The 268,643-nt window shown below is 49.5% G+C and overlaps 3 protein-coding genes and 1 long non-coding RNA gene across 6 annotated transcripts; 1 reads left to right on the forward strand and 3 right to left on the reverse strand.

Moving 5' to 3' along the window:
• Positions 1-9,726: 9,726 nt before the first annotated feature.
• LOC308489976 lies at positions 9,727-17,454 on the reverse strand. Of its 2 annotated transcripts, none has more exons than XR_013992144.1 (7): positions 17,205-17,454; positions 16,893-17,017; positions 16,670-16,752; positions 16,096-16,244; positions 15,782-15,861; positions 15,470-15,588; positions 9,727-11,618 (listed from the first exon to the last, which is right to left on the reverse strand). It is a non-coding gene; the product is annotated as an uncharacterized lncRNA (long non-coding RNA). The 2 variants fall into 2 exon arrangements; XR_013992145.1 differs by having other exon boundaries at positions 9,729-11,618; positions 16,893-17,003; positions 17,205-17,429.
• A 6,682-nt stretch (positions 17,455-24,136) lies between these two features.
• On the reverse strand, positions 24,137-27,245 carry CEBPA (CCAAT enhancer binding protein alpha). The gene has a single exon (XM_081031900.1). It carries the CDS (start codon positions 26,699-26,701, stop codon positions 25,637-25,639), a length of 1,065 nt encoding a protein of 354 aa, XP_080888026.1. The 5' UTR covers positions 26,702-27,245; the 3' UTR covers positions 24,137-25,636.
• A 47,328-nt stretch (positions 27,246-74,573) lies between these two features.
• CEBPG (CCAAT enhancer binding protein gamma) lies at positions 74,574-84,786 on the forward strand. 2 transcript variants are annotated; one of them, XM_081030401.1, is made up of 2 exons: positions 74,574-74,710; positions 80,824-84,786. In XM_081030401.1, the coding sequence occupies exon 2, from the start codon at positions 80,920-80,922 to the stop codon at positions 81,367-81,369; it is 450 nt and encodes a 149-aa protein (XP_080886527.1). In that variant the 5' UTR covers positions 74,574-74,710; positions 80,824-80,919; the 3' UTR covers positions 81,370-84,786. The 2 variants fall into 2 exon arrangements, with proteins under 2 accessions (XP_080886527.1, XP_080886528.1); XM_081030402.1 differs by lacking the exon at positions 74,574-74,710 and adding an exon at positions 75,308-75,423.
• Positions 84,787-87,931: 3,145 nt separating this feature from the next.
• On the reverse strand, positions 87,932-197,618 carry PEPD (peptidase D). Its single transcript, XM_081030403.1, has 15 exons — positions 197,571-197,618; positions 190,220-190,403; positions 188,152-188,279; positions 181,058-181,121; positions 174,514-174,561; positions 173,036-173,097; positions 163,057-163,101; positions 153,448-153,523; positions 152,222-152,268; positions 111,918-111,986; positions 110,554-110,631; positions 101,110-101,258; positions 92,415-92,599; positions 88,928-89,119; positions 87,932-88,463 (listed from the first exon to the last, which is right to left on the reverse strand). The coding sequence occupies exons 1-15, from the start codon at positions 197,585-197,587 to the stop codon at positions 88,326-88,328; spliced, it is 1,482 nt and encodes a 493-aa protein (XP_080886529.1). The 5' UTR covers positions 197,588-197,618; the 3' UTR covers positions 87,932-88,325.
• Positions 197,619-268,643: the final 71,025 nt, after the last annotated feature.

Raw genomic sequence — 268,643 nt, forward strand, 5'->3', positions numbered from 1 at the left:
ATTGCCATTCGACTGCATAAAACTGGCATGGCTGTGTTCCAATAAAATCTTATTTATGGATTTCATGTCATTCTCATGTGTCACGAAATATTTTTCTGCTTTTTTTCGAACCATTAAAAAACCCATAGAACTCATTTCTAGCTCACAGGCTGTACAAAAACCTGTGACAAACCTAACTCTTGGTGTGGGGCCCCCGGGTGGCTGATCCCTGGTCCAGGATGAGAACTAAATATGCTTTCCCCACCCTGACTGAGACTGGCCTGGTCAGTCCTCCCTTGGGGCCTCCAGCTTAAACATGGTTGTGCTCAACAAATGGACGGAGCAAACAAATGAGTGAGCTAACTAACTTGCTATCTAACCAACTAAACAGTTAACTAAGACCTTATCTCTTGGGTACAGAGTTAGCCCCTTCCCATTTCTGGGCTTCTTTAGACCCCTTATCTGCTGACTTATCTCATTGACCTCTTGCTCGGCCCCCATTGTTCTGACCTCTGCCCAGGCCTCTTGTCAACTCCTTAGGGTCCCGAGGTACTGCTAATAGGCATTCATTACTGCTGGGCTAAGGGTGCAGCCTGGCAATGTGTGGTGTGGCTGTGTGTGGTAGGGAGAGGGCTTCAGGGATGAGAAGAGGTGTCTGGCTGCACTCTATGGATGGGGAAGAATTGTCTGGGGGACACTTCCAGGCAGCAGAATGTCCAAGACAAAGGTTTAAAGGTATGACCTGGCAGAGTGTGGGACCACAGTAAATCCAGGCAAGTAGATATACAAGTTCCTCTCTGTACAGAGCTGGGAGCAGCCAGGGAAGAGCCTGATTCCATCAAGAGCAAAGGGTGTGGGTCCAAATACGGCCCCTAGCCCTGACCCACCCAGCGTGGCCTGCCAGTATGGTACGCGTGAACCCAGAGATTCCCAAGAGGCCCCAACATGCCCTGATAGGCCTACCCCACACCTGACACATGGCCATTCCTCTTTCAGACTCATGCGTTTGGGTTCGGCAGTGCTCTGTCTCAGTCATTTATTCACTCAACAAACACTGGTGGATCACCACCTACCTACGAGACAGGCCCCCTTCAGGTTGAGAATGATAAAGCCATGGTCCTTGCCTAATGGAACTGACAGTCCAGCAGAGAAGACGTATGATGGACAAGCAAGCAAGGCCAAGAACAGGGCCATTTCTAAGAGCGTGACGAACTGGGAGTGCAGCATTGCAGGGTAACATAACTGGAAGCTGCTTCAGGTGGGCCTCCTTGGGGAGGTGGCAGTAGAGCCCAAACCTGAATGAGGAAAAGGGCCAGTCAAGCAAAGACCCAGAGGGAACCACAGTGCAGGAGCAAGCTGTTTGAGGGACCGCTCCAAGAGGGGCAAAGGATGAGCATGGAGGCAGGGAGGGAGGCCATGTCTTGCACGACCTTGCAGGATGCTGTGGGGCAGGCAACAGATAGATTTTAGGGCCAGGGAGGCCCCTGCCACCACATTCCAGGGGCCTGGAATGTGATCAGACTGATGTTTGTAAAGATCCCTGGCTGCTTCTGCTGCTGTGTCCAAGGAGCTGTGGGTGGAAACTACAGGACAAGATGCCTGTCCCCAAATGTGCTGGGAGGGTTGTATGTGGACAGGAATCTGGGTCCTGCCAAGCAGTCAAGGCAGTCAAGGGTCGGGTCTCCCGCGAGAGCAGGCACAGAAGGCTGGGCAGGATGTGGGCGATGGGCAGGCCCCGAGACTACTGCTCTTGGACTGACTCTGGCGTTGGCTTGGCGTGCGGCCGCAGGGGAGCCATGTGTGGGCACGTCCCCGGGCAGCCAGCCTGCCTCTCCAGGGATAGGAGCCACAGGTAGGCTGGCTCGCCTGGGCCCGGCTCTCAGTGCTGTGGCGGTGAGGTGAATTGCAGGATGGCAGGGGCCTCCCTGGCCCTAAAGCAGGAGCAGGGGATAGAGAGCTCCTCCACCCCTGCTAAGCCTTCCTTTGCACATCCAACCACTCCGTACTGCAGGCCCACTGTGTGCCAGACCCAGCGTCCATCCCAGGGTCTGTCTAGCTAGGCATCTACATTTGGTCTGGGGCCACACCTGAGATGGCTGCCCCCGTCTGCAGCAGGGCTACGGGCCCCTGCAGCCCCAGCCAGTCCTGGCTGAGGGATGTCAGATGCTGCCTCCCTCAGTCCTCCCTCCAGTACCCATTTCCCAGTGGGGCCAGGACATCTGGCCCCAAAGACAGAAGCCTGTGTGAGGTTCCAGTACTCAGTCCTGGTCTCAAACTTCCTGGGGGGTGCCGGGAGTAGGTTCCAAGCACCATGTGGCTGGTGGCTGCAAGGGAGGGCAGCAGACAATGTGAAGGCCACTGGGCAAGCAGAGCAGGGGTCTGTGCCCGGTGGGTCTGTCTGTGTGCATGTGTGGGGCATGGCTCATGTAAGCCTGCACTTCGCAGTGGCTCCCAGGGGCAGGAAGGTGTGCACGTGTGACTATGAGTACATGCGTGTGCATGCGTGTACACTGTGACAATGCATGTGTGCTTATGCGTATGTGTGCATGTGTATATGCATACCTGGGTCTGAGTGGGTGCGTATGTGTGACTATGAGTGTGTGAGGAGTGTGTGTGCATGTACCTGTGTGCATATCTGTGTGTGTGTGTATGTGTGTGTGGCCTGTACTCCTGGGCCTGGGGTGGCCCACACCAACTCCCACTGACTCCTTTGGCCGGTTTTCCTGTTGCCCCGCCCTCTTTCTCACTGAGTGTTGACACAGGGAGGGACGGGCAGCCTTCGTTCAGGATTTCCTGGTTGGGCAAAAGTGGTGCCTTGAAAAGGGAACAATTGTATCCTGAAGTGGACACTGAAGGGTCTGGGCTGTGCAGTGCTCTGTGGTGCCCAAGGCCATGAGGCCACATATTGCACGCCTAGGCTGGGTTTCCAGAGGCAGCTTTGCCCCTGAGAGGGCCCATAGGACATGCCCTAAATGCTTTCCCAAAGGCTACCCCTACCAGGGCCACACGGGTTGGAGGCTCTGGGCCTGGATATCCCTTTACAGCCATGGAGGGGAGGCTGGCACAGTGTGTGGGCCCAGGTTCCCCACCAGGCTGGGCCAGGAATCTAGATATCACGTCCCCAACCAGCTTCCCTCAACAGGCCCCATCCCCTAAAGCCTTTTCACTCAATCCAAGAGTGAGTGAAAACACCCAGGCGCTCTGTCATGTGGGAGCCTGTCTGAAGTGCTACCTCTCTTTGGGGGTCCAGAAGCATTGGCCCCACCAGCTACTCCTGAGAAATGCAGAGTCCTGGGCTGTGTAGACCTGCTGAGTCAGCACTTGGGCTTCACCGAGGTCCCTTCCAGGAGCTGCTGTCACTTTCCGACAGGCACGGGGTGACCTTGCATCCTCCCTTATCACCCCCAGAGCCCTGGGGATGCCTGTGTCTTGGGTCAGTCTGAGGGCAAGGCTGCCCAGGGCCAGGAGGCTGAGGGGGTGGGGCTTGGGGAGGTGGGGCTGAATCCAGAGAGGAAGAGCAGCCAGCCTTGCCACCGCTGGGTGCTTCTTTCTCTAACCCGGTGGTGAGGGCGTAATCTGCAGGACAAAGTGGGGATTTGCACCCCAAAGGCTGCTAATAGGGCTACATCTCCTCTGTCAGCACCTGCTCCCCAGAGAGGAAAGAAGCTCTCCCCAGGGCACAGGGAGCCACCTGTCCTGGCTCGTTCAGGGAGGGGTGTGTGTGTGTGTGTGTGTGTGTGTGTGTGTGTGTGTTTAGAGGAGGGGGAAACACAGCCGGTAACATGGAACTCAGCTGTTTCTGAGGAGGATCAACATAGGCAATGGTCCTTGTACGGGTCCCCAGAAAGCCCCCAGTCGAAATCCCACGAGCTCAGGCTTAGGGTTCCTGTCCCTGACAGACACTGCCCCCATGCCTGCGTCCTGCCACCAAATCTGTCCCCTGCCAGAAAAATAGGCTTCACCCTGGTCCCTCGCACCCATTATGAGCCTTCTCCTTCTGAACAAGGACTCCTCTGCCCTCTTTCCATCCTGCCTCCTGTGATGCCACAGAAGCTGGACTGTGGGAGATGAGCAAGAGCCTCTGGCCTCACTTTTGCCCAACTGGGTGCTTTCAGGACCTGGCACAGGCCTGCACTGAGTTGGGGAGGAGGATGTCAGAGTCCTTGGGGGCTGCAGAGAGCTGATGTCTTCTGAGGTTGGGGGAGGGGAGCACTCCAGGGTCCCCCTTGTGCAGGGTGGCAGCAGGGGGTGGTGTCCAGGCTCTGGTCTCCAGCCCACACTACCCCGGACAGCCACAAGCCAGGTGGCCGTTAATAATTAACCCTGGGCCTGGGCCTTGACCTCGTGGGCCTCTGAGTAAACAGGCATTTCTGGTCAAGCGTCCTCAGCCTGCTGGAGCCCGCTGGGCCCCTCATGGCCTCTCCGCCCCTTGACCTCTTCTGGCCTCATGGTCCAGACCTCCCTCCCCCTCCTTAGCTGTGGAGCTGGAGCAGTAGCTAGTGGTCTGGATACCTGGGCCTCTCTGACCGCCACCCTGAGTCAGCCCACCGCCTCTTCCTGCACTGGCTCTTAGTTTCCCCCCACCCTGCTCTGCACTCTCCTAGCCTTTGAGGTGGGTACCTCGTCTTGAACTGGGGTTTGCTGATGGGGTGTCTCAGCCCCAGCCCCAGCATCGCTGGGGCTTGTTGACCCAGCAGCCCCCAGCATAACCTCAAGCCTCAATGCTGCATTTCTGTGTCTGGAGCGGGGGCTCGACGTGATTCTTGTGGACTGCTGTTTGGGACCTGAATCCCAGGTCTGACCGACTGGTCAGACTATTGGGGGCAGGCAACGTGCAGCTTGGGCTGCAGTGGGCGCCCCTGTGTACACAGTCAGGATTGGCTGTCAAAAGTCCTGTGTTCTAGCTCCAGCTCTGCCCTAACTGGCTGTGTGACCCTGGGCGAGTGCCCTGACGCTCTGGGTCTCAGTTTCCCCATCTGTACAATAACAAATGGCACAGAAATGCCAGGGCTTGCTAGCTCCAGGATTCTAGCCCCTCCTACCTGAGACCGAGGACAGGAACAGCACACGTCCCACCTGCCCCAGGTAATCACTCATGGATAAACTCATCTGGGTGGGCCCCTATGTTTCTGGCTGCCCAGCATCCACTTCCACCCTCTAGGGCCACCCTGGTGTCCCTTGGGGAACCAGCCCTGTCCCTTCTCAGACCACACGATTCAGGTAAGGCTGCCCTGGCCCAGGACTCTGGAAGCGGGTCATGTATCCTAGGCTTGGCCAAGGGGTGTCAGCCCTGAGACTTTTGCTGGAAATACTGGGAAAACTATTTACCTTTTCCCTCTGTGGCAAAGCAGGGGAATGTGAGCCTAGAGGCTGTCTTGCTGGGAGCCTGTGGAAGGGGTAAAAGCACAAAGGGAAGCAGAGCCCAGAGATGGACATGCATTTCCACAGCTGAGACCCAGCTGTGCCTGATGCTAACACCACCCTGGGCTTTTCCATTACAGGAGTTGACAAGTTCCTTTTCTGCTCAAATCAGTATGAGTTGGGTTTCTTCTCTGCTTCGCGCAGTCTCATACCTGACCTAGACCATGCAGAGAAAATGCCACAAATGAACAATACCCACAGGTATACACACCGCTAAGCGTCTACACAGAAAATGTGAAAGAACAACCAGGACAACAGAGGGAAGGCTGAGCCAGCCAGGTAGTGATGGGCAGAGAACTGGGTATCTGGGCCCTTGGGAGCTATTGAGTGTTCTGGATCGAGGGGATGATGGGTAAATGAGCGAGGCTGACAGTCTGGAGCTCACTGGCAAGGAAATGAAGGTGAATATCACGCACACACACACTCATGCACACACACTGAGGTCTGCCTGCAACAAACAGTCTGTGGCCCACTCTGTGAACCCTCCGAGTCCCTCTCCACTGCAGAGGCCTGGAGCTGGCTCTGCGTGGGAATGGGTCAGAGGCTTCTGGTTGGTCAGGCCCCCTTCCACCAGGGACTGTGTGGTTCCTGGGAGCCCAAGGACCACCTGGGTGAGTCTGCTGGCTCCGCTCCACCACGGGCTTCTGGAGGTGCAGAGACAGCCCCACTAGGGCTATCCAGGGCCCCCCAGGAGGGTGGCTTCATGGGGCTGGGCTCAGGGAGAGGCCTCGCTCTGGTGCCCAGGCTGCCTCTATGACTCTGGGCAGTCAGGAGTCCTAGAGGCGGAGGGCCTCAGACGCATGGTACACACCACGCATGCAGACATGGTAGACACAGTACACGGATGACACACCCACAGTCATCTTGTGTGAGTCCTGGGGTGAGGAAGGTGGGGGGGCCTCTGTGTAGGCAGGGAGCAGGGGCAATAAACAGGGAACCCCCCTCCAAGACTCCTAGGGTGGGGCCCAGGGCAAGCCTCTTTACCAGCAATGAGACTAGCTGGACGGGGGTCCTCCCCAAGCCACACTTCTGATGCTGTCTCCTCTGTTCCTCTTCCTTTACTTGCCTTGACCCGTTTTAGCCCTTTCCCCATTTCTGACTTCTGGCACCTTTCTCTCTGTATTGCTCTTATTTTCTGTCCCCTAGAGGGGGCACCCAGGAGAGGGACCAAGGCTAGAGCTCAGGCTCAGGCCCCTCAGTCACTCAGCCCAGTTGTCATCTTTATATTGCTCCCTGCCCTGCTTCCTCTCTCTGGCCAAAGCTGTCTTGCCCTTTGCCCTGGAACTGCCAGCACCCCAGAGGGGCCACTGGCCTCACCTCCTCCTCTATCCTCTGCAGCGCCTGCTCCTCCCCCGGAAGCTGGCCAGCAAGTTGGGCTGTGGGGAGGCCACAGAGCCAGGACACGTGTCCTGGCCCCAGGCAGAATCCTCGCCCTAGCCACAGAGCCACACTGGCCAGGCCCAACTCTGTCCCCTGAAATCCCTGGAGACCTGGGCAAGGCTCCTCCACTAGGCAGTTTCGACTTCCATTCACCTCCAGGTTGGGAAACTGACCCCAGCTGGGAGCAAGAGTTCGCTCTGAGGGGCCCCTATGGGGGATCCCAGCAGAACCGAGACCCAGCCAGCAATGAAGAGGGAAGAAGGATCCTGCATCCTGTCATTCCCCTCAGTGGGGCCTCAGGGAAGAGCCTGCCCTGGAAGGGGGTATAAGAAACAGAGACCATTTTACAGCTACGGACCTTGTGAGGGTGGGAGCAGACACAGAGGCTTCCATTGGGGACAAAGGAAGGAGCGCCTTCCAATCTGGGCTGTCACATCCTAGAGGCCCTTATTGTGTGCGTTGCTGCCATCCAGTCTATAGCCTGCTGGTGCCCACCTACAGGAAGCCTTCCTGGGCTGGATCGGAAGTTGGAGGAGCCCAATGCAGTGGCCTTCATCCTCATCAAGCACCTGGACTAAGACTTGTCCCATCACACTTGTTAGGCTGGAAGTTGCCGGGACAGGGCTGGCCCTTCACTCTTGGAAGGACCCCATCTGCTACCTGGCCTGCCTGGGCCTCAGGGCTGGGCTGGACAGTAGGAGCCAGGGGTACATTGGATATGCCCCAACTTTACATCTCAGAATCTAGAGCAAGGCACCAGCTTCTGATCACTGATGGGCTGGTGTTCAAGCAAGGTACCTGGAAAGAAGCCTTTGGCCCCTCACTGGGCCCAGTTGCGATAGCAGATAAGCCTGGGCAGTGTCAGGAGATGCCAGGAGCTGGAGAAAGGGCAGGTAGCAGTAGCGAACAGTGTCTACAGTCGTGTCAGGCTGCCTGGGTTTGCATGTGGTTGAGTGTCTGATGGATGCTTTTCCCTCTTGGTGTCTCAGCTGCTATCTGGAGTGGACCCCACCTAACAGGTTTGTAAGGTAATGTGGGTAAGTGCCCAGCCTACTACCTGGCACACACTTAGACCTCAATCAGTGTAGGTGTTAGTCCTGTTCAGGCCAATAGGCTCAGAGGGCTGGAGAATCCAGGTCATTTCTGCAGACCTGGGCAAGACTTTCCATTGGGCAAAGGGAAACCTCCTGACTAAATCTGTCCCTTCCTGGGCCTCGGCCTCCTCCAGGCACAAATGTGTACTTCTGCATATGGGCATAAATGCACACACACACACACACACACACACACACCTGGCTTTGCTCCCCGGGACCCATCCACCTGCTGGAAAACCAAGAGCTGCCTTTTCAAAATAATGATTAAGAATCAGCATTGATATTCAAATCGAAACTCCCCAAGCCCTCTGTGGGGTACCCAACCCTGCTGGAGCCTGTGGGTAAAAAGCTCTTACCATAGTGGAAAAAGCAGTCTGCCGGAACGGAAATCTTCCTCAATTTAGCTGAATCATTTTCTTGTGGTTAAGGAAGCCCAGGTCACTTCTGGCCTTTCCCCTGATGCCCATGGCCCAGCAGCCTACAGAAACCCCTAACCCACACTCCATCTCTGCCTGCCGCCCAGCTGACCCTCAGGTTTTTTCAGCAGAGACTTTGACAGTAAGATTCCTCCCACCCACCCTACTGCCCACAGCTGCTTCCTGTTCCCAGGTGGGAGTCCAGAGCCCTGAAGAACCAGGGGCACATCACGGAGCAGACCATGGGTTACAGCGGAAAAGTGGACAGACCCATGGCCTGGACAAGGCTAGGGCTGTTGTGGTCTGCATGCCCACAGGTTTATTGTCTTGGGCCCCTGTGGGACTCGCTGCCACCAGGGATGGAGGCTCTGTCTCATCCTTGATCTGAGGAGCCTGAGCCTATGGGCTGAGATGCCTGGCCCGAGCGTGGCAGGTTCCTGCTCAACTGGGGCTCCTAGTTCTATGGAGGCTGGTGCTGGCCACAGGCTGCTGCCCGCCTACCCCCACCCCCGCCCTGGGAAGACGAAAGATGATATGGGCCACCTGAGCACTGTGTGGAGAGCCTTGAATGTACCAAGCTGCAGCGTTGCCTGGCAGGGAGGAGAGGCCAGCTCTGTGGGTCCTCCAGGCATGTCTGTGCCTTGTGCCAGAAACCAGGGATCTCCTAGGATAGGCCTCCACCTGCGCCCGGGGCTTCTGACGCGGGCCTTCTTGGGCTGTCTGGGAGTCAGCAGGAGCCATGAGGCGGCCCACCTGTTTGCACTGGGCTTCCCTCAGTGACATGGTTCATATTCTGTCTGGTAATCTGTGTCCCACCTGAGAACTGGGAGGCTGATACCCACAGCTCAGGATTTGGGGGAAATTAAAGGAATGGCAGAGTCAGAGAAAACCAGGAGGCCAAGCCCTTGGGCATGTGTGGGGTCATTGAAAGCCCTGATGTATTTGGGAGGGTGGGGATCAGAGCCCAGATCAGACCCTTATACTTCAAGTGCAGGGTCCAAGGGCTGGGGGCACGTCCCAGCTGTGTGTCCAAGGTCACCCTGTGGAATTCGCCTTAGCAGAGTGTCAGGGTGGCAGAGCAACCAGCCAGCCATAACCTGCATCCTGAAAGCTATGGAGAGGGACCTGGGCCTGAGAGACTGAGAGGCTGAGTAACTGATGGTGCTGTTGGGGCCCATAGGGGACCCCGAACCAGAAGGATCAAGGCACTGCAGCAGAGGCCAGAGAGGCCCCCTCCCTGGAGGGCTGCTTGGCCCTTCTCAATGTCCAGCAGGCGCCCGCTGACCTGGCCCTGGGGGCTGTGTCACCCAGAGTCATCCCACACCCACTTGGCCTGGGTCTCCCTGAGGCTCTGGCAGCCAGTGTTTGGGAAATTAGGTGAGGGGGGCCTGGGACGAGGGTGAGGAAGGGAACTATTTATGTCTAAAAGTCATCTTGAAATTTTCAACATATTTTTTATTTTTCAAAACAAAAGCTCTACACGTTGGGGGGTGGGTGAACCTAGCTTTGTGGGAAATGAGTCAGACGGCCATAAAATGTGTTTTTCTGAGCTGAGGGGATTATTTTACATCTTGTGGCATGAAGACACTGAGAGGCGGCCTCCTCCTCGTCCCTGGCGGGGCTCCCTGCTCGCCAGCCTGGGCTGCAGGCGTCTCCCTCGTCCCTGCACTGGGACTCTCACCCTCCCAGAGGAGACGAGTGCCCGTGCTGCTTCCCTAGCCTTGCTTCTCACCTCCCAGGCCTCTCCCCTTTCCCTTCCTGACCTCACTCTGTTAGACAAGAGAGAGGCTGTGGAGGCTGGTGGCCTCATGGTGGTTCCTGGCTTCCCCATCTACAATCTGCAAATCTGGGTAAAGTCCAGTGGGCCTCAGGGAGCTTCCTGCTCCTTATTTGATGGACAGGCTGGTGGGGGGAACCACCCTCAGAGCAGCTGACAGGATGCAATGAGAAACTTAAGAAAGCAGCATTGCACGCCGTTGGTGCTCAGTGGAGGCGTTTCCTTCCCTACTGTCCAGCAGCATCTTTGAGTGAGGGGCACGAGGGGCAACCTGCTCCTTTGGAGGCCCTTCCCAAGGCCAAATGGCAAAAGTCTTCTCCAATTCGCACAGTCTCATACCTGCCTACACGGGACAGAACCTGGGGGCTCTGAGGCCTTAGGAGATGAGAGGTCCCTAATCCTTCGTCTCTCCCTATGCAGGTGTTAGGTGGGGACAATGGGGAGGGGCGTGGCCCAGAGCTTCTCTGAAGTCTCTTTCGGGGCTACTGTTCATTGCCATGTGTCTCCCCTGCCACCCTGCCTCCATGGGCTAGAGTCACAGACCCCCACAGGTAACCTCACACCTGTGGGGAGAGACTACTGGTAGCCTGAGGTGAGGTAGAAGTCAGGAATGAATGTGGGGCCCAAATCACATTAAGTGATTCCAGAAACCCATCACCTTCCTCTACTGCAGTCGTGAACTCAGCTTTTCTTTGGAAGCAAAGGATTCACCCTAAATCATCTCCCTCACCATGGGCTCCAATTATCTTGGACAAAGAGCAGGTACAAGGGACGCCAATTGTTTGTCCTACCTCACCATCATTTTCTCTCATTCGCGACATAACACCTGGATTTTCCTCTATTCCATGCAGTGTGGGTGGGGCTGACTCACCCCCCAGACCCACAAAGTATTTGTGTGTGTTTTGGGGGGCTGTTAAGGGCACGACTCAGGATTGGTCAGTTGGAATCCTCTGTGCTCCTGGAGACAGCGGCTGGTTCAGTGATAAGCCGATGGTCCAACAGAATCCAACTCCAGGACTTTTGATGGAACTCTCCAAAAACTGAAGCTTTATTCTGGGTTGCTGGGTATCTGTTTGGAGGCCTTGCATTATTGGGAACTCCTAACAGGAGACTGCAGCCAGCACAAAGGATGGCAAAACCAGGAGATGCAGTGGGAGAGGACACTTGGTAACATAGTCTGACCACTGGATCCAGTCATACCTGAAGACACATTCCATTGTGTTTCATTTTCCTCATTGCACTTGGCTCTACGCGAGAATCACCAGCTCAGAGGTAGAATTTTTGATAAGCTGTGCCAGTGTCATATGCTCTTTCCTGCTTAGGCCACTCACGTTATGTTTCTGCAAGAATTTGTAAGGACCAGCCTGAAGTGAGGGCTCAATCAGAGCAATAAGCACACAGGTTCTCCAGCCACGGAAGCCCGGGTGTGTGGGTGAGATGGGAGTCAGGGGCAACCCACACTGTACACAACTCCCCGCAGAGACCTCCCTCAGGGGTGAGTTTCACAGCAGACTTCATGGGAAGTAGCTCATGATTTTCCAGTTAACAAATCTAGAACAAGAACGAGCAAGATATTCTTTTACTTTCATCTTTCTTTCCGTCCAATGGGCCCCTTAACTGGACAAGGGCACTGAGAGTGGTGGAGAAATGGTTAATTTTGTTAGTTGTTTGTGGGCATTTCTACCACTTGAATGTAAACTCTATGAGGGAGAAGTTCTATGGAAGTGGCTCATTGCTGTGTCCAGGAGACAAAGGGAGCACATGGCACTCAGTAAACATTTGGTGAAGGAAGGAAATGGGCTCGGTTCTGTGACTCCACTGCTCAAAATCCATGCAGTTAAAATATATAAAATCTGCATCTCTTCCTCTGCCCTATAGGTAAGGTAACTGTGTCATATACTGAAGAAGCAGGGACACTTTTTGTGAGTCAAAGGGCATGCAATAAACAATTATACTGTGGGACAGTGGACGTAAACCAGGACTGGCCCAAGCAAACTGGGATGCATAATGACCCCACACCAAGTCCCCACGAAGCTGGTCTCTGCCCCTCCACCCATCTGGCCATGTTGGCCTTTCTTTGGAGCTTTGCTCTGTCTGTTTCTCTGCCTGAAGAAGTCCTTTGAGTGCCTGGATCTTTTTTGTCACCTCGGCTTCCACTGAACACTGCCTCCTCAGGGGCCTTCCCCAGGAAACCTCTGCCACCAGCTTGAATTTCCTTTTCCTCCTTGCACTCAGCTCTGTACCTGAGCCCCCAGCATGGAGGCAGGTGAGGAGTGAGTGGGAGTGAACCCACAAGGTGTGGAAATACAATTCTCAAGCATCTGTCAACCTCTGAGTAGATGTTTGTGTTCCCAGCTTGCATCTCCAAAGTGAAAGTGAAGGGAGGCAAACTTCAGCTCTGGAGGGAGGTGGGGAAGCAAAAGGCAAAGGAGAGGGAGGAAACAGGGCGGGCAGCAAGCAAGCCAAGTCAGGGTTCTTCCTGCCCCTGCATGACGCACAGTACTGGGTACAATGAGTCCACGAGTACCCCCTCCCCCAAGAAATTAGATACACTTTGACCTCAATCACTTGGACCCCTCTTATAGGAAGTGTTTGGAACCTGAGTGTGGATGGGGATTGGAAAACACTCCTCCAGAGAGGCAACCTCAGCAGACACATGCGTGGATTGCATGGCCAGACAGAAGACACCAGATATGTTTATAATTTTCATAATTACCTTTGTTCTCTCTGATACTGGGGCTCTATAAAATTGTCACAGCCGTGGTTGTCATTTGGCTCTGGCTCGCTGCATGCACGCGGGTGTTTGTTTATGGAACGCAGCCGGCTGCAGGCCTTCATGTGGGCTCCGACCCACCCCTTTGGCTGCCACCAGGCACTGGCCCCACTCCAGGATTCCCAGACAGATTTGCTTCTCCAGATTCTTTAGGGCAAAAAACCCTGAGTATTGGTGATCGCTCAGAGTCTTGGCAGAAAACCAGACTCGGCCCTGATGGTTCAGTAAAGGGACGTTAACAAAGGTATTGTCTGTGGGATGTGACCAGGGTTGAGGGAACCAAGAAGGGATCCTCCACAGCAGCAATCATCACCACTGTAGGGCTCTGAGGACGAGGCATGGCATTACTGTTGCCCGAGCCCAGTGAGAACTGTACCCATCGGTGGGCAGAGGACAGACCACCTGACAGGGTCTGTAGTCTTGGAGACATGCACATAGGGCACTAAAGCAGACAGAAAACAGAGAAAAAACACCCGGATCTCTATTTTCTTTACCCTTCCAATCTCCTGCTGGTACCTATGATTGGCCAAACCGAACAGAAAGCCAGAGGCACTGGAGGCCAGTCCCACACAGGCCAGGCTTCCAGGACAGAGAGTAGGAGTGGACTGGATCTGAGTGCAAATAAAGAATAACCAGTGTGGTCAGGTAAGGCATTCTAGGACATTTTGATGGTCAAGCTTGGTGGAAACCCTTCTTCTTATCCCCTAAAATTCTCTTGAATCCATCCATCTCTGGGCTACCAAGGTATTGCCCACTATGATTTATCCCCTACACTTCAGCAGAGTGACGTTAATAAGCAAGTCTGATTTCAGTCCTCTCCAGGCTCCTGTTGCTCTTGGTACATTGACCAAAGTCTAAACCCCTGCTTATGAGAGTGTGATAGTGTGACCTTGCTGACCTCTTGCCTTGCCTCTTGTCCTCCACCCCCACTCTGCTCCACACTCTGGCCACACTGGACACTTTTCAGTAACTAGAATGTCATGCTCCTTCCCACTGCTGAGTTTTATATAAGTAGTTCCCTCTGCCTGGATTCTCTCGATTCAACCCCCAATTACTTATAAATCCTACAGATCCTTCAGGTTTCAGCTTAAAAATCATCCTTAAAAACAACTTCCCTGAGCCCACAAAGCTGGCAAGAGCTCCCTCTCATCAGCCCTGAATTTCCTTCACAGTATGTGTCACAACTGTAATTAACTAATCAATTGAGTAACTCTCTGTTTATTGTCTGTCTCCCTAGAGAGATGGTGATCTCCATAAGAGCCTGTTCTGTCTGTCTGGTTTGTTGTTCTCCCCCAGCATAGTGCCTGGCACACAGTAGGCACTCTACAAACACTTGCTGAGTGACTGAAGGAAGAAATTCCAACTTCTAGTAATGGTAGGCTGGGCCCATCCTTGCACTGAAAACAACTTAAAATGCTAAATACATTTTAAAAACATATTAAAAGCACTAAAGAGTCGGCAGTATAAAAGGGAATTGCCAGGCCAAAATTGAAGGGGAAAAAAAATCCAGTCAGGTAAGCAAGAGCAGAAGCCACTTTTCCCCTGAGGCATTTTCTGATCCCAACAAATTTGAATTTTGTTTTGACAGCATCATGGAATTAAAGAGACAGAACTTAAATCCCAGGGCTAACACAGGTGGGGCCATATAATAAGACCTCATCTCACATTGATGTGGAACTCCAGAGGGTTACACCCTCAGGATAAGGGTAAACCAGAAGTAGATCAGGTCTCCAATGATCTTGCAATCTAAATTCTCATCTCTTGGGTAGGCTAGGGAACCTCAAGCCTTAAAGTTGATTAAGCTGGTCCTGGACTAGACTAGCAGTATTCTTCCATGTTTGGCAGGAGCAAATAAAAATGTTCTATAGTGAAAGGTGACTTTGTCCTAAATCTAAATTTTTTCTTTCAAAAAATTTTTCTAAAACAATGACCAGCACATAGTCAAAACTAAACAGACACACAAAAAAATAAAATACTATGTGTGAAAACTAGGAGAATCAACAAAAAACAGAAATGGACCCTGAAGAATTAAAATTATGGACTATAAAAGAACTGTGCTTATGAATGTTTAAAGAAAAAGGACATGCTTAAAGATGACTGTAGGGAATGGGAATCTATAAAAAGTGACAATGTAGATCTGAAAAAAAAAAAAAAAAGAATCAAGTTGAATCTCTAAAAATGAAAACTACAATAACCAAAATCAAGAACTCAGTGGACGGGTTTAACTGCAGAGTGAACACACCTGAGAAGAGAATTAGGTAATTAGAAAAGAAGTAAAAACAAATTATCACAAATGTAGCCCATAGAGGCAAAAAGAAAATATGGAAGAGATGATATGCTCTCTCCTCTCCCTGAAGAGGAGGAAACTGAAGTAGAGGAAATGTTTTCCGGATTGATGGGTAAGAATTTTCTGGAACCAATGAATGAATGCATGAAGGGCTGCACTGACCCATTTAATGGTTGGTTGTGCTTTGGTGATACAGCTCCACGTTTCAGACAACCCAGAGCTCAAAAAATACTAATGGGAGATTCTGGACCCAGCCTGCTCTTGGCCAAAGGCCATGATGTTGTATAATATCAAGTTCAATGTAGCAAAGGACAAAGAAAAAGGTGGAAAATCAACTCTTGCCTGTCTCTGGCCTCTGCAGTTCACCTTGACTTCTTAGAAACCATTTGGGCAGCCTTGAGACGACAACACCTGCATCCTCCTGTTCTTTCTTCCCTTCCGCAGGCCTTGCTGACCTGTTGCTGGAAGATAGCAGAACACCATTCTCCAGGGTCCCTCCACAGTCAACTGGGGTGTGGTGGGATGGGTGGGTGGGGTGTGAATGACCTCTGTCCCACCCTGATTCAGTACTGACAGGACATCCTCTTTCTACATACTGTGCCCCTTCTCTGCTCTGACCCTGGGACCCTGGTCTCCCTGTGGCTGGGCTCTCACCTGGGCTCTCAGGGGTGCTTGGTGGAGACTTATTGACCAGCTGGCTGATATGGTCCGGTTCAGGCTAGGGTGGGAGGAATCTGAAAGAGGAGGTGATGCTAGAGTATCCCTTTGCTATAGATGAAGAAGGCTTGATGATGCCTGTACTACCTTAGGGTCCTCCAACCTCAACATAGGCCAAGGAGCACAAATGTCTCTACTGTCTAGCCTACCAGCATCACCTACAAACTGGATGGCAAGGATCTAGAAGCTGGACTCCAGAGACAGGAGGGGAATCACCCAACTCTTGGTTCTGCAGCCCGCTGGATCCCAACCTTGAGCTCTCTTGGGCTGGAGAGTGACCTAGCTGGCAGGTGGGTAGTTTGTTTCTGATTCACATTCCCCTCTTGGCTGCCAGATGACCTGGTCCTGGTCCTCTTCAGTGTGACTGGTCCTGGGATCAGGTTCTTGTGGTTGCTGTGTTCTGGAGGGACACCCATTCATCATCTTGCCTCTGGGAATCCTGGCACACCTCTCAGACATGCTCAAACAGAGAGGCTGCCAAACCTGTGCCTGGTCACACAGCAGGTGTGTGGCGAGGCAAGGACACACGCGGTCTCACGCCCCCAGTGGGTGGGAATGCAGGCCCAACCCTGTGCAACCAGCATGGGGCCTGGGCACTGTGAGCAGCTCCTTAGAGAAGACTCATGGAGGCTCCGGTCCCACCCCTACCCTCAGGGATGTGCCAGATTCCCCCAGCCCCAGCAGCAGGCCTTCCCAACCACTGTGCTCTGGGGGTTCTCGTCCCAATGGCTTGTCTCAAGGGGAAAAGCAGAAAGGGATGGCTAACTGCACTTGATTTCTCAGCCTATGATGAGTGAAGATGGAAGGGCATGTGGGCCCCCAAACCTGGCTCTGCACTGTTTCTGACATGGCATTCCAATTTCTGAAATTCTCAGAGATGTTCCAAACAACATGCAGTTGATTTAATTCTAAAAATTAAAAAGCAAAGTAAATTAAGTTGTGGAATGTTGGGTGGAGGCGGGGGAGGGGGAGGGTGTCATGGAATAAAGCCAATAATGAGAGTCTTAGGAAAACGTGTTGATTTGGGGATGGAGAGGGTTCAACTCACCCACGGAATGCAGAGTGCCGGGGCTCAGGGGCTGATCCTGCCCCCACCCTGGTCTTGTCATTGGTCCTGGAAGCCCGGGCCCCATGGGTGGCAGCTGGGCCTCTGGTGAGACTGCATACAACACACTGAGGAGAGGACCCGGGTAGGCTGCTCTCCTTTCTAGTTTGGCTCACACACACCCTGGGCAGCGCTGCCCCACATAATTACATAAAGTGTACATCACTCAAGATGCTCATCTCGCCTCTGACACATTTCGGGCTGGCTGCCATTGTCCCCACCTACCCTGGCTCAGGGGCCAGGCCCATGACTCACATGCCTCCACCTCTCCCAGGCGAGATTGCTCCTCAAATAGAGGTGAACTTGGGAATTGCTCTTGGGAGGACCATTTGCCCCTCTTGGGTCTGAAAGCTCCGCCAGCCTCAGGCTCCGAGTCAGCTCCAAGTTTGTACACACACACACGCACACACACTCACACACACACAGAATGCTCCTGCACCTGTGCCCACACCCACACGGTGCCACTCTCCTCTAGGAGTCACCCACAGCCCACGCCTGCCCTCTCTCCTTTCTGCTGCCCTGCACCAGCCCAGCTGACCTGGCTGGGGAGGAGCCAATGATTTAAAGTCTCTTGGCCCCTCTCAGAACTTGCAGCCTTCCTTTGACAAGTGGCATCCAACTGTTTCCTGTGTTTGAGCAGTGAGGTGGGGGGTGCGCTGAGAGCTGCCTTCCTTCCTTGCCTGAGGGGTTTGCTCATTAACTTGAGTTAGTTACTCTTGAGGTGGCATTCCTGGCAGTGAAAGGAAAAGCAGGGTAGGTTTCCGGAGCAATTTCCCATTGGAGACCCCAGCTCTGGGGAAGCTTGGCCAAGGCCTCCTCCTGCCTGTCTCTGTGGTCCCCCCTTATCCGTGCAGAACCCCAGGAGCTTCCTTGGTTGTGGGAATCCAGTCAGGCGTCCCCACAGGGCATAGGGCAACCTCCTTCCTCACTTCCCAGGCTCATGCTAGGTTTGGCAAATGGGACCCAGCTATTTGGCCAATCACTGAGATGACCCAGTGGGGGACTTCCCCAGCGAGGGGGTGGCAGGGCTAATCTATGTGCTGAGGTTCCAGCTTCCCAAATAGAAAGGTGTTATCGGGGAGGCCGATGGAGTTGGGAAGTGGGGTGTCTCAGGACTTGGAGAAGCTGATACCTCAGTGAGAACGTTTGTCCTCACTGACCAAGAGTCGTCAACCTAGGATTCTGCACTTGTATCTAGGACCGTTTACTGCAATTAGCACTTAGAGCACTCTTGCTGTCTCTGCTGAGAGCAGTTTAGGAGGGTCTGACCTCGCACTCAGCCTTCAAGGTCACTGGCAAGAGGACTCTGCACCCAGGAGGAGCTCATTAAGTGCTTCCTAATCAAATAAAAGGCATCCTGAAAAAAATAATTCTAAGCAACATTAAAATGACTTCAGTAACTTGATTATTCTGGGTACAAGGATTTTTGCCCTGAATTATTCAGATGACTGTCTCCTTCCAGGGGAATTTTCAGGGACCGAGGTGTGGCCTCCTCCTCCCACTCTGCCTCCTGCCCTAACACACATTAGTGGCAATCTGGTTAGCTTGAGCCAAGTGTCTCACAAGCTTTGCCTGTTTACCTTTCACAACAACTCGATGACGATGACGTGTACTGGTTTTGCATACAATTTGCATAAACGGAAATGGAAGCTCCGAGAAATGAAGGGACTCGGTGAGGATCACACAATGAGTTAGAGGCACAGCTAGGAGTCAGCCAGGTGCTGGTGCTACACAGGCCACCTCCCATGGGCCACCCTAATCACAGGATTCGAGAAAGAGGAAACTTCTATTTATCACCTGTGAGCAAATTGTCTTTCCCCAGAACCCAACTCCGTGTACATCTCAAACACGTACCACACCAGGGCATGCGGGCTGGACTCCTCTGCTCAGTGACGACGGCCAGCCTACTACGTTCCCGGGCTCTGCAGAAGAGCAGCAGTAGAGTTCAGCCCACACTCACTGTTACTGGCCCCAGACAAGTGGCACTTGCCGTGCTGAATTAGACACATTCTGAAGCATGACAGACACCAGGGCCTTCAAATTGTTCTGGGTTAAGTCCTTTGTCCTGTGGACTCCTGGGTTAAGGCCAATTCAACTGCTGCCAGGTAGGGCTTATTCCCTATAAATCAGTGGGAATGTGGTCACATGAATTTTAAATATCAGATTAAAATCAAATTAGTGGGAAAATTTGGAACAAATTGCCTTCAAGTACAGTGAATGAGTCTATTTTTAAAATGTTGCCGCACAGGCAAAGTAGTGAAGCAAACCCATTTCCTAACAGCGCAGAGACACTGTGTTGGGAGTGATTTGTCATGCTTAGTCACTGTAATTGCTCCAGCAAAACTGAGGAATCACATAAAACGTGTTTGCAAATTGTAAATCATCAAGGTCACTCCAGACGGGTCCTAACCTGATGTTTAATGTCACAGCAGCTCCCTCTGGGGCAGGTACCCCCTCCCTGAAACTCCCTTGCCCCCTTTCACAGGCAGGGGCTGTGCTGCCACATCCAGCTGAGACCATTGCCCAATGTGTGAGGGAAAGGCCACCATAATCAGCCACATTTCCTCACCAGCGATAGTGACGCGGATTCCTGGGAGTTGCCAGGGAGAGTGCCTCGGTTGATTCAAGGGGGTGGAAGGGGGGCTTTCTGAGGCCTCCATTGCTGGGCAGGGAAGGGCCAGTGGCTGCTCAGGAAGGAGAGACGTTCTTGTGAAAGGCTGGCTGCCACTTGACAAGGAGCAGAAATACCTTCAGATCTACAGGGCTTGGAATAGGCCATGATGGTTCCCTTCAGGACCTGCCTGGGTCACCAGGTGACCCGTCCACCATGTTTCACCACTGACGTTCCCACTTGTGGGCCATAGAGCCTCAATGAAGACTTTGCCATTCATCTTGGAGAGACACAAGTGGGGAAGCACAAAGGCCTGAGAGACTTTTACAGCAGAAACGCCGTGACCCCAGCGGCTCTGTGCCTTGGAGCAGCTCTGGCAGACTCGGGGCATACAGCATGACCTCTCCCAGGCCCTCTCCCCTCTCCTGGAAATCCCATCTCCTCCCTTTATACTCTCTCTGAGAGCACGGCCATCACATTGGGGCCTGGCTAGACCCTGGTTCTGGTGGTAAACAAACCATACAGAGGTATTAAGGATTATCTAGAAGTGGAAAGGTAACGTTTTTTAGGATTCTTGCATTTTAAAATCAAATCCATAGAAGCCATGACTGCTGCAGAGTGAGCCTTACTTCTGGTAGCCTTATGTTCCCTCCCACAATGGTGACCCTGGTCCCGCAAACTCCTTCTTGGTGTACCTCAGGCCAACCCAACAGACCCTTGAATGGAAAGGTGAGGATGAGGATGTTTTTTAAAGAAGGAGAGAGATGAGCTGCAGAGAGATCCATGCATTCAGAAGACTTGCCTTGGGCCAGACACTTGACATCCATTGGAACCAAATTTTGTAGGAGGCCAAGAAAGGCAGGATCCTGGGTGAGTTCATCTAATTCAGCTCCAGGAGCTCATGGTAACTTTGGGAAGAACAATGTCCAGGGAGGGTGAAGGGTGGGGATAAGGGAAGATGAAGGTCAGAAAATGGCTCTCTGGGTACGTAAGAATCAGAAAAGATGTTTTTAAAACAAGCCACTTCTCATCCCAATTTGATGGATATAAGAAAACTATCTCTAAGTCCATCCCAGCTGGGCCTCCAGACCACGGTCTGAAAAATGGGACTACGAAAGACTCTGGCTTCTTGGCTCTGCCTAGAAAAGGCTTTAGAACGGCAGAAGACTCTTTTCCTGTGGCCCTCAACCAGCCCCTTCTGGGCCCCTCAAGGCAGCTAGGGAATGTGGACCCCTATGCTCTCGTTCCCTAGCAATCATGCCAGCTTCTGAGAGCTTGGCTGGACTTGCTGTAAGTGCCTGATACTCTGTAATCTAAGGGGAGCATGTAGGGTTCAGGCCCCACGGGGTCCCCAACACCATCTTCCGCTGTTCTCAGCTATGGGCAGTGGGCTTGGGCACAGCGAATGAAGAGAAAGGGCATCTGTGGAAGCTGTCACCCAGGGAGGCCTGTTCCTAGTGGGTGGGGCCAGAAGGCTAGAAAAATAATAAATAAAAACAAAAGTGAAGGGAAACAAAGCTCTTGGGTGCCAGAATGGGGCTGGCCGAGGCTGTGGCTGCCTGAGTAATGGGTTCCACATTTGTTTGGCTCTGTCCACAGTGACCAGGATCCAGGATACACAGAGGGCCTTGCTGGGGCTGGAGGGGACAGCCCAGCTGCAGCCAGACCTAGGCAAACCCTTGTGATGGCCCCATCCCCAGCTGGCCACAACGTGGCTGAGTCGTTGCTGCAAGCTCTTGCTCCAGCACCCCAGCCTCTTCCCGGCCCCCGCCCGCGGCTCCTGGGTCCCTGCCGGCCTGCACAGATTGTTCGCGTTATTAATGCCGATTTCCCAGAGATTCCATCTGGCTTTTTAATTGCTCTGGGATGGGGCTAGGATGCTTTGATAGTGAATTGGTATCTTTCCTATGTCTCTGCTTACGTCAAATGCTCCATCCACAGAGAGGGGTATGGAGGAGGGGGAGAAATGGGGGTGTTTCTTGTGTTTCACAGAGACAAGGGAGGATCTTTCAAAGGTGCTGGTGGTTTCGTTTTATTTAAATGAAAGACAATGAGAGAAAAGCCTACTCTTACTCACGAGCATAGGAAAGAAGCAGATGGGATATCGCATTGGTCCAGGCAAGGACCCTGCCCCATGTCCGCGGAAGGCCTGTGGGTACCTGGAAGGAGACACCTCATGGCTGAGCAAGGTCAGGGTTTCTGCCCTGGCCTTGGCCTGCACCAGGAGTGGCCTCCCTTTCCCTCTCCCCATTGTCCCCTCTCCTCCTGTGAGGAGGCCTGGCAGGTTCCTGCCTGGGAAGGAGGGGGCAGGAGACCTGGGAGGGGCAGACACTCCTCACCAGTCCCAATGGCTCATCACAGGTGTCAGAGCCCAACCCCATATTCGCAGATTCCCAGGAGATCCAAGAGATAAGATTCATGACAGCACTACACCATGAGGAGGTCTCTGGCAGCGAAGGAACACCTCCCTCTGTCCCGCCCTTGCTCTTTCTCTGGAGGCTGGCTCCCCGGACCAGCGCTCTCCGGGGAAACCAGGCTCTTGTGGCCCACCAAGGGGGCGAAGTCCCTGCCATTTCTTGTGGGAGAGTGCAAGACAGAGGCATCCAGGCACGTTGGCCTGGGTTTATAGCTGGATTGGGTCAAAGCTGCTGCCTCCAGGAAGACCTTCTAGTGGCCTCTGTTCACACTTTGAGCTCCCCCTTATCGCATGTATCACCTTTAAAGGATGTATGGGGGGTGGGGTGGGTCACAGGCTATGAGTTCCTTGAGAATAGGAGCCAAATCTGCTTGTTCCCAGCTAAGTACCCCATCCTAGGCACAGGTCCTGGCACACAGTAGGCATCCAATAAATATTTGGGGTGTGTTTGGTGCCAGGCTATTGGAGTGGTTCTTCATGAAGGCTCAAGTCAGGCGGGGAACCGTGGGGGGCCCTGCAGGAAGAGTGAGTGGCAAGGAGCGGCTCTCCCCAGGGGCCTCTTGGGCTGGGCACAGAGCACATGCTGGGCAGGTTCACCCCATGATGTCCCCTCCCCCTGACAGGCTGCTCTGTCTACCCCATTGAGGCCCCCACCCTCCCACCCCATCCCTTTCCTGGGACTGACTGTGGTTGGATCCATTTTGTCCCCAACAAGTCCTTCCCTGGACTTCAGGATCTGAAGTAGGAGGGTGCCCTTTCCTGAACTGACAACTGTGAAAGAGGAAATCCCTGGAGATGGGACAGTGGGAGGGGAGGAGGAAGAGTGAGGGCAGGAGGGGTGCCCCTCCCCCACTCATTCTGGGATCTGTTCTGGGGGCAAAGGGGGAAGCCAAGGCTTGGCCCCCTCAAACAAGAAAAACTGGAATTAGCACTGAACTCAGAGAGGGTTTGCTGGGGCCTAGCAAGCTGTGGCCTGCCCTAGGCCTCTAGGCGGGCGGTGGGGCTCTGCCTCCTTGGTTCCCAGGCAGCAGGGCAGGCTGCCGCCTCCTCACTGGGCTCATGGCCTTTCCTCTGCCAAGGGTGGCCACGGGTGAGGAGGCAGCAAGACATAAGACGGGGGTGGGGGCGGGGGCTAGTCATCCCCTTTAACCACTCAGTCAGATAAAGCTAAAGCTTTCAGAATTTAAGAAGAATGAAGAATGTGTAATTTCTCGAAACTATCCCAGCCCACATTGGCATATACTATGAGCTGCTCAAGTGAATACTCTCAGGGTGAAAACAGAAGGTGAAGAGTGTTTTGCCTTTTGCCCTCAGAAAGAAGAAACTCTGAAAATCCTGGGGTTACTTCCTCCCAGGCCCTGTTCTTACAGGCATCAGGGTGCAGCCTTCCTTGGTTGGCTATCACTGCTGTTGAAGGTGTACGGGGTTGCCTGTCCTCACAGGACAGTCGTCCAAGTAGGGGACTGGGTTCAGGGTGGGCACAGTCGGGAGGGTGGATATTGGTGCTGGCTTCTCGCTGGATGGTGTGGGGAAAGGCCAAACGTCCGCTGTAGACTTGCTGTGGGCCCCCTTCCTGGGTGGGCTGGGCCAGGGCAGGTGTGGAGGGCCGGTGGAGGGGTGCTGCACCTTGAGGCTGCCTTCCAGAGCCCCACTGGGGTAAGCTGCAGCGACATGGCCCAGAGCAAGTGGGGAGGGGTGGAGGGTCCTACAGTTAGAGGCCTCTCCCTGCCGACCCAGCATCCTGCTGGTGGGCTGGGGTAAAGGCAGGTGTGAGCGAGGTACTCCAGAGCTGGAGCTGTGAGTGATCTGGAAGCGAGTGTGGCCAAAGGCCCCCTGGAGCCTGGCGCTGCTGGACCAGGCCTGCCCAAAGAGCCTGCGGCAACTTCAGGCTGGGAGCTCCCTGAGTCCCTCTTCTCCCAAGGGGACGATGAGAGAGGCCACATCAAGGTCCCATGACCCCCTACCTCCTACCCCCCAACACACACACACACACACACACACACACACACACGTCAGGAGGCTCTCTTCAGGCTTTGGCATTCTCAGCTTGGAACCTCGTCCTCCTGCCATTTATTTGCCTTGTTTGGGAGAAGTCACCCCCTTAATGTAAAGAGGGGCTCAGGATGGGCGGAGAGTGAATGAAAGTCAGGATCTCAGCCAGAAAATATGCTGTGATTATTTACAAATGTGACCTGGCCCACAGAAAACCTTGGAAGTAGCTTTTCTAGTTTTAAAAAGACACCAAAATTTACTTTGATATGTTTATATTATAGATATAATACACAAAACATCTAGCATGAATCTCCATGTTCTCCCCAAAAGAAGAGAATCAAGCCCTCTTTCCCTGTTCCCAGGCCCAGTGATCTGTGTCTGCTGGCTGGAGGCTGCCTCCCTTCCAGACCTGGAGCCAGGGCCTCTGCAGGGACAAGCCTGTGGGCAGCCTGGGGCTGGAGGGGACTGAGGCCCACAGCCACCCCCAGGGAAAGCTGAGGGGAAAGGGGAAGCCCACCTCGCCTCTTTGGTTCCCCTGGGAGTAAAAGCAATCCCAAAACCAAAAGGAAAGAGAGCCACAGACCCTCCCTGCAGCTGCTGACGAAGAGTCTCATTTTGGCAAGTATCTGAGCAAAACCAAAACAAAACAAAAACCAAAGAAAATGGTGGTTTAGCATAGACGTGCACATCCATATTGCACAAGGCACCACTGGGACACAGAGAGGCCAGATACAAGTGTTGATATCGGCTGATAAAGCAAAATATTTGGAAAGCTGCTCATAGCTTGGGTCCCTCTGGGCTGGACTGACTGTGCTTCATGTTTGTATGGCAATGCTGGCGACATACAGTACAGACATGGCTGATGGTCCCAGTGTCCCTTCCCCCCTTCCCCAGTCCCCAGACCGCAGGACCTCTAGTTCCCCTCTTCCACCAGACCAACACTCCCATGAACATATGTCCTAATAGCTGACCCACACCTAGCTTTCTGGTCTGACTGGGGGTGGGAGCTCCCATGGGTCTCCTGGTGACCCCCATCTCAGGAAGCCCAACCTGTTGCAGGCTGGGAGGTGAGAGGCAAGGAACTAGAGACCCTCCACCTTCATGTGGAACTAGGAACTAGAGGAACAACCTTAGGTTCAAGGCCCCAGATCCCTGTATTTCCTCCCCTCCAAGGACAGGCACTGAGGAGCAGCTGGGGCTGGCATGTCGGATCTCTGCTCCTTTAAATTTCCTTCCGCTGGGGGCCTGCACTCCTCCTTCTCTCATGGGGGCCTGCTGCAGCCTTGCAGCCTCTGGATGAGGCAGGAACCCTCCAAATAAAATGACAAGGCACATAGTTGCTCCCCCTACTTGGTAGGAATCAGAGCGGTAAATTTCCAAGGCACAAGATTCTTCCTTAATACTAGAGTCGCCAGGCTCCCGGCTCGGCCCCACCGCGCTTCTCCTCTCTTGCAGGGAGAAACCACTGCCTGACCCCTCATCTTAGACGCACCGTGTCCCACGCAGAAGAAGGCCAGGGGCATGCGCGACAGGGCAGGCTTTCATATGGTATCGGAATCTCCTAGTCCTGGCTTTCGCGGCTCGGGCAGTCTTGAGATTCGGAGACCCGAAACCACTCTCTGGGTCCCAGCCAAGGGCCAGCCCAGGGCGGTCCCGCCGCGGCGCGCCTCACGCGCAGTTGCCCATGGCCTTGACCAGGGAGCTCTCGGGCAGCTGGCGGAAGATGCCCCGCAGTGTGTCCAGTTCGCGGCTCAGTTGTTCCACCCGCTTGCGCAGGCGGTCATTGTCACTGGTCAGCTCCAGCACCTTCTGCTGCGTCTCCACGTTGCGCTGCTTGGCCTTGTCCCGGCTCTTGCGCACCGCGATGTTGTTGCGCTCGCGCCGCACCCGGTACTCGTTGCTGTTCTTGTCCACAGACTTCTTGGCTTTGCCCGCGCCGCCGCCGCCGCCCGCGCGGAGGTCGGGGTGCGCAGCGGCCAGCCCCTTGAGCGCGCCGCCGGGGCCCGGCAGGCCAGAGGCGCCAAGCGCGGGGGCTGGGTGCGGGCTGGGCACTGGCGTGGGCGGTGGCGTGGGGTGGCCGGGCTGCAGGTGCATGGTGGTCTGGCCGCAGTGCGCGATCTGGAACTGCAGGTGCGGAGCAGCCAGGTGCGAGGGCGGCGGGTGCGGGTGGGGTGGCGGCGGCGGCGGCGGCTGGTAGGGGAAGAGGCCGGCCAGCGCCAGCTGCTTTGCCTCGTCCTCCTCGCGCGGTTCCTGCTTGATTACCAGCGGCCGCAGCGCCGGCGCCGCGACGCGCTCGTACAGGGGCTCCAGCCTGCCGTCCAGGTAGCCGGCCGCCGTGCAGCCGTAGCCGGGAGGGGGGCCGTGCGCCCCCCCGGGCATAACGGCGCCTCCGGGGCCCACTGGGACACCCGAGTAGTCAAAGTCGCCGCCGCCGCCTCCCGCGGGGGCCGCGGCCGCCTTGGCCTTCTCTTGCTGCCGGCTGTGCTGGAACAGGTCGGCCAGGAACTCGTCGTTGAAGGCGGCCGGGTCGATGTAGGCGCTGATGTCGATGGACGTCTCGTGTTCGCAGATGCCGCCCAGTGGCTCCGGGGCGGCAGGTGGGGCTGGGGGCTGCGCGGAGCCAGCGCCCCGCGGAAAGCCGAAGGCGGCGCTGCTGGGCGCGTGCTGGGGGCTCTGGAGGTGGCTGCTCATCGGGGGCCGCGGCTCCGTCTCGTAGAAGTCGGCCGACTCCATGGGGGAGCTAGAGTCCTCCCGGCATGGCGAGCCTCGGCGGCCTCCAGGCTGCGCGGGGCGCCGCTGCTGCCGCCGCCCACCAAGAGCCCCTACTAACTTGCGCCCGAGCAGCTCCGGGTCGCGAATGGCCAGGCCCGCGCGGGCCCCGCATTTATACTAGGGTGGGTCATCGCCCTCTAGTGTCTGACCACTGGCGACGGCGAGCGGCGCCTCCTGGGTCTTAGCGCCTGCCTTCAGGAGGGACCGGGAGTGGGGCAGGAGCGCAGCGCTGGCGGGAGAGGCCGCAACGCAATACCCCGTGCCCCCAGCGCCAGGAGCAGAGCTGTGAACCGCGAGCCGTGCCCCACTCTCGGCCGAGTTGTCGCCCCCACGCACACGTGGTCGGCGGCGGGCCCCCCTTTTCTAACCTCCTCAAGACACTCACTTCCAGCCAACTGCCAGGGAGCCCAACAGCTCCCAGCCGCCGCGTCGGGGCTTGGTGGAGGGCAACTCTTCATCTCTGAGCTACTGTGACGCGGACTTGCTTTAAAAGCTAGAATCCGTCTTGTCCGGGATCAGGGTCTTTGGAAAGCGGCGGCGTGGACAAGGGGCCCGGGACGGGGTGGGGGGCGGCAGGGAACAGTTTTGGAGGTCAGGCCTAGCGTACACCACCGCACCGGCAAGCCCCGAGCGAATTGACTTTGCGTCTTTATCTCTCATCTCCAGGAGACCCCACGGATTCCATGCAGAAGAACCGCTCCGCCTCTCGCAGCACTTCAGAGTCCCACGGGCTCAGTTGCGCCGGGCGCTAGGACCCCGCGAGGAGCGGAGGGAAGAGGAGGAGGCTGCGTCCAGAGAGCCGGGAGGACCTGTTTGGTCTGTTCGCTTGGGCTGGAAAACTTTCTTTTTAATTACTTCTCCTAGCCGGAGCTCTAGGGTTGCTAGGCGCGTGGGGCTGGTGCGGCTATTCCGCGCTGGGCCGCTAATTTTTTCCTGTGCAAGGGGCGGAGTTGGATTTTGGGGCTGGGGTACCGGGGTAAGAGGGAGCGCAAAGAAGGAGGCGAACATGCCTCCGGGCGGGGGATCCCGAAGCGGACCTGACTGTCAACGGGGTTGGAATCCACTGCTTTTCTCCCACTCCCCATTCAGGTGGGCTCCAAGGTGGGAGTGGGGATGTCGAGGGAGCCCCGGCCTCGGAGTCTCGGAGGACCAGGGTCGGAGCACCTACTGGGAGAAACCTGCCGGTGGTTCGCAGGGCGCTGAGTTCGCGCGATCCTGGGGAACAAGGCGGCCAAGCCTGGATGCCCCCTGGGCACTCGCCACCTCTGCACTCATTGGTGCCCTGGAAAGGGGTTTATGACAGCGCGTCTCCTCAGCCACGTGGCGCCTCGCGCGTTCTATATGGGGTTCGCATGGGGCCTCCTGGGCCCGCTCCAGCCTCTACCCCCATCCCCACCGCCCCTGCTACGTCCTACACTGAAACCCAAAGCTGCCTGGGTGCTGGATGGAGGTGTACCTTCCTGAGAACCACGAGCTGCGCTGGTCAAGACCCTCTCCCAAACACCGGCCTTCCAAGGCCTGGCAAGGCTTCATAACCTGCCCAGGAACGCTCAAGGTGGAAGCCTATCTCACAGTGCAAAAACATGGCCGTGGTCGCAGTAAAGAAGCAACTTTTACTGGAGAACTCTCACTGTGCCTTAATCAAGTTCCTGTTCAACATATTCCCAATGATTAATGGCCCACCTGCTTCATTTTCCCCTCAGACACAAGATATTTTTAGCTTGATGCTTTTGGACTGGAAGTAAAAGTAGACACATTAACTAAATAACCTATGTGAGCTTGAGGAGCTGCTTTCTTGGCCTGATGCAAGACCCATTTATACACCAGCACCTGTGGAGCCTGCAGGGAAACCTGGAAACAGACTGGTAGTTTCATTTTTTTCTGCATTGCTGAGAATAACGGCAGTCCCAATGTAGGAGCAAAGAGAAGGCTACAGGAAGTGTCCTTTTCCTAGCATATACACCTGGTCTCTTGCCCAGGGTTGGAGCAAGAGTGTCTCCTCTTAGGATAGGAGGAAACTGCAGAGGCTCTCAGGGCTGGGGGAACATTGGAATCAGGACTTGTCAATATGGTGTGTGGGGATGAGAGAGGCACCCAAGGGGCCCTACACCCAGGGCAGCAGGTCCTCCCACAGCAGAACCAGAATTCTCCCCAGGAGGCCTGCTTTGTGCAGTGTGCTCAGTGCCCAGAGATAAGTGAGAAATGGTCCCTGCCCTTTTGAAGCACCAGGCACAAGTGGGGGGACAGAGAAAGTCATCACCCATTCTATAGGGAGACCAGGGCCTCTTTACGTCTCCCTGTAGAGTAGGTGACATCGAAAGAGCAGGGGATGGGACTGGGCAGAGGGACTTTTTCCATTAATTCATCAAAGGTCTGTTCGGAGACCCAATGGGAACGAAGGATGAATGTGCTGTGTGAGGAAGAGATGTTCTGCCGTGTCGAATATGGAGCTCTGGAGGAGGTAGCAACCACCTTTGTTTGGGGAGGTGTCATGGCCTAAATTGTGTCCTCTAAATTCATATGTTGCAGCCGTAACCCCCAATATGACTGTATCTGGAGACTGTTTTTTTAAGGAAGTAATTAAAGTTAAATGAGGTCATAAGGGTGGGGTCCTAATCTGATAGGATTGATGGCATTGTAAGAAGAGAGGGAGATCTCTCTCTGTCCCCATTTTTCTAGCTAGAGCACACCCTGTGATGATACACGGAGAAGGCTGTATCTACAAGCCAGAGAAGAGAGCCCTCACGAAAACCCAACCACCCTGGCACCCTGATCTCGGATTTCCAGCCTCCAGCACTGTGAGAAAATTAATTTCTGTTATTTAAGCCACCCAGTTTGCAGTATTTTGTTATGGCAGCCTGAGCTGACTAAGACAGTTGGTCAGAGAGGGCTTCATGTAGGAGAAGACCTTTGAGCTGCACTTTAAAGGATGAGCAGAAATTTGCTAGAAGGATAGGTACAAAGGATAGGTACCTGCTAGAATGGCAGGTACAAAGGTGCATGGAGTATTCTGGTAACAAAGAACAAGATGTTTGACAGGCTGGAGTGCAGGGATTGCTAGGGAGGGGCCCAGATAAGGCTGAATCCGCAGATGGGGCTGGGTTCATGGCCAAGGCCGCTGCAGGTGAAGTTGGAAGCCTATCTCACAGGTTTTTGCCTACCAGTGTTCAGCAGAGGAGCACTGTGATCCCATTTGTGTTCCTGAAAGGCCACTCTGGTAGGGGCTGAAGAGAGGAGGGTTGGCCAGATGCAATACAATGGAGATCTGAGGCCACAGGGTGGGAACAGAGGGCAGGGACAGATCTGAACACAAGGTCAGGACTTGGAGTCTGGGAGGGTTTGCATGCCCTGGCTTCTGGCTGGGCTTCCCATCCCCCAGCATATGTAATACAGGGAAAATAGAGGGCCCCCTCCAAGGAGGACACATGACAGCCTGTTTTGCAGTTTTCGAGAAAAGGCCCAGGGTCCAGGAACAGTTGCCAAGATCCACCTGCCATGTTCTAGTTTTTCCTTGAGGTCTAAGAGAACACCTGGGGATGAGGAGGAAGTGGTTGAGAGGGAAAGTAGTGGGTCTGTGGGTGGACTGCCCAGAGGTGAGGGAGTGTCTAGGGGCCTGAGTCAGGAGAGTCCTGGAGCTGTCCAAGCCCTGAAGCAAGAATTGGCATCAGAACCTGGGTGAGACCCAGGCTTGGTAAAGCCACTTTCCACGGGAGGTGCCCACAGCTGGAAGGGGGTTGTGGCCAGATACGACATGTGGCAGTCAGCATTTGGCTGGAATCACTTGGAGGGAGACGGCTCTGTGGCTCACACTCAGTTGAGACAGAGCCAGTAATAAGAGAAGCTCGTAAACCCTCTCTCTGACCACCTTTATGATCTTTCTTTCTCTTAATTGATGACACTTGGCAATCCCTGAGGAGTGACTGAGGGAGAGCTCTTCAATATGCCCTGGCCTCAATGTACTCAGCAGGGAGTGGGGAGTGGGGGTGGGGGTGGGGGTGGGTGTTGACACCCACCAGGGAGTGGGGGGGGGGGTAGAACGGTGGGGAGGGGGCATATGAGGCAGAGAGCTCAGTTCCCATAGCCTGCCAGCTCACCTGCAGGGGCCAGGTGAGATTAGAAGCATGTTGACTCTGAATCTACATTTCTCCCTTTTACAAAGGAGAAAATCAGCTATGGAAGTGAAAATACGCTGAGCACAACCTGTGCTCAGGACAGTCAGAAGAGGAGGCTGCTGAGCTGGGGGAGGACAGGCTGGGTGGGGAGAAGGTGAGCAGGAGCCTTCCCCTCCATGAAATGTGGTGCTGAGTTTTAGGTGCTCCAGGATGGAGCCTGGTCCCAGAGTCATTCCTAATACTAACCATTTTGAGAAGAGAGAGCCCTAGGAAGTTTTAATTTTACTTTGAGTCAACCTTCCTAATGCAATGCACACAAAAAAATTAGTACACAAGTTTGAAAATCAATCACCTTCTGAAGAGCAAAGCTGGAAGAACCCTTCCGATTTAGTTTTCTAACTTTATCTAAGGCGAAATGGATGTAAGATTACCCATGGCCACTCCAAAACAGGATTAGTTAAGATGACTAGTTAAGCTAAGATAAAAGATAAGGACTACAACTTTTACGCTTGATTTGTGCTCTGTCTAGGGGGCATGAGTATCTAATAGGGTATATCTAATACAGTGATTCAATAAAATACTCCCCAAACCTTCTTAAGACTATACCAACAAAACAAAACACGAGTTACTTTTTATGACAAATGCACTGGATAATGAGTTTTATACTAATTCCTTTTATGCTTCAGATTGACGAGTCAAAACATATGAACCCAATGGACAGTCAACGAAGAGTCCAGTGTTTCTTACCAACAGACTCTGGGTACTTGGAAAAGCTATTCTTATCACCCATCAGATTACACATCTTATCTGACAAGGAGGCCCAATGGGGTGGTGTGGGGGATTCCTCAGAACCGTTTATACCCCTACTTCATCATTCACCAGCTGAGTGACCTTGGTCAAGTTACTGAATTTCTCTGGGCCTCTGATTTCTTTTCTGTAAATTCGGATAGTAATTCATTGCAGTGCATTCTCAGCTTGTTCTAGGGCAAAGCACCTAGAAGTCACCCAGAAATTATAAGGCATAATTAATTCTGTCATCATGAGCTAGAAATGATTTAACTGTTAGGAAATATAACTATATTGTATGTGTACCATATAAAATCACAACCATGAGTACTAGGTACATAAAAAAGTCCACATTGTCAGATTCATGAGAATCAGCTGTTTCCAGTTCTTTCTTAATTTTCCATCTACTATAATGTGTGGCTTCTTTTATGGTTTTTCTTATTTGTTTATTTTATTTGCTTGCAGTTGCTCTCAGATAAGCAGTAGCAGGCACCATAGATTTTAGAAAAAGAAAATTGAGTCAAAATTTAAAATTCAGAAAATTCTATTACCTTAATTTTGTTTTGCCAATTGGGAAAAGTCCTTTATTCCATTTTGATAAAAAACTGCTTTGCTAGGTGATGAACCCCAGAACTCCCCGTCCAGCATTTGGGGAACACTGCAGAAACCAAGCAGTGGATGTGGGCAGGCCCGCACCACATTTTTGTGGAATCTAGGACAAGAATACAAACGGCAGCCCCCATACCATCTGTTTAAATATTAAAAGTTATCAATCAAACGAAGAAACTTTTACATAAAATATGTTCTACCTCCCTACCGTGACGAATAAATCTTCAAAATGTACTAGAAGGCCGGATTTAAATTTAGAATTTGACTCTGGAACATGGTGGTGCTAAGAGAGCCAGCCACCCCCTTATATCCCCACTCCTTGGGCCATCCCCCACCAGAAGGCTCCTTAGTCAGGTGGGTGTAGATTTCTAACACAGGACACCAACACTGCCCATACCCGGTGAAAATTGTCCCCTCTTGTCACCCTTTGGACTACAAGTGTGCACACTGCCAGGTGCATGGTGAGGTGGCCCATGTGGGCCCAGGCAGCTGCATCTGGACTGTTTGAGCAGGAAGTTCCTTGGCCTGGTAGGCTGCTCACCCCCACGGGAAGGGGGTAGCCAGAGGAGGCCATAAGTGGAGCCCTCTAATGTGGGGGTCCAACTCAGGGGCCCTAATACCTGAGTCCTAATACCACCTAATACCTAATACCTAATACCTGCCTAATACCACCAGGCAGGTTCTCAGTGCCCAGGTAGGACCAGGACTCAGTGCAAGCAGGAGAACAGTGACACCACTGCTTCCAGCTTTGACTGGAGACCCCTGGTCCTGCTTTTGTTGGAGGGCATGTCAGTTAGCAATAATTCCAAGCCTATATCCCCAATGCATCCCTTCTCTCCATCTCACAACAGATATCCTGGTTCCAGCCACCAGAAATGATTCACCTGAACCTTCACAGCTGCCTCTAATTAGTCTCCCCGCTGCCCTCCTTGCCCCCTAGCTTTCCCCCAAAGCAGCCTGAGTTACCCTTTAAACATGTACTGGGATCATGTCATTCATCTACTTAATCTCCCGTGACGTCCCATGGCGTGTGGAAGAAGACATGTGATGTCTCAACCTGGCCACAAGGCCCTGCATAATTTGGTCCTCACCTCTTCTTACTCCTCAGACTCTTCTTAGCTCCCTACTATGCTCTCTGCCAAGCAGAGTGTCTTCCAGCCTCAGGGCGCTTCACTTTGCTCTGCTGGCTCCCTGGAATGTTATTCCTAGAGGTTATGACTCCTTCTTCCTGCCATTTGAGTCTCACCTTTTCCAGGAGGTTCCTCTCAGGTATGAATTGCACACTATCACCCCTCCCCAATTACTCCTTAGGTCACGTGTGCTTCATTTTCCTCATAGCATTCTCTGGAAAATGGTCTTGTTTACTTATTTCACTTGTTCCCTGTCTGGCTTCTCCCAAGAGAATGCTAGCTCCACAAAGACACGACCTTGTCTGTCCTGTTCTGCCTATTTCCAGAGCTAGAAAAGGCCTTGGCATATGGCAGAGCCGCAAATATTTGTTGAATGAACACAGAATGGATTCTATTCAAGAAAACTTCTACCCAGCCACCCTCGCAGAATTCAGCTTGTTCCCAAGCTTAGGAGGGCTGCTCAAGGGTACCCCCAAAGGATGCTGGGGAAGACCCAACCCTCGGTGTCCGGGCTCCTCAGGGCAGACCCATCTAGAGCCTCCCGAAGCTGTGCCAGGTGAGACTGCCAGGGCCTGGAGAGTCTGTACAGTTCCTTTGGACTAACTCGAAAGAAGCCCTCCTCAGGCAGACACAGGCCCCAGGGGCTTGGCTGAGCAGAAAGTGACTTTGTTGGGAGGAAAAAGGGCCCCTTTCTCTGGAGAGTTGCAGCCAAGCCAGGACACAAGGCTTGGTGAGTGGAATCCTCCTGAATTCGGTTTGTTTGTATAGCGCAAATTTCTCAGCCCTCCAAGACAGCCCTGAAGCACCCAGCCTCTCCACCTTGGCTCCTGAGCACCCCCTATCTGTCGGGCACTGCTGGGAGGGTGTCCAGGAAAACAAGACATATTCCTGGAAGTGAGGACATCAGATCCAGCTGGGAGAGCAGGCCTGCTTCCTGCAGGCTCACGGGGGAAGCAAGGGCTACTCCAGCATGTAGACATGACGGAACCCCAGTGCTCAAGAGATGGAGCGAGGGTCCTTGGAGCCTACTTCTGTGTGCTCACCATTTTGATCCCTTTCCTTCTCTTTGCTGATTCCAAGGATGTATGCCTCCATTATTTTTTTTATGTCTACAAACAAACAAACAAACAAATAAACAAAACAAATAAGGTGAGAAACCAAATCTTTTGAAAATCAGAACAAGAGTCTTTAGGTGCTGGCTCACAACGGTCTCAATTCTGGCCATCTTTCCTTGCCACTGTACTCAGCTCCCCCACATCTAAGCCCCACCACACTATGTGTAAAATGTCTCCCCCGGGCAGACATAGAAGAAACAGGAGAAACGAGTAGCATACAGTGGGCTGCTTCATGTTTCTGAAGGCCTTATCCATTTTAGCCCGTTAGATTACTCCCAAAGGAAGCCATTTATGAAGTCCCATTCTGGTCTGTGGTAATAGACTGTCAGCTCACAGAGCTAAAAAACGAAATTGCAAAGGTTACCATTCTTGACATTCAGGATTAATCCTTAATTGAATTGAATAGTAAGTTGCAGAATAGCATGTAGCGCCCACTTTTAAGGGAAACAATTATTCCAATATATTGCAGGTGTAGATAAAGAAGTTAGGAAGAATACACACCAAACTGTGAACAGTGGTGCTGCCTTGGTGGGAAGGGAGAAAACTTGTACTTTTAAATGTATACACTTATGTCTATTGGACTTTTTAAACAGATGAGTATGTATTACTTTTATAGTTTTATAAGCTATAAAAATATAGTCACCTTAACTTTGTAGTTCTATAATTTTTATAGTTTTATAAACTATAAAATGTTTTAAAGTCACATTAATGTACTCTATAAATATGTAATAATGCCATGATGGATTGCATAGTTTTGTAAATAACTTCAAAATGCTTTTTGATGACCATATTTTCTTAATAAAAGAATCTGGAAACATGGTCGAAGAGTGAATTGTTTTCTGATTTGTGAATTTGCTTATATGGAAACCATATTGAGTTATAGACACTAACTCACATTTAGTTTTACATATAACAAGTCATCTTTATCTTAAATGAGAAAAGCTCATTTACTTATATATAAAGAACTTCTGCAAATCAATATGAAAAAGAATCCTAACCCAAAAGAAAATGGGCATACACAGAAGGTTTATTTAAAAAACAAAGAAACAAAAACCAGTAAAAACAAATGGATTTTAAACATGTTTAAAGTCCTAATACTCTGAATAAAAAATATACAAATTAAAACTATACCAGTTGGACAGGTCAAGATTAAAATGTTTGATAATGTGCTGTCCTGATAAATGGGTAGGGCAAACAGGTTGGATTATATATTGATACAACCTCTTTGGAGGACAATTTAGCAATCCCTATCTAATTTGAAAGTGTCATTTGCCTTTCATCAGAAATTCCACTTATAGAAATTTAATCCCATAACCTCTCATATACGTACATGAAGGAGCATATACATGGGTATTGACCAAAACGTTTTTTATAATTGCAAAGGAGTAGAAACAACTGAATGTCTGCCTATTAATGGAAGACTGGTTAAATAAGGGAGGGTCTACATATATACTTCTCTCTGCCAATAACATCTCAGGGAGGACACATAAGCAGGGAAACTAGAGAAGGACTTGTAAATGGGTGAGAAATTTTTATTATACATTAAAATATATAAAAGAATTAAACAATAATTAAATAAGGAATTGGGATGGCTCCAAAAATTCCAAAATGTATAATTGCTGATATACCTTGAAAACACTAGCCTTGGAACAATGAGAAGGGAGTTTAGTTTAGTTTTTTTTGTATAATTGAACAGAACTAAGTTACCATGTAAGCCTAAAGAGTACTTTATTTTCATTGTTGTCCCCAAGAAAATCTACAAACCAGTCAGTTACAGTAAAACTCTTATACAGCATGAGCTTATTCCCCCCAAACATGGAATTGAGTTTGCTGTCCATATTGATTTAGCAGTTCAGGGACTTTGGGCAGGGCAGGGTTATCCCCCTTTCCATCCCTTCAACTGGTTCCGTCTCTACGATTTTCAGTCCAAATTCCAAAGGTCACTTGGAAAGTACATAACCCACTAAGCTGTCAGACACTCCCTTTTGGCTAGACAACCCCCCACGGCCCAGATCCCAATGCAGAGTCCTGGGAACCAAGGGAGCACTGTTATAAACCCTTGTCTACTTGGCCAACAATTGGAGGTGACACTGAACAAATTGAGACTTTCAACAAGTATATCTTTAGAATCCAGTTTTTATTATAATTGATTAGAAAATCTAGCTCACATTCCAAATGCAGTTATTTAATCATTGTCAAGGTGCAATAACAGTTAAACGAAAACCAGCATGAGTCATGCTCCTATAAAACTGTCTGCTTACAGAGTTTGGCTATTCTGAACGAGGGAAACTTGAAGTCAGGCAGCATAGAAAGGGGTTGTTCTGGCCTCTTACTGGGAGAAGTTATTATGAGAAAAGCAGGTCACATGGGATCTGCCCAATGGCTCACTGACGTGGAATGTGCACATCGATTGAAGTCTGGTGGCCCAGCACCTTTTGAATACCCTTCTAACGTCCAGGGATATCCTATCAGAAACACTTTCTCACAGCCTCCCCTACAGCTGGGATAAGTATGTGAAAAAGAATCTAACAACACACACACTGGTGAGAGCCACCAGGGCATGTGTGAGACAGGTGAAGGAGCTGGTGTTCCTGGACGTTGTTCTGGGCTCGGCACCAAGAGACTGCCAGTGTCTGGGGTGCTGTGGGCATTGTAAGTGGCCACACAGCCTCTGTATGGATCCTCTGGCCCTCCTAGAAATGTTTCCAACTTCCTAACATCCTCTTGAACTCTTCTTGAACGTAATTCTTATTAGCTACTTCGAGTGCATTCTGTTGGTTATGCCTAGCTGGCATAAGCCTCTGACTTGGATGATTAATGAGGACTAGGTCAAAATCAAAGTCACAGATGAATCCTTCCGCCTTCTCTCTGCAGCTGTGGCCTTGGTTCTGATACCTTGCTCTCTTTGTAAACTGTGTCTGATAGTCAGATTAAGAAAGAAAACAGGCTGTAGAGTAAGTGACCTATTTGAATGCTGTTCTTGCACAGTGACTTCGATAAGTGGCTTAACCTCTCTTGCTCAGTTTTTTCATCTGTAAAATGGGCATAATAAAGCCATCTTCCTCATAGAGGAGTTGTGAAGATTAAATAAAATAACGCTTTTTAAAAAATAACCCTTTGAAGCTTAATACATGTTGAAGATTAGCTCTCCCAGGAAGGAAACGAAATAAGACTAATGTGGGGAGTTAGAAAATTCCTTATTATAGGGGATAAAAATAAAAATTCCCTTAACAACAAGAACAGAGATTCTTAGCCATTTTTTTTTTCTGGCTATAGACTTCATTAGAATCAATCCACAAAAATCCAATGATATATGCTGCTATAAACTCTAGACAAAATCTAAAAATCAGCTTCCTAAAGATACTGGAGAATGAAAAAAAAAAGCAAGCAGATGCTGGAAGGAAGTTGACACTTGGAAGAAAAGAACATCACAGAATTTCTTTTTAAGTAGCATTTAGCCTGAAGGCAGGCCTCAGTCTACGCATGTGGGCAGCTAAAATTCTGACAGAAAAATATGCAATATTATTGGCTTGATGAACCAGAGAACACAGTGCAGGGCAACCACAATCACTGGAAAGTGTGAGAGGGATCCAAGAAAGGAGAGGGGGAGCCCAAATTCCGTACATAAACTCTGCCCAAATCTCTGGTTGACTCCTAAACCTGCACATGCATGGGACAGACACGAAGCAACCAGCTAAGGCTAAAAGAATTAAACTTAAATTTCAGTTGCCACTCACCACAGGGCAGAAAAAATTTAGTGTGCGTTCAAATTAACAGCACGCTAAAACCTAAATCAATTTTCTTCAAAGGAACCTAACAGAATCCAGAGACTCTATAATGCATCATTCATAATGTCCAGTATACATCAAAATTCCCTGGCTTACCAAAAACCAAGAAAACATCAGCCATTTTAAGAAAAAAGACAGCCAGTGGAGATCAACTCCAAGATGATTCAGATATTGGAATAGCTGAAAAGGATTTTAAAGTGGTTCTTATAACTATCCCCAAGGATATAAAGAAAAGATATTTGCCATAAAAAAATAATAGATAATCTCAGCAGAATCAAAATTACAAAAAAGAACCAAATAGAAATTCTAGAAATAGAAAAGTCAATATTATAAATGGAAAATCAATAACAGAACATTTAAACATTCACTGGAGGACCTAACTGTAGAAGAGAGATGAGAGAAGAAATATTTAATGAAATCAAAGATGGATCAATAGAAATTATCCATTCTGAAGAACACATACATTGAAAAAAAAAAACAGACTGAAAAAAGGAGCAGTGCCTCAAGGACCTGTGAGACAATATCAAAAGATTTAACATACATGTAATTGGAGTCCTAGAAGGAGAGGAGAGAAAAAAAAAATGGGACAGAAAATGTTTGAAAATATAATTGGAAGAAATGATTAAATTTGGTAAAGACATAAATTTACAAATTCAGAAAGCTCAGGAAACTCCCAAGCAGGATTTTAAAAATAACAACAACAACATACTCCTGGATATTATAGTCAACTTGCTGAAAATCAGATAAAAATAAAATCTTGAAAGTAGTCAGAAAAAATAACACATAGCATATAGGAGAACAAAAATTCAAATGACCTGGGATTTCTATCAGAAACAAAGGAGGTCAGAAGATGGAAAATCTGGGAGAAAAAAAAGACTGTCAACCCAGAACTCTGTATATCATGAAGCTATCCTTTAAGAATAAAGGTGAAAGAAAGATATTTTTAGATTAAAGAAAAGCTAAGAGAATTTGTCAACAGTAGACCTACACTATAAAAAATGTGCTAAAGGAAGTTCTTCAGATGGAAGGAAAATGAATCCAGGTGGAAACTCAGATCTACAGGATGGAATGATGATCACTGGACACGATAAATATCTGGATTATTGTAAAAATTATTTTTGTCCATTTACTTTCTTAAAAATATAAATAATTATTTAAAGCAGAAATTTATAACATGGTATTATGGGGTTTATAATATGGATGTAATAATTATAACAACTCTGGCATAAAGGACAAGGAATATAAATGAACCTATATGGTTACAAGTTTTCTATGCTTTACATGAAGTGGTACAATATAAACTCTTAGAAGTATGAAAAATTAAGGATGCATATTGTAATCTTGGGGCAATAAGCAAAAAATAAGGCAAAGAGATATAGATATAAAACCAATAGACAAATTAAAATGGAATTCTATAACATTCAGTTAATCAAAAGGAAGGAGAAGGAACAGAAGAAAAATGGGGGGACAAACAAGAAACAAATAGTAAAATTATAGGCTTAAACCTAACTATATAAATAATTATATTAAATGAAAAAGACTAGCATTCTAATTAAAAGGCAGAGGTGTCAGAATGGATAAAAATGCAAGGCCTGATTATATATCCTCTATAAGCAATTTATTTTAAATATAAAGACTCAGGGTTAAAATCAATGGATGGGAAAGATATACCATGTAAATCTTAAATGTAAGAAGTTTAGAATGGCTATAAAAATATCAATAAAATGGTATTCAAGGCAAAACGTATTACCAGAAAAGGGGATGTTTCATAATGATAAAAAGGATAATAATACATTATGAAGATATGATCATCATAAATGTTTATGTACCTAATAACAGAACCTCAAAATACATAAAGTAAAAATGATGAAACAAATGGGAGAATTTCTTTTCTACTTCAATTTTTTTTCTCTCTTTTTTCCCCCAGCAAAAGGGGTTTATTTGGGAACAATAAAGAATTGCATTTCAGGACATGTAGTCTAATGATGAACCACATGCAAGTCCAGACAAAGAAACTTTACTTCAATTTTATATACTTCCTATGGTTTAAATTTTAATACAACACCTGTTCTATCACCACCACCACCACCACCATCATCAGTATCATGAGCAGCAGCAGCATCAACAACAAAAGAATGGAAATGATGTTTGAGACAAGTCTTAAAAGATGAATCTGAGTTTTCCAGAGAGGTGAGAAGGGAAGACATTCCAGACAAGAGTCACATGTGCGCCAGTGCTGGGTGGGCATAAAAGTGCCTGGTGTGTTCTGGGACTGTAGATTTTTGGCATGCTTGAAATATAAGGTTGGATTGATACTACTGGAGAAGGATGGGAGATAAGCAGCGGTGAATAGAAGCCAGACTTAGAAGAGGCTTATAAATATCCTAAGAAATGTGAACTTTATTGTGATGGCCATGGAGTGTAATTCAAAAGAGGAGATCGGATCACGTTTGGGCTTTAGAGAGATGATTCTGACTTCAAGTTGGAGGAGTGGTTAGAGGAGACCAGAGTAAAGGCAGAGTGACTTCTGGAAGATACTTCAGTAATGCAGATTAGAAATACTGGAGGCCTGAACTGGAAAAGTAGACCAGAGATGGAGAAGGAAGCATGGTTTTGTGAGAATTTGGCAAGTCTGGATCCAGATGATGACATAACTAACATCTATTAACTCCCAAAGTTGAGTTATGAAACAACTTGGTGAATGCTATTTTATTACCTTTTCCCATGAAATAATAACAACATAATAATAGCTACCATTTTTTAAAGTCTGTTTTATTCAATGCAATCCCTATCAGAATTTCAGCTAGCTTCTTTGTAGAAATTAACATGCGGACCCTAAAACTCACATGAAACTTAGAGAATCCAGAATAGCCAAAAACAATATTACAAAGAACAACATTTGGAGGACTTACACTTTCTGACTTCGAGTTACTACAAAGCAAAAGTAATCGAGACAGTGTGATATTGGTATAGGATAGGTATACAGATCAATAGAATAAAATCGAGAGCCCAGAAATAAACCCATATATCTATGGTAAACTGATTTTTGATAAGGGTGCCAAGACTATTCAGCGGGGGAAAGACCAGTCTGTTCAACAAATGATACTGTGACAACTGGATAACTAGATACATACAAACGAATAAAGTTGGACCCTTATCTCATACCACATGCAAATGTTAACTCAAAATAGATCAAATACCTGAAAAAGACAGTCTCTTTAATAAATAGTGGTGGGAAAACTGGACGGATACTTGTAAAAAAAAAAAAAAGGAAACCAGATTACTTTCTTACATCATATACAAAAATAAACTCAAAATGGATCAGACTTATATGTAAGACACGAAACCATAAAATTCCTAGAAGAAAATAGACAGTAAACCATTTGATATTGGTCTTAGCAATGTTTTTTTGAATGTCTCCTCAAGCAAGGACAAGAAAAACAAAAATAAACAAACAGGACTGTATCAAACTAAAAAGCTTTTGCACAGTGAAGGAAACCATCAACAAGATGAAAAGGCAACCTACTGAATGGGAAAATATATTTGCAAATAATATATTTAATAAGGGGTTAATATCCAAAATATATAAAGGACTCATACAACTCAACATCGAAAAAATAATAATAATCCATTTTGTTTGTTCATTTGTTTTGTTTTAGATGCCACATATAAGTGAAATCATATGGTATTTGTCTTTCTTTTGTCTGACTTAATTCACTTAGCGTGGTATCATGGGGATGTAAGCACAGGGAATATGGTCAGTATCTGAAAAACTTTGCATGGTGACAGATGATTAATAGACTATGGCGATCATGTTTTAGGTATATAAATGTCAAATCACTATGTTGTACACCTGAAACTAATACATATAATATTATATGTCAACTCTACTTGAATAAAAAATAAAACTTAAAAAAACTTAAAGAAAACAATCTAATTAAAAAATGGGCAGAGGACATGAATAGACATTTCTCCACAAAAGAAATAAATATGGCCAACAGACACATGAAAAGATGCTCAATATCACTAATCATCAGTGAAATGCAAACCAGAACCACAAGGAAATATCGCCTTATACCTAGCAGAATGGCTATTATCAAAGAGGCAACAAGTGTTCGCAAGGATGTAGAGAAAAGGGAACCCTCCTTGTATACTGTTGGCAGGATTGTAAATTGGCACAGCCATTATGGAAAACAGTATGGGGTTTCCTCAAAAAAATAAAAATAGAACTACCATGTGACCCAGCAATCCACTTCTGGGTATTCATCCAAAGAAATAGAAAACACTAATTTGAAAAGATATGTGCACTCCTATGTTCATTGCAGCATTATTTATTATTTTCAAAGTATGAAAGCAACCTAGCTGTCCATCAACAGATAAATAGATAAAGAAAATATGGTGTATATACACACACACACATATATATATATGCAATGAAATATTACTTAGCCATAAAAAGAATGAAATCCGCCACTTTCAACAACATGGCTGGACCTAGGGGTATTATGCTGTTTGAAGTAAGTCAGACAGAGAAAGACAAACACCACATGATTTCACTTATATGTGGAATCTGAAGGACTAAACAAATGAACAAGCAAAACAAAATAGAATACATAGATACAAAGAAAAAATTGATGGTTGCCAAAGAGGAGGAGGTAAGAGGATGGGTTGCAAAGGTAATGGGGCTACTTTAAGAAATTGCAGGGTGTAGAGGAAAACAAACATTTAAGTTGCCACCTTATCTCAAACTTCTCATCCTACTACACTTCTGAGAAGTTACTGTTAACAGTTTAATGCAAATCTTTCTTCACATTTTCTTTGTATTTTGCATCTATATGAACATAAGCAAGATATAGATATATAATTTAGTTTTGTAATTTAAAAGATAAGAGGGTTCATGATGTATGTATTGGTCCGCTTCTTGCCTTTTTCACTGAATGTTATGTTTTGAAAAATCCTTCTATATCATTATGTATAAATCTTGCTTTTAAAAATTACTGCATAGATTTCACATAGTATATTGCATTAGCAAAGATGTATACAGGCTGAATACCTAATAGTGGAATTGTTAGGTCAAAGAGTATGACAGGTCTGCAAATTGTCCTCTAAAATGGCACACACCTACCAATAATGAACACATAAACTCTTCCTACATCCATGCAAACAATGGACATCATTAGTACTTTTAAATCTTGTTTGTTTGATATCGCATTGTTGTTTTAACTTCTATTTTCCAGATTACCTATAAGGTTAGGGAATTGGAAATGCCCTAATATTTTCACTGTGAGTTGTTTTTCTTAGGATGTCAGGTATATATATGTATTTTTACATATATGTAAAAATATCCCTTTAACATTGTTTTTATCCCTTTTGTTTATCCTCTATTTTGTTTTGTCCATATCTCCTGTAAATAGCAAATAGCTAGATTTTCTTGGCTGTAATTCTGATAGATTTACCTGATTGTGAGAGCTGGAAAACAGGGAACTTAACAAAACTTAACAAAGAGTTGGCTAATGACAAATCACTAAGACTACTGTTGTTTGAAAGTTTGTCTCTCTATTATTTTTGTTTAGTATATTATAATGTTTTGCTGTAGAATTAAAGCTGAAACATTTGTTTATATAGTATATTTTTAGTTTTATTGGAAAGATTTCCAATTGGTTTTCATAATGGTTTTAAAATATGTCCACAAATTCTTTGACCCTCCTCTCACAAAAGGTGGAGCCTAATTCTCCTCCCCCAGAATATGAGCTGGCCTTAGCAACTCACCTCTAACAAACAGAATGAAGTGATGCTGTGTGACTTCCAGCTTCCAGTTGGCTCTTTTTCTGTTGGGATACTTCCCTTGGAACCCAGCCACCATTTTGTGAGGAAGCCCAGGCCACATGGAGAGGAAACAAGGCTTCCAGTCAACGGCCAGCACCAGCTGCCAGACACGTGAGTGAGCCAGCTTTTGAGTCTTCCAACTGAGGCCCCAAACATCGAGAGCAAAGACAGGCCATGTCCACTCTACTCCGTCCCAATTCCTCCTCCATAGAGTCCATGTTTGTTTTATGCCACTACATTTAGTAGTTAATTTATTATGCAGTTATAGTAACTAGTATATTTATTAATAAAGATAGTTCTAGAAGTATTCCTCAATGCTTTCTGATTGAGATGGAAAAGAGAAGACAGCCTTGCTCAGACATTTTATTATGTTTTTCTAGTAATTCACTCTTCCACTGTCCTCAATGAGGTATGTTTAGAACAGTTTATACTTCTTTTGGGTTTTTTATTTCTAAATGGAGTTATTCTTTTTTTCTTTCTTTAGAAAAAAAATCTTTTTTTTTTTTTGTTAGTTAATAGGGTTTTCTTCGTTCCACTCCTTTCCCTCTGGGAATTAGAATATATAGAATTTATGCACCATCTATTATTCTAGGATTATACTTATCTTTTTAACACTCATTTTTCTATCACTATCTAGAGGAAATCAGTGTCTATTTCGGTATTCATTCCCCCCAACAAGCCAAAGAACTTACTGTACTTTCTTTTCCCTCCTCCTCCTCTTCTCCATCATCTCTCATGTTTATATCATCTGAACTTGAATTTCAGATTGCCTTAAAAAAATAGCCAGCAATTATTTACACTGAATTACAAGTGCCCCTTCTGCCCTTCTGCCTTTCTTTGCTTGTCATTGATTTTAGTATCACATATCTTTCTCGTGGATTCATTTTCGGACTTGCCAGAATTCATCTTCTGGTGGAGTTTTCAGGAGTGTCTGTAGTGCAAACTCTATGAATAGTCTTTGAATGATCGAAAATGTCTTTATTCTATGCTTTCCAGTTGAATGCTAGTTTGACTTGGTACAGAGTTCTGGGTTCAAAAATTAAATTTCTTTCAGAAGTCTCTATAGGGTGTTCCATTGTCTTCTAGCATCCAATGTCACTCTCTGAGGATTTTCTCTTTATTTGTTGTATTCTGAAATTTCATTAGATAGGTTTTTTCTTCCCTAGTCTCAGCTTTCTAAGGACCATTTTTTTCCTTCCACTCTGTAAATGTTTCTCTCTCAGTTTCTCTCCCCTCCTACTTCTCTTCCTGCTTCTTAACTTTCTCAGCACCCCAACGCTACTCCTATGGGTAGGACTCCTGTCACCTTCCTACCACCTAATCTACAGGCGTCCTGCATCTGCACCCATCTTCTCCTTCATCTCCTTTATTGTGACAAGGGAGGTGACCCTCCGCCCGTCCCAGGTCAAGCCCTTTCCTCACGCTCTGGACCCATTCCTTGCACCTTCTCAGGGCCCCACCCCATCAGTATTCAGCCATGCTCTAGTGTTCCCCACTTAAGAAAACAAAACACCTCTCAACTCCACACCCTTTCCACCCACCGTCCTATTTCCCAACTCTTCATTCACAACTAAGTTTCTTGACAGCTTTGTCTCCATATGCCATCTCTACTTCCTCACCGTTCATTAATTTTCCAACTCAGTCCAATCCATTCCCCCACCACCGCCTGTTGCTGAAACTGCTCTTGGCAGATACCTTCAGGGTCCCAGATTCAATATCCAGCCTCTGTCCTCACCTTGCCTTCCCTCTCATCAACATTTTACTCTCTTTCCTTGTGGAAATTCTTTCTTCTCTTGGCCTCAACTTGCTGCTTCGCAGTTTCCTTTGTCGGCTCCTCCTCTCTCAGGTTCAGGTCTCAGCCGTTTCCTACGGCATCGCATTTTCTTCCCGGCCTTTAGACACCATCTATTTTCCGCTTAGTTCCAAATCCGTGTCTCCTGCCCAGATGCTAAGTCTCAGCTTCATCCTCTAACATCTCACCTCTCCATCTGGTCGTTTCACAGGCATCTCAGAGTTGACAAGTCTAAGAATGAATCTTGTTTTCCCTCTGAACTCCCCTCCCAATCTGTTCCTCCTGTTTGATTATTAAGCCAGAATCCCAGGAGTCAATCTCTACATCTCCTTTTCTGTCACTGCTCCATGTGTAATCTCTTAATATAATCTATTGAGTGTATTAACCCTTCATCATGGATCAGATGTACGTTGTTTCCCTGAAAATAAGACCTAGCCAGACCATCAGCTCTAATGCATCTTTTGGAGCAAACAATAATATAAGTCCTGGTCTTATTTTACTATAATATAAGACCGGTTCTTACCTAACATAATATAAGACCGGGTCTTATATTAATTTTTGCTCCAAAAGACACATTAGAGCTGATGGTCCGGCTAGGTCTTTTTTTTGGGTAAACATGGTATCCGTCAACCTCTCCTTATCCCTGCTGCTGCCAGTGCTCTAGTCCAACCCACCACTGTCTCCCGCCTGGACCACAATAATGTCCTGACTGAGCTCCCGGCTTTCAGTCCTGCTCCCTTAGAACGCATTTTTTCTTCCAGCAGCTACAGGCATCTTTCCAAAAACATAATCCAGCTCATACCTTCCCTTTGGTCTTCAAATAACTCCTACAAGGCCCTGCTCGATCCAGTTCCTTCTTCATCTCTCGAATCATCTCTTATGCTGTTCTCCAGCCCCAAATCTTCGTGCACTCAGGGACTCCAGCCTTTCACACCAGCAGAGACATTTAAGCCCCACTTCATTCTGAAGGCAAATAGCCAGTTGAGGAGGAGATGGGCGATGGGGCAAGGTGCCCAATGAGGCAGTAAAGTGGACGCATTGTCTTGTGATGTGACAAAGGATATTTAGTTTACTGACTCAGAACTGAAGGGAGGCTGAGAAATCTCTGATGGGAAAGTACTTGCAATACTCATGGCAGATGACAGGTTAAAATCCACAATACACAAAAAACCCTCAACTTGAGAAGAAAAACACAAACAACCCGATAAAAAATGGAAAAGGGATTTAATAGGCTTTTCACAGGAAGAGAAATTCAAGGAACAAATAAACATGTGAAGACTGAGGTCTCTCTCTCTCTCTCTTAAAATCATCACACTGAAAAAAATGAAAGAGTGGCTGGTAAGAATACATGAGACCAGATATTCTCTTTTTTTAAATTAGTTTCAGGTGTACAAAACAATGTAATAGATATTTATCATTTATATCCCTCACACAGTGATAGTCCCCTTCTCCCCCCATCTACTTCCCCTTTGACATCGCATACAGCCCTTACATTTCCATTGTTTCTATTCCTAATGCTGTATTCCACTTCTTGTAACCATATATAATTGTAGTTGACATTTATTATTGTTCGGCTTCAGCTTCAGGTGTACAGTGCAGTGAATCAGGCATCTACATCTGAGTATCTGAGGTGAGACCAGATACTCTTGTACCTTGTTGGTCGAAATATGAATTGCAGCAAACCTTTGGGGAAATAACTGGCAATGTCTATTAAAATTGAAACACATGTTCCCCTTGACCCAGAAAAAACATGATGGAGAATCTATCTTGTAGATATAAAATTACCAGCCTATGAGTATATTTACATTACTATAAAAGCATTTTATCAGTGTTTGCAATGGCAAAAGTCAGGGCAGATTAGAAAAAGATTGTAACAAAATGGAACGTTATTCATGATATCATGTTAATAAAATAGGATTCCAAATTCTACCAGTATTACTGCAACTCTGTAAACATGAACCGAGCTTTTGGACAAGCACTGGAGAGTACCCTGGAGGTATCAATGCATTGATATAAGTAGCAGATGGAATTGTGGGGAATTATTGCCTTGAATTTTTGTTGCTATTTGGATATTGTTTTGCTAATAATGTAACTATTACAAAGCATGAATGGTGAGTCCGGAAGGGGTGATTGTTTATGGGGTGGAGGTGGATTCATCTTGAGGGTCATTTCAAGGTTTTTGGACTGCTCTGGGAAACCAGGAGTCATGTGTGGGTGGTTTTGGGGCTTGGAGTGCTGGAGATGGGTGTGGAGTGGAGCACTGAGGGTGGAGATTGGAGGTGAGTCTCCTGGTGGAGGAAGTTGGTGTCACGCTATAGAGAAGGCTGGGGCCAGGATCAGAGCTGAGGCAGTTGAGAATGAAGGGAGGAAGCAGATTCAGAGAGCAATTCAGAAGAAACCACCCACTGGATAAGTTAATAGGAGGAGAGAAGGTGATTCGAAAGGGTAGGCGGGGTGGCACGGCAGCCATGCACCTGGGTAAGAAAAGCCATGGGTGTCAGGGGAATTTTTTAAAGAGGTGTGGTGGGAAGAATCTGAGTTTGAGTTCAGATATACTGAATTTGAGTGTTGAATGTTTTCTGAAGTCAGTTGGGAATAGGAAAATGTTCGCTTTGAATGACAAAGTTTAAAAAAAAATTAAAGAAACAAGAGACTGAACATTCTTCTGTTACTTGATTGATCTGTAGAAAGATGGAACTTTTCTCCAATAAGAAAAACTACTTTCAGCAGAGGGAGTTCCAAAAATAGTACTTCCTCCCTTTTTGGTAAAACTATTCCTCATTTTGTATAGTTTTATCTTAATATCTATTTTTTTTGTCTAATATTGAACCCAGATTCTCCTTTTGAAGCTCTGCAATATTGCTAGTGTGTTTTCCTTCCTTACGTAACACACTTCTTTTCTTCCAAAAAGAATTCCCTTGCTGGTTTTGCCCATCAGATATTTGTAAACAGTGGACACCAATGACAAAAACTACCCCTTGGAGCTTCAGTCTTTGCTATGGACCAATTCCTCCATTCTTTTAATAACTTTGGTTCCTCTTTGTACTCTGCCAGCCTTTTCTCTACATACTTGTGGTAGAAAGTAGCCCTGGCTAAGCACAGTTTTTTGGGTGTGGCTCTACTGTACTTCCCTCATCTGGGCAGCCATGGCTCTTGCTGGCTCTTTCGGGTTCTCTGGTACACTAGCTGGTCTGTGACCTTCTCCTCAGAGACCTCTTCAAGTCCACCTACTATGGCTTATAACCTGTGACCTAACCTTGGTCACAGGTTATAGCTTTACATTTTCCAAATTAGACTTGAGTGTTACGACATCCACGCTCACCCTATTTGAGTGACTCTAATAATTTTAAAAAGGAAAATAACAAGCGTTGTTGAGGATGTGGAGAAATTAGAAAACTCGTACATTGCTGGTGGGAATGTAAAATGGTATAGCTGCTGTGAAAAATAGTATGGTTGTTCCTCAAAAACTTAAAAACATATGATCCAGCAATCCCACTTTTGGATATACAACTGAAAGAATTGAAAGCAGGGTCTCAAAGAGATATTTCTATACCCATATTCATAGCAGCATTAGTCCCGACGGCCAAAAGCTAGAAGCAGCCCAAGTATCCATTGATGGATAATTCAATAAACAAAATGTGGTCTATCTATGCAACGGAATAATGCAGCTTTAAAAAGGAAGGAAGTTCTCACACATGCTATACCCTGGATGAACCTTGAGGACATTATGCTAAGTGAAAGAAGCCGGTCACAAAAAGTTAAACAATGTATGATTCCACTTTTATGAGGTACCTAGAGTAGTCAAATTTATAGAGACAGAAAATAGGACTGTGGTTGCCAGAGGCAGGGAGAAGGAGGGAGTGGGGAGTTGTTTAATGGGTATAGAGTTTCAGTTTTGCAAGATGAAAAGAATTCTGGAGACTGGTTGCACAACAATGTGAATGTACTTAACACTACTGAATTGTACACTTAAAAACAGTAAAAATAGTAAATTTTATCACAATGAAAAATTTTAAAAAAGAAAAGAAGGAATTAGGATCCAATTCTAGGTCATCCGACAACAGTGCCTGCTCTTAACACTAGGCTATGCTAGTTCTGCAGGTAGCAGAACGCATGTACTAAGAAGGCAGTTTATCTGTCACTCATGCCAGGGCACATCCTTTGGAGGTCTCGTTCCTCACCCCAAGCAACTTATCAATGGATTTCGTTATGGACACTCAGAGTACCTACCTCTGCCCTGCACCAGCACCCCTTGCCCAGAGGTGTTTCTGGTAAACCCTTTTATCTCCATTTGTCCTCTTACGATTGGCGTCCCATCAGCCAGCTGGCTGAGCCACACTCAATCAGATTTAACAAAAGTAGCACATCCTCTAACACATATTAATGCAGGAGTCTCTGGAGTGGCTAACACACAGCCCTGGTACCCACTCCACAGAATTCACTCATCTTTATTTGTGTGCTCCCTTGGCTCCCTTATGCCCGTATAAGTTCCTCTGAGGTTTTCATCTACACCCGAGGGACACTTGTTCTATGCCTGTGCTCACAAAAGCTTTCCTGCATGGACCAAGAGCTCTGTATTTTCATTCTTTTACCTTATGCACTTCTTGAAGGAAGGACCTTGCCTTGTACTTCCCACAGTATTGGCACATGTTATACACATGATAGGCATTCAGAAAAGAACAACTTACAGAAATTGTCAAACTTCACAAAGAATGGACACCCATGTATTCATCACTCTGCATCAACATTTTGCCATTCTTGTTACCTAATAAGCATTTAATGAATCTGTAATGAGATAATAGCATTAAATGATATAGTCTAAAACCTGAGAATTTTAAAGTAGATGGAAGAAAGAACTTCTTGGGAGAATTTCTTGGTAGGTACATTCAATTTCTTAGTAGGTGACATTGTAGCCTAGGAGTACACTACTTCTGCAGAGCTAGGCCAGATTTTGCCTTTCTGAGATAGTTTATATCTAATTCTGCTTAATAATAATCTAAAAATGGGCTAATTACCTCTTCATGTATTTTCCCATTGTGTAAGTCCATAAGCCCAGAATGCATCAGAATGCATCTTGCCTTGTGGACAAGCAACAGAAACTGAGTCTGGTTAACTTAAATCAAGTAATCTATTGAAAGGATTTGAAGAAGTTTATAGAATCCAAGGAAAAACAGAACAACCTTGTAAAGGACAGCAACCTGGGCCGCTCCAGAGCTCCAGAGAGCAGGAACGAATTGACAGTCTATTTAGGGAGCTGCTGCTGTTAAGATTAATCAGCTCCCACCATTCTCTGCACTTGTCACTCCTGTCACTATTCAAATTCCCAGAGAGAACATTGGTTGCTCTAGCCTGGGTCATGTGCCCATGAGCAGGTTCAGTCAATCATTATGACTCTGATTTGGCCAGTCCAGGCTGGTTCCACAGAGAAGAATCTTGTACTATCATCAAAAGAATAAACGAGGATAGCAAGGATGAGCAGAGTCCACCCAATAGACCCACCAGCACTTCTCCTTGGCAGCACCTTCCAGTTTAGTGTCTTGTGACCTTAATTTGTGTTAGGTAGCTGTAGATACGGCTTTACTTTTTGAATCCCTAAAATACTATCACCCTTGTGTCCACTTGTGTGACCTCTCTGTCCACCCAGACCTTTTGGTGAATGGACAGTGTCCAGACGAGTAAAACTCCACCCCATCTGTTTCACTTCAAGTTCAGTTTACTTCAGGTAATTGATAAATGTTTGGACTCCAGATGCAAGTAACTTTTCTTTTAGCAAATCAAGTTATATTTCCCTGTTAATTTATTTATAATATCCAAATTTGTCATCTTCATCTTTAACTGTTCTTTAGTAAGTGGTGGTCATGACAGTGGGTTTTGCTTATGAGTTCAGAGAAGCTCTGTGCAAAGACCATTCCATGTGAGATCCTTACGTGAATACTTAGTAAGGAAAAGTTCTATTGTTAAAGCGAAACATTCTTCTTGCCTTTTTCCCAAGAAAACTATTGGTTTTGGCTTCATGCAGTTTTTTAAAAGAACACTTATAAATAGGTATTTTAGGTAAAAACAGTAGAAGAAACTGAATTAGTGGAATAACTATAAAAAAATTCCTTTCTTTTTTCCATGTCATTATTACATTTGATTTGAGTTTTTCAGGTTTCAGAATTTTAAGTTAAACATTTATGGACAGGATTAAATACACTCTCCCAATTGTGTTAAGAATGCATTTACCCCATCAATTATTGGGATTACTCCATCAATAAAATTGGGATTGTCCCAAAGAAGAGTCTAGATGGTTGGTAGAATCTATTCTTCCGAATCTTATTCTGTTGTTTCTTTTCTTTCTTCTCTCTCTCTCTCTCTCTCTCTTTTTTGCCTATAGGTATCCACTTTCAAAATTTTTTCGAATCTTTTGGTTGCAAACATTCTTAAGGAACATTTGCTGTCTTCTCCTGGCTTTACAAGACATCTAAACTCACTCTGATCCTTCATTACTTTATTCAATGCTTACTATGCTCAATTTTCCCAGGATGGCCTAGAATCCACCCATCATACAAAGTAGAATAAACTGAAATATACAGCATCATGGTGTTACTTCTATAAAGGGTAAGAATGCTGTGCCATTGGGGAGGGGGAAATGGATTCTGAGGGGTAGGGTACAGAGTTCCTTACTCACCTCTGAATCTCTAGACAAGATAAATGTCATCAATAAATTGTTTTATTCTTACATTTTCCATGAGCTAGCTTCTCCCATTGTGCCACCCACAACTTGCCTGTTAGGACTCGGTTCCTTTGGCAGCTGGATACATTTAGAAACACAGATCTGGACCACTCTAGACTAGTGCTGTTCTATAGACATAGAACAGGAGTCACGTATAAAATTTAAAATTTTTTGATAGCTACATTTAAAAAGTAAAAAGAAGCAATTAAAATTAATTAATTTTAATTTAACCAAATATATAAAAATATTTCAACATGTAATCATATAAAAATTATTACTGAGCTATTTTATAGTCTTTCCCCTACAGTTTTATTGCAATATAATTGACATAGAACATTGTATGAGTTTAAAGTGTACAGCATAATGATTTGCTAGGTGTATATATTGTGAAAATGTATAGCCTTTGTGCAAAGCATTCAAAATATGATTCACGTGCTAATTATTTTAAAGTTTTCCAATCACTGAATCAAGTAGTAGTTTTAAAATTTAAATATCAATTTGGTGTGAAAAAAAAGAAAATTAAAAATGCATCTCCTCAGTTGCACTACCCACATTTCAAGTGCTAGTGTTTTGGACAGTGAAGCCCTAGATGCTTGTTGCTCAAAGTATGGTCCAGGGACCAGCAGCAATGACACCATACAGGACCTTGTTAGAGATGTAGAATCTAAAACCCACTTTTGACTTCTGAATCTGGTTTCCAGGATTCAAATACACATTAAAATTTAAAAAGGATGTTCTAGATCAGTGGTCAGTAAATTTTTTCCATAATGGGCCATGTAGTAAATATTTAGGCTTTGTAGGCCACAGACAATCTCTGTTGCATATCCTTCTTTGATTTTTTGTTGTTGTTGTTATAAACCCTTAAAAATGTAAAAATCATTCCTAGCTCATGAGCCACACAATACCAAGCTGCAGGCCACATTTGGCAAAAACAGGCAGTAGGCAGCATTAGACCCACAGATCATAGTTTGTTAATCCCTGGACCACATGGTCTAGGCCATAACTTCTAAAAGAGCAGAAGAATCTGCTCTTTTTTCTGGTCACCCAGTTACCTGGTATGTGAGTATTCTCATTATAACAAACAAATAAATGTAATTAAAAAGATATCATAAATTTTACACGGAAAGTTTGCCATTACCTATCCAAATGTAAAATACATACTTTCCCACACACTGCTCTTCTAGACATCTATTCTACAAAGATGTACAATTATACACACACACACATACATGCACACACACACAGAGACACAGAGCACCGCAATTTATATATTCCAGGATACTCAGTGCAGCATTGTTTTCAATGTGAGAATAATATAAATGTCCATCAATAAATGTTTTAATAAGTTATGATATCTTCTTTACCATAAACACTGCAAAGTTGTTAAAAGAAGTAACAAGGACATGGAAGTATGTCCAGGATATATTGCTAATTGAGAATAAAGAAGTTTCAGAACAGCATGTTCTCATTTTAAAAATTGAAAACACACACGTGCAAACATGCAAGCACATAACCTAAATTAGTTCAGTGATTACCCCTGAGGGGTAAGAATTGATCTAAAGAGGCAGGATGGATAGTGAACTTTCACTTTTTGCTCTATAAATTTCTATATTATGTTATTATTTCAATAGGCATGCACAATTTCTATAACAAAAATAATTTAAAAGGTGGTTTTGATCTGTGGGTATATGACTGCCACCTTATTCTATACTTTTTGCTGTTATCCCCATTGATAATAAGCTTATTGCTCATATAGTGAAAAAATTAATCCCGTCCATCATTTCCATTTCTGGTAATGTGGGTCAGAACCCCAGAAAAGAGGGAAGTAAATTGAGATGAGCCCAACATTTTGCAGTTCTTTCTTCCCTGAACGCATATCCTTATTCAAAATATTATAGTATGGAGGTGAGGCACCAAACATAAAGCAGTGTCTAGGAAGTTTGAAAACCAAGCAGAACTTTTGGCAAAATTTAGACTTTCACTTAAAACCCCAGAAGGGCTACACTCAATGAAGGGTAAACTGGAAAGAGACACCCCTCTCAAAAAACTGAACACAAGCTTTGACCCCTTCCAATCCCAAACTAGATTAAGGTCATTAGCTCTTACTTTACTTGCCTGCCAGGAAGCAAAATTAAGTCCTCTTTGAAGGAAGATAACATCTGACAGAGTGCCAAATTATCTACCTAATTTGTCACGCATAATAATTTGTATTCCATCTAAAATTACCAGGATATCAGGAGACTGTATGAAACAACAAAAACCAAGATAAAATGAAAGTAGACAGAAAAATCCATAGTAATAAATAAAATTTTTAAAAGATAGAAAATAGTAGAAGCAGACCCTCAAGTGACCCATATATTTCAATAATCAGAAATGGACTTTAAAGTAACTGATTGAGGTCCTAAGTAGAACAATAAGGCAAGAAAAGGGAAATAAAGGTATAATTATAGAAAATAAAACACAAAACTCTTATTATTCATGGCCAATATGACGGTGTATGTAGGAAATCCGAAAGAATCTACAGACAAACTTAGAATTCAATGTGAATTTAAAGAAGTTCAAGCTCAGTATAAATTTCTGTTTATCAGCAACAAATACATTAAAAAGTCACATATAATATCATAAAAACATGTAAAATGATAAAGCTTTTAAAGAAAAATATGAGGATATCTTTACAACCTCGAAGTAAGCACAGGCATGAAAACCAGTAACCATAGTGAATATAATTGAGAAAGTTGAATATATTAAAATTTGAAACTTCTGTTCATCAAAACAGTATTAGGATAGTGATGACACACAAAAGTGGGGAAAGATATGTACAATATATAAAGCTAACAGACTCATATACAGGGTATGTGAAGAGCTTCTCCAAACCAATAATAAAAATGCAGACCACTCAATAGAAAAATGGATAAAATACTTGAAAAGACATTCATAGAAGATGACGTCCAAATGGTTAATAATCATACTAACCAACATGAAAAGATTCTCAATTTTGTTAGTCACTGTGGAAATGCACATTAAAACCACAGTGAGATATACTATATATTCACCAGAATGGCTAAAATGAAAAAGAGGGACAATATCAAGTGTTGGTGAAGATGTAGAGCAACCAGTAATTTCCTTCACTGCTGGTAGAAGTATAAATTATGACAACCACTTTGGGAAAATACTTTGGTGATATCTACTATAGCTGAACATATGCATACCTATGACCCAGCAATTCCACTTATATTTATATCTATATACCCATCAGAAATGCATATAAGTGTTCACCTAAAGATATGTACTAAAATATTCCCTAACAGCACCATGTGTAAGAGCGCCAAGCTTGAAACTCCCAAATGCCCATCAATCATTGAATGGGTAAATAAATGAAATACTACAGTGATAAGAATAAATTATCTATAACAAGACAAGCAATATGGGAAAATTTCACAAAAATAATATTGCACAAAAGAAGCCAGATACAAAAGAGGGCATATATGGTCGGTAGAGTTTTAGATGGGCTTCAATCATTTCTGCCTTCTGGTATTCATGCCCTTGTTTAAAACCCTTCCTTTGAGTATAGACTAGACTTAGTGACTCACTTCTAACGAATACGACAAAAATGATAGAAAGTCACTTCTGAGATTAGATTGCAAAAAAACTCTGGCTTACATCTTGGATTCTCTCTCTCTCTCTCTCTCTCTCTCTCTCTCTCTCTCTCTCTCTCTTTTTCATTTTCTCACTGTGAGAAAACCCTATTGCCATAGTGTGAGTTGCCCAATAGAGTGGCTCCTGTATCAGGGAACTAAGGGAGGCCTCAGTCTAACAACCTGCAAGGATCTGAATACTGTCAACAGTCTGCCACGTGGACATTGAACTTCCCCCATGTACATCGTTTATTGTAGCCATGATACTACAGCACACTTAATAGACTATAGTCTAGTATAAACATAACTTTTATATGTACTGGGAAACCAAAAAATTCACGTGACTCACTGTATTGCAATATTCTCTTTATTGAGGTGGTCTGGAACTGAACTCGCAATATTTCCAGGGTATACCTGTACTTAATTTATGATAAAGCTGACAAACGCAGAGCAGTAAGGAAAGAATGGACTTTTCAATAAATGGTGCTAGGTCAACTGTATATCTTCATGGGGGAAAATGAATTTTAACCATTACCTCAGATCATACAGAAGAATGAATTCCTATCATATTGGTACTCCAAATGTGAAAGTTAGAACAACAATGGAAGATGTAAGATCCACTGTACCACAAGGTAAGTAAAACTTTCTTAAATACAACACAAAACATAAAGAAAAACATTGGTAAATTCGATTATATTAAAATTAGGAACTTCTGCTCACCAAAAGACATCATTGAAAGAATAATAAGACAAGCCACAGAATGGGAGAAGGTATTTGCTGACATGCTTAACAAAGGACTTATATACAGAATATGTAAAGAACTCTTACAAATCAAAGGGAAAAAGATTTGAATTGGCAGTTCACAAAAGAGGATCTTTTAATGGTCAATAAACATACTGTGTTTCCCTGAAAATAAGACCGGGTCTTGTATTAATTTTTGCTCCAAAAGATGTATTAGGGCTTATGTTCAGGGATGTCATCCTGAAAACATGCTAGGGCTTATTTTCTGGTTAGGTCTGATTTTTGGGAAAACACGGTAGAAAAATTTGCTCTATTTCATGAGGTACCAAAATGCAAATTAATAGAACAATAAAATATCAATGCACCCCCCCGCCCCACTTCCTGAATGGCTAAAATTAAAATGACTGACAATACCACATTTTGGTGAAGATGTGGAGTGCAAGTGTGTATCAGTTTGCTTGGGCTGCCATAACATAATACCACAGACTAGGTGGCTTAGATACAGAATTAATTTCCTCACAGTTCTGGAGGCTAGAAATCCAAGATCAAGGTGTCAGCATGGTTGGTTCCCTCTGAGGCCTCTCTTCTTTGCTTGCAGATGGCCATCTTCTCTCTGTGTCCTCACATGGTCTACCCTGTGTGTCTGTGTCCTAATTTCTTCTTACAAGGACACCAGTTGTGTTAGATTATGAGCCAGCCCAATGACCTTATTTAATCACCTCTTTAAAGACCCTATTTCCAGATACAGTCACATTCTGAAGAGCTGGGGGTTAGGATCTCAACATGAATTTCAGGAGGATACAATTCAGCCCACAACCTGGTGCAACTGGACCTCTCCCACACTGGGAGTGGAAATGGATGTAACTGCTTTGGAAAATGGCTGGGCAACATCTATGAAAGCTGAACAGGCACGTATCCTGTGACCCGGAGAGGATTCCTTTCCTAGGTGTATATGCAACAGAAACGCAGACATGTGCACATCAAAAGACATGTAGAGGAATGCTCATGGAGATATTCATAAACGACCCAAATAACCAATGGATAAATGGAGAGCTCAGTTTTGGTATGTTCGTACCATAGAATTCTATAGAACAATAAAAACCAACTATCTATTGCCACTCCCAACATAGGTGAATCTCATGAACATAATGTTGAGTGAAAGGAGCTGAATATGAAAATGTACATTCTGTGCATTCTCTAGGATTGCACTTACATCAAGTTCAGAAAGGCAAAACTATTTCATGATGTTCAAGGAGGAAGTAAGATAGTGACTGGGGGTCGGGAACCATGAGGGAGCTTCTGTTCCTTGTGCAATTTCATTGAGTTGTGCCCTTATAGAGTTTGTGCAATTTTTCTCAGTATATCAATCCATCAAAAAAAGTAAAACGTCTTAACTCAGCTTGATTCTAGTCTGCAACCGATTTTGAAAACCCACCTTTGTCAGGACAATTGCAATATCCCTGTTGTCTGTCTATGCCAGGTAGGAGGCCACGAGGTCAAATCAGCACTATTCTTTCCAAGCTGCTGCCAGCATTTGTAATTCATCTCCTTAGTAACAGTTTGGAAAATTTCTCCCCAAAGACTACATTTCCCAGGTCACAGGAACATTAAATTGACTATTCTTAGAAAGAGGTGCTTAGGTAAGGGGATATTTTTTAATTATGGAATTGAGAGAAAGGGATTCAGGAGAGAAAACAATGAGTAAACATGACAAGAATAGAGTCCAACAAATTTTCCCAGACAGTGTCTTGATCCTGGACGAATCTAAAGCTCATTTTCAGCACAGATCCCTCTGAAGGATGAAGTTTCTTTATTCCCAATTGGTTATTTAGCTGAATCTGGGCATGAGGTGTCCCAACGCTAGTTGCGTTTGCAGTTACCGTTCCCAGCCCTCTCCCCATCTTTCTTCCCGGATACCATGGAGACCGGTAATTGAAGCGAGGTTTCCCCTCCTCTTCCTTATCCCATGGGGCAGAGCTGCAGCTTTGGAGTTCTCTAGTTTGATGTGAGAGGAAAAAAATTGAGCTAACTGGAGAGTTACCCTTGGAACTATTAAGATTTGGCATCTGTGTACCTCATGTGATTCTGGGAGAATTCTATGTCAAAAACAGGATTTTTTCCATGACAATCTTGGTTTTATGAATATCCCAGTAATTGCAGGTGGGGATTTCCTCCTACACTGGTGCTTCTTAGGCCCAGTGTCATGACTCTTTTGCTCTTTCGGGCTCATGAGAGCAAAATCCTGGCAGGTTTCAAGGGAGCTTCTGGAAATAGGTGTGGTGGTTACTAAACCCATGTACAAGAGAACACACTCTATTCCCAGGTGTGTATCCCTTGCTCTTGTTTAGACATGTTTTGGATCAATAGGCCCCTTTTACAGAATAATTCACTAAATGTGTAATTTGGGTGGCTTTTACCAAAATTTCAGATTAAAAAAAAATCTCCCTGCAGGAAGAAATCTCTTGTTAAGAGAAAGGAACTTACTTTTTTTCCTCAGTATAAGTCTGGTTTCCTCTCTGAGCACATCTCCTATATATAATCCTTGAAGAGAAGGGCGTGGAGGAGGGGAGGAGACAGTTCCCAAAAGAATGACGGTGATTATGCCTACAAAATATGTCCTAGGAGAAAAAAAAAATGAAGCTGGCAGTTTTCAGAGTAATGCAACACCTGTAGAAAGCCATTCTAGATCATTTTGTTCTCGTGGCACAATTCAGGGCTTTGATTCTCTTGACTAGACTTTACAAGTCTTTGCTCCCACATGGCCTTCTCACAGAGGCCCAGTCTGAGCATTGTATTTAAATATGCTCAGTCCCACACCCAGTTTTCTTTAGACTCCTTTGCTTTTCTCCATAATATTTACCACCTTTTAACATAGGGTTCCGCTTACAAGGTGTGATCAAACACTACAGTGAATGTTTAAATAAAAAAAAATGATTACAGTAAAAGACACATTGCCATTTATCCCCCTCGCTTCTAACGCACTTCTCCCATTGTTCTTGCCACTTTCTGAAGCGGTTCTGGAAGTTCTCTTTTGTGAGCGTCTTTAGTTGCATTGTCGTGACTGCTTCCATGTCCTGAATCGATTCAAAACTTTCATGGTCATTTTGACTTTGGGGAAGAGCCAGAAGTCCCACAGTGCCAGATCTGGTGAATAAGGTCATGAGAACACACCGTAATGTTTTTATTTGACAGAAATTGCAGTACCAGAAGCGATGTGTGACACGGAGCGTTGTCATGATGGAGGATGATTTATACGGCACACTTTAAAACACGCCTTCTCTCCACCACAGCACACACTCGACTGACTGCACCGAACAAGTTGAAACTCGTCACATACTGTTACTAAGGTTCGACGCACCGCTTCCCGTATTGAAGATCCTGCCTTTCCGTGGGATGGCGCTTGGCAGCAGCATTCACTGTATTTTTTGATCACACCTCATAGCTCTGTTTTCTGTCTCTTGTTGGTGGTCTATTTCCCTTTGCCACAGGAAAGTGACCCCAGGAAAGCGGGGATCTCCCTCCCGTTTGTTCCCTGGAGCATATAAAGGCCCAGGACTGTGCCTTGTACATAGTAAGCACTCAATAAATACCTGTTGACATTTGAATATTCAGTACCTTAATTAACCAAGCACCAAGCCTTTGAATCTTCTTGCCTCAAATCAAACTGAAAACTTTGATGGAAAACGTCTTCTTTTTTACCCTAAAGGATATTGTAACACATTTTCCAGGCACAGGATCAGGTTGCACTATTCCTATCCATAATACCATTTAAAACAAATTTATTAGTAAATGTTAATCTTCTAATACCAACGTATAAAAATGTAGAAATTCAAAAAAATTATGTATGTAATACATACATATGCTATGATGTAAAGCAAATTTCGCGTTAATCAAATATTCCCTAAAGACAAACTTCAAGACACAGCACATTTGTCTTTAATCACGGCATGAAGTGTCAGTTTGAGGAATACCATATGAAAAAGTCCATGTCTGATTATAACTGTTAAAACTGTGATTTGGATGCCTGGTAGATGCCAGATACTTTGTCCACATTCCCTCTAATTTTCCCCAAGCCCTTTTAGGTAGGTATTGTCATCCAGATGTACAGATGAGGGAATTGAGGCCCAGAAAAGAGAAATAACTGGCCCAAGGTCACACGGATCTCACACGAGAGCATGGATTTGCTCAGCTCTAGGGTTTGTCCCCAGACACTGTGCTAGTTCTCCAGAAAATAGTGCAACGCGATTTCACGTGATATTCACATATGTCATTGGTTTCATATTCTTAGCCCACACATATGTTTTGAGTAATTGTTATGTTCATAGCACTGTTCCGGCTTCCTTGGAGATCACTGGAAGAAGCTTGCCATCTCACTGGGAGGTACTCATGGACGGGGGCAGACTACGTGACGTGACAAGTGCTGGGACCCACAGAGATGCTGTGGGAGTTCTGAAGAGGGAGAAGCCCTCATGGGCTGGGCTCCTGGAGTCTAACCACAGGTGTACCATTGCTTCTCAGCCAGGCAGGGGTCATTGATTGGCCTGGCTGACAAGCTTCTATCTTCCTTCACAGTGGCACCACAAGCCTTATGAGAAGTGACCTTACCCCCACTGTGTGGTCTCGGCACAGGGGTAACTCTAGGTTGCTGCCTCCCACTGTCCCCCTCCCTCCTGGCCCCAACTTCTGTGGAAGTTGAAGAGGCAAATCCTTCCTCTTTTGGATACTGGTGGGGTGGAAGGAGGCATGGGACCCACACTTGGCTAATTGCAGGCCCGCTGCCAAGACCTTGGATTTGGAGTGAATGACAGAAGGATGGCGAACCGTTTGTTGGCAGCAATGACCATGGTGAACAGAGACCAAACTAAAGCAGCCATATATTGATTGGGCTGTTGTTGGATGAGGCAGTGCCCCAGGTCCCAGCAAGGCTGGGAGCCCGTGAGAGCTTCCCATAAACCCCTTTGTAGTTGACACAGTCCTAAATTTATTGTCCAGTCTTTACTCGAAAAGTGTCCCCTTTCCTTTAGCCTTTATCCTGAATTTAACATTGATGGATCTAGTTCATGAAATAAACATTCTGGGATCCATCATCCCTGAGTCAGAAGGTGAAGTCTGCTTGGGACATTGTTGTTTGCCTACTCTGATGCTTTCTCCACAGGCTGAAGTGTCTGCTTCTCACTTAATAAAGCTGAGAAAGTTCGGTGTTCAGTTCTTCATTCCTCTGAAGTTACCTGAAGCTTGGTAATCACACCAAAGCCAGCAGGAGTCATGGAGTCACAGGGAGACCTCAGGCCCTCCAGGCTGAGCTGGGGTCTGGCTGAGACATCGAGGAGGTGATGCCAGGGCCCTGGGTTCCTTGCTGGTTTTGCTCTGTGGGATGATGTAGGGAGAGGTTTTCCTGTATTTTGGCTCAGAGCAAAAGATCTTATCTGCAAAATCACAGCACTGTGCCTGGTCCAAAAACCATGACAGAATGAAGCCTGGGATGACCCATTTACTGGGTGAGTGCTATGAGACTCCAGCACTGTTTATTACCTTCCACAGGCTGATGTGTCAATTCAGAGTCTATTTTCAGACAGGACATCTGCCCCTTTAAATTTGCTGCAACAGTACAAGTAGTTAGTGTGCAATTGTAACTTGAATCCATCAAAGCCAATCATTCTAGTTCCTTTTTTTTTTCAACTCAGAGTTTTTTATTTTAAGTTGTCATGGGAAAACAACTCTTAATAAATCCCTTTAAGCACAGGGAACTAGGGCAATTACTGACATTTTAAGAATTATTGAAACATTTTAAAGTTTTTGATTTATGTTCTAAAAGACATAACTAATCCTTTTTTCATTTTCTATTTTTTTTTCTTTTGGGAAGGGCTTCAGTGAATTTCAAGGACAGACATTGGGCTCACAGACTGTTCAAGTCTAATTAATTAACTGGTTTTGCCCACAACAGTCACACCTTCAAAACACTGAGGTTGTAGCTAATCATCTGAGATTCTCCCACACTGAAATAATTGCACACGCCCTTTGGGCCATGACAGATATATGTACAGGTTGAATTATAAGAAGGGAAGGTACACCCCCAGAGGGAAATCAAGTTTTGTTTGTTTGTTAGTGACTCATCACTTTAGCCATGGATTAAATATTCAATATCTAATGCAAAACATTTAAAATCCTGAGGTAGTACCTTGAAGCAAAAATACACAAGTCAGGTTAACCAACCGCATTAGTATTTTTGTACGATAAATTAGATTAGAATATCCCACAGCTGGAAAAAGCAGTGGTGGAAAGATCCCCACCATGGTGTGGCTTAGAAATCCATGGATGAGGAAATCTGAGGGGGCTGGGTGGTAGGTTTCTTTCATTTTACGATCAACAGGAAGCTGAAGGCCAGTCAGCTTTGGCCACTGGAGAGGTCCACCCATGGTGGGGGACATTCATGTGGATTGTTCACTGCGTTAGAGCATGCATCCAAAAATGAGCACAGAATTTATGGTAATACTTGCATTTAACTTAAAAAAACACACAAAACTTTATTTTTCCATGCATTGATAAACTTTAAAAAATAGGATAATAGAAAAATACTTGACCTTGAAGCCTCTCTTGGCAAAACGACTTAAATTATCTGTAGTAAGGCAAAAGGTGGGATGTGGCAGCCACACATCCATCATTGTTGAGAGCCAAACCCTTTCTATTTACCCCATACAAGGACATATTACACCAGGTTTTAAAAACTACTGCAAGCCTTATCAGAGTCACAGTTGAGTGGTGGCATGTAGGTCTGGAGTACAAATACAAAAGTTAAGTGTTAGAACAGGCCCTGGCATGCCTCATGCACCATCAGACGCATCTCTTCTTTGGCACAGAAGTTTGGAATTCACTGTTCCAAGGGGGAAAAACAACAACCACTTGTCAGTTCAAACCCTGGACACCGATACTGGCAGGCAGCTCAGTGATTATTTTCATGTGTGACTCAAATGATTTCCAAAAGGCAAGACAGCCTTCCCTGTCAGGCTCAGGTACCCACGTCACCAAAGGTGCACCTTCCAGCCCTGTTTCCTACAGCTTATCAGCGGTAATCAAGAGGAGTTGGTTTCTTTGGAGACGCCCTGTGTGAGGAAAGAGAGAAGGGAGGAGCTACAGGAAGGCCTATGAACACCAAAGCAGGCCAAAGGAGTGATTTCCACTTCATTGTCATTGAGGATTCCAGGAAAATCAAGTGGTTGAACTTGAACGTCTGAGACTAAGTGCACTACAGTCATCAGGACCTGTGATTGTCTAGGGCCGACCTTCCATTTTCCAGGGCACAGTGGCCCAGGTAAAACTGAAGTGGAGCAGTGTGTGCCCCCTACTCAGAGGACCCCACAGTCACCAAGCCTTTCTGAGGTGGGGCCAGGGCAGCAGCTAACTCCATCTCTGAGTTGTCCCACGAGTTTGAAAGTGCCTCCAGACCTTTGCCTCCGCCTTTTCAGCAATCAGAAAAAGAAAGTCACATGAAGAATCAACTGCTGATGAAAGGTTAATTTGTGGGAGGTCCTCATTCTCCTAGGATAAATAGTAGCAAAAAAGAAAAAAAGGAATTGGAGTGAATCGACTTAAAACAGGAACCAAAATTTCATAGTATAGTGAAAAAAATATGATTGGGGCTTTGCCTTGAAAATTAAACAAGTGTCACGAAGAGTCGGTTTTATATTTCAGAAAACTTGGGTTATAACTGCAATTAGGCACAATTAAAATGAACAGAATGAGTCAGGTGTTCCATTTATGGTTTGTGATGATATTCTATAGATTTCCTTTCAGGCTTTTGCAATGTGATGACAAAGAGGGTCACTTTATTAATTTTCCCAAGAGCCTCCCTTTGCTGTTTAACTAATTTTCTTTCATATCAGTATCTTTTATCCACCGATTTCCCTTCCTCAGTTGTTAACCTGTCTGAATCTTGCCCTATTCACCTCTGTCAATGTCTTTGCTTGTGAGACAAACAACCAATATGACTTTCACAGACCGTGTGAAATCTGGCCTTTTCTGCGACTTCATTTCACGGTAGATCTGTTGTTTGTGTATTCTGCTCCACTGACCCCTCAAAATGGATCCCTTATTGGGTTAGGAAATGTGTAAGTGAGGATTAATTTTAACCATGGCCAATTCATGAAGCATAGTCATTCATATTTTCGTGTTATGACTCCCTTATGTCTCCTGAGCAACTTCGTAAATATCAGGCTTCAGATAAAGAAATCTCCTTTTACTTCCCCGAATAGAATATTTGCCCATTTATTCTTTTCCAATAACACAAGCTTTTAAAACTATGACTTTTCTTGAGTAACTAAAGCTTTGGCTATAGCCGCAGAATTTAATATGTACTGTCCTCATAATTTTCTAAACATAACTGAAATTGCCATTTTTATTATATCTAAAATTTATTATACCCCAAAGATTTTTTTATTGCAGTAACAATGGTTAATAACATTATATAGGTTCCAAGTGTGCAACATTATAATTCAATATCTGTATACACTAGTGCATGCTCACCATCAAAAGTCTGGTTTCCATTCATCACCATATATTTGACCCCCTTTATCCATTTTGCTCTTCTCCCACTTTCCTTTCTCTCTTCTAACCATCAATCTGTTGTCTGTATCTATGAGTATTTTTGTTGTTTTAGGGTCCACATATGAGTGAAATCATACTGTACCAAAGTTATTATTTTTTTCCCATTGTAACTAGTAAGTATCTTGTGAGGAGATACTTGGAGAATATGTAAATATCCTGTTTCTCATGCTTTCATCTGTTGATTTTATCATTGATGATTGATACCTGCAACAATTATTACTGCAGTGTTTGTCTAATGATAATTTGCTATTTCAGTCATTTTTCTACATTTATTAATTGGAATTTGCTGTAAGGAAAAGCTGTTTCTTCTCTGCTATTTATTTGTTTATTCAGTAATTTATTTGTATCAGTATAAGCTCATAGATATTTATTTTATTTGGCACGTTATCATTCATCACTATTATTTACTTTGTGACTCAAATTGTCCCAGATCTAGCCATTGGGAGCTTCTTCAAATTAACTTCTATGTTCTTTTGAAATGTGCCCATCATTTTTTGAGCATTTCTTTACTTCTGGCACCATGAAATGTGCCAGATTCTTCTTGTCTTTTCTCTGCCCAACTCAGGAATCAACCAGCTCTCCAAGAAGCCCTAGCTCTTCTCACTTTAAAAAGATATTTAGAAACCATGATTTGGTCTCTAGGTGGGATCATTGCTACTAGAGTGTCATTGCTTCTAAGTCCTGTCAGAGGACAAAGCTATATGGGCCATATGTATATGAATATATATATTCTGTCACACACACACATCCATATTTATTTCTACTTCAATCTGTGTATATACTATAGTCATGAATTCATTCTGATATCACTCTGTTTCCAATCTAATACCACAGGGTTCATTGTAGTCTTCCTCTTTCCTTATTCGTAACTCCTTTCTCCAACAGTGGGAAACTTGTTCTCCTTATCCAAATGTATTTACTTATTTGCTCAGTCCTAGCATATACATAAACTAGTTCCAGAATTGCTACCATTCCCCTTGGAAAAATTTAGTAGCTACTGCATATTATTTGTGGTTCTTTTTCTAGTTTGCCTTTTCCAATCAAAATACTATTTTCTAAAGTTACTCAGGTTAGTTCCTCTCTTCACCACAGTGTGCTTATTTGTTCATTTGCAGTGCAGTTAGGTTGGTTGGTTACTATTTGTATTTCACTTTGGGTTCCTCCCACATCCAAGTTAGCGTTCACTATTTATTTCTGATGTGTGTGAAACCTTACCATGGTTTCAGAGTCAGAGCTACACAGAAAGGTATACTCACAGAGGTATCACCATCCCCCTCACCTCTTCTACCTTCTTCCCACTCCCCATTCTTTTGATCCCATTCCAACCCACCCTCTGTAGGTAACCAATCTCATTAGTTTCTGGTTTATTTTTTTCATGTATTTCTTTTGCATGAGGGATCCCATATCCAATCTTGATGGCAAACGAACAGGTACAATGGCCAAGACCTTAAAAGGACACGATAACAAAGGGTAGAGATTTCTCAAGGATGAAGGTGTGGGTCACCTCAATAGGTAAACTGCTTAGACCAGAAGAGGTGCTAGCCAAGAGTGAGGGTGACCTAGAAGGGGTAGTAGGGGAGGCAGGCGATGAACATCAGTGCGCCTTGAGGCCAGCTGCAGCCATCCTTCATCCGCTAGCTATCTTCTGGCAAATTTCTCCAGCACAGGAGACCGTCCAAAACACCAGAGAAGCTATTCACAGATGGGATTAACTTCTTATAAATAATAAGTGGATTCAAGCAGTGCAAGAGGTAGACTGCAATGAAAGCCATGGTGCACCCCTAGGTCCCCCACTCGGGACAAAGACTCTCATCCCCCCCAGCTGTGTTTTCTAAAACCTCATACATACACGACATAGCAGTATGTATGTAAAACAGAACCTTACTTTTCTATAAGAACAGAGTATGACAGACAAAAATAAAAAATAGCAAAAAGCACACAATAAAGTATATCTTAATGTTACATGTAAGTCATGAGAAGAAGGAGTAAGGTCAGCAAGAATTTGAATAACCAGCAAAGGCCGAGAGTTGAGATTTGGCTTGGGGCTTGAGGCCTGGGGAGGAACTGGATACATGAAGCTGAGAAGGAGTTGTCCGCCAGATAGCGCGCCAGAAGTAGTGGGCATTCATAGCTTTCCTCAATCATCCTCCACTTCTTCCCCGCCCACCCCCTCCATTTCTCTCTGCCCAAGACACACTGATCTCATAAGCTCTTCAGGCTGCTGCACCTTTGACTTCACCCTGGTTGAGGCAAGATAAGGCTAGAATTTTTTTGAAAGGACATTTACTGTTTTGGCTCTGAAGTTTGCCCAGGCCTTCCCACCTGTGGCTACGGTAGGTCTATTTAACAGTAACAGAACAAATCTCCAACCTTCATCACCAAGTATTTCTTGGCAGCTCCTGGGACCCCACCATAGTGTACCGTACCATTGATATCTCTTATCATCAAAGTCTCTGGAGGACAGGCCCCTTAGCACGGCCTCTGCTTCAGCTTTTTCTTCTCCAAGTTGCTGCCCATATGCCAAAGGGGCTGATGCCTGATGTTCACAAAAACACAAATCCTAGAGACGTTAAGCCGTTCTGCATTCACTTCAGTTCCTACCAGGCTGAAGAAATGGGGTGGTTCACAGTGATAGGGGAAATGTCACTCTCTTCATAAGGACTACCACAGCGCTTGTCCCTTCAAGTCCTAGCTTTCCCCAAGAAAACCTTTGCAAGGGAAAATAAAACAAACTCTACCTTCCTCTTCCAGCCTAATTCCCCCAATATTTATGTGAATGGATGCTGGTAGCTCCACCCACCACGCCCAAGTAAATCTGAACCCGCATTTAAGCTTGCACAGGAACTGATTGTTAGTATAGGAACCTAAAAAAAAAAAAAAAAAGTAAAAGGAAGAATCCATGAGAAACACCTAGAAGATTCCTGACTCTAAGCCAACAAATTCAAGCACCACCCAACCTGGTGGAGCTCCCTTGGCCTCCTTCTCATCTGCCGGGCACCAGCCTCCCACTTCCCCAGTCCCAGTACCTTGTTCTGTAGGACTGCCAGCGCTTGGGACAGTGCTTGGCACAGAGTGGGGACTCAACTAATGATTGAGACAGATGAAAAAGAATGCAGGAGTGAGTACATGGGACAAGCATGTGCCTCTATCCTGGAAACTTTCATTTCCTTCTCATTTTGGCCTTGCAGCTCCCAGAGATTGACCTGGCACGTGGCCCTTCTGAGGACGGGTCCCTCAGTAGCCCAAAGATGACACCCCAGACACCTACATCATCTGGTAGCCCCACAGTGCTGTCCCGCCGCCTCTTCCTCCCTCTTTGCCACCTCCTCCCCTCCTGGAGGAGTTCCTGCAGTCCTGTTCCCCGCTCTCTGGCTCCATTTCTCTGCATGACTTGGGTTTGCCTGGCAGAAACACAGTCTCCAGTAGGGAGCAAGGTAGGACTTGGGCTCAAGGCTTTTCTGCGTTCAACATCCTTATCTATTTAGCTGAAGTCTGCGCTTCCTCTGATTTGTTCATATTTCAGAGTGTTTTAAGTTAATGGTAACCCTGTAATGTATCCCAAATGCTTTTTTCTCCCCTAAACAGACTTTATTTTTAGAACAATTTTAGTTGCAAAGTATCGAAAAGATAATACTGAGATTTCCCATTTACCCTGCACCCAGTATTCCCTATTATTAACATCTTACATTAGTATAGTATATTTGTTACAATTAATGAGCCAATTAATGAGCCACAATACCAAATAAATTAAACTCCATTCTTTTTTGGATTTCCTTAGTTTTTATCCAGTGTCCTTTTTCTGTCCCAGGATCCCATTCAGGCTACCACACTACATGTCTCCTTCGAATTCTTCAGATTGTGACACTTCCTCTGACTTCCCTTGTTTTTAATGACATTGACAGTTTTGAGGAGTACTGGTCAGGTGTTTTGTAGAATGCCCCTCTATTGGAATTTGTCTGGTATTTTTCTCCTGGTTAGACTGGAGTTATGAGTTCTTGAGAGGAAGATCAAGTGCCATTTTCATCACATATCAACATGGTTTATGTCTATTGAGTTAACCTTGGTCACCTGGCTGTAGTAGTGTTTGCCAGGTTTCTCCACTGTAGAATTTCTCTTTATCTTTCCCTTTCATGCTCTGCTCTTCAGAAGGATGTGCAGCCCACACTAAAAGAGTGGGGAGTTATTGTCCCCCATCTGAGGACAGAGTATCTCCATAAATTATTTGGAATTCTTCTGCATGGGAGATTTGTCTCTTTTCTGACACTTATTTACTCATTTATTTATATCGGCATGAACTCATGGATATTAATTTTATACTTTGGGTTGTAATCCAATATTACGTTATTTATTTTGCCACTCAAATTGGCATAGGGGCTCTTTGGGCACTGGGGCGGAGGCTCTTTCATTTAGCTCCTGTAACCCCTTGACATACTATTGTGGACTGAATGTCTGTGGCCCTCCCCACCCCACGTTCACATGTTGAAGCCTTCATGCCAAATATGATGGTATTATATTTAGAAATGAGGCCTTTGGGAGGTAATTAGGGTTAGATGAGTTCATGAGGGTCCTCTTATGATGGGATTAGTGACCTTATAAGAAGAGACACCAGATCTCTCTCGCTCTCTCCTCCCTTCCTCCCCCCCCCCAGCATATACACAAAGAGATCATGTGAGCACACACACAGTGAGGTGGTGGCTGACTACAAACCAAGAAAAGAGGACTCAGAAGAAAAGCTACCTTGCTGGGCAATTGATTTTAGACTTGCCAGCCTCCAGAACGATAAGAAATTTCTGTTGTTTAAGCCACGCAGTCTATGATATTTTGTTATGGCAGCCTCAGCTAAGACACATACCCGCATTGTTTTGCTTTCTGAGCATGTCCTCACTTTCTGGCATCAAAAGATGCTCCAGCTCATTTTATATATTTCCTGCCTTAATCAGCCATTTCCCCAAGGACCCAAGTTCCTTTTATTGGAGAATGGTATTAGAAACCAAGAACTGGGTCCTAGGTAGCAAAATCTTTTTGTGTGGACAAATGATTTTGTGCCTCCTATGTGCCAGACACTGTACTAGCTTCTTTTCGTGTCAGTTTACTTAATCCTCGTAACAATTCTATGAGGTTAACCCACTCTACAGATGACCAACAGAGGTTTAGCTAGGTTAAACGCTAGTCAGCATCACCCTGTCCTGTCCCCAAAGGACTTCACACTGCCATGATGGAGACTGGTGTTACATATATCACAAACAAACAAACAAAAAATACCCTTCATTTATCTTGTTTGTGCTTCGTAGGCACTGGAATAAGTTACAGTACAATCATTGTGTAACAGGTAATCAGTGTTTATTCAGTGGAGTGAAGATGTAAGACCCTCCTGGACCCACAAAAGACACTGATTACATTTCCTGATGTGCATGGATGTCACCATCCTTTATGTGCACAGATGACATGTACCTATTCTTTTTTTTTTTTTTAAAGATTTTATTGGGGAAGGGGAATAGGACTTTATTGGGGAACAGTGTGTACTTCTGGGACTTTTTTCCAAGTCAAGTTGTTGTCCTTTGAGTCTTAGTTGTGGAGGGTGCAGCTCAGCTCCAGGTCCAGTTAAAGGTGCTAGTTGCAGGGGGCACCGCCCACCATCCCTTGCAGGAGTTGAACCGGCAACCTTGTGGTTGAGAGGACACACTCCAACCGAGCCATCCAGGAGCTCAGCGGCAGCTCAGCGGCAGCTTAGCTCAGCTCAAGGTGCTCTGTTCAATCTTAGTTGCAGGGGACAGAGCCCACCATCCCTTGCGGGACTCAAGGAATTGAACTGGCAACCTTGTGGTTGAGAGCCCACTGGCCCATGTGGGAATCGAACCGGCAGCCTTCGGAGTTAGGAGCATGGAGCTCTAACCGTCTGAGCCACCGGGCTGGCCTGACATGTACCTATTCTTAATGCACAGACTATAGGCACCTAGCCTCATGCACACAGATATATACAGCTCTCCTCCTGAGCATGGATGATCTGTACTTATCGTCATGTGTTCACACACCTGTGCACACTGTCCTTGTGTGCACAGATGGCATGCACTATTCATAAGTGCACAGCTGGTATAGACTTAAGTCACAGGATAACACAATCTTACACACGGAAAGTGATTTATAGTGGACATTCACAGTATTTGCTAACTGTTCAAGTTTAAACTGTCGGACTTTTCTCTTTCATGCGAAGAGCCCACTTATGAAATTTGAGGAGGTCCCAAGACAACCATTTAGCATCTTTGCTGTTGTGGATTTTTTTTTTTTTTTGCTGATTGGAATCTTTGCTGATTCCAATTGTGCTTCCAAAGGTAAAATTGGAGGTTTGAATTTTCCCCTGAAGGATGGTGATCATATCACATGGGAAAGAACCAATCAGTCAGGTGAGTAACTACTTTATGGAAACAAATGAAATGATAAAATGTGGCAAATAAGGAAACTATTCTAAGAAACATCTTTTGGGATACTCGATAGGGTCAATATCAACACCTTTAACACTATGTATTTCAGTAGCTGAATCATCAAAGCAATATTAAGAACAGCTTGACCTTGTTTTGAAGTATATTTCAGTCTACTAGAATTCTATAATTTGTTTATAATTCATGTATGAGCATCATGGTACTAATAGCTAATACTTTTAAGCTCTTACCGTGTACTAGGCAGGCACTGTTGTAGAGCTTAACATATTAACTCCTTCAATCCTGTTAGATAGATATGGTTTTTATCTCCATTTACAGATGACAGAGAGGTCAAGTGATTTGCCTTAGGTCATACAACCCGTAGGAGGTGAAGCTGTGGACAGAATGAGCTGACACTAGCATCTGTATCTCTTAGGTAACTGAGGTAATCATAATAGCTCTCAGGTAACTAGCATGTTCAATTAACAGGACACCCAGCTTCTCACGTCCTTTGGATACAAATTCTTTGGATTTGTACAATATGCACAGATACCCGTCAGTGAGGCAGAGATTTATACAGAAAGTTTTTATTATGGTGGCTTGAATCCAAGGTGACTTCCAAGAAAGCAACATGGTATATCTCCTCAACCCATAGACAGAGCCTCCACCAGGCTCTCTTCATTTCATTATCGTGAGAGCAACTCTTTCAGAGGTTCCCATCTCTCTTAAGGTAAAATCAGAAACCTGCTTGGGCCATAGGCCCTGCCTATCTCACCACTTTCCAGTTGGGACACTGTGCTTCAGCCACTCTGGCCTTAAATTTCTTCCATCACAAAGATCTTTAGGTAAGACATTCCCTCTGACTGGTACATTCACTTCATGGGTATCACTTTAGCCAAATCGTATTCATCTTTTGGGCCTTCCCTGTCCTACAGGCCAGATTTGATTCCTTTCTTATAATCTCTAACAGCATCTTGTACTTTCTTGTAGTACAGTTAACAGAAAAATTGTATAATTACTGCATGTCTGTCTCTTTGGCTCTAAAGCGTAAGCTCCGTGTGGGCAAGGGCTGTGTTCGGTCTTATTTGTTGCTAAATCCCCACAGCTAAGCACAGAGTTGGCATATACACACGCACACACACAAATTGTAAACCAGCAGAAGACAGAATTCCCAGCTGCATAGGAAATACTCTAGTCTCCTTGGCATAGAGTGGACCCGCTGAGTGTGGGAGAAGGCTTTCCCAGACAGACAAAGAATGCTGTGCCAGCTTGGCAGAGTGGTTAGCAAACCAGAGGATAAACGAATATTCCAATACAATTTTTTTTCCCTGTACAATATTTAAGTGATTAGGCAATGATCGGGGTAAAATGACCGTTTTAAGAGTACAAAATATAATCCGATTTTAATAGGCTAAAATCTTGATCAAAGAAATTTCAACTCTGAACAGGGGGGCCAAAGTGAAAGAAGCATACTGGTTTTGTGGATGTGTTACTCCACCAAGTGTGCTCCTATGTGTACCGTTGTTCATATTTAGTTGCAGTCCTTTGATTTTTATTTTTTTTGCAAATGTTTCAGCATGTCTCTCCTGATTCCTCGAAACACAGTCTTAGGCACAAAGCTGGGCCCATGGCTTGGGCGATGAAGAAATGTTTCCTCTTTCAAAGACTATTTTTTGGACGATAAGAATTGCTAAAGAGGAAACAATCAAACCTATCGGGCGAGCGGGCTCTGTCCTCCAGCCAGGGCGCAGCTTCCTGGTTTGAAGACGCTTTCAGGGCCTCCTGTGAATTGACTGAGATAAACAAAACTGGAGGGCCATTCATTTTTTGAGATCACGTCTCTCAGTCTGTTCACCGGGCAGACACCACACGGCAATCGATCGTGGAAACTCAATTCGCTTCCTCCAATAACGAACCACGGTCTGCAGTGTTCACCAATGAGACATCAACACTCATCATAGTTGGGACAATTTCTCAAGTCCGCAGTTGTCTTCACAGCCGTGAGGGCCAGGACTTCTCTCCACGTTCCATCCGAGGGGCCCGGGCCCGTGGGAGGTCAGGCGTCAGCGGCGGGCCCCACGTCCCGGGGAGCGACTCTGGTGGGACGTTCTGGGAAACTGTCCCTGTGAGGGACGCCCCAGGACGTGGTGACACCAAAAAAAAAAGAAAAGAACTCGGTGATTCAATCATCTTAGGATATTGCGCTTTCCAAAGACAAGTGTTGCCTTCACAAAGCTACGCTTCTCCCACTCCCACAGAGCCTTTCTCACAGCCGGGTTTACCGCTCCGGGCCGCCGACCCACCCGCACGGCCGAGGGACCACGGGCGGCGCTGCGAGTAACCATCTGCTCCCGCCACGCCCGCCGGCCCCACCGGCCCAGGCCAACGCCTCCGCCACGTGCCCGCCTCCCGCAGCCAGGCCACCCACGATTGGCTGGCGGCGCTGCCCGTCGCCAGGGGAGGGCGAGTCGCCTGCAAGCCGGCGCTCCCATTGGTCGTGGCGGCGGCGGTAGCGCGCGCGGCCCTGGCGATTAGGGGAAGCCGGTGGCGGCGGCGGCGGCGGAACGGGCGGAGGCTGCGGGTTTCGTAACTATTGCTCCTCCTCGCTGACTCGTGGGCTGCGAGGCCTGGGTCGGGTCGGGCCGCGCCACGCGGGGCCGCTCGGAGTGGAGGCCGCCTGGGGGCGGGCGGGCCGGAGGCGCAGGTATGGAGGCCGCGGGCTGGCGGGCGGGCTGAGGGCGGAGGAGGCCGCGGCCGAGCCGGCCGCTCGCGTGGGCGCGGGCCCGGCCCGAGGAGCCCTGGCCGGGCCGGAGGCGGCCGGCTAGCCGGGAAGGCCCCGCGCGGCCCGCGGCGCGGGCGGCGGCCCCGCGCGGCGTCTGATGCAACCTGCCGGCAACACCCGGCGGGGACGCTGAGCTCATCCCTGGCCGCCGCCCAGCGCCGCGGCGCCACCGCCGACCCCGGGCGCCCCTGTCCCGGGCGCCGGCCCTACACCGGGGGAAGGACGGGGGCGCCCGCTCCAGGCCCTGGCCCTCTGGGAAGCGTGTAGTTGTGGCCAGCCGGGCTCGTATTGGCCCCTGGGGATGGAGAGTGTTCCCAGACCAGCAGGCGGGGGACCACGGCTTATTTTAGTGTCCCAGGGGGTGTTTCCTGACCCGCCAAGACTGCTCATGTGCGGTCGTCGAGAGTGCGGTTCCGAAGTGGATGGAGAGTGGTACGGTAGCCGGGGCAACCAGTTGGTGTCGTACCGGCGTGACTTTTCAGAAATGCCGTGACGCTCGCTGGTGGGGCTCCCGTGTGAAGACCCTGCAGTGTACTGTGCAGCGTGGGTGAGATGCGTGTGCCACAGCCGCGAGCTGAGTGGGAAAGAGCCTGGCGGGAAATGAATTGCTGGCTGCGCTCCGCGGAGGGGACGCGGTGAGGACCACAGCTACAAGAGGGGTCTAAGGTGGAGCGGAGGGATTGGCGGGTTGCGGGGGAACGGTACTCTGTTGTTCCCACGGGGCTGGTCCGCGTGTTTTGTTTTTCTTCGGAAGGTGCCACGCTCTGGTTTTCCTCTGGTCTGAGGTGTATTGCTTACTCGGGCGTCTTAGACTGTGTGCGTTTCGGAAAGGTGCTAACATTTGTGGGTTGCACGAAAATGGGTAGTTCTGTCTCTGAGCCCACGCTCGGTTGAATCCTCGTTTGACGAGATGGTCCTTTAACTCACATAGGCTCTGTGACCCCCAAAGAAATTTTGGAAGTGGAATACTATCAGGGCTTGATTTACTAAGAAACCCTGCATCTAACAGTTCTTGCTACTTAGAAGTGAAAATCTGGTCAGTTGTTATTACCACTTAAGGGATCTTTGGGACACGCTGTTCTTAACGTTGAATATTTCTGCAAGAACTTACGGTAAACAAGGTTACATGATTATAGAATGCTAGGGAGCTGAATTTTTCAATTTCCTGATTCCTGCTTCTGGTGGGCACACTTGGCTGATTCAGTCATTTTTAATACCTGCTGTAAAAAAAAAAAAAAAAAAGTGGAAACCCACTCCCCCCACCCCCCCAGAATATCCTTTAAATTCTCAAGAACGCGTCATGACTGTCAGCAAGGTTGTCTGATCATGGAGCGGTGGTTTCATCCCTAGGGATTTAAACAGCACATGGTGAGTCCTTGGTAAAGACAAATAGGACCTCATGGGGCTGAATTTGGTCTTGTGTTCTAAGGTTGCCTCACCTGATCACAGTAATGGTAAGTGCAGGTAGCCGCAGTTCCAGGTTTATTGTGTATTCTTGGGAGGGGACACTTCATGGGTTCTTGTACTGGTAGGTACATTGATCTCCTACCGTTTTGGCTTTCCAGGCCTATCAATAAAAAAAAAACAACATGACCTACTAACAGGTGTATATTTATAAACAATGTGTCTATACTATTTTTGGTATGTTGTAAATCAAACCAAAAGTGGATTTAAAAACTGACATTAAAAAAAGACAAATGAACATACATTTGCTTCTCATACTTATGTTCTCCCTGGAGGGACGTACCTTCATGACCCTATTTTGGGTCATGAAGCAAGCAGTGGTAACTAAATAGAAATACTGCTCATTTGGGTGTCTGTTGACTTTGCTTGGTTTTGACTTCTCTTGTAGTACAGAGTTGTCAGAGCCTGGCAACGCATGTCTAAGAACTTGACATTATTAATTGGAAAACAACCGGGCAAAGTAGAAAACGAAGGCTCTCAACTGACATGAAGCAAAGACCAGACAAGAATGAATACAGTCACTGTATAGACTGGGGACTTGAAGTAGCAAATGGAACTGTGTTTTTATTTTCCTGTACACCTTTAAGAAAGACCAAGAACTTTAGGTAGTAAGACCATGGTATCTTAATAACTCTTGATTTAATTGCAGTTGTTTTAAGAGGTTTTAAAGCTAGAGAGTCTCATTTTTATAAGACATTTATAAAAATACATGTTTTCTCTTAGCCTTTTGATCCTGTATTCAACAAATACTTCTTGAGCACCACCATTATATACCTAGCCCTGCACTAGATGCTGGGTATGTGGAGATGAAGACAGTCTTGCCTCGAGGTTAGTCTACAGGGAGACACGCTGTAGGGCTGGTGTTGACAAAGAAATGGGGGGGGGAACGAATTCGACAGAAGCTCAAAGAGAAAGCATGGACCATTTAGGGGACTGATAGTGGTTTAGTATTGTTGAGGTGTGAAGTGTAAGGGAGTAGGGATGGGAGAGAGGGTTAATACCTTGGATTTGATCCTGTATGTTGGAGCCACAGAAGAATTTTCAGCAAGAGGGTGTGACACACTCAAGTTTGAGTGTTAGATTGCTCTGGAGACAGTGTTTGGAGGGATCACTGCTAAATCCGAGGAGACTAGTGCCCCTGAGAGATGATGTCAGCCTGAGGTAATTCTGTAGCAAGGGGATGGAGAGGGATGGTGGATGTGAGATTTTTTGGGGGGTGGGGTGGGGTGGGTAGAATTGTCCTGTACCAGTGATTGAACAGATTTGGAGCAAAGGAGAAATATCTATGAATATTTTGGAGTATAGCCCTTCACTGAGGAAATTTGAATGAAAAATTTATTTGGGGGACCAGGGAGGAATATTTGATTGTGTACGTGAAAAAGAATGCCAAGGGGATTAAGGAAAATTCTTGTGTTTTCTTTTTAAACTTTTTAATTTTATTTAAGTGTGTTTTTCCAGGACCCATCAGCTCCAAGTCAAGCAGTTGTTTCAATCTAGTTGTAGAGGGCGCAGCTCACAGTGGCCCATGTGGGGATCGAAACGGCAACCTTGTTGTTAAGAGGCCCCACGCTCTAACCAACTGAGCCATCCGGTCGCCCCAAGGAAAATTCTTGACAGGTTTATTTTCCCAAATAGAACTTGAGAAAAATTTGATTTTGTTTTACATTTTAACATTCTTAGTTTTCAGCGTGTTACTGATTTGAATGAACATTACTTGAATGAAGAAAGCTGAAGTTTAAAAAATGTTGCCCACTTAGTCCATCTTTCTTAAGATCTATTGTTAATCTGCAGCAGTGGCTCCCAAACTTCAGTTTCATCAGAGTCTCTTGGAGGTCCTGTTAAAACAAGTTTGCTCGGCCCTATTCCTGATTTCCTAGATCTGGGGCAGCCTGAAAATTTGTACGTCTAACAAGTTCCAAATGATGATGTCACTGGTGCAAGGACCACACTTTGATCACCACTGCTCTTCAGTTTTTCTAGTGCTTCCTGCTTGAGTGATTCACATGGAAGGAAACAAGGCGCCGCCCTGCTTCCTATAGACTGAACTTTGTAATAGTATTTGTCCGCATAGGAACCAGACTTCCATTTACAGTTAAATATCCAGATTTGAAATTAACTTATTTTTTTGCATGTGGTAGGTGCTCAAATGTTTGTGGAAGGAACAGAAGCACAAATGGCAGTGTAAACTGTAAAATGGGTAACTTTTAGAGGCAGCTGTTTGCTCAGTGTAAAAGTAAAATTGATAATCTGTTTGGACTTAAGTCTTTCAGACCACTTAGTTCTCTGACTCTTTTTACTTGGTTCATTTTCCTTAATGACTATCTCTTCACTTTATCTTGCTTCTCTTTGGTTGAAGAGCTTTTTAAAAAAAATTTTGGAGTTTTTTTAAATTATCTCCAAGTTTCCCTTTCTTACTATTTACCAGTTTGACGATTCTTTGTTTTTCAAGACAAAGGGCTCATTTTCAAAACCTTGCCTACTATGTTCAGCCTAGTACCTTGGCAGGATGGGTCAGACTGACATAAAAGAGCCCTACCCCATATTTGGGTACAAAAATGGGCATGCACATCACTGAGTTTGGAGTTTCACAAGAGTTTTTAGTTACTGAATGAAGTTCATGCTATATTGTCAGAGTTGGAAGGCATTTTACCATTCTACATCCTGCATTTGCAGAGGGGGAAATCGAGGCTCACAGAAAGGAAAGAATTTGTCCAAAATGAAACGGAGAGCCAGAGCCAAGACAAGGATTGACCAGTTTCCTGGTTTGTACTTTAGATCACTGTTATCGCTGAGTTAACTATAATAGAGATTCGCTTTAAAGACTAAAAATATAATTGGTATATGAAAAATAAAAAAGATAAATAAGATAACATGATTGTAATTAAGAGGATCCCAGAAGAGGTGTTAAAACATCCAGAAGAGGAGTAAAAAGAGGAGTAAAACATTTATGTTCGCTTTACACCAAATAGGTAAGCAATAGTGTAGATGGTTCGTGGTAAAGGTGGCTCCAATTAATACTAAACTGCCAGTTAACTGGGAGAAAAAATAGACAATAAATTATCAGGAAATTGTGAAGTGTCCATACTGAGGGTAGATTTGGAGTAGATACCCATCATGGCTTGGAAGGAAGCTTGCTGTCTTGCCATAGTACTGGAGTAAGAACAGATGACCCATTAGCTCAGGACTGCCTGCATGGCTTCAAAAGCAATGGAAAGTAATGCTATATGGACTTTTTAAAAGCAAAGATTTAAAAAAGCAGGCAAATAGACAAGTGTTTATACAGAAATGCCTGGCTAAAGATTTGGGTGAAACTACTGGTGTTTACTAACAGCTTTTCTTAGCTGTGACGAGCTCATTGAGGCATTTCATAATTGTGGCTCCAGGTTGTTTTCCATGATGTACTTTTAGCAGTTTTGTGAAAAGAGAACATAATAGTTTTATGGTTCATAACACTGCTGTCTAAATTTTAAAGAGTGCTGTGACTTCTTGGCAGACACAGTTCACTCAGCTTAGTCAGTTTGCCTTGGGATGGCTTTATGATGATAAGATCGGTATGGCTTTGACACATCTTGAGGCAGTTGTAGTGCCCTAGCTGATTTATAGTAAGGCAAGTGTGACTCGTTTCTGAAATTGCCTTCATTTCTGCAGGCCGCATTGCAGTCACATGTCCTCTGAGTGCCTTCAGCAGCATGAAGTGGGGGCAGGCTCTGCAGCTGCCCGGTCAGTCTAGCCCCAGTCCCAGTACTTGCACTCCTTTGGATGCATCATGAGGGCTTCTGTTTCTTTCCTCGTGGTTTCAGGTTGACGGCGTAGCTGTGTTTTTGAATTGTGTCAAGAAGAAAAAAAACACTATTAGAAGCGTGGTGAGATGGGAAAGCAAATTGGGTGCCTTCAGCAATCCTAAAACTGTGATCCAAAGAGCTAACTTAGGAAATCTTTGTAAACTATCATTTGAGGTCACTGAAAAAATAAAAACAAGTGAAAATACCTTTTCAGAATATCCCATAAAGATTTGTTCTGGGAGAAAATTTTGGCAAGTCCTTGATGACTCACTCGCTGCATATAGGACTAAGGAACATGTGGTCATCACAGCGTTCCTGATAAATACTGGGCGTTGGGCTCCCCTACAGCATTCTGTTTGACTTGAATCAACAATTGAAACTTTGCCCCCTTTCACTGCAGGTGTCTCTTCTGTCATAATTGAACTCAACTTTTCCATGTTTAACCCAAACATCTCAAATTTCTCTGGCAGATTGCCAAGTGCTATTAGTTCATATGTGCTACCTAATTAGTGGTATTCTTTTGTTTTCCCTCCCATTTTTGAAAACAATCACAGATGGGCAGTACCCTCAGGGGTTCAGGTGGGCTGAATTTGGCCTGGTGGTGCTTCTGTACTAACCTACCTGTCTCAATTAAATGATTTAGACTTCTGAAACTCTGCAACGGTTGGCAGTTGCCGTAGACTTCTCAGCATAATCAATTAATGTTGGTCTGCCATTAAGTACATGCAAGTTTAATCTCATTTGATCTTGTCATTTCAAATAATTTAATGCAATTTATTCCTTAACTAGGTATATGTGAAGATTTCTTGGCAGTGTAGAGTGGAAACCATTGATCACCTTGCCCTCATTTCTGCCTGTTCTGTGTTGGCAAGGGAGAGTGCCCAAATGAGCAAGATATCACAGCAGAACAGTACTCCTGGAGTGAACGGAATAAGTGTTATTCATACTCCGGCTCATGCCAGCGGCTTACAGCAGGTTCCTCAGCTGGTGCCCGCTGGCCCTGGGGGAGGAGGCAAGGCTCTACCTCCAAGCAAGCAAAGCAAAAAGAGTTCACCCATGGATCGGAACAGTGATGAGTATCGGCAGCGCAGAGAGAGGAACAACATGGCTGTGAAAAAGAGTCGGTTGAAAAGCAAGCAGAAAGCACAGGATACACTGCAGAGAGTGAATCAGCTCAAGGAAGAGAATGAACGGTTGGAAGCAAAAATTAAATTACTGACTAAGGAATTAAGCGTACTGAAAGATTTGTTCCTTGAGCATGCGCACAACCTTGCAGACAACGTGCAACCCAGTAGCACTGAAAATATGACAAATTCTGATAATGCAGGACAGTAGACCTCACCCCTTCCAAACTTCACAACTTGTGGCTTGAACGTTAAAGGTGTGACTACACCATTCATATCAATGGCTGACCACTGTCTTGTTCCTTTTTTTCAAAGATCCATTGAAGGTTGTTTTCTAGGATCAGCACTGAAGAGTTGATTATCTAAAAATATTAGCCATGTAATTCGAGTATCTGGTTTTAAATGATACAGATTTTTGTGGCGATAAAGAAACAAATTTTTAAGGTATATGGTAAAAAAACAAACAAAAAAACAAGCCCTGGACCTTGATGTTCTTAATAAATCCTGACTTCCTAAGAAATGCTTTTTTAGGTTGGCAGAAGGAATGGGGAACTGGTAGGGCATGCAGAAGGTTCTTGGTTGGTTTTAATGGATACGGTTAATTGGATTAAGAAAAGTTGAATGCCATCTGTTAATCTGTAATTTTATTCTAAGTTTAAGTAGTAAAAATCCTTAGGCTGTAGAAACCAATTACTTTGTAATTTGGAGTGATTTTATGTATAGCATAAACCTTGGTTTAGCATAATTAGTACTGTTTCCTCCAACAAGTACAAGTTTTTGAATAGTGATGTCAGGTTAAGTAAAGAAACACCATTGCATTTTAAAGGGAGTATGGAGCCAATTGGTTTAAAAATATAAATAACATTTAGTAAGCAAATAGGTTTTTTAAAAAAATAAAAGTAAAGCATATTGGAATTATACTTTTGGGATACCTTTGGGTATTTGATTGGCATTTTTTTGTATCCTAAACAACACTCCAAAGCCCAATAGTTTAGAGAAACCTGTGTTATCAAAATTTTAGTTTTTGCAGATGCTAGAAAGGAAGCATCTTTTTTTAAATACTATTTTGACAGCCAAGTTAGTAAACAGAATATCTTAACAGTTTGATCACACAAGCTACTGATTAGGATTTGGAATATTAATTCAGCGTATAGTTTCTCCTGTGTTCAGATATCATCAATGGGGCCATGATTTTCAAAGGCAAAAATTTCTTGTGAAGGATCATTTGGTGTTTGATCTTGACCAACTGATTCTTAGAAAAATGCATCATCAACTCCATGCCATCTCCCAAAATAATAGTCTAAGAAAACTTGAAAGTGTAAGGTTTAACCTTTAATTTATTTTGCTTAAATACATCTTTTTATATTTTTGTGGGCTATTCTTCTAGACTTTTTGTACCACTACTTCTGTTTAGTTATTTTATGCTCTTATGTCCCATAAATTATTTTAGAAAGAAAATAGTCATAAAACTCAGGATATTGACATTTTTGTTGAGAATAAAAAAATGGCAATCACTAAAGTTGAGATTCTCTAGTCTGGTTTATATCAATGTTGGTAGTTTTGATTATCCTTGACCTTTTTTTTTTAAAGCACAATTCTAGCTCAAATTTGTTGGCTTTGTAGGGTTGGGTTTTTTGTTTGTTTGTTTTGGTGCCTGGCCTGATGACAGGAGACAGAGTCATGTCTGATTAAACAGTTTGTGTTACCAGGTATCTTAATGAACATGGTCATTTTTGCCACATGGCTGTTTCATGGTAGGACTGGGACAATGTAACTAGCATGTAACTCAAGTTGCACCCTTGGGCTGGTAGGAGAGTGCTGTCTGCTCTTCTGGGCAGAAGACATCACAGTTCCCTGAAACGCGCCAAAGCCATTATTAAGGCCATGGGCGCGCCAGGAGCCCCTTCTGCAAGTAACAGGAGCCTAGTGTAATTTTCCATGAGTCGCTGTCCCAGGAGGTAGGGTTTCCAGGCAGGATTTCCCGCCCGTTCTCAGGAATTTTTTTCGCTTTCCTGTTCCCGAATCCCAAGATATAAGCTGTTTTCTGTTCTCCACGATGAATCGTTTCCACAGTGACAGCTGATACTACCAACCACCTGGGTTCAAGGAGCCAATTTTCCCGATTTCCCGACCAACTTTTCTCGGGATTCGGGAACGGAAAAGTGAAAAACATTCATGAGAACGGGTGGGAATTCCCGCCCGAAAACCCTAGCGAGAAATAGGAAAAATGTCTGAGATACATTGTGAGTAGTACGTTTCTTTCCCATTGTGGGTATTACTGGGTTCAAGGAGGCGATTTCCCCGATTTCCCGACCAACTTTTCTCGGGACTCGGGAACGTGAAAGCGAAAAGAAATTCACGAGAACGGGCGGGAATAACCCTACCAGGATGGTTAACTCACTATAGAGCCAGGAGATAGGTTAGGGGTTTCTATTAGGGTCCAACACTAGTTTACTTTGGTTGGAGTATCAATCTACTAGTCATGGATGTTTTGAATAACTAGGAGAGCCCCACAGATCCTGCTGAATCTTTCATAGCTGATCAATGTTATACAATTAACCTATTTGGAGATGCATTTAGGTCACTTGAATCTTTATAATAGGTGCTACAGACATTCTAATTTTATTTACTAAAAAGTATCTTTCAGAAATTGATGTCTCCATGGAATTCATGGTTACCAGTGACATGAATTGACCTAACTATCTTAGAAAAGAAGCTTTAGGGAAATCATCAGGAATGTGTACTCCATAATTCAAATCAGAACGTAAATTGGAACTTTAGGAACATAGATTCAAGTTTTCTTGTTACCTATGCAAATCAAAACATTAGCACAAGCAGTCCTTTATGCATAGAAAAAAATGCTAACCATTGTCTTGACTGTCTTACTGAAGTGTTTGGGATGGAAAGTTTTTAGTTTGATAAATTTATCAATATAAAACTAAGGGAAATCAAATATGGGGAATGGGTAAGTTCAGAGCTTTGGGAATTGTGAAATGACTTTTGTAATTTTTGTTTTGTAGGTTATGTATGAACCATTAGGATTTGATCTGCCTTTGCTGGCAGGTCCAGTGGCGTAGGAATTAGGCGTTAGTATATAAATTTCTAGCTGGATCTGAGTATCCCGGGATGGGTGCTTTCTGACTGGTCTTGGCTGCAGGTGGTGACATCAAGAGCAGCATTTCCTGGTGTCTGGCCCCTTTCAGTTACTGGGATGTGAGTTCAGAAACTCTGGACTTACCAAGAAGTAGCAAGATTTTAATAAAATATGACCAGAACATGGTCACATGACCACTCATGAGTGTGAAATTCTCAAATTTACCTAAAAAAGTAGTATATACAATTTAATACTTGATAATAAAGGGAATCGTAGCAACTTTTGATGTTTCTTAATCCCCATTAGAGGGCTTGAAACTTTGTACCTGTACAACCCAGTTAGCACTGAGTGCTTTTTGATGCCTTAGAAATAGGAAAACAATTTTGTTTCACAAAAGCTAGGAAAGAGAAAGTCCATTCTACACCTGTTAGTCCTGCCTCTCAGGAAAAAGTACTTGTTCTTTTTGTTTCTGGCTTTCCTCAGTTTGTGAGATTACTCTATTTTTTTTAAAATATAATTTTATTTCTTTCAGTGAATTTGAAATAAAAAAAAAACACAAAAAAACTTTTGGAATAATGGCTGTATTTCCTTGTGGGTTTCTTTATGTTAGATACTGAGAAAGTAGTCCAAATGGTAAGCAGCTCTGAAGGGCAGGAGTGCGGTGGGTGAGGGTGCGGGGACAAACGGGTGCTTCTGTCCAAGTCTAGATTTCCTTTAATGGATAGAAACAGTTTTCTCCGAATATAGAGTGCCTTTATATTCTTGGTCACCTGGTCTGATCTAAAAAAGTTTATTAGAACCGAGGAAGCAGTAATTGGTGTTCTTTCTCGCTTACACACCTAGGGTCTCAGTGGTTTCATTTACAGGGTGGCGGAAAATTAGTTCTTAAGACCACAGTGCCAAAGTAAGGCATTTCCTTTGACAATACAATTTATGGTATGTATATAGTCTTCATTTACATGAAGACAAGAGTATAGAAAGAAATTCATAAATACTGAGTCCAAGGAGCTGATCTGAGTGTGTGAAGGGAAGATACCATTTAGATACTTTTCTTCTGTGATCCTTCAGTTAGGTTCATGTCTTGAGAACTGTCTACTCATTACATCTTAATGAAAATTGTAAAATTATTTCTATGGGTGATATGTCCCGTTTCTTTTTATCAGTGTTGTCATTTTGAGTCCAATAACTTGTCTTAGGGCATTTTATAGACATGATTTGTGAAGGTGCCAGCTCTTTTTTAAATAAAAACACTTCTACGCCTCCTGCTCTTTCACTGCCTGTGAGTATCTGAAGAGTTCCTCTGCAGTTTACACATACTCAGAGAACTGAATATTCCTTTCCTGCACCGTGCCCGCTCGCAGAGCTCTCGGCCTGAAAGGCATGCAGAGCTGTCTAGAGAATTGGGGGTTGTGGAACCGGGCTCGAGAGTGGGGTTGTTAGTGAGTCAGTCACACGTTAAACACGTACAGCCCGAATACCTACGTCTTGCCAGTCCCTTTGAAGCACCTGTTAGAGCCAGACGCCTTTCCACGGCACCACTTTCCAGTTCTGCCGCCTCAGTGTCCCTTGTATCTACTTGCCCTCCCGCTCCCACCCCTGCAGAGCCACTGTCCTCTCTGCCTGGACTTGGTCTCGCTAGACCATGGCAAGCTCTCCAGAACCTTCAGTCGTTGCCCATTGCACTGAGGGGGAGAACCAGCCTTCTTGTGGTGTGGCTCCATTGATCTCGCCCACGTAATTTCCTTCCATTCTCTCACATCGCTTGGCTTTGGCTTCAGGGCTTTGCCATGCTTTTTACTCCAGGGCTGCCTTAGGACCACAGTTCCTTATGTCTGGAATGCCTCCTCTCTTGCTTTTCATTTTTAACCCTTCCTGTCCGCCTCCAGCTTCCTAGACAAGGTGAGTTCTGTTACCTTCCTTCATGGCACTTGTTTCTGATGATATATTTGTACATGTTTAAAGTGAAACCTCTCGAGACTGCCCGCTCTGAAAGCAGGGAGTGTGCTTTTATCAGACCTTGGCACACACGAGATGGTCAGTTATTGAACGAATCTATAGGCCCTTCCAGGGTTTTGGAATGGCTTTTAGCGCTGTACAGCTTTCTGGAAGGGTCTCTAATATATTTCTGAAGTTGTACAGATTTCTACAGTGGTTGTAGATGTAGCAGGTGGCTACCTCTGAATGGGGATACGACAGGTGGCGGCTGCTGGCCACCTCTGACCTGCACCTTCAAGGAATGCCCTTTGACTTACCAACCTGGGCTAAAGCAGTCCCATCTACATTCCCAGCGCCCCTCCTGGATGGAGCATTTAATTACTGAGATTTTTCCTTGTTCTCCTTTGTGTACATGTTTGATTATCAGAAAATATTATGTGAAGTGGGCAGTTTTGGTATGAAATGTCTGGAGAAAGATGTAGGATACACTCAGCTATGTTTGTTAATTAACAAAATGACACGGTTCTTTTAGAGTTTCAACCTAACTTGAACTTGTTTTATCCTGGGGTTGGGTAAAATGGAAACCCTAGACCAGGGGTGTCCAAACTTTTTTCAACGTTTTTCACCAAGGGCCAGATGCGGTAAAATACACAAACAGCCGGGCCCCTCACTCGAGGTGAAGTACGTATTGCCTCACCTGGTTTATTTAAGTAAACTAAATATATTTTTGGAATTTGCTGCGGGCCAATTCACAATGGATTGCAGACCGCAGTTGGCCCGCGGGCCGCAGTTTGGACACCCCTGCTCTAGACACTGGAATGTGTCTTATCATAGACGCAGCTGGGGTAGAGAAATTTCGGGCGAGCTCTAAACTCCTGACACAAAGGCAGTCATTCCTTAAACTGCTCAATGTCAGGAATCACTTAGGGAATGTATCTGCACCAGCAGAAAGCCTTAACTGGATGTTATAAATCTAAGAAACAAATAAGATAAATGGTGACTTGGAACTGAGATTGTTTTGTTTTAATGTGGCCACATTACAAGCAAGCACTTTTGTGCTATTGCCATAGGAAGAAATCAGTTTGTACTAAAAACTCTTCAATGACTTCTCAAAACGTCTCTAGCTTGGGCTAGAGTTTTCTACCACATTATGGTTTCATCTGGTATCTTTTCTCACTTGCCTTTCACCTTGGCTCAAACTCCTGGAGGAGAGCTCTGTGAGGAGACAAACCTGGAACGGTGCACAGTTCTGGAAGCCGGTTTCAGGGGCTGGGGCAGTTCTGGGGGTCCTTGGGAGAAGTGGCCAAGCACATAAGCACACGTGCTATGCCACTGGCAGGGACCAGACCCCGGCCCCAGATGGCTCATGGCCTCTGGGTAGAATTTGGTCAGTGGGCTTACACTTAGGGAAGACAGATGGAAGGAAGGAGAAGGCTCATCTTCCTCTCAGTGTGCTGCCTCTCAGATGCGGGCTTTGCTAGCTCGTCGAGCATGAAAAGGAAATCAAAGACAAGGAATCTGCAAATCTCACGTTTTAAATAAGTGTGCCTTAAATGGTACATCATTCTGCCCCTTTCAGAAATCTAGCTTGGAGGCGGTAACCACATCAGAAAAGCTTCGTATTGCCCTTTCAGCCTGTGCAAAGGCCCGGTGTGGGATAGCGCCCACTGTGCTTGACCTGAGCCCCAGGCTCTGTGTGGGTCAGTGACGAGGGTAAAGCACTGAGAGGGCCCTGCACAAAAGACCGTTTTAGGAAACTTTTATTGCAAATTCCATTTTGTGTTTTGATTTTTGAGAGAGAACACTGGAAATCTTCCTTTCTGGAACAGAAGAATATAAATGACAGCAAGACACGTTTTAGTGGCTACTAAAGAACAGGATTATTTGCAATTAGCATTTTAAAAGTCACCGTCATTTAAGCTTCATAATAACAGATTAAGATGTGATCTTGCAGAAAGTTAATAAAAAAAGTTTCTCCCCCTAGGACCCGGCATTATTTGGTGTGATCAAACATCAATGCTGGCCTGTGATTTCTGAGCACCATCTTTTACTGCTGGACAGCCAATCATCAGGCTGCCTGTTGTGAAGACAGGTTGCAAGGCCACGTCCCCAGTCCTACTGGGCAGTCCTGGCAGGCTCTACTTTGGGCCAGAGAAGGGAGTAAAGGCCTTGTCAGAGCCTGCCATGCACGCTTCGATTTCCTCCACCGTGCGGGGCACACAGGTCAGCAGCTCCGTACCACTGTCGGTCACCACGACGTCCTCCTCTATACGGACCTGGGTTAGACCAACAGACTCAGTATGTCTGAGCTGGCTTCATGCGCTAGATTAGAAGCCCAGACCCAACAACTCCAGGCTGCCCCCCGCTGAGTGGGAAGAGCCCTTTCTGAGGAGTGGTCAGTCCTGCCCATGAGGAAAGGGGCTGGCCTCAAGGCAACGGCTGAGAGGAGGGCTCGTCCCATGGGGCCATCTGCTCATGCCATCTGCCCACCCTATCCTTGCCCCTTGCATCTTGCCAGGTGGATGGGAGCCCCTGGTGTGGGGCTAGAATCTATGTAGAATCTATGTCTCTTCTGTTGGGGGGTGAGGCACCTGTCTGGTGACAGACCAGGTCCTTCTTAAACGAGGAAGTCAAGACTGTCCCTGCTCCCCCTAGAGCTCCTGCCCCAGGACAGAGAGGTGACAGGCAGCAGTGGGTGGGGAGTATTCTGGGAGCAAGGACAGGGCCCATCAGGACTCACCCCACCAAATCCACGATAGCTCTGCAGGACCTCGCGGTTGAAGAAGCAGGAGCGGGCTGGGTCAGCCAGGGCCTCGTCCAGGAGGTGGTCGATGAAATAAATGCCCGGCTCCACGGTGAGCACCATGCCTGGCTCCAGGTGCCGTGCAGTGCGCAGGCTTCGCAGGCCGGGTTCGTCAATGCGCTCCACGCCCTGTGGGGAGAAGACAGGTGAGGAGGACCCCACTGGTGGCTCCCAGGCTGGTGTGGAACCAAGGAGCCCCTTAGTTGCAGCTCAGGGCCACTGAGGCAGCAGGAGACAGATGGGCACAAAGGATCACCCAAGCGAAGCCCTCGTCTGCCCACGTGTGAGGGCTGGCTCCAGCCCTGTGGGGTCTCACTGCAGCTGCAGGGAAGGCTTTGTGACCATGGGGGTCTCCAGCTCACACTCATCCCTGCTGTGCTGTGCCACAGACACTTCAGGGAACACCATCTACTCTGATTTTAGTCCTTGCCCCATTACCCCCAGAACTGCCTGCGGGAGCCCTGTGGACGCCACATGCACACACACAGGGCACGCTGCCCACGGGGCTGGCGGGGAGACCAGCGGCCCTCACCTGGGCCCTCTCCCCGCCAGGCGAACGGTAGAAGCCAGTGCTGTGAAGCCAAAAAAGCTCTTAAGGAGGCTGCAAGGCTGCCTGGCCTGCGTCTGTCCTAGGCAGCTCAAGTGGAAACCGGTCCCAGAAGTGCTGTGCCTGGCTCCCCCGGGCCAAGTCCCAGGTTTTCCATGTGGGCTTCCAGGGGGAGGGACAGGTGCTGTCATCAGGACGGGCCTGCCAGCTCTGGCGTGTAGACACACATGCACACACACACCACGTGCATGGCCCTTGCCCACACTCTGGGCCCTCCAGCTGCGCCCTGGGCAGCAGCTCCCAGCCCTTGGGGAGTGAGCCGCCGTGGCAGCTGCTCCCTGCAGAGGTACCCGCTGCCCTCACACACACACACCCAGCCTGGGCCTGTCCACTCACACGGGCACAGCCGACAGGGCTTCCCAGGCTATGAGGGCAGGTGGTACCTAGGACACTTGCAGAAATTTCCCTGCCTTCCCCAGGTCCCTGAGGTACGCATCTGGCCCTCGGGCCAAGGCCTGTGAGCGAGTGGGCAGCAAGCAAGCTTTCTGGTCAGGCTCTGAGCTTGCCCTGCCCCGCTCACAACAATCCCCTGCAAGCCCAGCTGCTGGAGACGGAGCTGTCATTTCTGACTGTTTGGGGGCCAAGAACATCAGACTTCAATTAGTGGTTCATGTAAGGTAACCAGAAACAGGCTGGCTCAGCCTCCACGGCTGGGCACAGTGGGGAAGGCTGTGACCGAGATTCTGTGAGGGCGGGGACAGCGGGGCACACATAGACACTGGCGCCCACAGCTCCTCTGACCTGGAGTGAGCCGGGCTCGGACAGAGGTGGGGAGGGGACAGCAAAGCACCGTGACCCCTGTGGGTTATGCTCCAGGCACAGATGCTGTCTGGTGTACCCGGCCCCACACACTTTTTGCCTGGAGGGGATAAGGCAGGGGACCAGGAAAGGCCCCGTGGAGAATGGCAATCTGTGTGTGAGGGCCAGGTGCTTGTGGGGTGGGGCAGGGGCCTGCCTCCTGCCCAGAAGCTGTTTGTCAGCGCTGGTCATTCAGAGCCTCTGCTGCAGACTTTTCTGCTTCTGCCATCTGAAGTCTGTGCCTGCCCTGGGCACCTCCGCCCCGTCCCTTACTGTCATGCTAACCCCTAAGTGCCTGTCCCCTTCTCTAATTCCCAGCTCGTCAACAGCTAGGGGCCTGGTGGAGGCAGAGACCTGATATGGTCATGTCCCCTGTTCTCGCTCAGTTGCTATGGGCCCCGCTGTGGGCAGTTTGCTCAAGCTTGCACAGAAAAGCTTCCAGAAAATTTCAGGTAAGGAGAGGGGAGAATGGCAGGGATCCCCAGGGGCATAGGAGGATAGGCCTGCCCCAGTCCACTGCCCACTGCCCCTTCAGAGCATTTGCTCTCAGGAGTTGGCCCTGGGGGGTACCACCGAGAACGGCCAGAGGAGGGCAGGGAGAAGCGGCCCGGGCCGAGTGCAGAGCAGACCCCATGAAAGAGAGAGGCTGAGCCCCAAGCCCCTCTGGCCAAGGGACTCCAGCCTTGTTGGGGGTAGAGTGCGGCCTGTGCCGGGTCCACGCTGGCTTCCGCCTGGGCAGAGGGCTTGACAGGGCCTCTACTTTTACTGAGCTCCGAGCAGAGGAGACCCAGATGTGTCTGTAGGTCTGAAATAAAACAAATGACTTTTATAGGAAAAGCCATATTTTTTTCCACAGTGTTTATCTGTCAGAAGAATAGACTCTGAGCACAAAGGGCTGCTTACTGGAAAAGATGAAAACAGTTTGCTGCCAATTTTCTCTGGTGGAAAAAAAGTGCTCTGGCGACTAATGAATAACGAACCTCAGTTAACAATGTCTGGAAGGCCCTGCTCTTGGCTTCCTGCACACAATGTGATGGATAGAAATTAGGAAATTAAAACTGATTTTGTTTCTCCAAATTTAACTGTTTACACTTGAGGAAAAAATAATTGAATAATAATGCTTCTCTTGAGCAATTCGCCCCCCCTCCCCCCCAAATCGTTCTTACTGCTTTCAAAATACCCTGCAGCCAACAGGCCGAGCCTAGTCTTGGCTAACTGGCTGCTGGGCCCCAGGGCGTGCGGTGATTGCACAATCACCCCCTGCACCGTGGGCACCAGGCCAGGCAGCAGGGACGGCTTCACCCCCACCCACCGGGGCCTGGAGAGGCTGCAGCCACCTGCTGGGCAGGGCCTCCCGAAGGCCCTCTGGGTGGTCCTTTCAAGGAGTAGTTCGTAGGAGGTGGAGGGGAAAGCCTAGTATGGAGATGCCCACACGAGCCTCTCTCCCTTGCCAAGGAGATGAGGAGGCCATGGGGGCGTGCTGGCCCAGGGGCCTGGGGAGCAGGGGGTGTAGCAGGGAGGGGCCAGGGTTCTGCTGCTAGGCTTGTGAGGGCAACGAGCTCAGCTCGTCCCAGGAGGGACCAGAGCCAGCCCTCAGCTGGTGGAGCCTCGTCACCCGTCTGCAGGAGGCCAGAGGCAGGAGGACATGATGCATGCCCTGCCAGCCCTGTCCCTAAGACGCAGCCTCTGGGCTCCCACTGCCCTGCAGGGACCCCAGGCCCTGCACACTGACCACCTACTAGCCTTTAGGGAAGGTGCCACACACAGCGCACAGCCAGGGCTCACCGGACAGAGCGCACCCATCTTGCACGGAGGCAGCACACTCACAGAAACACTCCTGCCTTCACCAGGGCCCTTGGGGGTGAGGGGCACTGTGGCAGCAGCCTGGACCAACCAATGGGTGAAAAGGGAGGAGGGGCTTTGCTGGGGCTGCATTCCTCCCCTCCCTGCCTGTCCCACTGCAGCCCACCCTCGGGAGGGCCGGGCTCGCGACTGCGCACACTGGGCTGTTCCACTGACCTCAGGGTAGCCTCCCACGTCGTGCACATCAATGCCCAGGAAGTGGCCGAGCCCGTGAGGCATGAACACGGCCCCCAGGTGGGCCTGGAGCATGGCGTCCACGCTGCCGCTCAGGATCCCAATGTGGGCCAGCTCTTCCAGGTGGATGCGGTCTGCCAGGCGGTGCATGTCAGGCCACCAAACACCTGTGGCTCAAAAGGAGGCTGCAGTGAGCTGAGATGGGAGGGCCTGAAGTAAGGGCCATGGGTGATGTGGCCGGGGGTGGCCCTCCATGCCAGGCTTTCCAGACCACAGCGCTGGATCTTGAGCCCCTTCCTTTCTTTTCGCTGTGTCCTCAGGGGTCGGTTCCTGTCACCCATGGCCAGGGGCCCTGTCCAGGTCTGCTTCCGGCCTATGCTGTGTCCGCCCCCGGCCAGTGTGTGCTTCTGGGGCCGTGGGAGACCAGCCCGGTCCCTGGGCATCAGGTAAATGTCCCCAACAGTGGCTGTGGGGTGGCCTCACAGAGCCCCAGACAAGGCTCAAGTCCAAACGCCAAGAGCCTCAGGCTGTGGGGCCAGGGGCACCCTGCACAAATCCAAATGGGGGCGAATCACCTGGGAGCCACTGTAGGGAGCAAAGGGTTCTGGGGTGAAGCTGCAGCTGGCACAGCGTCACGGGCAGGCTGGTAGGGGTCTGTGGCCCCGCCTGCTATGAGCTGTAGGTGACCGTCTCCATGGCAGCCCAAACGTTCAAGCCCCAGGCTTCTAATCCAATTCATCTTTGCCCCATATTTCTGGGGCAAAGGTCACCATGGAGAGTGTTCCCAGGCAGAGTTTTGGGGTAGGTAGGCTCTACAGGGCTCAGGGGCTCGGTCCTGCCTGGCTCCTGGGAAGCCCTTGGAGGTTACAGCCTAGGACTCTTGGACCACTGTCCTCAAAGAGCCTCGGCCACCCCCAGGGGACAGCAGCCCTGCTCATGGGCTCCGCGGAGTCCCACCTTCAGCCTCGCTCAAGGGCACTGGGCACACTGCCTAAGTACCAAATAGGGGCCTAGGCCACTGACGCTTCGTCTCACCCCATGAGGGCTGAGTTTGGGGCAGGCCACATGCCTGCTAAGGCCACTGACACCAGGACACACAGGGCCAGGTGGACAGGTTGGGCGCCTGCACCCCTATACTGTGCTCTGGCCACAGAGAGTAGCCACCACTGGTCCCTGCGGCCCCTCCATGTAGGTAGCAACCCTGGCTTCCAAGGGGCCTCCAGGCCCTTCCCTGCCGTCTACGTCCATCGCTGACCGCTGCTGCCAGAGGAGAGCACTGGATTCTGCACTGTGAGGGGCCTCGCTGGGCCCTGCGCTGGCCAGGGCTGGGCCACCAGGGTCTGGGCTCAGGGCTCTGAAATTCTACGGTTGGCACAGGGCAGACAATGGGCTGAAGAGGTAATGAGAGAGGACAGCCCACCCTGGGATACAGGCCATCACCTCTCAGGCACTCGAGTTGGGCACCAGTCCCCCAGGTGGGGGCCCCTTCCCTGCCAGACATAGACGCCCCACAGTTGGGGTCTTGGGGTAAGCTGGAGGCACAAGACTGATCCAATCAACCCCTTGGGTCCCCAGGATCCAGGCTCTGAGCAGGAAGGTGGGGCTGCACCCTGGCCAGTTCACAGGGCGGTGGCTGGGCTGTGGGAAGTCCACGGTGGAGGACGCCCAGGCCTGTCCCTAGAGACAGAGTGGCTCCTTGGAGTCCAGCCTGGTTCTACCTGCCTCAGCCCACAAGGCGCTGAGGTGGTGCTGGCGTCCTGGGGTCAAGAGTCTGCCTACAACCACAGCAGCATGGAGGGAGAACCCACTCTGCACCCCTGAGGGTGGAGCCAGAGTGGGGGGCATCCTGCAATGGAGTCCTGGGGAATTAGATCCCCGCTGATCTGTTCCCGCTGTGTCCCATGCAAGCCTTTACCTCTGTGAGCCTGAGGCCTCCTGTGTCAAATAAGACTCACAACGGGGCCCTAGAGAGCTGGCTGCAGAAGCTCTGGTATCTACTGGGGGGCTGGGTCAATATCCCCCACCCCCCCAAACTGCCATTAGCTACTATTCACCCAAGTGACACAGAACATAAAGTGATTGGTCCACTTTATGTTCACTGCATTCCTGGGGAAGAAGCTGAGCCTGTCTCAGCCTCCGGCCACTGCTCTTCTCTAAAATCGACCAACCCCAGCCACCTCCCCCTCCCCAGGTCAGGCTACCTCTGCTGCAGAAGCACACTGACCCTTTCCACCTCAGATGCCTTTGCAGACCTGGCCTGGCCTGCGACTTCTCATCCTCGGGGTCTCAGCATAAAAGTCAGCTCCTCCGCGGAGACCCTCCCTGGTCACTCTCTCCACTGTCCCAATTATTGCCATCTTTGCACCTTGTCCCTTAGACACGTCTGCTTCCCTGCTTCTCATGTCTCCCCAGGAAGAGCGGTCGTCTCCCCTGGCACCCTAGGGCCTGGCAGAGCATGTGCCAGCTCAAAGGCAAATGCGCAGAACGCTCTTTTCTAAGGTCTACTCCCGACAGAGGCTCCGGGCCTGAAAGAGCCACCAAGCAGCCCTGCAAACCTGGCTCCGTCAGACGGCGTGACCCCTGGGGCTGAGGAAGGGTGTTGCATGCAGTAGCTGACGATGCCCCAACCCCAATGAGACTCCTGTTTTTCTTCAGCGGGGCCTTTTCCAATTGTCAAAGTAGAGCCCCCGAAAGCAGCCTGCCTTCAAAACTGGCCAGCTTCCACAGTGGGCTGTGGTCTCGGCAGCGGGGGGATCAGGTATAAATCATGCTCCGTGCTGGCTCCTCTCCTGTCCTTGTGGCCCCTTGTGGGGCCGGACGTGCGGGCCTGGGCGGTCCCCACGGCGCCTCCAGTCTTCCTCGCCTGCAGGCCCCCGGGGCAGGCCTTGCACAGCGCTCTTGGCCGGGAGTGAGAGTTTCTGCCTGCGTGTGGTTAGGGTGGTGACAGTGACTAAACCTCCAGCAACTTGGCCCAGCGTCTTGCCCGGATGGTGGTTACGACACCCATGGCCAGGGCAAGGGTCCCTAAAGTGTGCGGAGGTTGCTGTCCTTGGGCTAGGCGGTAGGGGTGGGGTGGGAACAAACCGGAGGCAGGCCCAGCCCGCGGTTAGAGGCCCACGCCCTGACTCCCGGGCTCCCCTCACCTGGGAGCCCACACGGCCCAGCCAGAAGACATCAGTGGTCCCTCAAGCCTGCTCATACTGGGGACATCACACCGGGGATCCCATGGCAGAGACTGGGCGCCTCGGCCCTGCCCTCCCTCCCACCTCCAGCTCGCACCAAATCTCGTCCTGTCTTCCTGGAACACGTTCTGAACCTGGAGCCTTCATGGACCCACACCTCTCCTGGGCCCTGACCAGTTTCCTCCCCATCCCTTGCAATGCCTCATTCCCCACATCCTGCCTATGCCCGGACCCCAGGGCCACCCCTTTAGAACACAAGTCACTAGGCCAGTCCCCACCCCGAGGACAGAGCCCCACGTTCCTCAGCCTGGCTTCCATCTCCAGCGTCAATCATTACCTGCTCCTGGGCCAATGGTGTTGAGGGCCGGCCTTCCCCCTGCGGTTCCCTTAGCTGGGACCACCTCTCCAAGGCCCCTGCCTCCCCAGTCTCACTCCCATTCCTCCTCTGGGCCTGTGTGGGGACTCTCCAGGAAGCCCTCCCTGACTTCCCCTTCCTGTGCTGCTAGAGCACAGCACACTGGCACAGTCGGGCCCTTGTTACAGCCTCGGAGCCCTGAGAGGGCAGGCCTGTGCCCTACTCCACGCCTGCTACACGTGTGGCTTAAGCAGGAACACCAGCGTCCCTCATGGTTCTCTTGCAGCCAGAGCTGTGACCTCATGGGCCCAGGATTTGGGTGTGCCCCCCACCCCACTCCTCTGCGACCTCAGACCCCAGGCTGGCAGGGGAGCTTCTGGGTCTGTGCCCCATCATCTGCCTGTTCACTCAGAGGGACCAGAATCCCGGTGCCCGGGCCCCAGTATGTGTCCAGAGCAACTCCAGGTCACCAGCTGGTCTTCTGTGCCCACCTGGTCCCGCTCAGGCCACGTCTTCCCCTGATGGGCTGGGAGCCTGCTGGGCCTTCTGCCTGGGCCAGTTCCACGGAGCCTTAGCAGCATTCATCACAGGCTTGGGGCCTCCTGCCCAGAGTGTGACAGCCGGGGGCTTGGAGGCCCTGAGCCGAGCTGGGAAGGCAGCAGAGGCCCCCTGAGCTGCATCCTCATAGACACTTCCAGACAAAGAGCTCACTTCATCCTAAGACAATGGCCCTCCAGGGATGATGTGTGCGCCAGGCTCTGGGGGTGCAGGAGGGAAGGCTCAGGGCAGGGGTCCCAGGGCAGGCCCTATGGGCTGCAGGGAGCTGCCTGGCAGGCTGAGCTGGCGCAGGGCTGAGGGCCTCTAGCCCACCCCCTCTCAGTCAGACCCCTGTCTGCTGCCAGAACCTCTGGGGACCACTCACCCTGCAGAAGGGCAGGGCAGTGTGTGCCCGGGCTGCAGGCGCCTGGATGCTGAACCAAGCAGGCTGCCTTGCTCAGTCTCTATGTGGTCCCCCCCACACTCTGGCAGAGAGCCCCATGGCAGGAAATGAGGCCAGGGAGGGTGCCCGTGTCTGGGCGGCTCGCTGTCCTGCACCTCTGTCTGCCAGACCCCTGTGTTCCAAGCTATCTCTAAGGAGAGGCTGGAGGGAAGTCCAGCCTGTCCCAGGGAGGGAAGCAGAGCCCACAAAGGCATAGGACCACAGGCCATAGGGGACAAACGGTGAGCCACGTGGGCCTGCCCCGCTCCCGGTGCCCTTCTCCTCACCCGGGGTGCTACTGTGTTTCCCCGAAAATAAGACCTAGCCGGACCATCAGCTCGAATGCATCTTTTGGAGCAAAAATTAATATAAGACCCGGATTTATTTTACTGTAAGACCGGGTCTTACATCATATCACATCACAAGATAACGTAATATAATACCAGGTCTTATAATAATTTTTGCTCCAAAAGACGCATTAGAGCTGATGGTCTGGCTAGGTCTTATTTTCAGGGAAACATGGTAACAGCGTCCTCTTCTGCTGTGTTGCCCACTCTCAGGGCGGGGGCACTTCTCACCACTGAGAGCCCCAAGTTCAACTGGCAGCCCCCTGACACCAGGGGCAGAGCCACGAGTGGGGGACAACAGCACACAACCACACGGGCTGTGAACGCAATGATGGAGGGTTTGTTCACTCAGACCGAGACACAGTTGCTTCCACAGAACACGAGGAGTGTGGCTCCAGGAGGTGCGGCCCTGCAGCCCCAGGCCAGGGCGACCAGGGTGGGTGGTAAGCAAGGAGGGAGAGGGAAATGCACTGGTTGCTGGGAAGGGGGAGGCGAGGCTGCAAGAGGCCTGGGTGCTCACCACAGACCTCAGTGCTCCATGCTGCCTGGCGGGAGCGAGTCTGCAGAACAGCCCTGCTCTGGGCTATGGCCAGTTCAGATACCACTTCTCTGGGCAACCCCTGCCGGGCTCACCCCGTCCCTCCTCACAGTGCCTCTCCCCTTTTGAGGGCTTGGGGTCTTATGGGCACACTTTGGTGCCTGAGGAGACAAGGTGGTCTGCAGGGGGTGGGCCACCTGTCCTGGCACAGAGCCCCGAAGAGCTCCGATTCCACCCAGACAGAAGCCAGCATACGGCCTTGGCGTTCAGGCCCCCTCCCATGGGGCTGGCGTGGCTGGCATCCTCCCGGGTGCTGCAGCTGCCTGGCCCACCCCTGCCTATCCCCATGGGGCCCCTCTGAGTGAGCTCAGCCTCCTTCCCTGGCTGAGTGGCAGTGAGGGGCACTCCCCCTCTGACCCCAGGAAAGGGGCCAAGGCCCGCCTTCCTCAGTCCCCAGGGCGGTACCCCAGGATCCCCGTGTGCTCCAATCACTCATCTCTGCTTCTCCTCTGGGCGTCTTTGCTGGGACCCTGGCTGTCTTTATTCACACTTCCCTGGAAGGTCACAGGAAGCAATCTTACAGTCGCAGCGGGTATTTGCCTTGGCCCAGGAGTGGACCCCACCCACCAGGGGCATTTCTGCTAGGACAGGGCACGGGGCTGACCTGGCCACGGCCTTCTCACCGCTGTGGGGAGGAGAACTGAGCCCATCTGAGAGAAGCTCTGTGATCACGGGCCTCCTGCCCTGCAGGGACTGCACTGCATGTGACCTGGATGGAGTCAGGCTTAGCCCCCGGGAACTACCAGCGGGTCACAGTCTCAGAGTACTGTGGTGAAGGTGGGGGACACTGGGGAACCTCGAGGCCCTGGCGAAGGCCCAGCCTGTGCCCCACGGCATGCTGGGGGAAGACAGCCCCATACAGTCTGCATAGACCAGCTCAGCTAAGCCTGGCCTGGCTCAGCCAGAGGCCTGTGCCTGCCCTAAGAGTAGCCCCCTGGGACCGAGCGCCAGGCCTTTCTCAAAGCCGCGCAATTGCCCTGGGGTCTTGCTTGTGAGCCTGGGCAGAACTGGGGTGGCTCTGTTGGCTGATTGGGTTGGCCAGGATACCAGCTGGGGAGCTGCCACCCAGGTCCTGCCCAGACCCCAACAGGCATTCCTGTAGTGGGGGTCGGGGCAGGTAGAGCCAGCCAGGCCTTGGCCACCACCCCTGCCTCAGCACTAGGTGGGGGCTAAGCAATACCAGGAGCTTGAAGCCTGGAGCTCTAGGTGAGCAAGGAGCCCCAGGGGAGGCACTGTCCTTCTAAGGCCCCACTTATCCAACATCACACCAAATGCCCTCCCCAAGAGCCCTCATGCCCCAGCCTCACTCTGACAGCTCTGCCGTCTCCAGTGTGGAGTGTGGTAGATAGCCCTCGTCCCTCTATACTGTGGCCAGTGGCAGGCTCGGGTCCAAGCCGGACCCTCCCGTGCTCCTCGAGGGAGCCATGATAGGGTGTGGGTATAAAGGGAGCCCAGGGTGTGCTCTGGCCCCCTCCCAACCCTCACAAGCAGCAGAGCTTGGCTCCTTCTAGTCGGGGTCTGGGCCTGTGGGACATCGAAATTCACAACTTCCTGTGCAAGGGTAAAGCGTGCACTTATGGGAAAGGTGATATGGTTTGCTCTGTTTACGTGGTCACAGCCTACCCTGGCACAGATGCAGAGGGGCATGTGGTGGGAGCGAGGAGGAAAGCATGGCCTCCTGGGGGCCATACATCCCAACTCACCATTCACTAGCCAAACCCTTTCACTGCATCTGAAATTCTTATTTAAATGACTGATGGTATTCAAAACTGAACAACACCTTCTCATCCCTGGTGTAAATAGAGGGTGTGAAGAGAGGAGGAGACGCGCCCTTGGGGCTCACGGCTTCACCAATGCTGGATTTTACAGGTATTGGGTGATGATGCATGCCATGGTTTAAAGGTCACAGAGTACGAAAAGGTCACAGCGAGCACTCTCCTCCCTCCTCCCGATGCCTCCACCCCGTCTGTCTGTCCATCTGTCCTGAACCTCCTTTGTGGACTTACAAGCACACGTAAGTGCACGTTCTTACTGTACCCTTCCTTTTACAAGAAAGGGGGCCACTGGCCACCCTGTCCTGTACTTTTCATGCACCAGTGCCTCCTGGAGTCACCCCGTATTACGACTACCTATTAATTAGTACATGGTACTCCTTAGCAGACGCTGCTGCTTTTTAAACAGCCACAACAAGATGCTGTTTGCGCAGCTGCTAAACCAGCCAAGTCCCCTCAGCGTTGCCCCCCCATTGGATCTGACTTGGACGCTCTCCTTCCCTGTCTCCCTTTCTGGGCATATCCGAGCTCCCCATCCTGGGACTTCTCATCACCAAGCTCTGTTCCCACTGGACAAGAGAGGGTGTGGGGTGGGGCCTGGCGTCCCCCGCATCCCTACCTGGCCCCCCCCCCCCCCCCGCCTCTGGCTGGACAGGGGACCACCCTTAAAGGCCTGCTCACAGGGTGCCTCCTGAGAAAACAACAGTTTCTCAGGACCCTCAAAAGCAGCACTTGGCTGTAACTCCCCCCGACGACTGGCTGTGCGGCCACAGGGGCTGCTGAGCTGAATGCTGAGCCACCAGGTGCTGGGCCTGCAAGAGGTCATATCCTGGGGCGTTTACGCTCAGGGGTTCAGGATCTTTTCTTCTTTTTCTATTTTTAAATGAAGGCTCCTCAGAGGGATGTAAATCTGACTGCCAGGCTCCGTGAATTTAATATGAATTCAGAGTCCAGCCTTCAAGGCCTGTCACGGCCCGGTCCCAGACAGCCTTGCAGCCTCTGCTCACCCTTCCCTGAACACTGGAGAGACACTTGCTGTCCCCCTCCACTCTCCCTGCACCCCACCCCTGCTGCAGCTACGCAGATGCTGCTGTTCTCCCTGCAGTGAAGTCTGCTTTGGAGCAGGCCAGGGGACATGCTGACACCCCAGGGGCCAGTGCAGGCCGGGGGCTGTGCAGGTGGAGATAGATGGGACCGGGGAAACCTTGGGCTGCGCTCCCCGATCCCCAGCTCTGCTCCTGCTTGGTGGCCAGTCCCCTTTCCTAGGAGTGACCCTGGGGACATGACACCATCCAGAGTCTTACCAGCCGAGTACATGAGGATTCATTGCATAGAGTGTAGTTCTGCTTCTCTAAGGCACCCTGCCACCTCAGAGGACGGAGCCAGGCACACAGCCACCTGGCATCCCCAGGCTGGGTGGTCGGTCCTCCCCCAGGCCCCTCACCTGGCTTCATGGCGCTCATAACAGCACGGCAGCTCCGCAGCACCGCCTCGTAGATGGCCTTCTGTTTTTTGGTGAACTTGCCGTTGGCAGGAAAGGAGCACGTGATGTCGGAAGAGAAGCAGTAATACTCACCGCCCATGTCAAACAGGCTGTGGGGAGAGGAAGACATGAGGCCGGTGGGGTGCTTGGGGACACCACTGCCCTAAGCTTTCCTCCCACCTGGCGCTCATCGTGCTGGGCCCGAGCCGTCCCACCATGTGACCAGCTCAGGCAGCAGTTTGGGGCCTCCTACCCTGGTATCTTCTCACAGTGCATGAACAGCGAAGGGACCCTGTGTCATCCTGGAAGACCTCTGACCCCAGAGCAGGGAAGGCTGGGGGAGTAGGGTTGACCCTGCACACACACACCTCTGCCCTCCACGGCCTCTGCTGGCCAGGCCACTGGATGCCTGGCTGTGAGGACTCACTGGGAGAATGAGGGAGGGGCAGCGATGTCCCTAGGCCCCACCCACCGTCTGACCTCTGTGTGAGCACTCTGACAGATCCCCCAGGGCTGCCCCGCACCCAGCACAGGGCACATGTTCACCACGAGGCAGTAAACATGGGAGCTGGACAGGGGCTTTGGGATGGATGCAGCCGCCTGACGGAGAACGTGGGCTGAGCTGCACCATGCTCTGCAGGGCCTGAGGGAGAGGCAGGAAGGACACTACAGAGGACAGCCCTTACATCTAGCAGGGCTTTCCTGGGGCCTAGCCGCTGCACAATCCCCACCCCCAGGGGCTGCCTGGAGCCCCAGCAGCCCCAGGTGGCGGAGTGGGTACCAGCAGGCCCACAGGGAGGGAGTGGAGAGTGGGAGGACAGGCAAGGCCCGAGGCTGGGAGCCGTAAACCAGCAGGATGGTGCTGGGACAGACAGGCAGGCCTGCTGAGTCAGGAGGATGGCCCAGTGGCGCCTGCCCTCTGGACATCCCGTGACAGGGCCTGGTGCAGCAAGGCTGCGAGGGGGCCGAGCCTCGCTCCCATCCCTTGTTGCCAGATTACGCACAGGGCCGCTGGGCCTCAGGGTCCTCACCGGCCAGGGGCAATTCAAAATCCTGGCCTGCACACCCTCCACAGTGGGATGGGACAGTATACGTGAGGGGCTGCTGGGTCCAGGCCTGGCTCCCACTGGGTCACCTGGCTGATGGGGTCCCCAGGCGAGAGGGGTGGGGGTGCAGGAGCTGAGTACTCCTCCCCATCCTGTTCCACCTGAGCACCTCAGCATGCTGCTCGACAGCGGGCACAGAGTGAGGACCCACCAGCCCCCTCAGCCCCTTCACAGGCTGAGGGACATCGGTCTAGCCCCAGGCCTGGGATCCTGCCGCGTCTTCAGGGCCAGGGGACCACAGAGCCAGGCAGAGCTGAGGCGGCAACGGGGGCTGCCCTCTGTGACGCTCGGTGCCTGGCTCCCAGCTTCCCGGAGGGTCAGCCTGCAGCCGCTCGAATCCTGACAAATCTGAGCCCGGGGCAGAGCCTCCCCTTCTGCTGTAACGGTCTCTCACCCAAACACAAATTCTAATGGTAAACGCAGCCGCTCAACAAACATTCTAGAAGCTGCCTGGGCCTCTGGGGGCCCCTGTCCCACATGACAGAGTGGGGGGACTCTGGCCCTGCGAGTGGAGCAAGCAGTGGCCTGACAGGCAGCACCAGCTACTCCACGGAAGCAGATTTGTCGAGGAGAAACTTGAATGCTCAGGATCGCTGGAATCCAAAGTCCCCAGCCGGGCACTTTTCAATCTCCCATCTTTTTCCGATTGCAAAACAGCATAACCAATGTCAACAGTGCAAAAAGCACCAGATAACACCTCAGGTGATTTTCGGGGGATGGGGAAGAGCCCCCAGCAGCACAGCAGGCATGGGGAGCGGAGCTGTGTGGGGCCACACAGGTTGGGTCAAACTCACAGACTCGGGGGCAGCCTGCCTAGGGCGGGCTGGCGGGGGGACACGGGACTCACTTGTGGTGACCAGCTCAAGCTCAGTGTGGGAGTCAGGGACGGGCGAAACAGAGAGAGGCCCTGAGCGGACACACCCAGGCATCTGTTCCCCAGAAGGCTCCAGATGCAACTGGGTGTTTGGACCAACAGCTGCCAGCAGGTTTACTCCTGCCTGGGACACACTCCTCCTGAGCTGGCCAGGACGCGGGCACATCTTAGCCTGAAACTGCAGCAAAACTGAGGCCCTGAACACCGGCCTGGCAAAGTGCTGAGTTGGGGGGTCAGCAGCTCAGAGCCCAGGCAGAGATGGGCTCTCCTGTCCTGGCTCTGGCACTGAGCCTTCGGGGCCACAGTTTCTACACTATGAAAATGGGGACAGCAACAGTGTTGCAGGTGTGTGTCCTCTAGGGCCCATGTCCAGGCAGGCATGGGGAGCGGAGCTGCATGGGCCCATGAGTGTTTCAGCTGGGGAAGCAGAGCGTTTTCATTTGGGTTCCTTGGAGGCAACAAAGGAAAATCGTTTGTGGTTTGTTGATTCTGACCATCCAGGTCTGGTCTGAGCAGACAGGAGAGTCAGGAGCGTGGAGGGGAAGAAGAGGGGGGACACAGACCGTGGGGGGGGCCACCACATCCGAGGGCAACCTGTAGCAGCGCCCCTGGAGCAGAAAAATCTATTGGACTGTGCTGATCTCAAAGAAAAACAGAAATTACACTATTTAAAAAACCAGGAAGCTCACAAGAACACACCAAATGCTGGCGGCACCTAAAGCATGAAAATGAGACTCTTGTCCAGGCAGACAAGACTCTGGACCAAGTTCTCTAAACTCGCCTCAAAAAAACCCAAAGTACGTGGGATGGTGGGTGTTTGCAGTTCCTTGGCCAGCCTGGCTTTATCATTCAGATTCTAGAAAACTTCAGCTGTATTTTTTTTTGTTTTAAAATCATCCGCTTTCTGGAGAAGGAAGTATACACCCAGCCGGCAGCTCCATCCTGCCCAGCGCCGCTCAGGCACGGGGCTCAAGTCTATTTTTGTGCTCTCAGTTCCCTATCTTTCTGCTCTTAAAAAAAATAAAAATAAAAAAAATCCCCCCTCAGAGTTCCTTCACACATAAGTTAATCAGATTCAAGCCATTCTGGAATCCAGGGACAAAAGCCATCTCTTTTATAAATCATCTCCTTCCAACTCCTCTGTGTCTACTTCATCCGTCCTCTGAACGCAAACTGACAATGGAGAATTCAGTCATACTTTGGCTCAGTTGCGATCGCAGGATCCCTCCTCCCCGGCTGCCTGGGGACACCACCAGGAACCCCACCATCTTTGGCCGTGTGAATGCGTCTGATAATCTAAGACATGTGGGGAGATATTACACATCTCCGAGCAATACGCTGGCCTCTCGCTCCTCACATGTGTTCATCTGCTTCTATTTCTGGCTGGGATGACAGGTTCTGTCTTCCGTTGGCTCCTACTGGGCAGCTTCATGCCCGGGCTACCTGCCACCATTGGCCCACCCAGACCCTCCCCAGGTCCCACTGCAGGGACCAGCCAGCCCACAGGCAGAAGGCCTACAAGATGGTTTGGCCAGTGACGTCGCTCGGGAACAGTTTGGGGGACATGCTGCAGTGTTTACACAGAGGCCACTCTGTACTCACTCTGTAGCTTCATTTTAATCTTCCAAGGTGCAGCCTAACACTCAGCTCCCTTGCACCTAAGACTGACACTGTACACGCACGTATGTACATGCACATAGACTTATTCACGACAACAGGAGCATTTCAGATCCTAATTCAGATCCTTGCAGCTGCCCAGCCAGGCCAGGCCAGGGGATTTCTGAGCCGCAGGAAACCCTTGCTTCCCTTTCGGACTTAGCGTGAGACAGAAAGAAGACATACCAGTCACCCTCAAGTTCATGCCGCACTGGGCAGCCCCACAAGATGAGGCCTGTGAACCAGCTGCCCACGCCCAGACAGACCCTTCGTGCAGTGCCAAGCCCCAGCTGCGACCATCACTTGGTGTCCTGGAGGCTCCCTCAGTATCACAGGCTGACCCACCAAACAGACCTCTCCCCAAGTGCCTTCTGGGTATCCCAGCTCCCCAACCCAGCCACAGGATAGCTGCCCCTGTGGGATCAGAGACAGGACAGTCATTCGAGCACCAGCGCCCATAGCAGAAACCCCCAGCACACACAATGACAAGAGCAGGCATGTGCTGGGGGCCTCCGGTGTGTCTGGAAAGAACTGCTGTTACCCTTCTACAGAAGACGTGGGGAGAAGCGGAGCACCAGGGTGGGGCCAGGAAGGACACTACACGGCACCTGGCCCAGTGTGTGGCTGGGACCCACGGGCCTGCTGCCACCACAGCACAGTGGGGCAAGGGCCAGGTGTCAGGGCAGTGGCCTCCGCGGGGGAGGGAGTGAGTCGGCATCACGCGCGCAGCACATGTTGCATTTCACTTTTTTGGTGAGCAGTGTCCCATGATGTCTGCGAGCACCCAGGCTGTCTGGACCAGCGCTTTTCAATCTGTGGGTTGTGAAGTTACTGCGTGGGGTGTGGATAAGAAACATAAACAAATTAAAGGGATGGATAGAAAACACATGGTCAGGGTATCTGGTTATAATTTGGGCACATATGCTTGCATGAATGTCAGTGGAGCTGCTCACTGGACACAATGTTCACGGCCACTGGGCTGAACAGACGGCTGACCAACGTCTGTGCCCTCTTGACAGCGTTCTCTTGCCCTGAGGACTGGACATGTCCTGAAGACCATGAAATCCTCAGGATGGGGCTGGCTAGTGACAATCAGGTGTGGAAACAGCAAGGTGGAGGGGCCTGAGCTGGGCTTGGCCTGGCATCAGGGAGCAGGCCCTGGGTGTGACACTCGTACTCTAAAGCCCATTAAGGCATCAGGCACCAGGAAAAGTGGGATTTGGAGGCTCCCCCACCCCAGACCCTATGCCGGCTGGGGAGGAGCTCCCAGACACAGATCTGCCCCTATAGCAGGGCTGCGGTCCACAGACACCAGATAGACATCAGACCACGTGGCCACCAGCAGGAACAGAATCGTCGCATCATAGCCTGTGGGACCCAAGTGACGCCAATGGTGCTGCCGGGGCCCTGGGTGAGCAGTGGGCACTTCCCAGCCTGCAGGGGGGCAGGCTGTCTGTGACTGAGAAGCAGGGTGCTGCTGCCCATAGACAGAGGGCGTGAGACGGAGGCGACCTTCCTAAGCTGTTTAAACTAATGTCCAGTCCACACAAAACCTGCAGAATTAACAGGGAACTAACTTGAGAGAAGAGGCAGGAAGGCGATGGCTGGTAATGGTGCTGTGGGCAGGAAACGGGTGACCAGGTGGGAAAAGAGCCCTCACGGGCCTGTCTCCTCATCTGTAGGAAAGGATGGGGCAGCTCAAGGGCAGAGAAGGGCTCTGCCACCCCCTCAGCTTGGGGATGTGACATGGGCAGCGGGAGCAGCAGCACAGACCACCTATAGGCCAGCAACGATTCAGGGGTCTTTGAGGGCTTCCCTGGGAGGAAGCCCTTATCTGTCCTGGCCAAGAGAAGTGGGGCTTTGGTGAATGAGAGCAGGGTCCCCGCCTTTGTGGGTCAGCGGGGCAGGGCGAGGAGACAGAGGGGGTCCTAGTCCCACCAGAGGGATGGAAAGGGGGAGATGACACTGGCTGGCTGCTGAGAGTGGGGCTGGGACAGGTCTCTCCTCCCCGGGCTGGCCACCCCCGCCCCTGCCCCAGGACACAGAAGCCACTGCCAGCAGGGAGGGGGCCCGGCCCACACATCCTGAGACAACGCTGCCCTCTTCTGGTCAGTGCTGGGAGGGCCAGCTCACCACCCACCAGCCGCATCCTGCCTGCAGCTGCGTAACCCAAGCCTGGACATCCTTAGACTGGTGTTCTGGAAGGTTCTCAGAAGGACCACGGGGCATCCTACCCCAGGAACCACTCTTCCTGCCACATGATGGGAAGAGTGGATGGTGGGAGAGGGAGGAGGTGGCAGGTGAGGAGGGGGGGTGTGCCAACTGTCTTCCAAACCACAGCCCACCCTGGACCCCTTCCTACTTTTGCCCCATGGAGGGAACCTGCTGACCGGCCCAGGAGAGGCGGGGAGTGCAACAAGGCCGGCTTCAGACCCGGGCGTCCAGGACAAGAGTGGGCCCAACTCTGGGCGCCCTGCGTCCCAGCGGATTTAAACACGGGCGACGGCGCCCCCTGGTGGCGCCTAGGCACCACGCCAGTCCCCACCTCCTCCATCTTGGGGGCTCAGGGTTTCAAAGCCCACGCTGGTTCTGGGAGGACTAGGCAAGTGCACCAGGTGATAAAAAGCTGGTGTAGTATGGGGAGTGGGACTCGGGGGCCTGGAGCACAGGCAGGAGAAGCCCCAGCCTGCTGGCTCTGCAGGGAGACGGCCACCGCATTGCAGCTCTCACCTGCCAAGCGCCACGCGAGGCCAGGCTCCATGCACTTTGCCCTTATAATCATGGAATCCTCTCAGAGCTAGCTGCTATATTACCCCCCAGGGACTGACGGAGAAACAGGCTCAGCGGGATGGCCACGCAGCTGGGGAGAGCAGGGACTTGAAGTGGGGGCCCTCTGTGCTCATCCCACAGCCCCGCCTCTCGGGTACCCTGTGTGTGTGTGGGGGGGGGCATCTGGGACTGTGGGGTGAGGGATGGAAAGGGCTGGCCTCACTCAGTACCCGCTCCCCACCTTCTACAGTCAGTCTGACTCCCCCGGACTATCTCTGGCCCCCAAATAACCACATGACTAAGTGTTAAAGTATCTCTGGGGAATTTTCACCGGACGTCACGGGACTGAGATGCAGAACGTGCTCCATTGCCAGGGGCCTGGATTACAGTGACTGGGAGACTCAGCTTCGGGAAACCTTCTGCACTACGCTTATATTTTGGTTTGATTCCTTATGACGAAGGGTCGTGGCTTTTATGTTGGGATAACGGAGTAATTTAATATTTTCCGAATGCAGTGGGTGCTCAGCAGATCAATTTCAATAACACAATGGCTTATAAATGCCGTCAGCAATCTGACAGTAGCAGTAATCAACAAAACATGTTGTTCTAAACGCTGCATAATAAATTGACTATAATAAACTCATAATGATTCTACTGGCTACCTTTCAAAGTTGACACTAGAAAAAGAAAATTTGGGCTTGGCACTAACATAACATCTGTGGGATTCCTCAGATCACTTCTGTCTCTAAAGCTGTGGCCAGGAGACACAGGTGCCATGCATTGCCCAGGAGGGCTGAGGCCACAGCACCTGGGCCAGGTGGAGGCCTGATGTCCGCTGTGCCCTAGTCAGCCAGGCCTACCCTGTCAGGGGCGACCCCAGGAACAGATCTGGGACTGGCCTCGCCTGGGGTGAAGACCCTCTTTGGGGCAGATAAAGAGGGGAGTGGAGAAGCAGCCACTTCCTCTGGGGTACGCCGAGCTCACAAAGAAACACTCATGGCCACATGGCCCTGGGGCAGGATAGCGGGGACCGTTAGTGTGGCTGGGGCCCTGCCTCTGCCTGGGGACTGGGTCCCCAAGTCTTGTCCTCCCAACCGGAGTCAAAGAAAATTAGGAACGGTTACAGGAGTTGGGAGTCACTGAAGAGGCCAGGTGGTCTCTCCTTGGGGCTACAAGTGCTCAGCCTTTGTCCAGACCGCAGGGCCCTCCCATATCTTTGCTTCGTCCCCAGCTGAGCCAAGTGTGAGGCAGCCAATGCGTCCCCAAGCCCCTTTGGCCCTGCACCTGGACATGGAAGCCTCCTTGTGTCGGTGACCTCGCCTGCACATGGTGTGAGGAGAGGGAGTACCCATCTCGTGGGAGCAGGGTGAGAAAATCTACCTAAACAGATGTCCCTGGTGCCAGGCCCAGGGGAGGGCCCCGTCAAGGTGCTCCACGCAGGCTGTGCTTCCCTTAGGCCAGGAAGGATGTCAGACATGGGGAGAGGGTTGCAGGGAGCAGCAGTGCTCCTGGCTGGCTCCATGGCCACTTGGGGTACCTCCTCTATGTGCTCCTGGCCTAGGCCCCTGGGGAGAGGGTACATCAGCCCAGCACTTATGTTCCTGACAAGTCCCTTCTGCACCCTCTGCAGTCCTGAGAGGCGTGTGCTAGCTCCGTTCACAGATGAGTAAACTGAGGCTCACAGAAGGAACTAAATGGCTTTGTTTCCTCCAGAGGGCTGAGCTGCGCTCCTACCAACTGTGGCCTGAGCCAGAACACTCCGTCCAGCTACTGACTCTGCCTGCGTGGAGAGCAGCTAGTCACGGTGCAGCTGTGTCCTGTGGTAGGTGGACCCTGGGACCAGGCGAGTTCGCGAAAACACTTGGCAGGGACGACTCAGAGCATGTCTCTCGGCTCACACCCCCTGAAGGACTGGGCTAGGGATCCCCGGGCGTGGGCTCCCTCACTCCTTGTTGCAGGGCTGGGTTACCCCTGCGTGAGGCAGGGTCCTGGCCAGTGTGCAGGCATCACTGAACGCCAGCTCAGGGACTGAGCCTAGCAGGGGACACCCAAGAGGAAGCATGACTGCCTAGAAGATGGCTTGGGGAGCCCTGCTCAGATGCCTCAGCAACAGGAGGGAAAGGCACCAAAGAACCGGGCTGAGCACACCCCACCCCGCCTCTCGCCCGTGGGCCAATGTCTAAAGGCTAAGACAGGGCAGACCTATGGGGCTTGCAGCCTCTGGGCAGCTGTTAACAGCCCTGAGGCAGCCTGGCCTGGCCCTGCCTGACGTCCGGGTGGTGGAGAGGGCAGGGGATGGGGGGCGGGTCCAGGTCACTGAGGCACCCACAGACCCCTCCCAAGGCCCAGAGAAGTGGGGCCTATGCCTAGCATGAGCTGGGGGGCCCACCAGAGCAGGATTTGAGATTCTGCCAACAGAGGAGAGTCCGTCAGAGCAGCAGAGCAGCAGGTCCCGCCCACATCTGCTTTGTCATGGCTCCCCGAAGAGCTGGGAGCACACAAACTGGTCAGAAAAGCTCTGCAAACAGCCTAGGGCCTGAAGCACCACCTCTGACCATCCGAACTAATGGCCGCTTATGCCAAGGGCTCCTGTGGCGGGGCCTGGCAGGTTTCAGAGGGAGACAGGCTCCCTAGGTGTCTTCTCTGCTCCAGACGGAGGCACCTGCTAAATGCAGAGGACACTGGGCAGGCGCTGGGGCACAGTTCCGGCCCTCTTCAGAAAGCCCACCGTCCCATGGTGCCAGGGGACCCACCTTAATCCCACATCACAGGGACCCCTGCCCCCTCTCTCAGCGCTTCCTTGCTCCTGGAGAGGAGGCACCATGCAGGCCGTGCCTGTGGCAGAGAAGTCTGGGCCCAGAGCAGGACCGGGGGCCTCACTGTGGTCGGCCCTCTCAGGGTGGGACCAAGACGCCCTGGTTAGTCACTCTTGAGTCCCACCATGGCCACGACATTCACACACAGCCAGGGCAGGGGCAGCTCAGGGGCTGGCTCACTCACCACATATCTCCGTCCTGGATGGTCCGGTCGTTGGGGGCCCCGGCGTGTCCGTAGTGCAGGACGGCTGAGTTCTCCCCACTGTAGAGTGAGAGGGGAGGTCAACAGCTCATCCTCACCCACAGGCCCCAGGGACAGGCACCCCCATGTCCTAGTACTGTCCACCTTGCAGCAGAGACCCAGGGGTGGCTGGACCAGGCCCACAGCCTGGCTGAAGGGAGAGGAGAGGCCCACTGGGGAGGGCCGGCGCTGGGTCAGAGGCTGCCGGGAGTCCTGCCAGGCCACAGACAGGGCACCAGCGGCTCCTGGCTCCTCTGCTCAACAAAGCTTCCCTGATGAGCGATGCCTTTAAGAAAAAAAGGACTTTTAAGTCTGTCCAAAGGGGGGGAAAAAAACCCCACCTGGGTGTAATATTTATGGCCCTGTTCGGGAGTCTCAGGAATCATAAAAGTAGAAATAATGATTTTTCTCTCTATCCACCAGAGAAGAACATTTCCAAGGACTGAGACATTCACATGTATTATTCATGTGCCGAGGACGTGCCCATTGGCAGAGCCGGCTTGTCCTGGCTGAGCAGGGGCCAGACTGTCTGACCCGAGGGGCACAGCGTGAGCCCAGGGAGTGAGGGGGCCAGGACGTGCCTGTGGGACACACACAGCCACACCGTCACCCACACAGCTGTGCACACCTCCACAGACCACAGAAATGCGTGCTCACGGCCATGAGCTGCCCGTGTTTATGGTCATCGGTACCCTGCGCCTCCGAGTATACCCAGTCACATTCAGGTGACACACACACACTGAGCCCCTGCGCCCCAGACAGAACGTGCCTCACGCAGACATGCCTATAGTGACCCCCCCCCCCCACATGGAGCCCCAGACTCACCCACAGCTGTGATATTCACAACACAGTCATATGGACGCCCTCTCTCTCTGTCTCTGTCTCTCTTTCGCTCTCGCTCTCTCTCGCTCTCTCACAGACACACAACCATAGCTCCTTTCACCCTCACTGTCCACAGAAGCCGTCATAGCCCGAGGTCACAGCCCAGTCCCCACGTGCGGGGGATGTGCCTGTGCAGAAGGGGTGAGGCCAATGGCGGCCCCAGGAGGAGCAGCCCCCTGGAGACGGAAAGGGAAAGGATGGCAGCGGGCAGCCGGGCTCCCTTCTTCACATAGCACTGGCTGGAGCAGGCAGAGGCAACCTCAGCTCCCAGCGCCTTAGGAGGGGACAGCAACTTCCCAGCTTAGGTGGGCACTGGCGTGGGCATGGGAACGAGCAGGTGTGTCAAAGCTGGGGAACGTGGGCCTCCCTCCCCTTCCTCCAACCGCCTCCCACAGCCATCCTGAGATGGCAGGATGCCTACTTACCTGCCACAGATACAGGTGTAGGAGCTGTGGCGCATGCCACCCCGGGAGTAGCAGTAGTGTTCGAAGAGGCTGCAAGAGAAGGAGCTGCATCAGGGTGACTGAGTCACCAGTCTACATGGCCCCTGTAAGGCCAGGGTGTGGGTCTCTGAGGCTGTAGCTGGAGCCCAGGGTCAGCCACAGGCCACAGAAGCCCAGAGGTCAGTGTGGAGGAAGAAGGCCAGGGGGATACCAACTGTAATACTGCAGCACTGCCCGGCCTCCCAGGCCCGTGGGGAGGACAGCCCAGGCTGTGGGAAGACGGGTTGATGTAGGTGTCACAGTTTCTGCAGGGCTGGAGTGTCTCCCTGTGACTCCATGTCCAGGGGCCACACCTCAACACACTAGGAGGGGCTGGACACACACGGGGGTCCTGGCCTGGAGGATGGGGGTGAGAGGTGTACCCTTGTGCAGACGGAGCAGGACAGGGCGGTCTCCAGTAAGGTGGAGAGAGGCAGGGTCAGGGCGGCAGGCCCTGCTTCTCCCTACTTGGGACAAGCAGCAAACTGGTTGGCCCCCCAGACAAGCCCCCACCAACCCCATGCACAGCACATCAGCAGTGCTGAGCCCTCGGGAGGCCACGATGCCAAGAACTCTGGAGAGGCTAGGAACCTAGTCCTCCTCCCATCAGAAGCCCCAGGACCTGGGGGCGGGTGTTGTCTCTGTGTGGGACTCTGAGCTCTAAGGGCCCAGCCTTTCCTGTCCTCACAGGGCTGTGCCACTGGCCCCATCTTGAGAACAGCAAGGCTGCCCATGAGCACATAAATTCTGCTCTGCATGTTCTTAGGCCTGTTTTAGAGAATGTCTATATGGAGGAGTCTAATCTTCCAGGCACTGTAAACACAAATTATGTATAATTGCTATGACTGGGTATTAAGTAGTTGTTATGCAGGAATGATTCTGCTGTATTCAGTCGACTTTCAGACTTGCCTTACAAACCTCACATGATAATTGGGTATCTGCAAGTGAAATATTTTCTTCAACAGAAAGGATTTCAGGAACTGCTAGGGAGGTGAGGAGAGCCTCGCTCCCCATCACGGTGGGAGCACTCAGGCAGTTGCCATCAACTTCCACCTCAGACCCAGAGACTGCGCGCATGGCAAGACCAACTTACGGCCGGGCGTGTGGCCAAAGCCAGCACGTTCGTCCACGTAGCAAGCCCTCCTATGCCGAGCCCCAACAGAGAGCCTGTGAGCACCACCGGCTCCGCACGGCCTCTGCTCCCTGTCTACACACCAGGATTCTGCAGAACGAGCCCACATTGAACGGATACACCATGGAGTGTATACACCCCAGATACACCATGCTTCCTTAGCTTTGAGAGACTGCTCTGCCTAGACAGAAGCAGGCCTCGGAGGGCCGCGTGGCCGTCCTTGATGGGATGGGGCAGGGGCTGTCTGTATGTGAGGCCAACAGACAAGCAGCCCGAGGAAATGGGGTGAGGTTGGCTCCCTCCTGCAGCCAGTCTCAGCTGCAGGCGTTTCGCTTACTGTATATAACCTACTCAGTTTCTACAGTCTTCTTCGCTTCTGATTAGGAAAAAAATAATTGCGAGTAAAAGGAACAGCTTATAGAAGCACCAAACTAAGGACCAGCAGACCTCGTCTTCACCTGCAAATGGTAGCAGCTAACACCAGGTCAGTTTTGCCAGTCACGAGGACAATTCCAGACACCCACAGGAAGAGCTGAAAAGACGAGGAGAAACATGGCATGCTGGAAATTTACTCTAGCATAAAAGGGTCTGAAGTTCTTCAACTTGAACTTTAGCACCTGATTTTGTTTTTAAATCAAGTTTCCTGTCTGAAGTCCTTCAACTTGGACTTCAGCACCTAATTTTGTTTTTAAGTTTTCTGACATGACGTGAGGACAAACCGGTGCTTTGGTGGCATTAACAGGTGATGCAACAGGCCCACGTTTTCTGCTCACAGGCCTCAGCTGACCCTCTCTTTGGGGCCTTGACCTTGGGATGTGGACACACAAAGGCGCCCAAGTTTCAGGGCAAGTGCAGTGGCGGGGTGGGGGGCTGTGGAAAGATGGGAGTCTGACATATTTGTGAACTTCAAGGGAGCGGGGGTGAGGACAGGATGCTCTAGACTGGAGCCGCAGGCCTCCCAGGAGGATTCCACACAGCTCGGTCGGCGCTCGGCCAGCACAGGTCACAAGGACAGATCGTAGCAGCAGAGCCACCCGGTTCCCACTGGAGGACTCACAGACCCAGGCAGCAACCAGAGGACACTTACTAAGGAGGCCTCTAAACCTTTAGAGCAAAAATGACAAACTGAGCCAGGCCCGGGTCCATCAGAGAAGCCTAACTCCCGACTGACACAAATAAGACGACAGCCAAATTCAGCCACAAGGACATGATGACAGAGCATGTAGCCACAGACCTACCCACCTCCAACACTCAGAGGGGTTGCACGAAGTACAATAAGCAGAGGTCTTAGGATGGGAAGAAAAGTGAGGCCAGAAAGGAAGAGGGAGCTGGCAGCCTTGGGAACCTGAAGGCCCTGGCTTTCACTGCCATGTGGGGACAGCGACAAGGCCTCGGGCACGCAAGAGGTAGGGGACTAGAACTGAGACCCCCACCCCAACAAAGAGCTGGGGCCTGGGCAGGGAGGCAACCAAAGCAACAGGGTAGATTTGGGAGAAAATTCATGAGCATCAAAGGAAGCAATCAGGAAGCTTGCCTGGGCTCTGGGAAAAAACATTCCCTCGTATTTCATAGCCTGGGTCTGCCCTTCGTGGGGTTCAGGTTCAAGTGTGAACCATCTGCATGGTTTAGAAACCCCCAAGCCAGGAAATTGACAGAAAACTTGGTCCCTCACTGGTGACACCTGGAGCATCTGGCAGGAGCAGACACAGAGCCAAACTGGGCAGCTGCACCCTCAACCGAGGCCAGCCAGGATCACACACACACACACACACACACAGAAATGCATCTATATACATATACACACATGCTCGCCATGCACATAGATATGCGTACATGCACAGACCCACGGACACATGAGCACACAAACATGCACACAACACACATGCGTATACACATGTATACATACATATGTGCACATGTACACACACATGCATATACCCCCACACACACACACTGAAGATAAACCCACAATGAGGAAGTCACAGAATAGGCAGATTTAATGAAGAACCAAAACAAAACTTGCAGACATGACCAGTCTATTGATCAGAGGATTGCAGACAGGAAGACGGGCGGTGTCTTCCTGCGAGCCCCTCCGCCTGTTCTCTCAGTCAATTTGTGACTCTCATGTGCAGCACATGTGTCGTGCTGGGTCTAACTGCCCCTGCTCCCTCCTGCTCACCTGGACAGAGGATGGTTGGGGAGCACCCCGACTAGGCAAGTGGCCCTCACCCAGTTCCCCAACAGCAGAGGGAAAAGGCAGGGGTCTGCCCCTATTCCCCTGTCACCAGGTTCACAGATACCCTGCTGCTTTGTGGTCTCTGAAGCTTCCCTCCACACAGCCATTCCTCTAATATCCTTGCCTATAAATTTCTCACAAGCAAGACATGAGCAGAAAATGCTTTGTATCCAGGCATAAATGAGAACCTTTAAGTAACCTGGGAGTGTCTGTGCTGTGAATAATGAGGTGAATGTAGTTACTGCTGCAACAGAGGGGCAGGCCCATTTGTCAGAGCCTGCAGATGACTAATGGGGCAGAGACAGCAGATTTTGAGGCCCAGATCTGCCGTAACGGTGTCTCCAGGGAAAGCACTGCTACGCCTCCCTGGGGGTCCGCAAATCCAGCCCATGGAGCCTTCCTGGGCACACAGCCCAGCTCCTGGCCTCTGAGGTTTATCATTTCATGAGGAGGTACACGGAGCCCTATAAAAATGCATTAGCTGCCCACGATAATGGTAGAAAGGCTGCCCTGGCAGCAAGTGTCACCAAGCTATCAGAGCAAGCGTGAGCGTCGGCAGACAGGGCCAGCCAGGGAGGTCAGCAGGGGCTGTGGGCAGCACTGGCCACATCGCCCCCTCCCCCAGGCTGGGCCTCAATGCACGCTGGGTTCCCAGGAGGCTGGGCCAGGAACAGGAGCATGGAAGGAAAGGCGGGCAGGGCGGTGGAGGTCATTCAGTTGAGCAGAAGGTCTAAGAGAGCAGACAGTTAGGACATAGGGGTATAAAGGTGGATAAGGGCCACAGTGTGGGGACTGAGGCATTCCAAGCTAAATGCAGGGCTTTCCTGGGCCTGGGTGGCAGCCCACCCCTGCTGTCCTGGCAGGGCAGGGTCCTCATGACTGCCTTCTACTCACTCATGTCTGTGAGTTCCCCACTGTCCCTGTCCTGCAGTCCCTGCCCCGGGCCCTGCACCTAGCCTCTGGGGACACTACTCAACAACATCTATGCCAAAGCCAAATCCTGGCTCTGCCACTTACTCACAAGCTAGAAGGCAGATCCATGCCTGTTTCCTCATCTGTAAAATGGGATAATAGTACCTCTCACAGGTGCTATTGATGTGCAGATCCATGGCTTGGATACCCGTGCTCACACATTCTAGTGCAGCCAGGTTCTCGATGGGTATCCCCCAGTCTCACGTACTGCCCGAAGCACGCACGTCTCCAGGATAAGTGTAGGCACGTGCATGTGCGCACACACACACACGCACACGCACACGCACACAGGCCTTTCCTTTCACACGGGCATCTCAGCACATGGTCCTTTCCCAGCTGCTTTTGCCTCACTCGCATCCTCAGGGCTGTGCTCAAATCCTAGCGAGTCCCAGCTCCTTTAACAGGGTGCTCTGTGGGCCGTCTGAGGGGTGGTGAACAGGCGGGGGGTGGGGGAGGGAAAGGCTGCCCTGTCCCAATCCTTCCCCAGGCCGCTGGGTGATGACACACACAGAGAAAGCGAGGGAGCCACCACTGAGACAATGAACATATTTTAAATGAGCAAGTAGCAGTCACATGGTCTGTCGCCAAGAAGGGACTGATTTAGAGCCTTGGACTAAATGCTGAAATGCATTATTAATAAACTGGTGCTCACAGCACAGCTTCACAGCACAGCCTGCACTAACGTGGCACCACCGGGGACACGCATCATTTGCAATGGCTGCAGTGCCCATCTCCACCACCATCGGCAGCTTTCTTCCTGCCTCATATTCTCTGAGTCTCCTCACGGCTCCTCTGCTGCCCCCACTGCAGTCCTAGACCAGGGCCAACATCGCCTTCCCATCCAGGACCTCCTTCAGGGGTTTTGGGGGCGGGGTATGTGGTGCCAGGCATCCTGGGCCTGCATGAACCACTTTCACACAGCCAGCTGGATAAAAACAGACTCCGTGAGCCCCACTCCCTGTCCAGGTCACTCTCCCGACTTCTCAGCTGCTGCCAAGGTGCCCTACCAGCACCCTTGATCTAAGGGACTGCGCTGCAGAGGAGAAGGGTGAGCAGGGCTTGGGGCTTACGCAGAGCTGAGCCAACCCAGGCCCTGCTGCCTATTTGGTCTGAGACTTGGGGCAGGTGACACTGCCCCTCCAATAAGAAAAACCACAGCCACCCGCAGCATGCTGCATTTACAACAACCCTTCCGGGGGAGTGCGACTGTCCTACTTCACAGAGGAGGAAACTGAGGCTTGGAGCGATGATGTGCCGCTCAGGGAATCCATTGATCCATGTGGGAGCTTAGAGTCCACGCAGGGTTTCTGACCCCGATGCTCAGGGCCTGACCCCAGGTCTGTAGGGAAGGGGATTGGAGTAGCACCTGTCAGCAGGACAAGGCTCCACGCTCTGTAAACACTGGGGGCACTAACGCTCCGCTACGCCTCCCAGGGTCCTGGCCTCACACCTGTGCAAGAAGCCCCAAATGAGCCCAAAATGGGGCTGCGAGGATTGGGCCCTGCTCAATCCCAGGACGGTGGCCTGGTAGAAACGGGGAGCTGGTGTTCCAGGAGAGGCCCTTGGGATGCTGAGGTCCCGGAAAGGGAAAATCCACCAACCAGAGGCAAGGATCGCGGGAAAGATGGCAGTGCTCATGGCAGGAAAACGAGGCGCACCAGAGAGAAGCCACTCACTCCCCAGAAGCAGCTTATCAAGGTATGAGATAATTAGCATTTTAATTGGGTAACTGGGAATTCTAAATTGCCTATCGCGTATTACGCAAAACTGAGGACATAACAAGACATTCATTAACAAATATTCCCCTTTATTCTTGACACGCTTGAAGAGGTGGAGTTTCTGAGTTCCTTGGTATCAGTTACTAGATACAACATTACTGGTTGTATCAGACTGCTAATAAACTGAAATAATATATACGTGTATGTGTGTATTTCTGTATGTACACACACACACACACACACACACACACACACACGCTAATGGAAGAGATCTTAGAAATTCTCTACACACAGAAAATAAAATAGGGGCGGCCGACTGGCTCAGTTGGTTAGAGACCAGTGCTGATAACACCAAGGTCACCTGTTCGATTCCCACATGGGCCAGTGAGCGGTGCCCTCCACAACTATATTGAAAAGAACGACTTGACTTAGAGCTGATGGGTCCTGGAAAAACACACTGTCCCCATATTCCCCAATAAAAAAATAAAAAATAAAAATAAAAAGAATACAATTAAAATTAAATTAAAATCTTCCTTAATCCCATTCCCCAGAGATAATCTCTATCAAATATTCTGTTGACCATCTTTCCAAGCATTTTTTTATGCATAAGCACAGATATATAAACTGTAAACTTCTTTAAAAAAAAGTCACCCGTTGACTGAAGTCTGACATACATACAGAAAGGACCCCTGACACCATAAGGATGCCGGTTGCTTCCAGATTATAGCGATCACGAATAGTGCTGTTGTGGACGTGCGTGACGGTCTTTGGGGGCACGTGTGCATGTGTCTCCATCGGGCATACAGCCAGAAGTGGAAATGCTGTGTCCTGGGGTTTCTGTGTAGGTTCAGCTTAGCAGATAAAGCCAAATAGTCTTTCTAGGTAGTTGTATCAATTTATTCACTGGCTTATAACGTTTTCCACTTACCTGTGCAGGGAGCCTGAGCCGAAAAGCATCTGCAAGGACAAATGGCCCCACCCAGTCCTGGACAAGGGTGAGGATGTCCCAGGGAAGGTCCTTGCTAAAATTCCTAGAAACAGTAGATATAAGTCGATACTATTTTTCTTTTTAACACTGTCACTATGTCCAGAATCAGACTACTTCTTCCCACTAACACTACTCATCCCTGGGGCAGGCAGCTATCTTCTTTTGCCTGGTTCATGGTGATAGTGGTCTATCTGCCCCCCCCCACCCCACTTCAGCTCTTGTCCCCTACAGAGTGTGCTACACAGAGGTAAGGGACTCCTCTCCGCAAACCCAAGCCTGGCGTCCTGTGAGCAGCCTGCCTTCCTCTCACTTCCCATCTGCTCTCGTCTTCTCAGTCGGTCTCCTTGCTGCTCCTGGGACCACCAGGCAAAGTCCCACCTCAGGGCCACTGTATGAGTCCCGTTCTTTCTGCCTGGAGTGTCTGACCGAGAGGTCCATAGCTTGCTCTCTCCGCCTTCAGGTCTCTCCTCCATTGTCTCCCTCTCAGGGATGCCTGTTCTGAGCTCCTGAATAAAGGCCTTCCCCCTTTAGCCCTCACCACCATCCGACATATCCATCCATCCATCCATCCATCCATCCATCCATCCATCCATCCATCCATCCTTCTCTCACTTCCCAGTAGGCTGAGGTTTTGTCTATTTTGTTCTCTGTAGGACCCCCAGGCTGGAAGAGTGCTTGCTGCACAGAAGTTTTCAGTACATTTCTGCTGAGTGACTCAATAAGTAAATGGTGGCACGGGCAGTACACGGGCTATAATTTACTGAAACAATTTCATGCCGTTACATATCCAGGTTGCTTCCCGCTCCATGTTACGATGGACACCCATGGCCATATGCCTTTTCACTGTCTTCACTGCTAGAAGCAGAATTCCTGAGCATGTGCACATTTTTGAGTCTCAGGGCATGTCCGGCCACGTGAACCCCAGAAAGCCCATAAGGATTTTCAGGGGCCTGACCAGTGCACCACTGGGCCTGTTTGCCCAAAAGACTGCAAGTCTGGTAGGCAAAACAAAACAGGGTTTCCTTGTTTCGTGGATTAACTGGCAAGTGTGAACATGCTTTCTGTTTGTTTCCTCATATTTCTTCCTTTCTGAACAGCCTGTTTCTTTCTTGGAAAACTGAATGTTCATCTTTTTCTTATTGATTCTTAAGGGATTTGCATATGAAAGATACCAGTGTTTCTGACCATCATCTATGTACCACGTAGCTGGCCCCGTTCTGACCCTCTCTGGTACCTTCTTTGCTGATTCCCCCAAAGAAGGACAAAGCACCTGGGGCAGGAGCTCCAGACACGGGCAGGACACGAGCGGTGCCTGGAGGACAAATCCTGGAGCCCACAGCATACGGCTCAAGTGGGAAATTCTACATCTGTGAATCCAGATCCATTTGGAGCTGATACCCCTGAGCAAGTGAGAGGGCCCAGCTTTGGAAGACCCTGGAAGAGCTGTGTACACACAGACACAATTTGCCAACTGTTCTCTGCCTTATTCTGGGATCAATGACTGTTCATATCAGCCTCAATCTCACCGGTCCTTTCTGACATCAGCAATAACAGCTTTTTTGGCCCCAAACTGAACCCTGCGGCCCTTTAAAAAAACGCACCAGGCCACCCTAGGAATCATTCAGGCTGCGTGACCAGGAAGGGGTAGAGGGAGATAATCCTTGTTTAACTGGATCCAGAGGCTACTTTCCCTCTAAGGGACACCAGTACACCCCTCCCCGTCTTCCCGTCCCCAGGAAGGCACAGGGGAGGGAAGTCTTCTGGGGGTGGGGGTGGGGGTAAGAGTGGAGGAAACGACTAGACAGGATGAGACTTTCTTTGAGCTAGTATTTCCCAAAGCATGGTAAGAGTCCACGAGATGGGTACACCAATAAATATGCTTTATGCATTAGATATTTATTTTAAAGTGTTACCTTCCATTTATGGCAAATCGTACTGGGTTTCACTCATGATAGAAACAGAAAGCTTACTTTTAGTTTTAAAACAAGTAAAATAAATAAAGTAATAAATAAATAAATAAATAAAAATAAAAAATAAATAAATAAATAAATAAAAATAAATAAAATAAATAAAAAATAAATAAAGTAATAAATAAATAAATAATGTATAAATAAATAAATAAAATAAATAAAAAAATAAATAAAGTAAAATAAATAAAGTAAAGACACTATCAAGCCAATTAAATACAGGTGGGACAAGGATTTGGCAGAAATTGTGAGGGTGTCACGTGAATGATGGATGCTGGGAGATTCTGCTCGGAGGCCTCTCTGAGGAAAAGCCTATTTCTAGTTCTGGGTGAGAACACTTTGGTCCAGAAGCTCTCCAGTCCCTGGACATGACAATGTCCAGTCTTTGGACAACAGCTGGTGGGGTGAGCTCCACTAGAACCCCGGTTCTTTCCTGCACCCCAACCTGTTCCTGTCCTTGGCTCAGCAGCCTTGGACACCAGGCCCGTGTGGATCTAGTAGACAAAAGGCCAAATGGGCCCCTCAGGGAACAAAGCCACCTCCAGCAAACCTGGCTGCTGAGGGCCCTGAACGTGTAGATGCCAAGCTCTTACCATGACAGTCTGCTCCTCACTGGGCAATGTATCCACCTTCCTTTATTCAATTGCTCATCATAAGGTCAGGTCATTAGACAGCCTGGTCAGGGCATGACTGCCACTGGGATGGCCATGTGGGACCACAGTACAGCATCATGGGTGCCCAGTGGCCCCCCACCCCACCCAGGTCATCCTTGGAGGCACCACCACCTTCTACCCAGTGTCCAGTGGAAGAAACAAAACCTGTGTTTCCTAAATATCAATCCTGCAGGAGACAAGGACCCCATTCCACCCAGCGAAGTCAGGATAGGAGCCCTCAGTTATCCCTTCTAGAGAAAGAAAGGGCTTTGCTTTTTGAGTCCCTTTAGGGTGTTTTGTTTCTAGAGTCCGATGCTACTTTATTTTCAAACATCAAATTCTTTTCTCTCAGCCTTACAGTCTTAAACTACTTTACAAATTTGTTTCAGATAGAACTTTTCTCTGGAAAGCACCATTTTATATCAATGCACCTCAAAAGTGGCAGTTGGAAGCACTGGCTTGCCCTCTGCAGCACTCTGCAACTCTGGGCAGCCTTGTGCGGCCCCCCTCTGCAGGCACAGCGGCACACACTGCAGGCCCAGTGCTTAGGTATTTTACGCACAGTATACGGAATACAGGCGTTATTTTCCGGTCACGGGGTTGGGGTGGGTGGAGGGGGAGAATCAGCATGCAGCAGGAGGGACCCAGGGGAGCTGTGTCACTGCAGCCCAGGATTCCTGGCCACCTGTAGGAAGCGAGAACCATGGATACCTCTCCAGGTGAGCGCTATTCTGGGTACCTAGGGCACGACGTCTCCTCTTTGAAAAGATTCTCCCAAGAGCCCAGGCCGAAGGCCCAGGTCGAAGCCAAACCAGCAGTGGAGGGGAGGCCCACACACTGTCCGGCAGGGCCAAGCCCTTTCCCCCATGCCTGCGACTGCGTTTTACGGCAGCACTTCGGCTGTTCAGTGAGAGTTACCAAAGAACCCTCTTCTAATGAGCCTTCCCATCCCCACTCACGACTCCAAACATTATTTTAGTCACACTTGGCTGAAGGACCAACAGGAATGCTATTTGTCACTTTGAAAATCTTTATCCACTTATGATAAATGGAGGTTACAGTCACGCTACCCCTGTAGGAGGATCCTCTGAGAAGAGTAGGTGCTGCGGGTGGGCATGCTCCAAAGCCTTGGAGGGGCGGGGGGAGCAACAGGGCAGGGGTCTTGGGCTGGCCAGGGGTGCCTCCAACACCGACTTGGCTGGGGGCCAAGTCTGCGTCCCGTGGGAACTCAGTGGGGTCTCGGCCACCTTTCAGGGCCTCTCCCCCTCTCCCACCACAGAGGTAGAAGACGGGGGTGGTGAGCCACAGGTGCTCCCCATTTGCTGAGGGAGGACCACACTGGATCTACAGAGTACAGGCAACTGAAGAACTAACTCATGTGCTCCGAACCCTGCCCGGACCAATATCCCAGAGACGCAGGATAGGTGCCTAAAAATATCTTCTCCCACCCCCTTGAATTTAAAGTTCTGGTAACTTGAACCTATTCATCAATCGCTAATTAACAAGGTCTAAGTCCTATGACGACAGGGTGATTAAGCTGTTTCTGAAATAATCCATTTTTTAATTAAAACGCTATCCCTTCTTGGTTTCTGGATAGCTTTAAAAGAGAGCCTTAACAGATGTCTTGTTTTTAAACACACATTCTATAAGGCCAATAATTAGAAGAATTCATGCTTTTAATTATATTTTAATTACTCTTTGCCTAGTGATGCAAAGTTAATATTCTTTCTTCACGGGTCTAACACTGCTAACTAAAGCCAGCAGACAATGAGCAGGAATTCCTCCGTGTGTGCAACTCCATTTCAGAGAGCTGTAAGGCAGCCGAGGTACTTGCAGGAGCTCCCTGCCTCATTCCGGCAGATGGACATCTAACATGGGGCCCCGCCTGTTCCAGAAGAGCAGTCCCGGCTCCTGGCCTGTAAGAGCCGCGCTCCAAGGTGATGGCACCCGCTGTGTGACAAGGGTCTGGGTTTCCCCTTCTTCTGTTCAGCCACGAGGCAGACAAGTCCCTTGCCTTCTCCACTCCCCTCCGTGCACATCCTGCCAGGCATCTTACTGGGGCGACCCACATACACAACCAAATCACCCACCAAAATTCAGGAAGCTCACAAAATGCGATGGGAACTTGGAGGATGAGGAAGGGGGCCCATACCGTGAAGCTGTGCTCTCCCATCTGCCTGGCCGAGCCACTGCAGGGCGCCTGGGCATCCACATACCACCCAGCAAGCCCTGCGTGCTCCCTTCCGTACTCTACCACACCAGCCCACGCCCACACACTGCCAATACCCCATCAGGTCCAGGATTACTGCACGCCCTACTCGCTGCTCACCCCCAGTCTACCTGCCTGCCCTGATGACCTTGGCCCACCTGCCTACCCAGGAGATGGTAGCTGGAGCGGCTCTCAGGGAACTCTTCTTCCTCTCACCATCCAAAGCCCTTCACAGGTGAGGCCTCCCCACTCCACCCACCCACAACCCCATGGTTTTTAGTGTTGCATGCAGCTGTGCCACAGAGCCTGACCCTTCCCTTACCAGTCTCAAAGGGAACTCTTAGAGGCAGACCCAAGTCCCTTATACCAGACTGGGCACAGTGATGAGCACACAGTAGGTCCTCAGTAAACAATGTAACAGATGTTAGGGATGGTTGGCCTGAACGTGCCTAATAATCAAAGCAGAACATGCACACACACATGTGTACATGCACATACACATACAAACACACAGCCTTAAACCCATCTATCCAAGAGGAGCCGTGGATGGACCCTGGCTGTGTGCTCACCATTCCACTTCCTCTTTCTGGGCACATTTCTCGGCTTCCCTGCGGGTAACTGGGACCATGTAACTGACTCCCACCAATGGGGGTATGAGCAAAAGTGATGTGTGCCACTTCTAGACAAGGCTTTTAAGAGTGAATATGAGTTGTCTGTGCTTTCTCTCTCCCCTCTTAAAGGGGACAGAGTCAGGAAATTGAAGCACCCCTGACACATGGAGGAGAGTCACTGGCTATCCTCAGACTGCAACCTGAGCAAGAAATAAACTTTCTCTGTACTAAGCCACTGAGATTTGGGATTTTCTGCTGTTACTGCAGCAAAGACTGTCCTATGCTGATGAACACACTGGTATTTATAATATAGTAAAGGTGGAATTTTAAGTCAGTGGAGCAAAACCATTATTACAAAGACTGGGTTAACCAGTCATTTTGAGGGGGCAAAGGCTGGGTCCCGGGAAGCCAGTCTTTCACAAGCCACAATCCTTGCTTCCTCATTACTCTTAAATGCATTTTAGATAGAGTGAAATATAAAAAAATGAAACCATGTGGATACATGGATATGTTATATAATACAAACCAATTTTTGAAATATTTTGTAATTGTACAGAAAATATTTTTAAAAAGAAATTCATAAAATCGTAAAGATAGAAGAAAACATATGCAAACAGTTGAACTGTACTGAGGTAGTAAAAGGAGAGGCCTATGAAATTTTGCAAAAGACACAAAATATATAGGAAAGGAGCAATTTGACTATTTATATTTAAAATTTCTATGTATCAAATTGGGGAAAATATTTGACAACTAGAAGAATAAGAAGAAGAACCCTACTATAAAGTGCTCTGATAGATCAGTAAGTCAACCAGAAATGTCCCTACAGCAAATGTTACCAAGAACAGACAAGCCACAAAGACAAGTGTCCGACAAATACCTACCACAGAAGTTGAACCACACCAGTAATCAAAGAAGTGTAAATAAAGGTGGGATATCATTATTCCTTTATCAGATTGGTAAAGATGAATAGCAAAAACAATACAATTACTTTTGAAACCAAAGGCACTTGTGGGGGTGTACACATGTGTGTGGGGTGCTTATCCAGCTCAGTGGCTGAGCAGGCGGCTTCTGAGGAGAGGCCACCTGGCTTCCCCAAGACCCATCTGTTTGCTGTGGGATCTTGGGCCAGTGCCTTAAAGCCCTCCTGACTCTGTGCCCGATACAGTGGAGAGGATGCCGCTCCCCATCTCCTGAGATTAAATGAGAAAATCCCCAGGAAACATGTAGCACGCGCTCACCAGACATTCACATCGTCCAAGGCTGTGCAGGTGAACAACTTCTAGAGGGCAGTTTGGTTTTCTGCATTGAAATTTCCCCCAGCAATTCCATTTGTTGGAATTTACGCCCAAAGAGATTATCAGCTAAACACCCAAGAGGTGAATAGACAAGACTGTCACAGGGGAGCGGGAACCGCCTGACTGTCCCGGTGGAGGATGGTTAAGTGGATTACGTGGAGCCCCACAGATGCAGGCTGCCCAAGTTCACTGCCAGAAAGAGATTAGCACTCCACACAGGAGGGGGAACAGGCTCTCCCTGGTGTGGTGAGAGCAGATCAAAGCCTGTGATGGATCTCTCCCATGCAGAGATCCAGAAGGCTTGTTTGCTAAAGCAACAGGGGTGCGTAACCCTCTACATCACAGGCTACTTTTCATGTCTTGTTTACAATGCTTTGGACTGACTAAATTTCCCACTGGCATATGTTATCTTATCATCAGTATAGTTATTTTCATTCAAAATTTTTTTTTTTTTGGAATAAGTGAAAGTTACCTGTTTAAGACTGTCTTGCCTGGACGCCGCTCTGTCCTACCAGCCCCACCAGGGCTCTTTTCCCATGTCTCAGGTGGACGTAACAGCCGCCATCCAGGATGACTCCACAAAGCTGCCACAAGGGGTCACCAGTGCACACGGCCTGCCACCCACACCAAGCACCCTGAGAAGCTTTCAGCCTGGCTTGAGGGCCCACAATTCGGAAACAAACTCTGTAGGCAGGTCTCTCTCGTACGGGGTGGAAAATCCAAGCCACAAGAATGTTGGCTCAGCCCTGCTATAAAAGCCCACTTCTCTGTCTTTGGCATGGGGTTAAACCTCCTGTCTTTTGACAGGGATCCCTCCTGCTGTGTGAGTGGGGATGTCAGAGAGTTGGGGGGGAAAAAGCCTTGCCTTCTTCCTCTGGCTACCCACATCACGCATGCTGCCCTCCATGGACCACGCACCCCCTAGGGAAACAAGGCCTGCCTGGGCTCCCGCTGGAGTGGAGGGCACCACAGACAGGATGGGCCCAATGTGTAGCTCTGAAGGGCCGAACTGAGAAGCAAATCTGCCTCTGGTCTGTCGCTGGGAAAACCCCAGCTATGTATCTCCCCTGGGAGCAGAAGGAAGTTTGTCTGTCTGGGAGGGCTGTGCTGTTCTGGGGCAGTGAGCCTGCCACTGTGAATGGATTCGACAGATACAGGGCAGATGACCTAGAATGTAGAACACATGACATTCACCAACTGCCCCTGGACAGAAAACAGGTTCAGCAAAGAGCTTGGATCTGAATAGATTTCCATTCACAACTTCTAAATCCCCGGATGAAATGCGCTCCGGTATGGCAGAGGTGGGAAGTCGGGGCTCCCTGCACATGCAGCCTGGAAACAGCGGCCTCACACCGCCCAAGTCACACGCTGAGTGTCTTCCAGCGGCACCTTGGCTCCCTCAGCTGTACGTGCCTGCAGCTGTGGCTGAGTGCACGGTGGCAGGCCCAACCTCCGTACCTGCAGCTGCATGTTCTGGGGGGTTGAGGGGGCAATATCTTCAGGGATATGCGCCTACCCTATCAGTTCTGGGACAATCAGTGGTCGCAGGCCCCCAGAAGCTACACAAACACTTGCATGTGGCCCCTCACCAATGCCAAGCCCTGTGAATCCAAATATCTCTTCCAGCCTCCCTCACCTCGGGTACAGAACAAGCTCAGGGTGCCAACCTCCCCAGAAACTTCAATAACTAGGTAAGAGGTTTCCTTATGAAATTTCTGTCGTCTGGACCCTAGTTTTTGCTTCTTGCAGTGTGAGCAGGTGTTTTATCCTTAAACGGCAGAGCTGGAGCTCTCCCTTCCCTGCTCAGGGGGCATTCCCACTCCACAAACACACAGGGCACGCCAAGGCCCCTGAGACTGTCTTAGAATAATGATACCCACTTTGTACCTCCAGGGGGACTTAACTAATTTATAAGGCAATTTCAATAATAACTATATATTAATTTTACATTCCCTTTTTACCTATTTCGGTGGCTTTGAACTGTTAGGAATTAGGTGATATATTACAATAGGCTTCAGGGACTTTTTATTAAGTAGTGCTCCATATTTAAAAACCTTCCTGTCAAATGAGAAACATTAAGAAATGCTCTCCCTTTTGTAATTGCTTCTAATAGACTCAATATTCAGGTCCTGGCCTTAACAGACAGTCTAGGCAGTATTTCCCTAAATTGCATTTAACTTTCCATTTTCTTCCTGTCACCGGCCAACAGAATAATGCTGAAAGCACACAAATGTCATTTTATCCGTCAGCCTGCAGCTCCTGAGGTGCCTGTAAATTTGGAAGGTACAAGGACCACTCAGGACAGGAGATATACCGCAGCCTTTCTGCCCAGACTGCCACTGCAGCAGCCCTGTTTGGTGGTGCGTTTTGTTTCTGCTACACCTATTTACTGAAATACAATAAACATAAAGCACACACACCTTAGGTGTCCAGCTTGATGACATTTCACAAACGTACCCCCTAGATCAAGATCCAGCACATTTCTAGTCCCTTGGTGGATGCCATCGCCACCCCCACCCTCTGCTCCTCCATCACCACTGCCTGTTGGGGACTTTGTACAAGTGGAATGACACAGCGCGTGCCCTTGAGTCTGGTTTCTTTCACACAACACTGCTCTCATGAGAGCTGTCGTCCATGTTCCCTGGGCAGTGAGAAGCTGTTCGTTCTCACTGCTCGAAGGTACTTGCTGTATGAACCGCCACAGTTTATCCACCTCCACAGGTGGGCTATGTCCCCCCAGCTTTAGAAACTACTCCCAGCCCACATGCAGAACATTCTTGCATGGGTCTTTTGGTGTGTCTGCTGTGTGCCAAGTAGAACTGCTAGTCACCAGGTAGGGACTGCTCAGCTTCGGTGGATGTTGCCAGTTGTTTTCTGGTGGTTGTTCTAGCATCTCTGTTTTTTTGTTTGCCTTTGTTCCCCCTGGCAGGGAAAAAAACTTTCAAGCCCATCGCTTTATGAACCAGAGACTTGCACCCTAGCGTGAGGCCTCAGAGCACTTCACCGGGCCTGGAGCTGCCTGGGCCCTCCCGCCAGCCTGCGGCCTCCCTCGCCAGGCACATACTTCCCTCAGTCAAAGCAGGCAGAAATGGCCTTCTCATAATGTTAGACCTCTCCTGTGGGACAATAGCACATCTGGTCTTCCCTAGGCCCCAGGGGTGGGGACACATTTCTGGAGAGCCTCAGAGAGATGCCAATGCCCCCTCAGAAATAACTGTCTTTGTACAATAGAGATCTCTGCAGAAACGGGAACTTTATCAGGGATGAGATGGGGAGAGAAGGCTAGTGAAAAACACACGCCTCTTCAACGAGGGGAGACAGCTGCCAGCTGGGGACATCCAGAAGTGACTGGGAAAGTGGTTGCTGCGGAAGGAGCAGTCGGAAGGAAGCCCAGCAAGCACATGGAAGGCCAGCCCTCCTCGGGGCTGCCCTCCATTCTCAGTGAAGGATTGGGACAGAGCGCTCAGGCGACACAAATGCTGGGCAGTTACAAACAGGAGGACAGCCTGCAGAGAAGGAGTGTGAAAGACACCGGCTTCACGGGGAAGGAGCCCCAGGGCACAGGTCCTTGAAGCATTCACAGGAAGGTCAGAGAGTGGGCCAGAACACAAAGCTGTTCTGATGGTCGAGGTCAGACAAAGGAGGTAGCCACGTGAGGGTAGCTGAAGTGACAGCTCCCTCATCCATCTGGCACTTCCAGACAGAGGAGAAAAGGCCCAGCCTCCCAGGGCTGCACGAAAGCCACCAACCCGGGAATCCTTTGTTTTCATTTCCAGACTCAAAGGGCCCTGGGCTGAGCGTCTGATCCTGACTCTAGGCCACAAGGGAACCCCTGCAAGCCCGACATGGAGGAGCCTCAGCTGTGACAGCCCAGGGGACTTGGAAAATTGAGGCCCAGAAGCCAGTTTGAGAAGTTTATGAATAATAAATGCAATTAACGTAATGGAAAACAGAATCTGGAAGACAAGCAGAGGTCCCCGGGAGGGTAACTCACCAGGTTCCCTCCGTCATCACTTCCGGTTGCCCCTCCCACAGACTAGACAGGTGGTCAGGAAGTGCGGGCACCAAGCCCTCACCTGGCCACTGCCCAGGACAAAGAGCAATGAGGGCCTGGGTCCGGCTGGGAGATAGAGGCCCTCAGAACCCACCTGTCTTGTTCAGTTCAGAGCAGGGCACACCCTGGTGGTAGGCTTCCCGGTCCCTGAGCATGCCTCTCTGGCCTCAGTGCTCTCAGCTGTGAAATGGGAATGACGATCATACTTTGACTGGATGTTGTCATGTCAGTGCTGTTCCCAGGACCCTCTGCTGTCAAAGCAGCACCCTGGGGGTCAGGGCTGTAGGCAGAGGGCTGCCCTGAGCCCCTCACGCCACATTCCCACAGGGGCCCAGACCCACTGAGGTGCTCCTGCGCCTAGTGTGAGGCTGCTTTGTACATCAATGTCCCCACCGACAGGTTGTCAGCATGTCCTCTGCCTGCCTCTGAATATTCACTCAACGAATGTCGCAGGAGGGTGGAGCAAGTGTGGAGGAAGAGGGCTGGCTTCCAGGAAGCAGCGAGGAGGAAGAACGGCGTCTGAGCTGGGGGAGGAGAGGAAAAGCCTGCGGTGCAACCAGCCCTCTGACCCTTAGGCTTCCATCTTGGTTTCCGGGTGCTCCTTCTGGCCTAGAGGAGCAGGGGAGGGGAGAGGTTGTAGAGGAAGAAGAGGAGGAGGCAGGAGGAGAATGAGGGCAGAGGGGGGAGGAGAGGGGGACGGCACGGGCTCAGAGCACAGCCTTTCTGAGCGGGCCCCCTGTACCTCACCTGGAGACACCCGTGTGCCTTCCTCAGCATCTCCTGCTGGCCCAGGACAGGGTGCTCCTGCCTGACCAAGACAGGCCCAGTCGGGGGCTCACCTTCCCAAGGTGGAGACACCTGTCCCCACCATGGGCCACAAGCCCAGTGGAATGAGGGAGGCCTCAGTGGCTGCCACAGATTAAGTCATCCAGAGACCCTCTCCGCTCTCCCTTCTCCCTGTAGGGGGTGCAAAGGTCTGTAAGAGAGGACGGGCGAGATATTTCCAGGAAGGTTCTCTCACTTACTACAAATTGCACCTTTATGGGAAAATCAATGATATTGCCTCCGCGATCTCCCACACTTGTTATTGGTTTAAAGTAATTACTTCACAGAATGACAAGCCAGAACCGGGCCAGTGTTCCCGGGAGTGCCCGCCGGCCCCCACCCCTGCATCCCGGGGGACCTGGGAAGGGAAGCTGTTGGGAGAGATCCGTCACACCCAGCTCCCCGGGCATTCAGGAGGCCCTGGGGTTTGTTCATCAGGTCTGTGGGCCACACCACTGCACACCTACTATGTGCCAGCCATGAAGTGCTGTGATCACAGGATGAACAAGGCAGACCCTAGTCCTCAAGTCTACGGAGAAACAAATGTCCCCTGATTAACTGTGACAGTGTGAAGTGGATCAAGCAGAAGCCATATGCTGGGAGAGCACAGCCACAGGGAAAGGACTCGTGAGACTTCCTGGAGGCGGGGGTCTGCAGCACAGGTCAGAGTAAGTGGGAAATTCAGAGGCAGGGAGAAGCAGGCCATGGGAGGGGAACGACGACGAGGCCTGAGGAGGCAGCCAGAGTGCAGGGAGCAGCAGGAAAGCGAAGTGAGTGGGCCCCTGAGGCCTGGAAAGGGATACCCCTCCTGCCTGGGACCCTCAGAATGGCTGTGTTGCTCATTCCTGGCACGGTCCCTCTGAACATGAACTTCTCAGAACAGTCTTACTTTTTTCTTTCAAGATTCTTTTAAATGATAGCTTATTTAACCACCAATATCAATTGGCCAGCAATTCCATGAACAAATGGTTCTCTGCTTGTCTCTGAGTTCAGCCACTTTTATTTGTCCCCAAGTAGTTGGCAGGAACCAGTTACATCAATAAAGGAACATCAATTTTTAACAGCCACATGAGATGCAAAAGCTTCTGATGGATTTTCCATTGGCAAACAGGGAGCCTGGAGGAGCTGTTATTAACAGCCATTAGAGACACACAGGCAGGCCTGGGAGTCAGGGCTCCAGCATTAGACTGGATTAAGGAGAGACTGCAGGCACTGCACCTCTAGACGTCATAAATAATGCTGAAATTTTAGACTGTGGTTGAGCTCTCTGTTGTCACAATCATTTAGGTCATGGTGTATTTGATGGTGTGTAGCAAAATGACAAATATCTTTCTTAACTGCTAAGTGCATAGAGCCCGTCGGAATAAATCCGATCAAACTGCCCACTACAGGTAAGCAGGCGGTGACATCGGGGGAGAACCTGAAGGGGCGGTGGTGTCAGAAGCAACTTGGAAGGTGATTTCCGGAGGTGCATGGGCCGTGCTGCGAGGGGCCGGCTTTCTCGTTGACCCTTGCCACTTCCTGTCATGTAATCTCGTTGGAAGAGGTGGGGTTCCAAACTCTTGATAACACATGGGATCTCATACGCAGGCTCTCCCCCAAAACAACCAAGTCAGAGCAGAGCCATTGAAAGGGGCAGAAAAAATAATGCAGGAAGAACCTGGCGGTCAAGTGTCTGACTGTGAAATAGAAGAAATGTATTAAAGCAATGGGTGATCCTCCTGGACGGACAGCTGGAAATAATGCTCTAAGTCCACTGGCTGGCCCACTGCCCAGATGCAAGCCTTGAGCATGTTGCCAAAAAGACTTTGGGGGAGCGTCCAGGAACGAGGATCTCAGAGGGCAGTCCTCGAGGCACTGGGTTTCTGGCATAGACTCTCAGCTGGGCATGGAGTGAACAGACCCATCTGCTCCCTGGGCCTGGAGAACTGGCCAAGATACAGGGATGTCACTCCCAACGCTCCCAGGGCCCACTCTGTGCCCATTCAACAGGAGAAACAATGCCTATTTTACAATCCGGCCCCAGCTCAGAGCCTAACAGCACCCTGGCTGTTTCCTCTCGGGTGACTGGCCTGACTCTGTGGTTGCCAGAAAACAGAGACAGCAGGGCATCAAGAGAAGAGGCAGGGCTAGGGTTCCCTGGCCCTTTAGCCCTATTACATGCAAGGCCAAGACCTTTGCCATGACCCGCTATGCCCCCAGTCTTGCCTGATGGCAAGTTCTCCCGCTATCTAGCCAGCCAGGCCAGGACTGCAGTGGCCTCTGAGTGATGGAGTTGGGGACACAGTGTCCTACCCACAGCCAATAGCCTGGCCCTGGCAGGACAGCTATCCCAGAGGAAACTGTTCTCCCAGCACTGGGTGCTCTCCTGGAGCAGAGCTGTCAAGCGTCAATCAGGGGCAGCTCCGGGACTGAGGGTGATCCCTCTCCACTCTTACAGGAATGTAGCAAACAAGCCGGATGCTTTCTAGCAAAGGGGGACATGAGCTCCAATACAGGCCGGTGGCATGGGTCTCCTCCTTGCAGTGCAAAAGTGGATGGAGGTTTGAGGGGCTGCTCCAGACTGGTCATGGCCTGAGGAGGGAACAGTGCGATGTTGCTGAGACTCCCATCACCCGGGCCCCTCTCACATGCTCCCAGGGCCCTCAAAATATACCAGCAGCCCCAGGGGCACCTCGTGTCCCCCCTGCCTCTCTCAGGCTGGGCACCTCAGCCAAAGGGCCGCCCCAGCAGCAGACCCTCCAAACCCTCTCCTGGAGGGGCTGAACCTCAGGCATAGGTGGGTCAACTTTCTCCCCCTGCCCACACGGAGGTATTGGGATGCAAGGTGGGGTGCAGGCAACCTGCCTGGCACAGGGCAGGCTGGCCTCTGTGTGGGTTGGCTGGAATGCCCATCAAACCTCCTCCAGCAGCTGGGTCTACAAGGGCTGCTCGGCAATGCCCCTGGGGCCCATGCCATTGGTTTTTAGCTTTCTGGAGGCTCTCAGCAAAGATGACGCCCAGGTGAACAGGATCTGACCGAGAGGTGACCACCACAGCTGGTTCCTCAGGTGTGTGCGGGTCACACAGCCCAGCACCATCCTCGTGCAGGGCAGCTGGCACCCCTGACTACCAGCCCTCCCCATGACTAACGTAGATGACAGCCTCACAGGTGCTGCCACTCTTGGGCCTTGATTAATGCCTTTCATAAACTCCCCAGAGCAAACGCCAAACTTGACAAGACGCAGTTCTAAGACATGTTCTTCATGATTTTATGCTGGCGCTTCCTCAAGCATAGCAATGCTTCATTTATAAAAACTCTAAATGACATCCAGTGGGACTTTGTCACAAGAAGGCTGGAAATGACCTGGAAGTGACCCTGGCTGGAAATGGAACTTTTCCCAGCATGCTTCTCAGTTCTTCCCCTGCTGCTTCAATCTCCTCAGGCACAGGTGGTCCCGTCTTCTTTCTCATTTAATAGCAATTCCATCTTTACAGGTGCTCAAGTTGAGAACCCTGGAGTCACCCCTGATCGGAAAGCGAATCCTGCTGGCTCTACCTTCAAAATCAGGTGTAGGACCAGAGTCCTGGATAACCTGCCTACTTCTCACCTGGCACACTCTGAGCCTGGGCCGGGCCCTGTCACCTCTTACACTGCAGAGGCCCCTCCCTGGGCCCTCTCCCTCTGCTACCTTCACCCCTTGCAGTTTCTCCTCACACAAGGCCAAAGGCTGCCCTCCACAGCCACCAGACTGTATCCCCCCTGTGCTCGGCCATGCCAGGCTCCGAGGGACCTGCCCCTCACCTCTCAGACCTTCTCCCCACCCCCTTCCTGTCCTCTCTGCCTCTTGGCTGCTCCCCTCCTCTGACATCCCAAGACCTGGCCTATGGACCCTTCTGGAACGTACTTGACTCTTCTTCCAAGAGGCCTTTGCTGCTGCCACCCTAATCAAAACTGTAAGTCGTTCCCAACACGCCCTTTACTACCTCTCCCGAATTTATTTTTTTCCTGTAGTATTTGTCACCATCAACTATACTATCCATTTTTAAAATCTGTTTTGTTTCCCCTCCAGAACTTCATAGACAGGTTTTCCTCTGTTCTGTTTCCCCTCTCCTGGGACAATGTTGGGCATCTGTAGTTACCTAATGAATGTTTCTAATCTAACAAACTGGCACCATCAGACTGGGCACAGGCTGACACTTGCTGGCCGGAGTGCAGGGTGGGCCCATCAGTGGTCTGTTTACCAAGGACAGGTGGTGCCTAGGGGTATCTGTCAGCCTGCTTGGCCAAAAGCAGTGAGGGAGTCAAGAAGGCTTCTGTTGTACTCTGGGCATATCCGAGCTCTCTGGCATGGACAACCAGAAATGTAATTCCTAGCCAGTCTGGCCGGACCTACCACACCTGGAAACAATTTAAGAAAATCCTTGAAGGGACTGTTCTGGACCCTGCAGGTTACATCAAGCCTGGAGATCAGCGCTGGCTCTCCCAGGCCACCTCAGATGGTATCACAAGACTGCCTGCAGAAACGCCCTGCCATTTACCATCCTTCCGGTGAGGCTGGCGTGTGTCTGGCCCTAGGACCACCTGTGAATGATTGCCACATGCACCTCATTGCGACACCAACACGCACCCCTTATCTGCCAGCCCAGGGGTACAAACCTGATTCCCTGATAACCACTGGGCCATCGGGTTCACCGGGGCCAGTGACCACATCCACAGGAAACGAGGCCACCTGGAAGAGTGCACAGCGCTTGGGTGGGGGCCGGGTGGCACACATCTTTGCTTGGACGTTCCTGGCCCTAGCCAGACTGGATGCTCCTTGGACCCTGAATTCTCCAAGTGCTAAGTGAGGAGCCTGCTGAGTCCTCCATCCCCATCACCTGAGACAGGTACAGCCCTGTCCCTTCTCTTCCTCGAGAACACTTACTGAGTGTGCCAGGCTGCCCTGGGCCTGCACCATGGCTTGTTCTGTCTGTCTTGTCTATTGCCCTGAACTTGCTGGGCCTGGGCTCCTGGGTCACTTTACATCCCTGATGGTGACCTCTGCTTACCCCATCTCTGCCTCACCATTCCCTTGCCTAGCCTGTCCCTTTGTTCTGGCCCTGTGGTCTCTGAAGGGCCACACAGAGAACAGTTCTAGAGGCTGGAGCAACCTCTGAAGGCCATACTCTGCCCCCAGGTGATGGCCCCTGGTCTTCATGGCTGAGGCTAACCTTGACCAGGGGGGTCAGGGGTTTGAGTCTCCTGCCCCTTCTTCAGCAGTCTTTCCACTTCCTCCTTACCTAGAGTCGGCCAGATTCTGCTCCAATTCTGGCATTAGGTTATATGCCATCACAATTCATTACGTGATAGGTATTTGTCCTTGTTTATTTTCACAGGTATTTTTAAACCAGAACTCCCCCAGAAGACAACCGTGCATTTCTGGGACCCTACAGTATACAATGATTACTACTAGGTTGAAAGAAGTGGGCCCCTTTCCCTCAGGTGGAGGTTGCCAGGGCACACCATCGAAGAACTTGGGTTCGAGGATCGATGGCCAGGGTTCAAACCTTGGCTCTGTCACTTGCCAATGGTGTGACCTTAAACAAGTTACTTGGTCATTTTGTTCCTCACTTTCCTCACCTACAAAAGGGGCTTAACAATAGTCCCTATGCTTAGCATAGAAGGTTGCCATAAGGATGAACTGGGTGGTACCCTCATTTGACTGCAGAAGTGCAAGGGGGCCCAGAGCAGCTGATGTGTGGTCTGACCCCAGGAAAGGTCAGCATGGCCGCTGCCGCTGGTTGTTTGATGCCTGTTGCCTCTTTCCCCCCAAAACTATACTCCATGGGAGCGGGGTCTCTCTTTCACTGCTGCATCCCCAGGGCGCAGAACAGGGTCTGGCACACAGTAGGTGCTTGATAAATGCTTGCTGAACAAACACATGGGCTGACCGAGGAGTCGTGTGACTGAGGGAACTTGCCCCAGCCTTGGGGGTTTTCTGTCTTACGTGCTAGGCCAAGAACTGCTCGGTCTCCCAATGCCCCCTGAAAACGACCACCTTCCTGTCAGCATGTCCCTGATGTGTCATTTCCCAGATCTCAGAACCGCTGCCCCTGGCTCCTCCTGACTCCTCTACCTGGATGGTGACCCCACGTTTTTGCCGTCCCTCTGCAGATCTATCTGAGTGGTGTCGTTAAACCCCTCCTTCTCCTGCCTCAGCTCCTCTGCTCCCTGCTCCGGGCCTGAGGGGACTGCAAGCACTGGGCTTGCAGGCTCTCAGGTGGGCAGAGTGAGGGGGCCTGTGTAATGGGTGGGCATACCACTCTCTCACTCACTCACTTATTCACTCAAGGCAGGGCAGGCTGTACAGCCAGGCCAGGACTAAAAGTACAGTGCCAGGCCCCAAAGCACAGCCCGAGGGCAGAACTCTGCATCTTAGGTAAGAAACACAATGACTGGGAGGCAGGAGAGAAAGAAGCAAGCTGTCTGAGGTCGCAGACCAGACTGGCCTGTAAGGGGACATCAGTGGAATCTCAGTCTGCATAGCACAGCCCGACACCACCCAACGGCCTGGGAGTCATTCCCATTCCATCCAATCCATTAGCAAGTCCTCAGCTCCAGCTCCAAACTCATCCTCCCACCCCGCCTCTGGTCCTGCAGCCCCGATTCCCAGCCTGGTCACCACAGCTGCCTCACTGCCCTCCTACTGCCACCTCCATGCACTCGCCACCCACAGCCTCAGCTGGTCAAGTGACTCCCCAGCTCACAGAAACCTCTGAGGGGCGTCTCCCTGAGCCCTGGCCCTGCCACCCAGTCCTCTCTTACCTACCAGGCTTACCCTGTTACCTGCCCAGGAGGGGCCTGGGTCCTCTTAGCAGAAGAGAGAGGCAGACCCCCACCCAGCCCGCCCCTGGCTGGGGTTCTGGCTCCCAGCCCCCAAGGAAGGACGGCCGGTCTGAAGGCGCCCAGACTGCAGCCTCTTGGAGATTTATTTCTGTCCTCTTCAAAGCATTATAGATTGATTGCCAAGTCTTGCTGTAAATCAAAAGAAAGTCACTACTCATTACCTACTTAGAATTCTCCGAGTTCTTTCTGGAAAACCATTTCTCAGCTGTTTGATCCCGGAGCCACCAGCACTGTCTCCAGGCACGCCACCCATCACAGCAGCCACCAGACACTTTTTTCTTCCAGGCTCCTTTCTCAGCACCTAGATGAATTTCTACCTTTCTCCAGTTTCAAGAAGAGCTACCAAGATAAATGCTTCAAAGACTCCAGCTCATGCTGAAAATACATAGACTGCTTAGAGCCTATTCTGAATAAGCCCAAGTTGGGGAGAAAAGCACATTCTTTTTGGATGGGTCATGCTGGTAGCTGGGGCTCCAGACTCACTTGGGCACCTGGGCACTCTTTCCTGTGTCTTTTCAACTATGGGATAGTGATACTTGTCTGCTTCGTGCCATGGTCAAGCCCCTCCTACCTCTCAGCAGGCTGTTGCCAAGGGCCCAGGAACATATGCCAGCTGGCTGTGGCTAGTGGGAGGAAGGAGGTGCCCTGTTTGCAAACTGTGTATCCAGGAGGAACCCTTTGCCACTTTCCGAAAGCTCCTCTGCCCCCAAAAGGGCTACTTACCACCCAAGGGGTCAGGACCCAGTGGACATTAGCCCCCCACCCACTCAGGGGGCCTGTCTCCACAGCCCGGCTCCAGCAAGAGCAGTCAACCCCCACTTCTCCTGCTGGGATGAACAGCAAGACAAAGCAAAACAACAGATAGAAAGCCCACCAGGCCTTGACCCTAATGGACACTAAGCATGCACTGTGAAGGGGGGGGTGCTGGACAAGCAGGGCCCTCCACCAACAAGCCTCGGGTACCCCAGGCTGGAGGGATGGCTATTGTGCACCTAGCCCTTGCCAGGATACCCAGGAGAGCCACCTGGGCTGGCTACAGCGCTGCCCCTGAAGGTCGTGACATGGAACAGGCCCATCCCAGGCCAGGACACAGAGAGGAGGTCAGCAACTGCCACTCGCAAACGAGGGCCCCAAAGTGCTATCACACGTGCAGCCCATTCGGCTGGCACAGTCAAGGAAGACACCCGCATAGGAAGGTGTGACCGCACAACGCAGGAGTAGGGGGGGTATGGAGGTGTGGGCAGTGGTGCTCTGCAGCCACGGAACTGGCTTTTCTAATAAAACAATGGAATCGACATGGACACAGCTAGCTCTGTGAGCAGAAGTAACTGCCACCCAGACCCATTTCCTGCAGTCCCTGTGCCAGGTTTCTGCAGGAGCTGGAGCCGAGAGAGGCCAGCCTTGTGGCCAGGACCTCACCTACGGGCAGAGGCTGCCACCTCATTCTGCTCAGAGAAGCTGGGGATGGGAGAAGACCTTGGGACATGGCAGTGCTGGGGGCCCAGAAGGAACACAGGTGCTCCACAGTGACAACATGCCTGCCCAGACCCCTGGCCCGAGGCCTGTGATGAACATCTGACATGCCCACAGTCATAGCAGCCTGGCTCCCTGGGCTTCCTCGTCTCTTCTGAACCTCAAGCACAGCGTACACAGAGTCCCGCGTCCATGTGAGAGCTGCAGGACAGTGGCAGCTAACAGGGCGGGGCTGCTGGAGCCCATCTCCTGACCGGCTGCTGTAACTCTGCACCCTTCCCCACCGCGCTCTGGGGCAGCTGCGGGGGCAGGAGGCCCTGGCTGGGACTGTGGCATGCCCTTTGACAACTGCTGGAGGAAGCTCGCCACCCACTCTCCACACCACAGACTGAGAGGAGCCACGGCACAGGGCAGAAGCCGGCCTGGCCAGGAGGCTTGTGCGGGGCTCAAGCCTGGCTTCACAGCAGCCCCAGTGGAGCCTGTGTTGGGGCCTCTAAGCGGGAAACCCCTCTGTGGTTTCATCATAAATTACCTCCAGGTTTCAAGAGCAGACATGCCTGCTGGCAGATATGGAAACGGGCTTTCAGAGTTCCTGGGTTAAACCCTTCATGACATCTACAGCATTCAGAGTTAGGAGGGAAAATCTCCCAGCCCAGAATAATTGCTCCCATAGGGAACATCCTTCTGCACCAGAATGTAATAGCTCTGGATGAGAATTTTCTAAAAACCGGCACCAAACCTTGCAGTATAATCGCAACTGTCTGCCTACTCTGGCAGCCAAACCAAAATAACGGCTCCTATAGGAGAATCCCTCACTAGACGCTACTGAGACGGAGCGATGCTTTCTGATGGCCAGAACCGAACTGGACAGATTCCCCTCAGAGATGGTGACTGGTCCACACCCTCATCCCCACCCTGCCTATCTGCCATGGGTCTCCTTCAGGAGGGTGTACAGAAACACAGAAAGGCTATTCCAGGGTGTGAGTGGGAGTCAGGACCTGCTCAGAGGCCTGGAGCACCTGGCAGGTAACTTGTAAAGGAGTAAAACTGACCAGGGATTTACACACAAAACATGAGAAGCAGTCTTTTTTCCCACAGCTCTCCCATTTTTCTTGAACTACATGACCCTTATACCATCTTTTATTTTTCTCTCTTTTGATACAGAAACTGGCATTGAAATCCTTCTCAACTATGAAAAAAACCAATGGCATGAGAGCAATGAAAAGGGGTGATGAAAGGGTCTGCCTCAGTGCCAGGGGAGGCAAAGGGATGGGTGGCGCCTGTGCTGTTGCCCCAAAGGCAACTGGACTCCCACTGGTTGCTGCTCTGTGGAAATTCTAGCCCAAGGTTACTAGCTATTTCAATTTCCAGGAAAAGGCAGAAAAGTCTCCTGATTTTTAACCGTTGCCTCAAAACAAATAAAAAAAAACCCATTACATGGGCCAAACGGAAGCTGCCTGTGCACTGGGTCCAGCCCAGAGGCTACCAGTTTACAACCTCTGGCCTTTGTCTTGCTAGAAAATTCCTCTTGGGGAGTAAGAAATGGGGACCCTAGCGGTTCCCCCCGACACACAAACACCCTACCCCAACAGAAGCTTCTGGAGGCCCACAGGGCCTACAGCCCTCTCACAGGGCTCACAGGGGCTCTGGGGGAAGGCAGGGCATCTAATGGGCTGTGATCAAAGCCAACTCTGGGCACCAGGCCCATTGCAGGAAGCCTGCCTCCTCCTGCCACAAAGAGGAGGCTGGGAACCCCAGTGTGGCTCACCCCCCCCACCTCCTTAGGGTGGCTCATCTTGCACAGTCAACTACAGGCAGCCCAAACTTTCCTCCACCTTTCTTCTGGGCCTGAGCAATTTCAACAGCACCCCACATCTCAGGGATGACCAGACAGCTCTGGTCAGCTGTAAGAAGGAGCCAGAGCAAGTCGCCCTGTGGGAAATGGGTGGGGGGGAAAGACACTAAGGAGGGCCTCTAACCTGTGTTATTACGGGACCATGAGGACAGCACATATGAAGAGCAAGAGCAGACAGTCATGGACGGAGAATGGGCCAAAATGGGAAGGGGCTCTCTAAGATGAAAGGTGTGGTGGCCAGCTTATAAAATGGGTGTATTAGTGAGCAGCATAGCCAGTGTAAGGGGGTTAACAGGGAGTGAACGGGAAGACGAATTTGAGAACTTTCTACTGATGCAGAAGTGGGAGCTACGAGAGAAAAGATAAGAACCTGGAGCAGGCATCCGGGGACCTAAAACATGTGCAATAGGAATTTGAAAGAAGGCCCGGAGGCGAACAAAGGTTTCATTTTTCAGATTAAAGGGCCAGTTCCTAGACCATGATGAGAGCTCGTCGGGACAACCCCAAGCCTTTCGGCACAGCTTTGGTCCCCCAATGAGTCACCACATTAGCTTCCGTAACTGAGAGCAAGCCACAGAGAGACTGGGGACTGAAATCTCCCCAGACATGGCGACATGATAATTACACCACAGGTCTCAAGATAACATGACCCAAGGGGACAAATGCTTGCCCCCAGGGAGTGACCCGTGGGATAATAGACAGAAAACACACAGCGTGTGACACTCCCACTTGCATGTGCAAGAGGCCACTGTCGCTGGCCTGTCCTCCTATGGGCAGAGCAGCCTCGCTGGTGGCCAAACTGTTCCCGATTCCATAGAGCAGTTAGTTGCTGACATCACAGGACCTGTCACCTGGATTACAGTCACATGTGTCCTCCTCCACCTCATCCGATCTATTGTAAGGTGCGACTGCTTCTTTGTTCTACCCTTCATCGGCCTAAGTCAGAATACACCTGATCTGCGTCCTGCCACTCGGTGTATAACCCTCCACGGCCGCCCATGCCCCTACTGGTTTGAGAACTGTGAGCTAACACACCCCAGCTCACATCTCTTCTCAAGGGGCTGACTTCACCTGGGCCTCCAACCCAGCTTTGAGGCTGGTGGGATTTTGACACTGAAAGTGTGGCAGAAGCCCCAAATAGCACTGAGACAGAGCCTCAGGAAATGCTGCTACTCTCAAGAATGAAGAAAGACTCCTCTCAGGATTAAGGCAAGAAAACGAAAAGTTCCCTAGAAAAAAAGAAAGAAGAGAATTTGCCTAAGATCTCCAGCAACGGAGAGAATGGTTTCATGAACAAAGACTTAATACCCAATGAAGCCATCCCTCGCGGAGGAGGCAACAGAAGGACTCTCACATTGCAAGGTCAAAGTAAAGCATTAGAGAAAAGGGAAAACATCGTATGAAATAGGTATTCAGTAAGACAGTGCCATGTCTAAACAACTTATTAGAATGATTATAAAACAACACAAATGTTGAAACTAACTGATGGAAAGAGAAACTATATAATAAAAGAACAGATGATGGGGGGGGGGAAGGAGATAAAGAACAAAGCCATGCTAAACTTCTCTTTTTTTCAAAGTGAGGTAATTGATATCGTTTAATTTTTTTTTTAAATGGGGAATATTGGGGAACACTGTGTTCTTCCAGAACGCATCAGCTCCATGTCAAGTCATTGTTTTTTTGTTTTGTTTTTTTTTCAATCTAGTTGTGAAGGGCGCAGCTCACTGGCCCATGTGGGAATCAAACCAGCGACCTTGGTGTTATGAGCGCTGCGCTCTAACCACTGAGCAAACCAGCCACCCCTTGTTTAACTTTTTAGCAGAGGTAGACACATTGAGAAATACAGGTCATTTTTCTTAATTAAAAGTAATTCGACAACAAAAGTGGAATGCATATAAAAGAGAACAAAGAAAGTGCATCAACTTTCCAACAACAGAAAACCTTTTTAAAGCCAGAAAGGCAGAACAGAAACCAGAAAGCACCAAGTGAGACTCCAGGCGAGAGACCAAAAGTACTGGCTCTCATGACAAATGCCAATGGCTTTTCCAACACTGGGGGCACTCTGTTTGGAACAAGTTCCTGGTGAGCAAAGTTCAAAACAAAGGAGCAAGCAAAGATCCATCAGGAAAATGCAACAAAAAAGAAAACATTTAATAGCAATACCAGTATCAGATAAAGTCAGATTCCAAACACAAAGGATTAATTAGGTCAAAAGGGGTTCTCGTAAGTTGCAGAAAGATAAAATACATAACAAAGATATAACAACCATCAACCTGTATGTCTCAAACAACTTGGTATGGAAGTGAATAAAACAAAAATCTATTAAGAATCATGAAGAGGAATTCATAAAAGCACCTCTCTTAATTCTAGAGTAAATGTACAAAAATAAGAGAGGAGGCAGATGCCTGAAATAAGATTAGAAACCTGATTTAAGATACATCAAACTATGTATTCTAAAAATAAAAAGCACTCTCCAATAAATGTTTAATGTTTGATTTTATGCTATAAAATACTGACAAAAGTATTTCTAAATAGGCCACAGGAAAAAAATCTCAAAATTAAGAAAAATAAAATTTATATAGAGTACATTCTCTAACTACAATTCTCTAATGACAAAACCAGAAACTAATAACAAAAAGTTAATCAAGAAAGTTAACCAACCACATCTACCTGGAAATGAAAAGAAATGTTCTTAGTTCATATTTTATGTCAAAAAGTCATATCAATTAAAATTTCTTAAAATATGGTCAAGGCAGCATTCAAAACTTCATTAGACAAAATTCATCTCATACTAAAGAAGAAAGGATGAAAATACACGAAGATTCAACTAAAGTAAAAGACAGATAAAACAAAGTCAGGAAGCAAGGGGAAAGGAATTAATACTAAAATTTGGAATCTATGAGTTAGATAAGCAGTAGCTAATAAATACATTTAAAAACTGATTTTTATGAAAAGATCAATAAAACTGATACAATTCTGGCAATGCTAATCCATACAGAAAGAACACAAATAGATAATAATAGGAACGAGAAAGGAAATAACTACAGATATAGGAGGTATTTTTCAAACTTAAGAAAATAAAATAACTCAGTTCAAGTAAGTTTAAAATTCTTGACAAAAACACCAACTTCCCAGGAAAATGTACTGTCTTGACTCTAAAGAGGGATAGAGTCAGAATAAAACAATCCCATAGGAAACCCTGGAACATCATCAAAGAAATTCTCCCCAAAGAAACAATAAGTTCTGATAATAATCAAAGTACTTCTTTAGACCTTCAAGGAACAGACAGTCCCTATGCTTTCTAAATTGTTCTAGAAAACAGAAAAATGTGGAGTTCCCCCATCCAGATTACAAACATCTTGATCTCAAAATAAGGGTAAAAGAGTTTTTTTAAAAATGTCCCCTATATTGATTCTATATAAAATGCTGGTCAAGAATAACAACAAAGCAATCGTTATAATGCTTACTACATGTTTGGCCTATTCCGTATACTGTCCATATACTAATTCACCAAATCCTCCCAGCCATCTCGGAAGTACTATTACTATCCTCTTTCCAGACGAGGACACTGAGGCACCACAAGTGGCAGAACTGGGACTCAAACACAGGACACAAGTCTCTAGAGACCATGTTGTCACCACTAGGATATATGGCTTCAACATTTCAGTCCTGTGGCTTATTAAAAAAATAACCCACCACAGCAAAGTAGAGTATGTGCCAGGGATGTCACACTGGCCAGGAAGTCTGGTCATGAAATTCATCTAAGGTACACCAGCGCCGTCTTGGTACCTGACACCACTCTCCAATAGAAGGAACCAGGGCTCCTTGGAGAAATGGCTGAGATAAACCTAGAGCATCTTGCAATGGTAGAATGTAAGAAAGGGCTCAAAAGGCAAAATGATGAGGGGAGGAGGGATACAGGAGCCAAATGAAAGAGCCCCCAGTGACCAAAGCTGGGATGATCTGAGCAACGAAATAAATAGCATGATACTGGGTTATAATCCAAAGTGTGACATATACATTAATATATATCCATGAGTTCATACAGATATAAATAAATAGTTGAATAAATAAATAAATGGAGAAAAGAGACAAACCTCCTGTACAGAAGAATTACAGTAGTGTATGCAGACCCCCCTCCCTCAGGGAGGCAGAGCTTAACTCCCTGCTCCTTCAGGGTGGGCTGTACGCAGTGACTTCCTCCCAAAGATTACAGCATGGAAACGGGCAGACACGAGTACCTTGACATGGAGGAACTTGACGAACACTACCTCTGTCAGGTAGGTAGTCAAGGACAACATCAGTGACGAGTCAGGTTGTACCCTTGATATGATGTGATGAATGTGGAACTTTACCTCGGTGGTCTTCCTCCCAATTCCCCCAGTCTGACCATGAGAAAGACATCAGGAAAACTAAAACTGAAAGACATTCTACAAAATACCTGATCAGTACTCCTCAAAACTGTCAAGGTCATCAAAAGCAAGGAAAGTGAGAAACTGTCATGTCACAGCTAAGAGGAGCCTAAGGAGACAGGACAACTACATGCCTTATGGGGTAATCCTGGAACACAGAAAAAGGGCATCAGGGAACAGCTAAGGAAATTGGAATGAAGTGTGGACTTTAGTTAATAATAATGTGTATCAATATTGTTCATGAGTGGTGACAAATGTACCATAATCATGTTAACAATAGCGGAATATGGATGCGGGGTATATAGGAACTGTCTAGTAGTATTCCTGTAACCTAAAACTATTCTAAAATACAAAGTTTATTAATTGATTAACACACACACACACACACACACACACACACACACACACACACACACCCCACATACACTGCTAAGGGAGATACCAAAAAGGCAGCTGATAAAATTCAACATCCTTTCCTGATAAAATCTCCTAGCAAGCCAGGAAGAAAACACTACTTCCTTAAACTGGTGATAAATTCCGGGGTTGGGGGGGGGAGGGTGCCAAAAAAATGTATACTCGTGCACATGACTCTTATTCATTTTTTGTTATCGGTACATATTATTACAATTTTAATACAATTTTCTCCTTTCTTAAAATGTGGGTACATTTTTTTGGCACCCTCTGTATTTATAGGAAATCAACAGTCAGAATCAAGTTCAAAGCTGAAACATTAGCCACAAACCCATAAAGATGCCTGCGGGCACCACTGTTACTTAATGGGATTCTCCCAGGGCAATTCCCCTGGCATTTAAAAAGAAAATGCCTATTTCTACTGGCTTTGTCCCCAAAGATTCTAATCAGGGCTTCATCAACCAGGCTGCATATTTGCAGGAAGCCTTTACCTCTGGTTCTTTGTCCAGCTTTCTGGCTGGATACCAAGCTGGTTTGTGCCTTGAATGTACCCATTTATCAGTTACACCTACAGGCAAAATAAGTTTTCCCTGCTTTAAGCCAGAATCTCACAGCCTCTCCACCACCAAGGTCTCAGAAAGCGGGATCTGTTAAACCTCACGGAGAACTAACCCCCTCCCTCATGTCAGGTGGTGTGGACAGAGCAGGCTGAGTGGCGGTCACACGGGACAGGAGTGCCCTGCCTGGTATGGAGCCGCCCAGGATAATGTAAAGCCTCCTCTGTACTCCAAGGAATTGTCCCCCCAAGATGGCCCTGGCTCTTGGAAAGGGCTCAGCTCACTGAGGTGCGGCCAGCTAGGTGCAGCACTCAGGGCTGCCTTCCTGAGGGTACACTGTAGAGACGGGGGTTTCCTGAACCCCCTCATGGTAGGTTGTGTGTGGCCTGTCTCCAACAGTCAAGGAAGTGCTGGCAGGAAACCTGCATCAGCCTCATAACACGAGGCAAAAAATGGGTTTCACCATACTCAGACTTGGGGCTTAGGGCGCCCTTTTTGAATGAGCCTGTCATAGCATTGGCCCTCAAGGTGGCCAATGGAGAGAGGTTGTGTCTGCTCTGGAGGGCACGGGGCACTGCCCACAGTGACCGGGCCCACGGAGAAGGGCCCGTCATATCCGTTCTTACCCAGGGGGTGTGGGTCTCAGAGGCTGCCTGGACTCAGACCTGCTCCAAAGCCTCCAAGCAAAACTCTTAGCACTTTCATGGGGGTAGGTAAACTGAGGGTGGCCTCAGTGATGCCCAGGCTTGCCCAGGCTGAGACCAGATCAGGGCAGACCACTCCTAGCATGCATGTTAGCTGTACATCTCCAGAGCGTCCAGGAAGGAGGGAAAGAAGAACCTCCTGATGACGTCCATCGCCAGTGAAACCTGGATCCTCTGCATGACCTAGGAAGAGTGTGGCCAGGGACCCATCTGACCACCATACCTATACGCGGAGCAGGGACTGCCTCGGCCAAGACCCCATGTGAGGGAAGGGCCTAGGCATCATCTGAAAGCTGGTCCTTCAGTGGTTACACCCTGCCAGGAGGCACTGATGGATGAAAGAGGAGGGCACTAAGCTGAGAGGCTTGGTAGCCTCCTGAGAGCTGGAAATGCAGCCAGTCCTGCATCAGCTGGGGGGTGAGGGGAGGGGTAAAGTGAGGAATAGCTCAGGACTCAACTGTGCAGGGTGAGGCCTGGGGGGGGGGTGGACAGAACAAAGCAGCTTGTCTGTCTCAACTGCCTGTGCTTTCTGCAGCCATAATCACCACAGGTTAGTAGGGTTGTGGGGTTTCCTATAACTCTCCCACCTCACTGGAGTTAAATTTTCTAATCCTCAAAAAAGAAAAAAACAACTGGCTGTGTTTAACAAGAACACAGCAAGAGTTTTGCAATCTGCTCTGTGGGGTGGGGTAAATTGAAAGACCAACCCTAGCACCCCATGTGTGTGGTGTATGTGTGTGTGTGTGTGTGTGTGTGTGTGTGTGTGTAGTATGTAAGGAGTGTGTATGTAAGGAGTCTGTGTGGGATATTCACATACGTGCGGTATGTGTGTGATGTATGTGTGATCTGGTGCACGTCTGCACGTGTTTGTGTGAGTGGGGTACATATGTGTGGTGTGTTGTTTGTGGCAGGTGTGTTGCGTGTGCGTGCATGGTATGGGTGGTATATGTGGGTGGTGCATGGTGGTGTGTGTGTGTGCTCACAGGGTGGAAGGAAGTAACCCCTCAGGCTGGGTCCCCGGCCCCCAGCCCCACTCTGGACCCAGGGAGCACAAGGAACACAGACTCCTGACTCGCTCCATTTGGCCAAAGGGAAAAAGCATGGAGACTCTTAGCTCAGAGTAGCACAGCTGGGCAAGTTCTTCATTAACAAAGGACTGAAAGAAAACAGGAGACTGTTACTATGGGCTGTTGCCCGTGACAGAAGAGCAGAGACAAACCCAGGCCTTGTCGAAGGTCTCCAGATGGGGTCGGAGATATCCCAGCCTGAGGAGGACAACGCGATGCTGTCCCCCTAGCACAGCTCACAGTCCCTCTGCCTTTCAAATGACTCCCACAATCGCCAACAGAAGCTGTCACGGAGGGCCCAATATGCCCCATTCCCAGCTTGGAGAGAAAGAGAATGTAATTTCAATTAAGGTCCCAGGCTGTCAAAAACATCAAGTTATTAATCTCCTTGTGGCAAATGTGAACCGGGACCTGCTTACACAGCCAATTGAGCATGCTCTAAATTAGTGTTTGCAGGTAATTGATTCAGCTGCCAGCCCCATGCCAGCCGGCTACAAGCTGGTTACGCCACTAACATTAAATAATATGAGGCGGTAAAATGGCCTGCCTGATTGGGCCTGCAGTCAGATGCTGTTAGCGCCTGATTTACCCAAACATTAATGTCTTATTGGTTTAACACAATTTACTACACCTCAATTGCGGAAAATGATTTTCATTTTCTCTGAAACCCCACCCCCAGGCACAGCACAAAGGAGGAGGTGTCTTAATAACTGCCATCAGCTCCCTCCTCGTTTTAAAACATTCCCTCAAAACTTTATAACAAACCTTTGGTAATAAAACAAACAAACAAAACAAAAAAAGATTAGACTTAGAATGGGGTCTCGTGGCCAGCATCTCTTGTGTCTGAGTCTGAGCACTGTCGCCTGGGGGGTGGGATGCCCTCCTTCTAGAAAGTGAGCCCCATCTCCTGCCCTCACCAACCCCACCCTCCCTCCAGTCTGGACACACAGGAGTCCCTGCCCTTCTGGGGCTGGCTATCGCAGGTCCTAGGGATACTCTTCTGAGCCAGGGGTCAGTGGCCTGCCCGGGGAATCTGGCTGGCTGGGACCTTCTCAGAGATCAGCCCTGCCTACGTGAAAAGGGCAGCACCCCGTGGGGACTAACACTAGCTTCCATGGAGGTTTTATATTCCTCACCTAGTTTTTTTTTTTTTTTTTTAAAAAGGCTAAGGTTCACAGTGGCATAGATGACAGCAGAAAAATAGCTCAGGACATTTTCTTCTTTCTCCTGTCCATTCATCCAACTCACCCACAGAGAGCTCGAGGCAAAGGGAAGTCACCCCCGTAACAGCTGCAGATGTCGCAGGGGCTTACGCTGGCACTGGCAGTTGAGAGAGCCCTCCTCAAATCTGGCCAGGGACACCCCAAGATGTGACATATCCTAGGAAAACCATCTTCCCACCATCCTCGGGGTGACACCCTCTGCTTCCAAAGTCACCCCACCCACCTGTCCTTCAGAATAGTCTCTGATCTTGTTCTGGTCATCTTTGCTTCAGCTTTTCCCCAGAGCAGTCCCCAGCTCCCTCCAGACCCTCTACCCCAGGAACCCTCGCTCTTAGCTCGCAGGGACCCACAGATCAGATGTCTTCATGGGCAGGCATTGCTTCCACTCTGTATCTCCCATGGCCAGCCACAGGCTGGGCATAGCACACAGTAGGTGCACATCAGTGCACACACCTGGCACAACAAGCTGAACTGCTTCCACTCCACACCCTCCGGGCAGCTGCTTCTGGTCACGATCTCCAGGCTCCTTTCTCTGAGAGCCGCCCTGATCCACAGAGGTGGCAGCACCGTGGCGAACCCAGGGACGAGGACGGTGGGGGAGGCGGATCAGTTTGAAGACAAAGGTAAGATCACCCCAGAGCCCAGCTTCACAAGAGACCCTCCCTCAAACAATGGCCAAACGCAACGCGTAGACTTTGGATCCCGACTTGAACAAACCAACTCTAAAAAGATAGCTTTAGACCAATATGGACTAGATATTGATACTATTAAGGAATTATTGCTAATTTGGTTAGAGGCGATAATGATATGGTGCTTATGTATAGGAAAAAAATATCCTCACCAACTGAGACCCCTACTGATGTACTGACAGGTGAAATAATATGATGGCTAGGATGTGGTCTTAATATAACGAGACAAAACTAAACAATCACGCTGACGGGGATTTTGAGGTTCATTACACTATTTTTTCTGGGGTGGGGGGAGGTGTTTTTTTTAAAAAACTGCCATTACCTTGGGTGGGGGTAATGAAGCACTGGGGGAAGTATTCAAGGGTTCCACCCCTGACCCAGAGCTCATACACAGGCCCGTCCAACTGTCACACAGTTGGCCTCTGGGATGCAGGGCTGGAGGACAGCTCACGACCCTCCTAGGAGTCACCTTCGGAGTTGGGCTCCCTGCAGCACAGGGCACACGGCTGCCAGCATGCAGCAGACGGCAGAGTTCCACACTGGGGCAAGCTAGTCCTGCTCCAATTTCTGGGTTATTTTTACTTGAGGCATCAGCTGTGGGTCACTTTGGGCCAATTCAGTTGAGAACAGATTTCTGGGGCAGAGTTGGTCTCAGGGACCACTGCCCAGCCCACTTCCCTAAGAGTCCCAAAGAGCTCTTCCTGTCCACAATCCCAGTGGGGGAGGGGCTCTGGGAATCTCGGAGCACATTCCGCACTGCAGCACAGACCAGCCAGGAAGGCTCCACAAACCGTCCCGCCCTCCCGGGTCCTTGACGAAGCACTTGTTCCATGACCCCATCCTGGAACGCCATAGCAACACCACGTTAATCTCTTACCACCCAGGGTAAGAGGCTCCCTGTTCAGGACTCCAGTCAAGGTTAGACTCTGAAAAAGACATCAATCCCCAAGCCACGTGATGGTGAACGTAATGGCCCACGCTGACTTTATCTGCTCCTAACCCTCTCCCTGCACTGACAAAGGCAGCACGCCAGAAAGGCTGCGAGGGGGCCTGGAGGCAGAGCAGGCCCTGACGGTGCCCCAACGGGTGTGGGCCTGGCCAGGTGGGCAAGGGGAGGCAACGCCAAGCTCTCAAGGCCAGGTAGGAAGGAGCAGCCCAGGATTGGGAAGCAGGGACGAGAGTAAAACTCTTTTTTTCTGCACTCACACTTATGATACCAAATGTGTGGGTTTTCCATACCACCAGGTCTCTAATTCTCTGTGGACACCAACTGGGTGTCCTACAATTTAATTCTGACACTAACTGCTGGAGTTACCACAGGTCCCACCAGTTAAGGGCTCAGTCCCACAAAACTGTCCCCACTTCAGACACCGGTCACAAATCTGGCCTCCCTTCTGACTGGTTGGCTCTAAATTGGGGGTTCCCATAACCCCCTCCTTGGGATGGATAATGTGCTAGAATGGCTCAGAGAACTCAGGGAAGCGCTTTACTATTACCGCTTTATTATAAAGGATACAACTCAGGGAGAGCCAGATGGAAGAGACGCACAGGGTAAGGTGGGGGGAAAGGGCATGGAACTTGGATACCTTCTCCAGGCATTGCCATCCTCCCTAACATCTCACAACGTTCACCAGCCTGGAAGCTCTCCAAACCATGTGGTTTAAGGTTTTCATAGAGGTTCCATTAGGTAGGTACAACTGATTAACTCATGGGTCCAACTCAATCTCTAGCCCTCCTCCTCTCCTGGGGGGTTGAGGGTGGGGTTGAAAGTTCCAACTCTAATCACAGGGTTGGTCCCCACTCACCTTCCACTTGCCCATCATGGCTGGGCAGCCCCAGGAAGCACCAGGGTGGCACTGGCTCACTGTAGACCTAATTGGAGCCCAAGGCCAATGGAGCTCTCCAGAACAGTTTATGAGCCACTTAACCATCCCTAAGACCCAATTGTCCAAGCACAGCAGACACAATGGCCATGTTTACACATAAAAACGGCAAGCTGTTTTACTAGCTAGCGCCTTTCAGAGTCACAATAGCCGCTCTTTGGTAAAGTTTCCTGCAAATTGCACAAAGTCCAAAGAGGGGAATGATGGGGCACTAAACCAGCCTGAAAAGTAATCAAAGACCATTACTATCAAACACTCTGCCAAGAGCCAGCGAGGTGGCCGCACGTGGAGGAAAAATCCTCGCGGCCCACAAGGCAGAAGCCCTGCTCATTATCCCCACTCAATCTGCGCCTGTCACCGCGGTGCCTCATCAGCCGCTTGCTCAGGGAACATAAATTACTGTGTTTACATTTCAGTCTTTACCCAGAGAAACACAGCAGCTTACCTTTCCATCTCATATTCTTTCATTCCCACTTTTACAGCCTTCATTACCTGGAGGATGGATATTAAGCAAAGACATTTGTATCAGGAGATAAGTAGCACTGTCTGACACATAACGTATAGCACTTTTTCAAAAGCGTCTCTTCTTTAAAAAAAAAAATAAAAGGCTGTTATGTGCACACGGTGATGCAGAAATGTGACAAATTAGAACTTTTTTAAAGCTCCCAAAGCCATACGGTTTATTTAAACCACTCCGGAGCACTTCCGTTCAGAAGCCAATAAACACCCAGCACAGAGCTGGGGCTCAGGTGGCGGTGGGCTGAGGGCAGTTAAGATTTAACCGAGATATCGGGGATCACTTACTGCTCCAAAAGCTATGATTACCCTAAAAGGTGTCCTTTGTTTCACTCCCATAAAACACAGTGAAAATGAACTCATACAGAATTCTGTTGCCCACCAATGACCCCTGTCTCTCTCCTGACACAAAGCTGTTACTGTCACCAAGCAGGTACCACAGTCACCCTGACCGTCTTTCAAAAAATACACTTCCTTATTTGCTCTTGCTCCTCAGGTAAAGTGGGAAGGTTCGGAAAGAACCGTGTGGGGACGTTTTTAGAAAATGAAGATCTGTAATGAATGTGCTTGAAACATGGGTAAGTACAAAAGATTATTTAAAAGGGGCTAGAACTGCCAGAACGGCAGGAAGGAAAAAGCCCTACCTTCCTGGAAGTGGGACTTCCTGCTGGATAATTTCCTGAGGGTGGGTGCCTTAAGAACCTCTGCTGTCACTGCCCTGTCCCCACTGGGGAACAGAAAAGAGCTGTCGCTGTGTGCCTGGAATGTCTGCTCGCATGACGCCGGGGACCAGAGCCACCCTGGGATATTGTACCGTGTTTCCCCGAAAATAAGACCTAGCCAGACAATAAGCTCTAAAGCATCTTTTGGAGCAAAAATTAATACAAGACCTGGCCTTATTTTACTATAAGACTGGGTCTATAATATAATACAATATAATGTAATGTAATGTAATATATAATACCCGGTCTTATGTAACAGTAAATTAAGACCGGGTCTTATATTAATTTTTGCTCCAAAAGGCACGTTAGAGCTGATTGTCCGGCTAGGTCTTACTTTTTCCCCTTACTCGGGGAAACAGGGTATCTGGACGCTGCCCTCTTATCCCACACAGGGCGATGCTGTTCGCCGAGAAGGAGCCAGGGCTCTGCTTACCTCCCGATGGGCCTCGCTGGAGATTCTATTGGTGTAGCGCAAAACTTCCAGCTCCATGTCCGTCTTGAACACCCGGCTTCAGGGAGGAGAAAAACAAAGCAGCGAGTTAGTAACTTCCAGCAGGAGCTGGCTGGCCGCCTCCAGGGAGACCCCAGGTCCACCACACCTGCACAGCCTGGGAAGGAGCACAGGGCCAGGTTGTGCCCAGCCAGGCTGCTGACGGACTGCGTGGGCATGGGGATGGCGACAGGGTGGGCCACCAAGCCCCAGGCGTGAAAACTGCACTAAGCACTGCCCATCCTGATTTAAAGCCAGTCTCTGGAGTGCAGGCTATTTCCAGTTATAAGACCTGGGTATCTGGAAGTCACTGTGGGTGGTGGTAGCAGGTCAGATTCTGCAGCCAGACACACACCCTGCATAACTGAGACTCAGTTTCCTCATCTATAAAATCGCGACAAAATCAACATGGTGAGGCTGTTGGACTTGAATCTTAAGTATGCTGCCTCCTAGGGCTCTCTGCCCAGTTGGTTGGAGAGGTTTCCCATTTCCTCTGAACCCCCACCCACCTATACCCAGGAATGCCTGAGGGCCCCTGCCTGAGACAGGGGTGGGGGCGGGAACAGTGGGCTGGGTGGTGCAGCCAGTTCCAGCCTGAGTGCAGGAATGAAGTGGAAATAGCCGGTCTGCAGAAAGAAGCAGGAGGCAGGAGCAGACAAGAAAGAAACAGCAATAAGAGTGGGGTTTATGTGGGGCCAGAGGTGCAACCAAGAGACCCTGCTGACCTTTAGGGACCACTGCACTTCCTGCAACAAGACTCCAGGGGGTCCTGGGGTCCTCACAATCAACTCATGTTAATTTGCCCAAATTTGGTTAGGTTTCTGGTTTTCACAATCAATATCATCCCCAAGTAAGTCTCACATAGAGAAGCTAAATATTCATTTTCTATCTCTACCATTTCAAACAAGCAACTCCTGGTCACAGCCACGTCCAGTCATTCAGAGCACAGAGTCCTCGGCCACCCTTCATGGCCCGCTCTGCATCCTTACTAAAGGTGACCCATCTCTTCACCAAAGCTCCTACACGGCCCCTCTCCCTCTCTCAAAGGGAACATACTCAAGTGCTCTCAAGATCGACAAAGACAGAGTGTCTGACGATGGCTGACCAGCGTCTGCCCCTCCACCCAGGGCAGTTCTCACCCAGCCACTGTGCGTCCTCTGAAGCCTGACCACCCTAAGCGGCCTCAGGGGAGGCAGGCGGTTGTCAGGGAAGCCGCCTCCACCTCTATCAGAGGCAGCAAAGCCTGGGGACTTCACAGAAGCAGCCTGAGCCACTGGCTCTCACCATCTCTATGATGCCATTCAGCTGGGACAGCCAGCAATTTGTCACCAGGAAGTGAGGAAGCCTCTTGCAGCCCAGTGATGCCCTCTTAAGACTGTAAAACCTTCTGGGGAATGTGGAAAAGGCAAACCCCCGAGCCCACTAAGACTTCTTCCAAATGAACATGTTTTCTTTCTTGAGGGGCAGACGCTGCAGCCTAACCGTTCGTTATCACCATAAAGGTGCCTCTGAATCTGCATCAGGGCATGGAGAGCAGCCTCCCACCCCCCAGGAAAGCTCGTTTCTGTGCCCAGGAAGGTGAGGGTGCAGAGCCAAGGGCGGGACTCAGCTGAGCAGCTCAGGCTTCTGAGTTCCAGTCCCGACCCCCCCCCCCCCTCCGCAGGATAACCAAGCGGGCCCTGGTGCTTCATTCCCCACTGCCGCCTGTTCCTCGCTTCTCAAATTCAGTGACGACCAGTGACCACACAGGTGGGAACAGGCCCAGGCTGTTTGCCTCTGGTCTTCTGCCTGTCTATTCAGCTTAGCTCCCTGTTCCATCCTTCCAGCCACCATTCTGGTCAATACTCTAGACCCCAAGCCCATCTATCCACACAGGCTTAGCCAAATGAGGGTCAAACCAGAGCCTGTGCCCATGCGTGAGTGCTTCAGGGGTTGTGCGGGGGTCCTGCGCTGGGTGGATGGCACAGCAGCTCCCACTCAGCAGCCCCACAGCCTCCACCCCACCCCATCTCTGCCAGGAGTTGTGGGGAGGGGGTCATGCAGGAGGCCTACCCTCAACTTTCTGCACCTTCCTAAGCTCTTTTCCCTCCCTTCTCAGCAGATGAATGAACCCATCTCCTCCTTCTTGGAGAACACAGAAGCCAGCAGGTGGGGGCACTCTCACCTCTTCTCCAAACTCCCAAGACTTGCCCTCCCCCTCGTGCTCTCCTCCATACCCCCTCCAAGGGAAGGGGTGCCCTTTTCCTGATGAGGCTCAGCCCTCCCCAACACACACCTGGGCTCAGCTCAGATGGAGCCCCAGCCTCCTCCATTCACCTGGTCCCTGTTAATGGAAGCTCCACGAGCACTCACCTACCTCTCCCTCCTCTAGCCAAGTTGTAGCCCCCACTACCCAGCCATAGTTCTAGAAAGGAAACCAAGACAGCCCTTGGCTTGAGAGAGAGCACCTTTTATGTTTTACTCCAAACCAATTCCCCATCTACTCTGTTCCCTTCCCTTCTCCTCTTACCCCTTCCACGCCCATCGCTCTGCCAGCTGCCCTCTCACCAAAATGTGAGAAATAATGACACCAGCTGCCAAATCCAGAGGCATCAGGTGACCTCCCGAGGAAGAGGAGCCCTGCCTCCTCTGGCGCTGCCTCCTGCTTCCCCTCCTTGGTCCCCCTGCCTGGCCCTCCCCTCCCAGCCCTTCAGCCCCATCTCTGGCACAGGCCTCCCATCTGTACTTCTACCTGTAGGTCCCCCAGGCACCTCCAGCTCAGCAGGACGGAAACTCCGACCCATCCACATACCCCCATCTCACACTACAGCTCTGCCACCCCTCTGCTGCTTAAAACATAAGCAGGACATCATCCAAGACACCTCCCTCTGGTCTGTCCATTGCTCCCACAACCAACTGATGACCAAGGACTGTGAATCCACCTCCACGACCTCTCTCAGACCGTCCATTTCTCTCCACCCAGACCCCACTCCCTCCAGCCTGGACAACCTCTCCTGCCTCTTCTGGTCTCCAAGCCTTCAGGCCTGTCTGCTCCCTGATAGTGCAGGGGACCTTCAGGAAGTGCACACCGGACCTTGCTTTTCCTTGCTTAAAACCTTCAGTGGCCTCTAGATGTCCTTGGGATGAAGTTAAAACTACAAGGTGACTCCCAAGGCTTTCCAGGCCCCACCTGACTCACCCCACAGTGGACTCCTTTGCCTGGAACTTGCTAGTGCCCTTTCATTCTCCACCTCTCCCCGCCCCCAAACCAGGCTGAATCCCCTCTCTGTTTCCTGGGCAGTCTATGGCAATCCTCGGTAAGCTATCCCTCTTGTAGTCTTTTTCACTGAAGTCTCCTCCCAGGTAGGGGCCCTGGAGGGCAGGGTGTCAGGGCCAGAACAGTGCCTGGCCCAAAGCAGACACGTAGCAACTGCAGGTTAGAAACAGCACCTGGGCACTGCACCTAAGCCGGAAAGACGTCACTTCCAACAAGGAGAGATAGTGGCCTCATTTTGAAATGAAAAGATAGCCTCCTCCGCTGACCTCGGGGGGTTCACAGGTCAGTGTAGGACGTTGCTCAGCTTGGCATGGCCTGGGCAGGACAGGGGCACAGCCTCCACAGGCCCAGCAGCCCAGACTCCCTTCACCACTGCCTGGCCCCCAGCCACTGACAGCCCTAGGATTTGACCCAGTAGGAGCCCACCTCCCAGGCTCTCCATTCGGCCTCCTGCCTGCAGCCTGAGCGCCCTCATTCTGGAGATGAGCTGGGGAAAGCACACAAGCAGCTCAAGGACAAAGCGAGTTGGAGCCCAAACCATGCTCTCTTCCCTTCAGAGATGATAAGCATGTTTAGCCATCGGGGACCACAGTCCTGTTTTTCTTTTCCAATTTCACTTTGGGGACGATGACAAACTAGGCCTCTAACTGATTTACTCAAGACTTCTCGTCACATGAAAAAAAAAAAATCAAATCGAACCAGGGCAAGTTATCCCACAAAGGCAGTCTCCGGAGACACTGGCCCTGCCGAGCACCGGACTGGCCCAATGTAATCCAGGCTGTAAAGGCCCTGAAAATAGACGTCTGCTGTGTGTCCGCTTACCCAATTATCCATAGGGTGCTCTGGGCCTCGAGTCTGGCCCAGACGCCAGGCATGCCAGCCTGGCCCACTTATCTCCATGACATAAGCACCAGAAATTTTAAAGATTACTGTAGCAAATAATAAGACTTTCCGCATGCTGCACGCTTTCTCCCCATCTTCAGGAAAAATTCACTGCCCTGAATCTGATGAGCCTATTTCCATTATTCCTGAGCACAAAAAAAGGCAGGGAAAAGGGGATTCGGCCATGGTCCCACCTCTGCGGGTCCAATGGCCTCTGGAGCAACAGATGCTTAGTGTCAAACTCAGCTCAGCCTTATCTGGCCCAATGATGTGTGTGTGTGGGGGGGAGGGTTAGAACTGTGATCTGCAAAGTTTCTATTCCCAGGAGAGGATGAAAGCCACCTCCTCCATGAAGCATCAGGGGACAAAAGCCCAGGAGAGGACACTTAAGGCATCTGGGCAGAGGACAGTTCAGGCTCTTCCACCAGGAAAAGGGGGTGCCTGGTGTGTGTGGGAGATGGAGCACGCAGGGTCGCCAGCTCCTGGCTGTGCTGGTGAGCACACACCAAGGAGGGGACTGCTCAAGTAGAAAGGCAGCACCAAGGGCATGGGAGGGGGTGGGGGGAAAGCTCAGAGTCCCCTGCTGGAAGCCTGAAATGACAAAAGCTGGACTAGGCTGAGATTCATTTGTGCAATTTTTTCCCCCCTTAAATATTCACAGGTCACGAAACTGCCTCTGGCCATTAAATGCAGGATGAAGACATCAATTAACTGAGGTCTGAATGTTCCACTGATGAAAACAGTAGCAAGATAGGATGAAGTTATTTCTAAAATCAGTCTCTCAGCATCAGAGTGCCATAGCGTTAAACAAAACCCACTTCAAAGGACAGGAATTCCATCTCTCCTGGAGATGATTATATGGAGGACAGTTCTGTGGGAGAGGCGGGTGGGAATTCAATACCACAGGACCCTCATGGCCATTCCTTCCACCCCCGTGACCCAGCGATGCAAAGGGTAAAATCCCAGAATAGTAGCCAGGACAGAAAGGAACGAGCTGGTTGGAATTACATCTCCTCAGGAGGCTTAATCAGTAAGTCCTCTCAGAGAAACCAGAGCCATGAAGACACGATAGCTTAGCTCAGTTGTGAGCTGATTGTGCCTGAGACCTGACTAGGGCCAGGACAACATGGGCCACATGCAGGAGGGGTGTGGGGGTTCCATCGCTGGGCCCTGGACCAGGGTCCGATGCTTCCACATCCGTCTCCTGCCTTCAGAGAAGTCAAGTTCTCTGCTTAGGATCCCACTTCCCACTTGGTGTTCTCGTTACCTTAGGGTTAAAGGCCTATTTGTTGGGAGACAAAGACAGCAGCCCTACTGGAATACTTTTCGCATACACACCAAGAATCTAGGCCATCATCTATGTCCCTTTTCTAATTTGGGACATATACAAGGACATAGGGTCCCAGTGTGCTTCTGCCTCTGAATCATCCACACGTCACCACCTCCGGAGCACAGAAAGGCCGGGCAGTAGAAATTGAGATGTTACCCCACTGCTTGATGAATACAGGCAGGACCCCTTCGCCCCATGTAATTAACAATTCTAAAACCAGTGTATGACTCAATTTCACACAGTCTCACTTAAAACCCAAGAAAGCGCACGGCAATTGCTGACATGCTTGCTCTCCTGCAACGCTTCCAGAGGTACTTAACTAAATTCGGAGGCACCGAGCTATTAGACAGTACAAAAGCATCTCATTTTATTTCCCGCCCTACCTTCGGATCAATTTAATCATCTAGAGAACAGGAAAGTAAAACCACAGCCTAAATTATGGAAGTGAGACGCCCGCTCTTACTAAGTTTCAACTTTTGACCTCCACATTCAAACTGCAATACCCAGCACAAGAAGAGAAATTATCAGTTATGATCTCATGTTTGTGGGGAAGAGTATGATTATAGAGGAATTTACAGGAAATCAAAAAAGGCACTGCTTTAGAGAATGGAAAACAATAAAGCAGTCACCGAGAGGAAATGAATGACACCCAAACAAAAATGAGAAATGAAGCTAGGAGGGTGCTGGGAGAAGCTGTTCACTGCCTCCCAATCAGACAGGCTCCGAGAGGAATCCCAAACCCCCAGCTCAGTTGCTCACCAGGAGCTGGACTGCATGTGGGTGGCAGAAGGCCTACGTGGTGCTGGTGGAGCTTAGCTGCACAGCCCCTGGCCCCCACCCCACCCCACCCTGGCCTCAAGCAAGATCTATTCTGGGGGCTCTGAGCAACCCTACATGTCTAGTGGCCAAGAGTGAATTGAGAGAAAGGCTGACACTCAGGCAGCCCCCGGGCCTCTCCAGGGTGCCCCTCAGAACTACAAGGGGCAGTATAAGATCCTGGAACCATTGTCAGCCCGGATTCAGTTCCTGGCTTTTTCTTGGGCAAATCATCCCACTGGGCCACAGTTTCCTCATATGTAGCATGGGAATAATCAGAGCACTTTCCTTATAACAAATTAAAGACTTCTTTAAATAAGGAGACATGTATAAAATGTTTAGCACAATACCCTGCACGCAGGAAGTCTCAAAAGGTAACAGCCATTATTATTCAGATGTGTTAACACTTATGCTCTTACTCAATTCTTCAGCCATCCATCAAGGGAGACAACTACTTTGTACGAGAGGAAACTGAGAGAGGCTCGGTACTATAGATTGAAAATTAGTCCCCCTCCAAAATTCAGATTTTGAAATCTAACCTCCAATGTGTTGGTATTTGAAGGTGGGATCTCTGGGAGGTGATTAGGTCATGAGGGCTGAGCCCTCATGGATGGGATTCGTGTCCTTATAAAAGAGACCCCAAAAAGTTCCCTGCCCCGTCTGCCACGTGAGGACAGAGAGGAGATGGTCGTCTGTGATCCAGGAAGTAGGTCCTCACCAGCCACTGAATCTGTCGGTGCCTTCATCTTGGACTTCCCAGCCTCCAGAACTGTGAGAATAACATTCTGTTGTTTATAAGCTGCCTGGTCTGTGGCAAATTGTGAGGGCAGCCCGAATGGTCTAGGACACTCAGTGACTCTTCACGTCCACTCTGTGAGTTAGGTTATTACCACAACTCCATTTTACAGATGGAGAAGCTGAGGCTCAGATAAGTTAAGTGACTTCCCGAGGGGGTAGGCTGGGGTTAGAATTTGAATTTGCCCAAAAGGTTTTCCCATTACCCCAGGCAGCTTCTCTCCATGGAGCCTGGAGACAGACAGTGGTAAAACCATTAGGTAAAACCATTAGACCTTAGGATCAGAATACAGTGGCCCAAAGATGCATCAGTGATTCATAATTTAAGGTCATAGAAAGACCCTTGTCCCCTATACATGAGAGACCTCCCACGAATCCACCCAGAATCCTTCCTTCAGTGACTTGAGGAGGCCAGTGAGCGTGACTGTCATGGCTCTCACCGAGAATGACTGTCGTCACTACCGATGCCAGCACCCACACTATTAAAACACACCCCTGAGGCAGTTAGGACAATGTGACATTTCTGAAATAGTTCGACTGCCATCAAATGCCAAATAAGTCCTTTCTGCTGCTGGCTTTAATAAAGTTGGGAAGTATTCTTATGAACACAGAATCTACTTCCAAGCCTTGAAGAAATGTCACCAGAATTAAAGTGTGCTTGTTCCAAAGTGACCAACTAACGACTTATCCCTTAGGAGATGCTGGCGCATACAACTTAGCCATCATCTCCCAGGAACCTGACAGTAAGTGGCCATGAGGGAATGTCACAGGCGGGGAGTTAAGTGGACACAGGCCTATTCCTGAGTATCCAGGATTTATTCTTCTGCCAATGAAGGCTATCGATGGGCCAGGCATTGGTTACGTTATAAAAACAAGAGCCAGCCGTGAACTTGAAGTATATAGGCCCCACCCTCACAGAGTGTGTGGCTGTGATGGGCGCTGGGCCAGGGCTGCTGATAGAGGTAGGCTGACCGGCCTGCCCTCCAGCTCCCACAAGGGTCAATACCGATGGCTTATCGACAGCCCTCAAATCTTCAACTCTAGTCCAGCCTCTCTCCCACTGGTACCTGCCTCAAACCCAACACACCCCAAACAAGTTCCTGATCTGCAACAGTACCTGCCTCTCCCAGCATCCCTATCTCGATGACACACCACCCAAATTCTCAGGACAAAAACCCAGAGTCACGTTCAACTCCACTCTTCACTCAGCTGTCACAGCAGGTTCCTCCCAGCAGCATTCCCCTTGACTGACGCCTTACCTCTCAACTCTGTCATACCACCACCACCCCCATCACCTAGATCCTGCAACAGCCTCCTCACTGGCAACTTGTTCCCACTCTCGCCCTACAACTGAGTCTCTAGTCTGTGGCCAAAATGATTTTTTAGAATGCAAACCTGATCCTACCATTCTCCTACTTAAATCGTTCAAAGGTTTCCCATGGTTCCAATTTGTCTCAAAACAAAGTCTAAGTTGACACCATGGCCAACCCAGCCCCTGCCCAACTTTCCCACCATGCTCAGGAGCCATTTTCCTAGGGTATATAGCTCTATAATGGCCACACGAGGCCATTACCCTTTCTCTTATCTCCAACCTTTGAACAACGATCCCTCGGACTGGATCATTCTCTCCTTCTCCCCCACTCTGCACTTCCCCCAACCTCTACAGCCGACTCCTACTCATCCTTTAGGTTAGTGTGTTCCCAAGCTCCAAGACTAGGTGAACAAGCTCTTCTAACTAGACAGGGAAATGTGACCACGTGGCCTTAGGATCAGACACGAGGAGTCCACACACCTCCCAATCAGGAGATGACGTGGCAAAGGCCCTGCTTCACCTCTATCCCACATTCAGAGTAAGTACAACCATGTAACAAATAAAAACCTTTATGGTGCTAGCAAAGAGCAACTCGATGGCTTGAGAAGAAAACCGGTGGCATGTCAGAGTAGGAGGGCCACTTCCAGGGTCCAGAGAGACGATGCCCCACCTGAGAAAGTTTGTCCTGCTGTGACCTACCAGAAACCAGTTATGCTGCAGGTAGGGGCTGCGGGCATCACCAAGGGAAGAAAGTAGGCAACAGGATTCCAACTACTGAAGGCAGGCGCATGACATGAGGAAAACATGTTTACCTTTCTGGTATTAGGATTATGCATGATATTTATTTTTACTCTTTTCATTATCTATAGTACTTTAACTGAGCTACATAAGGGTAGCTTATTTATAGTAGGAGCTTTAAAAGACTGAAAATAGAGGAAAAGAGAAATGTAATTGACATTCAAGTGACTCACGCCCTTTCGATAAAACAAACCAAACAAAAAACAAAAAATCAAAGTAAACAGAAGAGTCTGAGAGAAGAGGTTTTAGGGACTGGCGTATGTGATGGGCTTCTGAGACGAAGTAGTCAGGAACAGCAGGATCTCTCACCTTCCCGAGCTGAGCACAATGAATAGCCAACATATAAGTACAGGCTGTACTTACCATTCCACTATCTCTGGATGAAGAATGGTGTTGTTGACATTGAACCTATAGCGGGAAAACAAAGCAAGCCCGTTAGTTCAATGGTCAATCATCCACCAGCAAGTAGAACCTCATTCAAGATATAGACACCATGACCAAGAGGGGACCCCAAACTTTAATTTTGTGACTTCCTGCTCACTTCCTTCAGCAGACCTGGCAGTCCAGGCCACGTCCTCCAAGTGAATCTTGAATGTACCGTTTCCCCGAAAATAAGAGTTAGCCGGACCATCAGCTCTAATGCATCTTTTGGAGCAAAAATTAATATAAGACCTGGTCTTATTTTACTATAACATAAGACCACATATAATATAATACAGTAAAATATAATATAATATAATATAATATAATATAATATAATACCAGGTCTTATATTAATTTTTGCTCCAAAAGACGCATTAGAACTGATGGTTCAGCTAGGTCTTATTTTCCGGGAGACACAGTAGCAAGAAAAATGCAATTCATCACATATGGGGAATCCTCAATAAGACTGATGGCTGAGGTCTAATCAGAAACTATAGAGGCCAGAAGGCAGTGGAATGACATATTCAAAGTGCTAAAAGAAAATTTGTAAACCAAGATTCTATACATATCCAGCAAAGCTATGCTTCAAAAATGAAGCAGAAATTAAAAGTCTCAGATAAACAAACAGACAAAAGATAATTAATTGTTAGAAGACCTATCCTACAAGAAATAGTAAAGGAAAACCTTCAAACTGTAATGACAGGACACTAGAGAGTAATTTAAATCAACATGAGGAAAAAAGGCAAATTATATGAGCAAGCATACAGTGTAAATGTATTTTTTGTTTATAACTATTTTTTTCTCCTAACTTAAAAGACAACTGCATAAAGCAATAATTGGAAATCTTTGTGTTGATAAGCACAAAGTGTATAAAGATGTGATCTGCATGCAATAAGAACACAAAGGAGGGGAGAAATGGAGCTATACAGGAGCAAAGTTTTTGTATACTACTCAAATTAAGTTGACATTAATGCAAACTGGATTGTTATTTATAAGTTTAAGAGGTCACTTGTAATCCCCTGGGTAAAAACTAAGAAAATAACTATAACACACAGAAAAGGAGATGAGAAAGGAATCAAAACCATACACTACAAAAAAATCAATTAAATACAAAAGAAGGTATCAACGGAGAAACTGAGGAACAAAAATGACATACGACATATAGAAACAAATAACAAAATGGTAGGAGGAAGTCCTTCCTTATCAGTAATTACTTTAGATATAAGTGGATTAGATTCTCCAATTAAAAGGTAGGAATTGACAGAATGTATAAAAAAATGTGATCCAACTGTATGCTCTCAAGAGACATGCTTTAGATTCAAAGGCACAAACAGGTTGAAAGTGAAAGGATGGGAACAGATATACAGACGGTCCCCAACTTACAATGTTTTGACTTATGATTTTTCGACTTTACAATGGTGTGAAAGCAATACACACTAGAAGCAATACACAGTAGAAGCTGTACTTCTAATTTTTATATTTTCCCAAGCTAGAGATATGCGGTATGATACTCTCTCGTGATGCTGGGCATTGGGAGGGAGCTGCAGCTCTCAGTAAGCCATACAATCACGAGGGTAAACCACCCACACTCTATAGTGTACTGTGTTGACAGTGTTTTTCTTGTGTATTGTATTTGTGGTTTCGCATCCCACCATGTCTATAAAACACCCATCTATGTCTCCTGCTTCTGGTGAAAAGTAGAAGAGGAAGGCAATTACTGTAGGCTAATGTAAGTGTTCTGAGCACATTTAGGGTAGGCTAAGCTAAGCTATGATGTTCAGTACGTTAGATGTATTAAACGCATTTTTGACATAAAACATTTTCAATGTACGATGGGTTTATTGGGATATAACTCCACTGTGAGTCAAGAAGCATCTGTATCATGCAAACAGAAACCAAAAGAAAGCTGGAATACCTCTACTAATACCAGACAAAATAAGCCTTAAGACAAAAAGTTTTACTCAGGACAAAAAAGGGCATTTTATGTTGAAAAAAGGTCAATCCATGAAGTTGATGTAATAATTATAAACTTGTATGCACCTATCAACACAGCCCCAAGATACATGAGTCAAATACTGACAGAATTGAAGGGCAAATGGGCAATTCAACAACAACAGTTGGAGACTTCGCTACTACACTTTCAGTAATGGATACAACAATTAGATAGAAGATCAACAATTAGATGAAAGGAAAGAGAAGATTCGAACACTACAAACCAACTAGACCTAACAGACTCCGTCTAACGGCAGAATACTCATTTTCTCAACTGCAAGCAGAAGGAATAAATAAGAAGGATTAGAGTTGAAATACGTAAAATAGAGAATAGGAAAATAATAGAGAAAACCAATGAAATCAAAGTTTGGTTCTTTGAAAAGATCAACAAAACTAGCAAAGTCTTAGCTAGAATGACCAAGACACAAAGAGAAGGCTTAAATTGCTGAAATCAGGAATCAAAGATGGGATATTACTACGGATTTAACAGAAACCAAAAGGAAACCAATAAGGGAATATGATGAACAATTGTATAATAATAAATTATATGACCAAGATGAAAAGGACAAATTCCTAAAGGTACAAACTACCAAGACTGACACAAGAAATAAAAAATAGACCTAGAACAAATAAAGAGATTGAATTAGTAATCAAAAACTTCTCACAAAGAAAAAGCCCAGGATCAAATGCTTTCACTAATTCTACCAAAAATTTAAACAAGAATTAACCAATCCTTCATAAATTCTTACAGAAACTAGAAGAGGAAGGAACACTTTCAACTCATTCTATGAGCTATTACCTTAATATCAAAATCAGGCAAAGACACACAAGAAAATTATATACAAAAATCCCATATAAACATAGACTCGCAAAATAATCTTCAACAAAATATTAGCAAACAGAATCCATCGACATATAAAAAGGATATACACCATAGCCAGTGGGATTTATCCCAAAAATATAAAAAAATATTCATACTTCAACATAACAAAATAATCAATGTGGGGCCAGCCTGGTGGCTCAGAGGTTAGAGCTCCGTGCTCCTAATGCCAAGGCTTCCGGTTCGATTCCCACATGGGCCAGTGGGCTCCCAACCACAAGGTTGCCAGTTTGATTCCTCGAGTCCCGCAAGGGATGGTGGGCAGCGCCCCTGCAACTAAGATTGAACATGGCACCTTGAGCTGAGCTGCCGCTGAGCTCCTGGATGGCTCAGTTGGCTGGAGCGCATCCTCTCAACCACAAGGTTGCCGGTTTGACTCCTGCAAGGGATGGTGGGCTGCGCCCCCTGCAACTAGCAACTGGCAACTGGACCTGGAGCTGAGCTGCGCCCTCCACAACTAAGACTGAAAGGAGAACAACTTGAAGCTGAATGGCGCCCTCCACAATTAAGACTGATACACTGTTCCCCAATAAAATCTTAAAAAAAAAAATCAATGTATACACCACACAGACGATGTAAAATCACACAGATGTAGAAAAAACATCTTGCAAAATCCAACACCTTTTCATGATAAAAACACTCAATGAACTGGGAAGAGAAAGGAAGTTCCTCAACCCGATAAAGGGTATCTACAAAATACCCACAGCTAACATTATACTGAATGGTCAGAGACTAAAAGCTTTTCCCTAAGATGAAGAACAAGGCAAGGATGTCTTCTCTTTCCACTTTTATTCAACGTTGTAGAAGATAGGAACACACAATTAACCAACCTGACTTAATTGACATACAGAGCACTACAGCCAACAACTGCAAAATACATGCTCTCTTCAAGTACACAAGAAACATTTATTTTTAAGATCACATGCTGGAAATCTTAACAAATTTCAAAGTGTTGAAATACAGAAAGTGTTCACTGATTATAGTAGAATTAAACTAGAAATCAGTAACAGAAGGGAAATTATAAAAACCCCACATTGTTTGGAAATTAAGCAATAGACTTCTAAATAGTCACTGTTCAAAGAAAAATTAATGGAATTAGAAAATAAAAACATGAAACACCATAACCATTGAAATGCAGCTAAAACAGTGCTTAGAGGAAAATTTAGAGCTCTAAATGTACTGAGTGGAAAAGAACATTGAAAACAGTGATCTAAGCTCCCCTCACAAAAATGTCCCTTTCTTCTTTCTCCAGAAGCTAGAGAGAACAAATACACCTAAAGAAATTAAAAGGTTAATAAAGAGCAGAAATCAATGAAATAAAAAGCAAACATACTCAGTTGGTTAGAGTGAGGTGCTCATAACACCAAGGTCACCAGTTCAATTCCCACATGGGCCAGGGAGCTGCACCCTCCACAACTAGAGTGAAAAAACCGATGACTTGGAGCTAATGGGACCTGGAGAAACACACTGTTCCTCAATATTCCCCAATAAAATCTACAAAGCCAAAAGTTGTTCTTTGATAAGATGAACATAATTGAAAAGGGGACCCCAGGAGACAAAAGGATCCGATCAGGGCAACACCTCTGACACCCTGTGTCATCTGACCCACAGCTCAAGCTATCAGTGAGACAGCTGGGGAAGTGCAATGTGGCCCAGCACAAAGGACAGGCCTCAGCAGAGAATCCTTGGCAAGTCTTCACCCCTCTACCTTCCGAGGCCTGCTCCATCTCAGGTCAGGGTATCACACACAGGGCATGCAGGCCTGTGACCACCCAGGGATTCTCTGTGGCCTCATTACTGGTGTTTGAAAACAACTCTATCTACTGTTGTAGTTGTGAGGATGGCACCCCAACTCCTGAGGACGATTAAGGACAGGAGAGAGAAGGGGGTCATGGGCAGGCCAAGAGGATTCCACATGGCCAAAGCTTCCGGATTCCTCACTACACAAATCAGACTACTTAATTCAAAGTCAACTGAAATGTGGAATCAAAGCCCTGCTTGTGAAATATCAAAGGGACCACAGGCAGCCAATGTGGTTCAGCGCGAAGAACAGAGCAGCAGATGACATAAATCAAGACGACAACACAGACTCTGCCTCCCATTTCGCCAAATGTCACTTTGACATTAGGAAAAGCAGTGGCCTATCTCCTCAACAGCCACACGCACCAGTCAAACTTCACTTTACAAAATGGACGTGCACTACACACACGCGCCCACACACCTATGAGCAGCAAAGTGACCCAGTGCACAGACACAGACACACAGACAACATGAGCATAAACACAACAGACCAGATAAACACACACAGAGGCCGCATACACTTAGAAAAAGAGGCTCGTGCAGACACACGCAGATGTGTGTACAACAGACAAACACTCAGATGACTCTTCACAGACACAGGCAGACACATACATACACACGGACTCAGGCACACACACTCAGAGACAGGCAGACACACCCAGACACACACGCACACACGTACGCACACAGGCATACACTTAGACTAACACACCAAGTTCCACACCCACATACACACACGTAGAGATACACACTCACACAAGCCCACATTCAGACACAAAAACACCCAGAGAAACATACTCAGATACACACAGAAAAGACATTTGTCACAGTGTTGACAGGGTTGAACTCAGGGCAATGAACTTTGGATAGTTCTTGCTTTTGTCACCGTGCTAGCTAGCATTTTCTATGATGAGCATACAATTGTGTAACAACAATCACAAACCCACCAGTGCCTGTGAGGTGGGGGGAGGGGCTGTCATGGAAGGAGAGGGTAATTCCTTGGTGGGTGGGTATTAGTGGGTATATAGTGGGCTGGGTGATGAACGGCCAGTAGCATGGGCCCAACCACCCCTGCGTCAGCCCCCAGCCTCCTCCCTGCAGTTTCTAACCCCAAGGAGGGAGGCAAGGCCTGCCTGGAGAGCAGGCCCTAGAAGGGAACCCCACTCCCTACCCCTCCTAGGAGCTAACGCGGGTTCTTGTCCCTTCAGGCTCCATCTCCTGTGGAGATTCCACGGGCCATAATTAGAAGTCCAATTCTAAATACTAACTTGATACACAAGGTAGTACCCCGAAGGCCAAGGTCCCCACAGCACAGACTGGCATTTTGCTGTAACTGTCAAGTTTTAATAATGTCCCTCTACTACCTGGGTTTTAAAATTCACATCTTGGAATATTAATATTCCTGTATTAATGACCCCTAAATTCAGCAATTTCATATTTAACTGCTTATTTAAATGGAATTAATCTCTAACCAATTCTCTTCAAATATGCAAGGTAATTTAAGTAAATGCCGAAAGATAAGAGGTACACTTATCCTGAATAACCAACTGATGTCAAATATCGACTATATTTCTCTGTCAGACAACGGCATGACACAGAGCCCTCTGTAACTCATCCCCCACCCCCCGGGTTCCTAGGCACACAGTCTGCCTGCTTTGGGAACTCTCATGCTAAGGAGGCACCCCCATTAAGCTATGCAAACTTGATGGATGAGCAAGCGTCGGTCGGCTCAGGCTACCTGAGCCTCCATAGACCACCTCTTTCCCTTCATAGTCAGCATCTCTCTCTCTCTCAGGAAAATCTGCTCCAACGTCCACCTCCTCAGATGCTAACAAAGATTTATCATGTCTGACTCTGCTCCCAGGCTGCACGAACCAACTGCTGCAGGCAGCCGTGGGGGTGCACAGCGCACAGGAAGAAGTCCTCCTGACTGCAGAGCGATGCTCTCCATCTCAGCTTCGCCTAGATGCAGCCCCAGACCAGCCTGGCCATGCCCTCACCAGGACCTGGCAATGAGTGCCTGACCCCATTCTCTAGAGCCCACAGACGGGCCTGCTCCTTCCACACCTTCTGTGAGCGCTGTCCCCGCTCCAATCTGGCCATCCATGGGAGCTGTGGCCTGGGCCAGAGCCGAAACTCAGCCTGAGACCTGGCAGACTGTCCCCACCTGATCTTGTCACCCCATCATACTCATACCTCTGGTTTCCCAGGAAGGACAAAAAACAAACCCCTTGAGCCCAGGGGGCTCAAGCCATGGGGCGACCCCAGTGTGTGTCTACCACCCCCACCTCACCTTTGCTTCCGGTTCTCTATCGTCCCCACCACTGCGAGACCTGGCCCACCCCTGCTGCAGGCAGCAGGTGGCCCAGCCCTGATCTGGGAAGGCGGAGGCAGGTCTGAGGTCTCCCAGGTCCAAATCCATAGCCCCATAAGACTGAGCCCAACTGTGACAGACCCAAGGCAGCCGAGCCTGAGAAGCCACACGGGGACCAGATTGGGTGAGAACCTCACCCAGCGGGACCAGGCAGAACCCGAGATCTGGCATGGGAGGACAAGCGAGGCCACTGTTCTGCCAAAAGCTGCCTCCTCTCCTTCTCCGCTCTCTGCAGCCCAAGGGGTAAAGGCAGCCTGAGATAACCCATCAGTACAAACCGAGAGGCCGAACCCGAACTTCTGCTAAAGCAGGTCAATCAAGGATCTAAGACGGGGGTTGATGGAGACGTGCAGAAGGGTCAAGCCCCAAAATCCCAGGAATAAGACACTTCATGAGGGCAGTGAGAAGCGACCCGTGATAGAAGCAGTTGAGCGCTGGAAAGTAGGACAACAGCAAGATTCATCTTGCTCAGGAAACAGGCTATTATTAGCCCCAGCCAACAGCTGGAGCCGGGAGGGCAGGCAGGTGAACTCAGTGGGGGAGCCTCACCGGCCCTTGAGGACAGAGGCCAGCAGGTGGCAGCGTCGAGGTGCTGGCAGATGGGGGGGATGGGAGGCAGGGGGCTGGGCTGCACCCAGACCGCAGGAAAGCAGACAGGACTCTCTGCAAGGAAGGCCCTGGCGGGCAGCTGGAGGCAGAGGCCGGGGCCAAGGTCAGTGCCCACGGCGTGTGGAGGGGGCGTGGATGCCACAGTGGGATGGGAGGCCCAGAGGGAGGCATGGGGACAAGCCTCACGGGGACAGGAGGGGAGGGAGTACCACAAGCAGGCCAGGGGACCCTAAAGCAGACAGATACACGGGAGGGTTCTCATGTGCAGTGTGGCAGCCAAGTCAGAAAACTCAGCCCCACACGACTGTGGGAATGAATCCCTCAGCTCAGCAGTGAGGGGTCTGGGGAGTACCCCAAAGTCAGCCTGCATGGGTTGGAGAGGGACCAGCCCAGTACCTGGGGAGAGTGTGCAAAGTCAGGGCAATCCTGCTTCTCTAAAAAGCCTCCCAAATGCCAACCAGGTGGGTGAGGGTATGGCCGGGCACAGGATCCTCTGGGCTCTTGGCAGGGGCCGCAGGGACTCAGGCACCAACAGTGGACAGAGGACGGGGTCAGCTTGTGCAAGGAGAGGTCGGGTTCACAGCGGCACTGCTCCCAAGGGGGTGGGGACGACAGTGATAAGGTCCCTGGGCCCCCACATTCACCTCCCTCTGGGAGCAGCCAACACGGCTCTGCTCTCAGGGGCCACACCCTGAGCTGTCCGCCAGGAACCATGCCTGTCGTACCACCCACCAGATCTGTTCCCGGGGTGCTGAGCCGGCATTCTCTGAAGCAGGGAGACGTCTGGAGCGGGCAGGCAAAGCCCCACAGCCGAGAAGCCCATCGCTCACTGACACCAGGGGCCTTGGAATCAGTGAGCCACAAGCCCTCCTGGCCCACAGCACAGACGGGGAGGCTGAAGCTCAGAGGGGCTACAGGACTCAGCGGGGTTTTACTGAGCACCAGCTCCGTGCCAGGCTCTGGGTGAGTGGCATCTCATGTTGTCCCAATGACATGCTCAAGCATGCTACATGTGGGGGAACCGAGGCTCAGGGCGATTTCTGCTAAGGTCACGGAGCCGTTCCGTGGTGGTGGGGGGAGGTGGGCAGGGTGCTGGAATACAAGTACCCGGCAGTGCTGGAGGGGATCAGGGGAGGGTCAGCCCAGGACAGGCAGCAGGGGGTTATGCCCTGCAAACACCCCCCCAAGGGCCTAGGGAAAGACAGCGGCTCCACAGCCAGCATTTCAACGAGCTGGGCTAATCACTGCCAGCATGAGAGGCATGGCCACTCTGGGGAAACTCCTGAGAGGATGCAGAGATTTGAGCAATGAAAAGAAGCCAACCTGATACCCACTCCCCCTACCACATCGCTCTTATCCGGGGGAAGTGATACATATGTATGAGCTTCTAATCCTTCCTAATCACCCCTCTACCACACAGACACACAAATTCCCCTGGCTCAGGCTCATACATAATTATAAGGCCTCAGTCCACCAAAGGACGACAGAGGACGCAGTGGCGCAGAATAAGAGTAGCGGGGGAGGGGCTGCACTCGAGGTACAGGAGCTGGCCGGGAACTGTCCAGCTCAGCAGCCTGGAGGCGCAGGGAGCCCCCACCCCAAGGTCTTATCTGCCCTAGCCTTAGGCCAGCAATGCAGACCCCACAGACACCCCCTACTCCACCTCACCCCCCGCAGGTAAAACAGCCCCAGCCCAGAGACAGCACCCTCCAGGGGCCCTGGCGCGAGGTGCTGGACTCCTTGTGCCCACCATCTGCCCTCCTGCTGGAGAGGTCGAGAGGGGGGAACAGGGTTTGGGGGCTCAGTCTAGTGCTCAACTGGGGAGTAATGGCAGGGAAGAGGGTCCCAATCTGGGGAGAGGGCAGCAAGCAACACGGGGGAGTTGTGAGCAGGGGTGGGGAGTCAGAGGAGAGGGCTGATACGAACAGAGACCACATTGCTCAGAGAAGGTCTCTGCAAACAGCTGCCTGGGCAGGGGCCGGCCTGTGTACACACGGTGGCCAAGGCTCCCTGAACACTCAGAGGGCCTGTACTTGCATTACAGAGCTCAAGAGAAGTGGCATCTGTGCCTTAAAGTCAGAGTCAAAGTGAAGTTAGGCAAATTATTTTTCTAAACATTTCCTCAAAATGCACCATCTAACCCCCTTTTAGCACTCTCTTGTGTGTATGTTTCCTGTCTAGTCTGTAGATGGGTAAAGGCCTGCTGGGGAAGATGTGAGCTGTGGAGGATGGAGAAAGGCAGTTCCCGGGGCCCCAGGACTCACTTGCTGATGCCCTCGAAGGAAGCCTCCCTGCAGACACTGCCGCTGTCCGTGTTGACGCCGCGCTGGAGAGAGAGAGGGAGTGTGAGGGCACAGAGACATCACACAGGGCCAAGTGGCATCTCCACAGCCTGCACTGGAAGGCCTGCGTCCTCCAGCGTGACCCAGGACCGGGCAAGCACCCACCCCAGCCAAGGGAAACCACCCCTCCCTGTCTTTTAGGTAATTCCAAGCTGGGTCCCAGCACAAGGGCAGGCCCTCCTTTTTCTGCAGCATCTTGAAAAGCAGAGAGAACAAGGTCTCCTCTGTCAGAGCACTTTGCAGACACCAGCTCAGACTGCTTCAGCACACGCGGCAGCTGGGCAAGAAGAGCTCAGACCTTGACCACCCCCTCCCACCACCTGCTCTCCCGGGCTGGCCCCATCTCATGGACACGTGTGCACACACACTCCCCACCAACTGTCCTAAAGAGCACTGTCAAACCCAGCCCTTCCAGAGATGCTGTTACGTTCTTCTCCTTGTCCTAACTGTAAGGAGAATCCAAGTGCAGCTTGGACAGAAGCAAAGACAAAACAAAAGATTCAAAGGAAAATGTGCCATCCCCAGAGAGGCAAGGCATGTAAAAACTATCCCTTCTTTCTCAGAAACTGCAGGGCGAGAGCTAATGGAATCCCACCCCATCCCACCCCCCAATAAACGCACTGGACCATCTGTGACCACAATCATCTAATACAACCTTCCTTCTTCTCAGCTCTCAGAACAGCATAGCAGGAAAAAGAGACCATATGAAGTGCTAACAAAAATAACCAAGAGAAACTATTTTGGTAAAAACTGATTACCAAAGGAGAGAAGAAGGGTCACTTTGGGAGGAAAGAAGGTTGCACATGCTTCATGTCTGAAGTTCTCCAGGTCGAAGAAGTATGAGAAAGCAGGCTTCCTGCCTGAGCCTTTTCACAGCCCGAGAGCGCCCACAGGCTGCGAGGGCACCTGGTCATCGTTCAGCCCCGCCCCGCCCAGGCCACGGCAGGCCCTCGGTTATTCAGTGCCCGGGGTTCAAAATATGACAGCCCAGCACCCTCACGGACAGACGGCAAGCGTGTGTTTTTAAAATTCTGCTAACATTGCAGGAGACACAGGGTGGAAGCAAATTGATATCGTACATCCACAAAGCCCATGAGCTCAGCCTGACACAAACACATCCTGCGGCCAGGTTTTAACCCTTGGAGTGGGTATGGTGTCTTCTCACAGTGGCTTCATGACGGGACACAGCACATACCAGGGAGTCCGGAAAATCGAGGATGTGGAGACGGGCGAATTAAGCCGTTCAGACTGAGATGGTGTCGCTACTTAGCGCCCTGAGGACCGTTTCTCTTGGTTTCTCAATCCTCCCCTACAACCCCAACTTCTGCAGGGGCGGGCAGCTCTCTAAAACCCCTTCCCATGTGCAAATACTGCCCGGTCCCTGGACACCTGCCACTTACCAAAGTGAGGAGGACAGCGGGGCTCTGTGCCATCAGGACACTGGCAATCTGAAAGGTCAGAAAGAAAAATCCACTTTAGAGCAACCACAGGAAGGTGGATGGAGATGATTTACCACCATTACTTAATAATGACAGCTCGCGTGTATTGAGCAGATCCTTACAACAGTGCTGTTGTCGTCCTCATCCTGCAGATGAGGAAACTGGGGCGCATAGAATATAAGGAACTTCTGAAAGCCACACAGCCAACAAGTGGCAGAGAGGGATTCAAACCTAAGCCAGGCAGTTCCCCATATGCGACCTTGCCTTAGGTCCCACAAGGATCCTGGGCTCCAAACGGCCAGATGTGCCCACCCTCCAAGGCCAGCGCTTCTGCTCATCTGCCTAGGCCCTCCTGAAAGACCTGTTCCGGCAACCTCTTAGGCACCGGGCCCACCAGGCTCCCTTCCTCCCTACACCCCCCCATTAATCTCCTAGACCATGGGGAGTTAGCAGCCCCAACAGCCGCCCCAGGCCCCCAGCCCACATCCCCGCTCTCCATCCTTCCACCGTGGCCCACTCAGGCCTCACATGCCTGCGTCCTGCTTGCTTCCTGCCCCAGCCCCGTGAATGAGCACACCAGGGAAGCTCATCTCTCCGTGCCTTCGCTCGGGCTCTTGCCTCTGGTTGCAACGCCTTCTCCCCACTTAGCCATTTCATCAGTTCGTACCCAGGATTGCAGCCCCTGACCACCCAGGCAGGTTCATTCACTCCGTCCTCCACTGTCCGACTGACGGTCATCATTCCAAGTGCTTCCTGTCACCTTCCATGATGGAGTCAGCCCCGGGTACCTCTAGTGCCTCCGGCCCAGCTGTCTCAGTCCAATGGTATTTCTGTCAGGCTCCATTTCGAGTAAAGTGCCCATCACACTGCATTAGCCACGCAGTGTGCACCCCTGGGATGCCAATCACCCTGGTGGGAGCGCCTTCCTCTCCTGCCCCCACCCCTCAGTTTGCTGTGCGTCTTGGCTACTGCAACCCCTCCTGTATTTGAGCTCCCCCCACCGTCCCGGGCAGAGAACTGTGTCTTCTCTGCAGCACTTGCCCCTCCCAACACCCCACTCTAAACTCTTCAGCACCCTGACCCAGGGCAAGCGTGAGGAGGCTCTGTTGTTTTTACAGCTTTATTGAGCTGTCACCGACATACTCTACACGGCACGTATTTAAAGTGCACGTTTTGATAGTTTTGACATATGTATATATGCTTTTTAATACCGAGAGGCTCCCAGAGAAAACCTGGAAGATACTGAAAACTATAAAACGATAAAATACACCTACAGTCCCATCCCCAGAGACCTTTTATCTCTGCACATAAAAACAGAGATCCGTAATGACATTTGGATCCTACAAAGTTACCCGCCTCACTTATTCCCTATCATTAAATATTCTTCAAACCCATGATTTTTCCCAGTCACTCCTGCTGGGGATGGTGAACCGTCTGATGAGCTTCTGATTATGGCCCGTGCCAGGCACTTCAGATGTCATCTCATTTAACCACCCATGACGCTGGTGCTGCCAACGTCCACACTTCACCACTGGGAAAGGCTTATGGGTTAGTTAGATCATCGACCCAGACTCACAGATAAAAAAAGAGCAAAGCCCAGAGTTGAACCTATGGCTGTATGATACTCTCTTAACAGATGTGGCATAATGTATTCATTCATTCCTCTGTGGGACACTTAAATTATTTGTGAGGATGAACTATTATAAATAATGCCCTGATGAACATCCTTGTCTATAAGCCTTTATTTCCTTCAGACAAATTCCTTACAAAATGTATTTCCTTTAAAAACCACCACCACCCAAATCTGACCCGGTGAAACTGCTAGGTGAAAGGCGTATGCTTTGTCCAGGTATCTAATGCTCAAGACCAGATGCCCTTCCAGGTGTAAACCAACCACCGCCGCACCAGAGGTGCCTGAGGCTCCATCTCCCTGGACCCCCTCAGTGCTTCAGTAACTGCTCCGACAACCACCGGCATTCCCTTGGCCTCTGTTACACAAATGATTGGCTTGGCTGAGACCCTGCCGTGTCCCAGGCCCTCCTGGAGAAGGGGGAGGCTCATTGAAAAGAACAAGAGCCATGTGGCGGAACTGGAGTGTTGTTAACGTTGGCGAAGGGTCTCCGTTCACCAGCACAGAACATTCCATCGATTATGGCAGCAGAACCCGAGAGCGAACGGGCACTAGGGGATTGTATGTGCTGCTGTCCTTAGGAGAGAGTTGCGGGATAACAAATGTGCAAGCTGATGGCTCTTCTCTTGGCAACGACTCAGGACGTGCTGCTTAGGAGTCATGGAAGAGAAAGCAGACGTCTCTGCCCACCTGAAGCGCAGGTGGATCACAGGATCCAGGCCCGACACGGAGCAGGCTGGGCGTCTGCTAGTCCTGGCAGGGCCGCGGCTTTTATTGACCACAACTGCTTGAGTGGGTCCTGGTTACCTCTGTGGCTGCCAAACCGCCCCCGCCTGGCAGCTCCATCTGCCTTTCCCTTTCCCCATGGAGACCCATTCGTGCTACACTCTCATCAACACAGCCTGATTCCATGCCTCCGATATTAAGGGGACATGACATGGCGATGTGTCGCCAGCTTAAAATGCAGCTCCGGCACACAGGACAGCGTGGCTCTGTCAGCACAGGGTCTCATTTCCATGGAGCGATTGTCACTGGGGACCTATCAGCTCTCACAGACCATTGCTGCATCGATTTCCCAGGCAGCCCAGCCTCCCTGGCAGGTCGAGGCGAACAGCACACGCAGATCTCATCAGAGCCCCATGGACAAGGACCCTCCCCTGGTGACAATCAGAGGCTTCCCATGGACACCTACACGCCCTCAGGCCTAGAATCCCCACTCTTCACGGGGATGAGCCGGAAAAGGAGGCCGGGCAATCCTCTGTTAAGAAGGCCTGCGCTGCGTCACGGAGCCGGGCTTCACCACGCAGGAACCTAAGCTTTTAAAAATGAACTGTTTTCCATGGCCGTCTGAAACAGGGGTGCACACTGGTGGCTGGCGGTGCATTTAAAAATTTGAGTTTGTTTCTAAAATGTAAACATCAGGAAAGATCACAAACAACATGGATTTGCAGCTACTCTTGAAAAATCGGGAGCATCTAGCAATCCCGGGCCAGCAGTCCCACACAGCAGCTGCCCCTTCTGCAATCCCACCACACACCCCACCTCCCCCGATGTCTCCCCACACTGAGGCTGAGAGGCAGGCAGCATCCATCACCAGGCTGCCACAATTGTTTCTCTTACATCCGTCCGGCCTGCATCCGAGCCAGGGGCCATGATGCCTGCCAACATCTGCCCAGTGCCATTAAGAAGAGCGAGGGCACACCACGCGCCCTCCACCGGGCCAGCTCTCATTCTGTTATGAATACCAGCCTTTGCACTGAGCCTTCACACCAAGGCCTCGAAGCACCTCTCGAGGTTCTCCTGAGAACCCCCTTTCTCCAGGGAACCACCACTCACTATACCGTCTCAATAATAACACCCAGGATCATCTGTGGGGAGGAAGAGAACTAGAGAGCCAGGGTTGCTACATCAGACACCTGCATTTTATTCCCGATATCAAGTGATCAGCCACGGCCTGGGAGGGGGGTTCCCTGTCTTCTCTCGGAGGAGACAAGTGTCAGCTGCTTCCCGTCTGTGATTTGTCACAGATGACCAAGGCGGCCCAAAATTAGACAGAGCACCGTAGAACTGGCCCGTCCCCGACATAAGGGGCCTCCTGTCACCTTCCATGATGGAATCGGCGCCAGGTACCTCTAGTGCCTCCAGCCCAGGTGTCTCATTCCAGCAGGCTCCATTTCAAGCCACAGAGAATCAAAGGCACTTGAGAGCTTGTATCACCTCCATCGAGATGTCCCTGTCCTCATTTCTGACAGAGCAAATGCAGAGCTGAAGGGCAGGGCCTCTGGGATCCAAAGGTCCTGGGGTCGCATCCCAACTCCGCTGCTCCCCAGCTGTGGGGCCATGGATGAAACCTTGCGTGTCCTTGAGCCTTGGCCTCCTCTGTGATGGGATGAGAACTGCGGCCCATCATGGGACAGGGCGGGAGGGACGACGGGATCTGTGGAAGCTGACGACTTTACCCCACAGTGAAGCACCTGTCTCCATGTCAACAAGAGCTCTCGTTTCCAGTGGGAACCACAGCCGTAAGAGTCATGACAGAAGTGATAAACGATGACAATGACAACAAAGTGCTATGGAAAGTCCCCGAACCTGAAAGAGAGTCCGTCCTCTGAATTCCACTGAAGCCTTCATGTACGATTCGGCTTCAAAAATACAGACTCAGGATGAGCCAGGCTGTGGGGCCGTAAGTCTACACTATTGGACACTCAAGACCGCCTCTGTTTTACTGCATTTGGAGACCAGTTCTCCTTCTCCCCAGAAATCAGTGTAAACGGGGATGAGTTTCACCCAGTCAGAAAAGCAAAAACGTCAGACTGCGGCTGGGGAGGCTGCCGCACAGAAACACTCTGACTCGGTGGGCTGAGTCCCAGGACCCAACCCAGGCTGCCCCCTCTAGGTTTCACACCGAGGAGACCTGGAAGGTCAAGGTCCCAAAGGGCAGAAATGCTAAGATAGAATTTATGGAGGCAGAAAGCATACCTCTGCCAAAGGAGAGGGTCAGGAACAAAATCAGAACGAAGGGTGAGCAGGTCCCTCCTTCTCGAGTAGAAATACAAGGTAAGTGGCAAATCACCTTGTTAGGGGCTTGTAATTAATTAAATGTCAGATTATTTGAGATCCTATACCCAAGGAGATCAATACAACGGGTCATGGGTCTACTAACAGACTCTTCAGATGCTAGGAGTCACCTCCGAGAACTTGGCATTGAAATCACATGACATAAAGATCCATCAAAAGCTGCCCTCTCCACAATCCAACCAGACAGAAGGTGCTGCAGGAAGAGGCCCCCATGGCCCTGTGGACGGAAGCTGCCCTCCTTTGCCGAGGCCCCCCTGACCAGGCACACCACGCTGCTGTCCCCTTCTGCACCAGACCCTGTCCCCAGCTGCCGAGTTCAGCCCCAGGTCTCAACCAGCTCTGATGACCACACGTCCCTGGGACTGGGCAGGCAGAGAGTGTAAGAATAATGTCTGGGAGAAAAGACCTGGGCCTTAGTGACAAACATGAGACAATAAAGGGCTAGGTACAGACCAGAACACGGCCAGTGTCCACCATGCCCACCACTGGTCCCAAGAGCTCGGGGAGGGGCGCCAGTGTGCCCTGGAGTCAGCGTGGCATGTAGTGGGCTGGCACAAGGGCACAGAGAATGGGTAGAATACAGACAGTCGGAGAAGTGGGCCTGGCACTACTTCCAGGACAGTAGAACTGGAGCAGCACTGTGCCTGGTATGGGATGGCACTGACACTGGCCTGCCTGGGGCCAGGCACATGTGTTTATTAGGGTGAGCCGTCTGTCCCCAAGCAGGCTGGGCCGAGCCCCTGACACCAGGCTGAGACACACTGGTCCTCACAGTGCTGTGGCCAGGATCCCGGGGAACCCTCCTCTCACCCAGTGCTGCCATTCCCTGACACGGTCTGTGTCCTGCCCAGCGGCAGCGGGAGAGCTGCTTGGCCCCCAGTTCGCTGTGTCCTCTGGCCACTTCCACACTGTACCCCCAGCTCTCAGGGTATGTTCACATGCAGCCAGCCTGGGGAAATGTGGCACGGGGGGCCCAGTCCAGCTGACGCTGCCAGGCCATGGCTGGCCCTTGAGTACCACGCACTGACCTCTCAGTGCTCATGTTCTACCCAGCACCAACCTGCATGGAGCGTGGGGTTTGTGACAGCTCCCAAAGACAGAAGAGAGAGGCCTGCTGTGTGCCTGGCAGTGGCTGCGGTGTCAGGAGGCCTTGGTCCCCGAGGAGGCAATGAGGGCACGTAGCGGTACTTACCTCTGGCACGGCCCTGCCCTATCAGCAGTGGAAGTCAGGGACAGCCCCTTTTGACTGCCTGGATTCAGAACAGATTCAAAGCCCCAGGATGACAGGCACACACCAACCTAGGCCACATGACACTGCTGGGCAACCATGCTGGGAAGTAGATTAAAGCCAGGAGACCTCGACCTCTCCCCCACTCCAGCCCACAGGCCTCTCGATGCCTGGGCTTTTCTGACAGCAGCATGTGCAGCTAGCAAGGGCCAGTGGGGAGGGCCTCCTGACACGGGAAGGCCCAGGTGAGCCCATGGCACACTGAGATCAGACCTTCCCAGAGACGTCCTCCCCCTGCACAGCTCAGTGGCCACAACCAGGAACCAGACACTTCCAGCCAGTGAGGGAGGGGTGCTGCCCTGGCAAACAGGGACCTCCTCAGAAAGACTGAGGTACATGTTTCCAGCTTGCTCTCTCAAAGGAGGGCACTCCCGAGAGGCTGGTGGTTGGGAGGTGGCAGGCACCCTGGGACGTCCAGCCAGGTTATGGCAGTGGTAGGAGAGGGCATCCAGAGCAGAGGGATGACTGGGAGCCCTGAGCTGCTCAGAAGAGGGGCGGCCACTACTGACCTCGTCTGCGTACTGGACGTCATCCATGGCATACTTCTCCTTGAAGTGCTCCTTGGGATGGATCCTCAAAAAAAAGCACAGGGAACACCAGGGTCAGGGTTTGGCTGCCCTCCTGCCCCCAAGCCCAGGCCACGAAGCCCCAGGCCCATCCCTGCCCCATTGGCACTGGGTACCAAGCAGGTCTACCCAACACAGATTCAGGGAAAAAGGGCACTGAGCCACGGAGTGACCGCTGAACCCCTCTGACCTCCACTCCTCCTCAGAGTTCATGACCCTGGCCACCCGGGACAAGGCACTGCAGACAGGCCTTCTCCCTCCACTGCCAGTGAGAGCCCACCAGGCAGCCAGCTGGTATCCCTCACCCTTTGGGCATGAAATAAGCTGCCTCCCAGACTCCCATGGAGCCTCTTTAAAGGAAAGTTAAAAATTTAACATTTTAAAGAATTCAATATCAGTATTACTCACTGTGATGAGAAACATTCAAGCTTACTCATCAGCCCTGAAAAATCAGCCAGTGAGAAGACAGAGACACAGGGCAGAGGAAGTTGAGCAGCCCTTGCCCATCTCACAAAGGGCTCCTGGTCATGGCTGTGCTGAGCGGGGTTCCGGCTGGGTCCAGCAAGCACCACCCCAACCCCAGCCTCTTGGTGGGGGGATGAGTCAGTGTCACGGCTGGTGACAAGGCTCCCATGAGGAGGTGCACTAGCCGCATGGCGGGGTGGGGTGGCTGCTGCAAGCCAAGTCTAGTGACGCACAAACATGACGTCCCTCACCGTCCCACTCCTGGGCACCATGTCAGCACGGGCGCATTTACCCCGTCCTGCTTATGATCGCATGGTATTCTAGTCACCAAGTGTTGGAGCTGAAAGCAGCCTCAGGGGAAACTAGCAGATGGTTTTCAGATGTGCTTCCTGGGCGCTCAAGGGTGGGCAGATGACGGGGGTGAAGATTCCCCAGTGTACCTGGGAAGACTCAGAGGGGACATGGGAGGGAGAGCCCTTCGGGAGTCGGACATGACAACTTTGAAGAAGGAGCTCCATGGGCCTTTGAGACTCCGATGTCTTTGAGACACACTCAGACACCACTGCCCAGGAAGTAGAATCCCCTCTCCCCTCTCTGAGCCCTGCATCATTTCCCTCTCCACCCAAACAAGTGTCCCAGACTGGAGTGTGGCCCGCAAGCACAGAACATGGACCCGGGACAGATGGGTGGGCCTCGGGGACCAGTAGCAGGGAGCTCACCACCATATACAATGAGCCAGGCCTAGGAGACGACTGCCTCACTGCAGTGGGCTGCTCAGGGACCCCGGACGCTCTTTTATCTATCTCCCTTTTGGCTTCTCTGACATAGGCAATGGGTGTGAAGCTCCAGCTGATAATTAAATTTGCACAATCCAGGCACATTAGCTTCCATGGTTGAGATAGAACTCAAAAGTTAAATGGCCAGGGCTGGCCCAGTGGCTCAGGCGGTTGGAACTCTGTGCTCCTAACTCCGAAGGCTGCTGGTTCGATTCCCACATGGGCCAGTGGGCTCTCAACCACAAGGTTGCCAGTTCAATTCCTCGAGTCCCGCAAGGGATGGTGGGCAGCGTCCCCTGCAACTAAGATTGAACATGGCACTTTGAGCTGAGCTGCCTCCCAGATGGCTCAGTTGGTTAGAGCGTGGGCTCTCAACCACAAGGTTGCTGGTTCGACTCCCGCAAGGGATGGTGGGTGGGCCCCCTGCAACTAGAAATGGCAACTGGCAACTGGAGCTGAGCTGCGTCCTCCACAACTAAGACTGAAAGGACAACAACTTGAAGCTGAACGGCACCCTCCACAACTAAGATGGAAAGGACAACAACTTGACTTGGAAAAAAGGCCTGGAAGTACACACTGTTCCCCAATAAAATCCTTAACTTAACTATAAAACCCTTCCCCAATAAAATCCTTAACTTAAACTATAAAACCCTTCCCCAATAAAATCTTAAAAAAAAAAAAAAAAAGTTAAATGGCCAAAGTCTGGCGCCTCCATCAGTAGTGCCTGAAGCGTCAGGACATGAACTGATGATATGCACCTCATCTGGACACTGGAGACCCTGACTCCAGGACTTACCACTGAAAGCTCGCTGACCTTTTGCTTCTAAAGGGTGACACTCTCAGCACTGAGTTGACCCTGCAGCTGTGCACAAAAGCACATGCCAGAAGGGCAAGAGGCAGGGCCATCAGCAGCATCACCATATCCACTCTGACTGCCCCAGCTCCAGGACAAACACCCTGTGTCCTCGGCAGGTCCCCAACCCACCTCTGGTCCCCAGTCACTTCATCACCTCCAGCTGTGACAGGCATCAAAAGCAAACTCTGAAAAGATTCGGGAAGTGCCAAGGATCTGCTTTCAAGGCCAGCCTTGAATGCTCCCTACAGAGGGACACCTCGGCCATTTGCCTGGGCACTGACCTTTTCACCTCCAATCCCAACAGGGACCCTAACTCTCCCAGCTCATCTAAGGCACCCTGCCGAGGGATGCCCCAGGAGACGTGTTCCTGCCCACACTGCCTGGGAGTCTCGTAGGCCCCAGCAGAGGACTGAGACCTGGGAACATCTTGGTGTGCTCAGCTTGAAGTCAAGGTCATAAGAATGTAGGACCGGAGGAGGTGGGGGGCAGAGGGGGCAAAGGCGAGCGCAGCTCAAGGCAGTTGTGATCTGCAGGTGGCCCGAGGGCTGTGTGCCCTACTGTCCACCTTTTACCTACCAGCCACAAGCCATTCCACTTGCCCCGGGAGCCAAAGAGCGCCAAGGGCCAGCACAGGAGAGCCTGCTGCTGCTACCCTGATGTCAAGGAGGAAGGGAGTGCAGGTGCCACCCCACCAAACGCCCTTTGTCTTCCTCAGTGAGCTCAGATGACACACGGAGTACACGTGGGGCCTCAAGGGCCAAAACTGCCCAACTAGCTACAGGCCTGGTTCTCAACAGGAATATCCATCTGACAAACACAACCTGAAAAGCTGTGAGCATCTTTTTAGGCACTTCGCGTGTCATTCTTTTCTAAAGGGCAGAGATAATTAAGTTCAAATAGTACTTATTTTTTATGGTTTAGAGCTAATTATAGTAAAAATCATTTAAATGTCACCCTAAAGGATAATGCCATGTCAAGCCATCTACTGGCGGCTCAGCCGCTATGATTTTGTTGGAGCTGACGGGAGAAGGAGTGGCACGTCCACGTGAGCCCTGTAGAGCTGGCCGGAGAGGTCACAGGGCCAGGCTGGTGGTGGCCACACCACCCTGCCCGTTTGCAGTTTAGGGTCCAGCAGGGCAGCTCATGCCAGATCCTGTCATATGAGAGATCTGAATAGAAGCGGCTGGCACAGGAGAGGGTCGCTCAGCAGTGAAGCTAACCGCACCCCAGAAACTCTCCTTTCAAATGGGAGGGACAGCGTTGGTGGGAAAGAGGAAGGAGGGAACCACCCAAAGGGGTTCGAGTCCTCCAGATGGAGCCAGAGTCCGGGCACCCAGCCCATCTAGGCCTTCTCCACCAGCGGCTGGGCCTGGCATGAGCTAGAGGAGGCCTTTCCCAGAACTCAGGGTCAGGGCTAATGCAGTGAGTGCCAACACATGTGCAGGGCCTCCAGCGGGAAGGAGACATTCCATTAATGTCCACGGTGCAGACATGATGGAGCCCTCTCGAAAATGAAATTTCCTAGTGCAGGTTTTGCTGGGTAGCTGACCACCTGCACGCGGTTACTGAATAAGTAACAGCGAAATTACAACAGTCATCATCCATTTCCAGTGGCCAGGGCCTGCCTTCAGCTACAAACGATGTCGTTGCCTTTCATTCTATTCACCGCACAACGCTGGGCACTAGCTCCAGAATGGTGGTCAGCAGGCTTTTCAAGATGCTATAAACGTGTCAGAAGACTTCTCCAAAGTCATGCAGGTGCCAGCTCCTCAGGACCACTCCCATGAGCAGATGGCACGGCAGCACTTCTCAGAGAGGCCAGGCAGTGGGGGAGCCTGTGGTTCTAGAAGGAGAGCTGATCAAAAGGAGGCCTGTCTGTGGTCAGCAGGGCCCAGAAGGGGCTCCCAACTGAGGATCCTAGCAAATGGCTGCCCAGGCCTTGGGCTGCCCGAGACCAGGATCCCACCAAACCACCTGGGGTAAGAGCCAAAGGAATTCCTTCATCCCTCTTCATGACGACCTGTGTCCCCATTAGTGCCCCATGTGCCCTCCCAGAAGACAGAGGGAGCCGGGGCAAGGCCACCGGACAGGCTGAGGCACCTTCAGTGACCCAGGTGTATGTATGGGGCGGGGGTCAGTGGCTGTGAAAAACCACCCACACACGCACCACCCCTGTGACACACACACACACACACACACACACACACACATACACTCACACACACCAGTTCCCATATCAAACAAAAGTGGGGCCTCAGGCCTGGAGCAAAACCACTCACACCACTCCTGGGCAGTGCCCTTTAGTGGAGCAGCACCCACCTCCCTACAAACCTCGGGCCAGGCTCACTGTCTCAAGCTCCAAGCCTGAGGCCTCAGGGACGGGAGCAGGACACCGCCAAGCCGCAAAGGCTCTAAGAGGGTTCCCCCCGACTTCACCCAAAATCGCTCCCCCTCTATGGGCACTGAAACTGCCCAGCCTGTTTTTCCGGCCTGCTCAGGGAACCTGACATCCCAGCAGTCAAAGCTGCCATCAGCTAAGCCTGCTGATGGGGAATGATGGGGAATATTTTCACAGCAGAAAGGCACCAGACTTTTTGTAAGCAAAGACTCCAAATGAGAAACAAATTTGAAGCTACTACCTTCCTGTCCCAAAAAAAGGCCTGGAGTGAGGAACAGGCTGGAGACCAGGCTGCCCACAGATCCCCCAGCACCTGCGGCCGGCCGGCCGTGACAACAAGATAGGCATTTACACAGGAAGTAGCAGACCTGCAGATGGGGGTGTTGTTTCCCTGGGCAATTTTATCTGCCAGATGGACGTTCAAAAGTCATCAGATAGAGACTCAAAAGGAAGCTGAGGAGCTGAAGGTCAAATGCTCCGTCTGGTGGGTTTTGATTACAAAGGCCAGGTAATCCCATCAGCCTCACGCCTCCCCAGCTCTATTGATTATGAGAACGTCTAGAAACAGCCACACACAATCAGATGGGCCACCCCCCAACTCCAGCCCCAAACAACGAAGCCCTTCGCCAGGGCCCTGTTACCATCACACCCTCTGTCCCCAAGGCTCATGAGAAGAGGAGACAGTCACACCAGAGCAGAGAAAGGGGAAGGACACAGCGGGGAGCCAGGCTTGCAGGAGACAATGGCGGAGCCCTCGGGTGAGGATCCCTCTGCCAAGCCACCACGCCGAGCACATTTCCTCTTAAAAACAGAGGTCGTTAAGGATTCAGCCCGGGCCAGAATAAAGGTTGCTGCCAAAGGTCACAACAGGATGGAGAGGCAAGAGCTGGGTGAGGCAGGAGCCACCTTCCCAGGGACACCCAGGTCTCCAGGCCTGGATGTGCTGATCTAGGAGGAGGAGGGGCCCCTATGAAAGGACGGAGCAGAGCCTTCCCCAGGCCAAACCTGAGGCCAATTTCTCTGCAGGCATAAGACGCACTCTGGCAAAGTGAGCAGTCTACCTAGGAGGCGTCCTCCAAGCCCCCTCCACATCCCACCCAGGCCCGGGGCAGTATGGAGTCTGGCGGCTCTCACTGCGCACTGCTCAGCTATGCCCAATGCCCTGTCCCTCCCTCTGGGAAGGAGGCAGCAGAACTTCCAGTGCCCACCCAACCTAATGCAAGCAAGGAGGCCAGTGCAAACCTGCTCAGTACACAGAAACATGTATGCCATCCGCCCCAGGGGCCTCTGAGAGGCCAAAACGGAAGTGGCCACCCGGACATACACCCCAAAGGCCAGCTGGATGGGCCCGTCCACTCCCCAGGACCGAGCTAGGTGAGCACGTTGCCAGGAAAACCCGCCTGCTTCTCTTGTGCTGCCAATTCTGCCTAAAGCCACCTGTTTATAGCAAAGCTAAAGACTGAGGGCCAGGGCCAGGCATCCGACCAAGAGGGCTCAGAGCACAACTGTGAGGCCGAACTCCTCACCCGAGGATGGCAGAAGAGATACATGGCAGGCCGACAAGAGGCTATGGGGTTGGCACTGAAGGGCCGGTGGGGAAGGTGGCACCTGAAGCAGAGGCAGATCACGGGGCCTGCCTGGCCCTTGGCGCAGAGCAAGTCCCAGCAGCAGTCGGGTACCTGGTCGTTCAAATCAGCCACAGACCAGCCAGCCCACCTGAGATGAGCAGTCAGGGACACTAGGCAGCGAAGGCTGAAATCTATACATTCGCCCAGAATAATCACTCTCCAGGCAGAAATGACACACTAGAAGGTGGTAAGCACTTAGCAGGACCCTCTGATCACCTCAAGCACCCCAGTTAAGTATCGATTCTGCTTCAGCCCCTCTGAATAGGCAGGAACCGCTCCCGGGACAGGTGGACACAGCTAAGGGCCCTGGAGCTGGCAGGTGCCACACATGATGGGGAAGGGGCATCTCAGCAAGGCCCAGGCCTCTGGTCCCACACTTCTCACACGGCGCTACCCCATCTCACAGGTGAGCCAACTGAGGCAGAACCTGTATCTGTGGCTCCGTGGAACTTACTGCAGAGGCAGGCACACAGCAGGCATCTAGTGAAGCCCTGTGGTTAATGATGAGATTCAGAGAAGGGCCCGGGGTAACCCTCCCCATTACGAGCCAAATCCTTCCACTCCCAAGGCAGGGCCACCTCCCATGGGTGCCATGCGGGAGAGCGGATCCAGTGGGGCCACGCCCTCAGCCATTTTCACAAAGCTGGGAATCCCAGATTTCAAGATTAATAAATAGTACCTCCAAGCACACATGCCCACAGTGTATCGCTCTGGCTCTGACACCCCTTCCCAACCAAGGGTACAGGGCTCTGGCCTAGAACAGGCCATCAATGGCCCTGGCGGCTCCCTGTTGCTACCCTTTCCCTCCTTGCCACCCACAGCCCGGGCCCTGCATCACCGCTCCCAGCCCCACCGCACCCCCCTGCCAGCCAGCAGTCAGCAGGCAAAGTCACACCGCCCGGACTGCTCCTTACTTTCCCATCCAGGTGGCATGGCTGGCAGGAAGCCTGGGCACAAACAGGGTCGACTTTCCAGTGTCAATGTCAATCACGCCGTAGCAGTCTGGCTCGGTGACACCGAATGCCCAGTGAAAGAAGGACTCCTGTGGTGGGAACAAGGACCGTCGTTACCCAGTCGGCAGGACAGAAACATGAGGGGCAAGGAGGGAGGTGGGGCAGCTGACCAAACACCTGCCTTCCTACACCCCCGAGAGTCAGTCAGGCCCGCCGTCCTGAGAGACTGACCCTCAGCCTCACACAGCCCTCCACCTCAGCACTCTGCCCCCCACTCCAGCCTGCCTGTCTCTTCCTTCCAGGATTTGGCCGGGGCAGCCTGGCTCTCATGCCGCTTTGAGTATTCTCTGATGACGTGGGTTTCATGCACGAGCCCCAGACCCAGCTCACTAACCATAACCCTTAGGCCCTTGATAGGACACGTAGGGCACATGGGTGCCCACGAGCACTACAGGTCTGGCTCAGCCCTGCCCATACCTCTCTGCCACCCACATCTCTCTGCAGTTCCTACTGCCCGCAGGCAGGCAAGATGCCACCTTGAATTAGACACCCAAGCTAGACACCTGCACGGAAATGGATTCCTCCTTTTGGGACTTCTTACTTCCTCCTCCCACCCCCGGGGAAGCTCATGACTTCAGTGTTTTGCAATAAACAGTGAGCTACAATAACTTTATAAAGGTATCAAGAGGAGGAGGTTCTCTTCTAAAATTAACCTTGCAGCACATCAGTAAGGGAGCCAACAGCTGAATTTAGGAGATCGGTTTTTAAACCACAGAATACGTAAACCTCAAGAGGCATCAAGACTCGTCAGAAAAAGCTTATTTAGACCTCCATGTCTCTAGAACCAGGGGACTGCGGGCTTGAGGCCGCTGGAACAAAGAGGCAGAGAGAAGCCTTCCAGCAGGAGGCGCTTTCAGTAAAAAACACTGCAATGGCTCTCGGCAGAGATGTCAGCTAGTCGATCTGTGCCCTGTGGGGTGAACAGTCCAGCTGGGGAGGCCACGCCTTGCCACCTCCTCACCACACTCCGCTCCCTGACCTGGATGCTGGACGGCCGTGTCCCCTAGGCTTTGCCTGCCCAAGAACATAGGGTTCTAGAGTCCCCACTGTGTCACGCCCCAGCTGTGGGCATGGCAGGAAGGAGAAGAGAACACCGGATTTGGAGTCGGGAGGTGGGGTTCTAATTAATCCCAGCTCCACCCTCGGAGTCTGTTTCCTCATCTATGAAGTGGGTACAATGCTAGGGTCAACAAGGGTGGGGCCAGCCCAGGGCCTCCCTGGTTTTCTCCGTGTCGCCCTCTGTCCAGTGTCTTTGTTCTTATTCTTGGGAACTGAGTGACGCCAGCAATTCTCAGTCGAGGCCACCCCATCCAGGGTGGCTTCCTACAGCTGGGCCACCTGCCACCCGACATGCTTGCAGAACCTCAAGAAGCCCCTGGACCACTTCCCAGGTGAGGAAACCAAAGCACAGTGAGGCTCACAGGGTCACCATTGGCCCAGCCAGGATGAATGCCCGTGCCTCCGACTCCTGCTCAGCACCCTGCTCAGCACCAGGCGTCTCCTCCCGGACCTCTGCAGCCCCCGTCTGCCTTGCTGCGGAGCCCTCCCCATCAGCACCTCTCTCTGGCTATGGGCTGCCCGGCCCATCTTCTGCCACCCACTCCTGTGGATGCCATCCCCCTACCTGGAACACCGACCCCCAGCTCCACCTGTCAGAATTCACCATGGCCTTTAGGGACCACACCTGATGCTGCCTCCTCTGTGAAGCTTTGCCTGCTTGCTCTCCCAGGAATAGCATCCTCCTGTACTTGCACCTGAGAGAGCTGACAACGGCTGGTGCCAGCTCTGCGCCCAGCCAGTGTGGGCTCCCTGGGCCCCAAGCCCTGGCCTATCTGGAGAACCTCTTCAGGGCCCTCCAGGGAGCAAAGCTGCCCGAGGCCCATCAGGCTGGATCCTAGCGGAGGGCAGACAGCTCACAGGAGGCCCAGTGCACACTGGGAGGTGTGGGAAGCTGCTGGGGTGGGCTCACCTGGCGGAACACAACCCCCGTGTCAGTGCAGTAGCGCTGTGTCTCCTCCCCGCCCTGCAGCAGCACAAGAGAGGAGGCCTGCACGGCTGGGTTCCTTCGCAGACGCTCACACAGGCGCCGCCTGTTCAGGGCAAAGAGCGCCATGGGTACCTTCAGGGTTTCGTTCCCCAGCCAAAAGGAAGGTCTGCAAAGACATGAGCACACACCGCCACACAGGCCTGTTAGCACCGCCAAGTATATCCACCACTCTTGGTCTGACATGACCAGAGGGCCGAGCTGGCCATGAGACCCCCCTTAGCCCATGGCAAGCTGGTCCAAGCTCAGCCTGCTTGTGACCCTCACCAGGCCACCCGTGGACCTCAGAGGCTTGTCGACCACAGCCTGCCCTGATACCCCTGGTATCAGGGGTACAGGTATGGGCCACAAGGCCACAAGGCAGCATAGGGACAGCTTGGGTCTGTTTCTTCAGTGGGCAGGTGAAGCCTGTGGAGGGAAAGGCTGTAATGGTTTGGAGACGTATTCTCTCAACTCCTGCCTTCAAGGTGCTGACCATCCTTGCGAAAAATGCATGACCTGGCCCAGACAACACTGGATCCCTGCATGCTCCTATCTTCTCTGCAAGTCACAGACCTGGCAGACCCTCACTTGGCTGGGACACTCAACACACACACTCAACACACACACACACACACACACACACACACACACACACACACACACACACACCCAGGGCACCCAGCGCCAGCCCAGCCTGCAGAGTATGTGCCGAGTGACCAAGGGAGTAGCATGGCGAGATGAGCCTGTGAGTGGCAGCCTAGGGGTGCTGACCTTGAGGAGAGCAGCCAGCAAGGGGTGAGCTGCTGAGGCCTCACTAGAGGCTGGGCAGAGCCAGGCCTAGCAGAGCAGGTGGGTGTCTCCCCCCACCCTCATAATGGCTTCCCTTTCCACTAAGAAAACACAGCTTATCCTCCTAGCACCCACTCCCTAAACCCCACCTGCCGCCACCTGAGGCTTCTCCTCCACCTGGATAAGGCCTGCCCATCCCCATATCTATTCCCTGCATTGCTCCAGCATCAATTTTCCCCTCTCAGGATCATTCTCAGCATCCAGACATATATGAAAGAATCTCACCTGTCTTTTGAAAAATAAAAAAAAACAGTCCCCTTGACGTTCAAGTTCCTGCAGCAGTCTAGTAGTAAATACCCTCTGAAGAGTCACCCAAGCCCCCTGTCCCCATGTCCTCGCCACCCATGCTCTCTTCAATCCACCCCACCCTATCCCTACGCTCTTCATTCCTCTTGACTACGATCACTGCCTAACATTACATGTTGACTTGACTGTTGTCTCCCCAGGTTAAATGTAAGCTCCAGGAAGGTAGGCACCTTGCCTCCTTCCCAGCACCTAAAGGTGCTGAATGACAGTGTAAGAAGGAAGGGCTGGGCCCACCCCAGCAGGGGGTGGTGGGCCCAGGGGGTGGAGGAGGAGTGGAGTTAGGCAGGTGCTGTCCGACCAGAGGGAAGGTGGGCACAGAGGTTGAGGAAGACAGAACAGCCCAGAGCTGGTGTTAGAGAGAGAGGGCTCTACCTGGGGCTGCAGTGAGAGCCCAGCCAGGCAGATGGAACCTTCTCTCACGGCACTATGCCCTCAGAAAGGCCTGGGGCACCTCCTGTATTCACCTGGCCATGGGACCCTCAGAGCCAGGGCCACTTCCATGCATCTTGGCTCCAATGCCACCATCTCAGGATGGTTGTACCTGGCTTCCCTCTAAACTTTCAGCTCTCTCCCCTGCACTGGGCTAGGTTTCCTCCACTGTCCCCTGCTCTGTGCCCAGGGCCTGAGGATTTCATCAGCATGCTCCCTGCCTCTGGCATCCAGGTGGGTTTAACCAGGGGGAGGCACCGCAGGAGACGGGGGGGGAATGGAGGAGGTGGGGGGCCAGGGAGGACACCCTCAGTCACCTCCCTAGGTGAGGCTCAGCCAGGTCCCTGGCTGCAAGGACACGTTCCCCTGCCACCACAAATGCAGCCTGTGTTTCCTGGGGCTCGTGGTGAGGTCCACCTCTGCCCCAGAGGGTAAGCCCTGTGCAGACAGACACCTGGGTCTACTCTGTCGCTGCTGTGCCCCATGCCTGCACCCTGCTCACCACACAGCAGGGCTCAAGAAATATTTGCTAAATGAACAACGGTCACAACGTAGAGCCACACACACAGCTGCCACATGAGCCCCAGCAGGGCAGGAAGCAGAACCCCAAGCCCAGCCTGGCCAGGAAGGGTGGAGAGGTCGTGCACAGCCTCCACATACTGACAGGATTCGAGTCTCCCTCCCCTCCCCTTCCCGGCATGGGCCCTCACTCACCCTCCCAGGAGGGTGGACACAAGGGGCCAGGGCTCGTTGGGCCACTTTCCTGCCAGGCTCGGCCACAAGGATGAAAGGGCAGAGGTGACAGCTCGCCTCACCTCTTTCCCCTCACTTAGCAAAGCCTGTGAAGTGGGGTGGGTACAGGGGAGAACCTCGTCTCTACAGACTCCCTCACAGCACAGAGGTAACAACAGCAAGGCACTGCTGAGAAGGCGCCCAGATCGGAGAGGCCGCCACAGCACAACGGGCTGAAAATGCCTAACCTCGGCCTGCAGAGCCCAGCCCTGCCCACCTCACACTCCACCACTCCTGGCCTGCTCAGCCTCCCTCCCCGAACACACCAGGTGCCAGCTCCACTGGGCCTGCCACCATGCCCCCACCTGGAAGGGCTGGGCTTCCTCTTGTCTAGGACCTTCGGAGAGACCTAAATCCCTCAGGGCACCCAGACTGGTCCCTTCTGGCCCAAGGGCCAAGCAGCCCAGGTCAAGACCAGAAACTTGATAAGGCACCTTCTCTACGAGTGTCTGCTGCTACTAAGAGAAAAATTGACAATATTGCCTAATCCTCCGTAGGGCTCAGCCAGAACAGAAAAGGGCAGCCCAGCCCGAGCCACCAGGCAGGCTGCTGTGCTGCAGTGACTCTTTACTGCAGGGCAGCCCTGAATAAAGGTTTATAAAGATATGCCCCTTTGAGTTCTTGTGGCATAAACCAAACCCCCAAAGAGAATGTTGGGCCCAGAGCCAATGCAGGTGACGTCTCGCTGCGAGTTGAGCAAAAGCAGCACTGGTAAAACATATTCAGCTGGTTTCTGGTGGCAGTTTTGTTAATTGGCACCCGGGATTTAAAAGCCAAAAACCAGGTCATCCCCAAGTCCCAGTGTAATCAGGCCTGCTTTCCCGCAGGCAGCGCAGGGTACAGGCAATGCCAGGGAAGACAGCAAGGGCTGCAGGGCAACAATCCCAGGGCATCAAAGAGCCACACAGAATAAGCCCTGGCCCCCACAGGCCAGCTCGCCCCCTGCCAACCACCAGGGCCCAGGAAGCAGCCAGTGCCCAGGAGTGGGGCAGCCCCCAGGAAAGGTGTGATCCTGCTGCCCCCCCGCAACCCATCCCCGTGCTCCCAAATTGTCCCCATCCTCCCAAACTGGTACTAAGCCACCCCATCCTTTGCCCTCAGTGATTCCCTGTGGGGCTCTCACCCAAGGAACATGAACCCCTGGGGATTCACGCATAGAATTTAGGGACTCCATCTACTTGGATGGAAAAAAATTATACATTTATTTTCTCTAACCTCTCATTCAAATTTACATTTTCTTCACTTATTAACGTAAGCAACTAACCGCAACAGGACCAGCAGTGTGTGAATCTGTCACCACCAGAAATCACAGGTATTTTTATATCACACTACTGATGTCACAATATCTCAAAATATCACTCCTGCTCTCACTCTTCAAAATGAAGGTGGTTATTAGACCTGCTGCTTTTTTATTCCTGAACGTGTTAATAAAGAAGCAGACATTACTATACCACACATTCATTTTTTAACATTTTGATAACTGTATTGCAATATAACTGGTTTTCCTTGTAATCCTCTATATTTTCTCTCACGCATTGACAAACATTATGCTGAGAAGGGTGCGAAGCTCTCACTGATGGCCACGCAGTCCATGGCACAGATAAGGACAAGGTTTCTGCCCTAGAACGTGACGCCACGGCTGGATGGGACCCTGCTGCCAAGGAGCAGGCTGCTGCCTCACCCTCAGCCTCCAGCTCTGGCCTGGCACCAAGCCCACTGGCTGGCTGTCAGTGAGTCCGACTTGCTCACCTTGGCTGCAGGGCCCTCTCAGCAGCTGGTCAATATCTCCCACCCTGCCTTCCTCCCTCCAGAGGAGGGTCAGGGGGTCTAAGCCACACAGGGACTGAGAGAGGGCTGTGTGGAATCAGGACCAGGCCGTGGAAGGGCCAGGGAGGGCAAAGGGGCACTCAATGGCCAGCCTGCCTCCCACAGACCCACCCCCAGGGTCAGCCTGATGCCTCTTCTCCAGGAGTACAAGGTTCACATCAGGGTGGAGACGGGCTTTAAACCAGAACCTGACCCCTCCAGGTGCTTTCTCTACAGAAAGAATGCTGACTTCAGAGTGACCTATGAGCCAACAGGTACACACCCAGGGCAGCTCACCTGCTGCTTCTCACTGGGCAAAGGCTCTCTGGATAGCTGCTCCCTGGGACACATTCAGTTAAAGAATTAAAGATACTTCTTCATCCTACTCAGAATTCTGTTCCCCTCCCACTCACAACTCACTGAGAGCCTCCTAGAAAGCGGGATGGCATGTTGGACTAATTTAGAGTAAATCCCTCTTGGACTTCATCTGGCACCATGTCACCCAACACCAATCACAGGGTGGCCACATGGCTCTGGATACAAACTGGACCGGTTTCTTGGCTCCAAGGATGCCAGCAGAGGCATGAAGGGCAGTAAGCCCTCACCCAACGACGATGGGCAGGTGTGCAAATATGGCAAAGCATCCTGCCAGCGGGAAAAACTAGGACTCTCTGGAGCTCTGAGCAGGAAGTCTTTACTTGAAATCAGAGGGAGGGGGCTCGGGAAAGGCTTCTAGAACAGGAACCATCTGAGCTGGGCCTGCAAGTATGTGAACAATTATGTTAGAGGACGAGGGCACTCCAGGGCCAGCAGGTGAATGGGCAAAGCGAAGAAGAGAAAGGAAAAAGTCACGTGGGCGAGCAGACGCAGGCAGGTCTGGCTGCAGCAGAGAAGGCTTATCTCTGTCCATGGAAAGCTCAAGGCGTGGCTGAAGGAGAAGGCAGGGCTCCCTCCCACCAAGTGACGTGGGATAGGGGCGGGGGCTGTGGGACCCTCTGTCTCAGACTTGAAGTCTCTGCCCAGGCTGGTAGGACAGAGCAGGATAAACGCTGACACATTCCCCAGGGCAGCAGTTCGAGCTTCTAGTTGAATCTGAGGTGCTACCTTAGGGCTTGCACTGCTCCCCAAATCACATGGAGCACACCCCAGTCACCCAGGACTCTCACAGCCTCCCCAGGGGAACAGCATGGCTCAAGCTCTGGTACAACTCCTGTGGCCATGACTATGGTGTGGTGTCCAGTATGCTTGACACGCTGATCTGTCCTGTGTGTGCAGCCGGCCGCTGAGCTTTGCTGGAAACACACTCAAAACTTCCTCCCCTTATGGAAGATGCTTGGACTCGATCTCAGGCTTAAAGTGTCCAGCATGGCAGCCTGCTACCAGCATGGGATGACTCTTGCCAAGGAGGCCCTGTCGGGCTCTGGACTCTCCCTGCACCTATCAGGTCTCCCTTCCAAAAACACGTCTCTAGAAGACCTCTGTCACTCTGTTTTACCCCCTTGCCCACACCATCAGCTTTACTACAAGAGCCCTCCTTCCAGGATTCGTCCGGTTTCTGGCTCATTCAATCACCAGCTTGGCTCCTCTGTACCTTCAGGAAAGCAGCAAGCTTCAGACCAGCATGGAGCCCTGAATCCAAATGCAGCCTCTGAACTCCGTGTGACCAACTGGCCAGCTCAGATCTAAGGGTAATAGACCCACATTTAAATACTGGTCTATACCTACTGCTCACTCTGCTCTTTAAGACAGGGTCACAGGCTAGGTTCAAGGATCTCACCTTGGGTTCCTTGACACTCACCTGGGACTTTGCGTGCACCGTGCTCTGTGTGAGGGGTGCTCAAGGACTAGCACAAATGTTGTCCAGCAGGTGAAGCCTACCCACACTCTCCCCTGAACTCAGAACCCCTGCGCCTCCGTGGCACACACCAAGACCAGAGGAAGGCAGATAGATGACAGAGTCTGTGTGTCCATCTGCCCCAGTGTTCCATGAGCACCTAAGGGAAGGCCCAGTACTGTTCGTGGAATACAGCAGGTGCCCACTAAATGTTTGATTTGTATGCCCTAAGCTATCCCAACCTGGAGGGCCAATGGAGGAGGCCCCTTTTTTGTGTTGCTATTCTCTCCACCTCCCAAAAAGAAAGGTTCAATCAGACCACCAGGTCCCCCATTCTGATCTGCTCCCAGCCTCACATCTGGGGCAGGGCTCCCTCTCTACCAGTACCCTTCACACTGTTCCCAGTATTGGACCTCCTCCAGACCTCACAGACAGCCCAAGGGAGCCATCATCTAAAAAGCAGATCTGAGCACATTAAAACCCTTTGAGGGCTCCAGCCCCTCAAAGTCTGGAGAAGCCATCTGGGGCACCACGCCCTCCAGCACAGGAAGGCACCCCCCTCTGCCCTGTCCCTAGAACACTCTGAACTCTCAACCTTTGCTCAAATGTCCCCTCATCTGGGACACTTTCCAACGCGTCAGTGAGCCCATCTGTTCCTACTTTCTCCCACTAGGACCACTCACCCATTCTTTCCCGCAGCAGAATTATGTGTGCAAAGCACTGTACTAGTGAGACCCAGCAGTGAACCAGAGGAAGGCCCTGATCTTACGTTCTCAATGCGAAGACAAGAAACAAATGAAAATAAATGTACTATATAGTTTATCATATAGTGAGAGGGGCTACAAAGAGTACGACAGGGGCTTAGGGAAGGCTCCTCTGAGGAGGTGACATGTGGACCCAGACGGAAGTGGGCAAGTGCCCCGCTAGGGAGGGGATTCCAAGTCCATCTCAAACCACTGCCTCCTGCCTGGAGCGCCCTGGCACCCTGGCAACGCCGCCTTCCCATCTGAGGTCGTGGCCGTGAACGCGCGTGTCGACCTGAGCCCCCACGTCGGTCCCACAGTGGGGATGCCGCATCAAGCGGGTCGGAGGACCCGTGGGCAGCGGGGAGGTGAGCTGCGGGCACAGCGCGGACGCCGACTCGGAGCGCGCAGCCAACCGCCCTGAATGAACAAGCGCTCTGCCCACGGTCACCCCGCGCACCCACTGTCCAGACCGGACGCTCAGGATCCCTCCCTGCGCCTCCAGGCGAGGGTCAGGGACTGGAGCAACACTCACCGGGTGGCCGTCGCCATGCTTGCCCGGCTCCGGCGTCACGTGAAGTGTGGCGTCAGCTGAGCCCGGCTGGGTTTTGCAGAAGGGGGCGTGGTCTGCGCGGGGCCGGGAGTCCCCGCACCGCCCCTTCCAGCGTCCGGCCCCTCTGGACCGGAGGGGCGGAGCCCTGGCGGGAGAGAAGAATAAATCTAGGCATCTGCTCGCAGGCTTCTGGGTGCAGGCGAGGGGCGGGGCCCGGGTGGGGTTGCAGAAGCCTCTCCAGAATAGGAAGGTGTGTCCCTAGGCAGGGGATACCTCGATTCGGCCCTCGACCTGGCGTCTCAGCCAGCCCTGCAAAATACACCATGGGAGAGGGAGCCTCCGACCCAATCTAGGGTGGGGCACAGGTAACAGCTTTTGCTTAAGAAGGGAAATGGCTTGAGCAAAGGCCAGGGCACTTGGAGTAATCGAAAAGTTCAGCGTTCGGGTGCAAGGGTGTGGTGTGGACGTGAGAGGTGTGGTCTTAGAGGTAAGCAAGGATCAGATCCTGCAGGGCGTTGAAAATGGGACTGAGGAGTTAGGTCTCGTAGGACCTTTCCACGCTCCCTCAACTGCAGGATAAAGAAAGACCTCGAGGCAGGGAGCCCAGTGAGGATCTCTGGGGACAAGTGGGCACATGAAGGGCACATTTCAGGAGGGAGAATCTACCAGAGGGCATGCCCCTCCGCTCTGCTGGGCACTAGTGTTGAGTGCAGGGAATGGGAAACAGCTGTTCCAGGAGAACAACCTGGGCTCCACACACCTTAGAATAACAGTAATACTAACACTGCTGCCATCAGGTACAGAGCACTTACTGCGCCCTAATCCTTTGCAACTGTTAGCTCATTGAATCCTCAAAACAGCCCTATTAAGGTAGGCTCCGTTCTGATCGCCATTATACTGAGGCCCAGAGAGGTTGGTAACTAGCCTGAGCTCACACAGAGGCTGAGCTCACGCAGTCAGTCACACCCCTGAATAATGACCCACACTGGCTCTGTGAAGAAAAGGGGCCCAAGGCTGGGGGTGGGTACCCCTGGGGTCCTGGGCCACAAGAGTGTGTGCAGATGTGTGTGGACAAAAAGTGAGTGCCAGCGCATGCCCCTGGGGCTATCTCAAAACTGAAAGTAGCTTCTGGTTGAAGGGCTTGGGTTTGGGGTACCACTTGTTTCTTTGTCAAGACAAGAATTTGGGTCACCATGGCTGGGCTGGAGGGTGGGGGGTATCAGAGGCTATGAGATGGAGAAAGAGCAGCTGTTTGTCCCCACAAAGCTGGGAACAGAGTAGGCTCCTTAAATAGAGGGAGGAGACCGTAAGCAAGGTGGGTGGCACAGCCTGGCCACTTCAAATCCCAGCACTATCCCTGGTTTCTTCATCTGTCAGGTGAGAACTAATGGTACCCAGCTCAGGGGGCTGCTGCAGGGTTTCCTAAGCAAACACCAAGGCACCTTTAGCCCATGGCACAGCCAAAAAGGCCACAGCTGTGAGGAGGAAGGTGGCACATCCAGACAGACCCAGGTAAGATCAAGGAGAGGTGATGGAGGAGGGGGCCCCCAGCCTGCCTCCCCCTTCCCACTACACATAGCAACTCTCAGGGGTCTCTATACTCCGGACAGGACTCCAGAGGGTCTGTTGGCCATCTTGCCAGTGTCCATGGAGGAGAGCAAAGGCACAAGGACCTACACCCCACTACCTGGTCCTCTGTTCTTAAGGACTTGAGCCCCCCCCTCCCCATTAAGTATTTGCTCCACCTTCAGCTAAAGAGACCCAACTCCTTAATATGGGACACTTTTTAAAAATAACCAACAGTAAGCAGAATGCATTTTTCGTACTCATAGGGAAAACCTGCCCCCATCTAATCTCAGCTCCTCCACCATTTCTTTCTCTTTTTTTTCCTTTTTTTTTAAATTTATTGGGGTGACAATTGTTAGTAAATTTACATAGATTTCAGGTGTACAATTCTGTATTACATCGTCTATAAATCCCATTGTGTGTTCACCACCCAGAGTCAGTTCTCCTTCCATCACCATATATTTGATCCCCTTTACCCTCATCACCCACCCCACCATTTCTTTTGACATAAAAAATGTCAAAATTAAGCTAACTGCCAACTCTGAGTGTTTAATGTGAAAAAGAATTATCCTAAACATCCACAAACTAATAGGGAGAGGGCATCTACCAACTGAGTGAAGCATCCTTGTTTGTAAGCTGTAATAGGGAGGGCCCAGCCCGTGACTCCTACCCACCCAGGCCCGTCTGGACTATGAGCCTGTCCTGCCAGTGTTACATGAGCCTGGCACAGAGGGCTGCCCCCACCCCTTACCTCTCGGTATCAGAAGCTCTGGCAGGGTTGTCTCCCTCCACCTTTCCCCCTCCCCATTAGAGCTCTGGCAGGGGCTCCAGGAGAAGTGGCCCTGAGAGTGGGAGAAGATTGTATAGTTACTCATGCAGGGCAGACCCTGGACACTGCTGGGAGCCAGAAGGCAATTGGGGAAAGATTGATTTTAGAGAGTTGGAGCGAGAGTGTGTAAATCAGCGAGAGAGTTCACCAGGCAGCACACTAAAGCCTCATGTGGTGTCACCTTCGAGGTCACAGGCCCTTGGCTGAAACGGCGTCCCCTCTAGTGACCTACAAGTGGCTGGAGGTGTTTATGCTCAGCGGACCCAGCAGCCAGAGCATCATAACTCTCCAGATGTGCCCTGCCCTAGCCAGAGACCCAAGAGAAACTTGGTCCCCAGAAGGCCTCCTTTGAGCTCCTGTGGCTCCCTTTGTCCCTGTGATACTGTATCCTGCCAGGTTTCCCTGCTCTGCTCACACCCCTCAATCTAGACACACGTTCTTGCAGCTCCCTGGCCACTGCTCACAGCTGGCTGCCTGGAGATGGCAGGCCCAGAGGTGGCAACCCTCCAGACTCTGAGTCATGAGCCACCCTTGGGGCCTCGCAGGGGTGTCCCTGGAAGAGCCGTAACTTGGGCCCCATCCATTCTCTGCTGCACACCAAGGACTCTGGTCTTCTGGAAGTCTCCGTGGAACCACACTGGAGGTGGTCTACATGCTGACTCTCCCCCTGGCTACTGAGCTGTCCCCCATGGAGCCACTCTGTGACTACCCACGCTGTTAGGGGTTAGAGCCTAGACCCTGCCCTGGAGATGTGGGGGCAGAAGAGGAGCCCTCAGTTTTGCCCCCAAGGAGTCCCCATCCGGGAGGGCTGAGAGCAGGAGTGCATGTTCCTATTTCCTCCTGTGATGAGTGGGGAGTTGTGAGGGATTCTGAGCAGGAAAGCAGTGGGGTCCAGGTCTATGTCTTGGGTGGGAGAGCTCAGGAGGGTTGAAGACAGATCTGAAAAGAGCCAGTAAGAAATTCTGTACCAACCTCATGGGGGCCCCAGCCTCAGGTGGTGAAACCTCACAGGGTTTGTCATTTGGGGTTTTTGTGATTGCTTGTTTGCTTTTGCTGAAAATAGAAGACTGGGCTCAGAAAACCAGCACCAAATAGACTGAACAGAAAGATGGAGGGGTGTGGGTGTGTGGACTGTCAGATGGGGGTGGGGGTGGCATATTCTAGCCCGACCTCTTCCCAAGTGGGAAAGGAAGGAGCGTGATAGAAATGAAATGCCTGGAAAGCTGCCTCTCCATCATGGCTCTGGCGGATCCCAGCCTTCTGCCTTTGCAATGTCAGCAGTGACAGCCATCGTTCTCCCAGTCCTAAGGCCGGCGTGGCCTGCTCCTTCCTCCAGGACCACACCACAGCTGTAAGCACCGACCGTCAGCCCCCCAGAGGAGCCCCATATCATATCACATTCCTCCTGCCCTTCTTCCCTCTGCCCAGCCAGCCTGGGTCTCCATTTTTCTGCAGGAGCGAGGCGGGCAGCAGCACAGGGGCCCTCCCTAGGAAGCCCCGTCACTGCCTCAGATGAAGTGGTCCCTGCTGAGTGCTTAGCCAGAGTCTACGAGGCAATTTAAGATGAGAAATGGAACGGTGCCTTCAGAAAGGCAAATCATTCCAACAGCACCTTAAAAACATCAACAGAAACAAGCTCTTTGTGTGTGTGTGTGTGTGTATGTGTGTGTGTGTGAAAATGGGGAATATATTGTTTTTCACTGTTTGGAAGACTGTTTTCTCATCTTGAAATCACAAGCTGTTTTCTTCCAGAGAGACTTATAAATACATCCAATTATCGACATTCAATATAGGAAATAAAGTTCTGAAATGTTTTTCTCCCGCGCACGTGGAGTGGGCTGGCCAGGTTGGGCAGGTGATAATTACTTTTATTTCTTACGAATCTTAGTTGTATCAGTGTGGAGCGGCTGGACTCCCCACCTTTTATTGCTTTCACCTTTATTAAATTCCCCATGTTGTGCAGGACTATTCATTGGTGTAACTTTATTACCACATTTCAAGATCTTGGTGAGAAAGAATGAAACTCCTAATTTCAAAAGTGTGAGTGTAAAATCCCAGAGCAGGGGAATTTCGTTCTGTGACTTGTGTCCTGGAAAGAAATCTCCCCGAGGGGAGGGACTCTCCCTCTGCCCAGCTCCAAGCTACTAAGTGTCTCTGATGTTTCTGCTGACATTCACAACCGCCCCTCTCATGGGTTCATGCCAGACTGGCATTTTAAAGAGGATGCTTTCAGTCCTTCATGAAATCCCACAGACTGTGATGAGGAGATTGGATGGGATGGTCCCATGAGACACTTAGCACAGCCCCTGGCTCGTGATGACCGTCATCCTTACTTTAGTGGTCATATGAGAAGTAGGGCAGAGGGAAAGGACCAGGACCCTTAATCCCGAGGTAAGAGAGATGGAGGTAAGAGAGATGCCCTGTGAGGTCACTCTCAGCCCTGCCCACCTACAAAGCAACTTTGACACAAAGCGGTCGGTCCATTGCCCTAAGCCAAAGTGGTCAGTGATCACTCCCTTCAAGAGGACTGGCAGGGTCTGGGGGTTGCCTGACCACCTCGAGCCAGCCCTGGGGTTCCCTGCATGTGAGCTGGTGTTCAGGCAAATGAAGAGCTGCTGAAAAGAAACAAGAGTGAGTGGAGAAGGCTGCAGAGTAGGGGGTGGGGGGTGGAGGGAGGGTCCTGGCTGCATCTAGGGGCTCTGGCCCAGCCTGGAGCTTCAGCCCACAGGGCTCTGCATATGGGTGTGAATTTGCACATAGGGAAGAGGGTCTGCAAGGAGGTTTGTGAGAGCGGTTAGGGACATATAATAGATTGCAAAATTGGCCTCAAATTCTTCTCCCTGCTGTGTCCATATCTTTGCTTTGTGATGTTGCAGCCCCTCCCATTCAGAAGTGGAGTCTATTTCATCAGCCCTTGAATCGGGGTGACCACGTGACTCACTTTGAATAATGGGACATTAGCAAAAGTAGAGGTCCTTGAAGGTGTTCACCCGCTGGGGCTGACGCTCTGGCCATGCTTGGGAGCCCTGCCCATGTGAAGAAGCCCTTGCTAGCCTACCAGTAGTGTAAAATGCCTAGAGTATAAGACACCTCTTCAACAGCCTGCCAACCATCAGACACACAGGTGATGCCAGCCTAGATTATCAGCCTCTGGCCAACCTGATGGCTGACCGCAGACCCATGAATGAGTCCAGTAGAGACCGGCAGAGTTGGCCCCAGAATCCTGAGCTACAATATATGATCTCAAGATACAGTGAATGCTGCAGCCGAGTGCCATCCGACAGAAAGGCAGGATTTTCAGTATGGGAAGTGGTGTGTGGAACCTTAGTAACTCTGCGTGTATCAAGTTCCAACTTGTTCGAGGCAATCAGTCAGGTGTGAGCTACGGTTCAGAGGTGTGTTTTAAAGTGTGCCATAAATCATTACAGAATTGTACACCTGAAACCGATGTAACTTTACTAACAACTGTCACCCCAATAAACTTTAATTTAAAAAAAAGTGTGCCATAAATCATCCTCCATCATGACAACACTCTGTGTCACGCATCGCTTCTGGTAGGGCAATTTCTGTCAAATAAAAACATTATGGGGTGTCCTCATCCACTTTATTCCCCGGATCTGGCACCGTGAGACTTCTGGCTCTTCCCCAAAGTCAAAATGATTCAGGACATGGAGGCCGCCACAACAGCGCAATTAAAGACACTCAGGGAAGAGGACTTCCAGAACTGCTTCAGAAAGTGGCAAGAACGATGGGATAAGTGTGTTCGAAGTGAGAGGGAATATTTTGAGGGGGATTAATGGCAATGTGTCTTTTACTTTTTAAAATTTAAACATTTACCGTATTTTTTTGATCACACCATGATCCATTACATTGGGTTGTTGGTTGTGCCAGGTGCAGAGCAGAAGGAGGAGAGCCTGGGTCTACCACCCCAGAGAGGAGGCTGGGGGCAGACACCACGGGGGCTGTGAAAGGGTGCAGAATAGACCTCCCCAAGATATAGCACTTTGGCATGTGAATGATTTTGAACTGAAGGAAATGGAGAGACCCTGAAGGCTCACGAGAAACTTTTACCTCTCCCTTGAAGAATTTAATTAGGGACCATGCCCATAAAAAGAGTTATTACCAGAAATAACTTTTTATGACCTATCTATAGGGCAGGATAAGCTCCTAATTACTGAACATCTGCTCTTATCATCCTGCGCATGACCTTCCTTCCCTTTAAAGCCTCAAGGTGCCTTACCTCACCCTGAGCTCAGAATGTCATTTATACCCCCATTTTACCTTTCTTTCTCTGAACCTGTCCTATATGTGGGGTCTCTGACTGTGTCATGTATGTGAGGTTCCCATAACAATGTATATCATGAAATCTGGTTATTTTCTCTTGTTAATCAGTCTCACGTTGATTTAGTTATCAGACCAGCTTAAAGAATGTTAGGAGGGTAGAAGAAAGTTTCTTTCTCCCCCACAGCTGTTTTCACAGGAACTTGGGGAGATGCAAGGCACCAGCAGCACTTCTGTAGGGCCCTGAGGAGAAAGTGTGACCTTCATCTCACCTCTGCCTAGAGTCCAGCCTGGCTTTAGCTCCGAGAAGGCTGCAGGGACCTTGATTTTTTTCTCAGCACCATGTGGTTCCACTGCCTTGGGGGCCCCTGAGAGACAGCCCCTATCACACACGCGCATAGCTGCCCTGCTGCTGGGGCTTCTTAGGCAGCAAATTTGAAACACGGGAAGTGGAAGGACTCTGAATTTCTATAAGAATCCTTCTGGGGAGCCCCAGGAATACCTGGAAAAGACTTTTGAGGGGACTGGAGGACCCCTGTCATACGAATGAGGCTGGGGCCAATTAAGTCCAAATGATTATGTTGATGGAGACTTATGTGTACCAAAAGCTGGTGAGCCTGGCCTGGGGACTTGGCCCGTCACACACCAAAGCAAGGCTGGCATGGGGTACTGATGGCATGGGGTACTGACAGCATGGGGTACTGACGGCATGGGGTACTGACGGCATGGGGTACTGACGGCATGGGGTATTGATGGCATGGGGTACTGATAGCATCGGGTACTGACGGCATGGGCTTGCACTGGGGGGCCTGGATAAGTAACTGAGAGGTGACATCAGCAGGGAGTTCACCCCTCGACTAGTCTTGCTCACAGACCCAAACCTCGCGGGAAACAGAACATAGAGGGAGAGTAGAGTGTTGCTCCTCTTCCTAAAGCAAAACACCTTCTCCTTGAGTTGTTGCAGAGATGCCTGCCCACGTCCAAGGCTGGAGCTGTCCACGCTGAGCCTCCACCCCACTTCCAAGTGCTGGCCATTATATCCTGAGTATGTTTTAAAAGACTGCTACCCAAGAAGTTGCCACTGCTGTGCTCAGTCCAGAGGGCAGCCCAATCTCTGAATCAGACACCAAGTTCGCCAGCGGCATGGTGAGCAAGCAGGGGTCTCACTCCCCTCTCCACCCTCTCTGCACTTTCAGTTCAAACAGTCTTTGGGAAAAATCACAATTTTATTTCCAGACTTTCAGTGATCAATGTTTAGGGCTTCAGGGAGAATTTACTGAAAATCATTTCGCAGTGGAAACTCCAAGCAGGAGCTTCTGCACATGCAGCGCCTCTGAAGAGGCATCTCGTTTCAGTTCCCAGACCACAAATTTGCCCGCAGGACCCAACCAGGTGCCAGCCCAGCACAAGGACCCTCCCAGCTCCCTCCCCGGTGAGAGCCTCAGCACCACTGCCGATTGGGGGTGCGCACCAGACCTTTCTTTATAGGGATCTGAATCTAAAGTCTCCACCAGGCACCACCTCTCCCTGAGGGAGAATAAGGCTGAAACCGTTCTGAGAAGAGCTCACAGCATCTTTGTGGATGTTCCCTAAACTCTCAGCTGCAGGATTGGCTGCTCAGAAAACCATTTTTAGCTTTGGATTTGGCACCAAGTGTGTACTTTGTCCCATCTGTCACCAGGGGACACTTACTATGTGAAGACTAAGGGCCCTTTCTAAGGGGGTCTGAGTCCTTGGGGGAAGGCCCGCCCAGCAGAGGGACAAGCTCCAAACTCTTCTGCGTGGTTTTCAGGGTGGGGATGGGCACATGTGGCCCAGCTCTTGCTCTCAGAGGTCCTGGTGGGCTGAGGTGTGGCTCAGGCACCTGGATTTTAAACCAGCACTTCAGCTACCTATGGTGTGTCTCCAGGCTTGGGGTTCATTGTGTGGACAGCCACCCAAGGCAGCTCAACCTCTCTCATGCCTTCAGTTCACTTACACTAGTAGGCCGGGCCCTGTCAGCTGCCTCTCCAGGGATGAAACATGGGCTCTGGGCATCAGTCTTGAGCACAGTCAATGGCTGCCCCGCCCCCCACAACTCCTCCCACGCACATTTATTCTCTCCCCTCCCCCCAGTAAGGGCTCTTTATGCCCAACGCCTTTTCCCTGTGAGGCCCACTCCTTCCGCTCTCTCCACGGTCCAATCAGGAAAGCTCACTGGCCTGGCCAGGGGACCCAGGGGACCCACCGAACCCCTGCTGGCTATCACTCCCACCCCAAGAATGACATCGAGTAAAAGCTTACTGAGACCAAATGGTATAAGGCTGTGGGAAAATACATGGGAACGCTGACTTTGGAAATATCTATTTAAACAAAAGAAAACAAAAAATGTTAAAAGAAAACAAAACAAAACACCAAGCCTTCTGACCAGTCATTGCAATTCTCATCACCTACCCTGAAGAAACTCGGCTTCGAGAGTATGAGGAGCAGCATTCTTTGCAATGGTGAAAGCTAGAGGCGAGCTGTGCATTATTCATTGATACGTGACCCGTTGTCTGCTCCCGTGTAGTGAGACCGGCTGAAAGGAATGTCCTAGTTCTATGGGTATCAACACGGAGACATCTTGACAGCACGTTGTTGAGTGAAAAGTTGAAGAATGGTGTATACTTACTGTGTTACATCATTAATGTTTACAACCCGTAGAACAATAGACAGCTCTATGAATTCTCTACGAACACATGTTTATGTTGTAAAAGCGCTTAAAAGGTCTGGAAGAAAATAAACCAAGTGTGGTGTTCAGGGATGGGGAAGGATAGTGTGAGAAAACTTGAAGGGGATATACCTTTATCTTATGGTTTGTTTTTTTTTCTTTTAAGAGAATATAATCATGCCTATGTGTAATTAAGAAATAAAACCACTTTACAGAAGAAAATCTCAGTGTTAGGAAACGAGCCACGCATGGGACTCCCTTTGCCTATTCGGGAGCTGGCCCAGCATCTGGCCCCAGAATCTGTTGGAGCCACCTCCAGCTGCCCCTGCACCCGCATTCTGACCTGTCCCTACCACTGGGCTTTCCCAGCTCCTGGAAATGGAAGGGAGGATGGTTGGTTTGGGTGTTAAAGGGAAAAGTCTGGTTATTATTTACACGGATCACACAGTGCTCCAGAGCAGTGCAGAGAGGATAGTTGTGGGGAGACAACCCTGGATCATGAGATCCCGGAACCTGTGTGGCCAGGCCCACCTTCCCACCCATGCCCCCACCCTTGACTCCCCAAATCCTGACCCTTATCTCCCAAACTCTGCCTCTCTCCACTACTGACCCCCATTTCCCAACCTCCCAGATTCAGAGCCCCTCCCTGCAATCCCCACAAGACCCCCCCACCCGACCCCCACCTCCGCACACCAACCACTACCTGACTCACAATCTCCCGTTCCTCTCCCCCCCCCATATCCACCTCCTCTCCCCATACCCTGACACTTGCCCCCCACCCCGGAGTCTGCTAGCCCCTTCCAGAGAAAGGATCCTCCATCATGTCTCGGCCCTGGAGATAAATAGGAGACCATTCCTTTGGTGAAGTGGCTGTCAGTCAGAGGGAAATGGTGTTTTAGGCTTTTCATCAAGGAAGGGAATCTCCCCCCTCCCCTTCCCCAGGATTTGTAAGACAGCAGCACTCAGCCACCTCCTCCCTCCCGATTTCCAGCCTCCTCAGTGGTTTCCATGGATTCAGAGATTGCTCCCTGCACCTGAGCTCCAGGGAGGGGGAGTGTCCCAGTCAGCTGAAGGGGGAGGGGAAGCTGCTCCACAGCAGACCCCCCCCACACACACACGCCCACCTGCTTGCCCCCTTCTCCTGCAGACCGCAGATATTGGAGGGGCACCTGGGCTCCCAGGGGGATTTGCTGGGGACTCACAGGGGACCTGACCTATCTCATCCTCCTTCTGGAGACTCGGGGGCTCCGGAAACCCTGCTCTACCCTGAATGACCTCAAAGCCAGTTCACTGAGAGACTGTCACCCCCAGCCAGAAAATGCCAACAGTGACCACAGCAAGAAGGGGCATTGCCCAAACTGTTGGTGAGAAGCGCAGGACAGTTTAGGGAAGGGGCCAAGGAATTGCTAGGTTAGTCTTGATGCTGCTGGACCCAAGTGGCCCAGCCAAGAGCTTGCTTGGTTCCATGTTTCTGGGGCTCTTAGTGCTGGCTGCAAAATCTGGGCCACTGGAGAGGAGGTGAGAAAAGATATGGTGGGGAGTCACTGACCATCATCTACTTGGGGAGTATCCGTCCTGCCCAGTTTAGCCCCATGTAGAACAGGTACAGGGCATTCCCCACCCCACGTCCACCCTAATACTATGGCTGCTCTGCACTCCAGCACCCTTTTTCTTTTGAGGGCTGCTCGTATGCAGGCCCCAAGCATGGCCAAGTCAGGGCCGGCCCAGGGTCTAGCTCAGCCAGAAGAGATTCATGATGGCTGCAGGAGAGCAGCAGTTAGAAATGGGCAGGCAGCTGAGAGGGCTGCAAAAGGAGCAAGTACCCTTGGGGCCTCTGGGCCAGGCTGCCCTCCCTGGGTTCCTCCCCAGCTCAGTCTCAGCAGATTCTGAGACCAGCCTTACACCCTTCCGTGAGGTCCTTTTTCAGCATACATTTGCTCAAGTTCATCTGTGTTGGTTGCAACTGGGATCCCTGCCTGACACAAAGCTTGCCAGTGGGCATGTGGTCTTCACTGGACAGTTAGACTCTTGGGGACCAACTGTAATCTCAGGGACCACTACCACATAAGGCCCAGTGGCCCCCTGCCATGGTTGCCTGTGGAATCTACTGGAGACTCTTTAAAAGCTAATAGTGCCTGAGCTTCATTCCAGACCAACTGAGTCAGAATCCCCAGGAATGGAAACAGGACATTGGGAGTTTTGAAAGCTCCTTGGTTGATGCTACTGGAAGGATCAAGAAAGCTTTGAGACAGAGCCCTCCCCCACTCTCTCAGCAAGGCCAGTGGAATAAGGTCCCACAAGTGGGAAGACAGGGGTGGTCCCCAGGTAAGGTCTCTTCTGATCCACTGCATGACCAATTCCCCACCCACCGACTCTGCTCCTGCCTCCTGAAGGCTGCCCCCAGGCCCTGCCCCCTCATCCTCTTTGTCACTTCACCACTCATCCCAAATCCTGTCTCGATCCTCACATTCAGCCTGGACAGCTCATGAAACCTAAAAAGGAAGCCATTCATTTACAACCTTAAAACAGAGCGCTCACCTCTGACCCAGCGACACCCCTCCTGGGTGTGCACCCAGCAGAAATGTGAGCATTTGTCTACCAGCAGACACGGGCAGGGCTGTTCAGAGCTGCACTGTTCAGAAAAGTCCCAAACTGGAACGACCCAAATGCCCATCAATGGGAGATTGAGTAAATAAAGCAGAATCCACCCCAGCAAAAGGAGGAATCTCAGAAACATGACGGTGAGTGAGATTGGCCAGATGCAGAAGAGCACATGCGTCTGATTCTATGGCTGCTTTCGTATGACATTGGCAGAATTGAGTCGTTTGAAGGGGTTTGAATAGGCCTCCCCAAGATGTGCCACGTTGGCATGCAGATTATTTTGAGTAGAAGGCAATTAAGACCCTGCAGGCCCAAGAAAAACTTTTACCTCCCCCTTGTAGAATCTAAATTGGGGGCCTTGCCCATAATAGGAGTTATCACCAAAAATAACTTCTCATGACCTATCTATAGGGTAGGACAAATTCCTAATTACGGAACATCTGCTCTTTTTATCATCCTGCAAATGACCTTCTTCCCCTCTGAAGCCTCAAATGTCTCACCTCATCCTCAGCTCAGAATGCCATAAGGGAAAATGCCTCATTTTCCCTTTCTGTTTCTGAACCTCTCAAGTATGGGGGGATTTCTGACTCTCATGTATTGGGGTTGCCATAAATATGTATATAATTAAATTTGGTTATTTTTCTCTTGTTAATCTGTCTCATGTTGATTTAATTATTAGACTAGGTGGAAGAACTGGAAGGGTAGAGGAACATTTCTTCCTCCCCCGCAAATTGCAACAGAGACCACAGGGCCTGCAAGCCTAAAATACTTATTACTTGGCCCTTTTCAGAAAAAGTTCGCCACCCCTTGACCTATTGGGTAGGGGGAATGGAAAGGGACAGGGATGGAAACAAAACTTCTCCAAGCGTACACTCTTTTATATTGTTTTGGTTTTTAAACTTATGAATGAATGCATTGTCTATTTATCCAAAAAAAAATCAATGAAGAAAAAGTTTAAAAGAACACTGAAAAAACTCATCTAAACTGTTGGAAGTCAGCATAATGGCTACCCGTGGCTGGTAGAGCCTAGAGGGAGAGCACAGGAGAGTTTCTGGGGCCGATGACGTGGGGTTTAACTCATCTGGGTGAGTCCATGTGAAGCTGCACTTTAGCTTTTGTGAACTTTTCGATATGTGTGCTGTACTGGAATGAAACGTTGCTGCAATTAATCAGGCTTCCCTCAAGAAGAAGGATGAGGAAGATGAGGGAAACATTCATATTCCTTCTTACTAAGGAAAGGAGAAGAGACCTGAACTGTCAGGTTTCCATTTTAAAGTCAGCTGAACACTGACATTCTGCTGGGGCCTTTTACCCTGACACCAGGGCTGCCTCGGAATCCAAATAGGGGGCAAGCCTCAGCTTGGGGGCTGGGAGGGGGGGACTGGAGGAGGACAGCCAGCCCCACCGGCCCACCCTAGGTTTCTTGTCCCTCCAGATCCACTGGATACCTTTCAGCCTCATCCTACTTGACCGCGTGGCAATTTAGGGTGCTGGGGACCAGTCCCTCCTTCTTGAAACTTTCCCTTGCTTTGTCTCCCAGCTGCCCTCCCTCTCCAGACATTCCTCCTGCCTCTCTGGCCAGTCTTTCAACTGCTGACAGCCCACCCCTCAAATAATGGACCCCAGGGCTCTGTCTCAGATCCTATGTCCTCTAACTGCTGCCCACATGCTGGCAATTGCAGCAGCGTCATCTCCAGGTCAGATTCTTCCCTTGGCTTTATATCTGTATCATTGAATGGTACCTCTCAGGGCAAAACAGACACCCTCAAACTGTCACTACTTGCTCCCCCAGCTATTGTTATTCCCCATCTCAGGGACCATGCAGCCCGCTGTCCACACAGAAATCTGGTGTTACCTCACCTTCACAAGAACCTGCCATCTGTCACCAAATGCTGCCCGTTCTCCCTTAAATATCTCTGGACTCCCTCACCTCTCCCACACCCACTGCCCTGGACCAGGCTGCTTCTCTTCAACCCTGTATTATTGCTAGAAACTTCAACGAGGATATTCCCAACTTCTGCCTGGTGGTCCTTAAATAAAAGCGATCTGATCTTGTCCCTCTCTGCTGCTCCTATAGCAGTGAAGTCTCAAGCAGGGCTGCATCTTAGAATCGCCTAGAATGCTCTTAACATGTCTATCCAGAGCTCACCCTCAGCCCCACCTGGGCCAGCGGCCTGAACTTTGGTACAACTCCACCTGCCTCCTTTTGTCAGCTCTCGCCCCATCTTCCATTGCAGGCCCCTCCCACCTCCCCCAATTCCACATTCCTGACACTGGCTCTTCTGCTTGTTGTTCCCCAGGCCACCCTCCCCTCCACCCTCTCCTCTATCACCTTCAGATTACAATGTGGACTCTGCCTCCTTCCCACACGGCCCCACCCCCTGATGGCTCAGGTGACCCTCCTCTGTGTGCCCACTCCTCCCGCATTTTCCTCATCACCCCCACTCTCCTTGAGGCTGGCTGACTGGTCTGTCTTCCCCACCAGAACTGCACCCTAGAAGGGTGGGACTCAAATCTGCCCGTCTGCTTGACAGACACTCTGACCAAATTGAGACTCCTCTCAGCCCTCTTCTCAACGGGCCTCAACCTCGACCAGTAAGAACCGAGGACTCTAAGCTAAGCACAATTTCACAACCTCCCCCACCCCCAACCAACACGGAGAGACTTGACTCCTGACAGCTCAAGGCCTCATTCCTGGGACAGCCCAGCTCCCCTTTAAGTTCCTGCCTGGGAAAGCTCAAGGCTGCCAAAAAATGTACCGTTTTTTCCAGTCAATACCTGCAGTTAGGCACCGTCTTCCTGTCTTTGGGGGAGGATAGGAGCTTACTTCCATAAGCCAGTCAGCCAACCCAGAGGCCAATCACATTGACCACCCCCGCTTTCGCAGTTCTTCTCTTCCCTGACTCGGCTCCAGCCTCTGCTCAGTGCCCCTCCCTACTCTCTCATCCTCCCTTTAAGATGCCCAGTCACCTCTACTCAGAGTGGTTGAGCTCAGCTGTATCCTGAAGTCTCTTCTCCTACTGCAGTGGTTACTGAATAAGATCTGTCTTTACTGCCTTTAGCTAGCATTTGGCTTTGTTTCTCTTTCTCCTCCTTTAGTGTTTATGTCTGAGTGAAAGGCAGGCAGGATGGGAGGGGCTCATTCCCACCTCTCCAGTGAGGACCTGGAACCCTGGGGTGCTGCAGGTGGCCAAGCCCACGCAGGAGGGAGTGACAGGACTGGCTGACACCCTGCCCCTGGCGGGGAGGGAATCCCCTGTGTATTGATTTCCTAGGGCTGCTGTAACACATTGCCACGCCCTGCGTGGCTTACAGCTACAGAAATGTGTTTCATGGTGTTGGAGGCTGGAAATCCAAAATCAAACTGTCTGCAGGGTTGGTTCCTTCTAGAGACTCTGAGGGGGAGTTGTTTCATGCCTCTCTCCTGGCTGCTGGTGGCTGCTGAAAATCCTTGGTATTCCTTGGTTTGTGGTGGCATAACTCCATTCTCTGCCACTGTTTTCAGGTAGCCTTCTGCCTTATGTTCTGTGTCTTCCGCTTTTCTGTCCCTTATAAGGACACTCATATTGGATTTAGGGCCTGCCTCAATCCAGGATGATCTCATCTTGAGATCCTTAACTTAGTAATAACGTTCACAAAGATACTTTTTCAAATCCTGTCACATTCTGAGGTTCTGGTGGACCACCTACCATTCACTCCACTATATTAAGGCTCAACAGGCACCCACCCTTCTTTCTGGCACTCATACTGGCATCACCAGGATAATAAGATAGATCTGTGGGAGAGGGTGGGCAGGGAAGGTCTCAGGAGTGTGGGAGGGCCTGGGATGGAGAACCTGAGACCCCAATGTCTGGCAAACACACTCTCCTGGCCTCTATCAACTCCTCCCCAGTGATGAGCACTTATCTTAGAGTCAGGAGACCTGGGTTCAAGGCCCGGCTCTGCCCCTCGGCTCTCTGTGTGATCTCTGGCAAGCAGGTCCCCTCTCTGGGCAGACATGATCCTCCAGCCCCTCCTGCAGCCTCGTTCTGGGACTGAGTGTGAGGTGCAGCACCTCCTGTTCCCATCTTAAGATCCTTGAGTCCTGCTCACGTCCCAGAGTAGGACGGTGTTGAATAAGGGGTTACGTGTCCTAGCGATGGGATGTGCCTTCAACTGGGCTTGTGGCAGATTGGGAAGTCCCTGAACTTCCCAGATGGTCATGTCCTCGTCTTGGCTATATGCAAATTGCTTCTTCCAGCATCAGTCGAGTTCCCTGGAGACAGAAAAGGATGACACATGGTGACCAGGCACAGAGCAGGATGCAGTCAGTGAGACACCATAAGTCCAGTTTCTCTGGTAACAAGGGTGGTGCTGTGCGCCCGCACAACAAGGACTCTGGGAAAGGATGTGATGTCCATCAGGGGACCTGCCTTCAAAGGAGCCTGCGGGGCAGGGAGAATGTAGGAGGAAACAGGAGATTCGTTCCCAAGACACTTGCATTGACCCCAGACCCCTCCTAAGGTGTGTGGACAGAGAGAACACGTGTTCACCCCACCTCCACACCATAACGTGTAGCCTTTCCTTTATGGAGGTGTCTCCCTGTCTTGATATACCATTGGTGGCTCAGGGTTGGACCATTCACATTCTCTCACTGGAGGATTCAGGGCATGGAGTGCAGCCCAGGTAGTGGTGTGTGGCTGTGCTTAGGCAGTGGCTAAGGCAAGAGGGTGAGAAGAGGACCAATATTTGCTCAGCTCCATCTCATTCAGGCTCATAACGGACCGATGAAATGGGTACCATCATAAAAAAAACTGAGGCTCTGAGAAGCTAAGTCACTTGCCTAGGACCACACCCTTCTTAAATGAATAGGGCAGGATTCCAGCCTGGTTTGTCTGGCATCCGAATCGCTCTCTACCACCTCACTCTTGCCTCCTGAGACCAGGCCAGGCCCCAAGGTTGAACCAGGAATGAAATAATGAACACATCACCTGGGTTCCTCAATCATCCCAAAGACCCTTATATTCCCCAAATCATACTTTTAACAGTGGTTGTATTAGCAGTGTGGGATTAGTAGAAGGGATCGTCCTCTGTTTTCCAAATGTTTGTGTGCTTTTATTATCTTTAACATTAAAAAGATCAACATTTTAAAATGACCTACCAAGTTGCTTTTGTCAAGAGTACAGCTAGGATAATTGTCATTCAGAGGAGGTTGCCCCGGGGACAAGTCAACCATTCACAGATTGTCCAAGTTCTATTTCCCTTGTCTCACTTCAGATTACCGGCAAGTTACTCACTGGCACTGCATTTCTCTGCTTTCACACAGAGCTGTTTGTACCAAATCACATCTTAACACCGTGCCCTCAGTTTCTGCTGAGGATCAACAGACGCAAAATGCACACGTGTACACTGTCTCTCCACGTTCCTTAAAACAGCTTTCATGGACACCATCTGCTGTGCTGTTCACCTCCTTTGCAAAGATCCAATCGACAAACTCCTGTTGGAGTCATAGCTACGGGAAACTCTTTCTTGATCAACCTGCAAGCTCCTAAAGAGCTCAACCATGTCTGTTTTCACTCATGTTGTTTTCACAGTGCCCCGTACAGCACTGGGCGTTTACTAAATGCTCGAGTATTATTTGTTGAATTGAAAACAAGAGGAATTTATTGACTTGCACAATTGAGGAGTCCAAAGGGGTCTCTTGCTTCAGGTATAGCTGGATCCAAGGATCCTAATGGATTATCAGGAGTTTACCCTCCCTCTTTGGGCTCGGCTTGCTTGTGTTATTGTCTTCATTCTCAAACTGACTCCCCATGGCAGCCAAGACAGCCACACGTGTTTCCAAACATAGCCACACGTGTTTCCAAAGTTACTTTCACATGCCAGTTTGTAATGCCAGAGAATGAGAAAATCTCATAGCACTGAAGCCCCAGGGAGGACTCTGGTTGACTGGCTTGGGTTGTTTGCCCATCACTGAGCCAGGCAGGATGGCTAAGAGAATGAAGTCCTCTGATTGGTCAGGTCTGGGTCATGTTCCACCCCTGAAGCAAGGAGAGGAGCCAGCAAGGATAGGACTTTGTTCCCAGAAGAGGATACTGAGCAAAACATGCTGAGCAGACCGAAACCGAGACCCCAATCCTAGAATGTCCTGACCTGGACTCCAGATTTTGCTCCCTCTAACCTGCGCTTCTCTATCTTGATAAATGGTACAATCACCAACTCTTGTTCCTAGAGCCAGAAAGTTGCAGCTTATTCTTTGTTCTTTTCTTTCCCTCCCCTGTGGGCTGAGGGAAACTGAAGACATGGGGCTAAGCCCAGCCACCTAGCAGTCCAGCCCGAGCCCAGCAGTTGCTTGACCTTCAGAGCCCTCACCACAGCTCTGAGAACCCTGGAGCAGAGAAGACATGATGCCCATTTTATGGATAAATCCACTGAGGCCAAGCTGAAATAAGGATATCTTCCCTAAGGACACACAGGAAGCTGGAGGCAGAAGCAGGACAGAGTCCAGGTCTGACCTGGTTGAGAAATGCACCCACTCCCGCCCTACCCCATGGTCTGTGGCTTCGTGCACAACAGACCACCAGCACCAAAAAGCCAGGCATCCACGTCCAACTGCTAACCGCCCCTCTCCCTGCCTCTAGCCAGGGCCCAAGTTCCATAGCTTAGGGACACTGGATTCCCTCAGCAGAATAGGGACCTGTGGCCGCTACTGGAACAGCCCTGAGGACTTCTTTCCTTGGCAGTTCCTGCACATTTGTTCTGAGAGCAGCTGTCACCATGCCAGGGCAACTGCAGGTGAGTCTGCATGTGGGCTAGGCTCTCCACGAAGCAGGGTCTTACACAGTTGAAGCTCAGAAGACCTCAAGCCAGGGCCAGTTGCTGCTGGAGACAAACACGCCTTTGCTCACGGGTTCCCTGGCATGTGCCATTTTAGTCTCTGAGACAGAAGAAAGGAAGTGCTACGATTCAGAAACTCCAACTCAGCTTGTGTCACCGGAGACCCACAGGGCATCTGGGCAGGTGCAAGGTCCAGCTCCAGGCAGTGCTGCTCACTCCGTTCTAGAAGGACGGTGCCCCGGGGAGTCGTGCATCCTGGCCCAGCATTCTCATTTATGGTCTCTCCTGCCTTCTTCGTTGCAGCTTCGTGAGGAAGGCATCTTGTCATCCTGTCGTTTGGGTCCTCCAGGAAGTAGATGCTGGGATGGAGTTCGGGTACAATAGGTTCATTAAGGTAATGTGTGTGAAAGGTAACAGGCAAGAAAGCAATTGAGCAGGGAGAGCCTCACACCCCAGTAGAAATGCAACCAAGTTTCAGCCAACCTAATAGGGAGACGCACAGCAAAAACTGCCCACTAGAGGAGTCCTGCGGTGGCAGCCAGGTCCTAGTAACCCTGCCATGCTCAGTCACCTGAGAAGAGCCTGGCTGAAGCTTGAAAGCTCCTTGCAGCTTAATGGCAATTCCTGAAGGGAGACAGAGACCATCCATGGCAGCCAAGTGACCATCTCACTCATGCAGATGCCAGTGCCAAGAAGGGTTGGTGACTCCCCCAGAAGCACACGGTTGCATATGGGAGAGCTCTCGGCAAGCCCTGCCAATACGTGGTTCTCAGCTACTGAGATGGCGTTTTCTTCCATCAGTCAGGACTCTGGGACATAGTCCCCTCTCCTCCTCCAGGGAGAATGATCACCGCAGTTGACCAAGGTGACGGCCTGTCAGAGGACCTGGGTCCCTGCTGGGCCTCAGTCAAACCTCTTGCCCCTGGGAAACGTGTGGGGACAGCTAGGCGGAACTTCGGTCTTCACAAATCTCACAAAACTCCTGTTGTGTAATGAGAAGCTGCTTTGACGTGGTAGCTCGGATTCTAACCGGGATTCATCCAGAAAGCTGTAGGTCCCCTCCTCTTTCTAGGCCCCAAGGCTGTCCAGGGCCATCCAGGGCCATCTGCCTGTCACCACAGAGGTTCCTCCTCATTTACACCTGGCCTCTTGCTCTGATACAACTTCGAGTGGCAATTTGGTGGCTGCTTTTTCAACCCCTTTCTAATTGTTAGCTCCATTATTGTTCAGCAAATCTTCCAGTTTGGTTTTTAAGAACTGAGAAAGCCAAAACTTTTCATCCCACCTTGTGTCCTACACGTGAAAACTGACTTCTCTAAAAGAGAAGCTCAGACACCAGGTGATTTGATTTCCCCAGCCCCAGACTTTCTTCTCACCCCCACTGCCACCCCAGCTTGCCCCTTTCAGCAAATGACCTCACCCCCCACCCTACTGTTCTGTCCTAAACTTCAGAAGTCAGTGCTGATCCCTCTCCTCAGCCCCCATCCCCTGATCCCATGTAACAGCCAGCAAAACCTGGAGTCCTAGTACCCCAAGGGCACCCCCATTGCAGCAGCTGCACGCTGGTCTGCCTCTTACAACTGCAAGACCCGTAGGGCCGCTCTCTACCCCCAAACTGGAGGGGCCTGATCAGATTTTACAGCAGTTCCCCCACCCTCTGGTGACTCCCCTAACACCTACAGTAACAGCAGACCGGCATTGTGGTTCTCAACCCTGGCTGCACATTTAAAAAATCATGATGCCAGGATGTCAACCCCAAATTTGGTCTGGAGTGGGACCCAGGCATTAAAAATTTATAAAGTCCTCCAGGAAAGGCTAACCTTTAGGGGTGTTCAGCTAGGACAGTCACAAAGAGCCCTGTGCTTAGAAGGGGGCCCTGTGCTTGGGATTTAATTTCTGTGGTCACCATCTTGAAATTCTTAATCATTCTTACTTTTGAACTTGCGTTTTGTAAGGGACAGTGGCACATGTGCTGGGGCTGGAGTGCCCCCCTTCCACCACCTCCTCACGTCTCAGGGTGAGTTCCCAGTCACCTACTCCCCACCCCCACTGCTGTCACCCTCCCCGCTGGAGGCAGGGGGAGTTGGGGAAGGGGGCTGAGCACAGGCAATGGCAGGTGGGGTTGTTGAGCACGGAGTGGCAGGGTGGGGTCTTAGGTGCCTGTGAGGGTTGCATTCGCCTCACAAGTATCCCCCGTGCCCTAGGGAGTGTGGCATTAAAAAGAAGTTAAAAAACACCGTGACAGATGGAGGGAGAGACTGTGGAAGAAAGGAAGTTTTCCCCTGCTCTTTGAAGGAGGGGCCCTGTGTTTTCATTGTGTCCTGGGCCCTGCCTCCAGGGGGCGCTGATGGCGCCGGTGCTCACCTTTCTGAACGCACTCCCAGGACATTCTCCAGACAGCACCTCCACCTCATCCTTGAGGACTTTCTCTGGGAGAAGATGGGGGCTGCTCTTCTGGGATAACCTAACCCACAGCGGCAGGAGAGTCTAACAGGGAGCTGGGGGAGGACCCTACCTCCATTCTCATCTGTCAGCCTGAGATCACGTCTTCCACTTTCCCCTCATTCCCTGCACATCAGCCTTCTTCCCATCCTCCCAATCCCTCGTTGCCCCCTTCGTATGTACCCCTCCTTCCAGCCTTCTGGCTGACTCTTTGGGCTCACTCCCACTGCCAGCTCTCAGAGGGCCCCTCCTGAGCCCGGTTGCATTTTCTTTTTAGCACATCTCTCTTTCTCTGAAGTTCCTTCCCTGTTGATTTGGTTGTGTGTCTGTGAAACTCTGCCCCTCATCACTCCCCGAGGGCGGAGGTCTTTCTATTTGGTTCACTGATGTGTCCCCAGAACCGCGCTGGGCAAACAGGAGGAGCCCAGTAAATAACTGGTGAAGGCACGAACAGAGGTCTAGCTTAGCATTGGGGCTGTGAGTCTCCATCTGAGGGGTGACTTATAAGACTGAGCTGGACAGACGCCGTTGGGCTGGCCAAAGCAGGGTGCCGTGTGGAACTGACAGGACTCGTTATAAAATGCCTGTCTCCTTCCGTAACCCACTCTCCGCAAGGAAGCAGTGAACACCAGTAGCCCAGAGGGAAAACCACGGCTGCTTCAGCTTAAACAACGAAAGAGGAGGTGAGGTGTTGGATACACTCAATTATCACCCAGAACCCTATCATCGCTCATAATCTGCCTGAGATAAATCACAGGCAGGTAATTATTATGTCAGGCCAGGTAGCAGAGAGAAGTTTTAAAATAGCAATCAAAGAACTTCCTGGTTAATTCAAATCCATCCTAACTCCCTCCAGGGGACAAAAGTGCTTTGGCTATAGAATTGACCAGGCGTAGAGAAATGCGAAAGCTCCACGCAGAATGGAGACTCCTGGACTTAATGTTTCTCTCCGTCAGGTTTTAGAACAGCACACCTGCCAGGAGTCCTAATCAATGATCACCCATCTGGAGTAAATCATAGTCCAGTGGCATCCTATTTCCTGGGTTTTAAACTCAAACTGCCCAGCCAGCTTGCCAGACTGCCCACCTCTCCTAGGCCAGGCCTCAGACACAGGCCTCCCTTTGTCCTGCCTCGGGCCTTTGGCCCCTTCCCACACCAGGATGCCCTCTCCCATCCAAACACCACTCAAGCCCAGCGCACAGCCACCTGGCCCCTGACACCCATCCCTTGATCTGCCTCAGGAGCTCCCACCTGTTGTCCGTACCCTCAAAAGACAATACTGGTCCATAACTGCTTAAGGCAATATACAGATTCAATGCAATTCCTATCAAACTACCAAGGACATTTTTCACAGAAATAGAACATACAATCCTAAAATTTATATAGAACCATAAAAGATCCTGGATAGCCTTGGCAATCTTGAGAAATAAGAACAAAGTGGGAGATATCACGATACCTGACGTCAAATTATACTACAAGTCTATAGTAATCAAAACAGCATGGTACTGGCATAAAAACAGACACATAGATCAATGGGACAGAATAGAGAGCCCAGAAATAAATACATGCCTATGTGGTCATTTAATCTACAACAACGGAAGCAAGAATTTGCATTGGGATAAAGACAGTCTATTCAATAAATGGTGCTGGGAAACCTGGACAGACACATGCAGAAAAAATGAAGCTGGACAACCTCCTTACACCATATACAAGAATAAATTCAAAATGCATTAAAGACTTAAATGTAAGATCTGAAACCATAAAACTCCTAGAAGAAAATATAGGAAGAAAGTTTGCAAACATTACTCTTAGTAATATTTTTACTGATATATCCCCTCGGGCAAGTGAAGTAAGAGAAAAAATAAACATATGAAATTACGTCAAACTAAAAAGTTTTTTCACAGCAGAGGAAACCATCAATAAAACAAAAAGACATCCTACTGAATGGAAGAAGATATTTGTCAGTGATATATCCAATAAGGGGTTAATATCCAAAATTTATAAAAGCTCGCTCAACTCAACTGCAAAAAAAACAAACAACCCAATTAAAAAATGGGCAGAGGACATGAAGAGACATTTTTCTAAAGAGGAGATGCAGATGGCAAATAGACATATGAAAAAAGGCTCAACCTCATTAATCACTAGAGAAATGCAAATAAAAACCACAATGAGATACCACCTCACCCCAGTCAAAATGTCAATCATCAATAAATCAACAAACAACAAGTGCTGGCGCGGATGTGGAGGAAAGGGACCGCTCGTGCACTGTTGGTGGGATTGCAGATTGGTGTAGCCACTATGGAAATCAGTATGGAGGTATCTCAAAAAACTGGACATGGAACTACCTTATGACCCAGCAATTCCACTCAGAGAAATCCAAAACACTAATTCGAAAAAATTTATGCACCCCTATGTTTATAGCAGCACTATACAGAGTAGCCAAGACATGGAAACAACCAAAATACCCATCGGTAGATGACTGGATTAAGAAACTGTGGTACATTTATATAACGGAGTAGTCCTCAGCCATAAAGAAGAATGAAATCTTACCATTTGCAATGATATGGATGGACCTAGAGAACATTATGCTAAGTGAAATAAGTCAGACAGAAAGACAAATACCATATGATCTCACTTACATGTGGAATCTAAAGAAAAGAATAAATGAACGAACTAATCAGAAACAGTCTCAGAGATATAGAAAAAAAACTGAGGGTTGATAGATGGGAAGGGGGTGGGGACGAGGGAGAAGGTGAGGGAATTAGAAAGCACAATCGCTAACCACAAGATTGCCATGGGGATATGAAAGTCAGTTTGGGGAATATAATCAATAATGTTGTAAAGATTTTGTAGAGTATCCAATGGACACTTGTCTTATTAGGGAGACCACCTCAGGGATGATGTAGATGCCTGATCGCTGCGCTGTACACCTGAAGCTGAAGCTGGACAATAATGATTGTCAACTATAATTACATATATATATATAGTCAGAGAGTGGAGTACAGCATAGGAATAGAGACAGTGGAAATGTAATGTCTATATGCGATGTCAGAGGGGTAGTAGATTGGGGAAGGGGATTATCACTTTGTGAGGGGTATAAATGTCTAGTACATTCTTTTGTACACCTGAAACTAATAGTAAAAAAAAAAAAATCAGAAAAAAAAAAAGAAATCCGGAAAAAAAAAAAGACAATGCTGGGTTTATCTGTCCCTGCACCAGTCAGAACTCTGGGCCTGTGGCAGGTTCCAAGGGCTCTCCTAGAGCTGGGTCTCCCCGTTTTTGCCCACTTGAACAAAACAGCCTTGTGTGGCCAGCTCCTCTGCCCAAGCAGCAGAAACCACTTTGGACTAACTTAAGTCAGAAGAGTAGGAATGAGTCTCAGCCAAGTACTAGGCCTTCCCGGAGAAGAAGAAAGAGATTTGAGAGCAGAGAGACATCCTACCGGCAGCTGCTAGAATGTGGAGGCGACCGCCGTTGTAACCCGCCATTGCCACCTTTTTGTCCCCAAATCAAAAATTGCACTATTTTCCTTTTAATATCACTAATATGTGATGCAATTCCATGATGATAATTTATGAGTGGAAAATTGCCCTTGGAGTGTATCCTCCCCTGGCCTGGCCAAAGCAACCGCCGGGCTGGGTTGTCCATTTTCTTTCTTCCCTTGGATGGGAAGGAAGCAAATTGCCTGACTTTACCTCAGATTTCTAACTGGTCAAATCAAAATACCATTAATTTAGGGGTAGTGGACAATCCCACAGAATGCCCCCGGTTCCCCTCCCTGCCTGACGACATAAGTGCCTGAGCTGCTCACCCTTCTCCTGAGATCCTCTAGATAGAGTTCAAGCCCATCATCTTGGGCTGCCTGCCCAAGGGTTTTCTCTCCTGGGAATCAGAGATGGTGAAGGTAAGCGCCCTGTTCACAGCCAGCCTCAGGGAAGGAAGACCCCAGAACTCCAGTCCCCAGCCCCTGAGCACACCCTGATTTTGCTCAGCTCTCTCTTTGGTCCAAAAAGCCACTTTCATGGTGTTTGTTGGTTTGGGGCTGCCCAGCACCCAATTCCCCTTTTTGGGGTTCTGGTTCACCCATGTGACTCAGTCCTCCCGTGTTTTCAGCCTACATGCTATGAGTGGAACTGCACCCTATGTGGGGCCAGCATATGACCCAAACCTTTGGCCAGCATCTGCCCCAAGCCTCCTGTCCTCTCTTGTCCAACCTCAAATCCTGCCCTGGCTGCACCCAGAACTTGGGTGCTCCGTGTTCTTTTCACACCTCCGGGCTGCCGTGCCCCCACCTGGCATGCTCTTCCTGCCTTGTCCACCAGGTGATTCCTACCTGTCCCCTTAGTGCTTCCTCCCACCGCAGAGCCAAGCAGGAGAGGCCACTCTCACCTTTGAGCCCAGGAACACCCCCACTCTCTATTCCTAAACCATATACCTGGGCTGATCTCATTGCATTGTAGATGTCTCCTCCCCACCACATCTGGCCTTCCCTGGACGCCATGCTGGTGCTACTTGTTAATATACACTGGGTGGAGGCTCTGACAGCATTGTTGGGAGGGAGACCATGGTCCTATGGCTGAGACTCAGAGCATCCTGAAGCCGACTGGCCTGCCAGCCCTCATTAGGACATGTCCAGAGGGGCCTTAAGTAAGGAAATAGGTTCATCAGTGCTGTGGCCACCACGTGCTAGGGGCCCTTAAGAAGGGACACATGGGGACAAGGTCAGGAAAATCTCCCTTGGAGCCCCCAGCACAAAGAGCCCCTTAGAGCAGGTGGGATTGGCTGCCATCACCCCCAGTCTGGCCTGGAGGCCCTGAGAAGAATGAGAGAGTGCCAGAAAATGCAAGACACTTGGAATTGTGGGTGTGCTAAGGATGGGGACACCGGTGCTGTTGGGGGTGCTGCAGCAGAGGTCTCAGCATGGTCGGTGGACTCCTACGGGCCCATCTCTGGGGTCCCTCTATCCATAAGTTTTAAACAAGGGTACCTGGCCAATACAGTAAGACTGGAAATAAAGAAAAGCAGTATAAAGATTAGAAAGGAAGAGACAATATTATCATTCTTGGTAGATAATATGTTTATATTTACCCAGAAAGTCCAAGAGAGTTAACTACCCAACAATTAGAGCTACTGAGAGAGCCTGGAAAAGTGGTCTGATGGGAGATTCATCGAGAAGAATCCATAGCTTCCCCCATACCAGTGAATAGATGACTGGGAAATGAAATGAAAAAGGGCCTCATTCACAGCACTGATAAAGCGACAAACTACATAAACTTAACATGAAGCATGCAAGACTGAGATGAAAAAAACCCTAACACATTAAAAAAGGACAAAAACCCCATCTGGTTAGAGAGAAATGCTTCCTTCCCAATGGGAAGACTGGCTATTGTGAAGATTCTAGTTCTTTCCAAGTTTATCTGTGTTTTTCTTGCAATTTCATTTTAAAAAATCCCCAAAACATTTTCATTGGAGCTTGAGAGAAAAATGCTCAAGTGCTTCAGAAAAGGCAGGTGTTGATGGGCTGAGGGGCATTGCATTCCGCTCACATCAGACATGCTCTCCCCACCCCACCCCACCCCTGCTCTCCTCACACGGCCACAGTGTCACAGTGTGTTCAGAACCCACACTAGGGAGATGAGTTCCCTGAGGAGACTGGGCAGAGACCCAGAGGAGGGGACCCTTGGCTGAGCCCAGCTCACGGTCTAGACCTGTGAGGATGGCTGCCTGGGGAGTCTCCTTGACCCTGCCCAGGCAGAGGGCAGGGAGTAAGGTTTGGGCTGTCAGGGGTTTCAGATGCCCTGGGGGAAAGGAAGAGGTAGGGCAGGGCAGGAAGGAGTGTGAGGGCCTAGCTTCCACCCAGGAGGGGCTGCTCCCCTCTGTCCTGACCCTCTTCTGTGGCTTCCCAGGAGTAGGAGGCAGAGCCTTGCTCCCCTCTGGTCTGTCATTTCTATTGTGGTTTGACTCTAGACCATTCTGCCCCTTAATGTTTCCATTTCCCCATCTGTAACTTGGGGGGTTGGCTGGATCTCGGGACCTGGGTCTCTCGACACAGGGCTACGTTTCTCAGCAGGTGGAAACTGCCCTCTTTAAAAGGGGAACCTGGATGTCAGGCTGGTTAGGAGGGTTGGGTGGGGGAGACCAGAGCTGCAGGCCCCAGAGAGCCCGGGAGAAAGGTCGTGTGGGGCTCTTCTGGGCCCTGGATGTCTCAGCAAACAGACAAATGGGCAGCAGGGAGGCGGTGTGGGGCTGTGGGTGGGTCAGTGTTCTCAACCCCACATCCAGCCTTCTCCAGGGCCTGGAGACCGCCCCTCTCCCAGCAGGCCTGAAACCAGCTGTTGGAATTGAAGCCTTGGGCAGGCAACCCAGGAAGCACCCCTTCTCCCTCCTCCCAGCCTGCTGCCCTCATGCTGGAACTGAGGACCTATTGTCACAGGATTCATGGCAGGACGGGATAGGAGATGCAGGCTTTTCCACTTCAGAAGTGATGTTACTTTTAGATTCATGGGAGCCATAAACCCATGCCCTATTTCTGCTCTAATTGAGACTATTTGTATTGCGACTAAAATAATCAGAGACAATTTTATTGGTATGTTTTCAAAAATAATTATGTTCCATGTATTTAAGTTATGTAAGTGCAATGGCAGTCCAATTGGGCTCCCCAGAGCCTCAGCTTGGAAGGCCTGTGCCAGAGCCCGGCCTGGCTCCAGCACCCTGCACCTCCCCAGAATTGCAAGCAGAGGTGACACTAACAGAAACAGGTCCCCAAGGCCTGGTCCACAGTTAGGGGCCTTCTGAGGGACATACAGTAAAGGTTGAGGGGCAGGCATGCCAGACCAGTCACTTTAGAACACTGTGGAAGCACAGAGGAGGGCCTTCCTGGAGCCTGTCCAGACCCTGGTTCAAATCTGGCCACCTTTGTGGTGGGTGTCCATGCTTTGCCACCCAGCAAGGAGTCATCTGCCTTCTGCTCACCCCATTCTTCTCTGGGGAACCCCCGACACACTCTTTGTCCTCTTACTTCTGGAGCAGCTGACTGCCTACCTGCTCTGGGGTGGGCCAATCAGAGCACCACATTCCCCTCTCCCCCACTGTGGTGATTGGTTCAGAGCTGAGCATGTGACCCTCGGGCTAGGTGCTATGATGATCCCTAGAGGTTTTGGATACAAGAACTAGTGCATCTCATTTTTGCTTAAGTCTGTTTGAGCTGGTCTTTTGTCCCTGTGACCAAAAGTGTTCTAATAGATATCACTTCTGTAAGGAAAGACAGTGACAGCTCCGACCTCGTGCGTTTGTTTCGAGGATAAATGGAGATGAGCTGTGTACAGAACCGAGCGCAGCATGCCTGTAAATAGTGGCTGTGGCTGTTGTCAGGGGCACCATGGAGCACGGATGCTTATCATCAAGATTAGGAGACAGGGAGAAGCTATGAGGAGATGTTACAGCCTAGGAGCGGCCTCGGTCTTGCTGGGAGGTCCTGGCCCACATGCTCACAGGTGGCAGGAGCACTTTTTCTGCTGGCTTGGCAGTGCCCCCTGCCCTCTCCATCAGGCCTCGTCTGCGTGGACCTAACACGACTAATTGTGCTCAGCCGGGGGCCCTGGGTCACCGGAAGCACCCAACCTGGCGCCCTCTCCCCTTCTCCTCAGCATCTCCTGGTCGTCTGCAGAGCTGACGGAGGCCTCAGTGTTCTCACTGCACTGAGAAGCCCCTGGGCCCTGCATTTGGAGCTGAGCAGGGCCTAGGTCTTCAAACTCACCAGCCCCACCACACCACCAGGCACCACAGGCCAGAAGTCAACCCAAACTCTCACCCACTCAGGGCAGCTTTCCTCTCCCACAGCAGCCTTTCATGCTGGGAAGCCACATCCATCAAAGCTGCTAACAGGTAGCAGGAGCCTTGCCTCCCTTCTCTAAGAAATCCTTCTCTTTGCTGGACTCAAAATACTTTGACCTTAAATAGCAGTGAGAGCCACAGGGAAAGCCCCCACTGTCGATCTGGTGGGAGTGACGCCCACCACTCCTGGCTTATCCAGTGAGTCCACTGCTTGGGAAAAAGCCAAGAGAAGTGCTGGGGCTGGATTCAGCTGGCTCCTGGGATGCCCAGCCCTCCTGACTGCACAGTTCAGTGGAGACACGGACACCTGCACACATGCCCCCAAGAGTTTGTTTTTCTACCTGTAGGTGCCCCTCTGTGGAGCTCCACAGCAGCCCCGCATTCCGGCACTATGTGATGTCAGCCCGGGAGGCGACTTGTTCCTGGGTAACCCCAGTTCTCAGTGACTGCGGCCTTACAGGTAGGTCACATTCAGCATCCTTGGTCCTTGTGGACTTTGGCCATACCTACCCCACGGACATGCTCTCCGTTGTGCCCCAGAGGCCTCATGGAAGCCTCTGATTTCAAACATTCTTTTCTGTCATCAGCCCTTACACACCACAGATGGCTGTGACCATCCAGCCACCCTCACCAGCCCAGCCAGGAAGGTGCAGAGGACCACAGGCCCAGCATGACACAAAATCCTCACAGTCACAGGGAGACAAGAGAACCCGGGGGCCTTTGGTACAGCCAGGCCCCCAGGACTCAGGGTGCGTGTGATGAAGGCACTCTCTGCCTCTGGGTCTGGCTTATAGGCCTCTCTTTCTTTGGGTCTTAGAGGGCATCATCTGGCAGTGGGCACACCCTTCTGTGCCCCAATGACTTAACACTCTCCAGCCCCCCAGTGGTGACCTTGGGGATTCCCAGCCACCACTCCTCCATGCCTGTAGCACTCCCGCCATTCCCACAGAGCCATCATGCAGACAACTGGACCCCTACACCCTTCCTTTTACCATCTGCATACCCAGGACAGGCAGTACCCCACCTAAGGCTCTACGTAAGGTCCCTCTCTGCCCCCTGTTGTCACCATGGGTGCAGGACATGTGTCTACTAAGCATTAGATCCCATAGTCGGTACCCGCCAGTCCATTCCTAGAAGAGCTCCCGTCTCCACCCCAGTGTCACCCAGCTGGTCCCCTCTGGTGCAGCCCCTTGGAGAGGGCCCTTGCATCTCCTGCCCACAGCATGGCCAGCCAGGTCACTCAGCTCTTCCCTGACTCAGATGGGGCAGGAATCAAGAAAGATGAGAGGGCCCTGTGGGCCTGAACAAGCCAAGAAGTCTTCATGGAGGAAGGCTGCCCCCCTTCCTTGGCCTCCAGAGCAGCAGCAGGCCTGAGTCAGGATGGTCAGCGGATGCCTGAGGGAGTGTAGTCTGGGGTTGTGGGCAGGAGCTAGGCCCACAGGAGTGCAGAGCCCTGAGGTCCTGCCTTCCGGCCCCCGGTATGGGCACCTCAGGGGGATACCATCTTTGTCCCCTGATGGTAGGTGGGTGGCACAGACAACCTAGAAATGGCCAGAAGAAAGAGACAGAAAGGGAAAGATGGAGGGAGGAGGAGAGGGAGGGAGGAAGGAGGGGAACTGAGAGAAAGGGGGAGGGAAGAGAGAGTGAGAAAGAGAGAGAGAGAGGGAGAGAGAGACACTCAGAAGTGTCCAGAGAAGCTGCCAGGCAGACTTGTGGCTTGGAGAGGTGCAGGGGGAGTCTGGACAGGGCTGCTAGACGGACAGACAGACAGCAGACTGGGACACTGCCTGGCTCCCCATCTGGACTCCACAGGAGAGGCATAGATCCACTCCAGAAAGTGCCCTAGGAAAGTTCTGCTCCCAGGACATCTGTGCCAACAACCTTAAAGATCCCACCCCACCCCATTTCCACTTCTTGTTCAGAGGTGGAAACTGAGGCCCAGAGGCAGATGGAGCTGCTCCAGCTTACACTGCGGGCTGTGCGTGTCCAGAACACAGATCTCTGTACTCTCAGTCCAGCGCTGGGTTCTTGCCAGTGACTGCCCCAAACCATGGCGCCTCAATTGTCCTCATCTGCAAAATGGGGATATTAGGCCAGAAGGTTGCAGATGCCCCTCCTGGCGTGGGTATCTAGAGACTTAGGACCTCTCCCTCTGAGTCTTTGGGAGTCTAGCAGGAGCATTCAGCACCAGACCCTTTTTGTAAATTAGCTCTGTCAATTACAAAAAATAACACCTGCTGGCTTGTTAACCTATTTCAAACAGCACAGAAGAGACAAGATGAAAGTGCCTCCCAATCCCGCCCATCTCTGCTAGGTGCCATGTGGTCTATGCAAATACAAGCAAACCCTCCATCATCTCTCTAAGCCCCTCTTTCCGTAGAATCAAGGAGGACAGTCTGGAATGGGTGAGCTGGAGATAGCCCTGAGCCCAGGCCCAGCCATCCCACACCCATGACAGCCCTGCCCGCACCGGCCGCCTCCCTGTGCCAGCCCCCTAGACCCACTGAGCCCAGGGACAGGGACTCATTATCCCGTCCTGTCTGCCTTGGATGCTGCAGAGTGACAGCTGTTCCGTGTTTAATTACTGATGGGCTGCAGCAATGCCAAATCATGAATAAAATTACGGTTGTTCTGCAATGCAAACACTGTAGCCTCAGTCTGAGGGTCTGTGAGGTGCTGATTTTGATTGGCTGGCTTTTTTAATGAGAAAAGTTTTATTGCATCTTAAAGCACATTAATAATGATGAAACTTGCACACCTAAAGATTTATATAGCACTGCACATGTAGCAGGGAGAAAGGAAGTTATTTATAACTTCAAATATGCTCCTGCTGTCTGATTGCACTGTTTTAGGGAGTGGGGCATTTTTAGCTGATAATTGCTTTAATGATAAATGTGGAAACTCAAGCACCAAAATATCCAAAGGGTCTTTAAAAGGAAAAAGCCTCAGCTAAGATTGGGATAAGCTGAACTTATTTGGGGGAGGGCAGGAGAAAGGGGAGCTTGACCTCAGCAGGGCACAAGAGGATAAGAATAAATTAGGAACATTCGGCATTGGCAGAGTTTGTTGGTGGCCACTGAGCACAGGTCCAGCCCATGGAAATGGAAGAGGAAACATGACATCCTCCTATCGCAGTTGCCACCCAGGGACTATTCCTCTTCTGTTGTTGTTGAACGTTGACCTTCTGGGTGATGAATCTGTGCTCTGGGTGACCAGCAATCTCATCTGGGCCACAGCTGGGTGATAATACAAAGTGTGGGTGCAGTGACCTGAGATCCGTGTAGATTTGAATATGGAGCAACTGGTGTAACTGCCCCTATCGCCGAGGAAATGGGCTTTTCCTGGAAGGTGGGCGTTTGTCAGAGGGATGACATTCTCCTCACTAAGTGTGTTCTGCAGCTCCTTCTCTCTGGGGACACAGCCGACCTTAAGAACAGTCTAGCTGAGAGGGAGGGTTCTCCCGCTGGCCTAGGTCCTCATCTCCAAACAGAACAGAACTGACTCCAACTTAGCACCATTGGTGCATTCATTTGTTCATTCATTCTGCCAGCACATATTTACTGTGAGCCAGGCTCCTGGCACGTTTAGACCAGAAGGATATAGCCCGTGCCTCCGAAAGTGGCTTAACGGGCATGGCAGAGACAACTGAGTCCCACTAAATGACAGCGTGACAAGGACAATGCATGCTCAGCTCAGGGACAGCAGAGGACGGGGCTGTCTCTGCCTGGCTGGGGATGGGCGCCGTCAAAGAAGAGGCCACCCAAGCCAGCCTGGGAGGGTGCTTAGGAGTTTGGAGCAGGCGCCCACCACCTCTGAGGTTTGTGGGAGGAGAAGAACGTCGAGTGCCTGGAGCGCAGGCTGTGGTTTAGGAGGGAGGTAGTTTGCGGGAGGCCATGGCACCTGGACTTGTTTCTGAGGGCACGTCTGCAGCTCTGAGCTGGGGCTTAGAGTGACCTGGAGGGAACTACGAGGCGGGTGGCAGGGAGGGAGCCTGGAAAGAGGGGGCTGGCCAGTGGGCAGGCACGTGAAAAATAGTTAGAAGGTAGAACCAGTGTTTTCTGATTTTCTCTGAGAGGTCAGCCAGCTGGAGTGCCTCCTGTCCATTCAACCAAGGGCCCCGTCCTGGAACGAACAAGCAGAAGAGAGGACAGGAATCCCGAACCAGCTGCAGGATTCTCTCTGGGCATCCTGCCCCTACTTTGGCCTGTGTAGGCATGCAGGCTTTCTTCTGGGCATGTGTTTACCTGTGCGCGTGTCTCTTAATGTCATCAATAGCTTCTTGGAGCTGTGGCGGAACGACGTATAACAAAACCAATTTTACCATGAGCTAATCGTTATAAACAAGGGTTAGTTTCCCACCGCATCTCAGCAATGTTACAATGAGACGTTGACCAAAAAGACATCATTTGAGGACCTGCTGTACATGTTTATGTGTGTATGTGTGTGCACGCTTGTGTGTGTGTGTGTGTGTGTGAGTGCATGACGGTACACGCTGTGTGTGCTCGTACTGTGTGTATGTATGTGTGTCTGTGAAAATGTACATGGATGCTTATGTCTACGTGAGCGTGTGTACATGTGTTGGTGTGTGTTTCTCTCATAGGTGAGCATGTGTGCTTGTGTGAATGTGTCCTCGTGCGTGCATTTGAGGATTTGAGTGTACGTGAGTGTGTGCGTGCACTCACCATAGAATCCATGCCTAGACCAGACACTGGGTTTTTTCATAAAGTCTGACACTCTGGAATCAACAGTCTGACACAACCATTGGAGCTTCTCAAATGAATTACATACAGCCGTGCACACGGCTCATACCCTTGGGCAGCTCAGCTTGCTGAGGTCTCCTTGGTGAAGGGAAGAAAATGGAAAACTAAATAACAGCATTGCCTCCCAGGACAGCCTAAGCCAAGTTTGGGCAGCTCTGGGGGATGGTGAGAGGGCATCTAAGCATACCCAGACGGGTTCCACTCCCTGCTGCCCCCACCAGGACAATAGAGAGGGCCCAGCAGGTCCAGGGCAGCCTCAGGGACCCTGCAGACAGGAAAGGTGCTCAAATGCCAGTCTGTCTTTGTAGGTGTGCATGGTGCATATGTGTACATGCATGTAAGTGTGCACATGTGCATATCTGTGCACGTGTGTGAACAATTGTGTGCATGTGTGCAGAGAGGCGTATTGGTGTTTGTATATGTGTGTGCACATGACTTGTTTCCTGATCTGGGAACAGCTATCTTTGCTGACTACAGTTGCCCAAAGTTGCATTCAAGGAGGGTGAGGACAGGGGCGAGAGAGCAGGGCACATATCTGTACCTGCCCTCCTGCACGCCGGCCCTCTGTTGCACCAGCGTCGGTGCTTTCCAGGGAACAGACCATGCTAAGGGCTGGAGAGATTGCCAGTGGGTGTAGGACATACCCCAGGCACTCTGCGCCACGCCACGGTGGAACAGGAATGCCCGCACTGGAGACCTGTTTCCTCCTCGATGGCTTGTTGGGGTTTAACTGACGGCAGGGCCTGTACTAGAGGGTCATTATGGAGTTTCAGGACTCTTTCTTGGGCAGCCAAGACTCTTGAACTCTGTTTTCTCTTCCTTCCTCAAGGCTGGAGGAGGTGGAAGGGGCCTGGGAACTGGGGGGGTGGCCAAGGGATTTGGTGAGTAGGTGAGTGGAACCTGCCAATTGTGGTGAACACAATCAGGCTGCAGTTGTTCCACAACAGCTTGACTGATGGGCCAACGAGTGTTTGGGAGGCGAGTAGGTGGAGGCCTGCGTGTAGACAGCTTGTCAAGCAGCTGGGCCAGAGGAAAAGGGGGAGGTAACCCAGTGGGTAGGACTAACAGAGCTGGCGCATCTGCAGAGCACTTCTCCCTGCAGAGGCCCTCTTTGCCCAGGAATGGTGTTGTGAGCCCATGTCACCGGCCAGGAAACCAACACTCAGAGAGGTCGTGCCGCTGCCTGTACCCACTCAGCTGGCTTGGTCAGAGCTGTGTCCTGCACTGATACAGACATAAATACCATGCTGGCCTTAGATTTTTCTCTCTGCACCCCTACTGTTCTTTCCTCCTTGGCTGGAGCCTTACCCTGCCCTTTCAGTCTCTGTCTCTGCCTTCTTGATTATGTCTCCCTGGACCTGTTCTCGGTCCATCATTGGTCCATCTCAGGTGAGAAAATACTTGCCCTTCTAGTGGCCCTGCCCTCAGGCTACTCAGCTGTCCCAGGTATAAGATAGTCCTTAGGGACCAGAGGCTGGCCGTGCCCACAAGATGAGTCTCAGCCGTTCAGGTTTTCTCAGAAGGAGGTCCCTGTCTGCAAGTGAGCTTTGGATAGACAGAGGAGAAAGACCAATCCTCCTGCAAGTTCAGGTCAATCAATGAGACCAACTTTGAATAGCAGAAGCCATATAACTATTGGGTTGCATTTTAGATGAAATGGGCCACCTGCTTTCCTGAATTGGCAATCCACTGGGAGCTCACCCAGATGCCCCCTAGCAGGGTTGCCAAGTCCCTGACCACCTACCTACCCTATGACCCATGGAGGGAAATGACCCACCAGCCAGTCTCCTCTGCAACAACTGTCACCCAGAAGGATGAGAAACATAATTAAAATCTCAGATTTACCTTTTCCCAAGGGTCATTCCAGCTGAAGAGCCTAAATATCAGACAGGGTATGAATGTGCTGCATTTATTATTTTCACCATGGAGACGTCCAAGAAAACTGACCTTTTCAGCTTCAATAAAAGCGGATTTTCTTGTCGGTCCTTTGACAGCAGCTGCAATCGTGAGCCAGGCTGAAACTCAATATCAAACACCAAAGAACAGAAAAAGAAGGTGCCTTCCCTCCGCTGGTGAGGGTTATTGACACCCATTTGCAATTAGACACGGAGAAGCACGTGAAGGCCTGAGCCGGCAGGAGAGGCCCACTTTAGACCCTAATGGCTCAGGCACCCTCCCAGCATCAGCAGCGCCTGTTGTTCATGCATTCAGTTCAAGGCAAGGTAGACCCATAACAGAGCTGCAGTGGTGGGGCTGCTTCGGGATTCAGTCGGAATGGATTCTGGCATGCTCAGGACTCAGTGTCCCTTCCTGGGTCCAGGAGCCCCCAGACATCCCACTTTGACTCACCTTCCCCTCAGTTCCCAGGACTGACCCTCTTGCCTTTACTTAGCCACACTGGTGGGGGGAAAAAAACTTGCAAACGTTTTGCTCCATCATGTCTCCTGACCATGAAAACCACAACAGGGGGACAACAGCACAGTCAAATGGTGAGCAGTGCTGCAGTGTACTGAAACAAGATGTTTACCAGTTGCAAAACCTAGAGTTCCTGTTAAAAACCCAGTGGCTTGACCTCAGGTGTTTTCTCTTCCCCGTCCCAACCCTGCCACTGTGAAAGTGAAGCAATTTCAAAAGGTAGGAGCCAACAAAGACAAAGATGGGAAGGGATAATAGCAATGAGGGATTTCAATGAAGTTCAGGAGGCAGAAAGTGGAGGGAAGAGTGCAATCCGACAAGCAGCGCAGACCAAGTGACACTGGTGGTGACTTGGGGGTGGGGACACTGCTGAGCATGTGTCTGCTCACCACAGAATGTCCAGGCTCAGTAGTGGGGGTGGGGGGGGTTGGAAGCTGGGGCTGAGGGTGGGAATTTTGGCGGATTAAAAACAGAGGAACTGGGTGATGTCACAGAAAATGGCAGGGTAGAAAGCTACAGGAATTTGTCGCTCCATCCAAACAACTATTGAGCTGTCTGCAATGATGTTAAAATTGTGAAGCCTAGCTGAACACTTGCAGTGTCCAAAAGCAAACTTGATGAAAAGGCTGGTAATTTTGGTAAGTTCTCATGTTTTGCATGGTGGCTACCATCCCCCGGCCACCAGCCCTTGGCTGGCAGTCATGGGAATGACAGCCCATGTTCCTGGTGTGGCTTGCTGGTTCCAGGATAGCAATAAGGACCTTGTCCTCCAAAACTTTGATTGCTGATCACTGCTTTTGATCACTGAGGGCTGGCACAGAGGCCAGTCATTGTTTGAAATCCTATGGGTTGAAGCTACTTTTCCACAATGAGGGAATTTAAAGAGACAGTATTTCCCTCCCCCAACATTTAACGACATCTTTTTAAGGTCACTGACTCACCACAAAGACAAAGGAACAGAAACTTCAGTGACCACATGCAACAGAGAATACACACTTTATAGAAATATTTTGGAAAAGTCACAAAAGGGTGGCCCCAGCCCTCAATAAGAAAAATCAGCAATTTCCAAGGAATGGGAGAAATAGAGTTCCAGAGTTATCAAACCATAATACTCAGAATGTGCAGTTCTCAATAACAACAGCAAAAAGTACAAAACATATCCAAAAACCCCAGGAAAATATGGCCTAGTCACAGAAGAAAAAAAGAATTTGATAGAAACCATCCCTGAGGAAGACCAGACATAAGAATTATTAGTCAGAGACATTAATTGACTGTTTTTAATATATTCAATGAGTCAAAGGAAACCATGGGAAAGAACTAAAGGAAATCAGAAAAATGATGTCTAAAAAATAAAATATCAATCAAGAAATATTTTTAAAAGAAACCAAAAAGAAATTTTGGAACTGAAAAATATAATAACTGAAAAAACTCACAGGAGGGATTCAACAATAGATTTGAGTAGGAAGAAGTATCAGTGAACTTGAAGATAAAACCATTGAGATGATCCCGTCTGAGAAGCAGAAAGAAAAAAAGAGTGAAAGAAAAAGAATAGAGCCTGAGGAACCTATGGGACACCATTGATGTAAAAACATTTGCATTATAGAAGTCACAAAAGAGGAGAGAAAGGGGCAGAAAAAAATATTTGAAGTAATAATGTTGAAAACTTCCCAAATCTGTTTAAAGACATAATCTAAACACACAGGAAGCTTAACTAACCCCAAGCAGGATATACTTAAAGAGATCCACACTTAGGCATATTATACTCAAATTGCTGAAACCCAAAGATAAAGAGAAATTTTTGAAAGCAGCAAGAGAGAAACAACTGGTCATGTACAAGGGATCCTCAATAAAATTAACAGTTGATTTATCATCAGTAATCATGGAGGCCAGAAGGCAGAGGGATGACATATTTAAAGTCCTGAAAGAAAAACTCAACCAAGAGTTCCACCTCTGGCAAACTATCCTTCAAGAATGAGGGATAAATTAATATATTTCCAGATAAACAAAAGCTGAGGAAGACTATTACCAATAGAACTGCCCTACAAGAAATGCTAAAGAGAGTCCTTCACGTTGCAATAAAAATACACTAGAGAGTAACTAGGAGCCATAAGAAGAAATAACACTAGTAATTTAACTCATAGGTAAATATAAAAGCCAGTATCATTGTTCTTTTGATTGGGTCTGTAACATTCCCCCTTTTCCTATATGATTAAAAAGCAAATGCATAAAACAATAATTGTAAATCTATGTTAATGGGCATGCAATGTATGAAAATGTAATCTGTGATGATAATATAAAAGGAAGGGATGGAGATGTATAGGTGCAGAGTATTTGTGTACTGTTGAAACTAAGTTGGTATTATTCAAATTAGATTATTATAAGTTTAAGATGTTAGTTGTAATCCCAAGGTAACCACCAAGAGAATAACTGAAAAATATATATGAAAAGGGAATCAAAATGGAACACTACAAAAGTCAACTAAATACAAAAAAGGCAGTAAAGGGGGAATCAAGGAACAAAAATCATGTCAGACATACAGAACACAAATACAGGAAACAGCAGAAGTAAATTCTATTTTTGTCAGTAATCACATTAAATGTAAATGGATTATGTTTAAACTCTCTTACTAAAGGGTAGAGATTGGCAGATTGAATAAATAAAACAAGTTCCATTTATATGTTGTGCACAAAGACTCAGTGTAGATATAGGAACACAAGAAGTTGAAAGTAAAAAGATGGAAAAAGATATTTCATGCATATAGTAACCAAAAGAGAGCTGGAGTGGCTACATTACTGTCAAACAATGTAGACGTTAAATAAAAAAAAATTAAAAGAGTCAAAGAAGGACTAGGGAAAAGATAGATGGATGGATAGATAGATAGATAAAAGGTTTAATACAGTAAGAAAATATAACAATTATAAACATATATGTACTTAACAACAGAATCCCTCAGTATATGAAGCAAAAATTGACAGAATTGAAGGGAGAAATAATACTATAATAACAGTTGGAGACTTCAGTACCCTACTTTCAATAATGGGTAGGACAACAAGACGGAAGATGAACAAGGAACTAGAAGACTTGAATAATGCTATAAAGCAATTAGACTTAACACACCACTCAACAACAGCAGACTACACATTCTTCTCAAACGGACATGGGAATTTCTCAGGATAGACCACATGTTAGGCCACAAAACAAGTCTTAGTAAACTTTAAAAGACTGAAATAATGCAAAATATCTCTTCTGATCACAGTGGAATGAAACTAGAAATCAATAACAGAACAAAAACTGGAAAATTCACAAATATGTGGAAATTAAACAATACACTCTTAAATACACTACCAGTGGGTCAAAAAAGAAACCACAAGAAAGATTAAGCAATACCTTGAAACTAATGTAGACAAAATCACAGCACACCAAAACTTATGAAATGCAACAAAAGCATGCTATATGTGAAATTTATAGAAGTGAATAAACACATTAAAAAATAAGAAAGGGCTCAACTCAGTAAACTAACTGTATGCCTCAAGAAACTAGAAAAAGAAAAACAATCTAAACCCAAAGCAAGGAGAAGGAATAAAACAATAAAAGATAGAGGGTATATAAATAATATATAGAATAGAAAACCCAAATCAATAAAACAAAAAGTTGGTTCTTTGAAAAGAACCAACTAACAAAACTACCAAAACAAAAAAAAAAACAACAAACAAAAGAATCAATTAACAAAAATTGATAGACCTTTTGCTGAATTGGCTAAGGGAAAAAAAGAGAGAAGACTCGAGTTACTAAAATCAGAACTTACAGTGGGAACATTACTACGGATTTTACAGAGGTAAAAATTGTTATAAGAGAATACCATGAACAGTTATGTGCCAACAAATTGGAAAACCTAGACGAAATGGACAAATTCTTAGAAGCACACAATATACCAAAACAAACTGAAAAAAGAAATAGAAAGTCTCAATAGACTCATAACTAATAAAATTGGATCAATCTCCCGACAAAGACAAGGCCAGGACTAGGTGAATTCTATCAAACATTTAAAGTGCCTGAGATGGCAATCTGGTTGGCTTCTTCCCTGCCCTGTGCCCTCATCCTTATCACTTTTCCCTAGGATCAGATCCTTAATAAACCACTGGATGCTCTTCTCGGGCTCTGCTTCTGGGGAGCAGCATTGAATTTTATTCTTTAACGACCACGATTACTTCATGATGAGATGTGTGTGTTTGTTGGACATTGCACAGCTTCTCCCACCTTTGAATCAGAGTATACCCTTCCCTAATTTTTTGTTTCCCGTTGATCTGTGCCCAGTACTTGCTTCTTATCATGGGAACTGCTCATAACACAGCTTTGCAAAAATAGTGATATCATCGTAAGGAATGTAGCTCATTCTAACACTGAAACAGTGAACTACCTGCTCGTAGTAGTTTGTGATATCTAACAAATGTCGACTGTGTCACTATGTTTCCATCAAAAATTTAAAACACCCCGTGAAACTTCCGTGCGATCACTACCATGTCCTGTGGCACCTTCGTGCAGTTTGGGAATTGTGAAATAGAGTATCTCCAAACAATATTGTTAACAGGCGAGTGGCAGAGATTTCAAAACATGTGGAAAACATTGTGAAAGGAATATTGAAAACCAGGTAGGGGAAAAAGTGAAGCAATTACTAATTTTAGAGAGGATAAAACAAGGTTGCATAAGAAAGGAGATGAGACGATGTTATACTTCTCGACTGAACAATGAACGAATGACATTTGCATAATCATAATAACATAAACACTGACTGTAGTTTTTACTAGAAGTGTGATGGGGGAAGATGGAGGAAAGTAGGAAAGGGTGTCCTAGGAAAGCTAGGGAGTCATTCAGATGGTGGGATATCAATATAGCACGACAGAACTGATGCATGAAGAAAGAATAGAGGTTGTGAAACATGACCATCAATACTGAAGGAGCCGGTCTAGGAGGTAAAAGCGTTGTCTCTGGGAGCAAGACTGGGATGAAGAGAAGTAGAACGACTGTTCCTTATTAAAAGTTTTTTGGTCATATTTGACTTTTTGAACTATGAGCACGCACTGTTTAGAAAACAACATTTAAAAATTAAACAAAAAAATATTAAAACCTAAAACAAATGTAACCCAGGTGCTCCTTAAGGTCTAGATAATATTTCACATGCAATAGAAAGGCTAATAACTCTCTGGAGATTTCTGCAAATCCAAGCCTGGGAGTAGAGGGATGAATTATATTCTCATGGCGCTTTGGTCTCCGGCTGCTGCCTCTGTTGAATTTTTGTCCTCTGCACTCTATCATGCCTCTGTGATTTATTCATCATGACCCACCTTTCCCAGCCACTTCACGTCAACTAAGAAAACAAGGCTGAGGTCTGTGAGTTTGGGGATTTTTGAGGAGGGGCTGCCTATTGGACACCCCTTTTCTCAAGACTGGGCTCCCGTTTCTGGTCGGGGCTTCTGGCCTCTGCCCCTGTCACAAAGTTGGATGCCCCCAGGAGTCCCAGATCTTACTCCCACAGCTGGTTCCAGGCTCACCATGGTTGTATAGTTGTGTGTGTGTGTGTGTGTGTGTGTGTGTGTGTGTGTCTACAGGCGTACGCACACTCGCACAGATGAGTCAGTTGGGGCAGAACAAAGCAGACCCTCTGAGAAAAATGATGGAGACCCTGGAATGATCATCTTTCCTTTACCAGGCTCCATCCTCCCAGAAGAGAGCAGTGGTTTGAAGCAGCATTTTCCCCCTCTACTACACCTTATTCCTCTGACATGGATAAGCACAAGAATAATAGCAGCAATGTACTGTCTGACGGTGGTCTGAGGATGTGAGGATAGCAAAACTCTTTCCTGACAGCTGGCAATCCTCAGGCTCTGTGTGTCTGCACGCGGGGAGACATGCAGTGTGGCCTGGCCACCACCCACATTGGCCAAACACTAAGCTTAATGATTAACACACAGGCACGCCGACTTCGATCTCAACAATCCCAAATAACTAACTTAGTTGGTAGGCTTCTGGTAGGACGTCCACGGTCAAATGTTTTAGGGCTAAGGAGTTGTGTCTCACTCAGCCAGAATAGCTGACAAAGGATTCCTTTGCAGCCCCTGAAGAGGGTCTCCTTCCCACATGGGCCAAGGAGCCCAGTTGAAGAAGCTTGGCCTGTTCCTGAAGCATTATCCTAAGCTCACGGAAAGCAGCATTTTTGCATTTTCTCTCCCACATCCTCTGCAGCATGTACAACAGCCCTGGTTGGGTATCTGGGATCTGATCCTTCTTTATGCAGTGGCCAGGGCCCCACTTGGGTCCTCCTGGCCTCCCTGAGGACACTGTTTACAGAGAGGTGCTGCCTTGATTGCGACCCTCTGTCCTTCCAGCTGGTTGGCCCATGGACAGAGCAGCCTGTGAGAAAGGGGCTCTGTGCTCCTGGCCAGCTCCTGCATCTTCGGCCTACACAGTCATGTGACCCGTATTGAAGTGATCTTCTCCACTCTGCTCTGGTGGCTGCAAGGAGAGAGGGCAGCGGAGGGTTCCATGGAAACGTCTAGCATCCATGAAAAGGGTGAACTTCCAACATTGGCAATGAAAGGAGCATCTGGGTAGAGCAATGCCCGGAGGCTACTCCCAGTGACCCAGGCCTGCCCACACTGGCCTCTACTCCAGCCCAAGGGTGGATGTGTGGCCCTTTCCTTAGGACTCCAGAGGATGAAATACAGGACAACAAAGGGGGACAAAGGCCAACATGCCCCAGACAGCCAGGGCTCCTTCTTGGGCCTGCTGGGCCTGCTTTCCTCCCAGCTCCTGGCCCACTTCCATTGGCATCATTGTCTTGGGGACTGTCCTCTGGACGCCACATCTTGGGTCTTTGCTTTCTTTAGAATCTTCCTGCCCCTTCTTCTCCTTCCACCCACTCCCCCATCTGGGCAGACACAGCCTTCTTCACTTGTCCAAGTTTCCCTGAATGAGACCCTGAAGGACACTGGAAACAGTCTTCTCTTTAGGAAGAACCTCCACACCCCCACACGTTGCCCATGCCTCAGCAGGACTCACTTCCAGAAAAGTCAGCCTCCACTAGTAAGGCAAAGGGGAGCCCAGGGTCAGTGAGGATGGAATGCCAGTCCCATCATATCCACATTTTGAATGTTCTTCCTGGAGCAAGTCAGTCTTGCAGCCATCATTAGAAACCTGGGCACATGGGTTAGTGTTTTGTCCTCCCTGACCCCCATCGAGGCAGGACCCACGTGCTGTGCACACCTCGGGCTGGGTCACCAGTGCTCTCCTGAGCTGCATGCAACCCCCCTACCCCAACTCCCAAGTCCCCCATGGAAACCCTTTTTGCTTGGGGCCTGAGCTTGAATCCCAAATGCACCAGCTATGACTGCCTGAGTAGACACCCCTATGCCCTTGCCTTAGAGCAGGGCAGTGGGGGAACCCACACTGTCCCGTGATGCTCTGCATCATTGAAACCTTCAGTGTCTGAGAGGCAGGAAACACTCATCTTCCTCAAGTGCAAGGCCAGGATCAATACCAGTGTGAGCAGAGCTCCATCCTCATTGTTAGTTGTCCTTCCTGGCTTAGGGCATGATCCATAATGCTTGGCTCCTGCCACCCAGCTCCCCACAGGCTCTGAGGGGGCGAGGTGCTGAGGGATGGGGCATCCGATCAGGGTGAGGGCAGTATCCCAGGGCAGTTCTGGGAGAACAGTGAGGAACACGACTGCTGAGCTGTCTGACGGCCTCTCCAGCCTGGCTGTCCCTGATCTGGTGTGTGTGTGTGTGTGGGGGGGGTACGCATGCACCCCTCTGGCCCAGGTGCCTGGACCCTCCCCAGACCAAGAGGCCCACACATCCCTGTCTGTCGAGCTTGCTGAGGACAATTTGTTAAGAACCGACTGTTCAGCCGATAATGAGGCTCAGCCCTTCACTCCAGCCCTGGTCGGGGGTGTACCAGCGAAATAGGCTTTCCAGGGAGGCTTAGGCAGGGCCATGCCGTATCCTGGCAACCGGACCCAAAGCCTAGTCCTCCAGAGACCCAGGCTCCAGCTCAGAGCTGGGCAGAGTGGAGAATGGCGACAGCACAGGGCAGCCCTCACCACCCACCCCACCCCTTGGGTGGACCACAGATGTGCAGGAATCCACGTCCCTCCCTGGGCGGCCACACCCTGTCCTGCACTGCCCTGCTTTTTCCACCACCGCTTCTCTCAGTCATCACCTCATCTGTAAAGGGGTGGGGGGAGATACTACTCCTCCAGCTCCAGCCAGTGGGCCCATGGCTCCCTAACTGCCCACACCCCTCTGCCACTTCTCATTCTCTGGACAATTTGTTTCAAAGCAACAGCAGTTGAGGTGACTGGGATGGTGTGTGATGCCTGCCGACCTCCAGACACAAACCTCCCTGCCCTCACGGCAGCCCTTCTCTCCAAGCCCAGCCAGGCCCGGGCATTCCTGGGTGTCTCTCCTCTTCTGATCCAGGAGCTGGAAAGGGAAGCAGCGCGCTGCTGGATACAGGCCCTCCTGTGCTCTGGGAAGCCTTCTCAAGATGGTAAAGCTGCCCACGGCCCGTGCAGCCTAGAGAGGTGCCGGCCATTCATGAAGTTCACCTTGCTCAGGCCGGCTAACCCCGTCGCCAAACCATCTCCCTACAGGAAAGCTTTGGGGAGACAGGCCCTAGGCTGGAGCACCCCTCCAAGGGCTTCACCTTTGACCTTTAACTGTTCTCCCTCTCCAGGTTTCTGAGACCACCTCCTTCTCTGACGCCTCTCCCATAAGCAGCTCTGCCAGGGAACACAAGCCCCCAGAGCCTGCCAGTGAGGTGGGTCCTTCCCGGTGGCCTTAAATCTGTTCCTCCCTGGGCTCTCCTTCAGCCCCTCTCCTTGGAGAGTCACAGCAGCCAGGGACTTCCAGGAGAGAAGACTGCTTCTCTCCCTCATGGAGTGGACACTGTGGTGCTCCGCCCACTCCCGCTCTCCTGGGCTGACGCACTAGCCCTCAGCTGCTGGGAATATCACTGTGTACTCCACCTAGGATCACCTTGGCAGCCAGCAAGCACCTCTCCCAAGGTTATGTGCCTCATGGGTGATCCCACACCCGATAACTGGCTGATGCGGTGCACAAAGGCCTATTCTTTGCCTCAATGTGGGGGCAACTCTGAAGGGTGTCCCAGCTCTGGAGCTCTTTGTGGGAGCTGGCTGAGGCCTCAGCTGTAACCCCACTGTGGGTTGGCTTCGCTCTCTACCCACTCTTGTTTGTCTCAATTTCCTACAGAGGTCCCTCCTGAGAACTCTCAGCATAAACCTCTGCCCTAAACTCTCCACCTCAGTCTGTTTCCAAGGCACTTGACCTAAGATGCCTTTGGGCTTTGGGGACAGCTCGCTGTGGGTATAAGGGGCTTGGGCTCCCATTCTCTGGGAGCAAGTTCGGAGTTGTAACTTCAAGTCTTAACCTCCAGCTGACGATGCATGGGCCTGACCCCCACAGGTTTTACCTAGTGAAAGACTCCTTCTGTGGTAGACACTGTCGATTCTCTTCCCACACCTTCTCTGGTCCCCTTTGTGCCCCAATTCTCTGAGTTGCACCTGAAATTCTCAGAGGCCTGCCCGGGGGTTGCAGGAGCTGCTCTGCCCACAGGCACAGGAAGGGAGTATTTGTCCCTTGGATAGCCCTTAGTCGATGACTGACAGGTACGGGAACACGAAAGCCCAGCTCCTTTCATCAAGGCTGGGCCTGCTGGGACTTTGCCTGAGATGGCAATCTGGTTGGCTTCTTCCCTGCCCTGTGCCCTCATCCTTATCACTTTTCCCTAGGATCAGATCCTTAATAAACCACGGAATGCTCCTCTCGGGCTCTGCTTCTGGGGAGCAGCCCCCAAGACACTCTTCTCTTATACAAGAAAAAGTGGAACCAACTCCCAACGCTCAAGCCTGTGGGCCTTGGATTTTGTAGTTTCCACATTTAAGTCATGCCTGGAGGACGTTCTGCCATTCAAGGATCCAACATGAGAAGATATCACTCGCCCACCGTTTTCTTCTATTATTTTCGAGGGCTTCGGTTGTTATAATTAAATCTTTAATCCACTCCTTGGAATTTATGTTGGTGCGGGGATAGGGAAGGAAACCTATCCATAAACAGTTAACCAATGATCACAGTCCCACTTACTTATTTATATGGTTTTTAAATTAAAAATGAATTAGTACGGGAAATGATATCCAAGATATTATTAAGTAAAATAAAACCAACAACAACATGCAGAGCAGTGTGTATAACTAGCTCTTGTTTGTTTAAAAAAAAAACTACATACAAGTGCTTCTGTATACATGGACAGTTGCTGAAAGGATTTATAGAAACCCTTTCATGGTGGTTGCCTCCGGAGAGAGGGCTCTGGAGTGGGAGAGACACCTACTTTTCATTGAGTATCCTTTGACCTATTTGAATTGTTTATTATGTTCAGTTATGACCTTTTTGTAAAAAAATATATTAATTTAAAAAAAGTTCAAGACTCTGTAAGTTGTAAGCTATAACAAAACTTAGCTGAGGCTAACTTGAGCCTATGGAGACACATATTTTCAAAGGTCCAGTGGTCACCCACGGAGCCCACGACCAGGAGGGCAGCCAGTGCTGAAAAGCCTGAAACTCGGGATGCTAAAAGGACAGCCCTCCTGCTTGTCCGACTGTCCCCACCCTAGATTAGAGGACTTCCCTCTAATGTCTAAAATGTCTAATACTCACTCATCCCTGTCCACCCCCAGGCAGCCACGAGATTCCTCTTGTCAGAGTTCACTTTCTCTTTTGGGGAACAGGCCACTCGACTACTCCATCGGTGCCTGGCTCCCATGGTGCCACACCTAGGCTGAGAGATAACACATCCCATGGACAGTGGTACTTTTCATTTAGAATAAGGATATGTTAAGAACCTGCTAGAACAGAACTACACCCCACTCAGTTGCCACTCCAAAGCAGAAACCATTTCTTCCAGCCTAGGAGGAATGTGAGGTGATAGGAGCGATGGTTTCTTGTCTTCCACAATTCTTTCATGGCTGGCTTCCCTGGCCAGCAGCTACCCCCAGGGTCTGCTGGTCCTGGGGGGAATTCCTACCTAGTGTCCTGTGGGGACATTGCAGAGAGGACCACTGAGCCCGCCTGAGGGGGCTGGCTGCCCTAATGTTTAACTGTCAGCTACATCTTGAGCTCAGAACTGTGGTTTTCCTGAGCAACTGAGGATCACAAGTACCTGTTGGCCAGGTTTTCTCTTTCTTTCTGGCAATACGTCTCTTGGGACAACCTGAGCTATCTAACTGTAGGGGTCCCTTACAGCCTTACTCTCTTTTGGCCCCTAGTCCTAGACCCGAGAGCCAACAAACATCACTATTGCCTCTCTAATACATAACCCAGCTGGGAGCCTTCTCAGTGTTGGATGGGAACTTCTCATTATTGATTTCCTCACCCCCATTCTGCCTCAGTCAGCTCACTGTCTTTCAAGGACTGTCTGCTTGTAACTCTACTTCTGGTTGGTAAAGTTGGTACCTGTTAATATTCTAATTGCACCATCCAACTAGAACAGGCTTAAAAAGAAAAAGGTGTGTTTTTTTAAAAAAGATTTTTATTAAAATATAGCTACCATACAACATTATATTAATTTCAGGTAAACACCACACTTATTCAACATTTATATACCTAAAGAAGTGATCTCCATGATAAGTCCAGCAACCATCTGACACCATACCACGCTATCACAATATTATTGACTGTATTCCCCATGCGTGCATTACATCCCCATGCCTTATTTGTTTTATACCTGGAGATGTGAACCTCTTAGTCCCCTTTACCTTCCCTGCCACTTCTATAATTTTTCAATTTCAGTTGACATTCAATATTATTTACATTAATTTCAGGTGTACAGCATAGTGGTTAGACATTTGTATAATTTAAGAAATGATCTCCCTGACTAGTCTAGCACTCACCTGGCACTATATGTAGTTATTACCATATTGTTGACTATATTTCCTATGCTGTACTTGACATCCCTATGACTATTTAGTAACTATCAATTTGTACTTCTTACTCCATTCACCTTTTACTCCCTGTCCCCAAACCCCCTCCCATCTATCACCCCAACAAATCTAGTATCAATATGACACCATACATAGTTATTACAATATTTTTGACTATATTCCTTATGCTATACCCTACATCCCCATGATTTCTGTGTAACAACCAATTTGTACTTAACCCCTTCCTTTTTTTCACTCACCCCCAACCCCCTTCCCATCTGGCAACCATCAAAATGTTCTCTATCTATGTGTTGGTTTTTGGTTTTTTTGTTTACTTTGTTCTTCAGATTCCACATATAAGATGCAGGATCTTATTGCATCTGTCTTTCTCTGTCTGACATACTCCATTCAGCACAATACCCTCCAAGTCCATCCATGTGCTGTAGATGGCAAGATCTCATTCCCTTGTTGTCCGAGCAATGTTCCACTGTATATATGCACCACCTCCTCTTTATCCATTCATCTATCGACAGACACCCAGGCTGCCTCTACATCTTGGCTGTTGTAAACAATGCTGCAATGAACATGTGGATCCACACATTCCCTTGAAGTAGCATCTGGGTTTCTTCAGGTAAATACTCTGAAGTAGGATTACTGGGTCCTTCTTTGTCTCTTGTTTTAAAGTTTATTTTGTCTAGTATATGTATTTTTTTTAATTTCCATTTTCATAAAATATCTTTTTCCATTCCTTTACTTTCAGTCTCTGTGTGTCTTTCAATCTGAAGTGAGTCTCTTGTAGGCAGCATATGTCAGGGTCTTGTTTTCTTATTCATTCAGCCGTCCTATGTCTTTGAGTGGAGCATTTAATCCATCTATATCGAAAGTAATTGTTGATTGGTATGTAGTTATTGTCATTTTATTATTCATAATTTTGATCTTTTTTGTTGTTTCCATCTTAAAGAAGTTTCTCTTAGATTCCTGGTGATACTGGTTTGGTGATGATGAACTCTTTAGCTTTTTCTTGTCTGGGAAGCTTTTTACCTGTCCTTTGATTCTAAATGATAGTCTTACTGGGTAAAATAGTCTTGGCTGTAGTTCCTCACTTTTCATTGCTTTGAATATTTCGTGCCAATCTCTTTTGGTCTGCAAGGTATCTGTTGAGAAATCAGCTGAGAATCTTATGGGAGCTCCTTTATAAGTCACGAGTTGCCTTTCTCTTGCTGCTTTTAGGGTTCTCTCTTTGTCTTTGACCTTTGCCATTCTAATTATAATGTGTCTTGGTGTGGGCCTGTTTGGGTTCATCTTGTTTGGGACTCTGTGCTTCCTGGACTTGTGTGTCTATTTCCTTTGTCAGGTTAGGGAAGTTTTCAGTCATTATTTCTTCAGATAGGTTCTCAGTCTCTTACTTTCTTTCTTCTTCTGGTACCCCTATGATGCAAATGTTATTACACTTGATGTTGTCCCCGAGATCTCTTAAACTATCCTCATTTTTTGGATTCTTTTTTCTTTTTGCTGTTCTAAATGGGTATTTTTTGCTACCTTGTCTTCTAAAACTGCTGATTCAATCCTCTGCTTCATCTGGTCTGCTGGTGAGTCCTTCTAGTGCATTCTTCATTTCAGTTATTGTATGTAAGTGAAGACTTCTGACTCTTTTTGTTTTATGGTTTCTTTTTTTTATGGTCCTTTTTTATGCTTGCTATCTCTTTGTTGAAGTTCTCACTAAGTTCCTTGAGCATCTTTATTAGCACTGTTTTGAACTCTGTCTCTGGTGGGTTGCTTGCCTCCATTTTGTTTAGTTCTTTTTCTGGATTTTTCTCCTGTTCTTTCATTTGAGATGTATTTCTTTGTTTCTGCATTTTGCCTGCCTCTTTGTGTTTGTTTCTATGTATTGGTAGATCTGCTACATCCCCCAGTCTTGGCCAGCTGACCTTATGCAGTAGGGGTGTTCTATGGGTTTCAGTGGCATAGTGTCCCTGGTCCCCTGAACCAGGTGTCCCTGGAGTGTCCCTTGTGTGTGTTGTGTGTGCCTTCTTATTATAGTTAAGCCTTGGTTGCTGTTGGCACTTCAGTGGGTGCAATTGCCCCTTAGGCTGATTGGCTGTGGGGTTTGGCCATGTCCACAGCTTACAGGCTGCTGTGTGGGGGGTTGACCCCACTGAGTTGGATTTGTCCCAGTAGGCTCTGGTGCCTGTTGAGACAGCACTTTGGGTATGCTGCTTGTGGGGTAAGTGGGCAGTGTTCTGCTGTGGTCTGAAACCAACCTCCAAGAATATTTGTTCTGGGGCCTCTTGAGAGGGTCTCCAGTGCAAACCCAAGTCACCCACTGCCTATGACTGGCTGGGGTCTACCTGATAAGAGCTACAAAGTCATCCATGGTTGTTCACTGCCTGTGCTAACCCTGGAGTCATGTGGGAGAGCCCACACTGGGAACTGAGGATATCTGCCACCAATACCAGGACTGGGGTAGTTCCACAAAATGCCAGGGCACCCTGAGTCCTGCTGCCACCTGCCAGCTCTCTTAAGGTTCAGCCACTGATAGAGCCTTGTGCAGCATGCGAGTTGGATGAGGCAGGGTCTCAGGGAGTCACTAGCATGGGAAGAGTTGTGGTCACCACGTTGCTGTAAATTCTGGTTTGGTGCCAGGGCTGAGACTGAAGCTACTTAGCAAAAGTCTCAGAGCACACTGAGGTGAGTCACCACCCACCTGGGGTCTGTTGGACTCTGATAGTTTTCCAAGAAATTGCAATGCGGGAGGGCCTCGCTGCTCTTGGAGAAAGTGACTCCAGTGTTGGGGGAGTTAGGAAGTGCGGGATCCCAGTGAGTCAGCAGGGTGGAGCAGAGGAACTCACCAGACTGATCAAATTCAAATTTGGCTGTAAGCTTAGGGGGAGGTCTCAACACAGGAAAGATGGTGCCAGCCTGCTGGCTGCATGGGAGAAGGACCTCTCACAGGGAAAATGCCAACCGTCCTCCAGCCCTTGTACCACAGCCACAAAACTCAGTCTGCCCCTTGTATGTTTCTGACATCCCCTGAGTTTCTGTCTCTCCACTGGAGCCTGAGGGGAGTGCCTGGGAGTAAGAAAGTCTGTGTGCAGGCTCTTTGAGAGGATGCCTGGGTTTCCTGCCACCTTCCATCCTACCTGGATGGTAGGAATCCCCACTGTGTTTTACAGATGTTGTGGGAGCTCCTCTTTCTGGCACCAGTAGTCTGGGCTGAGTGGCCAGTGTGGGGCTGTGGTCCCTTGTTCCTCTGCTGAGAACCTCCATGGCTGAGATATCCCTCCCAGTTCTCAGCCACTACATGGAGTTTTGGGTTATCCAGTTCCACGTCTTGGTCCCTCCTACCAGTCTCGACATGGCTTCTTCTTTATATCCTTAGTTATAAAATTTCTGTTCAGCCAGGCGTCAGATGGTTCTCCAGGTTAACTGTTCTATAACTTAGTTGTAATTTTAGTTTGTTCATGGAAGGAAGTAGGCATAGTTGTTTATCTACTCTGCCATCTTAGATCTCCCTAAAACATGGTTTTTTTTTTAAGGCTGTAAAACCTATGAACAGGAACCTAAGCCTCAGGAAGGTCCACCACTCAGAGCCTGGACTCCTATTGCCACATGGTTGAAAACATCACTGCCCACCTTTCCTGGCTGTATAGGTTACAGGTTTAGCTACAAGAAGGACTGACTTTCTCAGCCTGATTCCAAATTCCTGGCCAGAGGAGCCCGTCTAGCCCTCCTTGGGTTAGTGCCCACCCCTGGTCCAACTCCTCAGGCCAGGATGGAGGTAGGTTGGGGAGCAAACAGATATGTTGCACACGATGGCTGCTAAACAGCCACCAATACTGTTGAAGTAAGGGGTTAGGATTAGAGATTATTTTGAGCTAAGGAGACACCTCTGAAAAGTGGACAAAAATCTAACAGTATAGAAAGTCACTTTTGTATTTTAAGAGAAATACATATAGATTACAGAAAAATTATAAAATTCAAGAAAATAGAAAACACACTCAATCCCATCTCCTTAGACAATGACTGTTAACACCGTGTTATTTCAACTCTCCTGTCTCTCCTCCACTTCGTCTTTGGATGCACATTCTTTAAGTCTTTTTTCTCTGTATTTATAATAAGTTTTACATATATTTGGTAGCAAAATATGAATGCTCTGCCTAGTTTACTGGAGAATCTAAGCAACTTGATCTCTTCTCCTTTTTTTGTTGCATTAGACAGATAGGATGTAACTATTTCATCTCTCCTCTGGGAAGGTCTGCATATGAAGTCTTTCCTGCCCTTGAGAAGAGAAAGGGTAACCAGGTTTTTGGTTGCTAAATCATGGGCTTAGTGGCTCATCAAATCAGCCCTATTGTGAAAGAATGAGAGAAGATGAGGGGTTTGTTGGCATTTGAGGTGAGCAATAAACAATATCCTTCTTTCCTCATCAAGTTCGGAGCCAACTGAAAAATAAAATTCAGTAATCAGGCAGATGAGGATGAAATTGTCAGCTTTGGGTTGGATGAGGCTGATGTGAAGTCCTTAGGATGTGCAGCCCCTGCTGAGCTTCTGAATATCACATGCTACCACCAACCACCTCCCCACCAGCTGGGACAGTGGTTAGTGACACCCCATGCATATCTATCTACAAAAATGGATCATACCACGTTCTCTTTGCTCTGAAACCTGCTTTGTCTTTTATCAATAACTTTTGCTTTATGAATCTCCATTAATTGGCATCTGAGTTGTTTTATCATGGGGCCTATTAAGGACATCCTTCTTCATATGTTGTTTTTAAGCTGTTCGATGATTTCCTTATGATAAATTTTGAGAGGTAGATCATGTTACAATTGTGAATGCATACTTCTACATTTGTCTTAGAAAGATGGTAACAATTCAGAATCTACCTAACAGATATGAAAGTTCCTGTTTTCCCACCTGCTCATCGAAATTGGTGATTATCCTGTTTCACTGTCTGCAAATATGAAAGACCACAAGCATATTGTTTTAACATATATTTCTGATGACCATTACAGGTGAATGTCTTCTAATGTTTGTTGTTCATTTGCATTTCTTTTGAAATTGATTGCATTTTTTTCATATTTTTCTTGTTGTTTATTAAGAGCTCTTTATATGTTGAGAACAATAATTTTTTTGCTCATCATAATGTGCAGCAAATCACTTCCCACAAACACACTCCAATCAAGTTTTGTTTTCTGGTTTTATGGATGGTGTATGGGAATCACTTGGAAAATTTTCAGCATACACATGTTAGCTACATTTATTAAGTGTTTACTATATTCCAGGCACTGTTCTAATTGCTTCACATGTATGAACTTATCTAATCCCTACAACAATAACCATATGAGGTATGTGCTATTACTGTACCAATTTCACAGATGCGGAGACTTGCACAGAAAGGTTAAATAACTTGCCCAAGGGTACGCACCCAGTAAGTAGGATTCAAGCCCACTGCCTGTCTATAGAATTCTTGCTCTAACCATGACCGAATGCCACATGTATTTATACTAAACCCTGGAGAGTCTGAAATGTTTCCTTAGGATATGGCTGGTGTATGCATATTGATAAAGTTCCCCAGGCAGTTTTGATAAACCCCCAGGATGAGCACCAGCTGTTGGTGTTTTCTTGGTTTGTGTTTTGCTTTACAGAAGTTTTACATTGTTACTTAGTCAAATTTGTCCTATTTCTATTTTTTTTTTAGTACTGCATTAAGAAAAAAGCTTTCCCTAGCCTAAATGTATCAGTTATCTATTTGCTGCACTACATTCTGTTCCAAAGGCGTAAAATATCAACTACTGTTATTTTTTTTATGATTCTCTGGATGGCTTTTTGGGTGGTTTTTCTACTGGTTTCACCTGGGATCACTCGTGGCTAAAGCTGGCAGGTGGTTCTGGCTTTTGGGTAGGGTGTCTCCATTCTCCCCCACATACCCTCTCATCTTCCAAGAAGCTAGACTGAACTTCATGGCATCGTGATCTTAGAGCTAAGAGAGGGTAAAGTAGAAGTGTCTGCATCTCTTATGGAGGAGGCTTCAGAACTGGCCCAGTGTCACTTTCCTACACTATATTGGCCAAAGAAAGTTACAAGGCCAGCCTAGCTTCAAGGGGTGGGGAGATGAATTCCACTTCTCCTGTTGGAGAAGAACCCAAAGTCACATTGTAAAGGGGCACAGGCACAGGAAGGTGGGATTCATTGAAGGCCATTATTGTAACAATCTACCACAAGATGTTAAAATCACTCTGTTACAGTGTCTTTTAATCTTTTTTTTAAAGTAAAATTCACATAACATAAAATTAATCAGTAACCATTTTAAAATGTGCAAGTCAGTGGTATATAGCATGTTCACAATGTTGGAACCCATCACCTTTATCTAGTTCCAAGACATTTTCATCATCCCCGAAGGAAAACCCATATCCATTGAGCAGTCACTCCCAAACATCCCCCTATGCTCAGCCCTGGAAACCACTGCTTTCTATCTCTATAGCATTACCTGTTCTGGATGTCTCATACAGATGGAATCATTCAATGGGTGGTGGCCTTATGTGTTCTGATTCCTTTCACTCAGGATACTTTTTTAAAGGTTCATCCATGTGGCAGCTGACAGCAAATGTCAGTACTTGATCCTTTTCATGGCTGAATAATATTACATGGTACGGACAGGCCACATTTTGTTTAGCCACTCATCAGTTGGTGGACATTTGGGTTGTTTCTACCTTTTGGCTATTGCGAATAGCGCTGCTATGAGCGTCTAGTACTCTTGATTCTTCTTATATTGAAAATTTCCCCATGTCTGGGATTCAATTTTGTGCATGGTTTGTGATAGGAAATATAACTCCATTTTCTTCCTTTTATCCCAATGATATGTGTTTATCGACTATGCTTCTTACACCAACTTTATCTGTCACTCCTGTAAATAACTTGCCCGAGGGCCTACACATAAGTGCTCTTTGTGCTCTAGTTTCCTCATCTGTAACCTGGGATGTTAAGAATAACTTACTTCACAGAGTTAAATGACTTAACACATGTAAAATGCCTAAACAGGGCACTGGTACATGAGAAGTACTCCATAAGTATCCATTATTACTCTTAGCAATCCCAAATTTCTCCATATGCAAGGATTCATTTTGGGGCTCTTTTCTGTTCTGTTGTTTCACTCGTCTACTTCTGTTTTTTAATGAGCATTTCTTTATATTCTGTTTTACTATCCAGAAAACCGAGCCTACCTTCGTTGTTTTTATTTTTAAAATATTCTTAGTTCATCTTGCTCGTTTGGAATTATTCCAATTGAATTTTATCAGATTCTTCTCCCTGAGTCCTGCTGGGGTTTTTACTGGAGTTACATTTATAGATGAATTTGGAGAGATCTGAAATATTTTTATTACTAAGTCTTCCTATGCCATAATATGTCTCTTCATTTATTAAGCTCTTATCTTATATCTCACAGTACAGCAGTATAGATTTTTTTCTTACAGGTAGTGTATATTTCTTTTGGTTTATCCCTGGACATTTTATATAGTTGTTGCTATGGCAAATGGGATTCTTTTTTTCATTATGTTTAACGCGTTACCCCTTGTGTATAGGGGAACTATGGGTCCCGGTTCTTTTTTTGTTGTTGATGTTCTAATGGTTTTTCATCGTTCTTTTTTGAAAAGCATCTAATCTTCAAATTATTACTCTTTTTTCTCTTTTTTTCCATCATTGTATCCATATTTTTTTTCTTGACTTATTGCACAAGCTAAGATTCTCAGACTGACACTGGACAAGAGGCAGTAGCAGGTATGAGAGGGTGTTGAGGAATTGCAGGGGAGGCTCCGGCAGAATAGGATGAAAGGCAGTTTGCAGGGAGAAAGCAGAGATGTATCTAGAGAATGGTCCACAGAAAGGAGACGTTGGTCCTAAATCCCAAGGTGAGGACTGTGGTTTTGACTTGGCAAGTGGTGGACAACTGATTGGTGTGGTCCAGTTGTGTTTTAGAAGCATGGCTCAGACTACAGTGAAGGATAGACCACAGGGAGGTGAGACCCAGACAGGGTGACCAGTTAAGTCCTTATAAGTCATCAGATGGGAGGTGGTGAGGGCAGGAGCTGCATGGGAGCCTCTGCTGATGCCCTTTGTGATGAGGGACACCAGGTCATCCATTGAGAAAGGTCAGGTCTTAAAACGCCTGGGGCCCTGTGCAGCATGGGGAGCACATCCAGAAACAAAGGTTCAGGCTTCTCCTAAAGAGACTCAAGTGCAGCAGAACCACACTGAGGACCGGCCCTGAAGGTTCCCCCTGTGCCCCTTCCTATCTCACCCTCCAGAATATTGTCTATATTCCTAGTTATACTTCCAAAGAGGGGCAGGGTTTTGTGGGGTTTGTCCTTGTTATTGCTTGTTGAATGTAACATAAATAGCAATCCATAAAAACTCAAGATTTCAGGCCTCAAAGGGCTGTGGGTCCAGCCTTCAGTGTAACCCATCAGTGCTGGTAACTCAGCTCTTTCCTTCTGCGGTCCAGGCTTTCCCACCCACCTATTCTGTTATCTGACCTTCCTTGTCTCAGCTCCCTAAATATGTGGGACCGCAGTGCGTGGTCATCTTCAGGTCAGTGGGGATGACTGAGCCTTGGGGGGGTGTGTTGGGAGAATGGGATAAAGGCCTAAGCGGTGGCAACCCACTGTGGTGCCAACAATTCCCCACCCCCTGCCGTCATCCCCAGGGTGGCCATTCAGTCTTCTTTCCTATCCTCCCTGCTCAGCCAGAAGAGCAGCAGAAGAGCAAGAGTTTGAGCTCAAATCTGGAGACGAGAGAGAAGAAGTCCACAACAGCAGGGACGACAGGAGTGGGCAGGCAGCGAGCAGTCCAGAAGAGGAGGGACAGCCCTTGTGGGGCAGAGAGGGCAGCAAGTTGATGGGGTTGGTGGGGGGCCCTTTGAGGAGTTTGGGCAATGGGGTATGGGTTCAAAAATGGGGGGTTAACTGGACGAGCAGAAACACCTCAAAGTCCTTGAGAGAAACCAACACTGGAGGAGGACAAACCCTGGCAGAGAGTCCTTTGCTCCCTGACCCTGAACTCCACCAGGAGGCCAGGCCCTAGTGGTGAGAAGCCTGCCTGGACCCCATTCCCAAGCTCTGCTCTGGTTCTGCTGGGCTTCTGCTGCCCCTCGGCATCTTCATTCACATAAGCATGAAACAATGCAAGTGTCCGTGGCTTCTGGGACAGCAAGGTCCAAGAATTATGGTGGATAGATTTTCTGCCCAAGCCCAGCCCTGGATTCCTGGCAGAGACTTTGATTTGGTAGTTGACAGATGGGTGTCTGGTGGTAATTCAAGTGATGGGCTGCTGATGGGCAGGACTGCTCCACCCATACCTGATATAGATGATGCTCCCAGCCTCACCTGGGCAAGGCAGAAATCCAGCTCTACCTCTGGGAATAGAAGGTACAGAGTTTTCTGAGGCAGCCAAGGCAGACCCTGTAGTCACACAACAGCCTAGCCAACTGTCCCTCCATGTCTTTCCTTAAAGAAAGAAGAGTTTGTGAGAGTGTGCCTTTCTGGGACTCTGTTCCATCCTTGTGTTTACACCTTATGTCTCTCTGTCTGATCCCCAAAAGATGGTTTGCAGCCAAAGACGGGTAAGATATCTCACGGGAGATACAACCTAAGCCAGGCAGAGCTGAGTGGGGACCCCCAATGAGCTGCCTTAGAAAAATATGGAAAGGGGCCGTGCCTCCCCTTTCCCCTGCCTGGGAAAAGCTGTTGCCGGCTCTGGCTTTTCCCTTGCACCTGTTTATGAGATAAGTCATGAGGACAACAAAGATCAGTTCTCTCCACTTATCTCAACGGAGCTGTTACAATATGAGAGACTTGACCCTGAGAAGGTACAGACCTTAGGTAAGACATCATGGGAACTTGTGCTTCGGCTGTTAACAGACAAAGGATGATTGGAATAGACATTTTTCTACTAGACCCTAGACTCCAAATCAAGTGGAAGACCACTCACCCTGGCAACTGCTCATTTTGATGACCGGAATCCTGAACCCTGCCTCCAGGAGGGCTCTGAAGTTGCAGCTTCCTTCTTTTGGTGACAGCAGAGCCCCTACCCCATCTCTGTGTGGCTTGTTGTTCACAGTGGGCCTGAAGAAGGAATCCAAGCCTGACTGCAGCTTTGTATTTGTGGGTTCCCATTTGCTGGGAGGCGAGCCTATTGGAGATCCACACAGAGCAAGTATTTTAATTAAGGAGCTTAGCCTGATGCAACTTCGCTCAATGTTAAGGATGATCACAGTTTAATGTCGGGAGGAGAAAGCAAAGAAGGAAATTGATCAGATGAGGCTATATGGGGAGTTTATGAATCCTGTGCATTTTCTTGTGGCTTCACAGTGATGGCTTTTAAACTGGCTGTCACCCATGCATGAATTATCGTCTCCACCTGGGAGAATGGGGGTGCCGACACGATATGCACCCGCGCACAGGACATGAGCGCTCTCCCGCCTCATAATTCTTTCTCAGGCTGCAGGCGTGGAGAGCACGGTGAGAGCAAAGAGAGATGTGACCCTGGCGATGTCTTCAGAAACAAACAAACAAAAACAAACCGGCAACCCTGGGGGCAGGGGAGGAAAAAAAAGAGCTAAGACACAAATAACAAAGCAGGATGCTATTTGCATGCCCAGGCAAGGCCTTGCAGACTGCTCAGGGCCTTGGATGTCAGTAACACATTGATGATGGAAATACAGGCCCACTGGCAAACCCACATTGTCTGAGATGGTGTTTCTCCCTTTGTTTCCAGACAACTTCCCGCAGAGCAATGGGCAAGACAGGCCTGTGAAAGGGAACGGTGAGGTGGGGGTGGGGGTAAGTCCAGTGGTCCCCATGAAGACTCATTTATGTTGACTGTGAAAAGATTAATTAAAATTGAATTTTCTATTGATGTGGAACTGCCTTTTGCATCTGCCGCTGGCATTCTCATTACTGGTTTTCTATTATAGGGGATTATATGATGCAATGAAATAAAGTTTATGCTGCCTGAACATACTCTTAAAATCGGTTTACTGTACTTAACGGGCGACGAAGAGGGTTACCTGAAAGAAATATGATTTAATCTGTTTTTTTCTTCTGTTTTGTGTTTGTTTGTTTGTTTGGTAAACAAGGGAATCTCTATCTATTTCTGGAAATTGCAAGGCTCAGACATTTTAATGTCCTCTGACCAGGTGATAAACTCTGTGAGGGGAGGTCCGGCGTGTCTCGCTCGATCTGACATGTAGTAGGACAAGAAAATGGAAGAAATCATCCACAGCGAGTGACTCTCTAATAGGTGGTCCAGAGATTCAAGGAAGCTTCAGGATTTCTGTCCCTTGTCCCTTGGGAAGGGGGATAAAGGTGTGTGTGGAGGGGTGGGCAGTCTCTGTGGTCTGGAGACAGACTGGCAAACAAATGTCAGGTGAGAGAAAAGTGTCTCCTGCCCTTTGAGCCACCTGCCACTCGCCGCCACAGTCGAGCCCGGGAGGTGTGGGGCGGAAGTGGGTCCATCTCTGCCCAGGATAGGCTCAGTAAACATTTGTTAAAAGAAAAACAGGTGTCAAATTCAAGAGCCCATCATCCTCTCCAACTGGGATAATGACTAACATGTTGGCCTCTGCCATCTCAACTGTTAAATGGGTAGAAACCAGGATGGAGGGGGTTATGGGAAGCAGAGAATGTTCAGCCATTTTGTGTAAACCCAATTTCATCCAGGTCACTGTAGATGATGCTATCTTCAAACATACCTTGAAATTTGGGTCTACAAGGATGAAGGTGACACCTCCTGTTGGTATGCAGGTGTACCTGAAATCCCCATGTTTTTGGGAACCCCAGGAGCTTGAGTTGGGAGCCTGGATGGGAAACAGAGGTGGAAGAGGGCTGCACACATCAGCTGTCTTGCCCTGAGTTTTGCAGTGTAAACCCATTTTGAGCCCAAGAGCCCACAGATGTCTGCAGTTCTCCTGAGCAGCCAACATGGTGAATTCTTCTCCAGGTGGAGGAAAATGCAGGCTGGCCATAGTTCTTGCCTCTCTGAAGCATCACCAATCTCTGGTTCAAAATGAAAGCAAAAGGACAATCCAGCTCCTCTCCTGCCCAGCCTATCCCTCTCTGCTCTTCCTCTGGAAGCAGCGAGGAGTCCTTCACAGATGTGGTTCACCAGAGAGGTTCCCGCAGTTGCTCAGTCACTTCAGCCAAGTCGTGGGAGGGTGGAGTCCAAAGGTGAGCCAGAAAGTGACCTCAGCGATGCAGATATGGCTGACTCAGAAACAGGGAGGAGCCAGGCCTTTGTGGGGGGGTGGCAGTATCTTTTATATGACTGATTATTCGACACATTTCACTCCAACAAACTGAACCCTCTCGGTCCAGCTTCTGTCATACATTTGCCCAACTGATGTTCATTGAGCACCTGCTACATTCTTGATGCATCTGGGAATACCGCAGGGAACATGGCATACGTGGTCTCTGGCCTTCTGGAGCTTCGATTCCAGGGGGTCTTTCTCATTAGATACTTAGTGAACTTATTCTGGAGCTAGAGCCCTAAGGTATCATGTTGGGAAATCTGTCACAGCCACAGCCACAGCCATTGCCTCTGGGCTTGTGGAAAATGAGGGTGAAACTGTAGATTTAGATTGGGAAAAATGTTTAAAGAAATACTTTCATTGTCAAATTAAAAAAAAAACACATAGAAAATATGAGCTGGACAAATGTATAGCTTATGGAATTATGCTGACCACCACCAGATCAAGGAAAAGAACACCGCCAGCCGTTCCCAGAAGCCTCCCATGTGCCTCCTCTCCATTTCAACAGCCTTCCTCCCTAAAGAAGTGACCCCTTTCCTGCCTTTGATACTCATCTATTCTTTCTTTACAGTTTTATCACCTGCATGCGCCTTCCTAGACATTTGTTTTAGTCTTGTCATTTAAAAAAAAAAATCAGATCTGTCTTTTGGATCTCTTTTAAGCTAGAGGTTTTTCCTCCCTTCCTCCATCCCTTTCTTTTCTTTACAATGTATCTGTTAAAGAATCTGAGCCTTTTGACCCACAGATTCCCACTGTCTGGGTACTGCTGATTGGCGCAGTTTAAGACGTTCCCCTGAATCCCCTGCAAATTAGCAGCTGGATCCAGAGGTTTGTTCAGACTCAGGTTCAGTCCTTTTGGCAAGACTATAGGTGGTGTTGCCTTCTTTCATCAGGAGGTAGGTGATGTCTGTTTGCCTCTCTTTTTATGAGATTTAACAGCTGTGGCTGCACAATACCTAGCGCTGTTCATTCACTGGGGGTTTCAGAACAGCCACATTCTAATTCTGTCATTTCTTTTTCATGTATTACCTTGAGTACTTCAATAAAGAGATGCTTCCACTCATCTACCACTTGGCTACCCAGTGGTGCAGTTCACATATTAGAGGCAGGACAAATGTTTGATTCTTTTCCTTTATTTACCAGTTTTTGAGAGAATGAATTTGTTCCTTATCCTTTGAAGGTGACAGTGTTTTAAAGTAGCTGTATGAATAAGTTTAAATATGCGTATTTGATATGTTTTAGTCCATTACAGTTATAATCTTGACTGAAGCTCAAATGGTTCCATATTTGGCCACTGGAAGCCTCTTGTAGATGGTTCTGATGTCCTATTAACATCATTTTTTAGTCTCTGCTAACCTCCTTGTAATCTGGTAGCTACCTAGACTCCTTGCTATTTATAGATAGGTAAGGGATCTATATCTATCATCTGTCTATCTCTCTATCTCTGTCTCTATCTCTCTCTCTCTCTATCTATCTATCTGCCATCTTTAAAGAAAACGAAGTATCAAGAAACGAGCAAACAAGCTAGAGACTTGGAGAAAATATTGTAAAATACATAACTGATAAAGAACAGTTATCCAAAATATACAAAGAAATAAAAAGAATGAGCTATCAAGCCACATAAAGACATGAAAGGAACTTCCATGCATATTGCTAAGTGAAGGAAGCCAATCTGAAAAGGCTACATCTGTCTGATTCTGACTATATGACATTCTGAAAAAGGCAAATGTAGGGAGATAGTGAAAAAGATCAGTGTTTGTCAGGGGTTGGGGAAGAAGAGGCGAGAAGGAGCAATGGATAAGTGGAGCACAGGAGACTTTTAGGCTGTGTATGATACTATAAGAGTGGATACATGTTGTTATACATGTGTCAAAATCCGTAGACTATACAACAAAAAGATTTAACTCCAATGAAAACAATGCGCTTCGGTTGATATTGGTCAATGTTGGTTTATTGATTGCTACGAATGTACCACTGACACTGGATGTCGCTGGTGGGAGGCTGTGTGTGTGTGTGTGTGTGCGTGTGTGCGTGTGCGTGTGTGTGTGCGTGCGTGTGTGTGCTTGCGCGTGTGTGCGTGTGTGTGCGTGTGCGTGCGTGTGTGTGTGCATGTGTGTGTGTGTGCGCGCGCGCGTGTGTGTGTGTGTGTGTGTGTGTGTGTGTGTGTGGTGGGGACAGGGAATGGTTATAGGGGAACTCTGTACTTTCCACTCAGTTATGCTGTGAACCTAAAACAGCTCTAAAAAATTAATTCTATTAATTGAAAAAAGGTAATATGCCTCAAGAGTGTATACTGATTCTTCCCATTCAAATTCAGAATTATTGGGTGTTTACTTAAACTCTTCTTTCTTATGCTTGAATTCCGTTCTCTCACCCAAAATCCCAGTTCTCAAGGGAAGAGATGACAGAGTTAGAATATCCAACAAGTACTCGTTTATTGTATCCCATGTTTCACACACAATAGTCTCAGTGTAAACCATTTTTACTACCTCAGCCAACATCATTATTGAAAACAGTTAAAAATTTTTCCCTATGCTTTCTTCATTCCCATATCCTTCCCATTTATAAATAGCTGAACTATATCTATGTTGTCAGAGCACATAGCCATTACACACTATACTCTTTTATTTTAATCATTTATCCTTAATTCTATAAACAGTCAAATATCTAAGATTCCCTTCTTAGGTTGATGTCACTCTAGTCACTTTGGTTCTCTAGGAGATTACTCAGGAAGGTCTCCTGGTCATATTTTATTTTCTTGAGTATGTTAAGTATGGTATTTTATTTTCTTGTGGCCCAAGTGTTGCAGTTAAAAAGTTGATTATCCAATCTTCTATCCTTTACAAAGCATGAGCTATCTTTGCATATTCAAGGGATTTTTCTTTTTCTTTAAAGTCTCATTATTTTTCTAAAAGTATGCCCTGATGTTGGCCACTCTGAGTCATGCTCTCAGGAATGTGGTCTCAGGATCTTTTAATATATAGTTTTACCCTTTTCTTACTTCCAAAAGGTTTTCTTGAATTATAGCTTTTAATATTAGTTCTGTTCCCTGCTTTTGCTTTTTTCTTCAGGGTTACCTATTCGCTGTATGTTGGACCTCCTCTACTTGGCTTCAAGATTTGTCACGTTCTCTTGAACCCTTTATACCACGTTCATTTCTTTTTGATTTCTAAAATTTCCACTTTTCCACCTTCTATTTCTTCTAAGGCATTGTCTGTTGTGTTCATTTACTCTTGTATTCTTTCTAGTTTAGTTTAGTCTTGATGTCTGAAATTATTTTTCTTTAAAACCTAAGTATTTCCTGGGTTTGTCATTTCATTTCTGTTTCTATTTCTGATTTGAGTTGTTTGTTCCTATCTAATGTCATTTTCTTAATTTCTTTTAGCTGGATCTTCTGTTTCCTTCCCCTCTAGTGTTCCTGCTCTGTTCAATTTTGATTCCTCTTTCAGCAGCCTCTCCTCAGTGTGGGGCCTTGTCCTGGAAGAAAGAGCTGGCTGGTCAGTGTCAAGAGTTTACAGGGGCCAGGCAGCTCCATCCCATTTAAATCTTCTTACCTTATGCCTTTTGCACTTCCACACTAGTAGACTGGGCAAAATGCCTCCCACCTCCAGCTACTGTTCTAAAATGGGATCTCTGTGATTTCTAGTAAATACTTATTGGCTATTTTGGAGTGTTCCTGTTCTCCGGCATGACAAACACCCTGTTTCTTCCCTTGGCTAGTATTTTGATATTTGGGTACATTGCCCACTAGTTTTATTGTGGATGTTTCCCATATGTTTTTGGTCTTGCTGTCTAGATGGTCTGTTTTTATTAGGGGATTCAAGGATATTCACAATGAAATCACTAGCACGGCTGCCATTGTCTCAAAAATACTCCAGGAAGAACTTGTAACATTGACACTTAAATACCACTAGGAAATGCTTTATCACAGCTAAACCAGAGGAGAAAACCTGTGTAAACTGTCCTTTGTGTAGATTGTCTTGTGCCGATTAGGACGTTGTACAGACCGTAGCAATCCCCTCAGCCCATGTGAGTTCAACCCAGGAGATAGCTCCAACCTTAAGCTCCTGCATCTATCTTCTCTCTAAAGCTTTCCCTGGTGCCATAAAATCTTGTTGGCCAGCCTTGCATTCCCTGAGACCACTCCCAAATAAACTACATGAACCCAAATGTCTGTCTCTAAGTCTGTTTTGGGGGGAACACAACCCAAGACAGACACTAAGCTGTGTTCCAGTAACTTTGCCTGTTTCAAACATCTCTTGTGCAGTCAAAGCTGCTTATGATTTTCAAAAGTGAAATGAGGTTAGCTTAAAATTTTTAATAGCATTTGGTGAGACATCTTTTTTTGTGTACAAAAATGAAATGCTTGTCTTTCTTTGTCTACACCCTCTTTATTCTCTCAAAAGGCCATGGCTGATTAGCTGTTTCCCCTAGACATTGTCTTTCCTAAAGCTAGGTTTGTTTATCAGAATACAACAAGCCTGTCTTGTAATTGTAGAGTCTATTCTTTTTCTGGGCATGGAAGTGAGAGTCCTTTATCTATATGTGCCAGAATATCCTTTGTGTTTAACAAAATATGTATTGAATTATTGTCCCCCCGGTTCTTTGTGGCTGTAAGTCTTATGAGTAAGGACAAGCCAGGTAAGATTAGGTCAGGTCAAATGCCACCTCTTCCATTAAGCCCTCCTTGATCTCCTGGGAAGATGCTTCAGCCATCTCTCTCACAGCTCCCTTACAATCTGACTAGCATTTCAGTCTGTCTGTCTGTCTATCTGTCTTCCTCCTTGGTGGTGAGCTGCTTTCCCCTTTGCCTCCCTCCATCCTGCTCCTAGGAGTCCCTCAACAAAGCCTTGGCTGGACAGTCTATGCCTAAAGGCAGGTGACTCAGACAGCTGTAAAAGGGGCTGGGCTTCACCCTTGAGGCTGCCACCAGATGGTGTATTATCTCAGCATATTTCTAACCGTGGCTGAGCAGGACCCATGCCCCATCCCCTGTGAATTTTGCACAGGGCACCAAGGCTGGAACAGGCACAGAGGGTGGACTCATTTGAGCATAAGACATCACCACTAAGAGCAAGGAGACGGGAAGCTCTGTTTGAAGACAGGGATGGGGAACAGAGTGTGACAGTCTTCATGCTGGGAACTGCAGGACTGCCTCAGTGCCACAGGGCCCTTCACATGGTGTCAAAAGAAGAGGTTTGGGTTCTCTTGTTTTTGAAAGCTAACTTTAAACACTACTGACAGCAAGATGTCTCTGGCACGAAAGCCAACAGGGAGGCAATGGCTCACTGTTTCCATAGCTACCGACAGGACGCCACTGGGTAGCGCTCTGAACTCCAGAGCATCTTGGGTTCTGCCTGCAAGATGAAGTTCCTGGGCTCTGGGAGAACTCAGCAATGAAGTGGCAGTTGCTTATCTGAGTTTCTGTCACAACTGCCGTTTATTTTCAGTGACAGGGTTTAATTTCAGGTATCCAAGGGTTTCCCTGTCGAACACTCCTGCACCCAGGAATCCTGGGAAGCCGAAGATATTCTTCTGCAGGTCTTGTCATCTCCTTCCAAAGCCTGGTGACCTTGGAGCCTTCTCGGCGCTGGAGAATGGCTTCACAGGGCTGGGAGGGGAGTTTCCTAAGCACCTGGCTGGCTCTCAGTGACATGCTGTGCATGGGATAGGAGGGGCTGACAGTAAGTTTTAGCATCACCTGCTTCCAATTTGGAAAACATTTGGAAGGTCTGAGGAATCAAACCCTCTCAGGCACTTCCAGTTTCTCCTTCACAGGGAATGCAGGACAAGCCTTCCCTCCAAGCCTACCTTGGGTGTTTCCTATTGAGGCATCCTCTTACAGAGGAGTGGGCAGCAGTGGCTGTGGGTCAGGGAGAGGCCGGTCGGTTTGGGTGCTGGACTGGGGCTGCATTCCCCATCTGCTTCTTTGGATGTCCTTCTGAGGGGAATGCTGCCTGATTGATGGCTCCTCCCGAGCTCATCTCCTTGGATTCATCAGCCACCAGCCTTTTGTTTTCAGTCCTGGTGGAGTGAGATTCATACTGCCAGGCGTTGTGTGGGCTCTCCACACAGTGTGAAAATACCACTTGCTCAGGGTTGCCTGAGAAGGGCAGTACCTGCCTTTGTTTTTCCATCTCTCCTGAGGCTGCCCACGTGGTTTGTGGCACAATTCGCCTATGCTATGAGAGTCTGAGAAAACCTTGAGACTGCATTTGAGAGACATGTAGAGTGTCTGTCCTTGGGCAAGCAACAATTGCTACCGAACTTAGTGACCCCTTTGCTTTCCTGCTCCGAGCACTCCAAGATGAGGTCCTTCCAGCCTGGCTATGAAATTGCCACATGTGTGTCCATTATTTTTGGGTCCATTTTTAAAAGCCCATCTGATTATGAACCTCTCAAGTCAGGAAAGTGTCAGGGTAGACATCCTTACCCAGCGGCATGCTCCCTGTGGTATCTGACGTTTCTGGAATGTTCCTGTAGACATATTTTGTTCGGTTCAAAGCAATTCATTCATTCCTTTCAAAATCTCCAAAACCCGATTCTTAATGCTGAGCATTAAATGTAGAAGAGCGTTCAAGTTTGCATTTTTTTTCCAAAAAAAAAAAATGCTTTTAGCTCTCTCAGTAACTCAGAAGATACTTAAGCTCCACTTTCCTACCACGTGATGGAAAGCAATGAACTGATTTACAACCCTTGGTAAAAGCAGAGGAGAACTGAAAATGCACTCTGGACGGATGGGGCTGGAGAGGAGATCCTGCCCTCAGAGACCCCACTGCCCCTCTCAGACCCCACAGAGCCCGCAGTGACGCTGAGAATCCTACAGCCACTCTGCTCTGGAGGATGACCAAAGGGCACAGGAAACAGAGCTGAGTCGTGTCAATCGCGGCAAAGCCAGAGGGAGCCCTGGAGAATCAGCAAGCTCTCCAATTAGTGAGCGTTTACAAAGAAATGCAATTTATTTGTGTCAGACAGTCATTTCCCCATTTTAATAGTCACCTTAGTTAATGACTAACAACGTATAGCCAAAAAGGAAGGTCAGCCGCGCCAACCTGATGGGCTAGAGAGACTGTTTCTAATGAGCTCACTTGTTTCTGGAGGCAGAGAGATGCAGAGAGACGCCACAGAGACAAGAGGAGTCAAAACCTATTCGTTCTCCGAGGCCAGGGAGACACGACCCCCCGCAAGCTTATTGCCCACTGTCTTTGACAGTGAAAGGGGAAACTTCAGATCAGCCATGCATGACATGAATGCTAAATTAGTTTGGTCCAAATTAAACAGCATTTACTGAATTGTGACATAGAAATATTTTAGACTTTGAAACTCTTTAGCCCAAAGTGAGAAAGAAAATCTCTATCATTTCAGCTCAGGGTCTATTGGTCCCTACCTTAGACAGTATCCTCTCCACCCTCCTCCCAAGTGCAGGCCTCTGGAGGATGGTCAGGCTGAAGAAGTAACCATCAGCACGCCACCTGAAGTTGATTTTTCTTTTTCTTTTAACTAAGAAGCACCAAAATGAACTTGAGCTTGGCAAAACCTCAACAGAGAAACCAAACTGGCTCTGAGCCCAATTTACATGGATGGGCTGGACTTGGCCTTGGGCCTGGCTCCTTCTTGGAGTCTGAGGTCAACAAAGGCCCATCTACCGACCTGCTCATCTTAGGTTGAAGGAGAAGGTGCCCCTCCTGGAGACCCCAAGGGTCCTCTAGCCCTCTGTCCTCCTGGATGCTCAGTTCCCCCTCTGCCCTGTGAGATCCCCCACTGTCTTTTCAAGAAGTACCTCCTTTTTTTGCTCGTTAGCCACAGTCCTTGGTTAATGGGTGTCACCCAGAAACCCAAACCTGGGCACCAACTCACATCCGTGCCAAGGAGAAACACTGGCATCACCTTAGCCTGCCCAAGACCTGCTCTTTAAAAAGGAACTATTCTTGAGCTCTGAGGGTTGATGGTGGAATTTCAGGTATTATAACAGGTGTAAGGAATGTAGGGTACCTGGAACCCCCAGGAGCATTGCTAATGTAGGGGACTCTCTCCTGGGAATGCTGACATCAGGAAATTTCAGGCGACTCAACACAGAAAAAACAGAGCAACCCATTTTCTCCAGCTCCTTGGAAACCCAAGGGGTGACAAAAAAAAAAGGAGAAGGGTCATGGGGGAGAGTAGGAAAAGCACAGAAAAGGGACATTTATTCAATTAAGTTCCCAGATGACCAAGGGTAACCTTGGGGCCTCCTGTCCAGGTGAGGAGTTTTGGGGCACTGTGGAATCACTCAGGCCTGGAGGGGGCCTAAGAGCCCAGGCTTCACACCTCTCACTGTTCACATGGGGGGAAGGCTTGGCCACCATCCCACACCAGGGCCATAGCAGAGGAAGACAGCTCTGTTCCCGAGGTAGAGTATCCTATCTGCATGGTACTCTGATCAGCCTGTCACGGTGTGTTGAACTGACTCAGGAAACCTTGGGCGGACAGTATTTTAGAGGCCAGTACAGGGCCAGATGCTTGACACCCATGCCCTAAGGTGGCTAATCTGAGTGTGACTCAGAGGAGGTGGGGGTCCACTTTCCAAAATGTTTTTACACTTTTCACCTTATCTGAGGGTCCCTGCTGCCAGGAGCAGGGCAGAGTCTATTGCCTTCATTTTATAAATGCAGAAACAGGCTGTGAAGAGCTAGGAGACATGCTCAAGACCTCCCAGCTGGCGCTTTGAAGAGCTGAAACAGACCCCTGACCCATCCCATTATTCTCTTCTTTCTCTCATGGGATACAGGGAGACAGGTGATCCCAGACCTACCACTTCAGATGGCTCCCATTCCTCCCTCTTGAGAATAGTGCTCTGGTTCTTCTCACAGCGATAGAATGGAAGGGTTGGGACTCAGGCTTCAGTCCTGAACCTGGTTTACCAGCCCTTCATCAAACATAAGGTGCTTCCACACTGGACTGCCTTCAGCTCCCTGCCCACCAGTAGGGGATAATCTTTGCTCCAAGGAATGTCCTGGGCCCAGAGCAAGGAGAGGGAGGAGGTGTTTGCCTGCTGCGCACCACCAAACCCGGCCCACCTTCCCAGGCCCACGCCTTTGGCAGCAAACAGAGTGCCTTCTGAACACCTCTGTTACCTCTTCTGGTGCTTAGGTTGTGGACTCATTGGGCTATCCCACGAAAATATCTTTTCACCTTAGTTGGAATGCAAAGGGATGTGTTTCCCACTAATCTTTCAGGGGAGACACACATATCAAAACCTGTAAGTGGACACACAGTCTTCAGGACGGGGATTTGCAGCATTTCTTCACCTCCCTCACTGCCGAGGCCGAGCCTGACTTTCCAAAAAGGGCACACAGCCCTGGGCAAATCCTGCAGAGGAGACTCAGTGCACTGCGGTGCCAGTGGCCTCTGGCCCCTTTCGGGGATTTCCCCAAGGGCCTTTCCAAACAAGAAGCAGTCTGAGTGAAAAATGGGAAATAGAGCAGATGGATGTCGAAGGAATGCAGCATTGTTGATTCCTAGTGGCATCTGCTTGAATATTAGCTGCAAATAAGTGCTAATAAGTACAGTGGGGGAAGCTAATGGAAAAACCACACTTCCCAGGAGGATCATTGCACGCAGACGCACAGGGCAACTGAGATGGCCTGAGCAGCCCATTGCTGCTAATGCTAAAGCCTGTGTAGACACATCCTGTGGAAGCAGAGCCTGTGTAGACTTGTCCCGTAGAGGCATCTGTGGGTCTCTTGGCTGTAGGGTTGACCTCAGGGAATGGGACCTCCTCTTCTCATCCTCTCCCCACTGTCCAATGAGTGTGTGAGTGTGTGTGTGTGTATTTGCCCATGGGAGTGTGCATGGTATTGAAAAGCTTCCCTGGACCACCAGGCCTCTTCAGCGGCTGCCCAGCCAACCAGTGGCCCGGACCCCAGGTGGTGAGAGGGCTGGAGGTAGGGGGACAAGAGGATCCAGGGGCAGGTATTGGGTCAGTGCACTCAGCCAGTCCGGTAAGGAGCTTCCTGCTCACTTCACCCACCCCTTAAAACACCTTGTTCTTTCCTACTGTCTGCTCTGACAGCTCTTAGAAGCGGGTTGGATAAGGCTTCCACGGCTTTGTGCTTCCTGACACTTGGGTCCTTGTCCCTTATGTTTCATTCATCTAATCTACACCTGACTGAGGTGGAGTGGAGCGATTTCAGCCATATACATTGCCCCTGCCCTTGCAACACACACACACACACACACACACACACACACACACACACACACACAAGTAACACGCAGCCCGTGGAGCGTGGCTGGGCCAGTGCCTTGGGATTTGAGCTCACAGTCTCTGAGCTCAGGGTTTTGCAGAAGGAACCCCAGCATCGAACTTATGCCACTTTGGAATCAGCAGTCCAATCCTGGTTCTGCCATCCTCCAGATGTGTGGACTCCAGCAACTTAGTGGCATTCTTGTACCTCCCTTTCATCATGTGCGACACAGGCATGATAATGCCCCCTTTCTTGCTGCAGGAATGAGGGAAGATCATGATAACGTTGGTATGCTTCACGTTGC

This window comes from Rhinolophus hipposideros (genome assembly GCF_964194185.1).
Source record: "Rhinolophus hipposideros genome assembly, chromosome: 21".
Lineage (NCBI taxonomy): Eukaryota > Metazoa > Chordata > Mammalia > Chiroptera > Rhinolophidae > Rhinolophus > Rhinolophus hipposideros.

What these genes read in the sequence shown, in the direction of transcription:
- CEBPA (XM_081031900.1), bottom strand. Translation starts at nt 26,701, where the DNA reads ATGGAGTCGGCCGACTTCTACGAGACGGAGCCGCGGCCCCCGATGAGC.
- PEPD (XM_081030403.1), bottom strand. An exon ending in CCAGCGAGGCCCATCGGGAG is followed by an intron (nt 152,269 to 153,447) that starts GTAAGCAGAGCC and finishes TCCATCCTCCAG; the next exon opens with GTAATGAAGGCTGTAAAAGT. An exon ending in AAAGAATATGAGATGGAAAG is followed by an intron (nt 111,987 to 152,221) that starts GTAAGCTGCTGT and finishes CTTCTCTTGCAG; the next exon opens with CCTCTTCGAACACTACTGCT.
- CEBPG (XM_081030401.1), top strand. Translation starts at nt 80,920, where the DNA reads ATGAGCAAGATATCACAGCAGAACAGTACTCCTGGAGTGAACGGAATA.